Source organism: Heptranchias perlo, chromosome 4 (assembly GCF_035084215.1).
Source record: "Heptranchias perlo isolate sHepPer1 chromosome 4, sHepPer1.hap1, whole genome shotgun sequence".
Lineage (NCBI taxonomy): Eukaryota > Metazoa > Chordata > Chondrichthyes > Hexanchiformes > Hexanchidae > Heptranchias > Heptranchias perlo.
In genome coordinates, this window is record NC_090328.1 from 23,124,148 (window position 1) to 23,361,408 (window position 237,261).

The window sequence follows — 237,261 nt, forward strand, 5'->3', positions numbered from 1 at the left end:
CTTCCTTCCCCCTCAGCTCCCCAAATTTTGCTTTGTTTTAGAAAGCACTTACACTGGGCTTGTAGTTGGCCCCTAGTCCACATCCCCTCCTTCTCTCCTCCTTCCCCCACGTCCCACCATCACTACCATTATCCCATGACTTCTCAATCACTCCTTTTTCCTCCCCTCAAACCTTAAGAGCCAGTTTCCCAGCACCAAGCCGCAGTGGGCAGCCCAAGGCCCCAAATTTCAACGGCTTGGACAGGTGTGTAGCATTAGGAATGGAAGAAACAGGAAGAAGAGGCAGCAGTGCCAACAAGGAGGAAGTTTCTGACAAAACTAGGGAGTTGTGGCTGGGAGGAACACAGCACGCGATCAACTCCAGCCAATCATATGCAAGTGTAAGTAATAACTTAGTACAACAGCGACAAGGACTGAATCCACATTGCATCACAACTCAGTGCAATAGACTTGCTGCACAACAGAAAAAAAGTCAACAGAAATAGTGTAACATGCGACAAAAAAGTGCAACATAAAATCCTGATACGAGAATTGTGGACTGAATGCAAAACTTTTATTATCAATATATTTTATATATAATAATGGATGGTTTAACAAGATATTTCTGAGTCCCCATGGTCTATGAACAGCACAAGTTTGCCAAGTAGCAATATAGTCATTTGTTCCCTTATAGTCATTTTGTAGAAAACAAACACTTCCTTTCATTTGTGAAAATCAATGGCCTCTAGTATATTAAGATGGGTATGGACAGGCAAAATATTTAAATGAGCATTAGTTAATTGACTTCAAAGCACCTGGTGCATAATTTACACCCAATTTTGGAGGCACAAAAATACATGAAAGTAATCTGCATTTTCTAATGCAGGATCTTTTTCAGTTTATAGGAGCAGAACTTTCAGAACACACAAGGGGGAGGGGAAAATTAGATCTCTCTTTTTTCCAGTAATGTGAAAGTGGCATCCTTCATGAATAAAGAGTTTTTCGTTTGGGGGAAAATAATCACATAGGTAACGAGTTGCACTTAGTGTTAGTTGGTTCTCAAACTTCAGAAAATAATTCCGAGTGCACCAGCATGTTCCCAATGAGATGAAAGAACTACTTCTGGAGTTCTGTGTTATGGATCTTTATTTGCAATTCCTCCATTTAAAAACTGCAAGATGGTTGAATGCACAAAATATGCCACCTACTATTGAACTGGCTACTCATACTGTTTTAACAGTTTTTGCTGGCTAGGTGATAAAATTCCATTTCAGCGTGCAGTGAATAGGGTCACAAAGTACTTAACATGACTATATCCATCTCCTTTCAGCACAGTAAGTCATTGCGGAGAACAATGCATAGAATTTGCTGCAGCGATGAACCAAAATACACAAAAAACTTTTAATTTTGCTGACAATTTTGCAAATTCTCTTTTGGTTGTGTACAAAAACATTTACAATGCCAAGCCTTTTTTTTAAAAATCAAATATTTAAACCAGGGAGATTTTATAAATTAAATATGTAATCTTGTTAAAGCTTTTAGTGTTACTCTTCATTTCATCTTTAGACATTTGTGCAACAGTTGCTGTGTACATAGATATAAAAAGAATGTTACTCAATAGTGCATTTGTGACAACTGTACATCCTTTCACCCAAGTGCAACTTAATTTGTGCTTCCATTTCATTTCAAGTTCACTATGCCATTCCCCCATGATAGAGATGAATGTTTCAAATATAAGGCATTTTGGAAATCAACAAATATATTTAAACAGTGATCTGCTTTGATATTTTTGGCTCATAAGGCTTGTTGTACAAAATATGTATATATACTCTGGTAGGAGGTCATTGCAAAGCATCTGTTAACAGTTTATCATTATCAAACGAACAAGGCCATTAATTAGATTTACTTCAAAAAAAATGTGCATTTGTTTATACAACAATGTTTTCGTAAAGTTCAACGATTTGTGAACTAAAGAATTTTCTCAGCTCTGCTCTCTTTGCCTTGAACGTCGGAGTCAGAAGGCCATTTTGAACAGTTAGCATCTCAGGAAAGAGACGGATGTCCTTCACCTGTTCAAGATGAGAAAAGTACATTATTAAACAAGTCAGGTTATTCCTTTGGCTCAATCAAATTCTATTGTAAACTTAAGTTCTAAAAAAAAAGTCACAAACCAGCCAGAAACACAAAAATTGAAAGGTTTATCACCAATTTAGTACCTGCCACAAGAAAATATAGCTGACTTTAGGCCAATCCGACTCAAATATTTCCTCACATCCCTTAGTTTCACCATTTATTTATATCACATCAGAATTTCCTGCTGCAATCCCAACCTTCTTACTGGCAGAGGTACATGTATTGCTCATCATGTCAAGGGCATCATGGTCCTCCTATGTGCTCATTTTACATCAGCAAAAAATAATCATCTGACTCTTAGTTTCTGATACTACCAATCTGCAGTTGCAATTTCCAGTCCTACATGGATTCTTACACACACTCTTTAGCAGAGATAAAGTCGCTTTAATATACTAGTTGTAAAATTTTAGTCAATTGAATAGTGAAAGCCATCTGAAGTATAGTAAAGAATTGGGAGGGGTGGGAAGACTGACATTTTTAAATTGTGCATGCCCTTCTATAGTGTGGGTGAAAACACATTAAAATATTAGGGTGGTTTCAGTTGTACTCTGTCAGCCTTGGCTCAATGGTGCACCCTCATCTGAATTCAAGCCCCATTCCAGAGACTGGAGTACATCATCAAGGTTGGCACTCAGTGCAGTATCGAGGGAGTGCTGCATTGTCAAAGGTGTTGACTTTTAGAAGAGATGTTAAACTGAGGCCTTGTCTGTCCTCTCAAGTGGCTATTAAAAATCCCTTGGCACTATTTGAAGAACAGGGAAGTTCTCCCAGTGTCCTGGCCAATCCCTGGATCAATACCACTAAAAAAATGATCTGGTCATTTATCTCTTACAGTTCATGGGTCCTTGCTGTGTGCAAATTGGCTGCCACATTTATCTACATAACAGTGACTGCACTTCAAAAATACTTCATTGGCTGTGAATCACTTTGGGATATCCTATGGACAAGAAAGACACTAAATGCAATTTCTTTTTTATTAAGTGACAAGAGCTACTGCGATTTGGACTAGTGTATGCAATTCCTATAATTGATGAGAACTCATGTAAAATAAATTTTAAAATAAATCTAAGACACACTGAATAGTGAACATAAACAACTTCTACTGATTAGTCAATATTTTCATACTAAGTCTGTCATGGTCATTTCCTTCTCAGCGGTTTCCATTAAAACCCAAGCTAGGCATCATCTAAATTACTGCTTCTCAATTTACCTCATTTTTCTTCTAATTCTTTTCAATCCTGGTGACATTCTTCACTATTGACCCATTTATCTTATTTTCTCAATAAAGTAATCCAATTTGAGGAGGGACATGGATTTGTACCCCATTCCTGCATACTGCAAATTTCACAATCTGAACCACTATGCTGTGGGGAAGCACAAAGTGAGCTAAGCTTACAGGCCTCCTAGTAGTTTAGTTAATTCAGCACTATTACAAACCATGTAGTTAGCATAGACTTAGAAAGACAGGGATGAGGGAAGCAAACCCAAGAGGTGAAATTCCTCTTCAAGCACAGACAGTATTTTAAACAAAAAAGCTGAATTTTTGCCTCCTTTTTTACATGCACTTGCAGAACATATAACTTTATTCTGCACTTTCTGGAAGCCTCAGATGTATTAGAATGAGCTAAAAAGAATATACAATTATGTGACCAGTCCAAAAGCACCTGCAAGAAGCTACTTAACTAGCTTAACAGTGTCCTAACTGCTATAAATAGCACAGTGGACAAAAGTAGCTGTCGAATGTGCAATTTTTGTAAGAAATGGAAGGAAAGCACAGACAGTGGAAACCATAATTTGGAGCTGAAGATCTACAACTTATACTTAAGGACATAAGAATACAGAGAAGTGCTTTGTATGTTGTGAATGTGACTAATAACAATAAGATCAAGCAGACTTGGGAGACTACTAGCCTGGCTGTGAACACAAGAGTCACATACTTGGAGAAGCCAAAGGGACTTACAGAAGCTAGGGGGAAAAAATTGGATAAGGGTCCGTTCTGGGCAATGGTAGCGCGATGCGCTAACACCCCGTGCCCGACGGACCCTGGGCAGGCAAGACATAAGTTTGGTCCCAAGGGAGCACTTGCCTGCAATCGGCATTCCTTCCCAGGCCTTGCACATGGAATGAATGCAATTTGCACTTTCCACCACCAGAGGGAGCTCCCTCTCAAAGGGAGGATGTTTCTTAGAAATCCTTTAAAGGCAGCTTGTACCTGTTATTTGCTGAAAATAACAGTCTACTGTCAGCATGGAGTCTGAACAGAGATCAGACATCACACACGTAAAACACAGATGCAGATCCCATCCCTATGTTTACACACTGATGAGTTATGTTAAAACATTTAATAAAGGTTGCGCACTACTAAATCCCACATCCTCCAATCTGCACGCCAGACCTCATCAATCTGCCAATATGAGTTGGTACCAGGCCTGCGAGAGCGCATGCACCAAGGTTCTCTGCTGATGCACTAGCAACCCTGGGGGCAAGAGGTGGACAGAAGGAGGGACATCCTATATCCACAGGGGGTGGGGTGGGTGCAAGAGGCCCTCCAGATATATACTCAAAAGACAGTGGGAGGCAGCGGGGGACGAAGTCAATGGCAGGCACACAGCATCATGAACATGGATGCAGTGCAGGAAGAAGTTCAATGCTTTGACGAGTGGTCAAGGTGAGTGAGGTTAACTGTCAAGTCACGTCTCCTACCAACTGCACCACGCACTACACCCCCCATATCAATAAACTCTTTCCATCAGTACTCAACTCTTCCAATCAGATGCTTCCTATCGCCCTTATACATTACCACTGTTTCAAGCTGCCCACCCACAACTCACAGGCCACACACACTGGCAGCTATTCAACCATGACAAAGACATCACCCAGGCACACGTCCCGCTTTCTTGTAGGAGAAGGTGTCGCATATCAAGAGGCAGCAAGTGGCAGTGGCATTTAGCCCCTTGAGCCTGTTCCACCATTCAGTGAGATCATGGTGGACCTGTGACATAACTCCATATACCTGCCTTAGCCCCATATCCCTTAATATCCTTGTAAGGAGTCTTACAACACCAGGTTATAGTCCAACAGCTTTATTTGAAATCATAAGCTTTCGGAGACGAAGGAGGAAAGCTCCGAAAGCTTGCGATTTCAAATAAAGCTGTTGGACTATAACTTGGTGTTGTAAGACTCCTTACATTTGTCCACCCCAGTCCATCACCGGCATCTCCACATCATTAATACCCTTGGTTCACAGAAATCTATCAATCTCAGATGTAACATTCACAAGTGAGCTAGCATCAACTGCAGTCTGCAGAAAAGTGTTCCAAACGTCTCCCACCCTTTGCGTGTAGAAGCATTTCCTAACTTCACTCCTGCACGTCCTGGCTCTAAGTGTTAGGATATGTCCCCGCGTCCTAGTATTAAAGTCTAGGAGACCTCCAAAAACAGTTACAAATGTCTCAGCAGCCAGAGGCAATAATCCAGCCACTAACCTGTTGATCCTGCATGGTCCCTTTAAATAGCACCAGTGGGGGTCTTCCAGGCACTCTAAGACACGTTCAGATGGTCGGGTTAAGACTGTGCGTTGAGTTGAGCGTTAAGACACCATTTTGGGACTTATCACTTTAAATCAGCATTGCACACTGATTGAAGCCATTTTCTCCCTACTTTACATGATTCCAGCGTTTCTTATCTGCGCCTGCGCAAACTCCTATACCAAGATAGCGTCTGGCGCACGTCACGCAGGAAATGTGCGTGCGCGTGCATCCAAGCTGCCATCTTGGATGTCGGAGAGGCCGCGTAGCACCGAAACAATGGGCGCTACACGGCCCAATTTAGCGCCCCTGGTATTTAATTTGAAGAAAAGTGTCACGGTGGAAAATGAAGATGGCAATATATGTATATAGTTACTGATGCAAATCAAAATAAACTTTAATCGCCGAGTACCTTAGTATATTTAATCCAAATTGATCCTGTAACTTGCTGCAATTGCAAAAATAATGAAGATGCTTGAGAAGTAGCACAAGAGGCCAAAGCAGGATCATATTGAAAGATTCAGCTAAAAAGACTAAAAATCATATTCACACATACAGCTGACAATTAGAACATCTTCAATTAGCAGTTTTGCAGCTTTATACCAGCTTAGTGTAAAATACCTCACCCCCAGAATATCTGAGCTAATATTGTGCTGCAATACAACTCACCATGGCCAATTCTCCCACTGCTTCAGGATTAGCCTGGAGGTGATTACAATTACAACCTCCTCAAAGACAACTTTTCCAAGACTCTTACTACCTGCATCCTATCTGCACCAAGTCCTGTTCACCACAGTCCTCATTGACTCCTGTTCCCAAATGCATTGGAACTCAAATTCCTTATCCTAGTTTACAAACCCCTGCTTATCCTCACCCTTCCTTGCCTCTAAACTCCTCTGGCACCATGTGCCAACACGTACCATGTGCCCTCAAGCATCCTCTGCTCCATCTGGCCTTTTTTGGATCCCCGACCCCCTCCCTCTGCTCCAGCCTTGGTGACAAAGCCTTCACCATCTTCCTCCCACACTCTGACCATACCTTCAGTCACCTCCAATAATTTTTACATCTTTATTTTTTTTAAAAAGTAAGTGGCATTGGCCTTTCAACAGATCAACCAGATCATCAGTTCCCCAAAAGTTACTGTAATTGTCACTCTCTCAGGCCCCACCCTAGTTCACAGAGGCACTCAACCCCCCTCTGGACCCAGTTTACAGAGACACTTTACCCATCCTATTCAGAGACTCTTTTCCTCCTCCAACCCTATTAGTTCATATTGGGACTCCTCTGCTTCTTCCCCCTCAATTCAACCCAGCATTCTTCTTCTCCTCCTCCAACCCAGTTCATGATGGTAATCTTCCACCCGCCACTGCATGTTGGTACCCTTTCTCCTTCAGTTAATGCTGGCACTGTACTTCGTCCCCCCCACCCACCCCAAGCACACTCCCAGTTTCTGCATCCTTTTTTCTCCCTATTTCCCTCCTTTGCTGCATTGTCAACCATTTCCCCCTTCCTCCATGTATTCCCTATTCCCTCTCCTTTCCATTGCCATACATTTCTCCCCTTCCATTACCACCCATTCTCCCCTTCCCTACCTCCCACCCCTACCCAAATGCTGCTGCTAAAGGACCAGACCAGGCTCCTCCATCACATCACTACTCATACCGCTATCAGAAGTGACTGCAACCACTGCATACTGTAGGTGGGAAGTCATGCTTATATTACTACAGTAGACTCCAAAATGCCGTTAAGCGCATAAAAAATGCCCAAATGCAAAGTTTCCAAAGGACAAAGTGGGGTGGGACCCTACTAGGAAAAACAAAATTGGACTTTTCAGTGCTCCAAAAATTTCCAATTTCATCACTGCAAAAAAAAACACACTTTAGTTTATTTGCTATGGTGCAAGTGATGGTATATTGGGTATGACTGCAACTTGTTAGGATAAGCTCATGCCCCACTGACTCTGTATTGCTGCTGGTTTTCACAGATCATGGGCAAGGCCATTGGGTTTCAGTTTTCACAGGAAAAGCAAGCTGAAGTACAGAATGTGTTGTCCAAAACAGTGGTTATAAATCTTGAAATTTCAAGTAATGGAAAATGTAATTTAACTTGTTCAGCCGCCTTAATGTAGTGGCCTGGGTTAATGGTTATATCCAGAGCCTATTATGTTATTCTAGTTTGTGATTTATTTATTTGAGTTATCTGCTTTTTTTTGGGAGCTGTGATTTTAAAGCTGTTTGTCAGCTTTGAGGGTTTTTTTTAAATAAAAAAGGATTAATATGTATGAGACATGAAGAAAATACACTCACCAGTAAGTGACCATCTAGGCAACAGAAGGAGGAAGTCACTTAGTTTGGAGGAAGGAAGGATGAAAATAAACAGACAAATGATGTGGCACAGCCAGTAAAACAATTACTTGCTTACTTGTTCAAATGACTTCAGTCCAGCTTCCTTTCCAATTTCTATCAAATTTTTTAAAATAGCATCCTTTAAAACCTATAGGGAAAATAAAGGGCAAATAATTTTCCATTGGATACCTGAACAAAAATTGTTAAGACAAGTGTAGGAAAAATAATCAAAATGATGAGCTATGTATTTTAATAACTAGATTACAGAATATAGTTTTAAAAGTTAAAGTATGAGGAAAAAGAAGCATTTCTATCTAATGTTTATCTTGACATGGCTTTTTAAAATTGAGTCATGGCAAATAATGGGTTAAAAACCAACTTCACCCACAGAAATCATGTCCCAGCTTAACTTGATACATTGCTACTCCTGACTTGAGCCTTTTAGTGGAGAGGCTATGAGGGGTCAGGAGATGAGCCACTTGTCACAGAGTTACCAGGCTTGTTAGTAGTATAAGTACATTATGTCAAGTCCTTAGCATTAGTTAGATAAGCTAAAGATTTAGAAGCTCATCTCTGCAACAGTCATATAGTCATAGAAATTACACCATAGGAAGCTGCATTCAATCCATTGCGCCTGTGCCTGTGCAGGATCAAATGGAAAAGTAATTGTGGACACACCTGGAATTGAACTGCTGCTGACCACTTTTCTATCTTAAAGTGCAACAAAACAATTCTGACCACTTAACCAACATTAAATTCACTTAATTTGTCAATTTGCAACGGGATCTTGATAAATTGGGCCAATGGGCCGATGAATGGCAGATGGAGTTTAATTTAGATAAATGTGAGGTGATGCATTTTGGTAGATCGAATCGGGCCAGGACCTACTCCGTTAATTGTAGGGCTTTGGGGAGAGTTATAGAACAAAGAGATCTAGGAGTACAGGTTCATAGCTCCTTGAAAGTGGAGTCACAAGTGGATAGGGTGGTGAAGAAGGCATTCAGCATGCTTGGTTTCATTGGTCAGAACATTGAATACAGGAGTTGGGATGTCTTGTTGAAGTTGTATATGACATTAGTAAGGCCACACTTGGAATATTGTGTACAGTTCTGGTCACCCTATTATAGAAAGGATATTATTAAACTAGAAAGAGTGCAGAAAAGATTTACTAGGATGCTACCGGGACCTGATGGTTTGACTTATAGGGAGAGGTTAGATAGACTGGGACTTTTTTCCCTGGAGAGTAGGAGGTTAAGAGGTGATCTTATAGAAGTCTATAAAATAATGAGGGGCATAGATAAGGTAGATAGTCAAAATCTTTTCCCAAAGGTAGGGGAGTCTATAAAGAGGGGACATAGATTTAAGGTGAGGGGAGAGATACAAAAGGGTCCAGAGGGGCAATTTTTTCACTCAAAGGGTGGTGAGTGTCTGGAACGAGCTGCCAGAAGCAGTAGTAGAGGCGGGTACAATTTTGTCTTTTAAAAAGCATTTGGACAGTTACATGGGTAAGATGGGTATAGAGGGATATGGGCCAAGTGCAGGCAATTGGGACTAGCTTAGTGGTATAAACTGGGTGACATGGACATGTTGGGCCGAAGGGCCTGTTTCCATGTTGTAAACTTCTATGATTCTATTTTGGAAAATTGCATGTCACTCTGCTTTTTAAGAAAGGAGAGGGAAACCAGGGAATTATAGACCAGTTAGCCTAACATCTGTTGTGGGGAAAATGCTGGAGTCTATAATTAAAGATAGGGTGACTAAACACCGAGAATTTTCAGTTTATCAGGGAGAGCCAGCATGGATTTGTGAAAGGTAGGTCGTGCCTGACAAACCTGATTGAATTTTTTGAAGAGGTGACTAAAGTAGTGGACAGGGGATTGTCAATGGATGTTTTTTAAATGGATTTCCAGAAGGCATTTGATAAGGTCCCACATAAGAGACTGTTAGCTAAGATAGAAGCCCATGGAATCGAGGGAAAAGTACAGACTTGGTCAGGAAGTTGGCTGAGCGAAAGACGACAGGGAGTAGGGATAATGGGTAGGTACTCACATTGGCAGGATGTGACTGGTGGAGTCCCGCAGGGACCTGTCTTGGGGCCTCAATTATTCACAATATTTATTAACGCCTTAGGTGAAGGCATAGAAAGTCTCATATCTAAGTTTGCCGATGACACAAAGATTGGTGGCATTGTAAGCAGTGTAGATGAAAACATAAAATTACAAAGGGATATTGATAGATTAAGTGAACAGGCAAAACTGTGGCAAATGGAATTCAATGTAGACAAATGTGAGGTCATCCACTTTGGATCAAAAAAGGATAGAACAGGGTACTTTCTAAATGGTAAAAAGTGAAAAACAGTGGATGTCCAAAGGGACTTAGGGGTTCAGGTACATAGATCATTGAAGTGTCATGAACAGGTGCAGAAAATAATCAATAAGGCTAATGGAATGCTGGCCTTTATATCTAGAGTACAAGGGGGCAGAAGTTATGCTGCAGCTATACAAAACTCTGGTTAGACTGCACCTGGAGTAATGTGAGCAGTTCTGGGCACCGCACCTTCGGAAGGACATATTAGCCTTGGAGGGAGTGCAGCGTAGGTTTACTAGAATGATACCCAGACTTCAAGGGTTAAGTTACGAGGAGAGATTACACAAATTGGGGTTGTATTCTCTGGAGTTTCGAAGGTTAAGGGGTGATCTGATCGAAGTTTATAAGATATTAAGGGGAACAGATAGGGTGGATAGAGAGAAACTATTTCCGCTGGTTGGGGATTCTAGGAGTAGGGGGCACAGTCTAAAAATTAGAGCCAGACCTTTCAGGAGCGAGATTAGAAAACATTTCGACACATAAAGGGTGGTAGAAGTTTGGAACTCTCTTCCGCAAACGGCAATTGATACTAGCTCAATTGCTAAATTTAAATCCGAGATAGATAGCTTTTTGGCAACCAAAGGTATTAAGGGATATGGGCCAAAGGCAGGTATATGGAGCTAGATCACAGATCAGCCATGATCTTATCAAATGGCAGAGCAGGCACGAGGGGCTGAATGGCCTACTGCTAATTATACCAACATCCATTTAGCTTGGTCAGGATTGAAATAAAATACTTTGAGTCAAATTTATACAACAGAACTCTTCCAAAACCAAATCCTCAGCTTGGCTCAGTGGTAGTACTTTTGTCTCAGACAGAAGGTCAGAGTTTCACTTGATCACACAATCCAGGCTGACATTTCAGCGCTGCACTGTTGGAGGTGCCGCCTTTCAGATAACATTAAACTGAGGGCCTGTTCAGGTGGACATAAAAGATGCCAGAACACTATTTGAGAGTTGTAAACAATTTTACAACACCAAGTTATAGTCCAACAAATTTATTTTAAATTCCACAAGCTTTCGGAGGCTTCCTCCTTCGTCAGGTGAACGGTGTGTAGAGGAGTTCTACTGTTGTCCAGGCCGATATTTATGCCTCAGCCAACACCACTAACACAGATTAACTGATCATTTATCTCATTGTTGTTTGTGGGATAATGCTATGTGCAAATTGGCTGCTGTATCTGCCTACATAACAGTAACTACATGGCAAGAGTACTTAATTGGCGGTGAAGTACTCTGGGACGCCCTGAGGATGCAAGTTCTCTTTTTTTTTCATCATTTTCTGAATAGTAAACAGAACATGAATGAATATTTGTAACATACACTGCACTCTCTTTCATTTTCAAATTCCTTCCCACCTACCACAACTATTTCACACCAATGAAAATAAAAAGTCCCTGCATGCAAATATTTACTTTTCAACACTGCTGTTGGATTTTTTTTTAAATGAACAAGACTTGCCTTGCTTTTACACAATTCCTCAAATGACCCTTTAATATGTCTCTTTTGGGCCCAGGCAGGTAATACTTCAGGATCAGGTATCACAATTCCCACCAGACAGGCCTGTAATACAAGAAATCAATATGGCGTTCAATGCAAGATAAGGCTTAAACTAATTATTATACAAGAGACCATTGGGAGTCTTTGACCATGCTTGAAGTTAGAGATGTACAGGGTTAATTCATAAATGACTGGCTTTCCCCCCACCCCCAAAACATGCATGTGCAAGCACACATTTTAAAAGGAACTGTTGACCCTGCAAACTTGTTAAACAATGTCTACTTGTAAAGAAAGAAACAAAAATATACAAAGATGACATTTGAATTCCCTGCCCTCTGGTAACCTCCTAACTCATTGAAGTAGAAGGCCTAATGAGTCCAAACAATTCAGAGTAATTTTTCTTTTTTTTTGCATTAGCACATGGCGGCATCTCCCCGAGCATTGTGGTTGAGATCAGAGGAGAGTGGGATCATTGTACCTGTATCTCTCTAACATGCAAAGGTATCTAAAAAAGCTAGTGTTTAGAGCAACAGGTAACAGTGTTTCCAATCTTTGATCAACTTTGATGAATAGCAAATACTCAGTGAATTCAGTTCCTTTCACCAGATATCTGACAGTTACAAAAACAAATATATACTTTGTATATGCAAAGTTTGTACTTCATGTTTAATAGTGAAATATGATAAGTAGTGTTTGAAGTTTTGTATCTGTGCTTTACAACCTAATAATTGTGCATTCAAAATGTACAGCATTCAACTATTTATAGCATTAGCCCCAGCCACTCTGCCTTGGGGCTTGGGGTGGGTAGGTGAGAGGCCTGCAGGAAAGGCCCCCTTACCTCTTGGTGTTTTCCCAGCTCCATGCGCAACCTGCACATTACTTGTTCTGATTGGCAAATGCCCCATATGTGCTTTGTCCAAGTTTGTTGTGGAGGTTGCCCACAGTGGGGAAATGCACGCTCTTGTTGCAAAAGCATGAAAGTAGGAGAGGTTCTTTGTCCTGTTGGCACCAGGCAGAGTATGCATGAAGTTGAATCCAAGGAGAGGGCAGAGCTACTTAGCTTCACAGGTCTCTAGGGCCTCTGCTCAGAAGGCTGCAACAGGAACAAAATGTGTGTAAGAGTGTCCCATCCTCTAGTGCCACCCACTGGTGCCTCAACCCAACGTCTAATGGAACATCTCACATACACAAACCTGCGAGCTCCCTGGCCAGGAAAGATCCTGGCCTGGTCAATAAACATCCCCGCCCTAGTCTGTAATATAGCATGTACTCTGTACCAAGCTAAGACCTGAGAGCACCTGTAAATTTCTTACACAAAACAAAAAATAAAATGCACAAAACAGCAATGCTACTGTAATGATTTAAATGGCTACATTGGCAAATGTGAACAGAACAGAAGATCCCAAGGGTAATCATATCAATCAGTTTTTATAGGTAAGTAAAATCTTTCATTTGTACCTGACCTTACAGGTCCTAAAATATATAGCTGTATTTTGCCTCCTTCTGTTCAATTCAATCCACATAACTGGATTCCAAAACATTTGGAAAGATTATATAAAAGCAGATAAAATATTTAGCTAAATGTGATTTACCCACTAAACACTTAAACCCCAGGATTGCAGTGCAATTAAATATACAAGCAAAAGTAATTTAGTAGCTACAACTGCAGCACTGCATTTAACTGGCAAGACAAATTTCACATTCACAAGTCCTAAGGTGTGCACTTGGGCTTCTTTTAGAGGGAATTCTGCCAAATATCTGGCAGGTCTACATTAGGGTGCTTTCCAGGTCATGCTAGCCTTTAACTAGGACTTACACTATTGCAATATCCATATGCTAAATAACCTCTTGACAGAGTGAAGACACAAAGGTGGGTGGGGTTAAATTCGTCTTGGACGTTAGCGCAAAATGGACAATAGTGAATCAACAGCCTGTTTTGCTCAGTTGTACAAAATTTAAATTAGCTCTACTGTCTAGCTTGAAGCTTAGACTTACCTGCAGACTATCACCATGCACGAACACCTGGGCAACAGGCTCACACCGCACATAGATGTTTTCGATTTTCTCTGGTGCAATGTACTCGCCCTGTGCCAGTTTGAATATGTGCTTCTTTCGATCAATTACCTTCAGAGTGCCATTCTGTTTAAAAAAGCAAATTCTGTTCAGCTTCCCGTCTTTTAGTCACAAGCTGCTATACATCTTACATACATCAAATCTTAAAAAGTTCCACAGTTGCGTAATTGTGTGGCCGTGGAGTCCCTCCTTCCTTTCTAATTGGTCATTGCAGGACCAGATTGCAGAACAAAAAAGGGGGGGAAAAAAACTTCAGTATGTAGATTGGAGTGGCAGCAGTAGGGGGTGACTGTCGGGCCTTCAAGTCAAGCAGTAGTAACAGCAGGTCAGTGAGTGACGATATCAAGCAGTGAGTATCTGTCCAGACTAATCACACCATTACTGCAGACTACACAAGTTTGCCAACATAACAATCAAAGTTAGAATTCATTGCATCTTTTAGTCAAATTTAGTCATTAAGAACTTTGTGTGAACCAACCGTTTATTCTTTTTTCTTATCCCTCTTTCAGACCAGTGCATCATGACCAAGAACACAAGGAGGTTCTAACTGAGGTTCTAAAGCCTCAGTTTAATATCCTTGAGCCACCCACAACAGTACTGCATGTGGGGCCAGACTAGTGCTTTGCACAAGCTCATTATCACTTCCTGAGACTTATGCTCCATCCTTCTGGCTATACACTCTTATGATCTAGTTTGCAGATAGGCTAGCCTTTTGAGTTTTGTCTTTTCTTCCAAGGATGTACTTCCCCTAGAAGGCATCAATGCACTAGAAACTGTCATGTGAGGAACTAGATCCTACTTTTCTGCAGTCGGGCTTTAGTGCACCTTTGGGAAAGTGGTGAAGCTTGATCAATTAAAATGGAACTTCTGCTAGGATGAAGGAAAGGTCTGATGAAAGGTTTGTTGAACACATTTGTATTATATATTTGTAGGAGATCCACACATGCAGGCAGAGGGCAATGATGAGGTACTAAAATGAGTACTTTGCATCTGTCTTTACCAAGGAAGAAGATGCTGCCAAAGTCGCAGTAAAAGGAGGCGGTAGTTAAGATACTAGATGGGCTAAAAATTGATAAAGTGGGAGGTACTAGAAAGGCTGGCTGTACTTAAAGTAAATAAGTCACCCAGTCTGGATGGGATGCATCCTAGGTTGCTGAGGGAAGCAAGGGTGGAAATTGTAGGAGGTGCTGGCCATAATCTTTCAGTCCTCCTTAGATACAGGGTTGGTGGCAGAGGACTGGAGAATTGCAAATATTACACCCTTGAGCAAAAAAGGTGTAAGGATAAACCTGGCAACTACAGGCCGGTCAATTTAACCTCGGTGGTGGAGAAGCTTTTAGAAATGATAATCCGGGACAGAATTAATAGTCGCTTGGACAAGTGTGGATTAATAAAGGAAAGCCAGCATGGATTTGTTAAAGGCAAATCGTATTTAACTAACTTGATTGAGTTTTTTGATGAGGTAACAGAGTGGGTTGATGAGGGCAATGCGATTGATGTGTATATGGGCTTTCAAAAGGCATTTGATGAAGTGTCACATAATAGGCTTATCAGCAAAATTGAAGCCCATGGAATAAAAGGGGCAGTGGCAGCATGGATACAGAATTGGCTAAGTGACATGAAACAGAGAGTAGTAGTGAACAGTTGGTTTTCGGACTGGAGGTGGGTATACAGTGGTCTTCCCCAGGGGTCGGTACTAGAACCACTTTTTAAAAAAAAAATTAATAATTTGGACTTGGGTGTACAGGGCACAATTTCAAAATTTTCAGATGACACAAAACTTGGAAGTGTAGTAAACAGTGAGGAGTATAGTAATAGGCTTCAAGAGGACATAGACAGGCTGGTGGAATGGGCAGACACATGGAAGATGAAATTTAATGCAGAGAAGTGCAAAGTGATACATTTTGGCAGGAAGAATGAGAAGGAGCAATATAAAGTAAGTGGTACAATTCTAAAGGGGATGCAGGAACACAAAAACCTGAGGATATATGTGCACAAATCTTTGAAGATGACAGGACAGGTTGAGATAAAAAAGCAAACGGGATCTTGGGCTTTATAAATAGAGGCATAGAGTACAAAAGCAAGGAAATTATGTTGAACCTTTATAAAACACTGGTTCGGCCACAGCTGGAGTATTGTGTTGAATTCTGGGCACCGCACTTTAGGAAGGATGTGAAGGCCTTAGGGAGGTGCAGAAAAGATTTACTAGAATGGTTCCAGGGATGAGGGACTTCAGTTACATAGATAGACTGGAGAAGCTGGGGTTGTTCTCCTTAGAGCAGAGAAGGTAAGAGGAGATTTGATAGAAGTGTTCAAAATCATGAAAGGTTTAGATAAAGTAAATACAGAGGAACTGTTTCTACTGGGGGAAGGCCTGAGAACCAGAGGACACAGATTTAAGGTGATTGGCAAAAGAACCAAAGGCGACGTGAGGAAAGACTTTTTTTAAAAAACGCAGCGAGTAGTTATGATCTGGAATGCACTCTCTGAAAGGGTGGTAGAAGCAGATTCAATCATGGCTTTCAAAAAGGAACGGATAAATACTTAAAGGGAAAAAACTTGCAGGGCTGCGGGGAAAGAGCAAGGAAATGGGATTAACTGGATTGCTCTTACAAAGAGCCAGCATGGGCTCGATGGGCCGAATGGGCTCCTTCTGTACTGTAACCATTCTATACGCAGGTTCCCACTCATTTTTCTACTACTGAATGTTTGGATCAAATAGGTGATGAAGTACAACACCACAGTACCAAGTTAGAGGTCCATGTCCAGTTTACATCATGAGTTAAAAAGCCTCAAGTTTAGAAGTTATCAGTAGACACTTGACAGATTGTCCTTTCACCATTGAGACCTGGGTCTGAATCCAACCATATCAACAGGATAAAAGTCTCCCTTGTTTGCTAGTTTTAAGGTTGCTATGTTAAATGAGTTTGAGCAATCTCAATCAAATTCCTAATGGCAATGGACCCACAACACAAAACTCCTCCTTAATTTGCACTGATTGGCAATCTCAGAGGAACCACAAGGATAGTTGGTGTGACGTACAGTGGGAGGTACTTTTCAAAGGTCAGGGCTGAGTCATATTGTTGGGGACGAGTAGAGGAAACTTGATCCTGCATCTAACCCCAGCTATACTTAATCTGGGAATTTTTGACACAAGAATGCTCGAAATGGAAAAGTAATTCAATTCCTTAACACTAACAACTCCCATCTTGACTGAACTTCATCAAAGGGTTCAAAAAAATTCAACTGTTTTAAGACTGGCTGAGTACTCTTTTTGAAAGCTTCTGAATTATTGCATCTGCAGCAATGAATAGACATGTTATATACCAATCAATATTGTTTGTGTATTTAAATTTCAAAAAGGCAGAAAAAAGTACCTAATAGGATTTCTATTCTGCCATCAGTTGATCTGAAACATAAGTGCCTTTTTACACCCACTAGTATTACCGTGTATAAAGATATCAGGCAATGGGAAGCTTTCCAAATTGGTAGAGATTGAGTGTCACCAATCAGAACTGTCGAGGAAGTATCTCAATGTCCATTGCAGCTTTCACTCCTGATTCCTATCCAGAAACCTCAATGGAATTTCTAGGTTACGACAGGATCACTGTGACGCCCCTGTCCTTTGAATAACCACTCGCAGTCTAGGGTCGCACATAAAAACCAGCAGAGGTACCAGAAGGAGCCTACAGAATCGTAATCCCGGACAGCTTGCAAACATCCAACTGTTTTAAAACTGTGATAGTACCATATGAAAAAGAAGAGGCGGAAACTGGTAATAAAATAAGGGAGGAATAAAATAGGGAGCATAAATAGTGCATTCTAATATAATTTGTATTTACAAAAATCAAGGTCACTTCTGGGTACTTTGGATCTATAATGACATACTTGTATTACAAGCCAATTGCACTTATACTACATGGGGAGATCAAAACAGTTTCCTCCTTACCGGCAGCCATTTTCCTATGTCCCCTGTGTGCAACCAGCCCTGGTCATCCAAAGCTTCTGCTGTTTTCTCAGGGTCTTTTAGGTAACCTTTGAAAACATTTGGCCCTTTTACGCAAATCTGAAACACAAGAGAGTTTCCAGCACCATAAGCAAAGTGTTGATAATAAAACTTTATACTTCCATGTTTTAATCTTCATCCCGCCACAAAATAATCCAATGCACACAACAGGAAGCATATCCATGTTTGATCCTAAACAGATTTGATACAGCAGGTGACATCTCCACGTTTTGTTTTTTGCTTTTTGCTTTGTGTATTTTTTTTTAAAAAAGCAAATGACATCACAGCTAAGAGCAGATGTCAGCGATGTCACCAGAATCAACTGTGCAAGTCACATCAATTTAGTTCCTATTTAAAATTAAAAATCCATGCATTAATGCTGTATAATCTTAATTATACAATCTGTCTGCAAGATGAGCACCTGTTGAATATTCTATTCTTGTTATCAACAATGAGTTGGGGTTATGATCAACAGTCTAAATTCAGAAAAGGATTAATATACTCTATACAAACGCCAAAAAAACACATTTGTATCGGATTTGACATTTTTGAATGAAGTGTAATTTGATTATATACGTATAGCATACCGTATATAGTAATGTACAAGGCAATCAGCACATAAGACAACTCTACTTTTCAGCTAAAAAGCCTGGAAAATAAAAATCTATGACCCACATATAAGTCACCCCATCAATCATTTCAGATGCAGAGCGTAGAAATTAGATACTTAACCATGGCTTCTCCCCCATCTATTTAATGTCGGGCTCCAAAAAAAATATTCTGTTCTCCTGCCTGGATTTTCCTGGTAAAATAACTGGTCACACCTCCTAGCATTGCAGAACGGGAAACGGCCAATGAAGGATCACAGACCTATGCTTCGCGGGTTCAACCAAGGTAGGCAGGTCTGTGCGGAGTTGGTGATGGCTGAAATGATTCAGGCACACTGGTTCATTAGAGTATGCGGAGAAGGCCTAAATGGCTAATTCTGCAATTGTTCTCATTGGTATAAAGGGTTATGGAACCCCTAAACCCATATGCCACATAAGATCAGCCACTCAACCGACTGGTATAAATGGTCACAGAAATTACCAGTAGAAATCAATCCGGATGCACGACCCCATGGACTGGATCTATGACGCAAGGGTCGGAAAACGAATTAGCGCTTGGAACACTCAGGCGCTCTGCCATACAAGTTCACTGATGCTTCTGTCATGGGAATAGATACGTCTCAAAGCCGGTACAGCAGGCCTTACTGAGGTTAGGTGAACTGGGCAGCACTCTACAGAACTGGGTGGATATACCAATGCTCACTCAGGCAGGCATGATGGACAACATCTCCAAGGTGTCGCTCTTGCTATGGATTACCAGAGGTCCAAAGCGCTCATCAGTTGGAAACCAATGAATATACGGCTTCTTGCAGCTCATTTTGTTCAGAAACGTAGATATTTATTAGTAACAGTAGCATATGGCTCAAAATACAAGACAAACTCCGATGACAGACAGAGCCTTAGGACGTTTTACTATGTTAAAGGTGCTGTATAAATGCAAGTTGCTTTTATTGATACAGATGAGTACTATTGATGTTTCCAAGCAGCCATCGCATTAGTGCTCCAGCGGGACCTGCTCTTCCTATTAGGAGACTTTAATGGTGAAGTAGGAGCCGACAGATCAAACTTGGCTAAGACCCTTGGACCATATGGCCATGGACAACAAAATGAGAATGGTGAGCGACCTGTTAACATCCATGCTGCCCACAGCCTCAAGAAATGGGGCAACTTCTTTTGCAGAAAAGGCATCCACAGATACACATGATACAACAACGATGGAACTGCCAAAAAGGAAATAGACCACATTATTACAAACACTCGTTGGCGTGTAGTTGATAAAGTCCGAGTCTTCAGAACTCAAAGTGTGATAACTCGGACCCATTGTCTTCTTGTGGCTTATGTAGCTCTGAAATTGAAGAAAAATTCTGATCTCTCCAGAGGCTCAGTCAGCCATCGGTTTGATGCTGAGAAGTTCAAGACGCCATCAGTAAAATATCATTTCAAACTTGAATTGTCCAATTGCTTTCAGGCACTGGCAGAGCCCACAGATGATGTGAAGGCAGAATGGGCCAATTCTAGAGATCAGCAGACATTCTAGGAGGTAGATGTTCTCTGCGCTCCAAATGGATCACTGATGAGACTCTTGATCTGGTTTAGGGCTGTAGGAAGGCGAAACTCAACCAGGTTCCACAGCTCAGGGAGCTAAGATGACAAAGACAACCATCAAGAGAGACAAGGCGACCTACCTGACACGACTAAAAGAAATTGAAACAGCAGCACAGCACAGATTACAGATCACCAGGCATTGTTCTCTGACTATATATGCTATGCGTTTTTAGAACCCTTCACTCACCTGACGAAGGAGGTAAGCTCCGAAAGCTTGTGATTTAAAATAAAACTGTTGGACTATAACCTGGTGTTGTGTAAGTCCTTACATTTAACTAAAGGAAGTTAAGGGTAGTATCAAGTTAAAAGAAATGGCATACAACATAGCAAAGATTAGGAAAACTTTAGAAACCAGCAAAGGAGGTCTAAAAGAATAATAAAGAGGGAGAAAATAGATTGAGAGAGTAAACAAGCAAGAAATATAAAAACTGACAGTAAGAGCTTTTACAAGTATATAAAAAGGAAAAGAGTAGCTAAAGTAAGTATAGGTCCCTTAGAGGATGAGACTGGGGAAATAATAACGGATAACAAGGAAATGGCAGAGGCATTGAATAGATAATTTGTATCTGTCTTCACAGTAGAAGACACTAAAAGCACACCAATAATAGTAGATAATCAAGGGGCAAAGGGGAGGGAGGATTTAAAAAGAATCACTATCACTAGAGAAAAAATACTAGGCAAACTAAATGGGTCTGCAAGCTGACAAGTCCTCTAGACCCAATGGCTTGCATCCGAGGGTCTTAAAAGAAACGGCTACAGAGATAGTGGATGCATTGGTTGTAATCTTCCAAAATTCACTAGATTCTAGAAAGGTCCCAGCGGATTGGAAAACCACAAATATATTTCCCCAATTCAAAAAGGGAGTGAGACAGAAAGCAGGTAACTATAGACCAATTAGCCTAACATCCGTCATTGGAAACATGCTAGAATCTATTATTAAGGAAGTAGTAGCAGGACATTTAGAGACTCATAATAAAATCAAGGAGAGTCAACGTGGTTTTACGAAGAGGAAATCGTGTTTGACAAATTTATTAGAGTTCTTTGAGGAAGTAACGAGCAGGGTGGATAAAGAGGAACTAACAGATGTAGTGTATTTGGATTTCCAAAAGGCATTCGATAAGGTGCCACATAAAAGGTTACTGCACGAGGTAAGAGCTCATGGTGTTGGGGGTAATATAATAGCATGGATAGAGGATTGGCTAACTAACAGAAAACAGAGAGTCAGGATAAAGGGGTCATTTTCAGGATGGCAATCTGTAACTAGTGGGATGCCGCAGGGATCAGTGCTGGGGCCTCAACTATTTACAATCTATATCAATGACTTGGATGAAGGAAGCAAGTGTACTGTGGTCAAATTTGCTGATAATTCAAAGATAGGTGGAAAAGTAAGTTGTGAGGAGGATACGTACATCGGTTATGCGAGTGGGCAAAAATTTGGCAGATGGAGTGTAATATGGGAAAATGTGAAGTCATCCACTTCGGTAGGAAGAATAAAAAAGCAAAATATTATTTGAATGGAGAAAGACTACAGAATGCTGCGGTACAGAGGGATTTGAGTGTCCTCGTACATGAAACACAAAAAGTTAGCATACAGGTGCAGCAGGTAAATTGGGGAGGCAAATGGAATATTGGCCTTTATTTCAAGGGGGATGGAGTATAAAAACAGGGAAGTCTTGCTTCAACTGTACAGGGTGCTGGTGAGACCACACCTAGAGTACAGCATACAGTTTTGGTCCCCTTATTTAAGGAAGGTTATACTTGCATTGAAGGCAGTTCAGAGAAGGTTCATTAGATTGATTCTGGGTATGGAAGGGTTTTCTTATGAGGAAAGATTGAGCAGGTTGGGCCTATAACTCACTGGAGTTTAGAAGAATGAGAGGAGATCTTATTGAAACATATAAGATTCTGAGGGGGCTTGACAGGGTAAATGCTGAGAGGATGTTTCCCCTCATATGGGAATACAGAACTAGGGGGCATAGTCTCAGAATAAGGGGTCACCCATTTAAGACGCAATGAGGAGAAATTTCTTTTCTGAGGGTTGTGAACCTTTGGAATTCTTTGCCCCTAAGAGTGGTGGAGGCTGAATCATTGAATATATTCAAGGCTGAGTTAGACAAATTTTTGATCATCAAGGGAGTGGAAAGGATATGAGGAACAGGCGGGAAAGTGGAGTTGAGGCCAGAATCAGATCAGCCATGATCTCATTGAATGGCGGAGCAGGCTCGAAGGGTCAAATTGCCTACTCCTGCTCCTATCTCTTATGTTCTTATGATAAATAGCAAGCCCCCAACCAATGAGGTGAATACAGGAGGCTTAGCCAAACTGAAGAATTGAAAAGCACCCGGCATACGTGGCATCTCTCAAGAATGCTTGAAAAATGCTGATGAAGGCACTAATCAGTCGTCTGCACCTGCTATAGATACACAAGAATATTCTGATGAAACGCTTCCCCATCAGTGGCGCCAAGGCATCCTCGTGTATTTTTACAAAGGGAAGACATCTAAAACAGACTGCAGCAACTACAACAGTATTACCCTAGTGTCAGTTGCTAAAGTATTTGCTTGGGTGACAGTTGCTCTCATCAAGAACCCTATGAGAGACAAACACCACAAACAACAGCCTGCTTCACAGACAGTAGGTCAACCGTTGAACAGATATTTACACTACAGCAGGTGGCAGCCAAATGACGCAAATCCAATATGTTTCCTACAACAATTTGAAAAAAAGCTTTTGACTCACTGAATAGAGAGAGCCTATATGCTTCCTGTTATAATTTTGGTAAGTGATACCTAGAGATTTTATCAAAGAGCTTTATGCCAACACAAGCAGCTGAGTCCATATTGCCAGAAACCTTTGAGCCTTTCAAGTTTAACACAGAAGTATGTCAGGGCTGTGTTCTCGCCAGAACCCTTTTTGAAAGTGAATCAGCACAGTATCAACTACTTTGGCTTGATGTCTGGTACACGTGAAGAAAATCTTCCAATCTCCAGTCTGACTTAAACTCATTCATTTTAAGCTTGTGCCCCTTTAGCTTTGTGCTCATAACCCAAGTCAAATAGCTTCTACATTACCTACGCCTGTCCAAAGATTTTTCTTTCCTCCATTCACGAGTCACAGGATAGCTGTTAAATTGAATTTCTCCCATGCATTCGTCCACTACATCATACAAAAAAAAACAACTGCTGCTGACCATTGCAGCCTGAAAATAGAGTCAGTTCAGACCAGGCCAAAACTTTGGTCTTGTGAATCCACATAGTTAAACTAGAGTGCACAGGTCACAATGCCAGGTTTTATTCCTCATAACTGGAACAAATGGTACCAATTCCATTTATGGCCACACCACCCACAATTTAAGTTAAGAAAAGCAATCATCCTGGAATCTCTCCAATCAGATTTCCACTCTGCCACAGGTCCTAACTAAGGCCACACATAACATCCTCTGTGGCCATGGTGCATTATCTTCTCCATTGTCTAGCTCAATGGGACTGACCTCACTTTGTTTCCACTTTTAACTATCCAATCATGGCCAGATCATCCCCAGCAATGGCTTCTTTTTCTGCCCCTGCACCTTACTTCCAGTGACCCACAAGGATCCATCCTTGGGTCCCTCCTTTTCCTCATCTACCACTGAGCCACAGATGCACAGGTTGCGAGCAGTCTGGTTGGGCCTGAGTCAGCAGCCTCCCTTGGCAACATCTGTAGACGTGGGGTCAGCTTGGACATGTACGCTGACAACACCCAGCTCTACCTCTCCACTACCTCTGTAGATCCCTCTCCTGCCTCTGTACTGTCAAAGACGTCTTGTCTGACATCCAGTCATGGACGAGTCAAAATTTGCTCCAATTCAACATTGGGAAGACTGCAGTCATTGTCTTCAGCCCCCGCCACAAACTCTGGACCCTAGTCACTGATTTCATCCCGCTCCCCGGCCACTGACTCAGGCCCAACCAGACTGCTCGCAACCTGTGGCTCAGTGGTAGCACTTCGTCTGAGTCAGTAGGCTGTGGGTTCAAGTCCCATTCCAGTACAAAATCTAGACTGACACTCCAATGCAGTACTGAGGGAGAGCTGCACTGTCTGCGGTGCCATCTTTCGGATGAGACATTAAACAGAGACCCCGTCTGCCTCTCAGGTGGACATAAAAGATCCCATGGCACTATTTCGAAGAGGAGCAGGGGAGCTCTCCCCGGTTTCCTGGCCAATATTTATCCCTCTACCAACATGGCTAAAAAAAAATCTGGTTGTTATCACATTGCTGTTTGTGGGATCTTGCTGTGCGCAACTTGGCTGCAGCGATTCCTACATTACAACAGTGACTGCACTTCAAAAGTACTTCATTGGCTGTAAAGTGCTTTGGGACATCCTGAGATCATGGAAGGCACTGTATAAATGTACATCTTTCTTTTTCTTTGTGTCCTTTTTGACCCCGAGCTGAGCTTCTGACCCCAAATCCTCTCCATCAAAAAGACCATCTACTTCCACCTCCGTAACATCCCCACCATTGCCCATCTGCTGCTGAAACTTTCATCCATGCCTTTGCCATCTCCTATATTCCTATACTCTCCTGGCTGGTGTCCCATCCTTCAAACTTCAGCTCGTCCAAAATTCTACTCCCCACACCCTAGCCTTCACCAAGCTCAGCTTATCCATCACCTCTGTCCTTGCGGACCTGCATTTGTTCCTGGTGCCCCAACACCTCAAATTTTAAATACTCATCCTCGTTTTTAAATTTCTCACCCCTCCTTATATCTCCTCCAGCCCTACAACTCCCCCACCTCGAACTCTCCATTCCTCAAACTCTGGTCTCTTGTGCATCCGGGCCCTCCCTTCTGCCCACGACTGGTGGCCGTGTCTTCAGCCATCTCGGCTCCACGCTCTAACTCCCTCCCTAAACCCCTCCACCTCCCTCTCCTCTAAAGACCCTCCTTAAAACTCAGTTCTTTGACTAAGCTTTTGGTCTCTTATCCTAATATCTCCTTCTTTGGCTTGGTGCACATTTTGTTTTTAATGATTCCACCTTTGTGAAGCCGTGGGATGTTTTTCTACATTAAAGGCACTATATAAATGCAAGTTGTTTTTTTTTAAAGCTGTCATAGTCATAATGAGAGCATTCATGTGTATAATACAGTAATTCACTTAGTTTAAAAAAAAGGACTTATCCTACACCCTAAATAGTTAAATTAACTCTTACAACAATATGGCTAAAAATAAGTCAGGCTGCTAAACTGGCAAATTCTTCTCTTTGTAGAACATTCCCATGGTCCAGTATGAATTACTTTAGAACTCCCAGTACATGGATTTCAGAAATTTATGCTGTTTTTATTATTCATAGTACAATTACTTGAGTGAAATATTCAGATCTAAAATTAAATCTTTATAATGTACTGTTATTTATGCAGAGTACAAAACATTTTCTACTTACCTCACCCTCCCCTTCTTCTGCAAAATAGTTCATATCTTCTACGTCAACAAGCTTAATCAGATTACAAGGCATTGGAGCTCCAACGTGGCCTGTAGATGAAACAGGAGAGCCAGTTATGAAGGAGCTTAGCTGCATATATTCCCATAACTGGGAATCTAGCTATCTGTTCTACTGGTAAAAAGGAATTTACTTTTATTAAAAATGTTCAGCATTTTAGCTTAAATTATTTCATTCGACATGTTTACTTCATTCCACATGTTTACCTCAAAATCTATAAAGTATTATTTGCCATGAGATGTCAACCCAACCTACATCCTGATATGGTATCAAGAAAAATATATATTCTAGTAATGTGCACCGATTTAGTGTTGCAGGGCAAAATTACAGAATGCAACTTTCATATCAGCTCAACCAGTTTTTCCTTCCTTTTAAACATTTTTCACCCAATATTACAATATTTACAAAGACCTGAATGTTATACATACTTTCATCATTAAACTTACTTGAAGCACAGTAATGTGGTGGATGTGGATCAGGGATATGTGTACTGGGAATACTTTGCACTCAAGTTTGAGTGCTGTGGGTATGCCCTCATTAAAAACACATTAACTGCAAAGCTGCAGTGAATAAATTAATTTCAATGTAGTTTAACTTAAAATTACAGGATATCATAAATCAGTGGAATAATTACAGTAATTAACATTCATAGGAACAGATTTCACAGAACAATGGGGGATATTGCATTATAAACTATGGGCACCAATACATATTTTAACTGCGCACAGGATATTTTGTATCCATTACGCCTGATGTATATAAATACTGCAATAAGCTTTGAATGTTTTCCACAATAGTTTAAAAGAATCCCTCCTCGTTAGAAATCCAACTTGTACAAGGTGGGGTTGAACTTTGAGAATGTAGAATTGGTGGCAAAGTTCATAATGTAGTAGTAGGTCTAAAATCAAAGAGAGAGAGACTGGGCTTAAAAACAGAGGGAATATACTGGACAGTGAAGTGGATTCTGAAGGGAACCTAGGAAACAAAGTTAGGAGATATACACCTGAGAATACACTCGTTGCTATGAAAGTCTGTCCAATACATACATTGATAGGCAAGATGTGTTGGAGGTGGATGATCCTGCAAGGCATTCTTTAAACTGATTAAAAATCTTTGGGAAAAAGCACTATCAAACCTATAGTAGTTAAATTCCAGGAAGAGGTTTACAAGAAAAGCAGCAAAATTGAAATGAAACTGAGGGAGCATATGTTCGAATATCTTGTTTACTCAAGACGGGTTGCTGTTTCAATCTGACTAATTGGTTATTCCAAATAACATGACTGGAACTAGTTCTCCCTTATCACATAGACATTTTATAGATGGCCTAGTGAATTAAACTGACGTGGAAAGAATAGTTTTTTATAAATAGTTTTTCTGATAAACACGCAGTGTTTATCAGAAAATTTGAAAGTAAACAACACGTCTCTATTGAGTTAGAGCTAGTCTCAGTATTTTTTGCTCTAACTACAGAAATTAGTAACGAGAGGCTAAGATTTCCATGATGAAATTGTATCTCCAGAGAGATGAAGGGCAGATCACGTGACATAATGAGATTTAAATATACGCTTCAAATAAACCATCCTTTTCTTTTAAATGCAAAGGCTAGTCAGGATGGAGTTTGAAGTTGTATATATTGTTGTATAATCTGAGGTTTCCCTTCTGTAAACCTCTTTTTGATCTGGTATAAGGAAATGGTTTATACGCTGGGGAATCAGTCGAGAGTAGGCAGGGAAGAAACAGAAAATAGGAAGAGTACAGGTTACAGCCAGTATTAGTTCAATGGTAAATATGGCATGGAGGAGACACCCAACAGTTTAGGTTGGGGAAGGGAGGGCGAAGGAAGAGGAATTGTTTTTTGGAATAGTTTTTATTCTCTCAACTATCAACAAGGCTGTGATGAAAATGCTGTCCAAACCAGGAAGTTTTTTTTTAAAAAAAGGTTGTTACATTGGCTAGGAAAGGTAACGTCACACCTACGTCCCAAACATTAAACACTTGCCTTTTGGTTTGTTCAGCATTTTCTTTGCAGTTTGAAATTTCAATTCTTCAGCTATTCAAAAATGTTCCCTTTCCTTCCCCCCTTCTTCACCTTAATAAATTAATATCTTTCACAGTTTACAATCTAGAAATTATTAGCTTACATGTTTATCTTTAATTTTGGTACTTTTCATCACATTTAAGAAAATAGCACAAAAAGAGAAAGCAATTTTTACACTCATGATTAACTAATTGAAATGTACACTAGTCAACTTTTTGACTACTACTGAACATTTCTTCAGACACCAAAGAGACAATTTTAAATGCCAGTGGAGAACAGAGTGTGCCTGCTGCCCAGCTGTTATTGCCAGCGGGAGACCGGACCCATTTAGAGGCCCAGGCCTCATTTACATTCCACCGGCAAGTCGCCAGATGTCCCGTTGCAGCTCGCCAACTCTAGGAGGCTGGGTGATTGGCTAGTTCCCATGCTGAGCCGGTCAGCAGTTGGACAGGCCGATTTGCCTCCAACAGTCCCTTTAAGGACCGCTGCTAAGACCGCTCACCAGCCGGTACAAATGGGCAGAGTGTGAGTGGTACACTCTCTGCCCATTTGTACCTCAAAATTGCAATCTGAGTGCCATCTACAACATAGAACCCTGTAATGAGCTCCCACCTGTTTCAGGCAAGTGACTGGGCTACCCCTTGTGAAGGGCCTGGGCAAAATGGAGGCGGGCAGGGTTGGAGAGGTAAGTGGAGCACTCTGATTTTAGAGCCACTACCTGCTGGGCGGACCCAGTCAATTCAGCCCTCAGGTTTCTTAAAACCAATCAAAGCACTGAATCCAGACATTCGGTAGGAAAAAAAAGCCTTACCTGCTGACCAATCTCCTGGAATGGTCATTGAACAGCCTGCCGTGCACTCAGTTTGTCCGTATCCCTCATAAAACTGTAAAATATTACAATGACAAAAATGCAGAGTTTTTAAAATGAAATATACAAGAGAAGATCCCAAAAAAAACCCATCAGGAGTTATCCCTCAGCATTTGGCAGCTTCTACGGTCAAAATTAAAAACTCTAAAGATTGCCGTGAATAATTTTCCACTCCATGTATCTGGATAGTCACAGCAATTACCCCAGTTGATGTTTTTTCAACTGACCCACATAGCACACAATAATACAGGAGTATGGACAGTGACTTCAGCTCTGCATGACATTTATTACAGCATTGTACTGTTCTGAGTGGAAATGCACTTAACAATATTCAGAAGAAAGAAAGTATAAATGTACCATCCCACTGGAAGACCAGTATACTACTGTGTTACATCTCAGCTCAGCACCGACCTCTGCAATTTATGGACATTCCATTGGTTGCTATTTTGGAGCACAAAAAAAATGCAATCAAATTCCCTAGCCAGGGTTACCCAGTGCACCCCTGAAAACGTGCACATGACTGCGTGGATGCCGAGTCAGGACAGGTTTGGGCTCAGTTATGATGCTTCCCTTGGGTGGGGGAATCCAGAACTTAGAGGCATAATCTTAAATTTAGAGCTAGGCCATTTGAGAGTGAAATCGGGAAACGCTTTTTTCCCCCCACACGAAGTGTTATGGAAATCTGGAACTCTCTTCCCCCAAAAGACTGTGGATGTAAGGTCAATTGAATTTTTCATGGTGGAGATCGATCGATCAATTTTTGTTAGGTAAGGGTACCAAGGGTTATGGAACAAAGGCGGGTAATTGGAGTGGAGGTACAGATCAGCCATGATCTAATTGAATGGTCAAACAGGCTCGAGAATGATCCAATCCTGTTCCTATGTTCCCTTGGTCAAACATTTACCACTGAAGCTCGCATATGAACAGTAACTACTTAGGTAGCAATAGGAGAAGGTTGTAAGGGCTGATACAACAGAACCATAGCAAGAGTCAGCACTTTAGTAGAAAAGTGCAGCAAAGGAGCAATTAAAGCACTAAATGAACAAGTGGATGCAATACTGTAACTGAGTAGAACAAGAACTCTGCTGTAAAGAGTCGGCCCCCACTTGGGGGTGACCTGGAGAATCAGCCAGGAGTCTTGGTGGGGTGGGGGGGGGGAAGAGATTTAGTGGGGAACAGTGCAGGGCTGGATTAGAAGAGGAGGAAGACTGGGGGGTCAGGTGATTGTGGCTCAGGGCAGGGGAGAAGACAGCGACAACGGACTGGGGTCGGGGGAGAAGGAGACTGGGGAATGGCGTGGACATGCGGTCTTGCATTTCCTGCAGAGCTGGGAGCAGCAGCAGCAATGTGGCGAGTGGAAGGGGCACAGAGCGGAGCAGTGGGTAAAGGGGTGAGTGAAACCTGGGGAATTTACTGTGGGGAAACAGTTAAAGATAGTTTCCACTGGAGGGTGAATGGGGAACAAGGGGACAGAAATAGAGAATTTTCACTGAAAGAATCAAGCGGGAAAGGAAGAAGGAAGGTTCTTGAACTGAGGGCTATTAGACCATGGGATGCTTCACCACAAGTGGCTATTGAGGTAGAGACGAAAACATTATTTAAAAGGGAATGGAATGAGTATTTGAAAAGGAGAAATATAAAAGGATCTGCAAGGATTGGGGTAACAGCTGAGAGCTGCAGCACCAGCACAGGCACTGGGGGCAGAATGGCCTCCTGCTGAGCTCTATCATTCTTTAAAAACTCTCCTTTATTTACAAATGTTGGTGCTGAGCTGAGTTTAGGATTATGTTCCCTGTGAGAAGTGCCCTAAACGCCAAGCCTACTGTCCTTTGTGTAATCTCAGTTTGGTTCAGGTAGGCCAGTGCCAGCCGGTTTTGACGCGTGAAGTCCAAGTATAGATCAGCTCTGACAGCTCCCAGTTCAGAGTTGTCTCCTTTACAAAGAACCTGAGTCCAAAAAATGGAAACAGCCTTGGAGTGGACGTTGATGACTGTGGCCGACAGGTAAAGTTGGTGTCGCCAGCATATGCGAAAGCTGACCCCCAGTTATGAATGTCGTTGTCAAGGGATTGCATGCAGATGATTAAAGAGAAGGGAATCAAAGATGCAGCCCTGAAGCACATCCTAAGTGATTGTGCAACAAGTATAGGAGAAGAAAGCATGCGAGGAAATGTGGGTCCTGAAATTCCACAGGGCTTACGCTGAGTTTCTGCCCTTTATGGGGGGTCTGCCAGAATTACAGTGGGAGACTGCGAGCACCCTTGCATAACATCAGGGCCCTAATGTCTGCATTGGTACAGATGTAAACAATTTTACAACACCAAGTTATAGTCCAGCAATTTTATTTTAAATTCACAATTTTATTTTAAATTCACATTTACCTGAGGAAGGAGGAAGTCTCCGAAAGCTTGTGAATTTAAAATAAAATTGCTGGACTATAACTTGGTGTTGTAAAATTGTTTACAATTGTCAACCCCAGTCCATCACCAGCATCTCCACATCATTGGTACAGATGGGAATGGAACCAGGAGAGATCAGTACTAAAGGTAGGCTGTGAAGGAGACTGGAATGGTCAACAGTGCCTTAAGAAGAAAGAAGTGTTGAGAATGAGGAAACGTGGTTGTTGCCACAAAAGACATGGTTAGTGACTTTGGTCAGGATGGTCTGGGCTGCAGGGACTTGAAAAGGGAAGTGGGGTTGATTTGGGAAGAAAGCTGGGGGTGGGCGAGACAGGAGGCACCAGCAGCCGAACGGATGACTGCTTGTGTCATGGCTACATCTTCGCAGTACTGACTAATGCCACTCAAAAATCTGATCTATGACCGTGCATTTTTTAAAAAAAATTTGGATGGCAGACCCAGGAAACTAGATAAGTTAATCTCCCTCTAGCATCACTTGTACAAAAGACAAATTAGTAAAATTCAAATATGTACAGAAATTAAAAATGCAGCTTACCTGACAACCTACAGCTACCCTGATAAAGGTAAGCACAGTCTCAGACACAGGAGCAGCTCCAGTTACCATTAATCTTACCCGACCACCAAGACCATCCTGTAGACAGAAAGTGGATTGATAACTAGATTATTGATAAAAGCCAAATATCAAGTATTGAATGCCAATATTTCTTCAAGATTAATTAAAGCAGAGGAGCATTTTTAAAAATTCTATATGAAACACCATGGGGCCAAACTGTGATTTTGAATTTCTTCACTCAGAGGGTCGTGACTATTTGGAATTCTCTGCCTCAAGGGGATGTGGATGCTCAGTCATTGAGTATATTCAAGACTGAGTTCAATAGATTTTTGGGCTTTAGAGGAATCAAGGGATATGGGGGATCGGGCGGGAAAGTGGAGTCGAGGTTGAAGATCAGCCATGATCTTATTGAATGGCGGAGCAGGCTCGAGGGGCTGTATGGCCTACTCCTGCTCCAATTTCTGATGTCCTTATGAATCCCTACCCCAGACAACCTCATTTGTAAGTTTCACAGATCTTTGGTATCAGGTGGAGCCTCTTCAGGGCACAGGAAAGAAAGCTGTTAGGGGTACCAGGCCTCAACATGCTACATCACGTGCATCAACACAGCTCTAACTATCCCCATCTACATCCCCGATGCATCTGCATTTGGCCTAAGCTATATCAAATCCCACATGAGCACCGCGCCCTGCCGCCACCAAAAAAAAATCACTGATTTCTTCCCACCTTGTTTGCACCCGAGTCGCTAACACCCATCTGCTTATGCACTTCATATTATATATTTTTCCTTCTGCTCTCACAGAAAGTTCATTAGCAGTCACTACAAACAGGGATCTCTTAGCTTCCCCTTCTAGTCAAACTTATCTAGTTCCGAGGGGTTTCACATTACAGAAGAGGGAATATGGAGGTGAGTGAGCGCAGGTAGCATTATTTCTCTTTAATATTCCTGAACATACCACTATAATTGTAAACAATTTTACAACACCAAGTTATAGTCCAGCAATTTTATTTTAAATTGACACTATAAGACTGAGAACAGGAGAAAACAGAGATCATTTAACATGGAGGTGTATGATTGAATTAGATGGGGAAATCAGAGCTGGAGACCCATTAGGTAGGACATAGTGGCACTAAGATAAGAGAACGGGACTACAGCAATACTGTTCTTTTAAAAAAGACTTTTCATCTTTAAGATAGCAAAGCATCCCTAACCCACACAGTACTCCAAATAATCATTCCAGATTGACGTTTCAGTTCTCTGACAGCCAAACAGTAAAGGACATAATCTTAAAATCAGAATTAGGCCATTCAGGAGAGAAGTTAGGAAACACTTCTTCACACAAAAAGGTGGTAGAAGTGTGGAACTCTCTCCCACAAAAAGCAGTAGATGCTAGTTCAATTAATAATTTTAAATCGGAGATCGATAGATTTTTACGAGCCAAGGTCATTAAGGCATGGAGTTAGGATACAGATCAGCCATAATCTCATTGAAATGGCGAAACAGGCTCAAGGGGCTGAATGGCCTACTTCTGTTCCTATGTTCCTAAAGGAGACCAAACCAATGCAATAAGGCAGACAGTGGAGGAACACTTCTGTACTCCGGACACTCGGACAGTATTCCCTTCCAACAACGGCAAGAGCACCAAACCCTGTATGCCAAGTCTGGAGCATGCATCACACATTACCAAATTGTGCGATAGTGGTTAGAATCCATAGCACTCTACTTTGAAACCAAGTACTGATATTGACCGTCAGCCTTTAGGTTCAAGTTGTGAGTTGAGATCAGAGTGGGCATGAGGCAACCTTGATCCACATGCGCAATTTTTTCAGTTTAACTACAATTGAAAAGCTTAGAATACTCAAAAAAGGAAACATGGTCTCAAGGTGAGACTGTGTATAGCAGAGTGGGGCAAAGAGATCCCAATGGAAGAAATTTTCTTAGAACAGTGTTCCAGATTTTCCAGCCTTTCCCTGCCCTGCTCAGTAGAATGACAACAACTCCATTACTTTGTGGAGGTTAAATAAATGAGGACAAATTCATAATTATTTTGCGACCCTACTCCAAAACACTTACTTTTTTTAAAACTAGGGATCACAAAAAAATAAATAATGCACCAGGTATTTGGATAAATTCAGTGAAGCATCAATTAAATGTAATTTTAAAAAGGCTGAATCTGCATTAAAACTTCTTTCTTACACATATTTTCTTTACACGTTGAAAAAGAAGCAATAGAAATGGCAACCTCATTGGGGTTCAATGTTAAATAATTATTGGATAAAGCCCTTTTAATTTCCCCGCGATATCACCTGCATGCATGACACATACCTGTACTTTACGAAAGATTAACTTGTCCCATATGCTGTCGCGTCGCAATATCCCTTTTTGAAGTTCTGCTACTTTCCTCCGAGTAGCATATTCCAACATCTGCCGTTTTATAGGGCCGCTAGCCTGGCTATGGATCTACAAGTCAAACTTGTGTTAAATTATCAAAGAGACATTGAAGTTATGACAAACTATGAATTGTTTTCTTTTTCAAATCTAGGAATGAAAATTAACTGGAAAGAATTATTTAATCCATTTTCCATCCCATTTCCAACTTAAGTAATAGTATGCAATCAAAAGCAAGTCAACAAAATAAAGGCCTTGTCATGTGGATCCATTTGCATTTGTGTTTGAGAAATGAAAATTTGGCAAAACAGTCAGTCATCATTTTCATAGAATCATAAAATGTTACAGCACAGAAACGGGCTAGTCAGCCCAAGTTTGTGACGTTGTTATTCTCCACAAGCCACGTTGTCTAATCCCATATCCTTTCATATTCCTCTTTCTCAAGCAACCATTTAATTGCCTTTTAAAAGTATATGGAATCAGTTAACTGTTTATGGCAGAGAATTCCATGTTCTAACCAGCCTCCCATTAAATTTGTTTTGTGACTACCTTAAGTTTGTGCCCACTCGTTACTCTCTTGCTAACCAGTGGAAATAATCTGTCACTATGTTTCTCATCATAACTCTTCATAATCTTGAAAATCACCAACAGATCTCAGCTTTAGTGAGAAAGAGTCCCCACTTCTCAAGTCTCTCTTCATAACTGTAAACTCTGATCTGTAGATAATTTTCTAACCATTTTTCTGGCTGTTCAGCAAGTTCAAACAATTTGGGAAGGGTGCAAAATAATTATTAGATACCAATACACAACTTCAATCATCTACAATGATGGTCACAGGGTCTTTCCTGTGAATCAATATTCAGATTATTTAAAAATATATATATATAGCTGAACATTCTGATTTGAAAATACCAATATATAACAGTTACAGAAAGAACTCAGGCTTACCTTATCATACATCCTATTAAGCAGACGGGGAACAACAGGAAAAATAGTTGGCTGCAAAACTTTGATGTCATCCATTAGCAGTCTGATGTCTCCCTGAAAGAATCCAATCCGTGCACCATGACAGAGAACCACAATCTGCAAAGAAAACCCGAATACTGGCATAAAACGCACATCAATTTCATATAAACTTCTACAAATAAGAAAAAAAAAGCCCTGCTAATACGGGAAATACACAATGGTTCAGTACAGGAAGAGAAGAGAGTTTCTGTTCAAAAGGGACAGGTTAACTTTTCGGTATCTTACAATGGGTTATACCTGAAACATTAACTGGTCTTTTCTCTTTATAGATGCTGACTGAACTTGCTGTGCATTTCCAGCATTTTCTGTTTTTGCTTCATATAAATTCTGGTGGCCTCTATCATAAGCATTTAATATCAGGAACATTTCTATATTAATGTATGGTTCTGGCACTCAAAATTAAAAACCTTCATTTAACACAAATATTTCCCTCCTGTTTAGTTGCTTTGACTGAACTGTTGCCGTTTCCTGCAAATCCCTGGCTTCCAAAAGCATTTGTGGAACTCAGTAATTCTGTAACAACCATTCCTTTTATTTATTCTTATTACAGGAAGTGATGATCAGACCTGGGGGAACATTTTAACAATTTGCAAACTGCAAGTGAGAACACAAACGGAAGGCAAAAAAATCAAAAAGCAAAATAAAAAAGGTCATTACAAATCTCAATTTCAGGGAGACTCGGTCGATTTTAACACTTGTACCTCATTAGGGTTGCCGCTTGCCGACTTTCTGACCAAAATGGGCAGGAAATCAGCAGGTAGCAGCTGGTCGTCCATTGAAATTGAACGGCTGGCAGGTAGTCGCTGGAGACCAGCGGGAACAGTCGTCAGCACAAGGTAAGTGGATTGGAAGGGCTTATCAAGGGAATCGTCACCTGGAGAAACCAAAGGCAGGGAAGAAGCAAGGTTTCCTGATCAGTCCCGGAGGAGCACTGGGCCTCTTCTGGCCAATGATGCAGCTCCCGGCAGCTTTGGCCTGGGGGGGGGGGGAGGGGGGGCGTGGGGAGGCCATCACTGCTTCCCACTCAGGCCTCAGGTAAAAATTGCAGTTGGGCCCCAATGACAGAATGAGAGCCCGATCTGCATATTTAAAGAAGGATCCTGCCTAGTTTCTAACAGGTTCCCCGCCCCCTTCAAGTTGGCCAAATTGAGACAGATGCGGAGTGGCTATGTCCACCGCTCCATTTTAACTACCCCTACCCGTTTTCTGGCAGGGGGTGGGGGAGGAGTTAAAACTGATTTAGAGGGGTCGACTTTAAGATGAAGAAGCTATAAGACTTCAAGAAGGGAAACTATCAAGGATATCAATTATCCCATCCTTCTCTAAAAGCACACCTTTATTCTAACCTATGAAGCCCCCTTACCTGTTCACTTTTCAAGATGAAGGGATTCCTTTCTCCCAACTCCTTTCAGTACTAATGTTCTAAGTTCTGTAATTTGTAAACTTCATCTATCAGTAATTATACTTATCTATTAACAATCTTGGCCAAATTGAAAAAAAAATGAATATAAGTCATACAAAGCTACCTTCCATCTGTCCAGACAGGTAATTAACAAATACTTGTTGAAAAGTTTACTTCTCTATACATTTCAAATTATTGAAAACACTTTATTGAGGAAGTACTGAACCTTAGTGGGTATGCAAATACCAATTAATATATCTTCAGCAATTGATCAAAGCAATACAAAATCATTGCCAAATTATTCTGATCCACTATCAATTTTCTATCAATTTGTCTTTTAAAACCAAATGTGCACAAATCGTTTCAACATCTAAATCGACATGAAATTTACATGACGATATTTGAACAGTACGCCAAACAAAATGTTTTTTTTAAATGAATGGGATAATTTTTGTGAAGATATCAAACCTTCAATTTTACATTGTATTCTATTCACAAAAAAAAAATCTAATTATGCATTTTCTCTTTCCTCATATGGCTGCCCCGACTAATCTTTGACCATACAAGGAATTCACTGGAGCCACACATCAGAGGTATTAAATGATATGTTGAGTCAGTGAAATCACAGTATTGTCCTGAAATGTGTCATTTACTAGCCTGTGACTATTGATTCATAATGCTGTAAAGTTGAAGTTTGATCGTTTACTGTGGCTACAAAATGAAAACCAAAAATGTTACCATGCGAGATAAATGTTATAACATCAACAACTGTTAGAGGGTATTGTGCACTGGCCCTCAACCATTCTGAATTTTGAAATACAGCTTAACCTCTAGAAATTCTGCATCTTACCTGCACCAAGCGTTCAAACATGTGTGCAAGTGGTAAAAAGGAAACGTGTGTGTCAATGGGTGATGCTACCCATTGTCCCTGTAAAAACACAACACACAACTCAGGCCTGGGTTGATCAGAAAGACCTACCTCCACCAATCTTTCAAACATATGACCCAGAGGCAAGAAAGAGATTAGAATGTCATCTGGAGTTGGGAGGTTCACATTCTGCATGATTATGGAAGATGAAGTGAAAGGAAAGAAAAAATAGATAAGATAGAGACATCCAAGATTGAATTGAAAAGTAAAAATCAAATTACAGAGAAAAAAAAATACTGAAATCACAACATCTAAAGTTCTCCATTGTTAAAACACTAAAAACTCAGGAGCTCTACTGACCTCAGAAAACTAATACCAAAAGATCCAACCTTTTATATTACATGTATAAACTATTGTTTATTGTTTAGGTCAAACAAAATTTTACATGCATACCTTGAATCATAGAATTCTGCAGCACAGAAAGAGGCCACAGTCCATTACACCCATAGTAGCTCTCAAGGTTAACTGTTCCATTTCCCCACCCTTTCCCCGTACCCTTTTAAATTTTTCTTTTTTCAAATATTTAGCCACTATGCTCTTAAAAGCTATTATAGATTCTGCTTCCACTGTTGTTTCTAGTTTGGCATTCCATGTTCCAATAACCTTGTGTATAAAAAAAAATTCTCCTAACTATTCCTTCATTCTTTTGGAGATGATCTTATAATTATGCCCACTAGTTACTGATTGATCAGTTATCAAAACCCCTCATCAGAGGTGTCAGTGCAGTTTGCAGCAATTTCAGTGCAACTCCTGCAAATAGTACAACTTCAGCAATAAGGTCAATGCAACTTTTTTTAAAAAAAGAACATTCCATTAAACAAGCTCCTGAAATATTAAGCAAAGCCATGGGAGATGGAGTAGTCACATAAAAGTTACATTTCAAAAGATTTCAGGGTGCCACTATATTCCATTTGTAGTATAGGCATAATTAATATTCTGCCTTGCAACAGGTCCTGGCCATCAGGTTGAGTTTGGTCAGAAAGCAATACAGATGCTTAAATACTAGCAGATCTTCTATGGCATTGTTAATGAGTAAGCTGGGATCTGCAGCATTATGACACTTAGCTGCTAGCGTAGCCTGTCCCTTTAAGGCCACTTCTCAAGTGCACCCCGTGGCCATTCAGGTAATTGGAGCTGCTCCTAAATATGCTACGGTCAATTAGAAGTCAGTACAGTTCTGGTCAATTTCAGACCTCAGATCAGAAGAATGTAGGATGAAATACCTGGCTTTCTTTTTTTTTAAGGGTACATTTACATTACAACTTGAGCATCTCTGCAAAGGATTATTATTGTAGTATAAAACACAGCATCAGGGCCTTATCTAACTCCACAGAGAAGCAATGAAGGACTACCTAGAGCGGTTAGATTCGCACCACTTTGGTTTGACATCATATTTAGACCAGGAAGTTCTCTCTGTGCCCAGATCAACATTCTAACCTCAAACATCAAAAGAATATATAAATTATCTGACAATTCATATCATTACTGTTTGTGGGACATTGCTATCTATAAAATGGCTGCTACAGTCACCTACACGGCAACAATGATTGCTTGTATTCCAATGTGTATGAACAGCTTTAGCTGTCGTGAGAGACATGATAAGGCACTTTATAGATGCAATATAAAATCAATTTCACCTAGAGGCTTACTGTTGGTTACTCAAGTGACAGGAAAGTTCACTTAGAAAATATCATACCTAGAGAATCAATTTGCAAGACTGATGCACATCATAGCAAAGACATAAATTACGGATGCCATTTGGAAATATAGGACATGATGATAGCACCTGCTGTTTACCTCTGTGACTTTCACAAAACCAGAGAGATTAGACACAATGTTTCTATGCGTCAGCATTGCCCCTTTGGGGTTTCCTGAAAGAGCAAGAGTAATCAAGGTTTATTAACCCATTGTAAATCAGGATCTGTCCACTATCAAAGTCAAATATGATTAAATACAAATGCATGCAATTTTAAAGCTTTAAGAAAAACTCATATCAAGTTCAATAAACTGGATACCACACAAATGAACTAAGACACACAATAGATAATCTATATTTTTCAGCCTGAAACTGAAGAGTAACTGGGACATTCCTACTGTTTAACGCTGAATATGCTTCTGCAATTTTTGTTGCCAGAGGAAAAGGCCATTAACATTTTGACAAGAGAAATCAGAAACAAACATTAAATAAGAAGTGAAAATGACTCATAAGTCCCAGTGGTACTTGCCTGTGGTTCCACTGGTGAAACAAATAACAGCCAAGTCACTAGGCTTTGCTGGCTGAAAAGACAGAAAATAACAACAGGTTATCAGATATAAAAATGTCTTGAGGAAAATCTCCAATCTTGCAGATGATAACAAAAAAGGAGCAAAGCAAATAATACACCCAAATTTAGAAGGATCTGGAAAATGTAGATATTTGAGCCACTAGGTGTCAGCTTGCCCCAATATTCTTGCCATTGAGTTAGAAGGTCAAGTCCCACTCCAGGAACTTTAGCACATAATCTAACACTTCAGTGCAGTAATGAAGGAACATTGCATTGTTGGAGGTGCCATCTTTTGAATGGGATGCCAAACCAGGTGGGCCAAAAGATTAGCTGGTTATTTATCTCTTTGTTGTTTGTGGGACCTTGCTGTGCACAAATTAGCTGCCTACATAACAGTACTGAATGGGGAGTACAAGTCAAAAATAATTTTATTTCTGTAAACGGTAGACAGCTCCCACCTGTTTTACTGAATAGTTCTAATCACCTAATCATAGGAAGACTATTATTGCTCATGAGCTGAGCAACCAAAATGATTACAGGTATTAGGATTCTAAGTTATGAAAAATTATCAAGACAGTTAGACTTGTTCTCATCGGAAAAGTTTCACGGTGACTATTCTGAATTTTTGAAGGGAATTGATAAATTGTTCACAGTATTGAAAGATTAAAATATCTGGGCATGCAAAATGATTGTACAAAATCTACAGCGTTTCTCAGAAGTCATACATTGTGGGTCCACTGCAAATTTAGCGATGCTTTTAGACATGTACATTGAGGGCCTAACACAGTTCAGTGCTTTAGGTAATTATTGCTTACTGACAGGGCAGAAGCCATTTCATCATTCAATTGAGTTTTGGAGCTGGGAGTTTAGGAGCGCAGTGGGGTGCTAAGAGAAGATCATGGATCAGTGAGAACAAAGTTACTGGATAAAAGTTTGTCCAAAGGTCCACGTCCCATCACAACTTAACTGAAAAAAAATTAAATCACACACATGAACATGGCTATCAACAACTTTGGTTGAGTACTTAGGAATCTGGATAAATGGCTTTAAAAACCAAACACTCATTTTTTGTCACTAGCAGTTCTTAGTTTCATAGAATCATAGAAATTTACAGCACAGGAAGCGGCCATTCAGCCCATCATGTCTGTGATGGCCGAAAAAGAGCTATCTAGCCTAATCCCACCTTCCAGCTCTTGGTCCATAGCCTTGAAGGTTGCGGCACGTCAAGTGCATATCCAAGTACTTTTTAAAATGCGATGAGGGTTTCTGCCTCTACCGTTCTTTCAGGCAGTGAGTTCCAGAACCCCACCACCCTCTGAGTGAAAAAGTTCTCCTCAACTCCCCTCTAATCCTTCTACCAATTACTTTAAATCATGAACACCGACCACTAACGTTGGAAATAAAGCAAGGATAACTTACTTGTGGGTTCCGTTTCTGTTGCCTTCCCATATTCTAGAAGAAAAATAGAAATGAACAATAAATTTGCGATTTATGTATCTGTTTTGGTTCTGGTATGCAAATCAAGTAAATCCAATGGACAAGATTTATATTACATATATCAGCCTCTTTGCTATATAAGCAGCATTCCTGTGCCTGTGGAACCTGACCCAATAGATTAACCTGATCCCAAGCATTTAGCTTTATTATTCCAATTCCATTCAACAGATGATCCAAGCTCTACTGTTTGTACATTTATCAGAACTCAAAAACAGAAAACACTGCACTACACAACAACTTTTGCAAGGAGGAAAACAAAGATGATATTTCTTGTATTTCAAAAGATATCTCCACCTATCCTAATTGAGTAATCAGAGAGGTAATATTAGCAGGAATGAAGAGTAATCCATTATTTGAAATACTGAGCTCTCGTAGCTGGAAGTAGTTATGTGAAAGCAACAGGCGGGGTGGTTGTAAACAGAAATGGCAAATAAAGATGGTTTTATCTTTAATCTCTATGCTGCTATAAACTATAATGATGCATGCCTAATACAAAAGCCACCGGATAGTCCTTAGACACCTCACCTCCACATGCTCTAAAGAAACAAGTTCGACGTCACATTTCATTCCTCGTTCTTTAAGGTCATCCCCAAAATCGTCCATGACAATGATGGTATTAACTTTTGGAGTGTCCCCATTTTCCACACCCTGTAGTACAGTTTCTGCTTTGACCTTTGTGTCACAGAACACAACCTGAATATCCGCTAGGAGCAAGGAGACATCAGGTCAATTTCTTATTTGACGACAAAGTTGGTTAAAATTGCAATAAAACTTTTTTTTAATACATTAGATTATGCTCCAGTATCATGCATATTGAATAATTCTTTGTGAAATTAAGGAATGCTTTGGGCCTAGAAATGTATTTGTGAGCCTTCTCAGTGTACTGACAGATGCTCCAGCTGAAATTTAATTTCAACCTACTGTTCTTAAATGTTGCAATAGCATGGTTCCTATGATAGTTTTCAGAATATTCTACCCAACTTCATTGATGGCCGCAGTGTTGACTGAAAACAGTTTCATTTCGGAGGTATATTTAGAAACAGGATGTTATAGGAATAGCAGTAGGCCATTCAGCACCTCGAGCCTGATCCGCCATTCAACTAGATCATAGCTGATCTGTATCTTAAAGCCATCTACCCGCCTTGGCTCCTTAAAACCCTTGCCTTACAAAAATAATTATGGAAAACGTTTTGAAAAATCATAATTTTACTGCAAGTCAGTCCTAGGTCCAACACTGAGGTTGGCAAGTGGTGAACTCTGCACCTGGCAGTGACACAATGACGTTGTTTCAGACTCCTCCGAAATTTAGCATTGGAACCCTGCTAACGATTATGATCATTCCCAATATGCATGACAGCCTCAAACAAAAACAGAGACGATATATATTTTTAAAAGTGAAATGCATCGGAGAAAGACAAGGTAAAATTAAATTTTACATACATGCAACTGCAAGCACAGAAGGAAAGGGCCCCATGAGTTTTGTAAATACATATGAATGTCTTTGAAGCTTATCACTTGTGATAAATTTGACAATCATACTGAAGCTTCAATAGGAAAAGCGTAATTTAGTATGGTCCAAAAATATTCCTGTCTCCTCTTCCCTCCTACCAGCGAAAATTAGGCAAGTGCTCAGAAGTTCTGCCACATTGTCACTACAATCCTCTACCAGTATGAAAGTAGGTTGGAGCCCGTAGAGGTATAACATAAATGTACAGAATGTAGAACAGGTCGGCAAACAGGTAATAAAACTAACTTTTAATTTGGCTTGTCAATAGTAAAAACACAGCTGGTTTAAAATGGATTACACAATCCAGATTTGTTCACAACCTGAAGCTGCAATAGGCAAAGCGTCATATACACGTGGTGTATCACGAAAATCAGCTGGAGAGAAAAGTAATGAAGACGATCAGGTATCAAATCTGAACTCCAAAGTTGAAGAAATTACAGATGGACTTGGGAGAAAGAGAAAGAAAAGTTGTACTGGAATGCTAAAATGTGTTTGAAATACATCCTCATTTCTACGAATATGCACAGCTGTGCATTGTACAAAGTCCAGAAGCATCAGATGGGCATTTTCTACATCCTGCTAAACAGGATTAACAGCATTACATGGAGGATATAGACTTTGTTGGACAGAGAATTTCCACTACCAGCTTTTGCAATAATTGTTGCCACTTGTTTGCTCCAGCATAGATCTCCCCCAAAAGGCTGTGGCTGCTGAGTCAATTGAAATTTTCAAGACTGAGAGCAACAGATTTTTATTAGGTAAGGGTAGCAAGGGATATGGATCAAAGGCGGGTAAACGGAGTTGAGGTACAAATCAGTCATGATCTAACTGACTGATAGAACATGCTCGTCCATTCAGAACTTAGCTTAACAATTAAGCAACTACGGCTTTCATGTTACAGGTGTTACTGTTGAGATACTAACTACCTTTCTCCCAAGCATACCCCTAATAGGTCAGCAATTGGAGGTCAGCAGCAATCGGAGATGATGAACTTTTCTACTCCCCAGTCTGCAAACTTGCATAAATTAGCATTTAAAAGATAGGCTGCCCAGCTACCAATATAGACAGATATATCTTGTCAATTTTTTTTAAAAATATCGCATTTACACTATTTAAACCAAGTTAAGGAAGTTTTCAATCCTCAATGCGGAGAAGACTGATGACCAGTCCATCATCTTCAACTCATGCCTGACTTTGGCTTCTCAGAACTGAAGGAAGCTCACCATCTGTCCATATCTGCCTAAAACAACTCAGTCATCCAGATGGACAGCTAAGCATTCCACAGAAATCTCAGCAAGCTGAACAATGCTACTTTTGACGGCACTGGCCACATTAACAGATGAGAGACAATAAGATTTTCTGTGAAAACCCTGCATGGGTCTGTACTGAGATATTAAACCTCTTCATTATGACCTGGTGTTTGCAACATTTCAGGAAATCCCATTTAGAAATCTACCAAATATGCCATAAAAATCAGCTTCTCAAAAAGGCCAAAACATCAAACACGACTGAAGGTTCATGCTACGCAATAAGAAAATGACCTATTTCTAGACAGTGAAACAAAAAAACCCAATTTGATCAGAAACCAAATCCATGATCATAAAGTTCATTGCTGCAACAACTCCTTGCTCAATATGACTTCCATGACCCGCTATTACCGATCTGCAGTTATCAGTGTTTTACTTTAATCTCTGACATAAACGTTAGGCCCTAAACTCTGGAATTTCCTCCCTAAACCTCTCAGTCTCTCTCTCCTCCTGTAAGACACTCTTTAAAACCCACCTCTTTGACCAAGCTTTTGGTCACCTGTCCTAATATCTCTATGTAGCTTGGTGTCTAATTTTGTTTGGTAATCGCTGTGAAGCGCCTTGGGACTTTTTACTACGTTAAAAGGAGCTATATAAATGCAAGTTGTTGTTGTTATTTGATGTCCCCGCTCACGTGGCAACTCACAGCAGAGGAAGAAAGCAGAAAATAATTTGCTTCCAGGTTTCTGCTGCTGTCCCTCTGCCAGTACTCAACCAGCAGAGGCAGGAACGACTTAAACAGCTTTTCTCATTTGCTTCTGGTAGGGAGATGAAGAAGCCATCCCAAATAGATTGACCATAATAAAGAACCCATCTAGGAATTCATCTTATTGGCCTCCTTGGAGACACTCCAATCTTTAGTGAAGTTTTTAAAAAGAAAACTATAACCGTACAAAAACGATCCTGCCAGCTGTGAATACATATCATAGCAGTTAGTGACACTGAAGTGTTCTGTGAAGAATAGTGAATAATTAAATGACCTCTCTCAGCCAAGCTCCTCATATGTAACCCATCTAGGTTAGTAATTCATTTACTACCAAAATGAGGTATTGATTAAGGAAAGACTATTCTGGAGTTTAAACACTTTGAACATTTTAATTGGAAAGTAGTTACAATTTTTTTTTAAAGTTATTTAACCCATTGCTTTTGCTTTGTTTACATTCTTGTATACTGATTTCCTTCTTTGCACATTATATTTAAAATCAATTATGTTGAACTCGTGCATTTTTACATTTTGGCAGCTCTAAAGATTGAGTGATGGAACTCCCACCCAGAGGGCCACAATGATATACTGCAATTAGGAAAGCTATTTTGTGTAGAAATTTCTTTACACAGGAGGTTTCAAGGATGCATCAGGGAGCAATTGAGACAGAGACCATTGCATTGATTAAGGGAAAGTTACCATAAATATTTGAAGCAAAAAATATACAGACCTATGGGGAAAGGAGAGGGAAGTGGGATTAGTTCAGATTTGCTCTAGTAAAGTGCTGGCAGAAATGAATGCACCAAATGGGCTTATTCTTCGCTATAAACTTCTATTTAATTTTATTCTATCCTATCACCCCCCCCCACTCCCCCAAACAGACCGGGAGGCACTGATTCGCCCCAGGCCACAAGATGAGAGCTCCGAGGAAAGGGTGGGGGGTGGCTCGCAGGAGGGAAGAGAAGAAAGCCAACAGGTTCAGCACCGTCTTACAGAAGCACAAGACAACTCATAGGAGCAGATAACCAGATTACATCACTTATCCTAGGGAACGAGCATAGAGTCAACAACCGAAAATTTTGGGAAAAAAGCATGGGAAAGTGCAACAAATTAATGTAACTTATTTGTACAAAACCTACCTTTGTTTAAGATATAGGAAATGGCTTCAGCTCCCAAGGTTTCATACAATGGCACCACCACCATGGAGTAGGCATAACAGGCCTGTTCAATAATAACCCACTGAAATGGGATGGGAGAATGTTTAACATTTTGAAACACATGTTCAGCTACACCAATATTTAGTTGGCTGATTATACAGTTAAATCATAGAATCAGAGGTAAATTTAACACTTTCATTAGAAATACAAAAAAAAGTATTAGAAGTCTCAATATTAGTCAAGTTCGACATCGAAGGTCATTTTCATGTAGAATTCAACTGCAGTCTGGATTCACCCAATTAAAATTGTGACTGTGGCACAACACCACACCCTGTTTGACAATAAAAATACCATTAGGATTTCTTCAACTGAAGTGGCAGTGCCACTATTGTTGGGATGAATTTCATGCTGATCAAGGGAAGACATCAATATTGTAGAATTATTTTTCTGCATCATGTATTTAGGGAATGTAGGGGCAAGTATGTTCGGGGCACACAGTCACTTAACATCGTTATCATCTCATCAGCTATTTACCCGTTGATCAAGATAGAGTTACCAACTTCCCCTGGAATGACCATCTCCATTGAGGGCAGACGTGTGTATTGATCAAGATGGCCAACCTTCTACTTTTAGATAAAATGAGGCTATCAGGTTTGGCCTACCTAGTCTCAAAAGTTTGGCATGTTATGAGAAAATAGGGCAGTTTCTTACAGAAAGGCTACATCGGCTTGCTCGCACTTGAGGTAGGTTAGGATTGTTTTTTCCTTTGATCAGATGGTTGAGCCCCCAAATGTTCAAGGATATTGGTTCGATATCAGCCACATTGGGAGTAAATTCAAGTTACTGCATTTGGAAGTGTATGAGTGGGCCCCGTAGAGTGGCCAGTTGATCTCGGCATTTTCCTGTGAAGCTTACATTTAAAACTACCACCTCTCCTCTCCAATAGGTTCACCATCTTGGGTTTTGCCTCACACCAGACTTTACAGGAACAGAAATTAAAGAGCATGAAAGTATATTTCAATGTCACATCCAAGGGGACAACCACTGTTCACTATACTTTTGATTCACAAATGCCCAATATGCTATATTTGTGATGACTAATAGAAAACAAAATACATTAGCTCCAAGAGAAAAACTCACCTCTGGTCTATTTTGTGCAAATACTCCTATAAATTGATCATTCCCTGCTTTGCATCCTCGACTGAGTAATCCTGAACCTACGAATTCTGCCCTGTCCATAACCTGATAAGCAAGGTGAGGAACATCAATGCAAACATAACCATCGTATCTTCCTGTTCAGTAATGCAACTATTTACATAGAGAGAGAAAAAAAAATCACATCAATAAGATCTAATTCCCCAAAAACATGATGGTCCTAATATAGTTTGTCTATCGTCCCAGGTTTCAATTTTTGTGTGTTTGATGGGGGCGCAGTGATTTGTGTTTACATACAAAATATACTTCATAGAAGTGTACAAGGCAAGATTTAGATTTTAAAATCAGGCTCATGAGCAAAAATGAAATTGAGAACATTCACATCACTGAAAGAAAACAAAAGGTTATAAGTAAATGATAAAGGATCATTCAACAAATCATCCAGATAATAAAACTGGTACTAATAAAGCTAACCAAATACCAGGATACAATTTAAGGACTTTTGATTACAAGTCAGAACTGGTCGCTTTAACCTTTTATGGCTCATTGAGGCTATACAGTATATCCTCCCTAACTCGAATCTCCTCCAGCCCTACAACCATCAGCGATCTCTGCGCTGAGCCAATTATGGCCTCTTACGCACCCCAATTTCCATTGCTCCACCATTGGCAGCTGGGCTTTCAGCTGATTATGCCCCAAGCTCTGGAATTCCCTCCATAAATCTCTCTACCTCTCTCATCTCCTTTAAGACGCTCCTTAAAACCTACCTCTTGGTCCCCTGTCCGAATATCTTAGGTAAAGACAGAGAGTGAACTTCTAGCGGAGTGAATCGTTAACAGAGTGAGGACTTTCAACTGGGAATTTGGTGAATGTGGGAATTAGGTGGTAAGTGATTTAAACCAAGGGACTATAAACTAATCTTATCAACTTTTAAAACTTAAATTTTAAAAAAAGACTAAGTAATTACTAATTATGTAAAAATTAAGCTAAATCCATTTAATAAATATCTAGATCTCAAGTGATTTTATTAGTCCTAGAAATAAACTACTGATAAATAAATAAATAAAAACTAGAAATGGCAGTACAAGCTATGTGTGAGGACTGTAATATGTGGGAGTTTGTGGACAGCGAGACTGTCCCGGATTGCCACATCTGCAGTAAATGTCTCTGGCTTGAGACACTCCGGCTCAGAGTCTTTGAGCTGGAATGCGCGTTACAGACACTCCAACACATAAGGGAGGTAGAGAAGGAGGTCCCACAGACACTGGTCCTATCCAACAGATACCAGATACTTGATACCTGTGAGGATCAGGATGAAGGCTGCAGGGAGGATGCCCAGAATGCTAACCATGGCACCGTGGGGCATGAGGCAGTCCTAAGGGGGTGGGGAGGATCAAAATAGAAAAGTGGTCGTTATAGGGGATTCTATAATCAGGGGGATAGATAGCATCGTCTGCAGTGACGACCAAGAATCCAGGAGGGTATATTGCCAACCTGGTGCAAGAACATCTCTGGAGAGGAACTTGAAAAGAGAGAGGGAGGATCCAGTCAGCACCAATAACATAAGGAAGAACAACGAGGAGGTCGTGCTAAGGGACTATCAGAAGCTAGGAACTAAATTAAAAAGCAGGACCTCACGGGTGATAATCTCAGGTATACTACCCAAGCCACGTGCTAATTGGTATAGGCATAGACAGGTCAGAAAGGTGAAGGTGGGGCTGAAAGAGTGATGTGGGAAGGAGGGGTTCCATTTCATGGCACACTGACACCAGTGCTGGGATAGGTAGCAGCTGTAACATTGGGACAAGCTCCACCTGAACTGGAATGGGACCAGAGTCCTAGCAGAAAGGATAAATGGGGCAGTGTATAAGGCTTCAAACTAGCAAGATTGGGGTGGGGGAAAGAGAGGGATCTGGTAGCAATAACAAAAGCTTAAAGATAAAAGAGACAGGAGACGAGTGTAAAGGTCAGACCAGGGTAAGGAATAAAGATAACAAATGGTCAAGGAACAAATAAAGTTATAGAACAGAAGTATAAAAGGACTTAAAAATAAAGTAAAAGGAACAACAACTAATAAAATTAAACTGCCTGTACAGCAACGTTCACAGCGTCCAAAATAAAACGGGGGAACTTGAGTCAATAATCTGTAGCAAGGAACCAGATGTGGAAGGAATAACTGAAACATGGCTAAATAAAGAACAGGACTGGCAACTAAATATTGCAGGCTATAACCTAATCAGAAAGGATAGGGAAGGAAGGAAGGAAGGGGAGGGGGGGGTAGATCAGCTGTACTAATTAGAGATAACAATGGCAGTAACAAAAAGGGACATAACTAACAGAAGGATAGAAACAGAATCTATATGGATTGAAATAAAAGATACGGGATTGATCACACTAATAGGGATATACTACAGACCACTAATAGAGGAAAGGAGGTGGAGGAAGAAATATGTAAGCAAATATGCAAAATGAGTAAATGACATTGAATAATAATCATTGGAGATTTTAACTATCCCCAAATAAACTGGCAAGAGGTAGGTAAAGGGGTTCAGGAAATGATGTTTTTACAATGTGTGCAGGACTCCTTTCTTATCCAATGTGTAAAAAGCCCAAGAGAGGAAGCACTGCTGGATCTAGTAATGGGAAATGAACCAGAACAGATAAGAGAAGTAAGCGTAGGGGAACATCTGGACAATAGCGATCGCAGCATAATAAGATTTAAGATAACGACTGAGATGGACATAAGTAAACAAAGACCAGAGTAATAAATTGGAAAGAAAGCTGATTTTCAGGGGATGGAACTAGGGAAAATAAACAGGAAAAATTTACTGATAAACAAAGAAATAGAACAGCAGTGGGAAACATTTAAAACAGTGATAGATAGAGACAAGGAGACATGTATCCCACTGAAAAACAAGAACAAATTAGCCAGTAATGACACACCATGGATAAATAAAGAAATAAGGGTAAAATTGAAACTAAAGAAAAAGGCATACACTAAGTACACAGACAAAAAAGGAGAGGATGACAAAAGGGAATACGAAAGAAGCCAAAAAAACAATTAGGAAGACAAAGAGAAACTATGAAATTAAACTATCAAGGAATATAAAAAGAAATCATAAAGTATTCTACAGATGCATAAATATCAAAAAAAAATCAGGATAAGGATAAAGCCACTAAGGGATACACACGATAAACTCACAGGTAATGACAGCGAAATGGCAGAAATATTAAATAATTACTTCGCCTCTGTATTTACCAGGCAGACTAATATGGTGGGCATGACATTAGAAGAAGAGATCAAAAAAGATATAAAGGCATTTAAGATAGAAAGGGGGGAGATAATTGATAAACTAATCAAACTTAGAGAGGATAAGACCCCTGGTCCAAATGGAGGGCATATTAAAAGAAGTTAGGGAAGAGATAGCAGATGCACTATTATATATATATAAAAATTCATTAGCAAAGCGAATAGTGCCAGTGGACTGGCACAAAGCTAACATGATTCTTGTATTTAAAAAAGGAGATAGAACCAGTTCAGGGAACTATTTACCAATTAGCTTTAGATCAGTGGTAGGAAAGATAATTGAATCCTTACTCAAAAGGTGTAATAGAAAAACATCCAGAAACCGAAAATATAATAAAGAATAGTAAGCACGGATTTCAAAAGGGAAGGTAATACTTGACCAACTTATTGAATTCTTTGAAGAAGTAACAGAAAAAGGTAGACAAGGGTAATGCAGTAGATGTGAGAACATAAGAAATAGGCCACATGGCCCCTCGAGCCTGCTCCGCCATTCAATAAGATCATGGCTGATCTTTGACCTCAACTCCACGTTCCTGCCCGATTCCCATATCCCTTTATTCTCCTAGAGTCCAGAAATCTGTCTATCTCAGCCATGAATATATTCAACAACTCAGCATCCTCAGCCCTCTGGGGTAGAGAATTCCAAAGATTCACAACCCTGTGAGGTGAAGAAATTCCTCCTCATCTCAGTCTAAAATGGCCGATCTCTTATCCTGCATCTATGCCCCCTACTTCTAGGCTCTCTAGCCATGTGAAACAACCTCTCAGCATCTATCCTGTCAAGCCCCCATATAATCTTGTATGTTTCAATTAGATCACCTCTCATTCTTCTAAACCCAAGAGTATAGGCCCATTCTACTCAACCTCACCTCATAGGACAACCCTCTCATCCCAGGAATTAATTTAGTGAACCTTCACTGCACCGCCTCTAAGACAAAAGTATATCCTTCCTTAGATAAGGAGACCAAAACTTTACACAGTACTCCAGGTGAGGTCTCACCAAAGCCCTGTACAATTGTAGAAAGACTTCCTCACTTTTGTACTCCAACCCCCTTGCAATAAAGGCCAACATGCCATTTGCCTTCCTAACAGCTTGCTGTACCTGCATGCTAACTTTTTGTGTTTCTTGTTCAAGAACACCCAAGTCTCTTTGAACACCAACATTTAATAGCTTCTCACCATTTAAAAAATATTCTGTTTTTCTATTCTTCCTACCAAAGTGAACAACCTCACATTTTCCCTCATTATACTCCATCTGCCACCGTTTTGCCCACTCACTTAACCTGTCTATATCCCTTTGCAGACTCTGTTCTCCTCACAACTTACTTTCCCACCTATCTTTGTGTAGTCAGCAAACTTGGATACACCACACTCGGTCCCTTCATCTAAGTCATTAATATAGATTGTAAATAGCTGAGGCCCAAGCACCGATCCTTGCGGCACCCCACTAGTTACAGCCTGTCAATCTGAAAATAACCCATTTATCCCTGCTCTCTGTTTTCTGTCCTTTAACCAATCCTCTATCCATGCTAATATGTTATCCCTAACCCCATGAGCCCTTATCTTGCATAATAACCTTTTATGTGGCACCTTATCGAATGCCTTTTGAAAATCCAAATATACGACTTCCACCGGTTCCCCTTTATCTACCCTGCTAGTTACATCCTCAAAAAACTCTAATAGATTTGTCAAACACGATTTCCCTTTCATAAAGCCATGTTGACTCTGCCAAATCATATTATGATTTTCTAAGTGCCCTGTTACCACTTCCCTAATAATGGATTCCAGCATTTTCCCGACGACTGATGTAATATATTTGGATTTTCAAAAGACCTTTGATAAGGCACCACATATTAGGCTCATGACTAAGGTCAGAGGGACTCAGGGGACAAGTAGCAGAATGGATAGCAAGCTGGCTACACAACAGAAAACAGAGAGTATGGGTTAAAGGTAGTTACTCAAACTGGCAAACGGTGGAAAGTGGTGTTCCACAAGGATCAGTGCTGGGACCACTGTTGTTCACCATTTACATGAACAATTTGAACGCCGGAATCAGAAGCACAATTTCAAAATTTGTGGATGACATCAAATTGAGCGGTATAGTTAAGACCGGGGATTTAAGGGGAAACTAGATAAACAGGGAGAAAGGAATACAAGGATATGTTAATAGGGTTAGATGAAGTAGAGAGGGAGGAGGTTCGTGTAGAGCATAAACACTAGCATGGGCCTGATGGGCCGAATGGCCTGTTTCTGTGCTGTACATTCTATGTAATATCTCTGTGGGTGGTGTCAAAAGCGCCTTGGAACGTTTTACTGCATTAAAAGGTGCTATATAATTGCAAGTTGTTGTGGTCATTGTTGTTGTATGAAACCCAATATTGCACGCAGTACTGTAACTGAGGTCTTATGGTTTTATTTACGCTCATCATTACCTCGTGGCTTTTATATTCTACACCTCTTGTAATGAAACTAGATGGACTGAGGCAGGGTTGGAGGCGGGCGAAGTTACAGAGGTAGAAGGAGGCACTCATTGTGATGGAGAGGATTATGGGGTTGGAAGCTCAGCTCAGGGTTAAATAGGATGCAGAGGTCATCATCATTCTGGTTCAGTCTGAGATACTGGCCGCAGAGAGGAATGGAATCAATGGCAGTGGTATTGAACTTGTGGCGGGGACCAAAGATGATTCAATCGGTCTTCCCAATGTTCAACTGAAGGAAATTGTAACTAATCCAAGACTGGATATCAGACAAGCAGTCTTACAGCAGGAAGGCAGTGGATGGATCAGGAGGGGTAGAGCTGGGTGTCGCCAGCGTACATGTAGAAGCTGACTCCATATTTTTGGATGATGTTGCCAAGGGGCAACATATAGACAGCGAATAGGTGGGGGCCAAGGATATATCATTGGGAGAGTTTAGAAGTAATGGTGCTGGGTGGGTAGAGAAACCACTTCTGGGGATGCTCTGGTTACGATTGAATAGACAAGAGTGGAACCAAGTGAGATCGGGTACGGTAGCATAGTGGTTATGTTACTGGACTAGTAATCCAGAGGCCTGGACTAAAATCCAGAGTCATGAGTTCAAATCCTGCCATGGCAGCTGGCGAATTTAAATTCAATTAATTAATTAAATTCAATTAATTAAATAAAAAAATCTGGAATTAAAATACCAGTATCAGTAATGGTGGCCATGAAACTACCGGATTGTCGTAAAAACCCATCTGGTTCACTAATGTCCTTCAGGGAAGGAAACCTGCCGTCCTCACCCGGTCTGGCCTATATGTGACTCCAGACCCACAGCAATGTGGTTGATTCTTAATTGCCCTCTGAAATGGCCTAGCAAGCCACTCAGTTGTAAAATCTCGCTACGAAAAGTCAGAATAAGAATAAAACCGGACGGACCACCCGGCACCGGACACGACAACGGCAAAAAAACACCAAGCCCAGTCGACCCTGCAAGGTCCTCCTTACTAACATCTGGGGACTTGTGCCAAAATTGGGACAGCTGTCCCACAGACTAGTCAAGCAACAGCCTGACATAGCCATACTCACAGAATCATAACCTTTCAGCCAACGTCCCAGACTCTTCCATCACCATCCCTGGGTATGTCCTGTCCCACCGGCAGGACAGACCCACCAGAGGTGGTGGTACAGTGATATACAGTCAGGAGGGAGTGGCCCTGGGAGTCCTCAACATTGACTCTGGACCCCATGAAATCTCACGGCATCAGGTCAATCATGGGCAAGGAAACCTCCTGCTGATTACCACCTACCGTCCTCCCTCAGCTGATGAATCAGTCCTCCTCCATGTTGAGCACCACTTGGAGGAAGCACTGAGGGCAGCAAGGGCACAAAATGTACTCTGGGTGGGGGACTTCAATGTCCATCACCAAGAGTGGCTCGGTAGCACCACTACTGACTGAGCTGGCCGAGTCCTGAAGGACATAGCTGCTCGACTGGGCCTGCGGCAGGTGGAGCGCGAACCAACACGAGGGAAAAACTTAATTGACCTCGTCCTCACCAATCTACCTGTCGCAGATGCATCTGTCCATGACAGTATTGGTAGGAGTGACCACCGCACAGTCCTCGTGGAGATGAAATCCCGTCTTCGCACTGAGGACACCATCCAACGTGTTGTGTGGCACTACCACCGTGATAAATGGGATAGATTCAGAACAGATCTAGCAGCACAAAACTGGGCATCCATGAGGCGCTGTGGGCCATCAGCAGCAGCAGAATTGTATTCCACCACAATCTGTAACCTCATGGCCCGGCATATTCCTCACTCTACCATTACCAACAAGCCAGGGGATCAACCCTGGTTCAATGAGGAGTGCAGAAGAGCATGCCAGGAGCAGCACCAGGCGTACCTAAAAATGAGGTGCCAACCTGGTGAAGCTACAACTCAGGACTACATGCATGCTAAACAGCGGAAGCAACATGCTCTAGACAGAGCGAAGCGATTCCACAACCAACGGATCAGATCAAAGCTCTGCAGTCCTGCCACATCCAGTCGTGAATGGTGGTGGACAATTAAACAACTAACGGGAGGAGGAGGCTCTGCAAACATCCCCATTCTCAATGATGGCAGAGTCCAGCACGTGAGTGCAAAAGACAAGGCTGAAGCGTTTGCAACCATCTTCAGCCAGAAGTGCCGAGTGGATGATCCATCTCAGCCTCCTCCCGATATCCCCACCATCACGGAAGCCAGTCTTCGGCCAATTCGATTCACTCCACGTGATATCAAGAAACGGCTGAGTGCACTGGATACAGCAAAGGCTATGGGCCCCGACAACATCCCAGCTGTAGTGCTGAAGACTTGTGCTCCAGAACTAGCTGCGCCTCCAGCCAAGCTGTTTCAGTACAGCTACATACTGGCATCTACCCGACAATGTGGAAAATTGCCCAGGTATGTCCTGTCCACAAAAAGCAGGACAAATCCAATCCGGCCAATTACCGCCCCATCAGTCTACTCTCAATCATCAGCAAAGTGATGGAAGGTGTTGTCGACAGTGCTATCAAGCAGCACTTACTCACCAATAACCTGCTCACCGATGCTCAGTTTGGGTTCCGCCAGGACCACTCGGCTCCAGACCTCATTACAGCCTTGGTCCAAACATGGACAAAAGAGCTGAATTCCAGAGGTGAGGTGAGAGTGACTGCCCTTGACATCAAGGCAGCATTTGACCGAGTGTGGCACCAAGGAGCCCTCGTAAAATTGAAGTCCATGGGAATCAGGGGGAAAACTCTCCAGTGGCTGGAGTCATACCTAGCACAAAGGAAGATGGTAGTGGTTGTTGGAGGCCAATCATCTCAGCCCCAGGGCATTGCTGCAGGAGTTCCTCAGGGCAGTGTCCTAGGCCCAACCATCTTCAGCTGCTTCATCAATGACCTTCCCTCCATCATAAGGTCAGAAATGGGGATGTTCGCTGATGATTGCACAGTGTTCAGTTCCATTCGCAACCCCTCAGATAATGAAGCAGTCCGAGCCCGCATGCAGCAAGACCTGGACAACATCCAGGCTTGGGCTCATAAGTGGCAAGTAATATTCGCGCCAGATAAGTGCCAGGCAATCACCATCTCAAACAAGAGAGTCTACCATCGCCGAATCCCCCACCATCAACATCCTGGGGGTCACCATTGACCAGAAACTTAACTGGACCAGCCATATAAATACTGTGGCTACGAGAGCAGGTCAGAGGCTGGGTATTCTGCGGCGAGTGACTCACCTCCTGACTCCCCAAAGCCTTTCCACCATCTACAAGGCACAAGTCAGGAGTGTGATGGAATACTCTCCACTTGCCTGGATGAGTGCAGCTCCAACAACACTCAAGAAGCTCGACACCATCCAGGATAAAGCAGCCCGCTTGATTGGCACCCCATCCACCACCCTGAACATTCACTCCCTTCACCACCGGCGCACTGTGGCTGCAGTGTGCACCATCCACAGGATGCACTGCAGCAACTCGCCAAGGCTTCTTCGACAGCACCTCCCAAACCCGCGACCTCTACCACCTAGAAGGACAAGAGCAGCAGGCGCATGGGAACAACACCACCTGCACGTTCCCCTCCAAGTCACACACCATCCCGACTTGGAAATATATCGCCGTTCCTTCATCGTCGCTGGGTCAAAATCCTGGAACTCCCTTCCTAACAGCACTGTGGGAGAACCGTCACCACACGGACTGCAGCGGTTCAAGAAGGCGGCTCACCACCACCTTCTCGAGGGCAATTAGGGATGGGCAATAAATGCTGGCCTCGTCAGCGACGCCCACATCCCATGAACGAATAAAAAAATTTTTTTAAAATGCGCAGTGGAAGAGAGGCATTGGAGGGGGATTAAAACAGCCAGGGACCTGGATTCTTTTTCTCTTGTGCAACTTCTCTGATGGATCACCAAAAAGTTCTCCTCCAGTGACATCATAAATGGGAAATTTGCCCACAGCGCTCCATCCACAGATTTCCTCAAACTTTTTGAAACAAACAATACCTGAGCCTTAATCCACCAAGCAAAGTTTTCAGACCTTGGATTTCCACATATCCATTAATATCCTAGCAGGATAAAGAAAAAAAAGTTACTTACTTCTCGGTAGGATATCCACTGGTAAGGTTGATCTGGTGTCCTGAAACCCAAACAGGGACCATTATCTAAAAATATCAAAAAGCAAAAGTTAACTCTTTACCTATAAAGGATCAAAACTCACCTCAGCTCCTTAAAAATAAGCTACTGTAATTTTAAGGTGCTAGGCTCAAAATCCATCTATATCTCTATTGCACAAGTGCAACTTCAAGGTCATCACGTGCACAGTGTCCACACACAAACACACACACAATATTTGACAACCACCTTCAAACAGATATCAAGAGATCTAGCCTGTAGCTGAAGGCACTTCATTATAAACATGGATTACCCCTCTCTCATCAGCATGGCAAATCTGGACTATTAGTATTGGAATCACAGCGTGGTGAGATGAATAATACAGAATGTTACACTATAGAAACAGGACATTCAGCCCATCAAGTTTGCATCCATTCCCCCCCCACCCTCACATCTAGTCTAATCCACCCTACAGCTTGCTCCTCACACCATTTAATATCTCACTTTTTCAAGAAACAATACTAACTCCCTTTTGAAAGAATTTATAAGCTCTGCTTCAATAACAGTTTGTGGCAGAGAATTCCACATCCTAATCACCCTCTCGGTAAAATAAACTTTTGCTAACCTTCCTTTTTGTTCTTTGTGATTATCGTAAATTTGTGTCCTCTGACTACAAGTGGAGACCATCGCTATTTACCACATCATTCATAATCTTGAAGACTTCCTTAACCTTCTCAGCTGAACTAAAAAAGCACTAACTTAAGTTTCTCTTCAGAACTTTACATTATCTCTGGTAACATCCCAGTGAATCTACATTGGACTTTTTCTGTTATTTGTATACCTTTCCTATAATGGTGTGCCCAAAATCGTACACAATATTCCCAACTGTCACCAAACCAAGGCGTTGTAGAAGTTCAACTTTACGTTCTTTGAGTGGAGAGCACCTCACGGAGTGAGCTGGTCGTGGAGAGAGGCGGGACAGAGTGAAAATAGTTTTGCTATAACGGGAATTTGACTCGAGTGGGGATTCAGTGGTGAGCGTGCATAAGTTCAAAACGTTTTGTGTGAGTGTTTTCTCCCCCTCTTTAACTGGACTTTAAATTTAAATTTGTGCAACTGTATTGAATTGTCAGTTAACAGGTAGTAGGTGATTGTAGACTAATTAACACCTAGCCAGAGACTGTGTAGTTGGGCTGACTAAGCAGTAGAAACTGGTTTGAGATCTGAGATCTGAGTAGGAGTATAAAAGGAGACAATAGTGAGAACAGACCATGGAGCAAGCTGGTAACAGAGTGAAAACAACACTTCTATAAGAAGAATTTGACTAGAGTAGGAAGGAGCAGCAGAATAGTTTACTTGAAATTTAATTAGTTAAGAATATAAACTTAACTAATATCTATAGTAGGAATGGTATCAGAGAAAGGGACAATGACATGTGACTAATGCAGGATGAGAGAGTTTCAAGTAGGTGTTAACTTGGATAAACACATCTGTAATGTGTCTTCAGCTGAGCACACTTGAGCTCATGATCTCAGACTGGAAGCAAAATTGGGGACAATCTGACATATCAGGGCTGGAGATAGAGAGGTTTCTGGAGCAAGAGTTTCAGAGGGTCGTCATCTGCTGAGAGATAGGTAGAAGAAGGAGTGGTGACTACCCACAGGGCAGGGAAAGTAAGAAGGAACAGGAATGCCCAGTGCAAAATACCCATATAATAAGTGTGAATCACTAGCTTCCTGTGGGGAAGATAAAGGGACCATGAAATGTATTATAAAAAACAAGAGGCAGTTCTGGGAGAGGGGGGTGGAATTCAGTAACAATAGGAGACTCAATAGTTAGAGGAGTAGACACTATCTCTTGCAGTCCAGACAGAGGCTTTGTTGCCTCAATGCTGCTAGGGTATGGGATATTTTGGAAAGTCTGGAAAGGATTGTGTCAGGGGAGGGAGAGCAGCCAATCATTGTGGTCCACCCGAGAACGACACAGTAAAAGTAAGGCCTGAATTCCTGCAAAAGCTTAGACGAGTAAGCAGCAGGTTTAGTAGCAAGGCTTCAAAAGGATGTTAATCGCTGGATTTCTCCCCCAGCCACATCCTAGAACAGGAAAGAAGATTGGGGAGCTCAACATTTGGCTAAAGGGGTTGCACAGAATAGGGTTTCCATTATACGAGGTATTGGCACCAGTTCTAGGGAAGATGGGAGCTATTCCGCAAGGATGGGCCACAGCTGAATAGGTATGAGTTTGGACGAAAAAAAAATCAAGGGAAGAGTAGTATTATATATCAGCCAAATAAAAAAGTGCATGTATTGAAATGTTCGGAGTGTGGGAAATAAACTGAGGGACTCAAACAATTATAGTCCCCACCATTTAAACTGCCCAGGTTTAAAATCAGGCAATCGGGCAAGTAGTGCAAACCATTTCCCATTACCGTTATTGTCAATTACAAAATCACCACACACACTGTTAAACACACCGTTAAACACACCAGCCGGCTATTTCGGGCAGAAACGGATGTTCAAGTGAGAAGTTCGCACCTCATTAAAAAGGTGTAATTACCTATTATACTTAATCACTTCTAAGCGGAGTCACATAACACTGAAGGGGCTTGAAGAAGTTGTGAACACAGTGATTGACAAATGCATGAACAGGGGCAGTTTTCAAGCCTCAGTTAGATTTTTTTTTAAAATTAGTTGCTAATAGAGGATTTCACATACCAAGGTGATAGCCGAAATCCACATTCATTTCGGTACATCCAGATTTAAATAATTCTATGTCTATTGGTGGCAGTTTGCAATTAAAGCTATTCCTTCAAAGGACAAGATGTGGAGATGCCGGTGATGGACTGGGGTTGACAATTGTAAACAATTTTACAACACCAAGTTATAGTCCAGCAATTTTATTTTAAATTCACAAGCTTTCGGAGGCTTCCTCCTTCCTCAGGTGAACGATATTTCAAAGGACAACTCAAAGAATTTTGTGATCGATCTATACACACACACTATATATATACACTTCCACTTTTAAGCATCATGCAAAGAACAGCATATTAAGAAGTACTTACTCGATATTATCAAACCCCTTTTCATCACATCATATAGTGTTTTTACATCCCGATAGTAGCAAGCCAACAGCTCATCATTTTTAAGCAGCACACTTCTCCGAGCACGTTCACCACTCTGAAATACATCAGCATCAAATCATTAGAAGCAATTAAAGAATTCAATATATACCCCAATGATACTATTATAAAGCCACATTTAAAACCAAAGTTACAGTTACCAGCAACTGCCTGGTGATGCCCAGCTGGTGTCCACAACTCGATGGCGTCACAAATGAGTCCCGTGGCCCAATATCATAGAAGTTTACAACATGGAAACAGGCCCTTCGGCCCAACATGTCCATGTCGCCCAGTTTATACCACTAAGCTAGTCCCAATTGCCTGCACTTGGCCCATATCCCTCTATACCCATCTTACCCATGTAACTGTCCAAATGCTTTTTAAAAGACAAAATTGTACCCGCCTCTACTACTGCCTCTGGCAGCTCGTTCCAGACACTCACCACCCTTTGAGTGAAAAAATTGCCCCTCTGGACCCTTTTGTATCTCTCCCCCCTCACCTTAAATCTATGCCCCCTCGTTATAGACTCCCCTACCTTTGGGAAAAGATTTTGACTATCTACCTTATCTATGCCCCTCATTATTTTATAGACTTCTGTAAGATCACCCCTTAACCTCCTACTCTCCAGGGAAAAAAGTCTCAGTCTATCCAACCTCTCCCTATAAGTCAAACCATCAAGTCCCGGTAGCATCCTAGTAAATCTTTTCTGCACTCTTTCTAGTTTAATAATATCCTTTCTATAATAGGGTGACCAGAACTGTACACAGTATTCCAAGTGTGGCCGTACTAATGTCTTGTACAACTTCAACAAGACATCCCAACTCCTGTATTCAATGTTCTGACCAATGAAACCAAGCATGCCGAATGCCTTCTTCACCACCCTATCCACCTGTGACTCCACTTTCAAGGAGCTGTGAACCTGTACTCCTAGATCTCTTTGTTCTATAACTCTCCCCAACACCCTACTATTAACGGAGTAGGTCCTGGCCTGATTCGATCTACCAAAATGCATCACTTCACATTTATCTCGAGTGCTCCTTAGGTCTACCTGTTCAGAGGCAGGGATTGTTTCCTGAGCCCAGTTTGCTATGGCAGGCCAAATTTCTAGGCCATGAGCTATACAACATTGTAGCACTCACCACTGACAACCAAGTCATTGATAATATTATACATCATACTGCATGCCAGTGGTTACAGCTGTTTCTCTACAGATCAACCTTTCTCTACAAAGAAAACATTGCAACCTCAGGAATATGATATTCTACTTTTATGGAGTCACCTTCTATAATAATTATATTATATAGAATTACATAGAATGTACAGCAAAGAAACAGGCCATTCAGCCCAACAGGTCCATGCTGGTGTTTATGCTCCACACAAGCCCCCTCCTTCCCTATTTCATGTAAACCTATCAGCATATCCTTCTATTCCTTTCTCCCTCATGTGCTTATCTAGCTTCCCCTTAAATTCATCTATGTTAGACGCCTCAGTTACTCCTTGTGGATGCGATTTCCACATTCTAACCACTGAATGGGTAAAGTCGTTTCTCCTGAATTCCCTATTGGATTAATTAGTGACTATTTTATATTTATGGCCCCTAGTTCTGGTCTCCCCCGCAAGTGGAAACATCTTCTCTGCGTCTATCTTATCAAACCCTTTCATAATCTTAAAGACCTCTATCAGGTCACTCCTCAGCCTTCTCTTTTCTAGAGAAAAGAGCCCCAGCCTGCTCAATCTTTCCTGATAGGATGATACCAGAACTGAGTGGGTATAACTAGTAAATCTTTTTTGCACCTTCTCCAGTGCCTCTATATCCTTTTTATAATATGGAGACCAGAATTGTTCACAGTATTCCAAGCATGGTCTAACCAAGGTTCTATCCAAGTTTAACATAACTTCTCTGCTTTTCAATTCTATCCCTCCAGAAATGAACCCCAGCTCTTGGTTTGCTTTTTAAAAAAATTGCCTTATTAGCCTGCATTGCTACTTTTAGTGATTTGTGTATCTGTACCCCCAGATCCCTCTGCTCCTTTACCTCATTTAGACTCTTCTTATCCAAGCAATATGTGGTCTCCTTATTCTTCCTACCAAAGTGTAATACCTCACAGTTAATCTATATTGGAGTTCATTTGCCAATTACATGCCCATTCTGCCAGTTTATTAATGTCTTCCTGTATTTTGTCGCAGTTCTCCTATTAACTCAGAGTGTAAAAGGCTTAGAGGGTACAAAATTCTTAACATGCATCCAGGAGAGCTTTTTGAGCCAGCATGTAGAAAGTCCTACAAGAGAGGGGGCAGTACTGGACCTAATTCTAGGGAATGTGGCCGGCCAAGTGGAAGAAGTGCTAGTAGGTGAGCACTTTGGTGACAGTGACCATAATTCGGTGAGATTTAAGGTGGTCATGGAAAAGGATAGGGAGGGGCCGGAAATAAAGGTTCTAAATTGGGGGAAAGCCGATTTTAATAGGATAAGGCAGGATCTGGCCAAAATGGACTGGGATCAGCTGCTTGTAGGAAAATCCGCATCGGAGCAATGGGAGTCTTTCAGAAGGGAGATTGAGACCATACAATGGCAACATGTTCCCGTAAAAGTCAAGGGTGGTTCCAAGAACTCCAGGGAACCTTGGATGTCAGGGGATATACGAGAATGGATTAGGAAAAAAAGGAGGGCTTTTGGCAGATACAAAAGGCTAAAGACGGAGGAAGCCCTAGAGGAGTACAAAAAGTGCAGGGGGATACTTAAAAAAGAAATTAGGAGATCAAGGAGGGGCCATGAAATAACACTGGCGAGCAAAATAAAGGAAAATCCTAAGATGTTTTATAAGTATATTAAGGATAAGAGGATGACTAGGGAAAAAATAGGGCCCATTAGGGACAAAAATGGCAATCTGTGTGTGGAGCCGGCAGATGTAGGAGGGGTTCTAAATGAATTTTTTGCATCTGTTTTCACTATGGAGAAGGACGATGTAGACATAGAAATACGGCAGGGGGACTGTGATATACTCGAACATATTAACATCGAGCGGGAGGAGGTATTGGCGGTTTTAGCAGGCCTAAAAATGGATAAATCCCCAGGCCCGGACGAAATGTATCCCAGGCTACTGTGTGAGGCAAAGGAGGAGATTGCGGGGGCTCTGACACATATATTCAGAACCTCTCTGGCCACAGGGGATGTGCCAGAGGACTGGAGAACCGCTAATGTAGTACCATTATTCAAGAAGGGGAGTAGGGAAAAACCGGGGAACTACAGGCCAGTGAGCCTAACATCAGTGGTAGGAAAATTATTGGAAAAAATTCTGAAGGACAAAATTAGTCTCCACTTGGAGAAGCAAGGATTAATCAGGGATAGTCAACATGGCTTTGTCAAGGGAAGATCATGTCTGACTAATTTGATTGAATTTTTTTGAGGGGGTGACTAGGCGTGTGGATGAGGGCAACGCAGTGGATGTGGTATACATGGATTTCAGTAAGGCCTTCGATAAAGTCCCCCACAGGAGACTGGTCAAGAAGGTATGAGCCCATGGAATCCAGGGTGCCTTGGCACTTTGGATACAAAACTGGCTTAGTGGCAGAAGGCAGAGGGTGATGGTCGAAGGTTGTTTTTGTGACTGGAAGCCTGTGGCCAGTGGGGTACCACAGGGATCGGTGCTGGGTCCCTTGCTGTTTGTGGTCTACATTAATGACTTGGATATGAATGTAAAAGGTATGATCAGTAAGTTCGCTGATGATACAAAAATTGGTAGGGTGGTAAATAGCGAGGAGGATAGCCTCAGTCTGCAGGACGATATAGATGGGTTGGTCAGATGGGCGGAACAGTGGCAAATGGAATTTAACCCGGAAAAGTGCGAGGTGATGCACTTTGGAGGGACTAACAAGGCAAGGGAATACACAATGAATGGGAGGACCCTAGGCAAGACAGAGGGATCTCGGTGTGCAAGTTCACAGATCCCTGAAGGCGGCGGAACAGGTAGATAAGGTGGTAAAGAAGGCATATGGGATACTTGCCTTTATTAGCCGAGGCATAGAATATAAGAGCAAGGAGGTTATGATGGAGCTGTATAAAACACTGGTTAGGCCACAGCTGAAGTACTGTGTGCAGTTCTGGTTGCCACATTACAGGAAGGATGTGATCGCTTTGGAGAGGGTGCAGAGGAGATTCACCAGGATGTTACCAGGGCTGGAGCGCTTCAGCTATGAAGAGAGACTGGGAAGATTGGGTTTGTTTTCCTTGGAGCAGAGGAGGCTGAGGGGGGACATGATTGAGGTGTACAAAATTATGAGGGGCATAGATAGGATGGATACTAAGGAGCTTTTTCCCTTCGTTGAGGGTTCTATAACAAGGGGACATAGATTGAAGGTAAAAGGCGGGAGGTTTCGAGGGGATTTGAGAAAGAACTTTTTCACCCAGAGGGTGGTTGGAGTCTGGAACTCACTGCCTGAAAGGGTTGTGGAGGCAGGAACCCTCACAACATTCAAGAAGCATTTGGATGAGCACTTGAAATGCCATAGCATACAAGGCTACGGACCAAATGCTGGAATATGGGATTAGAGTAGACAGGGCTTGATGGCCGGCGCGGACACGATGGGCCGAAGGGCCTCTATCCGTGCCGTATAACTCTATGACTCTATGACTCGAACGATACCCCCCAATTTGGTGTCGTCTGCAATTTTGAAATTGTACTTCGTTTAACTTTTAACTAATTTACTTCGTAATTGTTTATGTAAATGATGAACAACAGTGGCACCCATCCTTGTGGAACGCCACTTCCCACCTTTTGCCAGACTGAGTAACTGTCTTTAACCCCAACTCTCTGTTTTCAGTTTTGTAGCCAGCTTGTAATCCATTCTGCTACTTGTCCCCTGACACCACATGCTCTGACCTCAATCATGAGTCTACTATGTGGTATTTTATAAAAGGCCTTTTGCAAATCCAAATATATTACATCTACTGCATTACACTTGTCTACCCTTTCTGTTGCAAAATATCCTTCTGACAGCCTTTGTAATACTGGTTCCTGTAGTCATTAATATTCTCTTCAGCATCAGCTTAAATTTCAGTTTGCAAAAGTTAATTTAGAGATTCTATACAATAATGAACAAAGACTATAGGGGTGGGAAGAAGAAAAGGCTGGAATTCAATCCTGGGTTGTGGGGGTTTGTAAATCGTCTGAATTTCACTCCCACAATAAAAAGAATCAGTGGTGAATTTGCAGGACTAATTTAAGAGGCATTCACATTGTCATTCTATACATAATCTCCATTACCAATCGTCTGAATTTCCATTGTATAAGATTTCACTCCAAGCTCTTGAAATTTGGAGTATTGCCCACCTTGCAATGATTATCTGTATTCAAACCTAAAATCAAATTCTATATGGTGTACATTTTGTAACTAGCTAGTTGAAGATTCGTTTAGTTTTATATTCCATCAGTGACATTGTTCAGTTTTAGGTAACTTGGAGGTTTACTGCAACAAAATCCACCAAAGCCAGGAATATTAATCATTCAAAAAACTGACACAAGTCACAGGTTTTTTTAAAAGGCATTAAGAGATGTAGATTACTTTACTTATTGGAGATGCCGGTGATGGACTGGGGTTGACAATTGTAAACAATTTTACAATACCAAGTTATAGTCCAACAAATAAATTTGTTGCACTATAACTTGGTGTTGTAAAATTGTTTACAATTTACTTATTGGGTTTTCAGCATAAAAACATCAACTAGTTTGAAGAAGATTCAAAGACTCTTCTGCGTCTGTCTTCACAAAAGAGAGGGACGATGCAGACATTGTAGTTAAGGAGGAGTGTGAAATATTGGATGGGATAAACTTAGTGAGAGAGTAAGTATTAAGGGGATTAGCATCTTTGAATGTCGATAAATCACCAGGCCCGGATGAAATGTATCCCAGGCTGTTAAAAGAAGCAAAGGAAGAAATAGCGGAGGTTCTGACCATCATTTTCCAATCCTCACTGGTTACAGACGTGGTGCTGGAGGATTGGAGGACTGCTAACGTTGTACCATTGTTTAAAAAGGGAGCGAGGGATAGACCAAGTAGAACCATAGAAAAGATACAGCACAGAAGGGGGTCACTCGGTCCATCGTGTCCGCGCCGGCTCGAAGAACAACCAGGTGCCCATTCTAATCCCATCTTCCAGCACCCGGTCCATAGCACTGCAGCTTACAGCACTTTAGGTGCAGGTCCAGGTACTTTTTAAAAAGAGTTGAGGGTCCCTGCCTCTACCACCAATTCGGGCAGCGAATTCCATTCACACACCACCCTCTGGGTAAAAAAGTTTCTCCTCATGTCCCCTCGAATCCTTCCGCCAATCAGCTTAAATCTATGTCCTCTAGTTCTTGAACTCTCCACTAGAGGAAACAGGTACTTCCTGTCTACTCTATCTAGGCCCCACATAATTTTGTACACCTCAACCAAGTCTCTTCTCAGCCTCCTCTGCTCCAAGGAAAACAACCCCAGCCTATCCAATCTCTCCTCATAGCTGCAATTTTCAAGCCCTGGCAATATTCTTGTAAATCTTCTCTGCACTCTCTCCAGAGCAATTACGTCCTTCCTGTAATATGGTGACCAGAACTGCGCACAATACTCCAGCTGTGGCCTTACCGGCGTTTTATACAGTTCCATCATTACATCCCTGCTTTTGTATTCTATATCTCGGCTAATAACGGAAAGCATTCCGTATGCCTTCTTCACAACCTTATCTACCTGTACTGCCACCTTCAGGGACCTGTGCACATGCACTCCAAGGTCTCTCACTTCCTCTACCCCTCAATATATTCCCGTTTACTGCGTATTCCCTTTTACTGTTTGCCCTCCCAGTGCATTACCTCACACTTCTCCAGGTTGAACTCCATTTACCACTTTTCTGCCCACTCCACCAACCCATTGATATCTTCTTGGAGTCAACAGCTATCCTCTTCACTATCAACTACACGGCCAATTTTTGTGTCGTCTGCAAATTTGCCAATCATGCCCCCTACATGCAAGTCCAAATCATTAATATATACCACAAACAGCAAGGGACCCAACACTGAGCCCTGTGGCACACCACTGGAAACGGATTTCCATTCGCAAAGACATCCATCGACTTTTACCCTTTGTTTCCTGTTACTGAGCCAATTTTGGATCCAATTCACCACATTTCCCTGTATCCCATGGGCTTTTACCTTTCTGACCAGTCTGCCATGTGGGACCTTGTCAAATGCCTTACTAAAAATCCATGCAGACAACATCCACTGCACTACCCTTATCAATCCTCCTGGTCACTTCTTCAAAGAATTCAATCAGATTTGTACGGCATGACCGTCCCTTAACAAATCCACGCTGACTATCCTTGATTACTGTGCCTTTTCAAGTGACAGTTTATCCTATCTCTCAGTATTGATTCTAATAGTTTGCCCATCACCGAAGTAAGACTGACCGGCCAATCAGTCTAACCTCGGTGGTGGGCAAATTATTGGAATCAATTCTGAGGGACAGGATAAACAGTCACTTAGAAAGGCACAGTAATCGAGGACAGTCAGCTTGGATTTGTTAAGGGAAGTTCGTATCTGACTAACTTGATCAAATTTTTTGAGGAGGTAACAAGGAGGGTCGATGAGGATACTACATTTGATTTTAGTAAGGCTTCTGACAAGGTCCCACAAAGCAGACTGGTCAAAAAAGTACAAGCCCTTGGGATCCAGGGAAGAGTGGCAAGTTGGATCCAAAATTGGCTCAGTGACATGAAGCAAAGGGTAATGGTCGACAGGTGTTTTTGTGACTGGAAGGCTCTTTCCAGTGGGGTTCCGCAGGGCTCAGTACTAGGTCCATTGCTTTTTGTGATATATATCAATAATTTAGACTTAAACGTAGGGGGCATGATTAAGAAGTTTGCAGATGATACAAAAACTGGCCGTGTGGTTGATATTGAGGAGGAAAGCTGTAGACTGCAGGAAGATATCAATGGACTGGTCAGGTGGGCAGAAAAGTGGCAAATGGAATTCAATGTGGAGAAGTGTGAGGTAATTGGGGAGGGCAAACAAGGCAAGGGAATACACAATAAATGGGAGGATACTGAGAGGTGTGGAGGAAGTGAGGGAACCTGGGGTGCATGTCCACAGATCCTTGAAGGTAGCAGGACAGGTAGATAAGGTGGTTAAGAAGATATGGAATACTTTCCTTTATTAGCTGAGGCATAGAATATAAGAGCAGGGAGGTTTTGCTGGAAATGTATAAAACACTGGTTAGGCCACAGTTTGAGTACTGTGTACAGGTCTGGTCACCACATTACAGGAAGGATGTAATTGCACTAGAGAGGGTACAGAGGAGATTTGTGAGGATGTTGCCAGGACTGGAGAATTTTAGCTATGAGGAAAGATTGGATAGGCTGGGGTTGTTCTCTTTGGAACAGAGGAGGCTGAGGGGTGATTAAATTGAGGTATACAAAATTATAAAGTGGCCTAGATAGAGTGGATAGGAAGGACCTATTTCCCTTAGTAGAGAGGTCAATAACCAGGGGGCATGGGTTTAAGGTGATTGATAGAAGGATTAGAGGGGAGCTGAGGAAAACTTTTTTTTCACCCAGAGGGTGGTAGGGGTCTGGAATTCACTGTCTGAAAGGGTGGTAGAGGCAGAACCCTCAACTCATTTAAGTACCACTTGAATGTGCAACTGAAGTGCTGTGACCTACAAGGCTACGGACCAAGTGCTGGAAAGTGGGATTAGGCTGGGTGGCTCATTTTCGGCCAGCGCAGACACGATGGGCCGAATGGCCTCCTTCTGTGCCGTAAATTTTCTATAATTCTATGGTACATTAAGGATAAAGGAGCTCAAGTGCCACACAGCTATGACAGTCCATTAATTATTCCAATACACACTGGCAGAAATTATAGAGAAGCAGCAAATGCAGCATTTCTCTTACATTCCTCAAATAGTTGGATACCTTTGACCAGCCTGGTGCCAGGGTTAAGGACATCTCCTCGTGGCTGGAAAAGAACTTGATGCATGAGGGGGAGGATCCAGTTGTCGTGGCCCACGTAGGAACCAACGACATAGGTAGAACGAAAAATGAGGTTCTGCTGGGACAGTTTGAGGAGCTAGGGTCTAAATTAATAAGCAGAACCTCAAAAGGTAATAATCTCTGGATTACTACCCAAGCCACATGCAAATTGGCATAGGGACAAACAGATCAGAGTGTTAAATGTGTGGCTCAATGAGTGGCGTGCAAGACAGGGGTTTCGATTCATGGGGCACTGGCACTAATACTGGGGAAAGGGGGAGCTGTTCCGATGGGACAGGCTCCACTTAAACCGGGCTGTGACCAGCATCCTGGTGAATCGAATAACTGGGGTTTTAAATTAAAAAGGGGGGGGGGGGGGGGTGAAGGGGTCAGGTGAGGGGAAATTTAGAAATCTAAGGAGAAAAGTGAAGAAAATAGAATAGTGTAGTGACTTAGGTAAAGATAAGCAGAGTGGCAGGAAGGGACAGAGAATTTACTAATAATGCAACAACAATTAAGGTCAAAGCAGGAAAAATATGGTTAAAAAGTCAAAATGAAAGGCTCTTTATCTGAATGCACGGAGCATTCATAACAAGATAGATGAATTAATTGCACAAATAGAGATTAATGGGCTTGACCTAATAGCCATTACAGAGACATGGTTGCAAAATGACCACGAATGGGAATTAAATATTCCAGAGTACATGACATTTAGAAAAGACAGGCAAAATGGAAAAGGAGGGGTTGCAGCCCTAATAATAAAAGGATGACATAAGGACAGTGGTGAGAAAGAACCTTGGCTCGGAAGATCAGGAAGTAGAATCAATATGGGTGGAAATTAGAAATAACAAAGGGCAGAAAACACTGGTGGCAGTAGTTTATAGGCCCCCTTCAATAGTAGCAATACCATTGGAGAGAGTATTAATCATGAAATAATGGGAGCTTGTAACAAAAGAAATGCAGTAATCATGGGGGACTTTAATCTACATACAGACTGGGCATCAAATTGGCAACGGTAGTTTGGAAGACTAGTTTATAGAATGTATTTGAGACTGTTTCCTTGAGCAATATGTCATGGAACCAAACAGGGAAAAGGCTATTTTAGATCTTGCATTGTGTAATGAGATAGGGTTAATTAGTAATCTCACAACAAAAGTACCTCTGGGGAACAGTGATCATAATATGATAGAATTTGGCATTGAGTTAGAAAGTAATATAATTAAATCAGAAACTACAGTCTTAAACTTAAATAAAGCCAATTACATAGGTATGAGGGACGAATTGTCAAAGGTAGATTGGGAAATTAAATTGAAGGGTTTGATAGTTGAGAAGCAATGGCAAACATTTAAAGAAATATTTCAATATTCTCAACAAATATACATTCCATTGAGAAATAAAAACTCCACAGGAAATGTGATCCACCCGTGACTAACTAAAGAAGTTAAGGAGAGTATTAGATTAAGAGGAGGCCTATAATGTTGCCAAGAAGAGTAATAAGCCTGGGGATTGGGAGAGTTTTAGAAACTAACAAAAGGATGACCAAAAAATTGATAAAAAGGGAGCAAATAGAATATGAAAGTAAACTAGCAAGAAATATAAAAATGGATTGTAAGGGCTTCTATAAGTATGTAAAAAGGAAGAGAGTAGCAAAAGTAAATGTTGGTCCCTTAGAGGCCAATAACGGAGAAATTATAATGGGGGGGAAAAAAAAAAATCAGGAAATGGCAGATGCGTTAAACAAATATTTTGTATCTGTCTTCATAGTAGAAGACGCAAGAAGCATAACAAAAATACTGGGGAAACAGGGAGTAAATGAGAGTGAGGAACTTAAAACAATTAATATCACTAGAGAAAATGTACTGGACAAACTAATGGGACTAAAAGCCAACAAATCCCCTGGACCTGATGGCCTACATCCTAGGGTTCTAAACAGGTGGGTGCAGAGATAGTGGATGCATTGGTTATGATCTTCCAAAATTCTCTAGATTCTAGAACGATCCCAGTGGACTGGAAGATAGCAAATGTTTCCCTCCCTTCTTGAATAGCGGGGTGAGAGAAAACAGGGAACTACAGGCCAGTTAGCCTGATAGCGGTCATCCGGAAAATGCTGGAATCCATTATCAAGGAAGGGGAAACAGGACACTGAAAAAAGTCATAATATGATTTGGCAGAGTCAACATCATTTTATGAAAGGGAAATCATGTTTGACAAATTTATTAGAATTTTTTTGAGGATGTAACTAGCAGGGTAGATAAAGGGGAACCAGTGGATGTAGTGTATTTGGATTTTCAAAAGGCATTTGATAAGGTGCCACATAAGGTTGTACACAAGATAAGGGCTCACGGGGTTGGGGGTAATATATTAGCATGGATAGAGGATTGGTTGAAGGACAGAAAACAGAGAGTAGGGATAAACGGGTCATTCTCAGGTTGGCAGGCTATAACTAGTGGGGTACCGCAAGATCGGTGCTTGGGCCTCAGCTATTTACAATCTATATTAATGACTTAGATGAAGGGACAAAGTAATGTAACAAGTTTGCTGATGATAAAAGGCTAGGTAGGAAAGCAAGCTGTAAGGAGGACACAGTGTCTGCAAAGGGATATGGACAGATTAAGTGAGTGGGCAAGAAGGTGGCAGATGGAGCATTATGTGGGGAAATGTGAGATTATTCACTTGGGTAGGAAGACTAGAAAATGAGAATTTTTTAAAAAATGGTGAGAAACTATTAAATGTTGGTGTTCAGAGAGACTTGGGTGTCCTCGTACAAGAAACACAAAAAAAGTTAGAATGCAGGAACAGCAGGCAATTAGGAAAGCAAATGGCATGTTGTCCTTTATTGTAAGGGGGTTGAAGTACAAGAGTAAGGAAGTCTTACTACAGCTGTACAGGTCTTTAGTGTGACCTCACCTGGAGTACTGCATACAGTTTTGATCTCCTTATCTAAGGAATGGTATACTTGCCTTAGAGGTGGTGCAACCAAGGTTCACGAGATTAATTCCTGGGATGAGAGGGTTATCCTATGAGGGGAGGTTGAGTAGAATGGGCCTATACTCTCTGCAGTTTAGATGAATGAGAGGTGATCTCATTGAAACATACAAGATTATGAGGGGGCTTGTCACGGTAGATGCTGAGAGATTGTTTCCCCTGGCTAGAGAGTCTAGAACTAGGGAGCATAGTCATAGGATATGGGGTCGGCCATTCAAGACTGAGATGAGGAGGAATTTCTTCACTCAGAAGGTTGTGAATCTTTGGAATTCTCTACCCCAGAGGGTTGTGGATGCTGAGTCATTGAATATATTCAAGGCTGAGAGAGAGATTTCTGGACTCTAGGGGAATCAAGGGATATGGGGATCGGGCGGGAAAGTGGAGTTGAGGTCGAAGATCAGCCATGATCTTATTGAATGGTGGAGCCGACTCGAGGGGCAGTATGGCCTACTCCTGCTCCTGCTCCTGCTCCTTTTGCTTATGTTCTTATGTAAAAGCATCACTCTCTACCCATCTTGAAAAAGAGATTAACTTTTAGCATTTTACACTAAATTGTCTGTCACTTTTGAGTTTGTTCAGCACTGCTGTCAATGACATTGCTACATGCAAGTTAGTTATAATGTTTATGTAAAAAAAATTCTGTTGTGTGCTTTTGTATATAACGTTGCACATTGGCATTTCATGTTAAGAGACAAGAAATACTATGTGCCAAACAAGCTGTTGACAAGTTTTCCCAATGAAAAAAGAGAATTTTTTAAAAAACAAAAATCACCCCAGCTCATCCGTCTGCTTCAACCAATCAATTTAATGCTTCCAGCTCCTCCCTAGTGCATGGAGCTTAGCTCCTCCCCACTGCATTGAGCTGATGTTCTGGTCAAATCAAATCACCTCAGCACTCAGAATAGTTCTCCTTAAAGCAGATATTTTACAATGAAACTGAGGACACCAATAAGAGTCTCCCAGATGGCTGTACAATAATTCTAAATGCCACAGGACTGCATGCATTAGATTAAGGCTAGCATGCCCCAGAGCACAGACAATACACTACAAAAGGTCACTCTGATCATGGCATATATTCTGGTTCTGGAATAGACTTCAAAGTGCCAGACGGCCATTATTTCCTTAATTTTGAACTGTACCTCTAATTAAAAAAGAAAGCAGCGGTTGCTGCAACACAAACAACGTTAAGAGTTTTGGTTGCTGTTCTACTCAGAAGTTTATTGCCATTACTCAAACAATTCAGGAGACTTGGTGCTCCCCTGATGGTTTAGCAGGTTTATCCACTCCACTCAATTCATAGATGCATTTAAGGGGAAGATAGATGAGGGGGAAAGGAACAGAAGGTAATGCTGATAGGGTTAGAGGGGTGGGAGGAGGCTTGTGTCAGGCATAAACCAGTTGGGCCAAATGGCCTGTTCCTGTGCTGTACATTCTGTGTAATTCTATGCAACCAGTGAATAGTTGATCCATTTAAATGGCAGCAAGGTAGCAAAAATACTTGTATTCACTGACTGTGGGTATTTGTCAGCTATGGTTATTGTCTCCCATTCCAACCTCTGATTTGGATGCGCACATAGTTTTTCAACCACTGGCCCACATTACAGCAAAAAGATTTCCAACTTTTACAGCATGTTTATGAAAGTTAGTGGCCATGCTGTATAACTGTTGATCCACTGCACAACAGATTTACAATTTGTGAAAACTGGTACTTTAATAATTTGACTTGCCCCCTCCCCTCCCCCCAACATATCAGGTTAGGATGGACGTTGAAGAAAAATGAATTGGGAGGGCTAATGGCTTCAAATGCTATTTCAGACAGAAGCTGCTACCATTTTGTATGGAGATGGGAAGGGGCAGGGCCATGGAGGGATTTAAACACAAGGATGAAAATTTTTAATTTGACAGTTTTAATATTAGGGCTCCTGGCATCAATGTAGGCCAGCAAGGAAGGGTCTGAAGCGCAAGAGGAATTTGGTGCAGGATAGAATGAGAGCATCAGAGTTTTCAATGAGCTGACGTTTACAGAGGGTAGTGGATGGGTGGCTGGCTCGGAGATCATCAGAATCATAGAATCATAGAATCATAGAAGTTACAACATGGAAACAGGCCCTTTGGCCCAACATGTCCATGTCGCCCAGTTTATACCACTAAGCTAGTCCCAATTGCCTGCACTTGGCCCATATCCCTCTATACCCATCTTACCCATGTAACTGTCCAAATGCTTTTTAAAAGACAAAATTGTACCCGCCTCTACTACTGCCTCTGGCAGCTCGTTCCAGACACTCACCACCCTTTGAGTGAAAAAATTGCCCCTCTGGACCCTTTTGTATCTCCCCTCTCACCTTAAATCTATGCCCCCTCGTTATGGACTCCCCTACCTTTGGGAAAAGATTTTGACTATCTACCTTATCTATGCCCCTCATTATTTTATAGACTTCTATAAGATCACCCCTTAACCTCCTACTCTCCAGGGAAAAAAGTCCCAGTCTGTCTAACCTCTCCCTGTAAGTCAAACCATCAAGTCCCGGTAGCATCCTAGTAAATCTTTTCTGCACTCTTTCTAGTTTAATAATATCCTTTCTATAATAGGGTGACCAGAACTGTACACAATATTCCAAGTGTGGCCTCACCAATGCCCTGTACAACTTCAACAAGACATCCCAACTCCTGCATTCAATGTTCTGACCAATGAAACCAAGCATGCCGAATGCCTTCTTCACCACCCTATCCACCTGTGACTCCACTTTCAAGGAGCTATGAATCTGTACTCCCAGATCTCTTTGTTCTACAACTCTCCCCAATGCCCTACCATTAACGGAGTAGGTCCTGGCCCGATTCGATCTACCAAAATGCATCACCTCACATTTATCTAAATTAAACTCCATCTGCCATTCATCGGCCCACTGGCCCAATTTATCAAGATCCTATTGCAATCCTAGATAACCTTCTTCACTGTCCACAATGCCACCAATCTTGGTGTCATCTGCAAACTTACTAACCATGCCTCCTAAATTCTCATCCAAATCATTAATATAAATAACAAATAACAGCGGACCCAGCACCGATCCCTGAGGCACACCGCTGGACACAGGCATCCAGTTTGAAAAACAACCCTCGACAACCACCCTCTGTCTTCAGTCGTCAAGCCAATTTTGTATCCAATTGGCTACCTCACCTTGGATCCCATGAGATTTAACCTTATGTAACAATCTACCATGCGGTACCTTGTCAAATGCTTTGCTGAAGTCCATGTAGACCACGTCTACTGCACAGCCCTCATCTATCTTCTTGGTTACCCCTTCAAAAAACTCAATCAAATTCGTGAGACATGATTTTCCTCTCACAAAACCATGCTGACTGTTCCTAATTAGTCCCTGCCTCTCCAAATGCCTGTAGATTCTGTCCCTCAGAATACCCTCTAACAACTTACCCACTACAGATGTCAGGCTCACTGGTCTGTAGTTCCCAGGCTTTTCCCTGCCGCCCTTCTTAAACAAAGGCACAACATTTGCTACCCTCCAATCTTCAGGCACCTCACCTGTAGCGGTGGATGATTCAAATATCTCTGCTAGGGGACCCGCAATTTCCTCCCTAACCTCCCATAACGTCCTGGGATACATTTCATCAGGTCCCGGAGATTTATCTACCTTGATGCGCGTTAAGACTTCCAGCACCTCCCTCTCTGTAATATGTACACTCCTCAAGACATCACTATTTATTTCCCCAAGTTCCCTAACATCCATGCCTTTCTCAACCGTAAATACCGATGTGAAATATTCATTCAGGATCTCACCCATCTCTTGTGTGAGCTGTGTCCGGAGGTGACAACACTTGGGCTGAGATAGGGGCGGAGGTGGGCGATGTCATGGTGACAGAAGTAGGTGGGTGATGGAAAAGATATGGGGTCAGAAGCTCAGTTCAGCGTTGAATAGGATGCCAAGGTCACTAGTAGTCTTGTTTAGTCTACATGACCAGGGAAGGGAGATATGCTCAGTGCAGAGTGTATGGATTTTGTGGCAGAGAACAAAGTTGATGAGGGAAGCAGTCTGACAACACAGAGGCACTGGAGAGATCGAGCTGGAGAGGTCATCAGTGTACAAGTAGAAGTTGACCACATGCCTGAGGATGATGTTGCCATGGGACAGCATATAGATGAGGAAGGGTCCAAGAATGGATCCTTAGGGAACTCTTGAGGCAAGAATGATTTTTTTTTTTGTGGGGGGGGGGGGAAAGAGCAAGAAGGCGGAGAATTACAGGTATGATAGTGTAGTAACTGTAGTTATGCGACTGAACTAGTAATCCAGAGGCCTAGACTAATAATCGAGAACACACAAATTCAAATCCCACCATGGTAGTTCGATATTTTGAATTGAGATTTTTAAAAAGCTGGTATCAGTACAAGTAACCATGAAGCTGCCGTGTTATCATAAAAAGGAAACCTGCCGTCCTTACCAGATCTTTTTCTTTTATTCACTCTCGGGATGCAGGTGTCACTGGCCAGCATTTGTTGCCCATTCTTAGTTGCACTAAGAAGGTGGTGGTGGTGGGCCTTCTTGAACCACTGTAGTTCATGTGGTGTAGCAGTTTGATAGAGCTGAGTGACTTGCTAGGCCACTTCAGAGGGCAGTTAAGAGTCAACCATGTTGGTGTGGGACTAGAATCACATATAGGCCAGACCAGGTAAGGACAACAGGTTTCATTCCTTAAAAGGACATTAACGAACCAGCTGAATCGAACCATTACAAAAGATAACAAGAACAAAACCTGACGGACCACTCGGCTGTGACCCAAGTATCAAATCAGGGCATGACAAAATCCTGGAACATGCTAGTTAACAGCATTGTGGGAGCATCTTCACCACGTGGACTACAGCGGTTCAAGAGAACACCCCACCGCCCTCTCAGGACAACTAGGGATGGGCAATGACAGTCTTGCCAGTGATGCCCACATCCCAAGAACGAAAGAAAGAAAGAGGGATGAGAAGAGGTCATCAGTGTACAAGTAGAAGTTGACAGTGTGGAAGTAGAAGAATATTCTGGCTATGGTTGGATAGGTAAAAGTAGAACCATGGCAGTCCCACCGGGGAGAGGTGTTGGAGGAGGATGATGTGCTCAACCATGTCATTAAATTATAAACATAATTTAATAGGACAAAGTCAGCATGGCTTTATGAAGGGGAAGTCATGTCTGACAAATTTGCTTGAGTTCTTTGAGGACATAACGTACAGGGTGGATAAAGGGGAACCAGTGGACGTGGTGTATTTAGAATTCCAGAAGGCATTCGACAAGGTGCCACATAAAAGATTATTGCTCAAGATAAAGAATCACTGGATTGCGGGTAATATTCTGGCATGGGTGGAGGATTGGTTATCTAACAGGAAGCAGAGAGTTGGGATAAATGGTTCATTCTCGGACTGGCAACCTGTAGCCAGTGGTGTTCCGCAGGGGTCGGTGCTGGGTCCCCAACTCTTTACAATCTATATTAACGATTTGGAGGAGGGGACCGAGTGTAACATATCAAAGTTTGCAGACGATACAAAGATGGGAGGGAAAGTAGAGAGTGAGGAGGACATAAAAAACCTACAAAGGGATATAGACAGGCTGGGCGAGTGGGCGGAGATTTGGCAGATGCAATACAATATTGGAAAATGTGAGGTTATGCACTTTGGCAGGAAAAATCAGAGAGCAAGTTATTATCTTAATGGCGAGAAACTGGAAAGTACTGCAGTACAAAGGGATCTGGGGGTCCTAGTGCAAGAAAATCAAAAAGTTAGTATGCAGGTGCAGCAGGTGATCAAGAAGGCCAACGGAATGTCAAGGGGGATAGAATATAAAAACAGAGAGGTATTGCTGCAGTTATATAAGGTATTAGTGAGACCGCACCTGGAATACTGCATACAGTTTTGGTGTCCATACTTAAGACATACTTGCTCTTGAGGCAGTACAAAGAAGGTTCACTCGGTTAATCCCGGGGATGAGGGGGTGGACATATGAGGAGAGGTTGAGTAGATTGGGAATCTACTCATTGGAGTTCAGAAGAATGAGAGGCGATCTTATTGAAACATAAAAGATTGTGAAGGGGCTTGATCGGGTGGATGCGGTAAGGATGTTCCCAAGGATGGGTGAAACTAGAACTAGAGGGCATAATCTTAGAATAAGGGGCTGCTCTTTCAAAACTGAGATGAGGAGAAACTTCTTCACTCGGAGGGTAGTAGGTCTGTGGAAGCTACACCATTAAATAAATTTAAAACAGAAATAGACAGTTTCCTAGAAGTAAAGGGAATTAGGGGTTATGGGGAGCGGGCAGGAAATTGGACATGAATTTAAATTTGAGGTTAGGATCAGATCAGCCATGATCTTATTGAATGGCGGAGCAGGCTCGAGGGGCCGATTGGCCTACTCCTGCTCCTATTTCTTATGTTCTTATGTTCTTATGTCAAAGGCTCGAAGAGGTCGAGGAGGGATAATGCCAGACATGGTCATTTGTGATGTTGGTTAAGGCTGTTGTGGTTCTGTGGGATGGGTGAAAACCTGCGGGAGAGATTCAAATAGGGAGTTGCGGGAGAGATGGGCACAGATTTAGGAAATGACAACACGTTCAAAGATTTTGGAAAAAAAACGGTTGAAAATGGAGGCAGCGGTTTGCAGGAACAGAAAAGTCGAGGGTGGTTTCTTTTTGAGGAGAAGGGCCGATGACACCAGAAATTATGGTGGAAAATAGAATCTATAATAGTTTTTAAAAGGAAAGTAGATAGATATTTGAAAAAGATAAAAGGACACAAGGAAAGGGACTAACTGGTTCTTTCAGAAAGCCAATACAGGTACAATGGACCGAACGCCTCCCTTCAGTAAAATTCTGACTTTGCGCATTATTAAATCACAATTCGCAACAATCACGGAATTTGGGATTAACCCAGTTTCAAAACACCAAGGCTTAATTTTATCAGTTGCCCATTTATAGCATTGGCTTTCAATGTGCTGTTTTCAGAAGCAAATTGCATGACTTAAGTAGTTTAGCAGTGCATCTTAAATGCAGTTTACACATTGGTGGGCAGATCATATGTTACTAGCCTGTAACTAACTTGAACAACAACATGCAATTATATAGTAACTTTAATGTAGAAAAATATCCTAAGGTGCTTCACAGAGGCATAATCAGACAAAAATGGACGCCGACCCAGAGAAGAAGATATTTGGTGAGATGATTAAAACCTTAGTCAAAGTTAGATTTTACGGAGGGTCTTAATGGAGGTGGAGAGGTTTAGGAAGAGAATTCCAGAGCGTAGGGCCTGGACGACTGAAGGTACAGCTGCTAATGATAGGGCAGAGAATTTGGGATGCACAAGGCTAGATTTGGAGGAACAGAGATCTTGGAGGGTGGTAGGATTGGAGGGGGTTCATAGATAGGGTGTGGCGACACCATGAAGTGATTTGAACATGAGGATAAGAATTTTAAATTGGAGGCATTGGGGGACGGAGGGCCAATGTAGGTCATTGAGCACAGGGTTGGTGGTTGAGCGGCACTTCATGCAGCTTGGGATACCAGCAGCAGAGTTTGGATGAGCTGAAGTTTATGGAGGGTTGGTTTTCTGGAGGAAATTGCAGCTCATCCAAGACTGGACAGGCAGTCAGACAGCACGGACTGGTGGAGCAGTTAACAGAGAGGTGGTGGAGTGGTAGAGCTGCGTGTCACGAGTAGAACTAGAAACTGAAAATACACTGTTGGACTCTGAATACCTCTTCTCTCGCTACCTTTCAAACACCCAGTGCACAAACTCATTAAATTCCATTTCAGATATTAAAAGCAACATAGGCAGGCATGCACTCAAAACATTAAAACTAAATTACATATGCTGTTTCTTGCCATTCCTTCAATTATCTTTCTGTAGAACCAAGCTCATATTCCATATAAAGAGCCAGAAAAACCAGCACAAGCTATAATTAAAAGCCATAAGAAATTTTCCTATGAAATTTTGAATGTTTTGAGAAAAGAAATTGCTCGATTCTCACCTGACCAACTGATCCTTCGTCTCTGCTAATAATGCCGAGTCAGTCACTAGGAGCTGCACATCAGGTGCATGAACAGATCATATTTATTCATTTCTTACAAAAAATTGTACTATTTTATCCCGATACTGGAAATGTCATGGAAATGTCCATCACCATCCCTGGGTATGTCCTGTCCCACCAACAGGACAGACCCACCAGAGGTGGCGGTACAGTGATATGCAGTCAGGAGGGAGTGACCCTGGGAGTCCTCAACATTGACTCTGGACCCCATGAAATCTCACGGCATCAGGTCAAATAAGGGCAAGGAAACCTCCTGCTGATTACCACCGACCGCCCTCCCTCAGTTGATGAATCAGTCCTCCTCCATGTTGAACACCACTTGGAGGAAGCACTGAGGGAAGCAAGGGCACGGAATGTACTCTGGGTGGGGCACTTCAATGTCCATCATCAAGAGTGGCTCAGGAGCACCATTACTGGCCGAGTCCTGAAGGTCATAGCTGCCAGACTGGGCCTGCGGCAGGTGGTGAGCGAACCAACACGAGGGAAAAACTTACTTGACCTCTGCCTCACCAATCTACCTGTCGCAGATGCATCTGTCCATGACAGTATTGGTAGGAGTGACCACCGCACAGTCTTCGTGGAGATGAAGTCCCGTCTTCGCACTGAGGACACCATTCAACGTGTTGTGTGGCACTACCACCGTGCTAAATGGGATAGATTCAGAGCAGCTCTAGCAGCTCAAAACTGGGCATCCATGAGGCACTGTGGGCCATCAGCATTAGAATTGTAATCCAGCACAATCTGTAACCTCATGGCCCGGCATATTCCTCACTCTACCATTACCAACAAGCCAGGGGATCAACCCTGGTTCAATGAGGAGTGTAGAAGAGCATGCCAGGAGCAGCACCAGGTGTACCTAAAAATGAGGTGCCAACCTGGTGAAGCTACAACTCAGGACTACATGCATGCTAAACAGCAGAAGCAACATGCTATAGACAGAGCTAAGCGATTCCACAACCAACGGATCAGATCAAAGCTCTGCAGTCCTGCCACATCCAGTCATGAATGGTGGTGGACAATTAAACAACTAACAGGAGGAGGAGGCTCTGTAAACATCCCCATCCTCAACGATAGCAGAGTCCAGCACGTGAGTGCAAAAGACAAGGCTGAAGCATTTGCAACCATCTTCAGCCAGAAGTGCCGAGTGGATGATCCATCTCGGCCGCCTCCCGATATCCCCACCGTCACGGAAGCCAGTCTTCATCCAATTCAATTCACTCCACGTGATATCAAGAAACGGCCGAGTGCACTGGATACAGCAAAGCCTATGGGCCTCGACAACATCCCAGCTGTAGTGCTGAAGACTTGTGCTCCAGAAACAGCTGCGCCTCTAGCCAAGCTGTTCCAGTACAGCTACAACACCGGCATCTACCCGACAATGTGGAAAATTGCCCAGGTATGTCCTGTCCACAAAAAGCAGGACAAATCCAATCCGGCCAATTACCGCCCCATCAGTCTACCCTCAATCATCAGCAAAGTGATGGAAGGTGTCGTCGACAGTGCTATCAAACGGCACTTACTCACCAATAACCTGCTCACCGATGCTCAGTTTGGGTTCCGCCAGGACCACTCAGCTCCAGACCTCATTACAGCCTTGGTCGAAACATGGACAAAAGAGCTGAATTCCAGAGGTGAGGTGAGAGTGACTGCCCTTGACATCAAGGTAGCATTTGACAGAGTGTGGAACCAAGGAGCCCTAGTAAAATTGAAGTCAATGGGAATCAGGGGGAAAACTCTCCAGTGGCTGGAGTCATACCTAGCACAAAGGAAGATGGAAGTGGTTGTTGGTGGCCAATCATCTCAGCCCTAGGACATTGCTGCAGGAGTTCCTCAAGGCAGTGTCCTAGGCCCAACCATCTTCAGCGGCTTCATCAATGACCTTCCCTCCATCATAAAGGTCAGAAATGGGGATGTCCGCCGATGATTGCAGAGTTCAGTTCCATTCGCAACCACTCAGATAATGAAGCAGTCTGAGCCCGCATGCAGCAAGACCTGGACAACATCCAGGCTTGGGCTGATAAGTGGCAAGTAACAATCGTGCCAGGCAATGACCATCTCCAACAAGAGAGAGTGTAACCACCTCCGCTTGACATTCAACGGCATTACCATCGCCGAATCCCCCAGCATCAATATCCTGGGGGTCACCATTGACCAGAAAGTTAACTGGACCAGCCATACAAATACTGTGGCTACAAGAGCAGGTCAGAGGCTGGGTATTCTGCGGCGAGTGACTCACCTCCTGACTCCCCAAAGCCTTTCCACCATCTACAAGGCACAAGTCAGGAGTGTGATGGAATACTTGCCTGGATGAGTGCAGCTCCAACAACACTCAAGAATCTCGACACCATCCAGGACAAAAGCAGCCCACTTGATTGGCACCCCATCCATCACCATAAACATTCACCGGTGCACAGTGGCTGCAGTGTGTACCATCCACAGGATGCACTGCAGCAACTCGCCAAGGCTTCTTCGACAGCACCTCCCAAACCCGCGGCCTCGACCACCTAGAAGGACAAGAGTAGCAGGTACATGGGAACAACACCACCTGCATGTTCCCCTCCAAGTCACACACCATCCCGACTTGGAAATATATCGTCGTTCCTTCATCGTCGCTGGGTCAAAATCCTGGAACTTCCTTCCTAACACCACTGTGGGAGAACCTTCACCACACGGACTGCAGCGGTTCAAGGCGGCGGCTCACCACCACCTTCTCAAGGGCAATAAATGCCTGCCTCGCCAGCAATGCCCACATCCCATGAAAGAATAAAAAAAATAATGCTTTTCAACCATTATAAGGCTTCAGTTAGGTTATATTTATGGCACACCATTCTTTTGATGCGAAATGATAAGAAAGCATCATATATTACACTAATACAACAACACCTTGTATTTGCATAGCATCTTTAACGTAGGAAAACATTCCAGGGCGCTTCACAGAAGCATAATCAGACAAAAATTGACACCGAGCCAAGGAGATATTCGGAGGGCTAACTGAATGCTTGGTCGAAGAGGTAGATTTTGAGGACCTTAAAAAAGGGAGAGAGGTGGCAATGTTTAAGGAGGGAATTCCAGGGCTTAGGGCCTAGACAGCTGATGGCACAGCGCCAATGGAGGGGAAGTAGAGGGAGGACAGGAGTGCAGTGATCTCAAAGGAGAAAGGGCAAGGCAAGTTAAGACGTCGGTTGAATTCACCAAGGATGAGGAGTTGCACATTGCAGAGGAGAGGAGAGGAGAGGAGCAAGGATATCTCAGTGAGAAACTCATGGTGGGGGGTAGAGAATGAGGATTTTAAAAGGAGGTGTGAGGGATGGAACAAGATGAGGTCACAAAGGAAGAATAGGTGCCAGGAGTAGAGGGGAGACCAAGTTAGATTTAGTGATGAGGCCCATACTGGCACTTTGAACGAGGCACATGATAGAACGTATAGCCAAGTGGGGAGGCTTCAGTAAGGGGCAAAATGTCGTCATCCACGAGACAAGTTTCCGTTAAGGCCAGAATGTCAATGCAATCATCCACAATAATGTCGTAGATTGCAAGGACACTGGTCGTAAGTGAACAGACAGACAATCTGGAGGGAGACGTGCGGTAATTGTTAATCAGCTGGCAGAGTCCAAAGGTCAGCAGTGGGGTTGAGCGGGAAGGGACGGAGGTTGCAGAAATTAGTCCTCAGCGGGAGCACTGTATGGGAAGATCAGAGAGACAGACAGAGACAGACAGACATGGGGTGATTGGGGTTGCTGTTCACAAGCACCTCGATTGGCACTTCGTAGAATACCAGAGAAGCACAGAGGGAAGTCATGGGCTTATCCAAGAGGGATTCAAACCTGGCATGGCGGCAGGAACGTAGGACGGTAGAGGATAGTGAAAGGTTGGGGTAGAGATTTGGAGTGGGGGGCTAAGTACTTGAAGAGGGAGAAATGTAAGGTGGCATGACTGGGTGACAGTAAAGGGAGGAGACAGCGGAGAAGGGCCCAACAGAGCTCGGGTCTGGAATGCCAGCCAAAATGTGCGCACAAATGGACACATAGGAATTTCAGGTTACATAGGCGTAACAAAGATTAGGATAAATAATATCCAAAGCATACAGACGATAATTGTAAAGAAAAAATGACTGCGTTTGAATACATAGCACTGTAATTGCATAGGATTCTCCTCCACAGCAAGTTCCTGTGTTGGCCATGGTGCCAAGCAGAAAGCAAGTAGCTTTCAACAGGGACTTTTGAGGGAAGGTTGCCAAGCACCCTGGGCTAATTAGCCCAATCTGCTCAAGAGCAGGACTAGCAGAGGCCTGGAACCCATGGCCTATGCAGTCAGGTGGTGTAGGATGTTCAAAGAAAATCCCACCTGACTTTCCCAAAGCACCTCAAGAAATTGTCTGTACAACTTAGCATAGATGCTATAACCATAAAAAAAATGAAGAATCTTTTTTGTAAGAAAAGGATTCACAGCAATAATAAAAATCCTTCTGAATCATCTCTTTCTGGTAACTTCTACTGGTTAGATTTAGCACAATGAAAAATCCATGGAAATCAAGGTTTTTTTTTTGCATTTCTAGTCCAGCTCTTTAAAAAAAAACTGTCACAAGCTCTTTGCAATGCCATGTCAACATTGTTTGAAAGCAGAAAATGCTGGAAACACTCAGCAAGTCAGGCAGCATCCGTGGAGAGAGAAACAGAGTTAACATTTCAGGTCGATGACCTTTCATCAGAACTGACCTGCCGAGAGTTTCCAGCATTTTCGGTTTTTATTTCAGATTTCCAGCAACCGCAGCGTCTCACTTTTATTTTATTACTTGAAAGCAACTCGTCCTGACAAATAAGAATCAGAGTTATCAATCTGCAGAAACAAACTTCATAATACTCTTAAAAGCAATGATATTTCAAACCTTACCTCCACTTCAATGGACTGCATTGACAGGTCACATGGTGGCTTCTGTGCCTTGGGTCTTGTGGCATACCAGTACGTTACAAGTGCTGCAATAGTACCAATGCCTATTAGAGTGGATGGTGGAAGGGAGCATATGAACCGCCTGACCTCCCCCAGTTCTGGTATACGCAGGTGTGTCAGCAACTCGTTTGCTTGCATAGTTGCAGCTGGATCTTCACTTCTGTGGCAGTGAAAAGTAGAACACACATAAGCACATATCCACTGGATGGAGGAAGAAATGCAATTGACATTCTTTGATACCATACACCTTGAGGAATTTAAATTCAATTTTAAAAAACCACAGTGCTAAGGAATTAGAGCTTCTACTCTACCCCCTACTAGCCTAGTTATGTACTCAATGCCAGCATCGAGCCCTTCCAATATATAGATTAAAAGCAGGTAATGTAGGTTTAGCTTTACCCTAACGCACTTGCCTCGAACCTGCCTTAGTAGAGTGCCCCTTGCCCTATTACATCAGTGTGACATTTCTATTTCTCCCACACACATTCGTAGCATTGGAGGAGACTAGGATTGGTATGAGTGCTGCTTACAAATTCTTTTACGTGTTGAACCAGTTATACATTTACATTAAATTTTGTAAAGTACAGTATGTCAGTTAATTTATCACCATGTACTGGATGGTAACTTTAATGTAGCACATGAATATTATCAGAGATGATTTGAAAAACTTATCTGAACCTTCCAAGTTTATTTAGGGCCTGGATTAATCAATGCAAGGAATCTTACAACACCAGGTTATAGTCCAACTGTTTTATTTGAAAATCACAAGCTTTCGGAGGCTTTCTCCTTCGTCAGGTGAGTGTGGGATTCAGGTGAGTGAGGAATCCCACACTCACCTGACGAAGGAGAAAGCCTCCGAAAGCTTGTGATTTTCAAATAAAACAGTTGGACTATAACCTGGTGTTGTAAGATTCCTTGCATTTGTCAACCCCAGTCCATCACCGGCATCTCCACATCGTGGATTAATCACGATGTGGAGATGCCGGTTACTGTGTGCAGTTCTGGTCGCCACACTACAGGAAGGATGTGATCGCTTTGGAGAGGGTGCAGAGGAGATTCACCAGGATGTTACCAGGGCTGGAGCGCTTCAGCTATGAAGAGAGACTGGGAAGATTGGGTTTGTTTTCCATGGAGCAGAGGAGGCTGAGGGGGGACATGATTGAGGTGTACAAAATTATGAGGGGCACAGATAGGATGGATACTAAGGAGCTTTTTCCCTTCATTGAGGGTACTATAACAAGGGGACATAGATTCAAGGTAAAAGGCGGGAGGTTTAGAGGGGATTTGAGAAAGAACTTTTTCACCCAGAGGGTGGTTGGAGTCTGGAACTCACTGCCTGAAAGGGTTGTGGAGGCAGGAACCCTCACAACATTCAAGAAGCATTTGGATGAGCACTTGAAATGCCACAGCATACAAGGCTACGGACCAAATGCTGGAATATGGGATTAGAGTAGACAGGGCTGATGGCCGGCGCGGACACGATGGGCTGAAGGGCCTCTATCCGTGCTGTATAACTCTATGACTCTATGACTCTAAGCCTTTATGGTGAATCAGTCAGCAACTAGAATACAGCGGAGTGGTATCAAGGCTTCTCTTTCCCCAAGACAACTGTACAAGAACGTTAATGGAAACATTGGGTGGGGCAGTAAAATTAAATTAGTGAAACATTTCTGCCTAAATTTGATTGCTTTAGATCTCACATTTACATCATTCCAAACCACCCACTCAAGTAATGAGACCTATACTTATCGTTCTTTAAGAGCTGTGCTTTGAAACTTGTCAAGCCAGAACCACCTACTGGACAATGAAGTACATTAAGTCACAAATTTGCACTGCTACTATGTGTTGCTGCAAAATGTCCGATGGGCTACTATATTCTCACCACCCCCCACACTCACATACACACTCCCACTTGAAAGAAGTCAGTCAAACCACTTGCAAAAAAAAATCCCCAAGTTCACATTTTTTCATACAGTAACTTTGATTGGAAGCAGTCAATGTTGCAATCCTTTCTCGCAACGTATTGCTGAGATCTCGACATGACATTTCATTTATGTGATGTGCAGCAACAAATGCCAACTCTACAATATTAAGCTACAAGATAGAATTAGCACGAGGCTCCTCAGGTCTGTCACAATAATTATTAAACTGAAACCCTAAACTAAGAAAACTTAATCGGGAACACATTTGCCCCGTACTTGCTACCAGCCATGTGGTTGCAGTAGGGCAAAAAGCATTAAAGTTTAGGCAACAAAAGCAGAAAATGCTGGAAACGCTGAGCATGTCAGTCATCATCTCTAGAGAAGAGACAAGTTGCTTCAAGTGTAGACGCTTTGTCAGAACTGGAACAACAGCAAGGGAGGAAGATAGAAATAGGGCAAATTGAAAAAAAAAGGAACACCACAAAGGAAGCGTTTTTGGGGGGGGGGGGGGGGGGGGAAGAGACACACACGCATGCACGCAAGAGAAGGAACAGAAAGAATTCATAAAAGTGGAAAACAGGAAACGGTTAAACACTGAAATGATATCAATAGGAGAAAATAAGAGGGAAGCTAAAGACATTCACAAAATACAGATAATTTGTGAATAGCTGAGGCAGTAGGGTGGGGTTAAGGCAGGGTGAAACAGATAGGTTAAGTGAGCGGGCAAAAATTTGGCAGATAGAGTATAATGTGGGAAAATGGTAGGAGGAATAGAAAAGCAGTATATTATTTAAATGGTGAGAGATTGCAGAACTTTGAGGTACAGAGGGATCTGGGTGTCCTAGTATATGAATCACAAAAAGTTAGTATGCAGGTACAGCAAGTGATTAGGAAGGCAAATGGAATGTTGTCATTTATTGCAAGGGGAATGGAATATAAAAGTAGAGATGTTTTGCTGCAGTTGTACAGGGCATTGGCAAGACCACATTTAGAATACTGTGTGCAGTTTTGGTCTCCTTATTTAAGGAAGGATATAATTGCTTTAGAGGTGGTTCAGAGACGGGTCACTCGACTGATTCCTGGGATGAGGGGGTTATCTTATGGGGAAAGGTCGGACAAGTTGGGCCTGTACACATTGGAGTTTAGAAGAATCTTATTGAAACATATAAGATCCTGAGGGGACTAGAAGGGGTAGATGCTGAGAGGATGTTTCCCCTTGTGGGAGAGACTAGAACTAGGGGACACAGTTTAATAATAAGGGGTCTCCCATTTAAGACGGAGATGAGGAGAATTTTTTTTCTCAGAGGGTCATGAGTCTGTGGAACTTCCTTCCCCAGAGAGCGGTGGAGGCAGGGTCACTGAATATTTTAAGGCTGAGTTAGATAGATTCCTGATTAACAAGGGAGTCAAAGGTTTTAGTAGACAGATGGGAAAGTAGGGTTGAGATCACAATTAGATCAGCCCCCATGATCTTATTAAATGGCAGAGCAAGCTCAAGGGCCGAATGGCCTACTCCTGCTTTTAATTCATTTGTACGTATGTAGAAGCAGGAAAAACTAGAAAAGTGGAGCAGGCTCCAGCAACCAAGGAATAAAAACAGGTCAACACCATGGGTGCAGACTGCCCGCCAGTATGGTAAGCGAGGGGAGTAGACTGTGCTTAGGTACAGATTGAGTATGACCTACGACCGATACTTCCAGTTCAGTGACGATATATTTCTCGAGTGAATAAATCAGCCCCTTGACATCAGATACCTTTGCAACTTGTGGTGTAAAATCATTACAAAAGCTTTTTTTCCCCCTTTTGGTTGATAAACATGAAATTACACGCGTGACTCTTCACATCTTCCAAAAAATAACAACGATTTCCCTTTCAGCGTGGAAATTAGATTGAATACTGCTGCTGCTGTTGTTACAATTAGCAACATGGAGCAATATAGAGTCTCAGAAATAGCTTTCAAGTAAACAATGGAACTTTTTGCCAGTGACAAAACTGGACCAAGCTTTCACGTGGAGACATCCTTCACTGTAAGAGTCCTTCCCACAAAGGCGTACTCGTGCAGATTTAATCGTCAGGAGAAGGGAGGGGGGAGTAAAATAATGACACCTCCCTAAAGAGACAAGTGTTGTACAAAGCACAACTCTAATACTAGGTCCAACTCTAATACCCCTCAAATAATGAAGCAGTCCGAGCCCGCATGCAGCAAGACCTGGACAACGTCCAGGCTTGGGCTCATAAGTGGCAAGTAACATTCGCGCCAGACAATGAACATCTTCAGCAAGAGAGAGTCTAACCACCTCCCCTTGACATTCAACGGCATTACCATCGCCGAATCCCCCACCATCAACATCCTGGGGGTCACCTTTGACCAGAAACTTAACTGGACCAGCCATACAAATACTGTGGCTACAAGAGCAGGTCAGAGGCTGGGTATTCTGCGGTGAGTGACTCATTGCCTGACTCCCCAAAGCCTTTTCACCATCTACAAGACACAAGTCAGGAGTGTGATGGAATACTCTCCACTTGCCTGGATGAGTGCAGCTCCAACAACACTCAAGAAGCTCGACACCATCCAGGACAAAGCAGCCCGCTTGATTGGCACCCCTTCCATCACCCTAAATATTCACTCCATTCACCACCAGCGCACAGTGGCTGCAGTGTGTACCATCCACAGGATGCACTGCAGCAACTCGCCAAGGCTTCTTCGACAGCACCTCCCAAACCCGTGACTTCTACCACCTAGAAGGACAAGAGCAGCAGGTACATGGGAACACCACCTGCACGTTCCCCTCCAAGTCACACACCATCCCGACTTGGAAATATATCGTCGCTGGGTCAAAATCCTGGAACTCCCTTCCTAACAGCACTGTGGGAAAACCTTCACCACACGGACTGCAGCGGTTCAAGGCGGCGGCTCACCACCACCTTCTCAAGGGCAATTCGGGATGGGCAATAAATGCCGGCCTCGCCAGCGACGGCCACATCCCATGAACGAATATTAAAAAATTACTGCTATTCTGACCAATTAGCTCACTGCAGTAATTGCTCGTTAAAATTGCCTCTTGCACCTGCGATCAGCCAAATGCACAATTTATCACACTTCCTGTGGTAGCATTGCTGCCTAGATTAATTTAACCACCTTCTGCCAAATAATGCTACTGCCAGCTTCTAAAATAAAATTACACAGTAACTGTCAAATTTCTGTAACACACAGTGAACCAGAAATTAAAAGATCAACTCTGCACACATGAAAAATCTTACAGTACTTTGTGAGCAGATACTTCACACTCACAGTCAAATATAAAAATAAAAGTAAAACCACTAAAGAATTGCTGGAGCTCATGGATGGAAACAAAATAAAAAAGGCACTATAAAAAACACTGACCTGTGGTATGCACTGTTCTGCAAACTTACTGTACAGCAGGTTTTCAGAAGCTCAAATGGACCTGAAGGTTAGATAGAACTTTTAAAAACTGACCATTGTGTACCCAATTACCTTTTTCTATGCAGCCAGATCATGAGATTACTTAAAAGTCAACAACATCGTTTACAAAAGGTCATATTGCAGGTTAACTATTGTGTGTTAATATTAAGAGATGACGCTAGTAAAACTGATGTGCAATTCACTGTATCTAATAGTATTTCCAGACCTTTCACCAGACAGCATTGAAACTTGCTTTCAGATTCCCAAAGTACATAGAGCATTTTGAGACAAATATTAGCAGGTGTACAAGTGACAACAACATTCCAGGGTATCAACTCAACACAGAAATCCAAATGGTTTCAATAATTTTTTAAAAATCAAGTAAACCAGAACAGTAAAAGCAATAACAAATACCGCAAAACATTGGCAATTAGCGCCTGAACACGTACTACAGAGAAGAACCCTTCAGAGCCCACTCACCATCTGCCTTTACAATTCCTGACTCCCAAGAATGGAGCACGGAGTATAGAGGAAAAAAAAACACTGCTACATCAGCTGGTGCGTCCTCTGCAGCCAAGACCTCTGAGGGAATTAGTCACACTGTGCCCCAAGCTCTAGCTTACCGGGACAAAGGTGAAAGTCTACAAGTTACAGGCCTTAGTTGGCCTCTACAGACAAGATACCAATAGGAAAACAGACTGGCATCTCAATGTCACTCCATTTTTAGAAGCGTGTCTGGTAAATGTAACTTATTAAACTCTCCCAACATTGTTCTATTCTGAAAATTTAAGCCTTGCCGTGATTGTCTCACTTTAAAATTCAGCAGAAAGCACCGGTCACCATTTAAAAAAAAAATGGCTGACAGACGTATCGACATTCCCCAACTGTACAAGAAGTAATCTGCGCATGGTTATGTTTCGTGCTTTTAGCCATAGTCTTCAGAACACTGTCCCTCCATTAAAATAAAAGCAAAACAAAATTGTTTAAACACGCTGGGTGCTAAATTGGGCAGTGTAGTGCCCGCTGTTTCGGCTGGGCTGTGCACGCACGTTTCCAGCATGATGTGCGCCGGACGCCATCTTGGTGCAGGAGTTAGCGTCCATGCACAAATACAGAACGTCGGAAGCATGTAAAGTAAGGAGAAAATGGATACAGTGTGCAATGCTGATTTAAAGTGATATGTCCCAAAATGGTGTCGAACGCTCAACTCAACGCAGTCTTAACGCCGACCATCTGAACGTGTCTAAGAGTGCCTGGAGGACCCCCAACAGCGCTATTTATAGGGACCATGCAAAATTTACAGGTTAGTGGCTGGATTATTACTTCTGGTTGCTGAGACATTTGTAACTGTTTTTGGAGGTCTCCTATACTTGAATACTAGGACGCAGGGACATAACCTAACATTTAGAGCCAGGACGAGAAGGAGTGAAGATAGGAAATGCTTCTACACGCAAAGGGTGGGAGAAGTTTGGAACACTCTTCTGCAAACGGCAGTTGATGCTAGCTCACTTGTGAATTCTAAATCTGAGATTCTGTGAACCAAGGGTATTAAGGGATATGGGGCGACGGCGGGTATGGAGTTAGGTCACAGGTCCACCATGATCTCAATGAACGGTGGAACAGGCTTGAGGGGCTGAATGCCACTGCCACTTGATATGCGCCACCTTCTCCTGCAAGAAATCGGGATGTGTGTCTGGGTGATGTGCCGGTCATGGTTGAATAGCTGCCAGTGTGTGTGGCCTGTGAGTTGTGGGTGGGCAGCTTGCAACAGTGGTAATGTGTGAGAGTGAGAGAAAGCATCTGACTGGAAGAGTTGAGTACTGATGGAGAGAGTTTGTTGGTGTGTGGGAGATGGGGGGTGTAGTGCGTGGAGCAGTGGATGCGCTAATAACGTAGTTGGTAGGCAACGCCACTTGACAGTTGACCTCACTCACCTTGACCACTCATGTCAAAGCATTGAACTTCTTCCTACACTGCATCCATGTTCATGATGCTCTGCACTTGGCATTGACTTCGTCGTCTGCTGCCTCCCACTGCCTTTTGGGTATATGTCTGGAGGGCCTCTTGCCCCCCGCGCTGATATAGGATGTCCCTCCTTCTGTCCACCTCTTGCATCAAGGCCTCTAGTGCATCAGCAAAGAACCTTGGTGCACGTATTCTCGCAGGCCTGGTACCAACTCAGATCGGCAGATTGGTGAGGTCTGGCATGCAGATCGGAGAGTGTGGGATTTAGTAGTGCGCAACCTTTATTAAGTGTTTTAACATAACTCATCAGTTTGTAAACATAGGGACGGGAGCTGCATCTGTGTTTTGCATGTGTGATGTCTGATCTCCGTTCAGACAGCAGACTGTTATTTTCAGCAAATAACAGGTACCAGCTACCTTCAAGAGATTTTTAAGAGACAGCCTGCCTTTAAGAGATTGAGGCTCCCCCTGCTGGTGAAACATGCGAATTGCATTGAATTGTCATGTCAACGCTTATTCAGAACACTGCTTGAAGCAAGTCCTCAGGACTCATGAAAGTTTTGTCCTGCCTGCGCAGGGGCCATTAGGCGCGGGGTACCGCGAATCGGGCTACCTACGCCCAATAATTGGCCCTATCCAATTTCCCCCCCCCCCCTATGAATTCAAACAGCTCTTCACAAGATAACAGCAAATTGAAGTGCTTTAATGAAGCATTACCCAAGACCAAGTCAACACTGGATGAAAGTGCGTTGTTTGCATTAGGAATATTGATTTTGACAGCTCCAGGGACATTAAGATTTTCTGGCTTCCCTTTATAAATTATTGCTTCTGCTCCATTACACACGTCATTCTCATATATATGTGGGGGGCGGGGGGGGGGGGGGGGGTGTAAGAGAGACGTGATTTTAACGAAGAGCAGGGATCCATGCAGGCGGTGCAAGCAGCACACCTGAACTCGACACGAGACCAGGCCAATTTTAACTGCCAGGTCTTGTCATCATGTGATTGGCGGACTACCCAGCCTTTCATGTCGACAGCCCACCCACCGTTTTGCAGAATTTCCAGTGGGACTCCCAGATCAGCACATTTAAAGGATTTAATCAGTGTATTGAGTTCCAAGTTTGATTCTGTTGGACGTTGGCAAACACTGCGATGAGAGAAAAAGATTGACCCCAAGTCCTCAGAAGCCTCTCTGGAGGTGTCGTTGTCAGAGGTCAGGGCCAGGAGGGTTGTGCTTTGCCCACAAAGTGCTTGATGAATCTTAGGAAGGAGTTGGAGTTGGAGTTGCAACACAGGGACAGGCTGCACCTGAACTGGGCAGGGAACAGATTCCAGTGGAAAGGATAAGTAGGAAGGATTTTAAACCAGTAAAGGGCAGGGGAGGAGGAGGGAAGGGGGAAGATCCGTGTGGAAATAATAGTAACCTAAAAAGGTAACATACGCACAATGACGGACAGGAAAAGATGCACTGATCCACCTAGCCTGTCCCACACAATTGGGATGCCTTGTGGATTCATGATATATACAACTCCCCACCCCATCCAAAGGCCATCTAATCTCCTGGAAGAGGCGAAAAATCTGGAAAATTCCTCTTTGACCCCCTTAGGCAATCAAAACTAGTCCAGGAGATAAGATAAAGATATCAATAAAGAATACAATATATGATAAAGATGACAAATCCTGTGACAGCAGAAAAGATTATAGGATGTAATAATAAAATACCCATTAAAAATAAAGCAGGTATGATGAAAAATAAACATATTAAGTTGCCTGTATAGCATCGTACAAAGCATCCGCAACAAAAAGCGCGTTAAGTCAAAAAGCAAGAGAAGTATACCAGCAGGACATACTGGCATGGTAGGAACAGTTACCCATCTGAGAGGTCTGTACACAAATGCACGTAGCGTAAGAAATAAAACAAATGAGTTAGCAGAAATATAGCGTAAAAGTATGATGTAGTAACCTGGCTACAAGCTGGGGATACTGGAGCTGAAACCTTCCAAGCTATAGGATCTTTAGAAATGACAGGGAAACAAATAGCAATATTGATAAAAGATACAATTACAGCAACAGAAAGAAAGGGTTTCAGTAAGGGTAATCTGGCAGTGGAAACACGAACAACAAAGGATGCAAGACTCTGTGGGAGAGAGAGATAGATTTTTGTTAGATAAGGGTATTAAGGTTTATGGATATGGATCAACGGCAGGTAAATGAAGTCGGGGTACTGATCAGCCATGATCTGATCAAATTTATCATTTTGTCCCGCTTAGGCACTCCAGATCCATTTCCCAAAGAGCTCCCAGCTTTCTGCCAATTCCTTTGGGAGACGAAGTAGTGTATCACAGTAGCCCATTTTGCATGAGGAAGGGGAAGAGTCACTTGATAGCCCAGATGAAATGAGGATACTCAACAAAGAAGCAGTGCAAGCTCATGTTTGGGCCTTCTCTTCAAGTTTGAAATGTCACCATGGTTTTCCCTATTTCAATCTGCATCACTATAGGCTTTTAAGAAATTGCCACTTGGCCATCTTGGTTTTGCAACTTAGAATTTGGCAGCGTACTTTTGTTTTGGAGGCATAATGTTGAAATTCTACGAGCAAATGAAGGATTTTAAAAGCAGCGAACAATTCCATTTATATTTCCAAGGGAAGCCCCTCCCTACACAAATCATTAAAAGTAGCGACGCAGGTTAATAAGGCCATAAAAAAGGCAAGCCAAGTACTGGGGTTCATTTCTAGAGGGACAGAATTGAAAAGCAGAGAAGCGGTGTTAAATTGTACAGAACCTTGATTAGACCACACTTGGAGTACCGTGCACAGTTCTGGTCTCCATACTATAGAAAAGACAAGAGGCATTCGAGACGGTGCAAAAAAGATTCACAAGGATGATACCAGAACTGAGAGGATATATTTATCAGAAAAGAATAAACAGGCTGGGGGCTGGGGCTCGTTTCTTTAGAAAAAAGACTGAGGAGTGACTTGGAAGAGGCCTTTATGGTAATGAAAGGGTTTGATGGGGTAGATGTAGAGAAAATGGTTCCACTTGTGGGGGAGTTCAAAACTAGAGGTAATAAATGTAAGATAGTCACTAATAAATCCAATAGGGAATTCAGGAGAAACTTATTTACCCAAAGAGAGGTAAGAATGTGGAACACGCTACCACAAGGAGTAGTTGAGGCAAATAGTATAGATACATTTAAGGGGAAGTTAGATAAACACATGAAGGAGAAAGGAATAGAAGAGTACACTGATAGGGTTAGATAAAGTAGGGAGGGAGGAGGCTCGTGCGCAGCGTAAACGCTAGCCTAGACCAGTTGTGCCGAATGGCCTGTTTCAGCTCTTTGGTTTCGATGTAACTCTCCATTTTAAAACCATGTCCCTCACACTCAATAGAAATAGCAAATCTGCCTGTACTCAGCAAGTTTTTAAAACAAATTACTTAATGTTCTCATGTCACTTAGAGAAATCCACCTCCATAACATTACCTCTCTGGAGATTATTCCTGAGTTTTACATTAGTGCTACTTTTAGCAAGAATGTATTCCACTGTCCTATAGCATTGCAAGGCCCCAAAAGTTCACAGACCTTGCAGTGGGATCCTGCTGGGGCAGGAGGGCTGTTTTGTAAAGAATTCCCAAGCCAGGGAGTTTCCTTGGAATCTGACAGTTGACGGCTATGCCCAGGGGGAAAAAAAAAGCAGTATTCCAGCTTCCTGGCCCATTGAGGATGGGGGCCCAGGACTATGTCCTGACCTAGCGCCTCAAAGTCTGTGGCCTGATCAGCCCGTTGAAATGTTAAAATGTTGCCAGGGTTGCCATCATCAGAAGGAGCAGCGACGGGCCTCTGCTTCTTCTCAAGTTTCTTCCATGTTAACAGTGTCTGCCTGAGATGTGCCCACAGTGGCGCGAGCACACACCAAGAAAACTTAAGATAAGAACCTCTCTCTAACCCTGGATACTCTGGCGGAGTCAGTGGTGGAAGTTACCCGTGGGTCGTTCCCAGCACTTTCGCCTGTGGTCTTTTGGGGCCAAAGTATTTATCCCCAATAGATATTTAGCATAATGATATTTTAAATGACTTAAAAAGAACTTGCTTTTTTTTTGCAGAACGGTTTGCTAGAATGAGAAGGTACCGGATAGAATGAAGAAGAATAGTAGTGGTATGCAGAGATAGCTAGCAATAATCTAATCAAGGAGCTCAGATGTCCAACAAGAGGTCATGGACCTTCGATTGATTGACAACGGTGATTAGATTGAATCGCAGAAATCACATTTCAGCAGTAATCCAGTATTTCAAATGATAACCCAGTGACTATCCCATGCTCCGACTTCTTGGTGGGTGACACTCTTAAGAGGACAAACAATTGACATAGTTATAACACATTAAATTACCGTATCTGCATTTCATCAATGCTCCACAGAATTTCATTTTAAAAAAACTTAGCAACTGCATCGCCATAATTTTTTTTAAAAAAGTTATCAGACAGAGAGGCTCACCTGACAGTTACAGTGTCATCAAAACCCTTTGACTGGATTATAGCTGTAAGGAAAGGGGTTAAAACCCCTTGAGCATTGTGAATTTAAAACCTACTGGATCTTTGGACAATATACCTGGATTAAGGAAAGGGTTAACGTTGCCCCTTTGGAACATTTGAACAGAACTAATTTAAAACATCATACAGTAAGGCTTCCAGAGGTTTCTTTGGTTTGCAAGACATGATTGATGAGAAAGAAAGGGAGTGCCATGGGGAAACCATGGAATCACATTCTACAGAACTGATATCAGATAAAATAGCTAAAAACTTACTGAAGCAGACATTGTAAAGCCACACAAAGCCATAAGAGACAGGTCGTCATGGCAACACTGATAATGGGGGGCCATCCACATTCCGTGGTGTCTGGAAAATATATGCGGCCATTGCACCTGTTCCCAAGCGAGATAACTGTCAATCACTGAGGCCTGGCAACAGGAGGTGATTGGCCAAAAATGACATTATCCCTAATTCATCGACACCATAAAGGGTAAAAACAATATAAAAAGACATCAGGACAGAATTGGTACTGCAGTCAGGTGGAAGCTTAACGAAGCTGACCTACAGGTGGGATGTCCAACAGGACTTCAAAAGCTCCAAAAGACTTGATCAATCTGAACAGGCCTTGAAGCAGAAATCCTTAGTTTTAAGGTGATCCTTGATTTTAAGGTGATAAGTATTACTTGATATGCTTGCTGCTTGTTTAAGTGTACAGTTATGGTTGCATGCATTGCTTGATTTTGCTTCATGCTTGTGTGAATATTAAATAACTACTTTTGATTAACGAAACTACCATGAGTGGGGACTTTGACTATTTTCCAGTGGTTCTTAAACCTGGACGAAGTGGGCAAATTTCCTACATAGCCTTCAAAGCTTTTAGAAACAATAATCTGGGACAAAATTGTCACCTGGACAAGTATGGATTGAGAAAGGAAAGCCAGCACAGATTTATTAAAGGCAAATCGTGTTTAACTAACTTGATTGAGTTTTTTTGATGAGGGGATGATGTGTATGTGGACTTTCCAAAGGCGTTTGATAAAGTGCCACATAATAGACTGGTCACCAAAATTGAAGCCCACAGAATAAAAAGGGGCAGTGGCAGCATGTGTACAAAATTGGTTAAGTGACAGGAAACAAGAGTTGTGATGAACAGTTGTTTTTCCAGACTGGAGGAAGGTAGACAATGGTGTTCCCCAGGGGTCGGTACTAGGGCCACTGCTTTTTTTAAGATAAATATTAATGACTTGGACTTGGGTGTACAGGACACAATTTCAAAATTTGCAGATGACAAAACTTGGAAGTGTAGTAAACAGTGAGGAGGATAGTAATAGGCTTCAAGAGGATATAGACAGGCTGGTGGAATGGGCAGACACATGGCAGATTAAATTTAATGCAGAGAAGTGCGAAGTGATACATTCCGGTAGAAAGAATGAGGAGGGGCAATATAAACTAAGTGGTACAATTCTAAAGGGGGTGCAGGAACAGAGAGACCTGGGGGTAATAATGCACAAATTTTTGAAGGTGGCAAGACAGGTTGAGACGGTGGTTAAAAAAGCATATGGGATCCTGGGTTTTATAAAGAGAGGTATAGAGTACAAAAGCACGTTAGTTATGTTCAACCTTTATAAAACACTGGTTCGGCCACAACTGGAATATTGTGTCCAATTCTGGGCACCACACTTTAGGAAGGATGTGATGGCCTTAGAGAGGGTGCAGGAGAGATTTACTAGAATAGTTCAGGGATGGGGAATTTCAGTTACGTGCATAGACTGGAGAAGCTGGGGTTGTTCTCCTCAGAGCAGAGAAGGTTGAGGGGAGATTGATAGACGTGTTCAAGATCATGAGGGGTTTAGATAAAATAAATAAAGAGACCGTTCCCATTGGTGGAAGGGGTGAGAACCAGAGGACACAGATTGAAAGGTGATTGGCAAAAGAACCAAAGGCGACATGAGGAAAAACTTTTAAGCAGTGAGTAATTACGATTTGGAATGTGCTTCCTGTAAGGATGGTGGAAGCAGATTCAATTGTGGCTTTCAAGAGGAATTGGAGAAATGAGAGAAAAAATTTGCAGGGCTATGGGGAAAAGAGTGGGGGAATGGGACTAACTGGATTGCTCTTACAAAGAGCCGGCATGGGCTCGATGGGCCAAATGGCCTGTTTCTGTGCTGTAACCATTCTATGATTCTATGTATTGCACAATGGGCCGCATGCTGTTATTTGTGAATTGTTAAGTACCAGTTTCTACTTTTGCATGTACGTTACGTTAAATCCAATAACACCAGGTCATTGCATGTGTCCCAAGCCCAACTGGAATATTAAACTTCATAAGGAACACTATAGCCTTAAATTACCCACAGCTAAGAAAAAATACTTAAGCCAGCGTACTCAAGTATGTAAGGAAACAAAAATCAAGTTCAAATAAAGAATATCAGTAATTTCATAGAAACTTCAAACAGGAAGCAACCATTTAGCCCATTGTGTGCTAGTTCTCGCTTCCCACTAGAGCCAACTACTGCAATCTCATTACCCTGTGCTCTTCAATATCTTTCAAATATTTATTCAAATAATGTTTATTCAAACTGTTTGACAGAAAGTTACACTACAGTTTAAGGCAAAGTCCATTTTTGCATCAATGTTCAAAGTTTGCCGTGACCTAGGATGTCCTGTCCTCCAAAAGCTGCAGTAAGAAACTATTGCTGTACTTTGCTATCTTTTCCATTCTCCTGCCCTCTTATGAGGCACCGTATCCCCTTACCTTCCTGCTAGTTATGTCTCCGAGTTGCTAACAAGATCATTAGTACACGATTGAAACTGAAGTCCTGCTACCCTGCCGATACTGGCACGTAAACAAATGCATTCATATATACAGATACACACAGAATGGAAAAAAAAAGGTGTTTTAATTTCCCTTTTATCTACTACCTACCTCTATTTCCTAGACAGCACGTGGTAAGGTATGGAGAAACAGAAGCCAATCTGTCGCCAGTTCAGGTCAAAGACCCTTCCTTCCTGTCCTGAGGAAGGCTCTTAGACCTGAAACGTTGACTTAATTGACTTCGGTTTCTTCACAGATGCTGCCTGACCAGAGTATTTCCAGATTTTTTTTTTGTTTTCAGATTTCCAGCGTCTGCAATGTATGTTCACTGACCTTTTATATTTCCAAAATTGTGCGTCTTCATTTCAGTTTTCCAATATGTGTCATTTTCTTTGTGCGAAGGATTGTAGTATATCCAAGCAAAAACAGTTACTATAGTGAACAAGGATAAGATGACTGCTGTAATCCATTACAGATTTCAGCTGACTTGCGTATATTTACACTATTTTCTGTTCTTATTTATACCCACGTCAGCTCTTGGAGCAAATTTCAATTTTTCAGTGCAATACAGTCTTGATGCTTTTTGTTGAAAAAGAAACAAAAATGCTGAAAGTGCACAACAGTGTCTGTAAAGAGAAAAATCAGGATCGTAGCATTTTGGGTGTGTCTCTTCACCCAAAATGCCATAACCTGTCTTTTCTCTTTATAGATGCTGACTGGCCTTCTGTATATTTCCAGCATTTAGTTTTTATTTCTGAGTTTCAGGATTTGTAGTTTTCCCTTTTATATTTTACCTCTTAATTCCAAGTTGCTTCATTTAAATTATGTGCTCGGCACCAATTCCCACTCTTGTGTTATTTACATTGTTTGATTCAAATTACTAAATATCAATTTTTTTAAGCATGAACCAGCTTTGAATTAATGAAAGTAGAAGGTATATGCTGCATTTTATCAGTGCACCCAATCTTCAAATCAAAATCTTCCCTTTGCCTTGGTTATCACTTGTGGTCAGTTCCTGTCTCGTTCTAGCTCCGCAACCAAATGCGCATGTGGAATGTGTACCACCACGTGGGTTGATCCACTCAGTACTTATACTACATATCGACTTCCAAACAAAACAAACCCATGGCAAAACCCAATCAGTAATCATATTTTCACTACTGATTATTTCTATGTAAACATTTATTTTAAAAAATTCAGTCAGCAATGCCAGCCACATGACGCTAGCAATTTCCTTCCTCCCCATCTGAGGCAAGCCACTCAGTAGCAGTAGCAGAACACCATCTGAGCTCACCCCCGGAAATCAGTCAGAGTCAGGAGCAGAGTCATGGTGCAGGACTTGATCTTGCAACCAAGAAGCAAACACGCTTCTTACTCTAACAGTACTACGGATGAGCACCACTCTAGAGCATAGGTTTTCAAATTACGGTACATGAGATGGGATGATATGGTGGGGGGGGGGGGGGGGGGGGGAACCAGGTTTTTGCATTTGCTGACTTGGTAGCAGTTTATTTCCGTTTGGAAACCACTGCTAACATGTAGGTTTGCTCAGTTGCTGTTTATACTGACCAAAACAGCTGTTATGATTCACCAACATTTTTTTTGAAAATCCATTGCTGAGGCAATGCAAAGTATCAGTTTCAAATTTAGCCCATTCTTTATTTAATTTGTGCTTGTAAATTTAATTAGCATTTTTTTAATATAGAATGACTCAAATGCTATAAAAATATGCAAAGTGTACATCTGAAGCCTGATTAAAATTGCTTTATTCATATTTGCTTTAAAAATTAACAAATGGCAGTCAGTTCACATTTGCAAAAACATATCTGCAATTAGGACACTGCACAAAGCCAGTCTTAGGGAAAATCATGCATTGTTTACTTTTTAAAAATCAAATTTACTCCAATCCCTCTGAGGGATACTTCAAATGCACCTTACCATATAAACAAAAAGCATTGAATAATTTAAAACTTTAACGAGCGTTTTTTTAAATTGCATTTAAGTACCATTTACAAGCACAAACTAAATAAAGAAACATCGAAATTTGAAAGTACTTTGCATTGCCTCAGCAATGTTTTTTTTAAAAAATGTGTTGGTAAATCATAAAGGCTTAATATCTGTTATGGTCAATGTATACAGCAAACCTACGTTAGCAGTGGTTTTCAAACCGAAATAATATGCTACTAAGTCAGCCAATGTAGAAACCTAGTGACCTCAGTGACTCCCATCATCCTCTCACACATCATAATTTGAAAACCCATGCTCTGGAGTGGTGCTAAAAATGGATAAATCCCCAGGCCCGGACGAAATGTATCCCAGGCTACTGTGCGAGGCAAAGGAGGAGGAGATTGCGGGGGCTCTAACACATATATTCAGAACCTCTCTGGCCACAGGGGATGTGCCAGAGGACTGGAGAACCGCTAATGTAGTACCATTATTCAAGAAGGGGAGTAGGGAAAAACCGGGGAACTACAGGCCAGTGAGCCTAACATCAGTGGTAGGAAAATTATTGGAAAAAATTCTGAAGGACAAAATTAGTCTCCACTTGGAGAAGCAAGGATTAATCAGGGATAGTCAACATGGCTTTGTCAAGGGAAGATCATGTCTTACTAATTTGATTGAATTTTTTGAGGGGGTGACTAGGCGTGTGGATGAGGGTAACGCAGTGGATGTGGTATACATGGATTTCAGTAAGGCCTTCGATAAAGTCCCCCGGAGGAGACTGGTCAAGAAGGTACGAGCCCATGGAATCCAGGGTGCCTTGGCACTTTGGATACAAAACTGGCTTAGCGGCAGAAGGCAGAGGGTGATGGTCGAAGGTTGTTTTTGTGACTGGAAGCCTGTGGCCAGTGGGGTACCACAGGGATCGGTGCTGGGTCCCTTGCTGTTTGTGGTCTACATTAATGACTTGGATATGAATGTAAAAGGTATGATCAGTAAGTTCGCTGATGATACAAAAATTGGAAGGGTGGTAAATAGCGAGGAGGATAGCCTCAGTCTGCAGGACGATATAGATGGGTTGGTCAGATGGGCGGAACAGTGGCAAATGGAATTTAACCCGGAAAAGTGCGAGGTGATGCACTTTGGAGGGACTAACAAGGCAAGGGAATACACAATGAATGGGAGGACCCTAGGCAAGACAGAGGGTCAGAGGGATCTTGGTGTGCAAGTTCACAGATCCCTGAAGGCGGCGGAACAGGTAGATAAGGTGGTAAAGAAGGCATATGGGATACTTGCCTTTATTAGCCGAGGCATAGAATATAAGAGCAAGGAGGTTATGATGGAGCTGTATAAAACACTGGTTAGGCCACAGCTGGAGTACTGTGTGCAGTTCTGGTTGCCACATTACAGGAAGGATGTGATCGCTTTGGAGAGGGTGCAGAGGAGATTCACCAGGATGTTACCAGGGCTGGAGCGCTTCAGCTATGAAGAGAGACTGGGAAGATTGGGTTTGTTTTCCTTGGAGCAGAGGAGGCTGAGGGGGGACATGATTGAGGTGTACAAAATTATGAGGGGCACAGATAGGATGGATACTAAGGAGCTTTTTCCCTTCGTTGAGGGTTCTATAACAAGGGGGCATAGATTCAAGGTAAAAGGCGGGAGGTTTAGAGGGGATTTGAGAAAGAACTTTTTCACCCAGAGGGTGGTTGGAGTCTGGAACTCACTGCCTGAAAGGGTTGTGGAGGCAGGAACCCTCACAACATTCAAGAAGCATTTGGATGAGCACTTGAAATGCCATAGCATACAAGGCTACGGACCAAATGCTGGAATATGGGATTAGATTAGACAGGGCTTGATGACCGGCGCGGACACGATGGGCCGAAGGGCCTCTATCCGTGCTGTATAACTCTATGACTCTATGATTCTATGACTCTATAGTACTGATAGAGTAAGGAGCATGTTTTCAAGTCAAGCAGCATCTGTGAAGAAACAGAAGTCAGGCAGTCAACATTTCAAGTCTATGACCCTTCCTCAGGACAGGAAGGAAGGGTCTTCAGGAAAGGTATCAAGACCTGAATTGTCACCAGAATGACTTCTGTTTCTCCCTACTTTACCATGGACTATTTAGGAAATGGAGATAGGTGGAAGGGAACATTAAAACACTATTGTTTTCATCACGTTTATATACCAGTATGAGCAAGGTAGTAGGACTTGAGTTTCAACCATGTACTAGTTATGTTAGCAACTCAGACATAACTAGCAAGTAATAGTGACTCACGAGAGGGCAGGAAAATGGAACAGAAAGCAAAGTACAGCAAAGCCTGTATGAAGAGTTCAATGTATTGATTTACACTAAAAGTTTAGCACCAATACGATTTTCAGTAGCCAGGTGACCTTGTGTCACGTAAATCCAAAGTTAAGGCAGGACACTCCTCCAAGATTCTTGCTCCGGTGTTGTTATAGCCTGACTCTCGGATACAGGCTGCATTTACTATCAAAGTATAGAGTCGTTGCAAGGCAAAACTGCTGCACACCAATGCTACAGCCATAGATAGATAAGATACACTACCCCTTCATATCAAAGTATTTTTACAATTAGATAATCTAGGCACAAGTTCTTTCTACAGTCCGGCATGTTCTGAAAAGTAGAAACACGGCATCAAATATTTCTACACACATGCACACGTGCTCTTAACTATCTATTCAGTTTGGCAGAATTATGCAACTGTGCATTACAAGTTACTTCTCCTCCTGTCTGACCAATCGCAATGCAACAAGTTTAAAGACTTTGCTCTTCAGAAATTTCTGCCATGAATCTCCGTGCACGAATTGAAAGATAACAGCGGCAACCTGCTGAGCCTAATCCAATGGCAATGTTAAAAGGAGAAACACTAACATAAGGTTCACATTAGTGGCTACACCCAACTCTGAAGATCTCTAGAATCAATCTTTTGAGTGCACTACTTCCTAAACATTGCAACTTTTTTTAAAAAAACAAAGTACTTCTGTCTCAAATAAAATTGTTGGACTATAACTTGGTGTTGTAAAATTGTTTACAGTTGTCTCATTTAACACACTGAAACCCTTGAGGGCAAAATCACACCCTACCTAGTTTTGTTTGTTCTTCCATACACACACACACACACACACACACAATCATAGAAAATTAAGTAAAGACGGTAGTTATCTGGCTCATCATATCTGTCCTGTAGCAGGCTCCATATTGGAGTCATTTATCCTAATTTCCTCTCTTTTTCCTGTTCTTTCCCTACACCCAGTCATATTTTTCTTCAATTGTTTACCTAAATCCCTCTTAAATGCCGTGATTAACTCAACTTCAATAGTCATTTGTGGTAATGCATTCAACAGTCTAATAAACCTTTGTCTCGAAAGTAATTCTCCTAACTTTACCATTTATGTTTTGAGTACTTTCCAAAAAATATTGGAAATGGGAATTAAGCCAAAAGATTTACAGAGTGGAAAATGTTCCAACCATCAGTTCCAGACAGGGGAAAAGGATAAGCCAAAAATTATAAAGTTAGTATGTTCTTACCATGGTTGTGCACACACTTCCTGCCCACCATTTTGGGGCCTTAGGTGTCCGCACAACGCCCAAAAAATGGGCACTGAGCAGTGCAATTTCCAGACCCTAGAGTCCATAATACTCAGTGAAATTACAGAAAATAGAAAAGTATGGGATAATCAGGGATACTTAGCACTCAATTGTAAAGGAAATTTATTTCCTCAAAACAGTCAGTCTATTAAAAAAAGGAATTACCGTATGTATTGTATATATCAATTTTAAGCAGGTAAGAGACTTACTAAGGAATTTAAGGCATGCTGTATCAAGGAGAATGTAGCCACATAGGTAGGGAGCAGAAAGTAAAGAGTAGGGGTTTGGATTGAAGGGACGTGACTCATGTGAGCCCGAGTGATCTATGCTGGGACCTGTTTGTTTTCCATTTATGCAAGTGATATGGACAAAGTAATTGAAGTTTGCCAATACCAAATTCAGAAGGACAGGTTAGCAGAGAGAAGGCACGTTGCAGATGCAGTTCAATGTAGAAAAAAGTCAACCAGTATATTTTGGAGAAACACAAAGGAAGTACATCCTCAACAGCAAGCTTCTTAACAGAGTGAAGGAAGCAAGAGTCCTAGGAGTGCAAGCACACAGATCTTAAAAAAGGTGGGAGTAAAGATTTAAAAGGTCATAAAAATGCATTTGTTATTGTGGTTATATAAATGGGCATTAAACACAAATGCAAGGAAATGATGTTGAACTTGTACAAGACATTGATTAGGCCAGTTAGGAGTATTGTGTTAAGTTCTGGGTATCTCATTTATAGAACGTTTGAGCTAGGGAAAGGGGTACTTTCGATTGATGCACTGAGGAACAGCATGTAGATGAGAAATAGGAGTGGGCCCCAAGGATAGATCCTTGCAATACTCCAGAGGTAATGGTGCAAGCGTGGGTTGCAGGATATTTTTTTAAAATTCATTCATAGGAGGTGGGCGTCACTGGCAAGGCCAGCATTTATTGCCCATCCCTAATTGCCCTCGAGAGGGTGGTGATGAGCCACCTTCTTGAACCGCTGCAGTCTGTGTGGTGAAGGTTCTCCCACAGTGCTGTTAGGTAGCGAGTTCCAGGATTTTGACCCAGCGACGATGAAGGAACGGCGATATATTTCCAAGTCAGAATGGTGTGTGACTTGGAGGGGAACGTGCAGGTGGTGTTGTTCCCATGCGCCTGCTGCCCTGTCGTTCTAGGTGGTGGAGGTTGCGGGAGGTACTGTCGAAGAAGCCATGGCGAGTTGCTGCAGTGCATCTATTAGATGGTACACACTGAGGACACGGTGCGCCGGTGGTGGAGGGAGTGAATGTTTAAGATGGTGGATGCGGTGCCAATCAAACGGGCTGCTTTGTCCTGGATGGTGTCGAGCTTCTTGAGTGTTGTTGGAGCTGCACTCATCCAGGCAAGTGGAGAGTATTCCATCACATTCCTGACTTGTGCCTTGTAGATGGTGGAAAGGCTTTGGGGAAACAGGTGGTGACTCATTGCCACAGAATACCCAGCCTCTGACCTGCTCTTGTAGCCACAGTATTTATGTGGCTGGTCCAGTTAAGTTTCTGGTCAACGGTGACCCTCAGGATGTTGATGGTGGGGAATTCAGCGATGGTAATGCCGTTGAATGTCAAGGGGAGGTGTTTAGACACTCTCTTGTTGGAGATGGTCATTGCTAGGCACTTGTCTCACATGAATGTCACTTGCCACATATCAGCCCAAGCCTGGATGTTGTCCAGGTCTTGCTGCATGCAGGCATGGACTGCTTCATTATCTGAGGGGTTGCGAATAGAACTGAAAAATGTGCAATCAGCGAACATCCCAACTTCTGACCTTATAATGGAGGGAAGGTCATTGATGAAGCAGCTGAAGATGGTTGGGCCTACAACACTGCCCTGAGGAACTCCTGCAGTGATGTCCTGGGGCTGAGATGATTGGCCTCTAACAACCACTACCATCTTCCTTTGTGCTAGGTATGACTCCAGCCACTCGAGTGTTTTCCCCGATTCCCATTGACTTCAATTTTACTAGGGCTCCTTAGTGCCACACTCGGTCAAATGCTGCCTTGAGGTCAAGAGCAGTCACTCTCACCTCACCTCTGGAATTCAGCTCTTTTGTCCATGTTTGGACCAAGGCTGTAATGAGGTCTGGAGCCGAGTGGTCCTGGCGGAACCCAAACTGAGCATCGGTGAGCAGGTTATTGGTGAGTAAGTGCTGCTTGATAGCACTGTCGACAACACCTTCCATCACATTGCCGATGATTGAGAGGAGACTGATGGAGCGGTAATTGGCCAGATTGGATTTGTCCTGCTTTTTGTGGACAGGACATACTTGGGCAATTTTCCACTTTGTCAGGTAGATGCCAGTGTTGTAGCTGTACTGGAACAGCTTGGCTAGAGGCGCAGTTAGTTCTGGAGCAGAAGTCTTCAGCACTATAGCCGGGATGTTGTCGGGGCCCATAGCCTTTGCTGTATCCAGTGCACTCAGCCGTTTCTTGATATCACGTGGAGTGAAAGGAATTGGCTGAAGACTGGCTTCCGTGATGGTGGGGATATCGGGAGGAGGCTGAGATGGATCATCTACTCGGCACTTCTGGCAGAAGACGGTGCAAACGCTTCAGCTTTGTCTTTTGTACACACGTCCTGGACTCCGCCATCATTGAGGATGGGGATGTTCACGGAGCCTCCTCCTCCCGTTAGTTGTTTAATTGTCCACCACCATTCACAACTGGATGTGGCAGAACTGCAGAGCTGCTAGATCTGTTCCGAATCTATCCCATTTAGCATGGTGGTAGTGCCACACAACACGTTGGATGGTGTCCTCAGCGTGAAGACGGGACTTCGTCTCCACAAGGACTGTGCGGTGGTCACTCCTACCAATACTGTCATGGACAGTGCGACACGTAGATTGGTGAGGGAGAGGTCAAGTAGGTTTTTCCCTCATGTTGGTCGCTCAGCACCTGCCGCAGGCCCAGTCTGGCAGCTATGTCCTTCAGGATTCGGCCAGCTCGGTCAGTAGTGGTGCTACCGAGCCACTCTGTGATGGACATTTAAGTCCAACATCCAGAGTACATTCTGTGCCCTGGCTACCCTCAGTGCTTCCTCCAAGTGGTGCTCAACATGGTACAATACTGATTCAACAGGGTGGTAGGTGGTCATCAGCAGGAGGTTTTCTTGCCCATGTTTGACCTGATGCCATGAGATTTCATGGGTCCAGAGTTAATGTTGAGGACTCCCAGGGCCACTCCCTCCTGGCAGTATACCACTGTGCCACCACCTCTGAAGGGTCTGTCCTGCTGGTGGGACAGGACATACCCAGGGATGGTGATGGAGGAGTCTGGGACGTTGGCTGAAAGGTATGATTCTGTGAGTATGGCTATGTCAGGCTGTTTCTTGACTAGTCTGTGGGACAGCTCTCCCAATTTTGGCACAAGTCCCCAGATGTTGGTGAGGAGGACTCTGCAGGGTCGACTGGGCTTGGTTTGCCTTTGTCGTGTCCGGAGCCTAGTGCTCCGATGCTGGGTGGTCGGTCCGTTTTTATTCTTATGACTTTTTGTAGCGGGATTGTACAACGGAGTGCCTTGCTAGGCCATTTCAGAGGGCAGTTAAGAATCAACCACATTGCTGTGTGTCTGGAGTCACATATGGGCCAGACCGGGTAAGGACGGCAAGTTTCTGTCCCTAAAGGACATTAGCAAACCAGATGGGTTTTTAAACTACAATCTGGTAGTTTCATGGTCATCATTACTGATACTAGCTTTTTATTCCAGATTTTATTTAATTAATTGAATTTAAATTCCCCAGCTGCTGCGGCAGGATTTGAACATGACTCCGGATTATTAGTCCAATAACATAACCACTATGCTACCGTACCCTATCCAGTCATAAATAGGTAAGAGTGGAACCAGGCGAGGGCAGTCCCACCCAGCTGGAAAACAGACTGCTTCGAAATCAGCATTTCCGCAGTGTTAAATAGCAATTTAATTAAAGAACTTGATGGATTCTGACAAATACTTGATTATTTACTGTTGGCAATATTAGAATCAAATTGACTTTTAGTTTTAGATTTGTAAACAATTTTACAACACCAAGTTATAGTCCAACAATTTTATTTTTAATCCCACAGGCTTCCCCCTTCCTCAGGTGGTGTGGAAAAGGAAGGGGGAAGCCTCCGAAAGCTTGTGGGATTAAAAATAAAATTGTTGGACTATAACTTGGTGTTGTAAAATTGTTTACAATTGTCAACCCCAGTCCATCACCGACATCTCCACATCATTTAGTTTTAGAGTTAGCTCTTCATTCAGATGATACAATTTAGTTTACATAAAGCTGTTTGTGGGTGCCAATAGTATTAATATGCTTGCACAGATGTCAAAACATCGCTGGCTCAATGGAATCTAAGAGATTAGAAAAAGAATTCTTGAACACAGTGGTTGAATGTTGAATTCTCTGCCACAAAACATTGAAGTATAGTGCAAGAATACTTTTAAAACAAAATTTGATAGCTGCTTGAAAAAGAGGAATATTAAAAAAAGAGATTGGGATTAGACTAGGTGGCTCACAAAAAAAAAAATCCCCGAATGATTGGCTTCCAAGCTGTAATATTCTATTTTTAAAATATCCTCTCAACTCTGATAATCATCCCAGCAATTCTACACCTTTTCTATAATGGGTCCCCAAAAGTGCACCTCGCAAACCATCATGTACAGGTTCACTATCTAAATAATTGTCGTGAATGTATCCCAATTCTAATAAATTTATTATCTCTCATTTGCCCTCTTTACATGGACAAACACTAGGTACACTAACCACACCATTTCTTGACAGAAGGTGGGCAAGTTGTCATCTTCCAGGCCTCGCTCACTCGAACAGAACACCCAAAGTTGTACAACAGTGGCACACCCATTGATTTCCCCGTGGAACCCTGCATTTTATTTGGTGCTTTTCTTCATCTTGGCAAGAAGACTGGTCACTGATCCAGAAGTAAATGGAACCACATTCTCAGGTAACCAGTTTTGCACATTGAGAAGCCTTAATGAAAGAATAAAACAAAAAGAAAAAGCGCACATACAATTAATTTAGGTTTCTTTTAGATTCCAGGTATCAACTATCATATTGGGATTGGAAGGCAGAGAGAATGGGAGCAGATTTGACAAACCATCAAGTGCAAGAGGCAGTTTCATAACCAGCAGTGACACAATGGACGAACATATGAGATGAATTCAGCAACTAATAGAATATTAAACAGGGTACCAGACAACATCTTAGTGATTACTCGACATACTGTGTTCTCAATAGCAGTAACATTTCTTAATGGAATTTTGAAAACAAGAATTTCTGGGCAACAAGACTGATAACTGCTAACACAGAGGGCTGTTCAATCCCAAGACACATTACACAGCTTTTGAGCTCAAGTCTTGAAACCCGAGCTTGTGCCCTGTAGTAACCCTGAAATCAACTACTTAATTGTCTCTTTGGCTGGGAGCCAGGATGGCGGCTGTGCTCCTCCCACTCTTCTCCAAACTCACAATGAACTCAGTTTAGTGTGATAAAGGTCAGCGAGTGTGCCTGGTGATTGCTATGTGTTACTCGCGTGCGCAGAGGAGGCAAGGCTGAATGAATAAACAGAGAGGACAGACTGAATTGCTTACAGTTGTACTGCTGTGGGTCAAGTTACATTTCAGCAAGGACCCATTAAATTAGTCATATAGCTTTTTGTTAAATTAATACTTCCAAGAGTTTCACTACAGGTCTTTACACAGGAACAGAAAGTGAAAACATTATGCAACTTTACAGACAAATTTAGTTTGCCACCAAATGAGAAAACCTTTTTTTTTTAGAAAGAACATTGCTGATCACTAGGCAGGAATACTGAAAGTGGCATCTAAAGTAAGCTTCTCCTTGGCCAGTAATGCAGATGATGTGGAGATGCCGGTGATGGACTGGGGTTGACAATTGTAAACAATTTTACAACACCAAGTTATAGTCCAACAATTTTATTTGAAAATCACAAGCTTTCGGAGGCTTCCTCCTTCCTCAGGTGAATGTCAAGAAATCCTCGAACCTTTCGCATTTATAAATCACAGAACAATACCTGGTGATTACAGATAGTCTTTCCAACTGCCCGTTGCCAAGGCAATCAAAGTGTTCAGACAGAGAGGTGTTACCTACAGGACCACCGAATATACAAACAACCAAAAAAAGAGAGGCAGAAACATCCGGAAGGAAGAGAAAGACAGCAAATGACCCGTTATATTAAAAACAGATAACTTTTGTTCGCTGGTGGGGTTACGTGTAGCGTGACATGAACCCAAGATCCCGGTTGAGGCCGTCCTCATGGGTGCGGAACTTTTTTTGGTGCAGAACTTTTCATGGGTGCAGAAACATATATTGGTAAAGTTATTAAACTCAGTATGTACAAAAAGTTCGATTTTAAAAACAAATCCTCTGCTGCTTCTCTCTCAGCAACCAACAGAAGGCCACTGCATAAAGATAATCACTCAAGATGCAAGTGTTTACAGCTTTCAACCACTAACAATTCAGTTGTCCAAACAATCTATGAAGGCAACCTCAAAGAGGTACAAGAAAACTGCTAGAATAGCCTAATCAGAGATTCCATTCCAAATTAATTTATTTTATGTGTAGCACTTTTGAGACATTCCTCCGAGCTCCTGCCCATGCCATCCCTCTCCCCCCACCTCCAACATCCTTACATCTGATGCTAGTTGTGAGGATCTCCTGTATTTCTTGCTTTCCAAAATTGAGGCTATTCCCTTAGCTGCCTAAGCCTTTCCATTTCCAGCTCATCCCCCACCTCAGCTCTGAACACTTGACACTTGATAGTATCTCCCCCATATCCACCCTAATCCTCTCCGGAGTTATGTCAAAGTCACCCAAGACACTGTGTGACTGGGATTATGACAGATTATCCTTCATCCTTGCTGCAGCATTTTGACACAATTAACTATACCATCCTCCTCCAACCACCTGACCTCCACTGTCCACTACTCTCATGGCTCCATAGTTACCTGTCCCAACCTTGCCATCACATCTCCTGCAATGGCTTCACCCTCCATGTGGGCACAGTTATCTCAGTGTGCCCCAAAGTTCCATCCTTGATCCCACTCATCTATATATTGCTCTCAGTAACATTATTCATAATGTACATGTGAAAGCTGACCCCAATACCAGCTTCATCTTTCCACTACCACTCTTGATTCTACCAATGTCACTCCTTGTTCAATATCAAGTTATGGATGAACAAGAATTTTTTTGCAACTGAGCAATGCCAAGAATGAAACCATACCACTTGACCCCTGCCAAAAATTCTACATCTGATTCCAACCCCTTCCCTGGGTGTCCACTTAAGCTTAACTCGACAACACACAACTTCTAGTCCACCATCACACCTACTTCCACCTGCAAAACCACAGTCACCACCGCTACCTTACCCTCACCACTGCTGATAAACCCCTTATCCACAGCTCGACACTCCAGATACGACATTAATATCCTCCTCATTGGCTTCCTGTGCTCCACTCTATGTAAATGCCAGCACACAGGGACTGTATCCTATCCCACTTCAAAATCTTGCTCAACTATCACCTAAATCCCTGTCGACTTCCACAAACTCCCTCCCTCTGCACAGACTTTGAATCATTGTCCTGAAATAACTTCATAACCTCTCTCCTCTCTCCCAACCAACACCCTCTCCAACGCTGGTGTGTTGCACATTTCCCCCCTTCCTGCACTCTACCATTGGTGACGGAGGCAGCCCCACATTTAAACTCCCTTCCTAAACTCTTGCTACATCTCGTGCCACCTTCAAAATCCTCCTTACAACCTACCTTTGACACCACCTTTTCCCAGTCCCCTTCTTATTTGGGTCAGACCCTTAACTGTGAAGCACCTTTAGGACAGCTCATTTCATTAAATTAAAAAGTGTTCCTTTCTAGAGTAACAATTATACAAGCAAATACTAAAGCTAATGATTTCTGGACCAGAACAAACGAGGGCGAGGGAAACATGTCAAAGCACTTCAAATAATGAATTACTTTTCAGAGCACAATAGTTTGTAGAAAATGAACAATCCAGAGAGATCCCAATGCTTTATGCAGTCAAACAACTTAAAAAAGGTATTTATAAAACATACACTATTGCTTTGTGTAAGTCCCTCCCTCTTCCCGCAATAAAAACAAAAGCTTGCAGCCATGAACAGTTTTTAAGTCATCTGAACGACCTTAAATTGCCTTTCAAGAGGTTAAAATGTCAAAGGTTTTCTTCGAACTGCACGGCAAGTTCTACTGCAGTAATGTACTAAGGACAGTAAGTTTGCTGGCCTCCAGTGAAGCACAGCAGTTAGATGATTTCCACCGCACTCTGGAATCAAATTCCATAGCTTTACAACTACCAGGAGCAAGTCATCCGAGGCGGTTTTATTTCAGGCCATGTTCCGCCTTAAGCTGCCCATAATTTGTTGAGTTGTGCTGCTTGCAAACTCTTCTGGATGGTTTCCATCCCAGGGTTTTAAAAGGAAGTAGGTGAGATCATTGCAGATTCCCTAACTATAATCTTCCAAAGTTCTCTCAATTCAGGGACCGTTCCTTTAGATTGGAAAATTGCATGTCACTCTGCTAGTCAAGAAAGATGAGAGGGGGAAACCAGGGAATTATAAACCAGTTAGCCTAACATCTGTTGTCAGGGAATTACTAAAGTCTATAATTGAGGATACAATGACTGAATGCCTTGAAAATTTCCAGATGATCAGAGAGAACCAGCATGGATTTGTAGATTGTCATGCCTGACAAACCTGATTGAATTTTTTGAAGAGGTGACTAAAGTAGTGGACAGGGGAATGTCTATGGACGTTGTTTATATGGACTTCCAGAAGGCATTCAATAAAGTCCCTCATAAGAGACTGTTGGCTAAAGTTGAAGCCCATGGAATTGAGGCAAATTATTGACCTGGTCAAGAAATTGGCTGAGCAGCAGGAGACAGAGTGTAGGGATAATAGGCAGGTAATCAAATTGGCAGGATATGACTAGTGGTGTCCCAGAGATCTGTGTTGGGGCCTCAACAATTCACTGTATTTATTAACGACTTAGATGACGGGATAGAGAGCCACATATCCAAGTTTGTCGACGACACAAGGATAGGCAGAATTGTAAGCAGTGTCGATGGAAGTATAAAATTGCAGAGAGATATTAATAGGTTAAGTGAATGGGCAAAACTGTGGCAAATGGATTTCAATGTAGGCAAGTGTGAAGTCATCCACTTTGGATCTAAAGAGGGTAGATCAGAGTACTTTCTAAATGGTGAAAAGCTCAAAACAGTGGAAGTCCAAAAAGAATTAGGGGTCCATGAACATAGATCATTAAAATGTCATGGACAGGTGTAGAAAATAATCAAAAAGGCTAATGGAATGCTGGCCTTTATATCTAAAGGACTAGAATACAAGGAAGTAAAGGTTATGCTACAGCTATACAATGCCCAGGTTGGACCACATTTGGAGTACTGTGTTCAGTTCTGGGCACCGCACCTTAGGAAGGATATATTGGCCTTGGAGGGAGTGCAGCGGAGATTTACTAAAATTATACCTGTACTCAAGGGGTTAAATTATGAGGAGGGATTACACAAACTAGGGTTGTATTCCCTGGAATTTAGAAGATTAAGGGGTGATTTGTTTGAAGTTTTCAAGACATTAAGGGGAACTATTTCCACTGGTTGGGGAGTCTAGGACTAGCAGACATAACCTAAAAATTAGAGCCAGGACTTTCAGGAGTGAAGTTAGGAAACACTTCTACATGCAAAGGGTGGTAGAAGTTTGAAACTCTCTACCTCAAACCGCAGTTGATGCCAGCTCAATTGTTAAGAAAAATCTATCAATCTCAGATTTAAAATTAACTAGTGGTATTAAGGGATATGGGGCTAAGGAGGGTATATGGAGTTAGGTCACAGATCAGCCATGATCTCATTGAATGGTGGAACAGACTTGGCGAGCTAAATGGCTGACTCCTGTTGCTACATTCCGGAATAATCACATTCTGAATTTCACAACATGCATAGCACAGATAACCACAGCATAACGGCTAACCGTCAACACTTAATTTTATCTCTGCACCCGCCCCACCAAAAGGTATTTACTTAAGCTTGCAGCTATCCAGATTTTCAAATGCACTTTTAATTTTATGGTGAGACCAGCTAACAATTTTACTCAAGATGATGAGCAAAAGGTCATCTTGGGCCTTCACACCCAGATTACACGCCACAAAAGCTCAGTGTTGGTGCAAATCCAAAACCACTTCAAATCGATGCTAAACTTGTACCATTAATGCATGGAGAGAGAAACTGGATTTACCCTGAAAATAGGAGACCCTCCGGTTTCCAGAAGACAGTACAAATCTGATCAAAAGCAGCTAATGAAATAGAGCACTGCAAATGGGTACCAATCAGGATTACTGAAACCTTGCTGCATTATACACCTCGATCACAGTAAAGATTTTTTTTTTTTTAACACACTAAATGCAAAATTGAAAATAGTTCAACAGCTTGCTTTTTTGGATCCTTGCATTATAATTTAAAGCATTTTAAATGAATAAATTAATTGAAGCACTTAAAACATTTGGCAGAAAGAATGCCAAAAGAAAATGCCACTCAAAGAGTTTGAAACATTGGAGAGCTGTAACGTTAGTGACAGTTGCATTATTGTTTGAAAAATGTAACAGCAGCTGGAAACATTGGTTGCTAGAGTCATGTCGTTCTAAAATAGAAGCTAAGGGAATGAACACTGCTTGCAAGTTACTACTATGTCTAAATGACCGAGGGATGGGGGATGGGGGAGGATGATGTCGTGGTGGCAGGAAGTTCTACCACTAATCAAAGAATTATTTTGCAATTTTCAAGGTCTGATCTCTTTGAACACAGAGGTAAAGGGTCAACATAGCTTTGGAAATTCAAAACTGCTTATACAATCCGTTTGGTTTAAAACAGGTTACGCAAATTGCAAAAGACATGTATTGCCTATTGTCAAATAACACTGATCTTCTGTTCTCAAAGTACAGACTAGTTTCTTTGCCATTAGATATCAGAGACATGGTTGGTACAAAGAGCACAACGGAGGTTAAAGAAAGTGTGTTAACGGAAACACAATGAGTTTTTATTGCTTTCAAAATTATATTTTAGCAATGGTTCAGTGAGCAAACACACCACATGGTGTGATACTGAGCAAGGCCATAGAGATGCTACAACGGACCATGGCGACAGGCTTGGGGTGTATGTGGGGGGAGAATGGGAGATGGGGGGGAAATTTATCAAATAGGGGTGCCAATCCCAATTCAAAATGCACATCTGCAATTATTAGGCGAGGACAATCCAGCATCTGCAGTATTCTGCTTTTGTTTTAAGGGCAATAATCGGACTTGGTTATGATGTTCCTGTTGTCAAATAGCCTATAAACACTCACTGTCCTTTCTGCTGTCCCAGCTGATGATAAAATTTTGACAAGCTATTTCACAATCAATACTTCTGTATTTTAAATAATTTACCATGAATATTTAGGGTTTCAAGTCTTCATAAAGTGCAGTGACTTATTGCAAAGCTGCCTCCATCTGGCACTGCCAGGACAGTATTGGTACCATCAAAGCAGCGATACAAGCAGGATGTGGATAATTATATTGTCCACCATGCATTCCTATGGGACCCGACAGGGACAGTAGAGCTCAGCCAGTACTCAAACACATGCACGTACAATTTATCAACTTCCAACTAACTGCCCAATGTTTTCTACTGATGGAAGCTCAATCAGAAAATAGAAAATGACTTTAATGTATCATCCAGGATAAAAAGGCAAGCTTTGAATCCAGTAGTTTCACAACAGCTGTGCTTTTTACCAGCTGCAATGCAATGGCATCTTGGAAGCAACTTTATCTGTACATAGGTTATAAGATCATGCCAGCAGCAACATTCAACTATACTTTGGGTATAAGCACAACAACATTTTCAGCATGGCAAAAGTGCAGTACAAGTGGCAGCAAATACAATGCCAAATTCTTCCCACTAAGAGTATTCCTCAGGTTAACAAAAGAAGCAAGACCACTTCAGCATTAGGATAACAGATAAGTCATGCTCAATTATTTCCACTACAGAAAGCCAAAGGCAATGCAGAAGAGTTTGCATCATTTGGCACAAAACTAAATTAATAATGGGAGTCTCCAATGTAAAAGAACTTTGAAAAACTGTAAAAAATAAATTGGCAACATAATACACAGATGTGCAGTAAGACTAAACTTCAACATATTATAATTTTCTTTAATTGGCATTTTCTTTAAAACAAAAATTAATTAAAATATGGTCTATTCTCATTGCATTTGGCAGACGAGGCCCATTCCTTCCAACATATCATGTACAATTGGCCAAGCCCTGAACTTTACCCCATTTAATTAAACCATTTCTGACAAATGAATAACTACACACACAACATCCAATAGAAGCTCGTGAAATTTCTCCCTGACCCGCTAAAAAAAGGCAAAGATTCACGATATCAATCCAGGGTTACAATTAGAAAATTGAATTCTACATTCCACAAACATTCCATGGTCTCTGTTCCATATATGTCTGTACTTCCTCCGTCTCAAAATTTTTAGCCTCCTTCCCCCAACTTCTACTCTCAGAAGGCTGCAACTGATGTAAACATTCGGTTCACAGGTCAACAGTGCGAGGGGCAAAGAATCCATGGCACCCTCCAGAAACACTTTTTTGTGGGGGAGGGGACTGAACACAAAATTCAGTTGTCCATGTGAAGAATTCATGCATTCCCAGGGCAAGTATTGCAAAGTTAGCTTCAGAGTAACACTCCCTTTATTCTACCCAAACATTAGCTGTCAACTACAACTTCAGAAGAACACTTACAACTATTATTTATAATACTTAATCCTATTCTGGACCAGGCAGAAATTCATTTACCTCCCTTTTAAGGATTCGGCATGTCTATTCCATACAACTATCTGCTGCTTTGTTCAAGTAGAGGGAGGTCAAATTCTTTTCACCTTTTTTTTTGAGTACATAAGGATGAAATATACATAGGCTTGAAAGAATTCAACTGAATTCTTGCGGTGGGGGGAGGGGGGGAAAGAGAAAGAGAATGCGTACTGTAGAGTCAACAGATCAGTTTCTCCCAGGTGAGGGGGGACAAGTACCAATGTCTCCAAAATTCCAGCCTAGGGCAGGAATTCCGCCTCTACTATAATTATATTGCAAATATCATCCAATGAATTTACATTGGGAATTACTTTTGTTATGACAATAGAGTTGTGTACAGAATTAATGGGTCTAAATTGTTTAATCCTTGTCCAAAAGTTTATACATCCAAAATTTACCTTAAAGCAACTGCCTATTTTATAGCTGTCACTTTGGTAAAGGTACTTTAACTGGCAGCAGAGTGTCCGTTTCACTCTTACATTGAGGCTATAAACACCACGTATAAAAAGGTGATATCTGGTGTATTTACTACACAAGCCAAGACGATTAGGGAAAGATACACAGCTATTAAAAAAAAAATTCACCTCTTGGCACTTACTATTTTCTGAAACTTTAAAGTAACAATATAAAACTGAACACACCTGATAAGTATGAAATGAATCGGTGAACATTAGTACTTTATATTATACGGTTTCATGGATATTAAGAATTTTACTTCCAACTAGCATGGTGCATTCTCCTTCTAAATGGGGAATATAATAAAACTGACCACAAAGTCTGCAGCAATAGTCAAAATGTCAACAAACCGCATAAGATTGTAGATTCAAGCCCCATTTCAGCACATAATTTAGGATGACACTTCAGTGCAGTACTGAGGGAGTGCTGCATCGCCAGAGGTGCAGTCTTTCAGATCAGGTATTAACTGAGCCTCCATCTGTCTGTTTAATATGCCATGGCAGAATGTCCAACATTCATCCCTCAACCAACACCAAATTAACAGATTGTTCACCTTAGTGATAGCCAGATCCGGGTTATGTGTCTTTTGCACATGTATTTCTTCAATCCCTCCAATGGCAGAATGAGCTAACAGTAGAGGAGCGAGGCTTGATTTGAATTGTTCATCTGCTTCATTCCATAGTGAGGTGAACACACAGAGCAGTCATCATGATCAGATTCACTTGGTTCAAAAGATACAACCTATCTCCGCACAAAAACAAAAAAATAAACACGCTACACTATCCACTTCAGTGGGTCATCTTGCTTGACTTAAATAGACCAACTATGGATGGGGGTACGGCAGTATAGTGGTAATGTTACTAGACTAGTAATCCGGAGTCATCAGTTCAAATCCTGCCACGGCAGCTGGGGAATTTAAATTCAATTAATTAAATAAAATCTGGAATTTTTAAAAAAATAGTATCAGTAATGGTGGCCATGAAACTACCGGATTGTCGTAAAAACCCATCTGGTTCATTAATGTCCTTTAGGAAACGAAACCTGCCGTCCTTACCCAGTCTGGCCTATAAGTGACTCCAGACCCTCAGCAATGTGGTTGATTCTGAAATGGCCTAGCAAGCCACTCAGTTGTAAAATCTTGCTTTAAAAAAGTCGTAAGAATAATAAAACCGGATGGACCACTAGGCACCAGACACGACAAAGGCAAACCAAGCCCAGTCAACCCTGCAAAATCCTCCTCACCAACATCTGGGGACTTGTGCCAAAATTGGGAGAGCTGTCCCACAGACTAGTCAAGCAACAGCCTGACATAACCATACTCACAGAATCATACCTTTCAGCCAACGTCCCAGACTTTTCCATCACCATCCCTGGGTATGTCCTGTCCCACCAGCAGGACAGACCCACCAGAGGTGGCGGTACACTGATATGCAGTCAGGAGGAAGTGGCCCTGGGAGTCCTCAACATTGACTCTGGACCCCATGAAAACATGGGCAAGGAAACCTCCTGCTAATTTCCACCTACCATCCTCCCTCAGCTGATGAATCAGTCCTCCATGTTGAGCACCACTTGGAGGAAGCACTGAGAGTAGCAAGGGCACAAAATGTACTCTGGATGGGGGACTTGAAGGTCCATCACAGGGTGGCTCGGTAGCACCACTACTGACCGAGTTGGCCGAGTCTTGAACGACATAGCTGCCAGACTGGGCCTGCGGCAATTGGTGAGGGAAAAACCTACTTGACCTCGTCCTCACCAATCTACCTGTCGCAAATGCATCTGTCCATGACAGTATTGGTAGGAGTGACCACCGCACAGTCCTCGTGGAGATGAAGTCCCGTCTTCGCACTGAGGAAACCATCCAACGTGTTGTGTGGCACTACCACCGTGCTAAATGGGATAGATTCAGAACAGATCTAGCAGCTCAAAACTGGGCATCCATGAGGCATTGTGGGCCATCAGCAGCAGCAGAATTGTATTCCAGCACAATCTGTAACCTCATGGCCCGGCATATTCCTCACTCTACCATTACCAACAAGCCACAAGATCAATCCTGGTTGAATGAGGAGTGTAGAAGAGCATGCCAGGAGCAGCACCAGGCGTACCTAAAAATGAGGTGCCAACCCGGTGAAGCTACAACTCAGGACTACATGCGTGCTAAACAGCGGAAGCAACATGCTATAGACAGAGCTAAGCGATTCCACAACCAACGGATCAGATCAAAGCTCTGCAGTCCTGCCACATCCAGTCATGAATGGTGTTGGACAATTAAACAACTAACGGGAGGAGGAGGCTCTGTAAACATCCCCATCCTCAATGATGGCGGAGTCCAGCACGTGAGTGCAAAAGACAAGGTTGAAATGTTTGCAACCATCTTCAGCCAGAAGTGCCGAGTGGATGATCCATCTCGGCCTCCTCCCAATATCCCCACCATCACAGAAGCCAGTCTTCAGCCAATTCAATTCACTCCACGTGATATCAAGAAACAGCTGAGTGCACTGGATACAGCAAAGGCTATGGGCCCAGACAACATCCTGGCTGTAGTGCTGAAGTCTTGTGCTCCAGAACTAGCTGCGCCTCTAGCCAAGCTGTTCCAGTACAGCTACAACACTGGCATCCACCCGACAATGTGGAAAATTGCCCAGGTATGTCCTGTCCACAAAAAGCAGGACAAATCCAATCCGGCCAATTACCGCCCCATCAGTCTACTCTCAATCATCAGCAAAGTGATGGAAGGTGTTGTCGACAGTGCTATCAAGCAGCACTTACTCACCAATAGCCTGCTCACCGATGCTCAGTTTGGGTTCTGCCAGGACCACTCAGCTCCAGACCTCATTACAGCCTTGGTCCAAACATGGACAAAGGAGCTGAATTTTAGAGGTGAGAGTGACTGCCGTTGACATCAAGGCAGCATTTGACCGAGTGTGGCACCAAGGAGTCCTAGTAAAATTGAAGTCAATGGGAATCAGGGGGAAAACTCTCCAGTGGCTGGAGTCATACCTAGCGCAAAGGAAGATGGTAGTGGTTGTTGGAGGCCAATCATCTCAGCCCCAGGACATTGCTGCAGGAGTTCCTCAAGGCAGTGTCCGAGGCCCAACCATCTTCAGCTGCTTCATCAATGACCTTCCCTCCATTATAAGGTCAGAAATGGGGATGTTCGCTGATGATTGCACAGTGTTCAGTTCCATTCGCAACCCCTCAAATAATGAAGCAGTCCGAGACGGCATGCAGCAAGACCTGGACAACATCCAGGCTTGGGCTCATAAGTGGCAAGTAACATTCGTGCCAGATAAGTGCCAGGCAATGACCATCTCCAACAAGAGAGAGTCTAACCACCTCCCCTTGACATTCAACGGCATTACCATCGCCAAATCCCCCACCATCAACATCCTGGGGGTCACCTTTGACCAGAAACTTAACTGGACCAGCCATATAAATACTGTGGCTGCAAGAGCAGGTCAGAGGCTGGGTATTCTGCGGCAAGTGACTCACCTCCTAACTCCCCAAAGCCTTTCTACCATCTACAAGGCACAAGTCAGGAGTGTGATGGAATACTCTCCACTTGCCTGAATGAGTGCAGCTCCAACAACACTCAAGAAGCTCGACACCATCCAAGATAAAGCAGCCCGCTTGATTGGCACCCCATCCACCACCCTAAACATTCACTCCCTTCACCACCGGCGCACTGTGGCTGCAGTGTGTACCATCCACAAGATGCACTGCAGCAACTCGCCAAGGCTTCTTTGACAGCACCTCCCAAACCTGCGACCTCTATCACCTAGAAGGACAAGAGCAGCAGGCACATGGGAACAACACCACCTGCACGTTCCCCTCCAAGATATACACCATCCCGACTTGGAAATATATCGCCGTTCCTTCATCGTCGCTGGGTCAAAATCCTGGAACTCCCTTCCTAACAGCACTGTGGGAGAACCGTCACCACACGGACTGCAGTGGTTCAAGGCGGCGGCTCACCACCACCTTCTCAAGGGCAATTAGGGATGGGCAATAAATGCCGGCCTCGCCAGCGACGCTCACATCCCATGAACCAATTAAATAAAAGCCCCACAGGTAAAAGCCAAATCAAGTCTCCATTAGGCTTCTGTAGTATTAGAAAGCCACTGTCCCTTTCTCCACTGGCATTCCTTACATCAGCAAAGAAAACCTAATCAGCTGAACTAGAGAGTCCCAGACAAGCAAAGATCCCCATCTCATTTCATAAGCAGCAAGGGGTCCATGAGCTGCCAGTCAGAACAGATATTCACAACCTATTTGATGTAACATTCCCCAAATAAGTTTTAAGGGTCAAAGCAAACGAATCCACTCAGTTAAAGGCTATTCTACACAACCAAGGAGGAGATGATCAACACTTTCTTCCTGCACAAAGTAAAACAATATGGATTCAGCTGCTGAATAAATATTCTTTACAAATCTAACCTGGTTCAAGTCCACAACTATTTCCAGCCCCTCTATGTGAGTTTCTTTAAAAATATAGGATTTCTGCAGAAATCCTAGATTCTTTGCTTACTTCCAGAAGGTGTGAATCACTTCCCTCTTCCCTTAATGCCTTGTAAGTTACTGCTTTGAATTGAGGTTGCTTTTTTTTAAAAATTGCATGCATGAGATTTTCCTGCCTTTTTGTCCTTTCCAAAGCATGACTGGCTACCAGGAACAAACAAGACACATCTGCCTTCATTACCCTCGTTGTCAGGTGCATCCAGTTAGTTATCCTGGCTGTGAAAAAATCTTTCAGTCATTTAAGTCAGGGATTGTAATTATCAGCAAGAAAGCCCTCAGTAGGGAGCAATAGAGCAGTAAAATGTTACATATCAAAGCACATGACCTATAGAAATTCACTTTTAGAACTACAAAGTGTTATAACCTCCGCAGCAGGTTCCATTTTTAATTGTGGTATTTCTCTGCTGGACAAGAAATCGCACAAAAAAAATACAGCATAGAAAGCAGAACTTTTTTTATACCACAGAAGCATGATATAGTGTCAGATCATCAATGCCAGCTCACTTTTCAATCAACATACATGCACAAAATTGCGATCTTGCATAGACGATTGTGTTCCAGGTAAATGTTTTGGTATAGGACATCTGAATAAGCAAGGTGTTTTATGAAACTATTGAGTTTTGTGTAATTATATCAACTGCTGCTGGAATACCATCAACTCGGTGAAGGAGGCCCTTTGGTCAGCCCAAAACCTGCTGGTCTTCCAGCTGAAGGAGCTGTCCATGACCGAGTGTTGCCGACTGGCACACTCCAAGGTCCAGGAAGCACGTGCTGTGGGACGCACTGGAGTGAGGTGCAGCCTATGCAAAAGCTCTATGGGGAAAGGCCACCGTGTAAGACCATCCCATTTTGTATTGTACAGAATGTATAAGATGTGTACGGTGTTTTGAAGTGTAATGATGGGATTGGAGTGTGTGCGATCTGTATTGTATTATTTGAATTGTAACTGTGCATCCTTAAATTTTATGAAATTAAGTATATTTTGAAATTTAAAAATTATATTGGTGTAATTACACTGTGTCTTTATACCAAAATATAATACACCAGTTTGGACTGTACAAATGCTGCTGCAGTGTATAGACTCTCATCTGCACCATTGAGTAATAGGACAGGCATCTGAAAAGAACGCTTACCATAAACTAACTTCACATGGCTACCGCAACCAACTCAAACTTCCACTTTTAAAGTTTCTTTCATGATTACTCACAAAATTCAACACATACACAAAGACGTGACATCACACAGCTTAAGAAGTCACAATACAGTAAGACAGGCAGCTAATCAACTCCCAAGCTGATGTGTGCTAAGGCTGCGTAATCTTAGATACTAGCAGTGCACAGAAAATGGGGATACACCCAAAACATGTATTGCAAAAGACTATGCTTCCTCCTCGTAATCCCTTCTAAAATGAAGGCTGATGGTACTTTTTTGGGCAGTTCGGTCATTGTACCTCCACTCTAAACATTGCAAATCCAGTCTGTTAAGCAGTTCATCTCCAGATTTTAAAAAAAACTGATTACTTCAAATCACAGCACAGCACAGAAAGAGACCATTTGGTCCATCATGCCTGCTCTTTGAAAGAGCTATCCAATTAGTCCTAATCCCCTTCTCTTTCCCCATAGCCCTGCAAATTTTTCCCTTCAAATATTTATCCAATTCTCTTTTGAAAGTTATTATTGAATCTGCTTTCACTACCCTTTCAGGTAGTGCATTCCAGATCATAACAACTCGCTGCTTAAAAAAATTTCTCCTAATCTCGCCTCTGGTTCTTTTGCCAATTACCTTAAATCCGTCTCCTCTGGTTACTGACCCTTCTGCCACTGGTAACAGTTTCTCCATTATGCCATCAAAACCTATCATGATTTTGAATCTCTATTAAATCTCCCCTTAACCTTCCCTGCTCTAGAGGAGAACAAATGCAATACTCAAAGATTTAAGTAGCTGTGAATGCTCCCATTATAAATGCAGTACAGCTTCCTGAATCATATTTCCATATTTTGAGAGATAAATACTTTACTGTTCATCAGTATTGCACTGCAAACTCGTTTTGTGTTCATTACTGCACCAATATGGACTGGCCATGTGTTATTATTTTGTAAAGTTTGCACAAAATTATTAATCCTTGCTCATTAGTACTAATAATCACCCAATATCAAAAATTGAGCATGTGTTGGTTGCTGGAAGCTTGCCAAAATCAAACCCAAACACGTGCTGGATTAACATATTATTTTCTACTAGAAGATCCCTCAAGGGCATTGCTCAGAGTGAGTCAGAGGTTTTATAAATAGAGATGTTATGCCAAGTAACAATACCAGGAACACGGATTTATCTTCACTGAGGGCAGTGCATCCCTGGGAATTGAGAACACGGGGAAGGGGACCCAGAGTCGGCAGTACCGGGGCTAGGACTATCTTGAGGGGCGCCCAGAGGCTGCAAGCACTGGGACAGGGATCCTGAAGTTCCAGGAACACTGAAAAGGGAGGTTCTGAGACTGGAGTAGATCCAGGGATCTAGGTGCATTGAGGAGGATGGTCTCAGTGCCTACGAAAGTGTGGGAGACATTGAACATCATATAAGGGTTTGCGAGCACCAAGAGGAGGTCCTGGAATCTCGGGAGGTTGTGCTTGGTGCATGTTTGAAGGGGCAGAATCTGGCAGTATTGGGGAAAGCAGGATCTAGCAGCCTTGTGAGGGAAGGAAACCGAGGAAAATGGATCCCAAACTGCCCCTTTTGAACCATCAGACCCCAATTGCCATTACATTCCTACCAGTCAGCTTCCTTGTTTGAACTGCCTGAATCCCTTTTTGTATTCTCAGGTACTTCCTCCCCCACAACTGCTTTTCCATTATCAACCAGTTTCTGCCTTTCCATTCCCACCTTTAACCAAAGACATTTTTCTGCTTTATAAAATTATGGGCAGAAGTTTTGCATATTTTCCCCAATACATGCTCCCAACATGCACTAGAAGCACCAAAACAGAAAGTTTACTCTTTAATGCACTATGCATTATGAATTTGCCAACTTAGAAATATAAACAATCTCAACACTCAAAAAAAGTTAATTTGTACAGTTTTCAATTTGCTTAAGCCTCAAAATGGTTCAGAAGACCTTTTAAGTGAATGTTCAATGGAAATAAAGAGACAACTAAACAAGAAATCCATTCTTAATAAACAATCTCTCCTGTCAACAAAGAAACTACAGCTGCTCTAATCACAGCAGTTGTCGGCCTAATAGGAAACAGCATGTAAATAAATTAAACTCAAACTTGTCTGGAGTAAAGCTTTGAAAATTCAATTCCCAGTTTCTGTCAAAGTCTTTTGGCAAATGCAATAAAACTCACAGGATAAGGGAGACAAACCCTTCTATCCCTCAACTCATGCTAAAGCATGATTACACACTGGGAATTTCTGCAAACTACACATGCTTAGAATGAACAGATGTGGCTGAAAGCTCTGAACTGTTGAGGTAAAAATGTCCAATCAAAAGCCCAGCACTGCTTGATAGGCGGAGGCCTTGGAAGTAAAAACTTTAATGAAGGTATTAAAAGACACTAAATCTATCCATTGAATTGTCTTTTATTATGTTAAATTGTGAAATATGTAGCTTTGTTTAAAAAAAACTTTTAAACTCTATTTTGAACAGTAGAAATTTAAGTTAGAGAGAGAGAGAGAGAGAGAGAGTCAGAGAGTTATACAGCACGGATAGAGGCCCTTCGGCCCATCGTGTCCGCGCCGGCCATCAAGCCCGGTCTACTCTAATCCCATATTCCAGCATTTGGTCCGTAGCCTTGTATGCTATGGCATTTCAAGTGCTCATCCAAATGCTTCTTGAATGTTGTGAGGGTTCCTGCCTCCACAACCCTTTCAGGCAGTGAGTTCCAGACTACAACCACCCTCTGGGTGAAAAAGTTCTCTCTCAAATCCCCTCTAAACCTCCCGCCTTTTACCTTGAAATTACTGAGGAAATAAAAGGCAACCAATTTATTTTTCAAAAATCATTTTGAGCAAGTCTTCAACTAACTGTGTCGGCACATTGTTTGCATATTGATTTTCTGTTATAAAAAAATTGACATGTTCAGATAGGATTTCTATCCATTATAAAATATACATACTGTGGCAGATTCTACTGTAAACTTTGACATATAAAGTATGACAAGAAGTGTGCGCTATATTCAAGACATGCATACTGCATTTTTTATGGAACAGAGCACATTCTGAATAAAAAGTGCAAACTAACTTAAAAATCACATCCAGCTCTTCATTAATCATCTAATAAAACAAATTTTAAAAATTCAAAATATGGAACTTCAACCCTCTGGACATGATTAACTTTCTAAGGTGAATAATTAGAATAGGGAACCACTGAAAGTGCAGTATTTCACATATGAACCAAAAATATTAAAGAGGAACTCAAACTAAATATTTACAATGGTTGTCATCAATTTAGAGATTACTGCATCGAAATACATAGCATCAATTCCTAATATCCACTGCCACCATAAGTAAGTGGAAGGATGGATCATTTATGTAACACCTTCACTGTAGAAAAACATCCTTAAGTGCTTCAAAGTCATAATCAAAAATTTAAAAATAGATACAGAGGCAAAGAAGACGTTATTAGAAGGGGGTCACCAAAAGCTTGATCAAAGATGTGTGTCTTAAAGGAAGCAATGAAAGTGGAGAGGGAGGGGAGTTTAGGGAGAGAATTCCAGACCATGGGGCCTAAGCAGCTGAAGGCACAGCTGCCAATGGTGGGATGACAGAAGGGGACTTGCACAACAGCCCTGAGTCAAGAGAACAGAGAGTGTTTGTAGCACTGGAGGAGGTTACAGAGATAGGGAAGTGTGCGGGCACAGAAGATTTAAAAAGACCAGGATGAGAATTTTAAATTTGGGATATTGGGGGAGCGGGAGCCACTGTAGGTCAACAAGGACACAAGCCAAGGGCGAGCAGGACTTGATGCAGGATAAGATACAGGCAGCAGAGTTTTGGATGAGCTGATGTTTACAGAAGGTGGAGGATGGGACTGTCCAAGAGAGCATTGGAATAGTCGAGTCTGGAGGTGACAAAGGCATGGATAAGGGAACACGCATAGTCCTATGGGACGATGAACAGAAGAGTTAGTATTTAGTTTTGTAGAACAGGTGGTACTGCACTGGAGGAAAGGTTGGAGACCACCAGTTCAGGTGATGGCTGCAGCACAATAATAGTCCAAGTCTTCCTGTAAAAATAACAGCGTGTTAACGACACACGCCGTTATTAATGCTCAATTTGGCCAGCAAGTTCAGGGCATTAAGGGTGCAGGGAAGTCTAATTAATGGCGCAAGCCATGAGATGCCCCATTCCAGCAAGATTTGGCCCAATGCCAGTTTCATTCTAGACCCAGGGTGGCCCTCCAACAAGCGGGCATTCTTGATGTAGCAGGTTAAGATGTGGGTATCCTGGGCTATTTCAACTGTGAGGAACCATCACAGTTGAGCTTGATCCTATTCTGACACAAGACTTATACAAATGGAGGCAGGGTTATTAATAGTGATCAACAACTGGTAACCCAGTTAGTTTTCTCCCCCTCCCTAGCCTGGGGATATGACACCAACTGTAGCAATCTCATAGCCACCCTAATTTAGCAAAGACCATGGATCAAGCAACAGACCTTATTTTCAACATGGTTCAGTTCAACATCACACAGTGCAATGACCCAGAGAGTTATCAGAGTGCTTTTCTCATTTCCCTCCATACAAGTGGAGTCAATTACACACAAATTCCAAAAATAAAGAAATGTTCCCAGTCATTTACTTTACAAGCTACAGCTATTGTTTCAGTTAACGCTTCTGAACAATTATAAAGGAGTACAGAATTACAGCATTGTATGGTCTGAGCTGACGTAACTCAGCAAATAAGGGCATTTTAATTAGTTCTCTTCTTACAGGACCAGATTTGTGCATGAACTGTACCAGCAATTGTGATCAAATTACCATCTATAATTAAAGGGGAGGCACAAGTTAAAAGCAGTTTACAAGATTCCACTGGGTCCTAAAGATACTTTAATCCTCTACATTTTAACCCTACCTTCCCGGCAGAAACCATACAGGGCAGTTAAAAATCACCCAGATTATTTACCTGCCCTGGACTGTTCCCGATTTTAACCTGCGCTACTGAGCAGGTGGCAAGGATAGGTGCCTAAAGCAGTCAGGTCCATACGACATCATCAGGACTCAACTGCAACATTAACTCGATGGCCTACTCAGGAAGACGTAGTAGCTTTCCCGCCACACAAAGTCAGCAGGGAAGAGGACCGGGGCCAGAAGAGGCCCAAACAGGCAAGTGTTTCTTTTTTACTTTCCTTATGGGGCCAGGTGGAGCAGAAATGCTCTGCCAGCCCCACAAAGAAAGCCTAGGGCTCCTGCGGATTCCTCCACCCCTTCCCAATTACGAGAACCCCGCGAGAATGCCCCAGCAGCCGATCCCACCACCTACCTGGTGTCAGTGGGCAGCCTCCGGACTGCATGATTATCCACCATTTCCCTGCCTACAATGGACAGGAAAATCAGCCAGCAGAATTTAAATGTGGCCCAGGAGTTAAAATGGCCCAGGCCTTATTTCTGGGGCAGCCGGTGAGTCTCTCCACCCGGAGTTGAAATCAAGGTCTAGATCTTTGCTCCTGATCCTTTTTTAGTGACACCAGATATTCAAGGAGGGCAGGTTTGGGCTCAGCTGTGAAGCCCAAAGTGGTTGAATAGCCTGCTAATGTTCACCATCTAGTCTCGCACATCAAAAATAGCTATTTGATTAAAACGTCGGCGGGCAACTGGCAATCGTGGAATTGTATCCCAGCACAAATCAGCGTCTTCAGGAGAGGAGCCAAATCTGGAGCAGAAAAAAAAAGCCACCTCATTCATTCTGATAAACTCTACTTGATGTACACCAGTCCATGGAGCATCACTGGATGTGCACAGACAGATCCACAACTCAACTGTGCGCAGCAGTCAAAACAAGGCCACGCATCTCTAGCTCCCAACATACAACATTGACTACACTTCAAAGTACTTCATTAGCTGTAAAGCACTTTGGGATATCCTGAGGTCGTGAAATGCGCTATATAAATGTAAGTTTTTCTTTTCTTTTTCATACCAATAATGCAGAGGGTCAGAATCCTGCTGGTAGGTAATAGAGTGGCTTCAATCTACATCGTGCCATGCTTTGGATTCTGGAGTGTTGTATTACTCCAACTCTTGTACTGGAGCCAACAATGTTATTCTACCACCTTGGGTTGTTCTCAGGAGGGCTAAACCATGAGATTCACCCAGTTCCCTAAATTAGATTTTCACAATGAATTTATTCTTCTTATTAGGGGCCGAAACTAAAACAGCAGCAAAAATAAAACACAATTATAATAGTGCAAGGGCATAAGTTACTGAGAGAAGATACATATCACCTCAATTAAACCAACAGAAGTCCCAACATCCCTCACGCAACTTCAAAATAGGACCTTTATACTCCTCCCAACAAAATAAGACATTTTAAGCTGTCTCTGGATCACCATACTTTAGAACAGTAAAAGGTTTAAGTATCAAGATATAGAAATACCTCAATAATTTGCAGGAAAATAAATCAATAAAGAGCAACACTAGGAGTTGTTTAGAGCAGCTATCCAAACGGTATCTCACAGGACTGTAAATACTGAATTACAAGAAATTTCAAATATTTTCATAAATTATAATGGTGGTGTGTGCCCGATACAAGAAAGATGCTCAGTGTTACAAGTTCAGGCTTTCTCCCAACCCTTCTCCCGTGTTCACGGCATTTTCCATTAGCACAATCTCAGTTGAACCAAAACCCATGCCTTTATAGAGAAAACAGTGAGAGAGAGAGAGAGAGAGAGAGTGTGAGGAGGATAAAAAAAAGTGAGAAAGATTAAAAAAAATAAAGATTTTTAAAAAGTGTGAGGAAGAAGATAAAAAGAGCGAGAGAGAAAAAATAAAGCGCAAGCAAAAGCGAGCATTTATGCAGCCCCTTTTATGTCCTCAAGACATCCCGAAGCACTTCACAGCCAATGGAGTATTTTTGAAGTGTAATCACTGCTATAAAGTAGGCATATGCGGGATAGCAGGTTGTGGGACTAACTTGCCAACAGTACAGTTCACCAGAGAACATGTGGGATGGCCACCACATTCTCCGGTCTACTCTGAAAGACATTAAATAGCACCAGACTAAAGCGTATAAGGTAAACTAATAGTCAAATCTATTTACAAGCAGGACAGTGTGTGGAAGCAGCAAAAATGCAGCAAGAAACTTGAAGTACAACAATTAAAATAATAAAAACCAGAATCAGTCCACAAGGGGTTAAAATATTCTTTAGACCACATTTCTTACTAGGATAATCGGCAAGACTTTTGAATGAAACAGTCTTTCGCAGACTTCCCGATATATATATAATCTAAGACCTTTATACTCCCAACAAAATAAGACATTTTAAGCTGTCTCTAGATCACCATACTTTAGAACAGTAAAAGGTTTAAGTATCATGATATAGAAATAATTTGCAGGAAAATAAATCAATAAAGAGCAACACTAGGAGTCGTTTAGAGCAGCTATCCTAACGGTATCTCACAAGACCATATATATAGGTAAGGAATCTTACAACACCAGGTTATAGTCCAACAGTTTTATTTGAAAATCACAAGCTTTCGGAGCTTACCTCCTTCGTCAGGTGAGCTCCAAAAGCTTGTGATTTTCAAATAAAACTGTTGGACTATAACCTGGTGTTGTAAGATTCCTTACATTTGTCCACCCCAGACCATCACCCACATTTCATATATATATATATATATATATATATATATATAGATGGGTCAGCCATCAGATGTTGAATTTATCTCTTCCCCCATCTGCACACTCACATATATTAACATTTCAAAGAAAGACTGTCCAAACTCCAATCTATCTTTGGCCTAAATTAAGTTTCTGAGTTCAGGCAATAGCAGTAAAAGGAGACTTGCCAAATTTCATTTGGAAATATGCAGGGTTCCTGGTCAGTTTTGTATATATTGGCTACTCCTCTGACACAAAGACAAAGGGATTCCTTTAAGGATACAGCTAGCTGAAACAATTTTAAACTCACATTGACACTGTCTACCTGAAAGATAGATATTTCGATCAATTGTACCGATCTTGTTACATTCAGTATTAAGCTTCCCACAATTTCAATGTTTCAGACCAGCTCAAGCCATGTTTCCTAAGCAGTGTATATGTTGCTTAAATTAAAATCTTACTGACCTTAGAAATTTTCAAACGAGAATTAATAACTAAAGAATTAAATCGCCATTGTGCTTAAAGGAAAAACTGTTAGGGTTCACCTCATGACACTTACCCCTACTACTCTACATTCACTCTCAGGCCCCCTTTTAAATTCTTTGTACAATTCTCACAATATTCTCAGTCAGAACTGTACATGAAGTACTACCGCAAAGCCTTTTTAAAAAAAAATCAAAATAGATTGTTCACACCATTTCCTAGAAGCACCCATAACATGCATTCTGCCATTTTTCCAAAATTAGAATTCTGTTTTCTTGTACATGTAGCCGTACATTCCATTTGCTCTATACAGTTCAGAACACATTGGGTTCAATACCATGTTTTGCCGTGATTGATGTTTTTCAGTAAAGGATTACATTTATTTTGTGCTCAAGCTTCTCTGATCCTGACCTTTAACCTTCTTCAGTGATGACCATTCACACATCACTTATTTCCAAATGATACAAAGTACCAGTCATTACCATTGGAAAGGTGAGCACATTTCAAGCACACTCAGCTCCTGGCTTAAACCACCACCACCAAAAACTACTGAAAGACAGTTCAACCTGCACACTCCAGATCTTCTGCATACCACACTTCGCAAAAAAGGGCAGAGGTAAGGTTGAATGATGGGGGGAAGGGAAGGTTTGGTTCACTTGGTACAAATCAGTCACCACCACGACCTCCAATGCCATGTGGCTGCTCAGTCAGACTTAAAACGATCACAAGCGAAAGTGTAAAAATTGAGTAAATTATTGTCAGGATTTGGCCAAAACTGCAAAACAAAATTGGCTGAACTCAGTGATTTTGGAAGGGGGAGGTGGATGTCATGACTCCATCAGACCCCATCTCACCCACTGGCTCCACCATTGGTCTTGGAAGTGCTCATTCCTTACCCCAAATATATACTGGAGTTTACTTTCCCTAATCGTTGTCTATGAATATAGGGTAAAGAAGGATGAAAACCGGGAATGGGGACTCAATTGTAACCTTAATTTCTTCCCAGCTTCTTCTTCTCCTTCTCAAACTAAATGAGCTGTACAGGGAAGTGTAAAAGTGTTGTTTACAATAGTAAGAATCAATTTCTCTCACCTCCTTTCCAAAAAGAAATTATTTGCACTCATCACAATATGAGGAGTGCCACAGCACTGGGGGATAGAATGTTTTTAGGTCAGGAGAAGCAATAGGAAGAGGAGAAAAGTTTACTTTACTCCCGAGATGGAAAGGCAACATCCAAGAAGCCTCAATAATTGCTGTAGTACAGTCTAGTGGCACTGGGTAACGTACAACACAGATTTTGGAGTGGGGGAGGTTCTGGCTTCAGACTGGGATGTGTCAAAATGTACAACATTGGCAATGCAACCAGGAGAAAGTGGGAGCTGCAACTTGCTTGTTCAACACTACATATGTGCACTGAACAGTATTTCTGTGCTTAGATAAGAAACAAAGCTCAAAGCCTCAATAAAAAGTTAAAATTGACTCATCACTCCCATATGTTTGCATTAATAAAGGTCTAGATATATTTCTCAAACATTAGAATTCTATAAATATTAAAAGAATTTAAATAATTGATTTTTCTAAGATAAACCAGTTATCTCTATTCTTCAGTCTACCTGGACTGTCACTTCTGCTGCCAAGGGGCTGGGCTGGCAACCAGACTGCTCCCAGGCCAGTGCTCCTTTAAGGAAGTAACTGAAGCTGAACCTGCAAACTCCCACTCAGAATTTCTGCACTGAGCTCCCTGTCTGATTATTTTCAATCCCTTGCATCGATTTCACACCATCCCTAACGGGCAAGAACAGCACAGTCTGACACACCATCTGATGAATCACTCAGAGCTGCCAACAACTCTCTGAATGGAAGTATAATCATCTATCATTACAGCCACCAAGCCATCACAGTCTTCCGAACAGTGCTCGTAAATGAGGTTCAGCTCTAAGAACAATTTCTGCTGCAACATTCAAAAAGGAGAAAATATCAATTTAATGTGCCCTAAACCATTTTAGTGCTCACTATATAGTTTGAAAAATCCTTACCCTGCTGAAGCTAGCACAACAAATATAATTTTCAGGATTATGGCAAAAATTTAATTCAGGAGCTTGGAAAGTTACAATAGAGTAGTCCTATCCTCTAGTGAAGAAATGTGCACATAATAAATTGGAATTGAAATTTAAATTCTTCTGAAGTTTGAAGACATTTCTCCAACCCCCTTAGATACTTATAAAGCGTGTTTAAAATTGGGAACACTGATACTACAATACAGCAGTAATTTGCTTTCATTGGATATATGGGAGTAATTACAGTGCAACAATCTAATTCAGGATTTCAGAGGACATCATAAGCCATGGAATCAAAGCTTCAGTAGTTTAAAGCAGTCATCCAAATCCCAATATTAGAATACAGCCTTGTAACCACTTCCATGTATCCAAATATATAAAAATGTATTTAAAAAGCTACTCCTTAAGTTAGCAAAAGACATCTGAGAGCACTTAACAAGGTGAACATCAAACAGGAAAATTTTAGGGAGAAGACCAAAGGTACTGTCAAAGGAAACATTTTAGGATGATTTTGAAGGCAGGGAGGGAGGGAGACAATAAGGCAAAGTAATTTGGGGAGAGAATTCCACAGGGCAGGGCTCAGTGGCTAAAAAAAAAAATCTGGCGTTAGAGGATGGAGAGGATTGCTCAAATAGGGTGCTGCAAAGACATGGAGGGATTCGGAGCAAAAATCTTGAAACTGAATTTCTGGGGTACACTATCCTTGCCAAGTTGCAAGAGCTACGAGGTGATGAACGTGCTGAACTGTGTGTGGGAAAGACGACAAGCCACAGTGTTCTGCATTTACTGAAGATTATGTGGGTCGGGTGGGGGGGGGGGGGGGGCGGGGAATGAAGGAGACTGGTGAAGAGAGTATTGCAGAGGTCAATTCTCAAAGTAATAAAAGGCATGGATTTGAGTTATCAGCAGCTGTTGGGAGGTAAGAGTTTAAGTAGGCCATGTTCCAGAGATGGATAAAAGTGGTCTTGGCAACAGATTGGACATGGGCAAGAAATTCAAATTTTGAATTGAACAAGATGCTGAAGTTGCACACCTCCAGATTTAACCAGAGGCACAACTGGGAACGTTAATGGATTGCAGGAATTCAAAAAGGAGTGGTAGGACAGGCAAACACTTTGTTGAGTGTTTAAGGAATTGGGAGAAAATAGAGTAGTTTGGAGATAGGCTGTAGTTAGAGGAAAGATTATGGGTGTGTTTTTAAAGGGAGTAGTAAAGAACAAGAGGGTGGAAGAGTTCAAACAGGCAAGGAGATGTGGAATATGGATGAGAAAATAATCAAAAATAGCCCCATCAATGATTGAGATATGTAAGATAGTAGGTCCTCATATCACGATGAGTCAGGTAGCTATGGGTGCGGGCAGGAGAGCTTACATGGAAATCAAGAGGAGGGCAAGGATGTCAAAGGTTAAGATCACCAAGGTGAGGAGAAAACAACTTGCATTTATATAGCCCCTTTAACATAGTAAAACATCACAAGGCACTTCACAGAAGCGTTATCAGCCAAAATTTGACACCGAGCCAAAAAAAGGATATATTAGGACAGGAGACCAAAAGCTTGGTCAAATAGTTATATTTTAAAAAGAGTCTTAAAGGAAAGAGAGAGGTGGAGAGGTATAGGGAGGGAATTCCAGTGCTTAGGGCCTAGACAGCTGAAAGGCACGGCTGCCAATGGTGGGGCGAAGGAAATCAGAGATGCACAACAGGCCAGAATTGGAAGAATGCAGAGTTCTCGGAGGGTTGTAGGGCTGGAGAAGGTTACAGAGATAACAAGGGGCAAGGTCATTGAGGGATTTGAACACAAAGATGATAATTTTAAATTTCAGGCGTTCCTGGACCGGGAGCCAATTTAGGTCAGCGAGCAAAGAGGTGATGGGTAGATGGGACGGTTCGAATTAGGATATGGGCAGCAGAGTTTTGGATGAGCTCAAGTTTACGGAGGAGGCAGGGTGGGAGACCGGGCAAGAGACCATTGGAATAGTTGAGTCTGGAGGTAACAAAAGCATGGATGAGGGTTTCAGCAGCAGATGGGCTGAGGCAGGGGCGGAGACGGGAGATATTACAGAGGTGGAAGTAAGCAGTCTTGGTGGAGAGGATATGGGGTCAGAAGCTCAGCTCAGGGTCAATTAGAACAGGACCAAGGATAGATCCTAGGGGGACTCCAGAGGTAACAGTGCAGGAGTGAGAACTGAAGCTATTGCAGGAGATTCTATGGCTACGACTTTTATGAGACATTCGGTACAGGCACCAAATGAAAACAGAAGGGAGAAGATTTCAGCAAGGAGACCTTGGGGCAGTGGAGGTGAAAAATGAGGATCTTGAACAAGAGATAGGAAGGGTAGTAGAGAGTATAGTGTTTGAACACAGTGAAAGTGTCAGAGGAATAGTGGACAAGCCAAGATAAGCACCAGAGAAAAGTGGTACACCTTTATGGAGGATGAAGCGGTGTAACTGGTTGTCAGTCAGGGTGGCCCTGGAGAGGAAAAGAGTTACCATCAATCTGTAAGTCAAGTTTCAATAAGGCTGAAGATGTCAATAAGTGAGAGCAGAAAAGAGGCACATGGAGAGGCAGAGAAGCTCAGGTCTGGACCAACAACCAAATATGTGCAGAAGGGAATATTAGATTCAGTTCATGAGTATGGGGAGTTTGGAACACTAATGCAAACTTTGCTTTAGGAACACCCCTGGAGAGTGGTACTTGGATGTGCCTGTGGGGCTAAGTTAAGATCTGAAGGTCAGGTACCATTGTGGCCGTTGAGGTCGCAGTCTGACACCAGCATGGTATCAAAAAAACAGGGCTTGCCTGGAGAGATTAAATTCTGGGACCATCCAAGTTCATGTAGTACCATAACAGCTAACTTTCTACAATCAAATACCAAAATTTTGTGCAGTTTAAGACTGAAGACTGTGATGGTGAGGAACAGGCTGGGATCTGGCTTGCAGGAGGGTAAGGGGCAAAGATGGTTGATGCTTTCTCTGCCCTTCAAGTAGAAGTAGCAAGTTTGTGCTTTTTGTTTCCCCCTTCATTCTCAGGATGTGGGCATCACTGGCAAGACTGGCATTTATTGCCCATCCTTAGTTGCCCTGAGATGGTGGTGATGGGCCACCTTCTTGAACCGTTGGTAGTATCAAGCCACTACAAAGCTGAGTGGTTTGTCAGGCCATTTCAAAGGGCAGTAAAGAGACAATCACGTTGGTGTGGGACAAGTAAGAATAGCAAGTTTCCTTCCCTAAAATGACATTAGTGAACCAGTTGGCTTTTACAACAACAATCTGACAGCTTCATGGTCACTTTTTACAGATATCTTAAATTTCCAGATTTTTTATATATTATATATTTACTGCCCTTTGAAGTGGCCTGACAAACCACTCAGCTTTGTAGTGGCTTGATAGTACTAACGGTTCAAGAAGGTGGCCCACCACCACCATCTCAGGGCAACTAGGGATGGGCAATAAATGCCAGTCTTGCCAGTGATGCCCACATCCTGAGAATGAAGGGGGAAAAAAAGCACAAACTTCTAGGGACAGCCTCAGGGATTTCCCACCCATCCCATCTGCCATGCTGGTCTGCTAAATCAGTTTAATTCCTTTTGTCATTCTTTAGATAGATAGATAAGCACTGATCTCAAATAAATAAGCTCAATATGCCAAGCGATCAGCAGCCAAAACATTTGTTTTGGCTTCTGTAATTTAATCTAAGGATTTTTTTTGTGTTTCGCTGTCTACAGCAATTGTTAGTAGATGCTACAAAATGCTCTCCATCTGATCTCCACACCAGGGTAGAAGGAACAGACAGGTTAATCAAGAAATAATCCACAATTAATGGTCATTTTCAATACATGCAGCAAAAGATCTGCTCTACAATTAGTGTGCAACTTAAAAAAAATATATAGTTCTAAAAATGGAAACACAGCCTGGTAAAACATATTTGTTAACAAACAGAAGCACTCAATTGCATGTGACCATAGGCCTTCCAGTAAAATGACTTCCTGTCACACAACAATGCTCAGCTGCTACACTGCAATTAAGACTGCTCAACGAAAAACCTAACAAGATAGGCTGCAGGGTCATAAGGGTGTCATTTCTGGGAAAGGAATAGAAACTAGGAGCACTATAAAAAAACTTTCATTACGGAGAACAAAAGATGATTTGAAGTTATAGGCTGCAATACAACTTTATAGCTCAAGTTTTCAAAAAGGGACATCAGAATTCTGTCTATCATCAAATATCTTTATTTGCTAGTAGTACCTTACTATTGGGACGAAATGTTATTAAGTGTACAGCAACAGAAACACGGTTTTCCTTTGGATAGCTGACACCATCTTTTGAAACCTTGACGTCCTATTTGACTCTGAGCTGAGCTTCTGACCACATATCCTCTCCAACACCAAGGCCACCTACTTTCACCTCCGTAATATCGTCAGTCTCCGCCCCTGTCTTAGCTCATCTGCTGCTGAAACCCTCATTCATGCCACTGTTACCTCTAGACTCGACTATTCCAATGCCGACCTGGCCTGCCTCCCACCTTGCACCCTCCATAAACTTGAACTCATCCAAACCTCTACTGCCCGTATCCTAATTCATGCCAAGTTCCATTCACCCATCAACCCTGTGCTCACTGACCTACATCGGCTCCCAGTCCAGCGACTCCTCGATTTTAAAATTCTCTTCCTAGTTTTCAAATCCCTCCATGGCCTCGCCCCTCCCCAACTCTGTAACCTCCTCCAGCCCTACAACCCCCTGATCTCTGCGCTCTTCCAATTCTGGCTTCTTGTGCACCCCCGATTTTCATTGCTCCATCATGACGGCCGTGCCTTCCGCTGTCCAGGCCCTAAGCTCTGGAATCCCCTCCACAGACCTGCACCTCGTTCTCCTCCATTAAGAGGCTCCTTAAAATCTACCTCATTAACCAAGCTTTTGGTCGCCTGTCCTAATTTGTAATGTGGTTCCGTGTCAAATTTTATTTGATTATGCTCCTGTGAAGCGCCTTGGGACATTTTACTACTTTAAAAGGCACTATATAAATACAAGTTGTTATTATTAGGACAGGGAGTCCCCAGGAAGGTGTCAGTAGTTGTAGGGAGTTCCTGAAAGTGGGTTAAATATTTGCAGAGAGTTTCTGATGATGTCAAACTTTCCATGGGCTATCTGGGAGTGCAACAGGAGGTACATACAGAATAGTTTGGAAAATAAAAACACAGCTTCAGAGTTCTGATGATTTGAACTAGTTTGGGTACCAGATCATCACAACTGCATGTGTCTGGTAATACACTTAATTCACAAAACAATAGATACATCAGAAATGTGACTAATGTGAAGATTTGCAATTCTTGTACTGGCCTACAAAATTATTCTAGTGGTTACACAGAACAATAATGACCCGATTATAGTTTATCTTTGCACACAAAATATCAAAAACATAAGGCAGTGGTCTATATAAATTTCCAGACACCCTTAGAGAAATGTAATAAGAAACAGACAAACAGTAGTGCAGTGGTTATGTTTACTTATGACATACCACTTTGTTAAAGTCAAGAGATAAAATCTAGTATTTGTTATTGAAGGAGTCTGGCTATATACTTCACAAATTGGACAGCTCCAAAAAACACATACTCAGTACAACAAGATATTTCACAACTTGCCATTCAGACACACCAGATGAGATATTTCATTTTGTACTAATATTTTTTTTTATTCGTTCATGGGACGTGGGCGTCGCTGGCAAGGCCAGCATTTATTGCCCATTCCCAATTGCCCTCGAGAAGGTGGTGGTGAGCCGCCTTCTTGAACCGCTGCAGTCCGTGTGGTGAAGGTTCTCCCACAATGCTGTTAGGGAGTTCCAGGATTTTGACCCAGCGACGATGAACGGCGATATATTTCCAAGTCGGGATGGTGTGTGACTTGGAGGGGAACGTGCAGGTGGTGGTGGTCCCAAGTGACATGGACATAAATTTAGGATTAGTACTAGAGGCATAAAGGGGGAAGTTAGAAGAAATGTAAAAAAAAATGCAAACGGTTATTAAACATGGAATGAATTAGTACAAATAGCTAATGAAGCTGTCAACATATTTAAAAGGGCATTAGATAAACATTTAAAAATAAAACTAGTGTTTGTAAAGAGGAGAGAAATGGGATTAGATGTAAATCAAACACAGACACTATAAAAACAGAAAATGTTGGAAACACTCATTAAGTCAGGCAGCATCTGTGGAGAAAGAAACAGAGTTTATGTTTCAGGTCTATGACCCTTCGTCAGAACTGGGAGAAGTTGAAGATTAAACCATTTTTAAGCAAGTACAGAGCCAGGAGGAAGGGGGGGGGGGGTGAGGAAAGAACAAAAGGGAGAGTCTCTGAAAGGGTGGAGGGCAGGAGTGATTATATGACAAAAGGGATGATGATGCAAGGCAAAGGTGGTAATGGGACAAGTAAAGGAACAAAAGATGGGTCTAGTGGAGCTGTAGAAAACAACCTTAGAACCATTACCAGCACTTGTTTGTCTAAAAAAAAATGGGAACAGTGGTTATGATCTGAAGTTATTGAAATCAATGTTGAGTCCAGAAAGTTGCAAAGTGCCGAAATGAAAGATGAGGTGCTGTTCCTTGAGCTTCCGTTGGGCTTCACTGGAACAGTGTAAGAGGCCGAGGATAGAGCGGTCAGAGTGGGAAGGAGGATTAAAACGGCAAGCAACCAGCAGGTCAGGGTCACGCTTGCGAACTGAGCGGAGGTGTTCCGCAAAGCGATCACCCAATCTGCGTTTGGTCTTCCCAATGTAGAGAAGGCCGCATTGCGTGCAGTGACTACAGTATACTAAATTGAAACAAGTACAAGCAAATCGCTGTTTCACCTGGAAGGAGTGTTTGGGGCCCTGGACAATGGGAAGGGAGGAGGTGAAAGGGCAGGTGTTGCATCTCCTGCACTCGCACAGGAAGGTGCCACGGGGAGGAGAGCGGGTGTTGGAAGAGTGGACCAGGGTGTCTCAGAGGGAGCAGTCCCTTTGGAATGCGAAAAGGGGAGGGGAGTGGAAGAGTTGGTGGTGGCATCGCACTAGTGGTGGCTGAAATGGCGGAGGAAGATACATGTGGATGCTGGTGGTGTGGAAGGTGAAGTCAACAGGGACCCTATCATGGTTCCGGGAGGGAGGGGAAGGGGTGAGGGCAGAAGTGCGAGAAATGGGACCGACATGGTCGAGGGCTAGCCTTCCACCTACCACCCTCCGTAAACTTGAACTCATCCAAAACTCTGCTGCCTGCATCCTAACTTGCACCAAGTCCCACTCGCCCATCACCCCCGTGTTTGCTGACCTACATTAGCTCCTGGTCCAGCAATGCCACGATTGTAAAATCCTTGTGTTCAAATCCCTCCATGGCCTCGGCTCTCCCTATCTCTGTAAACTCATGCAGCCATACAACCCTCTGAGATCTCTGCAATTCTGGCCTCTTGTGCATCCCCAATTTCCTTCGCTCCACCATTGGTGGCTGTGCCTTCAGCTGCCTATGCCCTAAACTCTGGAGTTCCCTCCCTAACCTCTCCACCTCTCTCTACTTCTTCAAGTCGTTCCTTAAAACCCACCTCTTTGACCGAGCTTTCGGTCACCTGTCCTAATATCTATGTGGCTCGGTGTCAAATTTTGTCGGATAAAGCTCCTGTGAAGCGCCTTGGGATGTTTCATTACATTAAAATCAAGTTGGTGGTGTTGTTGAGGGCAGCAGCCACGCAGAAAAACTAGCCAAGACCAATCACAAGGTGAGCCAGATGCAGATTACAATCTACCATTTCAGTAGCTCTGCTCTAGTCTTTTTTTCTAAACAGTTAAAGGGGAGCATCACTGAATTATATAAAACATTAAATGGAATACATAAAGTAGACCCATAATTTTACTTCAAATTAAATCAGAAAAGTCAGGCCAGGGGTACACATTTAAAGTAAATGTAAAATTGATACATAAGGAAGAATTTCTCAGCTTAAACTGTAAAAACTGCGGAACATTCTGGAGGGGTGGGGGGGGGGGGGGGGACACATTAACAGCCAGAGGCCGTGGTCCATATCGGTACCAACGACATGGGTAGAAAGAGGGATGAGTTCGTGCAGGCAGATTTTAGGGAGTTAGGGAAGAGATTAAGAAGCAACACCTCAAAAGGTAGTAATCTCCGTATTACTCCCGGTGTAATACGGAGATTACTATCTTTTGAGGTTGGTGAACTGTAGGCGCAAACAGCCACATGGAACTATGATGTCATGGCAATAACGGAGTCCTGGCTCAAAAAGGGCAGGATTGGGTACTAAATATTCCTGTATACAAGGTGTTCAGGAAAGACAGGGAAGGAAAAAAAAAGGAGGGGGGTGTGGCAGTATTGATTAAGGAGAATATTGCAGTACTGGAGAGAGAGGATGTTCTGGAGGGGTCAAGGACAGAAACAATTTGATTATGATTAAGAAATAAAAAAGAGGTGCCATTACACTACTGGGTGTATTCTATAGGCCACCAACTAGTGGGAAGGATATAGAGGAGCAAATTTGCAGGGAAATTACAGAGAGGTGCAAAAGCTATAGAGTAGTGATAACTGGGGACTTCAACTATCCTAATATAAACTGGGATAACAATAATAGTAAGGGGCAAAGAGGGGGAGGAATTTTTGAAATGTGTTCAGGATAACTTTCTTAACCAGTACGTTTCCAGCCCAACGAGGAAGGAGGCATTTCTGGGCTTGGTTCTAGGGAATGAGGCGGGCCAAGTGGAGCAAGTATCAGCGGGAGCATTTGAGGAACAGCGATCATAGTATCAAAGTTTAGAATAGCTATGGAAAAGGACATGGACCACTCTAAAGTAAAAATACTCAATTGGAGGGGGGCCAATTTCAATGGGATGAGAACAGATCTGGCCTGGGTAAATCGGAATCAAAGATTGGCAGACAAAACTGTAATTGAAGAGGAGATGGTTCGGATACAGTCTAGGCATATTCCCACGAGGCAGAAAGGTAGGGCAACTAAAGCCAGAGCTCCCTGGATGACAAAAGAGAGATAGAGAGTAAGATGAAGTGGAAAAAAAGGGCATATGACAGATGTCAGGTTGATAACACAAGTGAGAACCAGGCAGAATATAGGAAGTTCAGAGGGAAAGTGAAAAAGGTAATAAGAGGGGCAAAGAGAGAGTATGAGTTTAGACCGGCGGCCAACATAAAAGGGAATCCAAAAGTCTTCTATAGGCATTTAAACAGTAAATGGGTAAGAGGAGGAGTGGGGCCAATTAGGGACCATGAAGGAGATCTACGCATGGAGGCAGAGGGCATGGCCGAGGTACTAAATGAGTACTTTGCATCTGTCTTTACCAAGGCAGAAGATGCTGCCAGAGTCTCAGTAAAGGAAGATATAGTTGAGATACTGGATGCACTAAAAATTGATATCGAAGAGGTACTTGAAAGGTTAGCTGTACTTAAAGTAGATAAGTCACCTGGTCTGAATGGGATGCATCCTAGGTTGCTGATGGAAGGGTGGAAATTGCGGGGGCACTGGCTATAATCTTCCAAACATCCGTAGATGCTGGGGTGATGCCAGAGGACTGGAGAATTGCAAATGTTACACCCTTGTTCAAAAAAGGGTGTAAAGACAAATCAAGCAACTATAGGCCAGTCAGTTTAACCTCAGTGGTGGAGAAACTTTTAGAAACGCTAATCCGGGACAGAATTAACAGTCACTTGGACGAGTGTGGATTGATTAGGGAAAATAATTTTTTGATGAGGTAACAGAGAGGTTAGATGAGGACAATGCAGTTGATGTGGTGTATATGGACTTTCAAAAGGCATTTGATAAAGTGCCACGTGGTAGGCATCATGAAGATTGCGGCCCATGGAATAAAGGGGACAGTAGCAACATCTATACATGACTGGCTAAGGGACAGGAAACAGAGAGCAGTGGTGAACAGTCGTTTTTCGGACTGGAGGGAGGTGTTCCCCAGGAGTCGGTGCTGGGACCACTGCTTTTTTTGATATATATTAATGACTTGGACTTGGGTGTACAGGGCACAATTTCAAAATTTGCAGATGACACAAAACTTGGAAGGGTCGTAAACAGCGAGGAGGATAGTGGCAGACTTCAAGAGGATATAGACAGGCTGGTGGACACGTGGTAGATGAAATTTAACGCAGAAAAATGGTAAGTGATACATTTCAGTAGGAAGAATGAGGAGTGACAATATAAACTAGAGGGCACAACTCTAAAAGGGGTACAGGAACACAGATCTAGGGGTATATGTGCACAAACCGTTGAAGGTGGCAGGGCAGGTAGAGAAAATTGTTAAAAAGTAAGTATATGGGATCTTGGGCTTTATAAATAGAGGCATAGAGTACAAAAGTATGGAAGTCATGATGAACCTTTATAAAACACTGGTTCGGCCACAAGTAGAGTATTGTGTCCAGTTCTGGGCATCGCACTTTAGGAAAGATGTGGAGGCCTTACAGAGGATGTAGATGATTCCAGGGATGAGGGACTTTAGTTACGTGGATAGACTGGAGAAGCTGGGGTTGTCCTCCTTGGAACAGAGATGGTTGCAGGGAGATTTGATAGGGGTATTCAAAATCATGAAGGGTCTAAACAGAGTAGAGAGAAACTGTTCCCAATGGCAGCAGGGTCAAGGACCAGAGGACATAGATTTAAGGTGATTAGCAAAAGAACCAAAGGTGACATGAGGAAAAACTTTTTTTTTTACACAGCGAGTGGTTAGGATCTGGAATGCACTGCCCGAGGGGGTGGTGGAGGCAGATTCAATCATGGCCTTCAAAAGGGAACTGGATAAGTACTTGAAAAGGAAAAAATTGCAGGGCTAAAGGAATAGTGCAGGGGAGTGAAACTAGCTGGATTGCTCTTGCATAGAGCTGGCACAAACTCGATGGGCCGACTGGCCTCCTTCTATGCTGTAGCCTTTCTATGATTGTAAATATGTTTGAAATATCTTACATGCAAGTAGTAGAGACAAAAAGATATTAAGGTCCGGGAATGAAGTTGGATACAATAACAAGAGAGTTAGACAATTAGAGGGATAAGCTTCCTTGGGCGAATAGGATTTTCTTGTCCTTGACTTATCTGCGAGTAAAGCCTTCCAAGTAGGTTTAACAACGGTCAACAGTCTTTGCTTATTCCGGTACCAATTCTGCAGCCCGGTAGGGTTATATCTACAACCCGCTCCGAAGAAAGGGACGGGCGGCCAACACCACCCACTGTCTCTAATTAAGACTCTTAAAGACAGGCATTTTATTACTTTTTTAAAAAAAAGAAGAAACATTTAGTTACTTAACATTCCAACAATCCATTCTGACTTTGTCGCCGATACATTAGTAACAATGCGCTTAGAACCCTACGTCACGGAATTCGATGAGTACACTTCGCCACTACAACTCCCACGCACATGCGCAGAGCTCGGCAGCGATTGCCTTCTATTTTCATACGGAGAGACGGGAGCGAGTGCACGCGCATTGTTACAGGGGAAAATGTACAGGCAGCTCCTTTTACTTTCTTCCTTCAATTGACCTCTCAGTTGCTAAGGTGACTTTAATAATGAATTTAATTTTTAAAAAAAAAACACATACAGACCTTCACTCACTCCAGCACCTCAACCATGTGTCCACGTTAGGGCTCACCCTAATGCTTTTACTGATCTTCGACGCAGCTGCAACCAATCGGTTTGCGCCAAGGGAGCATTCCGCGCGGTCCTCACGCCCTATTGCACCCAGGCACTTACAAGCACGAAAGTAATCAGCGTACGTATACGGATACATATTTTTTCAGTATAAAGTGTCGCACCTTATTTTAAGGGGATGTTTTAAATCACTCTGTTACGTGCAAGAGTCGCAGTAGCTTTATTTGACACAACAAAATAAAATTCAGACGAGAAAGCTGTTTTTTTGTTCGCAACGACAGTTCGAATTTAGGGAAACACAATGCGGATGTTCACTTTGATAATACGTATTCATTTGTTGAAACCCCTTTAGTATCCTGAGGAGAGAACATTTGAGGCGCTTTATAGGAGATGTAGCAGACATTAAGGAGTTACTGTGCTAATTCATCTGCTGACTTTCCGAGTGAGTAGAAAGTGAAGATACTTTCATTCCACACCCCCCCCCCCCCCCCCGCCTTCCTCTGACAGGGTGAATGATACTGCGCATATGCTGTCTCGGAACCTCCAATCCATCTTTATGTATTTTTAATGCCTCGTTATTGTTCTCTTTGCCTCTACTTTACTTTGACTCTCGTTGTCATTTTTCGTTCAGTGTTTTTTCTCAGTTATTTCTGATTTTCGGTCGTTTTCTCCCTTTTTATCTACGGACTTGTGAACACGGTTGTAATTTCCTGTAAATTTGCGCCCGAAGACGTGTAATCGGGGCGTAGGGAAAATACCCGCTTTAAAAAAATCGAGGAAACTCGGGCGGAAATGTGTTACGGACGTAATCACCCTACGCCCGAATCTCCTCACACTTTCGCCCGTCCATCAATACCTGCGCTCCACTGCAGTTTAAAGAGCAGTACACCCACATTTCCTGTGATTACACTGCTTCAAAACATGTATAAAATCAAGGCCAGAATTTTAGACACAGTGTTTTATTGCGATTTTAAAGCTTTTTTAAAACTTTATGCTCACTGTTGTTAAACATGCAGTGCCTAATGTGCATGAATGATAGACGGCTTGAATCTAATTTTCAAACTTAAAGAAGGAAAATATACTGTGAGTTTGGCACTTTCCTCGGTCCCAATTGTTTACACTGATTTCTGCTTGTTTGCGTCCATTTTTACGTTCTTCTGGCGTGTGTTAATGGGCTTGGCAGGAAATTTGGGTGTAAATAGACATTGTCAAAATGGGCACACGAAGGGGCGTAATTTCAAGTGTAATCAGACAAAAATCGACATTGAGCCAAAGAAGGAGATAGTAGGATATTAGGAAGCTTGGACAAAGAGGTAGGTTTTAAGGTGGGTCTTAAAGAAGCAGAGCGAGGCGGAGAGGTTTAGGGAGGGAATTCCAGTGTTTCGGGCCTAGACAGTTTTAAATTTGAGGAGTTGTGGACCAGGAGCCAATGTAAGTCGGCGAGCACCGCGTGGGTGAGCAGGACTTGGTGTGAGTTAGGAAAGCGGCAGCAGAGTTTTGGATGAGCTAAAGTCTACGGAGGGTGGAAGATGGGAGACCAGCCAAGTGAGCATTGAAATAGCCAAGTCTGGAAGTAACTAAAGCATAGATGAGTAAATTTTGAACTAATCCTGCAACTCTCAGCATCTAAATTGTGTTATTACTGTAATATTTGAGTTTGCTTCATCACACTCTGTGAACTATAAACTTAAAAAGATGGCCAGCCAGAGAAATTAAAATTCCCCAGAGCTGCATGTAGCCTAAGGATTAAAATTCACAGGCTTTTATCTGCAGTGTCTTTTAAGATGACAGTAAAGAAGAAAGTAAGAACTGGCATTTATATAGCACCTTCACATCCTCAGGATCTCCCAAAGTACTTCACAGTCAAATTACTTTTGAAATGTAGTTGCTGTTTTTTGGTGGGCAAATGTGGCAGCCAATTTGCTTACAGCAAGGTCCCAAAAACAGCTGTGAGATGAAAGACCAGTTAATCTATCTTGGTGGTGTGGGTTAAGGAAGGAATGTTGGCCAGGGCACTGGGACAACTCTCTGCATTTCCTCGAAATAGAATCGTTCACATCCATTTGAATAGACAGATGGGTCCTCGGTTTAGTATCAGAACGACAGAGCCTCCAGCAATAGAGCTGCACTGATGTATCACCTGCATACTCAAATCCTGAAATGGCATTTGAACCCACAATCTTCTGACTTAGAGGCAAGAGATGTTTTTTTTACTACTGGAATAATATGTGTTACAATAATAGTGAATGTAAGATAGTTTCGCATTGATATTTTAACATATCATGGTCTGTGTTCTAAAAATATGTAACTTTGTTGTCTTCACAGATTTACAGAATATTAACTGCTAATCTTTGGAAGCGCCCATTATTCCAAGGACCTTTCATTCGGGAGAGGGTGTAGACCGCGGGATAGGAGCATATGTGTAGTGATTGTGTAATCAGAAGTTTGGTTAGGGAGTTGACCTGCTTCACTAACCATACCTAGCGCAATTGCAAAATATTGTGCAAGGTAACAATGTTAGAAACAGGTACAGATAGGACCCTTCTTTGCATATTTAAACCAATCCAACGGAGATTTTAGGCGGCCGCCAAGGACCCTAAAAAGTAGAGAGAACCAATATGGCAATGGTCATGCCGCCGGTGCAGATTACATGCAGGACCTCGCACCCAGAAATTGGTACACATTGCATCTGCTTTATGTCCAAAAAACAGGCAAAACGCATACTAATTTCTACCCAGTGTGTCCAAATAACTTTTGCTGAATTTGGCCGATGCCAAGTGCCAGGAAGTCAAATCAGGCCCACCCTTGATCTAGGCTGACAGTTCAGTGCAGTACTGAGGGAGTGCTGCATTGTGGGAGGTGCCATCTGCCCTCTCAGGTGGACAAAAAAAAAAATCCATGGCGACATCTGAAGAGCAGGGGAGTTCTCTGGGTGTCCTGGGCAACATTTATCCCTTGGACCAATACAAGTAAAGAAGATTACTTTGTCATTTATCTAATTGCTATTTGTGGGACCTTGCTGTGCACTAATTGGCTGCCACATTTCCCTACATTACAACAATGACTACACTTTATAAAGTACTTCTTTGGCTGTGAAGTGCTCTGGGGTGTCCTGAAGTCATGAGAGGTACTATATAAATACAAGTTATTTTTTTGATTGGGGGGTGATGACAGGAGTTTTGAAAAGGAGGGAAACAGTACCTGAGGAGAGGGAACCATTAACAATATCATCTAGCGTGGGGGCCAAGAAGACAAGTTGGGTGGTCAGCAGTTTAGTGAGAGTGGGGTCAAGGGAGCAAGAGGTGGATCTCATGAGCAAGATGGAGAGGGCATGAGGGGATAAAGGAGAGAAACTAGAGAAAGACATGGGTTCAGGCTTAGGCCAGGAGGAGCCTTGGGGAGATTTGGCTTGGTGGGCAAGGAGAAGGGGAATGCGGCAGAGACAGCTGAACAGATGGTCTCAATCTAAGGGACAGAGAAGTCCATCAGCTCCTCACACATTGTTGGAGGTGAGGGTGGACGGCGCAAGGGAGACGGGTTTAAGGAGATGGTTGGTAGTGGAGAAAAGAAGACGGGGGTTATCCTTTCTCCAGAATGCTCCTGGTGTGGTGAATGATTTTGGCGGAGGAGAGCAAGGCCCAATAGTGCTTGATGTGGTCCAACCAGATTTTGTGAATGATGACTAAACCAGTTGTATGCCAGGTATGCTTATGTGTGGGCCCCTTAGACTTGAGGGAGTGAAGATCGGGACCATACCAGGGGGAATAATCAGGGTGGGAGAAAGTAAGGGTTTTACTAAAAAAGGGTGGCACTGCCAAATCTAGAGCCCCCTGGTTGTCTCGAAGTATACGGGGCAAGATAAAGCAGAAAAAGAAAGCTTATGACTGTCACAGAAAACTAAATACTGCAGAAAGCCTAGAGGAGTATAGAAAGCACAGGGATGACGTAAAAAAGGAAATAAGGAAAGCAAAGAGAGGGCATGAAAAAATATTAGCGAATAAGATTAAAGAAAAGCCAAAGATGTTTTATCAGTACATTAAGAACAAGAGGATAGCTAAGGAAAAGGTGGGACCTATCAGGGATGATAAGGGTAACTTGTGTGTAGAAGCAGAGGATGTGGGTAGGGTTTTAAATGAATAGTTTGTCTCCGTATTCACAAAGGAAAGGGATGATCCGGACATAGTAGTTAAAGAGGAGAGGTGTGAAATATTGGATAAAGTAAACATAATGAGAGAGGAAGTACTAGAGGGACTGGAATCCTTGAAAGTTGATAAGTCACCAGGGCCGGATGGATTGTTTCCTAGGCTACTGAAGGAAGCCAGGGAGGAAATAGCAGATGCTCTGAGGATCATTTTCCAATCCTCACTAGATACAGGGGAGGTATCGGAGGACTGGAAGACTGCAAATGTAGTACCATTGTTTAAAAAGGGTAAGAGGGAATGGCCGAAAATTACAGGCCGGTCAGTCTTACCTCGGTGGTGGGCAAGCTATTAGAATCAATACTGAGAGATAAGATAAACTGTCACTTGGAAAGGCATGGTTTAATCAGCGATAGTCAGCATGGATTTGGTCAGGGAAGGTCATGCCTTACAAATCTGATTGAATTCTTTGAGGAAGTGACAAGGAGGATTGATGAGGGTAGTGCAGTGGATGTTGTCTACATGGATTTTAGTAAGGCATTTGACAAGGTCCCACATGGCAGACTGGTCAGAAAGGTAAAAGCCCATGGGATACAGGGAAATGTGGCGAATTGGATCCAAAATTGGCTCAGTAACAGGAAACAAAGGGTAAAAGTCGATGGATGTCTTTGCGAATGGAAATCCATTTCCAGTGGTGTGTCACAGGGCTCAGTGTTGGGTCCCTTGCTGTTTGTGGTATAAATGATTTGGACTTGAATGTAGGGGGCATGATTGGCAAATTTGCAGACGACACAAAAATTGGCCGTGTAGTTGATAGTGAAGAGGATAGCTGTAGACTCCAAGAAGATATCAATGGGTTGGTGGAGTGGGCGGAAAAGTGCCAAATGGAGTTCAACCCGGAGAAGTTCATTTAAAACCCTACCCACATCCTCTGCTTCTACACACAAGTTACCCTTATCATCCCTGATAGGTCCCACCTTTACCTTAGCTATCCTCTTGTAGACAAATGTGAGGTCATCCACTTTGGATCAAAAAAGGATAGAACAGGGTACTTTCTAAATGGTAAAAAGTTAATAACAGTGGATGTCCAAAGGGACTTAGGGGTTCAGGTACATAGATCATTGAAGTGTCAGGAACAGGTGCAGAAAATAATCAAGAAGGCAAATGGAATGCTGGCCTTTATATCTAGAGGACTAGAGTACAAGGGGGCAGAAGTTATGCTGCAGCTATACAAAACCCTGGTTAGACCGCACCTGGAGTACTGTGAGCAGTTCTGGGCACTGCATCTTCGGAAGGACATATTGGCCTTGGAGGGAGTGCAGCGTAGGTTTACTAAAATGATACCCGGACTTCAAGGGTTAAGTTACGAGGAGAGATTACACAAATTGGGGTTGTATTCTCTGGAGTTTAGAAGGTTAAGGGGTGATCTGATCGAAGTTTATAAGATATTAAGGGGAACAGATAGGGTGGATAGAGAGAAACTATTTCCGCTGGTTGGGGATTCTAGGAGTAGGGGGCACAGTCTAAAAATTAGAGCCAGACCTTTCAGGAGTGAGATTAGAAAACATTTCTACACACAAAGGGTGGTAGAAGTTTGGAACTCTCTTCCTCAAATGGCAATTGATGCTAGCTCAATTGCTAAATTTAAATCTGAGATAGATAGCTTTTTGGCAACCAAAGGTATTAAGGGATATGGGCCAAAGGCAGGTATATGAAGTTAGATCACAGATCAGCCATGATCTTATCAAATGGCGAAGCAGGCATGAGGGGCTGAATGGCCTACTCCTGTTCCTATGTTCCTAAGTGTGAGGTAATGTACTTAGGGAGGGCAAACAGTAAAAGGGAATACGCAGTAAACGGGAATATATTGAGAGGGGTAGAGGAAGTGAGAGACCTTGGAGTGCATGTGCACAGGTCCCTGAAGGTGGCTGTACAGGTAGATAAGGTTGTGAAGAAGGCATACGGAATGCTCTCCGTTATTAGCCGAGGTATAGAATACAAAAACAGGGATGTAATGATGGAACTGTATAAAACGTTGGTAAGGCCACAGCTGGAGTATTGTGCGCAGTTCTGGTCACCACATTACAGGAAGGACGTAATTGCTGTGGAGAGAAGATTTACAAGAATGTCGCCAGGGCTTGAAAATTGCAGCTACGAGGAGAGATTGGATAGGCTGGGGTTGTTTTCCTTGGAGCAGAGGAGGCTGTGGGGAGACTTGATTGAGGTGTACAAGATTATGAGGGGCCTTGCTAGAGTAGACAGGAAGTACCTGTTTCCCCTAGCAGAGAGTTCAAGCACTAGAGGACATAGATTTAAGCTGATTGGCGGAAGGATTAGAGGGGACATGAGGAAAAACGTTTTTACCCAGAGGGTGTTGGGTGTATGGAATTCGCTGCCTGAATTGGTGGTAGAGGCAAGGACCCTCAACTCTTTTAAGAAGTACCTGGACCTGAACCTAAAGTGCTGTAAGCTGCAGGCCAGGGCTGGAAGATGGGATTAGAATGGGCACCTGGTTGTTTTTCGAGCCGGCGTGGACACGATGGGCCAAATGGCCCCTTTTCTGTGCTGCATCTTGTCTATGGTTCTATGGATAAAGGCATCAAATGTAGAGGAGAGAAAGTGGTTGAGCAGATAGACAGTTGCAGAAGTATCGTGGCGAATGGAAGGCCAAAGACTGGGCTTTTGGGAGTTTGAAAGTGCTGTGGTAAGCGACTTTAGATCCTGATATTAGCACGAAGGTTGAGGAGCATGTTATGAGCATTATTTCATTTTTACTATATGGGACCATTTTTAAAAAGTAAATTGTACTGCACACTTACCAGACTGTTTGTACTCTAAGCAGATGCTTCCTTGCTATCGTAGATTAAAATGTCCTTTGGGCCAACTGCACACTTTGTGGAACCCTTACAGATCTATGTGGACCATTGATTATTTTACTGTGTTTTCATCCTTCTGTGGTTTTCAAAATGCTTATGCAATTCATGGAATTTTTAAATCTTTGTTACCTTTATATGCTATTAGGGTCCAAGCCTTCGTGTGGCCTTCTGTGATTGTCAAATTATTTGACAGTGTAAACCAAAGGCTCCCAAACGGGGGTTGGGGGGGGTTGCACCGAGGTTTTCAGGGGGGGGTGCAAGGAGAACGGCCTGCCAAGAACGAGAGCCATCGATGCAGCCTCATGTAGCCAGAGGAAGTGTACTATGGGACAATCTCAGCACAACGTGGGATGTTTGAATCCCTGCTGGTTTCTAGAAGTGGACAGTGGCACACAGTAATCAGTCATTTTGCACCAGAAGCAGCTCTAATAGGTCCGATGTCTGCTTCTAGAAATCGTCGGAGATTCAAACATCATCTGAGATCATCCCATAATGCACCTTTTCTGACTATCCAAGGCTGCATCAGTTAAAGTGAAAGACATTTCTGTGGCATCTCCTGATGGCTGCATAAAAGTAGAGATCCTTGAAGCAGTTGGCTATTTGAACCATACAATCCCATCAAGACCGAAGACGGTGAGCAGTTGGAACTTCTTTCAATTTTTTTTCCCCCAGATTTTGAAACCAAAAGGACTGAACTCTGTTGTCTTCTTGTGGACTACAAAATACTGTTTGTTAGAAAAAGGGGAGGGCAGGGGCGTGAATGGGTCGTGAATCTCCGAAGGGGGCTCAGCAAAAAAAGTTTGGAAACCTATGGCCAAAACAGTTCAGCCATAGAAAGAAGTGGCCATTTTTTCACTTTGGTTTTGATCTCTATTTTCTGCCAGTATTAGGTCAACAGCTCTTTTTGATATTTATTAATGATCTGGACTTGGGTATAGGGGGTATAATTTCAAAGTTTGCAGATGCCACGAAACTCAGAAATATAGTAAACAATATGGAAGATAGTAACAGACTTCAGGAGAACATAGACTGGTGAAATGGACAGACACATGGCAGATGAAAATTAACGCAGAAAAGTGTGAAGTGATACGTTTTAGTTGGAAGAATGAGGAGAGGCAAAAAAACCCGAAATGTCACAATTTTAAAGGGCGTGCAGTAACAGAGAGACCTGAGGGTGCATATACACAAATCTTTAAAGGTGGCAGGACAAGTTGAGAAGGCTGTTTAAAAAAGCACATGCGATTCTGGGCTTTATTAATAGAGGCATAGAGTACAAAAGCAAGGAAGTTGTGCTAAAAAACTAGTTGGGCCTCAGCTGGAGTATTGTGTTCAAATCTGGGCACCATACTTTAGGGAGGGTGCAGAAGAGATTTACCAGAATGGTACCAGGGATGAGGGACTTCAGTTGATTGTGGAGTGATTGGAGAAACTGGGGTTATTTTCCTTAAAACAGAGAAGGTTAAGGGGAGATTTGATAGAGGTGTTCAAAATCATGAATGGTTTTGATAGAGTGAATAAAGAGAAACTGTTTCCAGTGACAGAAGTGTTGGTAACCAGAGGACACAGATTTAAGGTGATTGGCAGAAGAGCCAGAGGTGATGTGAGGAAACAATTTTACGTAATGAGTTGTTATGATCTGTAATGGTTGTGGTGCCTGAAAGGGTGGAGGAAGCAGATTCAATCGCAGCTTTCAAAAGGGAATTGGATAAATACTTAAAGGGAAATATTTACAGAGGTAAGGGGAGAGAGCAGGATAGTGGGACTAATTGGATAGCTCTTTCAAAGAGCCAGCACAGGCACAATGGGCTGAATGGCCTCCTCCTGAGCTGTACCTAATATGATACTATGATTACTGCCATCAGTGCATAACTTTGCATTCATCTGCATTTGTTCCCACTCGTTGATTTAGTAATATTTAATCAACATTCAAGAGGAACTGAGTGGCACAGTGGCATTTAAACCAAACATTCACTCCCACAAAATGCAGCTCAGATGGGATAAAAGTCATCCCTGTCTGCTGGCTGCAAGTGAAATGAGTTTGGGCAGTCTCAGGTCAGTTCCTAGTTGGCACAGACCTGCAGCACAAAACTTTCCCTAATTCAGCATTAATTGCCAATGTCACTCAGATAGGGCTAAGGATGGTTGGGTGTGATAAATGGAAAATGTGGCACACTGGTGTAGTGCAGGTGCTCTCTGGAGATGGAACAGAGGCACATTGTTAGTGCAGAGTAGACAAAGCATTACTTATCTACCTGACCTGGGAGCGCTTGTTGCTGATATTGGGTGCCTGAAATGGAAAGTGTACATTCCCCAGCACTAACATCCCTCAATTTGATAAAAAAAATATAACTAACATCTGAATAAGTGTCTTGACTCGCCACTGGTAGCAACCAAGATGTTATCTAGTGGAATATGCAGTGTTAATGGCTGTGCTGTAAATACATGCGCTCATCATCGAGTTACATCGCGTCTAGAGGACAGTAACAGGCTATTCGGCCCAACTGGTCCATGCCAGTGTTTATGCTCCACACGAGCCTCCTCCCTCCCTACTTCATCTAACCCTATTAGCATATCTTTCTATTCCTTTCTCCCTCATTTGCTTATCTCGCTTCCCCTTAAATGCATCTACCCTATTCACCTCAACTACTCCTTGTAGTAGCGACTTCCACATTCTTAGCATTCTCTAGGTAAAGAAGTTTGCCCTGAATTCCCTATTGGATTTATTAGCGACTATTTTATATTTATAACCTCTAGTTTTGGTCTCCTCCACAAGTAGAAACATTTTCTCTACGTCTACCCTATCAAACCTTAGCATTATCTTAAAGACCTCTATCGGGTCACCCCTCAGCTTTCTCCTTTCTAGAGAAAAGAGCCCCAGCCTGTTCAGCCTTTCCTGATAAGTATATTCTCTCAGTTCTGGTATCATCCTTGTGAATCTTTTTTCCACCTTCTCAAATGCCTTTGTATCATTTCTACAATATGGAGATCAGAACTGTGCACAGTACTCCAAGGGTGGCCTAACCAAGGTTCACTCATTACTGCATAACTGTTTAAAGTGCCTGAAGCCCAAAAATAGCCTCCCATATCTTTACCCAACTGAGGCTCCATGTACAAAAATATACCAGTAACAAGTTCACTGACATATATCTTTACAGTGCTTCCTTGTACCCCCTCCCAAGTATAGCTCTTCTATGGCTAGTGATTAAAGTCATATTCAGAGTCAAACATAGTAATCAGCCTACTGAACAATACTGTGAGAGTGTAACCAGGCTGATGAGATTAGATTGTGACGGGGAAGTGAAAAAACGCCAATTTAAGTTGAAAATGTGAGCTCATTATTACACCATATCGAACTATTGGTATTGTTAAGAATATTATTGAGTAGGTTTATTTTAATTGGTTGATTTTAATGGCAGATTAATTCATTTATTTAACAAGATGGAAAAACACATGAACCCTATAACAAGGAGCTAAAATCCAAGGGATATGCAAACAATACTGCAGAAACATTCAGCTCCCAAGATATGAGGTATAGGAACACGATAAGAACGTAAGAAATAGGAGCGGGAGTAGGCCACATGGCCCCTCGAGCCTGCTCCGCCATTCAATCAGATCATGGCTGATCTTTGACCTCAACTCCACTTTCCTGCCCAATCCCTATATCCCTTCATTTCCCCTAGAGTTCAGAAATCACTCTATCTCAGCCTTGAATATATTCAATGACTCAGCAGCCACAGCCCTCTGGGGTAGAGAATTCCAAAGATTTACAACCCTCTGAGTGAAGAAATTCCACCTCATCTCGGTCTTAAATGGCCGACCTCTTATCCTGCGACTATGCCCCCTAGTTCTAGACTCTCCAGCCATGGGAAACTACTCTCAGCATCTACCCTGTCAAGCCCCCTTGTAATCTTATATGTTTCAATTAGATCACCTTTCATTCTTCTAAACTCCAGAGTGTATAGGCTCATTCTACTCAATCTCGCCTCATAGGACAACCCTCTCATCCCAGGAATTAATCTACTGAACCTTTACTGCACCACCTCTAAGGCAAGTATAATCCTTCCTTGGATAAGGAGACCAAAACTGTACGCAGTACTCCAGGTGAGGTCTCACCAAAGCCCTGTACAATTGTAGTAAGACTTCCTTACTTTTGTACTCCAACCCCCTTGCAATAAAGGCCAACATTCCATTTGCTTTCCTAATTGCTTGCTGTACCTGCATGCTAACTTTTTGTGTTTCTTGTACGAGGACACCTAAGGCTCTCTGAACACCAACATTTAATAGTTTCTCACCATTTAAAAAGTATTCTGTTTTTCTATTCTTCCAACCAAAGTGAATAACCTCATATTTCCCCACATTATACTCCATCTGCCACCTTCTTGCCCACTCACTTAACCTCTCTATATCCCTTTGCAGACTCTGTGGGCTCGATTTTACGCACCCCCGAGCGGGTGCGTTCGTGGCGGGCGGGGGGGCTGCGAAAATCGGGGATTCCCGGGGCGGGTCTGGAGCCCGACTCCAACCCGCCCACTTCCGGGTTCCCCAGTGACGCACTGACATGCGCGCGCAGCCCCCGCATGTGGGACTTCCGCCGGCAATTAAAGCCGGTGGGGTGCCACTTAAAGTAATCATTAAGGTATTTCAGGCCGTTTAGAGACCTGATTAACGTGACATTTTAGGAGGGGTGGGAATTTGCAAACAACTGGGACTGTTTCCCGTACTGGGGGAAGCACTCCCTGTTGAAAGGGACGTGTTGCAGCCATCAGCTGTGGCAGCTGCAAAGATCCATTTGACAGGTGGGGGAGGGGAGACCCTCACTCATTGCAGGAGGCCACTCTGTCACTTTGGACAAAGTTTGGCCTCCACCACCCTCCTCCTAACAATAAAATTCACCAACTTGCACACTTACCCCGGTGTCTAGACACATGTCCAGACACCTTGCGGACCCCCTCAAATGTACATCTTCCGGATGGGGGCCGCCGTAGCTGCAGTCATGACCTCTTCGGAGGACGAACAGCATCACCAGCCACGCCGTCCACCTCTGACACGTGGAGCTCCACAACACTGTGCTGTGACACATCCACCTGCACAGCAGGAGGGAGGGCAATGGCAGAGAGAGAATCGTCGCAGAAGGCACTACCCTCGCCACAGGGTCCACAGACCGAGGCTCAGCTTCCTGGACCTCTCTGAGCAGCAGTGCACACGAAGGCTTAGAGTCACTTGACATGTAGTCGTGGACATCTGCAGCCTCCTTCGTGCCAAGCTGCTCCCGGCTGGCCCGAGCACCATCTTCTTACCTGTTGCTGTCAAAGTCACCACTGCCCTTAACAACTTCTCCTCCGCATCCTTCCAGGGTGCCACCGGGGACATCGCCGATGTCTCTCAGTCGTCTGCACAAAAGAGCCCTGCAAATACACCTACACCCACTCTGCAGTGACACAATGGGTGGCATCAGTTGTGGGTCTTCATAGTGATCCTCAGGAAAGGGCATTATTGCACAAACCAGACAAGATTCGCAAAGACGTGGCAGTAGTGGTGACAATATAATATGTGAGTTGATCAGAAATTAAATATAGGTAAAAATCATGACAAACCCTCAAACACCCTTGTGCATCCCCTTCATGCTCACGACACGTGTGCCTTACGCTTCCTACTGCACATATGTGATGCATGCCCTGTGGCTGCAGCACAGATAGTGGCAGGTTGGGTGAGGCTGATCGTGAAAGAGATGCATGAGAGGGTGAGTATGAGATAGAGCCATGTTGTATGAGGATTGGGTTGAGTGGTAGTGGCGGGATGAGTACTGGCGAGGTGAGTAAGTGCAGGTAAGATGAGGATGAGCTTTGAGTGGGTGTGAGGAGTGATGTGATAGAGTAGTGTTGGCAGTGCAGAAGGAGATGTGGGGTGGGGGCGGTGATGTGGCAGATGGAGTGTAGGGGAATGAGTAAGTGTACTCACTTCGGCTGACCTACTTAGGCCATTGCAGCGCCTCCTGCACTGTATGCAGGTGCGTGATATGTCAGTGGTGCAGGTCGAGGCAGGCCGCTTCCACCGGCCCTCCGGGGTGGGGGGAGATCTCTGTCCTCCCCTCTCCTCACCCCCATCCAATAATACCTGGAGTAAGGCATCATTAAACCTGGGAGCAGCCTTACCCTGGGCTGCTCCATGCTGTAATTTTTCCTATTTCCTGCAGCATCAGTCAGTGGAGGACTGCCCCTTTAAATAGGGCTCCTCCAGCTGACAGCCTATGCTGCGCATGCGCAGTCCGCCCGCTGCGCAGCTTTCCAGTGCGAAACCTGGAAGCACAGGTAAGTGGATCCAATTAGCCTGCAATTCCGTGCGGAGCACCCCGATTTCACTGGGCGCGTTACCCATGCGCCCTGTCGACCCCCCACTGCGAATCCGCCACTCCTAATATCGGGTTCTGTGTGTCCTCCTCACAGCTCACTTTCCTACCAAGCTTTGTATCATCAGCAAACTTGGATACATTACACTCAGTCCCTTCATCTAAGTCATTAAAAGAGATTGTAAGTAGCTGAGGCCCAAGCACCGTCCTTGCGGCACCCCACTAGTTATAGTCTGCCAGCCTGAAAATGACCCATTCGTACCTGCTCTGTGTTTTCTGTCCGTTAACCAATCCTCTATCCATGCTAATATGTTACCCCAACCCCATGGGCCCTTATCTCGTGTAACAACCTTTTATGTGGCACCTTATCGAATGCCTTTTGAAAATCCAAAATACACGATCCACTGGTTCCCCTTTATCTATTCTGCTTGTTACATCCTCAAAAAACTCTAATAGGTTTGTCAAACACAGTTTCCCTTTCATAAAACCATGTTGACTCTGCTGAATCATATTATGAGTTTCTAAGTGCCCTGTTACCACTTCCTTAATAATGGATTCTAGCATTTTCCCAACGACTGATGTCAGGCTAACTGGCCTGTAGTTCCCTGTTTTCTCTCTCCCTCCTTTCTTGAATAGTGGGGTTACATTTGCTACCTTCCAATCCGCTGGGACTGTTCTAGAATCTAGGGAATTTTGAAAGATCATAACCAATGTATCCACTATCTCTGCAGCCACCTCTTTTAGAACCCTTGGATGTAAGCCATCAGGTCCAGGGGATTTATCAGCTTTTAGACCCATTAGTTTCTCAAGTATGTTTTCTCTACTGATAATAATTACTATAAGTTCCACACTCTCATTAGACCCTTGGTTCCCCATTATTTCCAGTATGTTTTTTGTGTCTTCTACTGTGAAGACAGATACAAAATATTTGTTTAACGCATCTGCCATTTCCTGATTCTCCATTATAATTTCTCCTGTCTCAGCCTCTAGGGGACCAACATTTACTTTTGCTACTCTCTTCTTTTTTACATACTTGTAGAAGCTCTTACAATCCATTTTTATATTTCTTGCTAGTTTACTTTCATATTCTATTTTCTCTCTTTTTATCAATTTTTTGGTCGTCCTTTGCTGGTTTCTAAAACTCTCCCAATCCTCAGGCTTACTACTCTTCTTGGCAATATTATAGGCCTCTTCTTTTAATCTGATACAATCATTAACTTCTTTAGGTAGCCATGGGTGGATCACTTTTCCCGTGGAGTTTTTATTTCTCAATGGAATGTATGTTTGTTGAGAATATTGAAATATTTCTTTAACTGTTTGCCATTGCTTTTGAACCATCATACCCTTTAATATGGTTTCCCAATCTACCTTAGCCAACTCGCCCCTCATACCTATGTTCTTATAAGCAGATGGCACACAGCTGCTACACATTAGACAGTTATTCAGTTGTGATCCATAATTGGATCCATAATGGCATTACAGCTATTACCATATTCAGCTCTAAACCAGTTTAAGGGACGCAGTCCTTGGCTGGCATTGGCATACAACATTGGAGAGGAGGAGCAATCGCACTTTAAACATGTTGATAGGAATCACTGCAATAGCAGTTCAAAAATACATTTTAACCTTTAGCCTACTGAAAATCTATCTGAGTACACAGTGAAATATTTGTGCATAGCAAAGTATGATTTAATATAGAACATAATTTTTATTTTGGTGCTTCCTTGCACTGTCTTTTAGGTTGACAGTCTTCAAGAAAAATCAACACTCTTCCTAATGTTTTGGGATCTATAGGATTAAGGGAGGAGGGTACAAGGAAGCACCAAAATAAAAATTACGTTCCATATTAAATCATATGCTGCTATGCACAAATATTTTACTATGTACTCAGATAGATTTTCAGTAGGCTAAAGGTTAAAATGTATTTTTGAACTGCTATTGCAGTGATTCCTCCTCCCCTCCACTGTTGTATGTCAATCCCAGCCAAGGACTGCGTTCCTTAAATTGGTTTAGAGCTGAATATGGTAATAGCTGTAATGCCACTATGGATCCAATTATGGATCATAACTGTCTAATGTGTAGCAGCTGTGTGCTGTCTGCTTCTCAACAGTGAAACAATATAGTTTTCACTGAGCCATAAACTCGTTTGTGCCACAGTTGGGAATGGAGCACAAGGACACAGGAGTCTAATTTCAGAAGAGCTAATAAACCAATATATACAAAATGTTGTTGAATTCCATTGTTATTTAATGAATGGTGGAGAACACGTCATGTATCCCAAGCCTCTCACCACTCGCCCCCACACAACATTTAGCACCCACTTGCCACCACTGACCTTTTCTCAGTCACTACCAACCTCTCCGCTCCCACTCTTTTCTGCTCTTTGATCCCCTATTGTTTCATATCTCCCAACCTACCCCCGTCTGACCACAACATATCCAACTTTACACTTACATTCCAACCAGCATAGAAACTGACACACAAATATAAAATTCTATAAATACATTTGTTACATATATACTAGAGTCCATACAATTAAATCAAATGGACATAGTGTATCAAAATATTCACGCTGCATACATTTTTTATTTATATATATAAAATCTATCTATGTATAATATATAAAAAATATTACATCTGCTCACACTTCCAACCGCACTGCTTGACTTCCTGTTGTCATGTTTTTGTCACACCTTTTTGTATCACATTTTGCCATTATAAATTCCTATGTCCACATTTATAATAGAAAACACCTATGTAAACTAATCAATCTGACTGCACAATGTGACCATAGGGTTGCATAATTTGGCCAATGGATTCCCCCAATTCTCTCAATTTAAAAAAAATTCACCTGCCATATTTTTCTTCAATAACTGAAATTTCTATAACAAGACTTTAACCAAAATTTTTAAAAATTAAAAAAATTACATATTTCACAATAACATGATTAATTTTATCTATTGAATTGTCTTTTGTGTCTTTTATGCCTTCATTAAAAGTTTTTACTTAAAGGCCTCAGCCGCTCCCAAAAGCCTGGGCTATGAGTTAATGTTTATGCCCTGAGCTGTGACACTGTGAGCTGAATTCAGATCATACAATTTGAGCATATGCAGTGTACCTAATTTCCCAGGATGCATCAGTACAGTTCAGTAAGCTTTACTGAGGAATATTTTTTCTTTATCCTTTAGCAGTTTCTGCTCAAAATGTGTTTTTTAATTATTTGAAGGAAAGCTGGAAAATAAATTTCAAAAGCTTAACTGAAGTCAAATTCATGATGAGTGTTTTGAATGAAAAAGAGGTTGTCTGAGTTACAGAAATTACAGTTTTGTGTTCTATAAATTGCTCTTGGGGGAATCAAGTGGGACTAGGGGGAGTGGATGGAGGGTTAAGGATGAGGTGACAGCGGAGCAAGGCATAGGGAAGGACACTGAGCAGGTAGTTCAAAGAGGAAGAGATAAGGATAGTGATGGGAATGAGGGGGTGGTAAGAGGGAAATGGGTTGTAGGAAGGGGTAGGGGACGTGATGGGATTGAGGGGGTGAGTTTACATATGAGTGATTGGTGAAAGGGATGGGAGCTATTGAGGGCCGCATTTCCCCACAACTCCCACCCCAAAAGCTGCCTGCAGCAGTTGGCAGCTCCTTTTCCAGTTACATCATGCCATAGCACCCACCATATCCCTCCCAATAGGAAAGAAAAAAATGGAGAGAGAAGCGGAAGAGGACAGAGAGAAGAAAAAAGAAAAGCTAAGAGGAGAGAAGCAGAAAAGAAGAGAAAGAGGTTCAGAACCAGAGGAGCAGAGACAGTTAGAGAAACAGCAACATGAAAATAGCAAAGCCAGGTAAGAGAGAGACCATATTCTTTGGTTTACTGTGTGCAATGCCACATGAGATTGACTAGTAATACGTTAAAAATCCTACATCTGCACACACTTCCTGTCTTACTTCCTGTTGTGATGTTTCTGTCACACACTTGTGTCAACTTTTTCCTATTATAAGTTTCAACATCCACATTTATTATGGAAACTGCCTTTGTAAACCTGTCATGCTGTAATTACATCCTCCCACCAGAGGTGGCAAGTCTTCTACTTAATCTTACGACTATTTATCAGTGCTGAACTCCATCTGCCACCTCTCTGCCCACTGACCTATCTTTTGAATTATTGCATATTAGTTCGCATCATTGGGCACTACACCCAATTTGGTGCCATTCATAAAGTTAACTACCTTAGGCAGTAATGTAAATCATTTATAAAAATTATAAACAAAAGTGGCCTCAAAACTGACCCGTGTGGGATTCCATTGGCAACTGATTTCCACCCTAACATCTCCCCAGTAACGACCCTTTGTTGCCTACCTTTCAACCACACATTAATCCAGCCTAATTCTTTGCCATGTATCCACGAGCACACACCTTGTGAATCACTATTAAATGCTCACTTGAAATCTAGTTAGATACCGTCCACTGCCTCACCCTTATCAACCAGATCAGTAACCTCCTTAAAGAAATACAAGAGTTTATTCAAACATGACTTGTCCCTTCTTAACCCACTCAGACTCTCTTTTGAATCAGAGCTTGTCCTACTGGATGATCCTTTATGGCATCCCTCATCAAAATTTCACACATTTTCTTATACAGTTGGCTCAGAGGCTTATAATGTTGATCCATTGCTGCGGTTTAAAGATGGGGGTCACAGTTGCCACTTTCCAATTAATTTGGATGTTATCTGCTTTGAAAAATTCATGATGTGGAGATGCCGGTGATGGACTGGGGTGGACAAATGTAAGGAATCTTACAACACCAGGTTATAGTCCAACAAATTTATTTTAAAATCACAAGCTTTCGGAGATTATCTCCTTCGTCAGATGATCTGACGAAGGAGATAATCTCCGAAAGCTTGTGATTTTAAAATAAATTTGTTGGACTATAACCTGGTGTTGTAAGATTCCTTACATTTGAAAAATTCAGTCAGGGGATTTGCAATCTCCCTAGTCAACTCCTTTGGATGTAAGCTGTCAGAGCTTGAAGCCTTGTTTATTTTCAGATACCTAAACTTTCTGCTATGCTTTCCTTGTGATGCTAATGGTTTCCAGTCTATCCTCACCCTCATGATTCTCTCTCAACTCAGGCATATCTCTCCCCTCCCCCTTTTAATGATGAATACAATCACAGAATAACAATATTGTAATTCTGCCACTTCCCTGTCTTTAGACACCAACTCCTCATTGCCACTGATGAATGGTCTAGAATTCCTCTAAACTCTTCTCTTGCTCCTGATATATTTTAAAAATGCTGTGTTATTGTCCCTCATATTTTCCACTCCATTCCTCTCATCTTAAACATTGGAAAGTTGAAGCCATCGTCTTCGGCTCCAAATTCCATAGCCACATTTCCAGTTCCATCCTCCTCCCTGGATGCTGCCTCAGGTTGAAGCAACTTCGGCGTCCTATTCAACTTGAGCTTCTGACCCCATATCCTTTACATAACAAAGACCGTCTACTTCCACCTTTGTACCATTGCCCACCTCCACCCCAGCCTCAGCCCATCTATTGCCGAAAATCTCATCCATGCCTTTGTCATCTCCAGGCTCAACTATTCCAATGCTCTCCTGGCTGGCCTCCCATCCTTCACCCTCTGTAAATTTCATCTCATCTAATAATCTGCTGCCCATATCCTAACCTGCAGCAAGTCCCGCTCGCCTATGACCCCTGTGCTCACTGCCCTATATTGGTTCCCAGTTCCCCAACATCTCAAATTTAAAATTTCATCCTCGTGTTCAAATCCCTTCATGTCCTCACCCCTCCCTATCCCTAACCTCCTCCATCCCAACAATCCTTCAAAACTGTTGTGTTCCTCCAACTGTGCCCGCTTATGTATACCCCACAGCCTTCACTCTACCATTGGTAGTCATGCCTTCAGCTGTCTAGGCTCTGCAATTCCCTCCCTAAACGTCTCCGCCTCGCCACATCTTTCTCCTCCTTTAGTTTCCAGTTGCCAGTGGTATGCCACAGGGCTCAGTGTTGGGTCCCTTGCTGTTTGTGGTATATATTAATGATTTGGACTTGAATGTAGGGGGCATGATTGGCAAATTTGCAGGCGACACAAAAATTGGCCGTGTGGTTGATAGTGAAGAGGATAGCTGTAGACTCCAAGAAGATATCAATGGGTTGGTGGAGTGGACGGAAAAGTGGCAAATGGAGTTCAACCCGGAGAAGTGTGAGGTAATGTACTTAGGGAGGGCAAACAGTAAAAAGGAATATGCAGTAAACGGGAATATATTGAGAGGGGTAGAGGAAGTGAAAGACCTTGGAGTGCATGTGCACAGGTCCCTGAAGGTGGCAGTACAGGTAGATAAGGTTGTGAAGAAGGCATACGGAATGCTCTCCGTTATTAGCCCAGGTATAGAATACAAAAGCAGGGATATAATGATGGAACTGTATAAAATGCTGGTAAGGCCACAGCTGGAGTATTATTCTGGTCACCACATTGCAGGAAGGACGTAATTGTTCTGGAGAGAGTGTGGAGAAGATTTACAAGAATGTTGCCAGGGCTTGAAAATTGCAGCTACGAGGGGAGATTGGATAGGCTGGGGTTGTTTTCCTTGGAGCAGAGGAGGCTGAGGGGTGACTTGATTGAGGTGTACAAAATTATGAGGGGCCCAGATAGAGTAGATAGGAAATACCTGTTTCTCCTAGTGGAGAGTTCAAGAACTAGAGGACATAGATTTAAGCTGATTGGCGGAAGGATTCGAGGGGACATGAGGAAAAACTTTTTTACCCAGAGGGTGTTGGGTGTATGGAATTCGCTGCCCGAATTGGTGGTAGAGGCAGGGACCCTCAACTCTTTTAAGAAGTACCTGGACCTGCACCTAAAGTGCTGTAAGCTGCAGGGCTATGGACCGGGTGCTGGAAGGTGGGATTAGAATGGGCACCTGGTTGTTCGAGCGGACACGATGGGCCGAATGACCCCCTTCTGTGCTGTATCTTTTCTATGGTTCTATGATTCTAGGTGGAGGCTCTCCACAAGTCTATCCCAGAAACTTGTCCGCAAGGCAGAACCCACCATAAGTGGTTCCCGGCCTAGTTTCCAGCAGTCAGGCAAACTGCTGTCAAACTTATGCCAGGAGTCCGCTGGGACAGCTGGGGGATTTTTGGGGCTAATAACTTTATGATCACTGGACCCCAAATTTTCCTCGAATTCAACTTAGCTTATAACTTCCTCCTCATTATTTGGGAGCAAATATGATACTGCCTTCCCCCTTGTGGGTTCCCTCAACAACTGTTTGAAAGAACTTCAATAAACACCTCACAAATACAGATTATCCCAACTGTAAGTTGCAGTCCATGTCAGGAAGGTTAAACTTCAACATGATTATAACTGCAGCTTTAGCAATGATCTTTTTCAAAGCAGTCCATCCACCACCTCTTTATTTTGTGGTGGCCTGTAACATATTCCTATCGTTACCTTTCTTTCTATCTTGCAAAGCCACCCATGGAGACTCTGTGCCAATTCCCAGATCCTTCCTCTCAGCAGCAGATAAACCTTCCGTGATAAACAGTGTCACCCCACCCCCATTCTTTCCTTCCTGCTGTTCTGCTTCCTGAACTTCTGCTTCCTGAAGCACACATCCCCCTGCAGATTTGTTCCCCGCTCATGTTCTTCCTTTGACCAAAGGGTAAATTTTCAGTGGAATGAAAACTGGGCAAATTGTAAAACAGAGGGGCAATCGACTCCGCTAAATTACCACCCAGGCGGTGGTGACAAAAATTAACCCCCCGCCCCCCGACCAACCCGGTTTCAGTACCTCCAGTGCTAACTGTTAGCTCCTTATATACCAGCATTTCAAACCAATCCATTTTATTTCTTATACTGGCATTCATATCAATACATTTTAAATCATCCTTGCTGTATTTACATATCTCCTTCCTATTAGTTGGTCGACATGGTTATCCCCTCCACCTGCTTCCTTTAATTTAAATCCTTCCCAACTGGTTTAATTATGTTCTCAGCTGAAATGAATGTGCCTCCTCGGTTCAGGTGAAAGCTTCTCTCATGGGAAATCCTTCCCTTCTCCAAGAAGTGGTCCCAGTGGGCCAAGAATTTGAAACATTCCCTCCCACACCATAGGCCGGATTTTAACTGCCCTACCCTCCCCCCACCTCGCCGCACCCGACGTAAATGGGGCGTGCGGGCGGTTAAAAGAGGGGAAGAGAGTTTATCTCTCCGTTCGAGCCACCCTCCTGCCCACTGCCGATTTAATTCCCGGGTTTCATGAGGAGTGTGCGTCGCTCACCGCAGGCTGGCGAGAGCCTCGTAAATATGCAAAAGTCGGGGATATATGACGCAAACAGGACCTCAACGCAAATTTAACGCACAGTCGCACGACTCTTGCTGTGTGCCGGACCGTCCTGAGAAAGTCGGCGGCAAGCAGGCTCGAGGCGAGAAGAGGGACAGGAAAGTACGTTTTTAAAAAAAATTGTGGTTCCCTGTGGGCTAGGAGAGCTCCTCTGGGCTCCACAAAAAACACACGGGTCTCCTCTGCCCTGGGCTTGCCCCCCCCGCCCCCTTCCCCCTCCCTTGACCATGATTGCCTCTGGACCCCTAATACCCCCCCGACCCATTTACCTGACCACTGGGAACCATTCCCTGAGGTCCCAGGCTGCAGCTTACTGCCACCCGAAATCTCTCTCCCACCAGCCGGCCAGGTGGCGATTCTAGCTGGGTTCGGATGGAAGCTTCACTTTAATGAGGCCTGGGAGTTAAAATGGCCTGGGCCTCATGATGCCACGGCCAAGCAAGCTTGATGTGCCCCCGGCCCCTCGCCTCCCACCCATGCCGTACTCTGGCCCATTTGTTGAGTCACATCTTATGTGTAGCTTAAGATATGGTTCAAAATCTTATTGAATTTTATCTTACACCACATCTTATCAGTGTAAGTGCTTTAAAGAACTTAGAGCTGAACCTGAACTTGATCCTGAACCCAAGCCTTAAACCGAGCCTGAACCTGAACCCGAGCCTGAACCTGAACCCGAACCCGAACCCGAACCTGAACCCGAACCTGAACCGAACCTGAACCCGAGTCTGAGTCTGAACCTGAGCCAGAACCTGAACCCGAGCCTGAAACTGAACCCGGGTCTGAACTTGTACCTAATCCCAAGTCTGAATCTGAGCCTGAACCTGAACCTGAACCCGAACCAGAGTTTGAACCTGAGCCTGAGCCTGAGCCTGAACCGGAACCTGAACCCGAACCGGAACCTGAACCCGAACCGGAACCTGAACCCGAACCCGAACCTGAACCCGAACCCGAACCTGAACCCGAACCCGAACCTGAACCCGAACCCGAACCTGAACCCGAACCCGAACCTGAACCCGAACCCGAGTCTGAACCCGAACCCGAGTCTGAACCCGAACCCGAGTCTGAACCCGAACCCGAGTCTGAACCTAAACCTGAACCCGAGTCTGAACCCGAACCCGAGTCTGAACCCGAACCTGTACCCGAGTTTGTACCTGAACCCGAACCCGAACCCGAATCCGAGTCTGAACCTAAACCCGAACCCGAGTCTGAACCCGAACCCGAGTCTGAACCCGAACCTGTACCCGAGTTTGAACCTGAACCCGAATCCGAGTCTGAACCTAAACCCGAACCCGAGTCTGAACCCGAACCCGAGTCTGAACCCGAACCTAAACCTGAACCCGAGTCTGAACCCGAACCCGAGTCTGAACCTAAACCTGTACCCGAGTTTGAACCCGAACCCGAACCCGAATCTGAGTCTGAACCTAAACCCGAACCCGAGTCTGAACCCGAACCCGAGTCTGAACCCGAACCCGAGTCTGAACCCGAACCCGAGTCTGAACCCGAACCCGAGTCTGAACCCGAGTCTGAACCCAAACCCGAGTCTGAACCTAAACCTGAACCCGAGTCTGAACCCGAACCCGAGTCTGAACCTGATCCTGAACCCAAACCCAAACCCGAGTCTGAACCTGAACCCAAACCCAAGTCTGAACCTGACCTGAACACGAACCCGAGTCTGAACCCGAACCCGAGTCTGAACCCGAACCCGAGTCTGAACCCAAGCCCTGAGCTACCTGAACCTGAAGCTGTACTGAACTACTCTGACCGGGAGTACATTATGACCATGCTGCCCTATTCATAAAATGATTTTTATTTCTCCTCATAAGTCTTGTAAAAAAAACATAGATTTTTCAATGTGAATAGCAGCAGAAACCAATCTAACTGTTAACTCCATCTAGAAATTATTTATATTATTCATATTTAACTCACCTGTAGAGTTTCATTTAGAAACATTAATAATAATCATTCGAATTGAAACTTTGTCAGCTCTACCTTGTTGAAATGTTACAGACAGAGCTCATTACATTACTGCAATTTAAATAAAATGGTACCATTCCCTAACATCCAAGCCCACCGCCCCACAATATTCTGATTAATCCAACCACCATCAACATGCCGATATTCTGGAAGTTTTTTTTAACAGATTGCCAGTTCTAGCAATTAATTCTGACCTTTTTTCCACCTACGGCTCGATTGATGGGAAAGAAGATCGATTGGCTTAACAGCTGAAAAGGCTTTGAAAAGCCATTAGCAGTCAAACCTCAGGATGTAATGACTTCCTTTACTTGGCCATTAATGTTAAAAAGAGAAATCAGTTAATGGATTTTTATATATGTCTTTCACATTCATTGGCTGGGGATTCCAAAAACCTGACTCTGAAGCAGCATAAATAATGGCAGTAATAAAGCTGCCATTTTAGATTTTCTAGTAATTTAACAATGATTGCCATGAGGTATATTTTCCTCTGTTCACAAATGTTTGTGAAAAACTGGAAATTTGTTTTGTATTCCCACATTAGTGAACTCTAAAAAACATTTTAGAAATTCCTTTGCGTCCCGACGATTTTTCGAGCATGAGTTCAGCGTTGGACTTACAAATGTTGCAATCGGGCCACAGCTTCATTGGTCTTCCTCCTACATAACTACGAATATGAAGACCGACAGCAATAAAAACTGTTCACTTCACATTGTGCACATTGTATAGTTTACAACCGTTTCCTCCCCTTCAATTAAATCGTCCTAGCGCAATCCCTTTGTGCCTGGCTTCTGTGCTTGTGTGTTTCCCCAGTGGCTACAGCTTGGGAGGTAGAGTGCTGCTGACCATCCACTGAGGGCACTTGAGATGGCGATATCGAGCAGCTCTGGGCTTTGCAGGCCCGGCTGCAGACTGCTGTGTCTCTGCGTCGGCCGTGGCAGTCTGGGCCAGCTGGCTATGTGAGACCAATAAAGGTACTGGGTCAGAGGCTGGCAGGGGAGCAAGTGTCCTGTTATTCTGAGAAAGAACAGCATGAACCTCTCCCATGAAGCCAGTGCCACTGCGTCTCTGTACACCCTCTGCTTTGCATGAGAAGACTAGGTGACTGAATTTCTAGGCCCTAGAGTCTTAGGCTTACAGAGATCACACCATATTACATTGAGTTTACCTTCAGTGTTACATTTCAAACCTCAGTCAGAGCAATCATGACCTTCTGTCAGTCAGCAATGTCCAGAATTATTTCTCAAGTATCCACTTCTTTGCTCATATCAGCTTCCTAATGTCCTAATGTTGCAGCAAACAGAGTCCAAAGAGGCATTCTTTGCTACTGCTGTCCTAAGATTGTTGTTGACATCTTCTGGGAATGTATACGGCAACCTTAACAGGAAATATTTACATTCTATTACTGCACAAATGGTTGAGGCACCAGAAATTTCACAGATACAGACATTTTAAGGAAGGAAGATTATGTGGCACTTGCTATATAAGGAACTAACCTACAAATACTAGCATCCGTGTCCTTAAAGTAGGGGTAAACATGAATAATGACTCCTACGCTAAATGTAAGACAATTTTTACAATCAATCTGTTTCATCAATAACCAAATTTATTGAGTACGTCCAAAGAGTTTTGCATTTGTCCTTCTCAGAGAAGCAGACATACTTGAATAATGTAAAGCAAGGGAATTACCTGCTCCGTGTCATTAGAAGCAACAGGTGGTACATTCGCAGTCTGTTTATATTTTAATCTTGGAATCTTTCTTTCTTACTATGTCATTTTCTGCCAAGTACTTACTGATTAATGCTGCTCCTGGTGTCAAACATATTTTTATCTTCAATTTTTTCCCCTTCCCTTCTTCTCTTAAAGATATTCTATCCCTCATGGGGCTATAGTTGCACAGGCATTGTTCACCTCAACAAGTGGCAATCATTCATCTGTAAACTTTAACACTGAATATTGATATCACAGTTGATCATGATCATGTCTTCACCCGATGTATTCACACACACACACCCACACACACACTTCTATTAGGGGGTCAGCGATCAGAAGTTGGTACCCTAGGTTATTTCCCTCTCCCTAAACCAGGGCCACAGATTGGAGATTAATGCTAGCATTAATCCTGGTCTGTATGACTCAGCAACAAATGGCCCGAAATTCTAGGAGTTCCATTCCATCGTTGAAAGTGTGGTGGAAGAGAACTCCTTGCTGCTCATGCACAAAGTTACAAACTCCTTCTCAAATATTGGGGATGGAGTCATCTGCATGGTCTATAGATCCTGCCCTATAGAGCCTGCTAGGGCGCTTCAGTGGTACTTGGCCACATCTACTGTTATGAGGTGGAGCGGATTGACACTCAGGTAGGTCTCTGGGAAGTGGAGGGATTCAGGTGGGTTTCATGGGACGGCAGATGAGTGGGGAGGCAGCAGGCCAAACTTTCTTTGTGGGGCCTGGAAGAGCACTCCAGTTGGCCCCACAAAAATAACTTTTAAACTTACCTGATACGAGCTTCACTGGGTGTCCATCAGGTTTTACTGAGCAAAGCGTCCGTGACGGAAAACTGCACTGGGGTCCTAATGACATTTAGGACCCTGATTGATATTTATTCACGAGGCAGTTACCTGAGTCAGGCAGGTGACTCAATTGCCCGAGAAAACAGTAGAGTTAAAATTGATGCGGGGCGGTTAAAGAGCGGTAAGTGTGCTGATTGGATTTGTACTCCCGTTCCCGTTCCGGTTTCTGACGGCTGGAGGGAGTTAAAATTCCCCCCTTACGTCTCTGAAGCCCAGGGCAAATATCTTAAATAACCAGTAGTTTACTAGGAACCACAGCAACTCTAATTTGGTAATCAGGTAATTTGGTGAGAACCAAAACACTTTTTTTTTCTCCTGGGCACCACACTTTGAGAAGGATGTCAAGGCTTTGGAAAGGGTGCAGAGGAGATTTACCAGAATGGTACCAAAAATTTGGGAACTCAGTTATGTGGAGAGACGAGAGAAGCTGAGATTGTTTTCCTTAGAGCAAAGAATGTTAAGGGGAGATTTAATAGAGGTGCTCAAAATTATGAACGGTTTTGATAGAGTAGGTAGGGAGAAACTGTTCCCACCGTCAGGACAGTCAGTAACCAGAGGACACAGATTTAAGATAATTGGCAAAAAAGCCAGGGGAGAGAGAGGGGAATTTTTTTTTCTCAGCGAGTTATTATGATCTGGAATGCATTACCTTAAAAGGAGGTGGAAAGTGGAGGTGGATTCATTAGTAACTTTCAAAAGGGAAGTGGGTATATACCAGTTACATAGGTAAGATGACTCAATCCTGGTCTGTATGACTCAGCAACAAATGGCCCGAAATTCTAGGAGTTCCATTCCATCGTTGGAAGTGTGGTGGAAGAGAACTCCTTGCTGCTCATGCACAAAGTTACAAACTCCTTCTCAAATATTGGGGATGGAGTCATCTGCATGGTCTATAGATCCTGCCCTATAGAGCCTGCTAGGGCAGGATCTATAGACCATACAGGATCTATAGACCTATAGAGGGATATGGGCCAAGTGCAGGCAATTGGGACTAGCTTAGTGGTATAAACTGGGCGACATGGACATGTTGGGCCAAAGGGCCTGTTTCCATGTTGTAAACTTCTATGATTCTATGATTCTAAAAAGGAAAAATTTGCAGGGAAATGGGACTAATCCTTACTGTGCTCTAAGGTTGAGTTCTGAATCACTGATACCTCCTCCCCTCCTATTTCACATGTTACCAAAGTGTGCCAGGCATGACTAAGCCTCCCTAACTAACAACAACATCCTTCCTTGCTTTCTGCCCCCATTATAACATTATGTGGATGCTTTGACCGCTAGCCTACAGGCCTAGGAGGGACCATTTGGAGAGAACGATGGTAATTGACTCCCAAGAGCTTTAGAGCACCATCTCTCAGGGTCTGCAGGATTTAACTGATGCCATCAGATCTACCCTTCCATTGATTTGTGGGCACTCAGATCCAGGACCCAGCAAAAGTGGCATAGCTGGAGTCCGCCTTCATGATGCCGTCCTCTCAGCTGAAGACAGCTCATGTGACCTTTCTAGCCAGCTGCCTCAGATAGCTGATCATGGATTTTCAAAAGGTCTTCAGTAAGGTACCGCATAGTTGACTCGTGACTAAGGTCAGAGCATGTGGAGTCAGGAGCCAAGTAACAGAATGGATAGCAATCTGGGTACAAAACAGAAAACAGACAGTAGGGGCTAAAGGTAGCTTCTCCGACTGGCAAAAGGTGGGAAGTGGTGTTCCACAAGGATCACTGTTATTCACTATTTACATAAACGATTTGGACTCGGGAATCAGATGTACAATTTCAAAATTTGCAGATGACACTGAATTGGGAGGTATAGTTAATACCAAGGAGCACTTGGGTAGAGTACGGCAGCATAGTGGTTATGTTACTGGACTAATAATCTGGATGACGCGAGTTCAAATCCTGCCATGGCAGCTGGGGAATTTAAATTCAGTTAATTAAAACATTTTTAAAATCTGGAATAAAAACCTAGTATCAGTAATGGTGACCATGAAACTACCGGATTGTCGTAAAAACCCATCTGGTTCACAAATGTCCTTTAGGGAAGGAAACCTGCTGTCTTTACCCAGTCTGGCCTATATGTGACTCCAGACCCACAGCAATGTGGTTCATTCTAAACTGCCCTCTGAAATGGCCTAGGAAGCCACTCAGTTTGACAGTCTTGCTGCAAAAAGACATAATAAGAATAAAACCGGACAGAGCACTGGGAACCAGACATGACAAAGGCAAACCAAGCCCAGTCGATCCTGCAAAGTCCTCTTCACTAAAATGTGGAGACTTGTGCCAAAATGTCCTGTCCCACCGGCAGGACAAATACACCAGAGGTGGCAGCACAGTGGTATACAGTCAGGAGGGAGTGGCCCTGGGAGTCCTCAACATTGACTCTGAACCCCATGAAGTCTCGTGGCATCAGCAAGGAAACCTCCTGCTGATTACCACCTACTGCCCTCCCTTAGCTGATGAATCAGTACTCCTCCATGAGGAGGAAGCACTGAGGGTAGCAAGGGCACAGAATACAGGGTACTCTGGGTGGGGGACTTCAACGTCCATCGCCAAGAATGGCTCGGTAGCACCACTACTGACCGAGTTGGCCGAGTCCTGAAGGACATAGCTGCCAGACTGGGCCTGCAGCAGGTGGTGAGAGCACTAACATGAGGGAAAAACCTACTTGACCTCGTCCTCACCAATCTACCTGTTGCGGATGCATCTGTCAATGACAGTAGTGGTAGCAGTGACCACCGCACAGTCCTCGTGGAGACAAAGTCCCGTCTTCACACTGAGGACACCATCCAACGTGTGGTGTGGCACTACCACCGTGCTAAATGGGATAGATTCAGAACAGATCTAGCAGCTCAAAACTGGGCATCCATGAGGCACGGTGGACCATCAGCAGCAGCAGAATTGTATTCCAGCACAATCTGTAACCTCATGGCTCGGCATATCCCTCATTCTACCATTACCATCAAGCCAGGGGACCAACACAGGTTCAATGAGGAGTGTAGAAGTGCATGCCAGGAGCAGCACCTGGCGAATGAGGTGCCAACCCGATGAAGCTACAACACAGGACTACATTCACGCTAAACAGTGGAAGCAACATACCATAGACAGAGCTAAGCGATCCTACAACCAACGGATCACATCAAAGCTCTGCAGACCTGCCACATCCAGTTGTGAATGGTATGGACAATGAAACAACAGGAGGAGGCTCTGTGAACATCCCCATCCTCAATGAACCCAGCACGAGTGCAAAATACAAGGCTGAAGCATTTACAACCATCTTCAGCCAGAAGTGCCGAGTGGATGATCCACCTCAGCCTCCTCCCGAGATCCCCACCATCACAGAAGCCAGTCTTCAGTCAATTCGATTCACTCCATGTGATATCAAGAAATGGCTGAGTGCACTGGATAGAGCAAAGGTTATGGGCCCCAACAACATCCCGGCTGTAGTGCTGAAGACTTGTGCTCCAGAACTAGCCATGCCTCTAGCCAAGCTTTTCCAGTACAGCTACAACACTGGCATCCACCCGACAATGTGGAAAATTGCCCAGGTATGTCCCTGTCCACAAAAAGCAGGACAAATCCAATCCGGCCAATTACCACCCCATCAGTCTACTCTCAATCATCAGCAAAGTGATGGAAGGTGTCGTCGACAGTGCTATCAAGCGGCACTTACTCACCAATAACCTGCTCACCGATGCTCAGTTTGGGTTCCGCCAGGACCACTTGGCTCCAGACCTCATTACAGCCTTGGTCCAAACATGGACAAAAGAGCTGAATTCCAGAGGTGAGGTGAGAGTGACTGCTCTTGACATCTAGGCAGCAATTGACGGAGTGTGGCACCAAGGAGCCCTAGTAAAATTGAAGTCAATGGGAATCAGGGGGGAAACTCTCCAGTGGCTGGAGTCATACCTAGCACAAAGGAAGATGGAAGTGGTTGTTGGAGGCCAATCATCTCAGACCCAGGACATCACTGCAGGAGGTCTTCAGGGCAGTGTCCTAGGCCCAACCATCTTCAACTGCTTCATCAATGACCTTCCCGCTATCATAAGGTCAGAAGTGGGGATGTTTGCTGATAATTGCACAGTGTTCAGATCCATTCGCAATCCCTCAGATAATGAAGCAGTCCGTGCCCGCATGCAACAAGACCTGGACAACATCCAGGCTTGGGCTGATAAGTGACAAGTAATATTCACACCAGACAAGTGTCAGACAATGACAATTTCCAACAAGAGAGAGTCTAACCACCTCTCCTTGACATTCAATGGCATTACCATTGCCCAATCCCCCACCATCAACATCCTGGGGGTCACCATTGGCCAGAAACTTAACTGGACCAGCCACATAAATACTGTAGCTACAAGAGCAGGTCAGAAGCTGGGTATTCTGCGGCGAGTGACTCACCTCCTAACTCCCCAAAGCCTTTCCACTATCTACAAGGCACAAGTCGGGAGTGTGGTGGAATACTCTCCACTTGCCTGGATAAGTGCAGCTCCAACAACGCTCAAGAAGCTCGACACCATCCAGGACAAAGCAGCCCACTTGATTGGCACCCCATCCACCACCTTAAACATTCACTCCTCCTCTACCGGTGCACTGTGGCTGCAGTGTGTACTATCTACAGGATGCACTGCAGCAACTCGCCAAGGCTTCTTCGACAGCACCTCCCAAACCTGCGACCTCTACCACCTGGAAGGACAAGGGCAGTAGACGCATGGGAACACCACCACTTGCACGTTCCCCTCCAAGTCACACACCATCCTGACTTGGAAATATATCGCCATTCCTTCATCGTTGCTGGGTCAAAATCCTGGACTTTCCTACCTAACAGCACTGTGGGAGAACTTTCATCACATGGACTGCAGCAGTTCAAGAAGGCGGCTCACCAGCACCTTCTCAAGGCCAATTAGGGATGGGCAATAAAATGCTGGCCTCGCCAGCGACGCCCACATCCCATGAATGAATTTTTAAAAACTGCAACGAAATACAGGAAGACATTAATAAACTTGCAGAATGGGTGTGCAATTGACAAATGAATTTCAATATAGATAAGTGTGGGATATTACACTTGGGAAAGAAGAGTAAGGAGGCCACATACTGCTTGGATAATAAGAGTCGAAATGTGGTAGAGTAGCAGAGGGATCTGGGGGTACAGATACACAAATCACTAAAAGTAGTGGCGCAGGTTAATAAGGCAATAAGAAAAGCAAACCAAGCACTCGGGTTCATTTCTAGAGGGATAGAATTGAAAAGCCGGGAAAATATGTTAAACTTGTATGGAACCTTAGTTAGATCACAATTGGAGTGAACAGTTCTGGTCTCCATATTATAAAAAGGATATAGAGGCACTGGAGTAGGTGCAAAAAAGATTTACTAGGATGATACCAGAACTGAGAGGTTATACCTATCAGGAAAGATTGAGCAGACTGGGGCTCTTTTCTCTAGAAAAGAGAAGACTGAGGAGTGACCTGATTGAGGTCTTTAAGATTATGAAAAGGTTTGATAGAGTAGACGTGGAGGAGATGTTTCCACTTGAGGGAGAGACCAGAACTAGGGGCCATAAATATAAGATAATCAGTAATAAATCCAATTGGGAATTCAGGAGAAACATCTTTACCCAGAGACTGATTAGAATGTGGAACTCGCTACCAGAATGAGTCGTTGAGACGACTAGCATAGATGCATTTAAGGGAAGCTAGGTAAACACATAAGGGAGAAAGGAATAGAAGGATATGCTGGTAGGGTTAGATGAAGTAGGGTGGGAGAAGGCCCTTGTGCAGCATAAACACTGGCATGGACCTGTTGGTCCGAATGGCCTGTTTCTGTGCTGTACATTCTGTATAATTCTATGTAATGTTGATGTCATGATGTAGGACCAGTCTGCACACACACACACCAGCAGTGGTGAAGCAGCCTGCTGAAGCATTCTCCCAGGACTCAGAGAATCACCTCGGTCCCAAGAAACTCACAGCACAGCCAAGCACCCCTGGCGTCCATGTCCTCAATGGAGCACAATCAAAACCACAGTCCCGATTCTTAAAGGCAGCTAAACTTTATAACTATGCTCCAGATCCCAGACTACTTGTGAGCAACACCATGGGAGGTATGCTCTGCACTCTGAAACCCGTGAGCTGTTTGCTGGTCTTGTACCTTTATTTTATATATACTTTGACATTTTCATCATTTCAAAAGGCATAGAAATTCATTGTCTGATGTGTTTGTGCATACTGTATTAAGGTGCACCATCTTCTGTTGTTGAATAGTATTTAGCAGCTGCCTGTTACATCTTCTTAGTCAGCATCTTCAAGAGCAACTTCCCTCATACATTTTCTGTGCAGCACTCATCAGAATAAAGCTGCAGAATAATACTATTTACTTTGCATAATCCTTAGTTTGTGATTCAGCTGCATATACATGAGCACTGCGCAATGACTTCTCCACCCCCCCTCCACCAACACACTGCCCCCACAATTTTCTCCTCTTCTGTCCCTTTCTCCTGAAGGCAATGACACATACTGATTTATGGTGCAGGCAGCCCTTTAGTACCTTGCCTGCATGGCCATTCTTCGTGTGCAAGTTGCATAAATCTCTTGAGGTTACTGCTAAGGCTTTTACAATGCACTGCTCAGATCACACATCACACTTGGAGAACTGCATTCAGTTCTGGTCACCACATCAGAATAAACATATACATGTATTGGAGAGAGTGCAGAGAAGAGCAGCAAGACCGATTTGAAATGTAAAGGGCATGAGCTACAAGAAGCCAAGAGAAGAAGTGCCATATTATTAATATGTACCATATTAAACATTATCGAAAGATAAGGTGAACCTGGAATATTACTTCAAATTCAGACCAGAAAATATAAATGAAAACAGGTGAGAAATACATTTAAAACAGATATTAGCAAAAGCTGTTTTACTCAAAGAGTGCTAAATGTTTGGAACAATCTGGAAGGTGAGATAGTAGAGATAAAAGGGATGTTCACTGGGCAGCCGGATGTCATAATGGGAGAGTTAGTACATTACAGGGATGATTTTCAATGGGCAGAATGGTCTTGACTTTTCTTAGGTGCTTATGTGTGAGCCTAGACAAAGATTATCAGCAGATAATTTGATCTGGAAGGAGAAAATCACAGCCAAGTCTTCATCCATTCTCCTCGTGTGCACTTTCCATCAGGGATCCCTATCCATGGCTGCTTGGATTCGACTTAATGCTCCATGAATTACTGGGGATGTGACCAAAGGGAGACCCAATCAGTCTCATCAACCACCTGTTACGAAGGGATGATTATAATGTTGCGACTTAACTTTGGTCAGATTTGAAATAAAAGGAAATGATTGAATAATGACCACAGCATTAATGTTGTTGTTCTTAAAATATAAATAATTATATCAAATAATATAGTTAATAGTAGGAGATACAAGGTGCCTCTCGAATCAAAAAATTATCCAAAAAAGAGGTTCTTATGATGTCATGAACTGTAAGTCAAAGCAATTTTGATTTGACATTTGATCTCCAAGACAACAGTCATTCATCAGGGTATATCCGGTTTTATTCATTACACAGAATAGTGATTTTTTTTCTTGTAAAATACATTCTTACCTTTGCAGTGCGTGTATTTCCCTGTTATCATTGAGGGAGCGTGGGGAGTTCAGTGCATTGTCAGTAGTCACAATGCTGTAGTATGATGTAAGACCTTTGTGACATCAGACTTGCCGCACTGTCACTTTTTAACAGTGAATTACAGCAAAAAATTCCTTCTGCCGATGTTTACTGAAAAGTGCAGCTTGACTACAAAACACAACTGTATAGAATGGTATAACTGTAAATGACGCTCAATGTATGTCTCTTCAAGCATTGTGTTATCTGTGATTTACAATATGCTCTGTCAAAACATGACCTGAGAAAGAATCATAGGATCATAGAAAGGTTACAGCACGGAAGGAGACCATTTGGCCCATCGAGTCCGCGCCGGCTCTACGCAAGAGCAATCCAACTAGTCCCAATCCCCCACCCTTTCCCCGTAGCCCTGCAATTTTTTTCAAGCACTTATCCAGTTCCCTTTTGAAGACCATGATTGAATCCGCCTCCACCACCCACTCGAGCAGTGCATTCCAGATCCTAACCACTCGTTGTGTAAAAAAGTGTGCAAACTTTTTAATTGGTATTAAGTATTAATATTGTATTACATATTAATATTAAATAAATATGTTAAAAACAACGTATTTTTAAATTATGGCTATGTTAGCCCTTAAATCACACCATGGGATATTAGTGTATGGATGCTAATGTGTTTGTCTAACATTCCTCTTTTATTTTAGTAGAAGTATTCACCCATTTATTTTGATTAAGTTAACACCTGGGCTAAATTAGAGGAGGCAGGAATTTTAGAGAGTCCGTATACTAGTATTCCTTAAATTCAGGGCCTAGGTTCTGAAACCACCATTTTAGAAGGAAATAATAAATACAAATCAGCCTGTAGAGAGCAAGTGGGGCAGTGAGTGGCAATATGTAAAATGGCATAAAGTGGAATTCTTGTTGGAATGTCAAAATGTGCTCTACCTTTTTGTGCCATGGTACAATGGGTTAGAATTGTGTGGTATCAGTAAACACATTACACATTTATAAATGTTCATTTAAATAGCAAAGGAATTTTATACACACCTATTAAGGCACTTGCTACTAATATCACACTGTGTCCAGAAATCAATTCTGATTTATTCAAAGTTGGAATGATGAGGCAGGGAGAGATGAATGGTTGACTAAAGTCTTCAGAATGTCTTAGAAAAAATATTAAAAGAAAAGTAGTCAAATGTTAAGATGGAATTAGTTTCTGTACTTGAATTTTCATCTGTTGAAAGAGATGAACTTGTAAATAGATATTTTTTCATATTCTGTATTGTTACCATCTTTGCACTGAATAAAATTACACATGAGAAAATGTTACCAGGTAAATTATTGAGAAAATGTCAACTTTTTTGAGTTTATAGCAACCCCTAGTGGCCATATGGTAAATGCACCGAATGACATTTATATCTTACCCTGCATTGATACCACAAATAAGAAGAAACAACAGTGTTCACAAATTTATGTTTCCCTGTTGCATGTGCAGGTTTATCTGTAAAATTATTTAATTTCACAGAACCTCAGTCAATGGCCTGAGAATACATGTGTAGCTCTTACGGTGCAGTTATACTGCCCCTTGCATGGAGAACCACATGCAATTTCCAAAAAAAGGACACCATAACTTCAAAGTCAGGACCTCATCTAACTTTGGACTGCAATGGTGTGAAATCCCTGCTTAGACTTGTGTAGAGTAAAATTCTAGTCCAAAGAGAATCTGGGTTTAAAATGTTTTCAGGAGGGCTGTGAGACCACTTGGGCATTCTATAAATTTAAGCAGGCTTCACCCCCCCCCACCCCCAATTTTTTGAGAAAGTGGATGCTCCCACCAGCGCTCTTAAAGCATTACCAATTTATCAGCTGGCAGCAGAGCTCTGCATGGGCTTGTAAGCTGGTATGCACAAGAGCTCTGTCCTGGTATAGCAACTGATATCCATGCAGTTTAACAGGGATCTTACCAGCTGTGAACTGTACTCTGCATCTATCAATTTCAGACTGGTGGGCACAGTATGACTGGAGCCCATTTGACCATTTTAATTGTTGCACACAAGAGCACAGAGATATATACAAAAGGAAAGGAAAAGACCAGCTGGGCCATCGAACCTGTCCTGTCCCAGCATGGTGTAACTTCAGCACACCATCAAACCACGCCCCCACCCCCTCAATACGGCTACGCAATCTCTTGGGAGAGCCAAAGCACAAGGGAACGAAATCCTTAAGGCAATTTAGAAAAACTTTCTGGGAAATTCCTCTTTGACCCCCCCCCCCCCCCCCGCCAAAGGCGAGAGGAAATTATATTGACTGGGTGACAATCACCAATGGCCCACTTACAATGACCCAGCTACATTTGCCACAAAAGGAAAGGATCTGAACATCCACCATTAAGATAAGGTACTAATCCCACCATTTTCTTCTTGGAGTTATGTTACTCTCCACGAGGGGGCATCTTTTTTCGAATTTTATTTCCTTGCTTCTTGCCGCAGATCCTGTGTCCTCTGCCTCAGAGCCAGCTGGCAGGAGACACTTAAAAACAGCCTGGCGCAGATACTGGTTGATTTTTCCTTCCTTCATCTAACCTGGCCCCATCACTTGGAAACTCCCACACAGCATGGCTGAGATCAGGAATTCATTGGAGAGTGCCCCTTCACTCCATGGTTGCTCCAACATGCTGCGCTTTTTAAAAAGGAGGTTTAAAACTTTGCCAACTTGTTGGACTGCTGTGGTTCGCCTTAGAACTGTTTAAACTTTGCACTTTTGTTACAGTTTTATAATGGAGCCGGTGTGAAGCTGCAGTGACGCGAGACTATTTCCTTGAGGTGGTACCATGGTGCCTGCCTACATGTAATTCAGATACTTCACACCTGAATTATACTGCACAGTTTGCATTAATGCAAAAGTATCATAACTTCAGGAAGAAAATGGTGGCATTAATACCTTATCTTAATGGTGGATGTTTAGAACCTTTCCTTTTGTGGCAAACATAGCTACATATGGATTGCAGATGGGTCATTGGTGGTTGTCATCCAGCCAATGTCATTTCCTCTTGCCTTTGGGGTTCAGAGAGGACTTTCCCAGAATATTTTCCTAAATTGGCCTATGGTTTTTTTTCCCATGTGTTTTTAGCTTTCTCAGGAGATTGTCTGGCTGTTCTGGGAGAGGGGGTCAGGAGGTGGTGTACAGAAGTTACACCATTGCTGTAATTGACCTGTAACTTTCCCCGATGGACATGCCTATTGGTCTATTTTATATATACCACAAGGGGGTGCTCAAATCACATTCTTCTGAATTTGTAACCTAGTAACGCAAGTGGATTTCCCATTTTATTCCCATCCTTCTTGCACAGTTTGACCTGTCAGGTAAGCGTGCCACTGTACCAAGATGAAACCTGGATTTTTAACTGTCAGTAATCTCTTTATAAAACAAAATCACTGAAAACTTAAAAGTGCACAACACAGCAATGGTTTCTGCTAAGATCATTGCTGAGCACTGAAAAAAAATGAAATTGACGTAAAGTTTCTAATAATGGCTGAAAAAAATATTTTGGAAATATTTTTTGCACCAGCACTTTGTTTGCTACCTTCAAGAGTGAATCTCTCCATTTTCACATGGACTAAGTCTGTAATAATATCAATTTTAATGCAGTCTTTGTGTATTTTAGGATTTGTTATTTTTTTGCAGTAAGAAAAAGAGATCTGTCTTCCATGCATTGCTCTGCTAACTGAAAATATCACTTAACCAAACACAGGAGAGGCCATAGCAGCAACACAAGAACTGCACAAAAGTTACACATTTAGAATCTGTGGCTTTTACTCAGTTTTGTTTAAAATAAAGATGTGTCCAAGCTCATGGCATGCAGAGGCGTAACATCATAACAGTCTGGAATATAGTTATAAAGATAGGAAATAAAAAGCAAATACTTGAAATTCAATCCAGTATGTTTTTTTTCATTTCAGTATCTTATGGGTTTAACCTGTGATACTTTCTGGAGGTTCATATTTGGATGGGTACTGACACTTTTTACAATATGGCACTTTTGAATAGACATTGAGTGAGAATAGAATCAAACTTGGCAGCATGGCTGCTGTCTAATTGAGCAGTCTAGGCTTATGGTTACTTTTATGAAATATGGTTTTCCAACATCAAAATTGGTCAAAGATTTTTGGTAACATGCTCAATGTTGGCACTTCTTGTGTTGCTGCTATGGCCTCTCCTGTGTTTGGTTAAGTGATATTTTCAGTTAGCAGAGCAATGCATGGAAGACAGATCTCTTTTTTTTTACTGTGAAAAAAATAACAAATCCTAAAATACACAAAGACTGCATTGAAATTGATATTATTACAGACTTACTCCATGATGGTGCAGGATAGAGTTAAGGGGAAGATGCTGAAGGTAAGGTGACTTGAAAGAATGTGATTAGTAAGCTGCCTTTTATAAACAGCAAAAAAGAACTTGCATTTATATAGCACCTTTCATGACCTCAGCACATCCCAAAGCATCTCACAGCCAATGAAGTACTTTTGAAAAGTAATCACTGTTGAAACGTAGAAAACACAGCAGCCAATTTATGCACTGCAAGGTCCCACAAACTATGAGATAAATGAGCAGATGATCTGTTTTTGGTGATGTTTGTTGAGGGATAAATATTGGCCAAGACACCAGAAGAACTACCCTGCTCTTCTTCGAAATAGTGCCATGGAATCTTTTACATCCCCCTAAGAGGGCAGACAGTGCCCCACTTTAACATCTCATCCAAAAGACAGCACCCCTGACAGTGCAACACTCTTTCAGTACCGCACTGAGGTGTCAGCTTAAATTATGTGCTCAAGTCTCTGGAGTGGGACTTGAACCTACGACCTTCTGACTCAGAGGTGAGTGTGCTATCACTGAAAATCATGCAATGAGTGACATAACTGGTCACATCTGCAGCGATATTTTTAGATTAAGAATAAGATTTTTAGATTAAGAAAAAGGAACCTATTAAAATAACTTGTGCTGCAGCAGACATAGTGGAGTTTTCTTTAGGGGATCTTCCAAGAATTAAATTTCCTTGAAAACTCCTCACTGAAGTGATAACATCCCTTTAAAATTAAAATAGTTCAGCTGAAAGCTTTTGCCGTAGATGTTGGATAGCACATTCTTTTCTAGTGGACTCTATTAAGGGATTTACCTTGATTCTGGAAATCCTCTGAACCAATTTATTTGTCAACTTAAATCTACTCCAGCCCACCAACAAATTCCTAACCATCTCTGCTATATCATATTCTAATTTATGTCATTAATTTTTATTTCTAAGCAGGCGTCATAATTATTCATTCAATCCATGACCGGGTGGAAAGTGTCAATTAGTTGGTAATTACTAATGGATTGGTATCACTTGGTGATTCTTTCAGTGGTTACATCACAGATTTAATCTTGCGGTGAGGACAGCATTCCATGTTCATTACCCAGGCCATTGGTAATCACCATGTCTCCCATTGTCAAATAAAACTTGAACAAAACAGACCAAAATCAAAATAAAACTCCCTCACTTTAAAATATAAATGCATCCCAAAAATATTATTTTTGTGGATTGTGATTACTAAGGAATATTTATTTGGGATTCAGATGACAATAAACTGCTTGAGCCTCACAATCGTGGCTTAAGGCACCATCTGAAAATGTCCCTGTACTCACTCACTGTTATGCATCATTCTCTACATAATATATACTGCCAATGTTATTTGTTAGTGATCAAAGTGCATGATAGAATAATCACACAGGAACTCTGGGTGGAATAGACTCAGTTCAAACTTTCTTATGTTCTTATATATTCTTAAATGATCTTGTGGTAAACTCGCAGTGATTATAGTGCAATTGCTCAGTGTGAACATCCACATCAGTTAATAGGATGGATTGTCGTCTTTACCTGCATCAGCACTGGGAGACACTGTCAGCAAAAAAACAACCCAAAGCTGAACAAAACCAATCTCTTGGAACCCACTATATTAAAAAGTAAATACCGTAGAGTGATTTTTGAGACTTGTAATTTAATTTGGGGGTTTCAAATTACAATTACAAACTACTTGAACCTTACTCTTACATTTTTTGAAACCAAATGAAAGTCTTACTTATTCTTGTATATCCATTATTCCATACATGGTATATTAGATATGTGCGCTCTCTATAAACCTTCAGTATTGATCTCACAAACACCTTTATCACCTCTCTATGTACTATTGATATCTGTCAGTTTACTGCAGAAACTCCCAAGGGGGGTAAATAAGCAGCACCTCAAAAGCTAAAACAACAAAAGAAAACCCAATTTCTATCAAATCTCATTTTACTCTTGGTGCTGATGAAGAGAAATGTATTTTCATCCACCAAGGCAAGAACTAAAAGAATACACTAAACAAAAGTCACTGAGTGCTTTCAGGAGACACGTCCAGTGATACTTTTTTTGCATCACACAGTTTCTAAACATATAAACCTAAACATGAGTGACAAGATGAACAAACTTTGGGGCACAGTTAGAAAGTTGTCCACGAGTGATACCATGGGAAATCAATTAGTATGAGTGGGAGGGAAGTCCATGGTAAAGCAACCATACATGAACTCTGGATGGAGTGGCCTTGATGGGCTGAATGACCTTTTGTCACTCTGGATTTTCATATATTCTTATAACATATGTAGAGAAAGGAGTGATTTTGAGGCAGACTGTGTGATTCAGAAAGTGGGTGCAACTGTTTGAGCTTCCTGATGGAAGACCTTTGATTAAACGATTTTGTTGGAGTCAACTCTTGTGATTTACAATTCTATTTCTTATTCATATCTTAGCAAACCCGTGAAAGCTAACATTTATACAGATATCATCCATGTACTCTTTAAACTCACACAAGAACTGGTTTAACATAACCTACCCCACTCCCTCTCCTACTTTCCAATTGTTACTTTGTTCATATGTTTATGCTAACAGCAACTGCTAAGTGGAATTGGGTGGAGTGGAGCAGTAGGTTACAACATTGTCCTCTTACATCTGAGATCTAGGTTCAAATGCTGTCCTAAATAATTACTCGAATGCTTCCCTGTCTCACCACTTGATGGGGTAGAACTTGCTTTTGAATTTGACATTTTAGGACTGATTCCCCAATCAGGTGCTCCCATTGAGGAGCGGTGCTCACAGAGAGCTATGGTTGGGAAATCACGGGCCCTTAGTGCATTATTTTCCAGCTATGAACTTTAAATTAACAGAAAATCAGGCAATGTAGGTGCGTGATTTCCTGATGAGCACCACTTCGCAGCGAGTGCACCCAATCGGGGAATCAGCCCCTTTGTACCAGCAGGTGCCAGAAACCAGTCCAGCTTAGTCTGCAAGTGATTTTTGGAACCAGGAGGGGTTCTCCTGATCTCTTGCCACAACTTTAGTGGAAACCCTGGAGAAACGGCAAGAAATTGGGAGAACTCCTGTAAATCAGGCAAATAATCTTTAAAATGTAAAGTTTCATTTTTGTTTCTCTGTCTAAAAAAACAAAACTATTTCCAGCTTCCCCAATGGTCTAAATGGTCAAGGTAATGCCCAGTACAGTACTCACCGTACAAAGCAAATCTGATCACCAGTCCAAGCTGGTTTAGATATGTCAATCAATTGTGGGGGTGGTACAATTGGCTTCAGTGCTCCTGGACTAAGGGTGAGGGGAAAAGTTTTTGTCCAGATTGCTATCCAGTGATCCCTATTAGAAGATGCTCATGTGTGGATATAAGGTGAGAACTGGGCTGAGATTTTCTCCATGGTCAAATAGCCTACTGGCTGTCTAGTCACGAGGAATGACCACTTGAATGAGATTCCAGAGTATGTTGAACCATACTGAAGCAAAAATCAGCACCATCAGAAGAAGAGGGAAGAAAAGGTGTGACAAGTTGGACAAGTTTGAACAAGTTGGTCTATGGAGTTAGAAAATGGAGCGTCAGCTAGAAAACCTTTGAAGTAGTTGAGGTGTTGAAGGCATGGATAAGGATTTCAGCAGTGGCTGGGGACTGAGGGAGGGATGTAGCAGGCAATGTTGCATAGATGGAAATGAGCAGTCTTAGTGATGGATAAGATGTAGGGATTAAAGTTCAGCTCAGGACTGAACAGGATGCCAAGAATAGGATGGTCTGGTTTAGCCTCAGAGAACAGACAGGGAGATGGTTGGCCTCAATGGCAAGGGAGAGGACTTTGTGCAGAGGCCAAAAACGATGCCTTTGGTCTAAATCAACGAGTTGAGAGAAATGGTGGTGAGGTAGAGCTCAATATAATCAGTGTACATGTGCAAGCTGACCCCATGCCTGCATATGATTCTATTGAAGAGCAGTATGAAGATAGAGAAAGGAAAAGAGCTGAGGATGGATCCTTGGGGATTCTGTGAGGGAGGAAAGAGAAGCCATTGCTGGAAGTGCATTGTCTGTGTTTGGATAGGTAGGAATGAAACCACGCAGTCACAATCCCTTGGAGCTCATCAATGGAGGACACATGAACACGGAAGGTAGTGGGGTCAACTGTACTGAATGCTGCGGAAAAGTTAAGGTGGGTGAGGAAGGATAAAGCACCATTGTCAGAGTCATAGAGGTTGCCATTCACGACCGAATTTTGGGAGAGGTGGGTATAGAGCTGGGAGGTAACAAGTTCAAGGACCTTAAAGAGGAAAGGAAGGTTGGAGATGGGACAGTAGGTGGAAGCACAGATGGGTTAAGAAAAAGTTTTTTGAGGAGGAGGTGATGATGATGTCAGCTAGCATGGGAAATTGAGTGGTCAGGAGTTGAATGGGGAGAAGATTGAGTCAGCAGAAAGTGGGTCTCAGAAACAAGCTTTGAGAGGACCGTGGGGGATTTAGGCAATAAAATGCAAGGAGATGGGTGCCATGGGCTGAAGTGGGTGGGGGACTAGGAGAAAGAAGAGAAAGATGGGGACGCAGGGGAGGAAGCAACAGAGGCAGCTGCATGGATGGTCTTGATCTTGAAGACAAAGAAGTTCATGAGCTATTCATATTTGATGTTTAAGGGAAGGGGAGAAAGGGCTGAACAAAAGGGGGTTTCAGGAGGCAGTTGGTCATGAAAAAAAGGAGCCTGAAATTGTCCTTGCCATCCAGGATGTTGGATTGGTTTGGGTGAGGAGATCGAGACCTAATAGCCAGATCTGACAATTGATGACTAGGTTAAATGTGCGCCAGGTACGTTCGGGTTTGTGCCCTTCATACTTGAGGGAGAGAAGATGAAGGCTGTACCAGGGGCTTAGAAGGGATGGGGGACAATGATTAATATGCTGCGGATAAGAACCATCAAAGACAGAAATGAGGAAGAGATTAAGTAGGTTGATAGTGACAGAGATGTAATGATAGGTGAAGGACCAAAAGTGAGGGAGCTGAGAATTTATGAGTGCGTTTGTGAGAGAGCTGGAGAGAGTTTTTTTCAACAGCCAAATGGTAAGAGCAGTGGGTTAGAAGAGGGGTAACAGGATGTAAGGGAGGCAAGGAAGTGGTCAGAGGTTGCTATGTCAGTGATTGAGACCTTGGGTGTAGAGAGACCACAGGAGATGACAAAGTTGAGGGGATGCCCAAGGGTATTGGTGGGGGAGATTATATGGTGAGATTAAGGAAGGACAAAAGGGTGGTGAAGTCAGAGGAGACAGAGTAAGTTGATGTGTAGGCTAAAATCACCAAGGATGTGGAGTTGTTTGGTGCAGAAGCTGCGGGATAAAGGAAGGGGGGCATCTTGGTAAGGAAGTCAATGAGATTTTTAAGAAAGAGAAGACAAGAGGGAGGCCAAGGTGAGATGCGATGAGGGTTATGTTGCTGCTATGAATGTTTGAATATGGTTGGTGGTAAAAAGTATAGGCAGGTGGGAAGGTTTCTATAAGGGGAAGTCATCAGTGGCTGACAGCTAAGTTTCTGTCAAAGCCAGGATGTCAATAAAATCATCCACAGTGAAGTTGTGAATGGCATGGCCTTGTTTGTGATTAAGTGAACATTCTGGAGGCTTATATGAGGTGGGATGTGGTGAATATAGATCCGTTGACAGGATCAGGGTGGTGCAGTGGAAGATATGAGTGGGATGAGGAGGAGATTAGAGAGATTAGCCCTGGAGCAAAATAGTTGCTGGGAGTAGAGGATAGGCAGTTTGGATTGCTGCTCTGGGAGACGCTGCAATGGGTTTCATGGTGGGTCCAGCAAAGAATGCCGCAGGAGGGTGCAGAGGGAAGCCAGGGATTTCAAGAAGGATTTGAGCCTGAGACGATGGTGAGAGAAGGCTGTAGAGTAGTGATGGGTGTGGGGCATTAAGGGAGGCATAGTTGTAGAACAGGCGGAGGTGAAAGGTGACATGGCATGGTGAGAGGAAGAGGGGAAGGGATGAAAGTGAGCTTAAAGAAAAAATAGGAGTGATCAGTTTGGGTCTATAGCAGCAGCCAAGATCTGCACACAATGAACAACCCACTCCATTCTATGCATTCCAGAAGTTATAACCATTTCTGAGGGCAGTAATGAGGTGGCAGGGGCTAAGGAATCCACTAGTGAGAAGTCTGTAGATATTGGACAGTGTTCATCCAAAGTTAACTGTCAAGTGACAGGAAGAGTTGTCAGCTCCACAGGTTCTATCCTCAAACTTTCAGGAAATTCCTCATTGACAGACGAGAGGATATGGCAGCCTCAAGATGTAGATGGCAGCCTTTGAGACCTCTTCCAACATCTCCAGACTTTACAGGAGTCTCAGAGGGAGATATGTACTTGCTGAAGCAGTTCATGTGAACTGTCCAAGCCACAGTGCAACTTGGCAACACCCAGATGCACAATGACAGTGTTTGACTACATGGGCACGGTTCGATGGGCTGAATGGCCTCCTTCTGCACTGTGACCATTCTATGAGATTATTCACTTGGGCTGGGCATAGTTGGCAGAGTAGATGGGCTCTCTAGCCAATCTGCTTACACAATGATGAAAGCCAGCCAACCTTTCTGCACATTTGTTGGATTTTATATTGAATCAGGCCTAGTACTCTAGCTCCTGCTCCTTAGGTAAGTAACAGATTTGAGGACTCATGAGACAATGATATATCTGGCAGATGTTTATTAGTTAAAGACAGCGTGTTTGGGCTATGAAGGGGGCAGACTGTTAATTGTATCCATGTGATTTATATCAATTAGTGTTAATTGTATTCAGGTGATGGGTATCAATTGGGGACTCTCTTGTATCCATTTATAGGAGGGTGTGTAATGTTGAGCGGTGTGAATAAAGGCTTGGAAGCAACTGAAAATCAGGCTCTAGTATTCTATCCTTCCCCACCTGGCTATCCAATTTATAACACAGATTGCTAACATTTTAAAATACACAACCTTGTCCCCCTCTCCCCCCAAATGACTTGTCAGTGCTACATTTTCCTTCCCCCTGCAGCTACCATCCCAATTGTGCCCATACTGGTGCGAGCACTCGCAGAAATATTTAAAATAACTGACCCTCTCCTGACTCCAGATACTCTGGCCTTACCAGGAGTGAAGGTCAGCAGTGGAGCAGGTCTGAGGTCCCATTGTGTTTACCAATCCTTTGTACCGATGCCTCTACAAGTGTCAGCACAGTGTGGTCACTCTTTTTCACAGATGCGTTCTGTGTGATGATAACAATCAACTTCCATCTTACTGACTTTCAAACGCTGATGCACATTTATTCTTGGTCCAAGTGTGGCAAACCTCTAGATTTGCACATTAAGTAATTAGTCAGGAACTACAACATGCCTAAAATTAACTCGATCTATCCCCCAATAATTAGTTATGTTGACACTCTTTTGCTCCGAGAATAAAAATATTACCAATTTGTTAAACGCATGTTGGAAACTCCAAACAAGTACGAGTACCGCCAGTTCAATCCTTAACCTCAAATTTGTCAGTTTCCACCTGGTGGTCCACCAGGATCAAAATAAAACCAATTCAGAAAAGTAATCCCCATTTACTGGTGTTAAAGCCAAGTAGGAGAAAAAATGGCTGACTTTGAGTTTGATTTGCATTGTGCCAACAAAACTCTGTTAACTATAGTTTCAGGCTTCCAGCGAAACACAAAACTTGCATTCATATGAGGTGCTAATGCTGCTTGCACAAGTCCATACTGCTAGCATGGATTTGTAAAGGGTAAGTCATGTCTAATGAACCTAGTTGTATTTTTTGAGGAGGTAACAAACGTGGTAGATAAGGAAGTGTCCATGGATGTTATTTATACGGACTTCCAGAGGCATTTGACAAGGTTCCACATAAGAGACTATCAACAAAAATGAGAGCGCATGGAATTGGAGGCAACCTAATGGCATGGATAGGGAATTAGTTAGGAGGTAGGAGACAGAGAGTAGGGATAATGGGTGTGTACTCAAATTGGCAGGTGTGACTAGTGGTGTTCCCAGGGATCTATACTGGAGCCTCAGCTTTTCACTATATTTAAAAATGACTTAGATGAAGGAACAGAAAGTTGTATATCCAAGTTCGCTGATGACACCAAGTTAGTTGGCACAGTAAATAGTGTAGATTGGAGCAGAAAGTTACAAACGGACATTGATAGATTAAGTGAGAAAGCAAAACTGTGGTAGATGGAGTTCAATGTAGAAAGTATAAGGTCATCCACTTTGGATTTAAGAAAGATAGATCGGAGTATTTTCTAAATGGCAAGATGCTAGGTACTGTGGATGAGCAGAGAGATTATGGGGTACAAGTACAGAAATCACTAAAAGCTAGTGGATAGGTACAAAAAATAATTTAAAAGGCGAATGGAATGTTGGCCTTTATCTCAAGAGGGCTGGAATACAAATGGGTGGAAGATATGTTACAGCTGTACAGAGCTCTGGTTAGACCTCATCTGGAATATTGCATTCAGTTCTGGGCACCGCACCTCAGGAAGGATATATTGGCCTTGGAGGGGGTACAGCGCAGATTCACAGAATGATACCGGGGCTAAAAGGGTTAAATTATGAGGACAAGTTACATAGACTAGGCTTGTATTCCCTCGAATATAGAATATTAAGAGGTGATCTAATTGAGGTGTTTAAGATAATCAAAGGGGTAGATGGAGAGAAACTATTTCCTTTAGTGGGGAAGTCCAGAACAAGGGAGCATAACCTTAAAATTAGAGCTAGTTCGATCAGGGGTGATGTCAGAAAGCACTTCCTCACAAAAATGGTAGTGAAAATTTGGAACTCACTCCCCCAAAAAGTTGTTGAAGCTACGCCAATTGAAAATTTCAAAACTGACATTTACAGATTTTTGTTAGGCAAGAGTATTTATGGTTACAGAACCATGGCAAGTAGATGGAGTTAAGATACAGATCAGCCGTGATCTAATTGAATGGTGGGACAGGCTGGAGGCACTGAATGGCCTACTCCTGTTGCTATGTTCCTATGAGAGTGACTGCTCTTGACATCAAGGCAGCATTTGACCAAGTGTTCCACCAAGGAACTCTCGTCAAACTGAAGTCAATGGGGATCAGGGGGAAACACTCCAGTGGCTGGAATCATACCTAGCACAAGGGAAGATGGTTGTAGTTGTTGGAGGCCATTCTTCTCAGTCCCAGGACATCGTCATAGGAGTTCCTCAGGGCAGCATCCTAGGCTCAACTATCTTCATCTGATTTATCAATGACCTTCCCTCCATCATATGGACAGAAGTGGGGCTATTCGCTGATGTGTTCAGCTCCATTCACAATTCCTCAGAAAATGAAGCAGTCCATTCCAGCATGCAGCAAAACCTGGTCAACATCCAGTCTTGGGCTGATAAGTGGCAAGTAACATTCATGCCATACAAGTGCCAGACAATGACCGTCTCCAACAAGAGAGAGTCTAACCACCCATGTTGACATTCAATGGCATTACTATCACTGAATACCCCACCATCTTCATCCTGGGGGTCACTATTGACCAAAAACTGGACCAGCCCCATAAATGCTGTGGCTGCTAGATGTGGCGAGTGGCTCACTCCTGATTCCCCAAAGCCTCTCCATCACCTACAAGGCACAAGTCAGGAGTGTGATTGAATACTCTCCACTTGCCTGGATGGGCGCAGCTGCAACAACACTGAAGAAGCTCTACACCATCCAGGACGAAACAATCCATTTGATCGGCACCCCATCCACCAGCTTAAACATCCACTCCCTCCAACACCGACATGCTGTGACTGCAGTGTGTACTATCTAAAGGATGCACTGCAGCAACTTGCCAAGGCTTCTTCATCAGCACCTCCCAAACCCACAAACTCCCCCACCTAGAAGGACAAGAGCAGCAGGTGCATGGAAACACCACCACATCCACGTTCCCCTCCAAATCACACACCATCCTGACTTGGATATATATCACCGTTCTTTCGTCATAACTGGGTGAAAATCCTGGAATTCCCTACCTAATAGCATTGTGGGAGTACCATCACAACAAGGGATGCTGCAGTTCAAGGGAAGACCTATTCCGGGTAAAATAATGGGCAATAAATGCAGCCTTGCCAGCGTTGCTGACATCCTGAGAACAAATTTAACAATAATCACAATCAATGCCCATCTGCTGTTATCTTATTTTACACCATTAGAAATAATCTCCCTGGGCAAAGTTGAAATTAAGTACAATCAATTTATTTCCCTATAAGTGATCTGTTTTGTACACTGGTGTTTTCCAGTGGTGATAATATATGGTGTGTATCTTCTACAATCTGACCTAATGCTTCCTCTAGGTGCTTCTCCAATGGAAGGATTAAGTAAGATGGTGACTCCACCATTAGTGGGAACCTCGGGGGATTGAGGTGCCCTGTACCTTCTTGTGTTTGGTCATGAGATGGCCCTGCAACTGATTCCTCCATATCAGATGCTGTGGTGGCTGGCATGTCCTGCTGGTCACCTGGGATATCTTATGTCATTTGAATGTGGAAGCTGGGATAAACCTCCTGACAAACAACAACCTCACCCGTGTCCACTTTAACCATGCCCCTGCTAAGCACTCCCTCACCAGATGCAATGATCCGCAGGGGAGAAAATCTCTGAGCAACAATATTTGTCAAATCCTGTCTAATAGCTCTCTCAATCTGACCTTCCCCATTCCCCAGCTGGATAAGAGAGCCTACGGATCATTACGGCTTCAATAGCAGCAACGTAAGCATTCATGAGAGATACTTCCGTTGTGCAAAGAACTTATGTCAGTAGGGGCTCCACTGCAGATGCCCTTGGATTTGGCATTTGCTCCATGCTGGACTGCAGTTGTAATAAATTTGCATAAATACACAGTCATTGGTAGTGAACGCCTCCACAATCATCACCAGACCTTACAGGTTGTTTTGCACACTCCCAAATGACTTCATAAAATGTATTCAGATAGCAAACTTCTCTTACAGATCCCACGAGGTCCGAATCCCTGGGGTCTGCAGCTGATGAAGGACATGAGCTGTTTCACCAGTCAACAGGTTCCTGTCCCTCCATTGCCACCACCACATGCTCCTGCTCACTTGTGCTCTGTGATTCACCCAGTGCTCTATCCTGAGATTGATTTCCTACATCCCTGGAGATAGGTGGAATGAATGGCACAGGGTGTTATGAGGTTCTTCCCTTTCAGTGGCAGCCCAGGCAGGCTCTTGGATCTGAAGAACATATTTTAGAAGTCTGACAGTAAGATATCCCTTCAGAAAATAGCAATATCCCGTGCATCGAAGGGTGCCCAAGTGTAATACTGCATGAGAGTGGGTGAGTGTGAGTGATTAGGGGGAGAAAGAATGACATCAAAAGGATGGCACCAGCTCTGAGCTTGGGGGAAGGCTCAAGCTTCACCATCCCCTACTTTCACTACACTCTCCATCCTTATGATTTTGATACTGTCTTCTTCAAAGCAATCAAGAGTCTGAAATTGCAGCAGCCCACCCCCACCGTGTGCATATGCTCCCTCATGTTATGTGCCACCTTCTCCTGAAAGCAGAGATATTGGGAGTTTGACGAGCGTAACAATGCCACCCAAGTGTCCATCCAGCATCCCAGCAGATGTGTGAGTAAATGAACATGAATCATGCTCTTGGGTTTTAATTGAATGATTGCTTTCTGGGCACATTTATATATTTTTTTTATTCGTTCATGGGATGTGGGCATCGCTGGCGAGGCCGGCATTTATTGCCCGTCCCTAATTGCCCTTGAGAAGGTGGTGGTGAGCCGCTTTCTTGAACCGCTGCAGTCCGTGTGGTGGAGGTTCTCCCACAGTGCTGTTAGGAGGGGAATTCCAGGAGTTTGATCCAGCGACGATGAAGGAACGGCGATATATTTCCAAGTCGGAATGGTGTGTGACTTGGAAGGGAACGTGCAGGTGGTGTCGTTCCCATGTGCCTGCTGCCCTTGTCCTTTTATGTGGTAGAGGTCGCGGGTTTGGGAGGTGCTGTCGAAGAAGCCTTGGCAAGTTGCTGCAGTGCATCCTGTGGATGGTGCACACTGCAGCCACTGTGTGCCGGTGGTGAAGGGAGTGAATGTTTAGGGTGGTGGATGGGGTGCCAATCAAGCGGGCTGCTTTGTCCTGGATAGTGTCGAGCTTCTTGAGTGTTGTTGGAGCTGCACTCATCCAGGCAAGTGGAGAGTATTCCATCACACTCGTGACTTGTGCCTTGTAGATGGTGGAAAGGCTTTGGGGAGTCAAGAGGTGAGTCATTCGCCGCAGAATACCCAGCCTCTGACCTGCTCTTGTAGCCACAGTATTTATATGGCTGGTCCAGTTAAGTTTCTGGTCAATGGATGTTGATGGTGATGCCATTGAATGTCAAGGGGAGGTGGTTAAACTCTCTCTTTTTGGAGATGGTCATTGCCTGGCACTTGTCTGGCGCGAATGCTACTTTACATAAATGTATCCGTGAGAATAGTTCCACTTTCCTGTTGCAATCAGACAGTGTGTCCTGCTACAGTGTGGGCATGGATGTGAAGCTCTCAAAATGCTGTAAGGTTGTCTGAGTGCTTTGCATGTCACAGTCAAGCTATAATAATAGGTTGAGAGTAATTATTTTAGGATATGCATACTTTTCCCATTTACTTGGTCTAGAGAAATGTAGATTTTCTCAGGCTGGCAAGATTCTTCCTCATCTACACCCAGGTTGCCTGGGTGTTGGATACAGCATTTACCATTTGCACCATCTCTTCCCATACAGCCTGCACCATTCTGTGGGAAGGGCCACCCGGAGTGTTGAAAAGGGCAACTATCCTTTTGACCACTTCATGAAGCTGCAGCTCCACAGCTGCATCAGTGAAAGTACAGAGTTCCTGCCTGCTACTGCTCCATTAAAGCTGTTTCTAAGATTAGATGAATTTTTGTCTGGCAAAAATGAACCACCCTTTTAAAAGGTTACTGGAGCTCTAATTGAATGAGCTCCCGGAGGTAGGGCCAATCCAGGCCGTGAGCTCACCACGATAAAGTAAAAAGGACCTGGACAGCTGTGAGGAAGAAAATGGTTGAGTTAAAGCTAAAATACAATTTGGAATACTAAATACCTGCCTTACATACCATGAAGTGTATCCTCATAACCTGCAAATCATTTGGAGTTGAACCATTAATAGCTTAAACAAAAAGGTTTGAGCTGCCATTTTTTCCCCAACCACCTAGTCTTGACTGAGACCATTTTCATTGCAATGAAATTGACTATTGCCTATTCTAATATCTTTATCTTGGACTTGTCTTTTTCTTTGCTTATTTTCAATGTGAACCTGATTAAGGACATTTTTACCGATTCACCTACACAAAAAATACATCTGGGAATGAGTAAAAACTGATTTTAATGATCCCTATCAATAATGTGCTCCCAACATTGTAACAGTTTCATTAACGGTGCTCAGACATACACTGTCTGAGCACCACCATCAATAATATTTTCCTTTTTGTGACTGAAATTGTTGGGTAGAGTTTCCCCTTTGGGCACAATTGGCAATTGGTTGCAAATTGCACCCGAAAATTGCGCTGGCTGGGTTACTGTTCAAGTTTCAGCTAAAATGCATCAACATAATCACAAACGTAAAATCTTCCATGAATCAGCGCAATCCGGAAGCTTAACAGAGCGTAATTGCTTATTTAACATAAGAAATAGGAGCAGGAGTAGGCCAATCGGCCCCTCGAGCCTGCTCCGCCATTCAATAAGATCATGGCTGATCTGATCCTAACCTCAAATCTAAATTCATGTCCAATTTCCTGCCCGCTCCCCGTAACCCCTAATTCCCTTTACTTCTAGGAAACTGTCTATTTCTGTTTTAAATTTATTTAATGATCTAGCTTCCACAGCTTCCTGGGGCAGCAAATTCCACAGACCTACTACCCTCTGAGTGAAGAAGTTTCTCCTCATCTCAGTTTTGAAAGAGCAGCCCCTTATTCTAAGATTATGCCCTCTAGTTCTAGTTTCACCCATCCTTGGGAACATCCTTACCGCATCCACCCGATCAAGCCCCTTCACAATCTTATATGTTTCAATAAGATCGCCTCTCATTCTTCTGAACTCCAATGAGTAGAGTCCCAATCTACTCAACCTCTCCTCATATGTCCACCCCCTCATCCCCGGGATTAACCGAGTGAACCTTCTTTGTACTGCCTCAAGAGCAAGTATGTCTTTTCTTAAGTATGGAGACCAAAACTGTATGCAGTATTCCAGGTGCGGTCTCACCAATACCTTATATAACTGCAGCAATACTTCCCTGTTTTTATATTCTATCCCCCTCGCAATAAAAGCCAACATTCCGTTGGCCTTCTTGATCACCTGCTGCACCTGCAAACTAACTTTTTGATTTTCTTGCACTAGGACCCCCAGATCCCTTTGTACTGCAGTACTTTTCAGTTTCTCGCCATTAAGATAATAACTTGCTCTCCGATTTTTCCTGCCAAAGTGCATAATCTCACATTTTCCAATATTGTATTGCATCTGCCAAATCTCATAGAGTCATAGAGTAGAGTCATAGAGTTATACACCACGGATAGAGGCCCTTCGGCCCATCGTGTCCGCGCCGGCCATCAAGCCCTGTCTACTCTAATCCCATATTCCAGCATTTGGTCCGTAGCCTTGTATGCTGTGGCATTTCAAGTGCTCATCCAAATGCTTCTTGAATGTTGTGAGGGTTCCTGCCTCAACAACCCTCTCAGGCAGTGAGTTCCAGACTCCAACCACCCTCTGGATGAAAAAGTTCTTTCTCAAATCCCCTCTAAACCTCCCGCCTTTTACCTTGAATCTATGCCCCCTTGTTATAGAACCCTCAACGAAGGGAAAAAGCTCCTTAGTATCCATCCTATCTATGCCCCTCATAATTTTGTACACCTCAATCATGTCCCCCCTCAGCCTCCTCTGCTCCAAGGAAAACAAACCCAATCTTCCCAGTCTCTCTTCATAGCTGAAGCGCTCCAGCCCTGGTAACATCCTGGTGAATCTCCTCTGCACCCTCTCCAAAGCGATCACATCCTTCCTGTAGTGCGGCGACCAGAACTGCACACAGTACTCCAGCTGTGGCCTAACCAGTGTTTTATACAGCTCCATCATAACCTCCTTGCTCTTATATTCTATGCCTCGGCTAATAAAGGCAAGTATCCCATATGCCTTCTTTACCACCTTATCTACCTGTTCCGCCGCCTTCAGGGATCTGTGAACTTGCACACCAAGATCCCTCTGACCCTCTGTCTTGCCTAGGGTCTTCCCATTCATTGTGTATTCCCTTGCCTTGTTAGTCCCTCCAAAGTGCATCACCTCGCACTTTTCCGGGTTAAATTCCATTTGCCACTGTTCCGCCCATCTGACCAACCCATCTATATCGTCCTGCAGACTGAGGCTATCCTCCTCGCTATTTACCACCCTACCAATTTTTGTATCATCAGCGAACTTACTGATCATACCTTTTACATTCATATCCAAGTCATTAATGTAGACCACAAACAGCAAGGGCCCCAGCACAGATCCCTGTGGTACCCCACTGGCCACAGGCTTCCAGTCACAAAAACAACCTTCGACCATCACCCTCTGCCTTCTGCCACGAAGCCAGTTTTGTATCCAAAGTGCCAAGGCACCCTGGACTCCATGGGCTCGTACCTTCTTGACCAGTCTCCTGTGCGGGACTTTATCGAAGGCCTTACTGAAATCCATGTATACCACATCCACTGCGTTACCCTCATCCACACGCCTAGTCACCCCCTCAAAAAAATTCAATCAAATTAGTCAGACATGATCTTCCCTTGACAAAGCCATGTTGACTATCCCTGATTAATCCTTGCTTCTCCAAGTGGAGACTAAATCTCCGCCCACTCACCCAGCCTGTCTATATCCCCTTGTAGGTTTTTTATGTCCTCCTCACTCTCTACTTTCCCTCCCATCTTTGTATCATCTGCAAACTTTGATATGTTACACTCGGTCCCCTCCTCCAAATTGTTAATATAGATTGTAAAGAGTTGGGGACCCAGCACCGACCCCTGCGGAACACCACTGGCTACAGGTTGCCAGTCCGAGAATGTACCATTTATCCCAACTCTCTGCTTCCTGTTAGATAACCAATCCTCCACCCATGCCAGAATATTACCCCCAATCCAGTGATTCTTCATCTTGAGCAATAATCTTTTATGTGGCACCTTGTCGAATGCCTTCTGGAAGTCCAAATTCACTACGTCCACTGGTTCCCCTTTATCCACCCTGTCAGACATGACAAATTTTTTCTTTGCAATAAAAAATATTCATTGATGTATTTAAGATGTATTTAAGAGTGGTAACCTGGTGCAGTTTTATTAATGCAGCTGAAAGTGGGTTTATTACAAGCAATAAACATTTTTAATAAGAGTGTCCAGTTCTCCACCTGTGAGTAACCTGATTTTAAATCACTGAAAATGACTTTAAAAAACTACTTTGAACCATTAACTACTTTCATTGGTGTACACTAATCAGTTTCTTAGTAAATTAAATATTTTTTAATATGTAAAAACGTTTAAAACACGCCTACTAGTGTCTGTATGCCTAAGAAAACTAGCTTAATTTGAAGATCCTCCTCGAACGGCCGCAGACGGGCGCAATCGGTGGAAACTCACCATCCTTGTTACTTTGTTCGGGGGGCTTGTTCAGTTTTGTGGGGAGGGTCAGCTTCACGTAATGATTTTTGAACCAGCGCAAAAGATCGCAGAAACTCGAATTGCGCTGGACGTAATTTACACCCTGCCTAAATCGAAATTCCTCAATCTTTTGCGCTGATCTGGCCGGATTTATCGAGTGGAACCCCTACCCCTGTATCTTTAATAAGGCCAGCCCAACTCTCTTTTTTTCCTTCTCAACAGCACGGAATTGTCAGTCTACATTATGTGCTCAAAGTCAGGAATGGAATGATTCAAAGGTAAGGGTGATGCCAACTGATCCAAGCTGACACTTATGTAAATGTTGTATTTCCCATTCTGGATACAAGCACAGGGCCTATAAAGTAGCACAAACAACGCACAAGTTAGACCTTGTGTTGGAGGTAGCTGGAGTAAACCGTACTAGAGTCCTTCCAATTTCAAGTGAAAATGCTACTGATAGCCATTTAGATCCTCAGGGAGGCATGTCACGTAATGTATTGAAGTGTTCACCATGACAAATGATTCTATGCTCAGGTGATGTATAACTCTGCACAGGATTCTTACAACATAACTGAGTGTCACACACAAATGGCAAATGCCGATTAAAATTGTGATATTATCAGAGAGTTAGCATTCATGTTTCAAAAGTAAAGTATAAAATATTGGTTATATGCTGGCTATGGGAATACTGCATCAAAACGAAGCTGAAGTGGTGTGAAACTATCTTTTTGTTCAATCAAATTAGGTAGATTTTTTGTAGTTAGACTGCAAATTTAGCATTGATTCAATGTAATTTTCATAAATAGCTGGATCACAACAGATGACCATATCAGCAGCAGAGGGGTGAGATCACTATTAAACCACATATTCATTAAAATTCTATTTGCAAATGGTTGAGCTGAGACTGATGGGGTGAAAGTATTCTCTCTTGTTGGATGAAAGAATCCTATTTGAATTGAATTTTGACAGTCTCAACTGACTTCCAGGTGAGAGTGGATCTGCAGAATATATATAAGGCTTTTGACAAGGTCCCACATGGCAGACTGGTCAAAAAAGTACAAGCCCATGTGATCCAAGGGAGAGTGGAAAGTTGGATCCAAAATTGGTTCAGTGGCAGGAAGCAAAGGGTATTGGTCGACTGGTGTTTTTGTGACTGGAAGGCTGTTTCCAGTGGGGCTCCACAGGGCTCAGTACTAGGTCCCTTACTTTTTGTGATATATATTAATGATTTGGACTTAAATGTAGGGGGCATGATTAAGAAGCTTGCAAATGATACAAAAATTGGCTGTGTGGTTGATAGTGAGGAGGAAAGCTGTAGACTGCAGGAAGATATCAATGGATTGCTTAGGTGGACAGAAAAGTGGCAAATGGAATTCCATCCGGAGAAGTGTGAGGTAATGCATTTGGAGAGGGCAAACAAGGCAAGGGAATACACAATAAATGGGAGGATACTGAAAGGTGTAGTGGAAGTGAGGGACCTTGGCGTGCATGTCCACACATCCCTGAAGGTAGTAGGGCGGGTAGATAAGGTGGTTAAGAAGGCATACGGGATACTTTCCTTTATTAGCCAAGGCATAGAACATAAGAGTAGGGAGGTTATGCTGGAACTGTATAAAACACTGGTTAGGCCACAGCTTGAGTACTGCGTACAGTTCTGGTCATCACATTACAGGAAGGATGTAATTGCACTAGAGGAGATTTACGAGGATGTTGCCAGGACTGGAGGAGTTTAGCTATGAGGAAGGATTGAATAGGCTGGGGTTGTTCTCTTTGGAACAGAGGAGGCTGAGGGCTGATTTAATTGAGGTGTACTAAATTATGAGCGGCGTAGTAGAGAGGTCAATAACCAGGGGACATAGATTTAAAGTGATTGGTAGAAGGATTAGAGGGGAGCTGAGGAAAACTTTTTTTTCACCTAGTGGGTGGTGGGGGTCTGGAACTCACTGCCTGAAAGGGTGGTAGAGGCAGAAACCCTCAACTCATTTAATAAGTACCTGGATGTGCACCTGAAATGCCATGACCTATAAGGCTACAGACCAAGTCCTGGAAAGTGGGATTAGGCTGGGTGGCTCATTTTTGGCCGGACGCGATAGGCCGAATGGCCTCCTTCTGTGCCGTGAATTTTCTATGATTCTGTGATTCTATATTAGGCTCAAGGATAGTCGGTGAACACACAAAGACAATTGATGTGGGAACTGGAAACATTCACACAAATGCAGTAGAGACTAGTCTTCTGATGTTGGGGTTGAAACACATTGTTCTAAATCTACCCAGCTGGTCTGACATGCGTGGAAACCTATCACCATGCTTAAGATTCTCCAAGACACGCTGCTCTGAGAAATCCACACATGTAGAGTTTCTGTTTGCCTGGTATGGAGTGCACATTCTCCCTCCAGAGACATACCTTACCTACCCAAGACCTGAGTTCTTACAAGCAAGGTTGGCAGAGCCCAGGGTTAGGAACTCCCAACTGCCACTGAAATACTGCTGGAGTTTAACCAGCTAAAACCATGCAGCTTATCGCTACAGAACACTGCTAAGCTTCCCCATGCTTAACCAACCATGACGACCCTGATTTGTAGAGTTATCTGGAGCAGAGTGAAAAGTATCACATTCCCAAGTGACACATTTACCCCTCTCCACCACATTAGTGAGCCAGACTGGTTGATCAGTCAACAACAGCACCCAGCACTGTGGAACTTGCTGACTTACACATTTGATTATCAGCTTGGCTCATTTGATAGCATTTTTCCTTTGACTCAGAACTTGAGTTGCCTCTGCCTCTGACTTAGAACATGAGTTCTGATGAAGGGTCATTGACCTGAAACGTTAACTCTTGTTTCTTTCTCCACAGATGCTGCCTGATTTGCTGAGTATTTCCAGCATTTTCTGTTTTTATTTCACATTTCCAGCATCTGCAGTATTTTGCTTTTGAATTAGGTATTTGAGCCCAACTCCAGGATTTGAACACATAGTCTAAGTCAACAGTTCAGTATTGAGGGGGTGTCTTTTGGGTGAGACATTAAACCGAGACCCCGCCTACTTGTTCAGATGGACATATGGCACTATTCAAAGAAGCACAGGGAATTCTCAGTGTTCTGGACAATATTGTCCACCAAGTCAGCACCTCCAAATGAACTCATTAACAAATTTTAGAAAAACATTGCTCTCATTTGCTGTTTGTGGTATCTTTCTGTGTGAAAAATTGGTTACCGTGTTTGTTTATGTAACAACAGTAACTACACTTCAAAAGTAACTCATTAATTTGTAAAGTGCATTGCAACACTACAGAGAAGTGATAAAGCACTATATAAATGTACGTTTTTTTCTTTTTCTCCATTTCCATTTTCACACTTCATCTCTGTAAGGACATTTTGTATTTTCCCAAGTTCAGAGAATTTTGGTGTAGGTTGGTGAACACCATGTTTTTGGGACCCTTAAGTTGGGCATAGTGGTGCTGTTGGAGTTTAACCAGCTAACAGTATGCAGCTTACAAGCACAAAATATTGATAAGTTTCCCTTTGCTTGCCCAGTTACAACCATTCTTACCCATTCCGCCATTAATTTGCAGGTTTATTTGGAGCCAAGTGGGAAGAATCCCACTTGTCATCGGTTGTCATCGACTTACCCTTTCAAGTTCCATCAATAAACCAGGCTGGTTGATTAAGCATTAATGGAGCCCCGGAGTACTGCAGGCTCCGGTATCAGATCACTGAGTAGGCCACAGAGAATCAACTCATTTCCAATCTCCTGTTACGAGGAATATTGGGTTGGAGCCAACTTGATCCCACCTAGAGGAGGATGATCAGTAGTTGGTTATTAGGCAACTAAGATGTGTTGGTTTGAGCTCTCACTAGTTGGGCAGCAAATACCATAAACTCCAACTGAATGACATGGTGTGTAGCACAACTTCCGTAAAATGTGTGAGTACATTGTCACCATTGTGCTCACCACAACATGGACACATGCCACACCCCACTGACTGATGGTTCCCCAATTGGTGGTGCAGAGTTTCAATAGCAAATGCTTGCCTTGCTGCAACCCAATCAAGTTAGTTGTGGAGCTCTAACTTATTCACATATCTGGTCTCCAGCTGTTGTCCTAAACCTCAGAATCTCCTCAGCAGGTAATTGGCAGACATCTACTTCAGCATACTGGAAGGATATACTCAGGACAGTTTGTGACATTCCAGCCGTTGTAAAGTTCTGGACGTCCAAGTCTGATGTAAATTGGGGATACTCATAGCCAACTACTTAATTGTCCCCACATCCCCCATCCCCCCCACCTCTCAACTGTGTTTTCCACAATCAAGTGCTAAAACAAAAGAATCATAGAATTTACAGTACAGAAAGAGGCTATTCAGCCCATGCTACTAGTACTGGTACTAGCTCTTCACATGCAGTTGTTTCTTCTTAGCCCATTCCCTGGCTTTTCCTCATATTTCTTCATATTCTTCATTTGCAAATATTTATTTAATTCCCTTTAAATCTATGTTATAGTTTCTGCCTCAATCGCCATTTGTAGTAAAGTACCATTTCAATACCCTGCTTTGTGAAAAAAAATTCTTCTAATGTCCCTCTTTGCTCTTCAAATGATAATCCTGAGTTTTTGATCTCTTCTCTTGACTCCATCATCCTCCTGGACAACCTGGCCTGTCTCAGGTGCTAAAGTCACAGCATTGCAAGGTAGATTTGGCTGTGCATCCATACAAAAGTGGCAGTACAGCTCAGAAGACTTCCAGGCATACAAAAGAAAGAAAGAACTTGCATTTATATAGCCCAATTCATGTCCTCAGCACATCCCAAACACCATAGAGCCAATGAATAACTTTTTGAAGTGTAACTACTATTGTTATGCAGGCTAAAACAGCAGCCCATTGGACAGCAAGGTTGCACAAACAGCAATGAGACAAATGACTAGTTATAGGGTAAATGACCAGTTGAGCATTAAATGTTGACCAGGACACCTCGCCTGCTCTTCTTTGAACAGTGCCATTAACCTGAGCAGGCAATTAGGGTCTTGGTTTTAACACCTCATTCAAAGACGGCATCTCTCTCAATGCATTACCCACTTAGGACTTAGGTAGCTGAAGTCACGACCACCAATGGTGAAGCGCTGAAAATTGGGGATGCGCAAGAGGCCAGAATTGGAGGAGCGCAGAGATCTTAGAGGGTTGTTGGGCTGGAGGAGGTTACAGATGAGAATTTTAAAATCTAGTCATTATCGGACCGGGAGCCAATATAGGTCAGCGAGCACAGAGATGACAGGCGAACGGGAGTTGGTGCGAGTTAGGACACAGGCAGCAGTTTTGGATGAGCTCAAGTTTATGGAGGGTGGAAGATGGGAGGCCAGCCAGGAGATCATTGGAATATTCTAGTCTAGAGGTAACATAGGCATGGATGAGGGTTTCAGCAGCGGATGAGCTGAGGCAGGGGCGCAGACGGGTGATGTTACAGAGGTGGAAGTAGGCGGTCTTGGTGATAGAGCAGATATGGGGTTGGAAGCTCATCTTAGGGTCAAATAGGACCACAAGGTTGCAAACAGTCTGGTTTAGCCTCAGACAGTGGCCAGGGAGATGGATGGAATTGGTGGCTAGGGAGTGGAGTTTGTGGTGGGAACCAAAGACAATGGCTTCAGTCTTCCCAATATTTAATTGGAGGAAATTTCTGCTCATCTAATAGTGGATGTCAGACAAGCAGTGCGATAAATCAGAGGCAGTGGAGGGGTCGAGAGAGGTGGTGATGAGGTAGAGCTGGATGTCACCAGCATACATGTGGAACCTGACATTGTGTCAAGGGGCAGCAAGTAGATGAGAAATAGGAGGGGCCAAGGATAGATCTTTGGGGTGCTTCAGAGGTAACGGTGTGGGAGCTGGAAGAGAAGCCAATGCAGAAGCCATTGCTGGAGATTCTTTGCCGATGAATGGACAGATAAGAATGGAACCAGGTGAGGGCAATCCCACTCAGCTGGACAACAGAGGATAGGTGTTGGAGGAGGATGGTGTGGTCAATTGTGTCAAAGGCAGCAGAATAGGATGAGGAGGGATAGTTTACCACGGTCACAGTCATATAGGATGTAATTTGTGACTTTGATAAGGGTTGTTTCAGTGCTGTGGCAGGGGTAAAAATCTGATTGGAAGGATTCAAACATGAAGTTGCAGGAAAGATGGGCACAGATTTGGGAGGCGACAACACATTCAATGACTAAGAGGTGAGTGCTCCCACTAAAGCAATCCCTGAGGTGTGAGGGCCATTCCAAGAGGCCATCTTATACTGGTTAGAGTCAGCCGTGACTCAGTGGTAGCTCGCCTCTGAGTCAGGAGTTTGTGGGTTCAAGCCCCACTTCAGAGACTTGAGCACATAATCGAGCCTGACACTTCAGTGCAGTACTGAGGAAGTACTGCACTGTCAGAAGTCTTTCAGATGAGAAGCTAAACCAAGGCCCATCTGCCCTCTCAGGTGGACATAAAAGATCCTATAGCACTATTTGAAGAAGAGCAAGGGAGTTCTCCTGGTGACCTGGCCAATATTTATCCCCCAACCAACACCTAATGGTCAAATAAATCTGGTCATTTATCTTATTGTAGTTTGTGGGATCTTGCTGTGCACAAATTGGCTGCTGTGTTTCCCATATTACAACAGTGACTACACTTCAAAAGTACTTCATTGGCTGTAAAGCACTTTGGGACGCCCTGAGGACATGAAAGGCATTATATAAATGCAAGACTCTCTTTCTTTCACCACTCTTACTTTGGCTATTTGGAGGAACCATTGATGCTTTGATCTTTCCTTACCTTCCTTTCAGCCTTTACAGCATCTGCCAAACTTGAAGAGATGAGAGATCACAAATTTGTACCAATTGGTACTCTGCACCATTAAAATATAAGGCCCTAGTCTGGATTTATGATTCTCATGTGGTTATCTCAGCTGAGTACCAGGATGGTATTGCATGGGAAAAAGACACTTCCTCACAGGGAAAGATGGAAAACTGACAGGTGGGTACCCAGCGTCACTTCAGTGCACTTCTTTACATCTGGGCACACACAGAATGAAATAGGCAGAGATTTGGGGAACCTACTAAGAAAGGGACATCTGTTAATGAAAAATATAAAAATGTTATATTGATTTAGAGTTGCATAAACGCTACGTAAACAGGAATGCCTAGGTTATTCCATCCACCTTTATAACTTACTGGTGAATTACTCCTCGGTTGATTATTATGAGGTCTCGGTCAGCCGTGGAATGAATTGGGCATTTCGCTGCTCCACATTGGGTATTATCTAAATGTTGTATTAAGAAACGCGCACACATGGACACTAAGAAATCTAAATTATAGTTGTTGTTATTGAAATGTACCTTGGCAACTGTCTCTAAAACAGAATTAATCCAACCGAGTTGTTCCTCTTACAGCGCCCTTTATATTTTTACACTTGAGAGTCACTGTATTATAACCAAGTGGCGTTCTATTACCACGCTGAGACAAAACAAGCAAAGTTCCAACTATTAAAAAGAATTCCAAAAGCACAAATGGGTGTGAATGGGAGAGTTATAGGAAGACCTAAGAACTAAAATTGTTAACCGCCTTATCCTATGTGGTTTGGAAAGTAAAACGCACCCCGCGGGGTGCATCAAACATTAAATATAAAAGCATCACTTAAAGGCTGTACTTAGCTGCATTTTGAGTATGTTCCACTGTCATACCAAACTCTGATTAAGTGTGAAAAAGAATGAACGGTCTGTGGGAACTTCGCGACAGATTATTTCTTCACAAATAAACTTAGACATGTATACAATATAAATAAGATTCTATATTTTTAATTTAGCTGACATGCGCAAAGGTAAAAAAAGACGTCTCCAAATTATGTTTAAAATGGTGGCAGTGGTAACTAAAACCGAAAACTGAAATTTGTACCTCACAAAATAAAGAGCTATGGATAAGAGTAAAACAAAGATAGGTTTTTTTTATCTTCAGCAAAACAGGATAACGATATAGGGCAGTGTATTTACCTTCTGTTTGCTTGTGAGTTAGTGTGTAATATACATTAACGTATAGTGAAATGTAAACGGTATATACGTAGAATCGGTGCATTAAATATGCTTTCCATATAATTGTAAAGACGGAGTTGCTTGAGTGACCTTGCGTCTTTTTTCACTTGAAAATTAATTCAAACAGAACAATTTCCCATTGAAAGCTCATCGCCAAGGCCACTATTCTCAGTTAAACCGATTTGTCTGACAAACTGATGCTAGCCACATTGTGGCAAGTCAAAAGGTCGTGGGCATCACTCTCTGCAAATAACAACTTACATTGTACAGATTTTTTCCACAGGGCATTTCGATTTCTGTGACACTTCTGTAGATCTTAATTTTAAACTTTGAGAGAGGTATTTAAAATGACTTATAAAATGAAATTCCTCTATTTCAGATATCTGATCATATATATCTTTTTTAAAAAGTGTACTGTATATGGAAATAGATTTTAGTTTTCCTGTTCGCTGTATTTTTTGCACTTTATATACACATATTTTAATTTATTTTTTGTTTGTTTTGCTAATGCTGAAATAAACCAAAATTATTGTCTTTTACGTGACCCCCAAAGGTGACTATAAAAAAGAGGACTGTAAATATTCATCTCCTTTCATTTTTTAAATAATCGTTAATCTCGGATGCCAGTCCATTGTACGATAAAATACTCCTTTCACATTTTACAAATTATATGTTTATTATTTACAAAATGTGAAAACATACTTTTATTATTTATTTTTTAAAAATCCCTGCGCAAAAATGTTGTGATGCAGTGGGGAGGGGAGTCTGTTAAACTAACGCCACCAGACAAAACAATCGCCAAGTTAACTTTGCTTAAAAGGCCGCTGTAAAAAAAATAAAGCAGCTTTGTTCCCATTTAACTTAGTCGCATGTTAAAATATTTTTGTTATGATAATATTGCAAAAGCGGGATGCAAAGTAGCCTATCATATCAAAGCGCTGTCTTTAGAATATTAGCGCCCTGGCTTCTCCACTTGGCGCATTTAAAGGGACCATTTTAAAGGCGATTGTCTCTTTCTCTCTAATGACATTTACCGGATCAGAACATGCTGCTAATTCGATCATCAAGCTTTGCCCTCTTGAACAATGCCAGAGTAATTTTTCCCAAAGTTTGTTAAATTGATCAAAATTAGGCAAATGAATAGGGATCTCCAGGCTCTCCCTCTTGCAGGTGACAGTGAATAATACACTTTTAGACCAGCTGCATTTTCCCTTTTATTTTTTTTCTCTTTCTCTCTCTTCCCCCCACAATGCTTAAAGATCTCCCATTATTAAAATTTAGGCCAACGAAACTATTCATTCGTTTCAATAGACATTTTCTTATAGGATAATAGGCTACAAATTGAGCCCACCAAATCGAATCCAGTGGTGGGTAGCCTCGTGTGCCAAAGTCTGCTGGGGCTGGTTTTGAAGCAGGCAATGTTCGTGTGCCAGCCCCGGTCCCACACCTGCCGAGGTCTCCAATAAATAATGAGTGGAAACAAAAGCTTGCCATCTCCCATAAAATGGATGTGTCACCAACTCGTGTGAGAACAAACGAGAGCCTTCCCCTTCCCTTGAACTCGGCGGAACAGCCTATTAAAGGCTTACTTAATTACTTTAATGACTCCGGACATGCTTGAGGGCTGGGATCGCTCGCTTGAGTTTTGTAAACAGGCGAAATCGAAAGGGAGAGGGAGGGGGGGAAGAGGGAAAAAAAAGAAACTTTTTTTTTGTTGTTTCTTCTTTCTTCTTTTCTTGTGCGCATTGCGCCCTGATGGATCAGGGCAGACACCAGCCTTAGTTCGCATTTCCCGCCTTTTTATTACTATGCAAATGATATTCGGAAAGGGATCACGTGTCTTTTGAAGAGCCACGTGGATTAACAAAGCAGGACTGCCCCCTGCTAACCCCTCTCTATAGTACCTCAGCCCAGATTTCTGCCACCTCTTTAACCACATATTCCCCAATGCCCCGCTCTCTAATCCCATCGAATAATTTAGGCAATGAATGCACTGGTCCCCTTAATGATCGCTTTATAAGGAGCCACTTACAGCCCGAGAGGAGCACAGTCGCGTTTTATTTTACTGCAGAAAGCACACGGGGAAAAGTCTGGCTGCTATCGGTGAAAGTCTTTTAATTGTTCAGTTTATCTTCTTTGAGTGAAGATGTCCTCCAAAACGAAAGAGCGCAAGGTAAGAGCACCTTCATGTCATATTTTAAATTCAGTCTCGCTGGCCTCTTCCAACAGTATCTTTTTGACTTTAAAAATTACAGTACAGTCTGGCTTTTTTTTTGCTGAAATAATACAATATTTTTTTCATTCATTTTTATTGAAAGAAAAGTTTCTAGTTGAGCGGAATGAAAATCCTTCGCGGAGAGGGTGGCCCCAGTAAAACCGCATTCTTCCGCGGGACGTCCCGTTCCCATTCCCGTTTTTTTTCTGTAACGAAGTCTTTTTTTTTAAATTTCTCAGACTGCTCCAGTGTCCCACAAAGTGATTGAGAAAAGACGCAGAGATCGGATCAATCGCTGTCTGAACGAACTTGGCAAAACTGTTCCAATGGCACTGGCAAAACAGGTACTTGCTCCACAATTTCTTTAATCGTGTATGTTTTTATTAAATAACATGATTAAAACTAGCGATGTTGCTTTCATAACGCACAACAGACTGTTTGTTTATTATCTGCAACTATTGTATCGTGATCTCTTATTTCAGGGCACTGGGAAGCTGGAAAAGGCTGAGATTTTGGAAATGACAGTTCAGTATTTAAGGGCTCTGCACTCGGCTGACTTCGCCAGAGGGAGAGAAAAAGGTAAAGGGCCACAACCCTCTCATTTAAAAACTTCAGAAAGTAACCTTACTTCAAACCAGTATGACACTTTAACTTTGGCAAGCTGGGGGTGAAGTATTAAGTGCAGAACGTGCTTGCAACTGAGCGTAAATCTTGGGTAGAAAACATACAAGTGTAGATCAGGTTAAAAATGTGACCACCTCCCTCCACCCCCCCTGGCGAGGCCCATTTCTCACACTTGTCAGCACTGTGTGCATCTGTACACATTCATAAAACGCTGTACGTTTTCACTTCAAGAACAAAAAAATACTTTAATGCTAAGCACTTTTTTTTCTAGTAAAGAAACTAAATTGAATTAACTGGATAGTGGTGTTTTCTTTTTAATGAAACTTCAAACTACGTTTGAAGTGGCGCTTTGGGGCCGTTACGCATGTCTGAGAGGATTACTGTTACGTTTAAGCACATGGACTTCATAATTTTTTTTAAAAACTTTAGAGACCTGCACACTGTTCTCTCCCCATATCACGAAATTTTCTAACCTGAAAAGGTGAAATGTATCAGTCATCCCTTTTTTTCCCCTCAAGACTTCGCATTGGGGAAAGTGTGCCTCCAGACTGGATGGAAATACCCTTTTATAGCATGTGGCATTTACAAATTCTAACAAGCAAGCTCCCATTTACTATCAGAAAATTCGAATGGGAATATCAGTACCAATGCTTGGACCATACTCAAACGGGTCAGTAACCAGAAATGACTTGTCACTTTCCTGATCTTCAGTACGTTTTCAAAATCACCATGCACGCCACTAGAAACTATAATTCGAATGGTGTGATTTAAATAATAGCACTGATGTTGTAATGCGCATACATTTCTAAAATCATTTACAACCATATAATTGAATTCATGTCGTTATATTAGCATGGTCTGTTTTCTGTCATTTAACTGCGTTTTAAAAGTCAAATGTTACCCAAACCTATGGACAATCCATGCCAATTTGAAGAGGATAGTTGTGTTAACACAAGATCTAAACAAATGTGTTTTTGTTTTACGTAGGCGAGTTACTCGCAGAGTTTGCTAACTATTTCCACGCTGGTTACCACGAGTGTATGAAGAACTTAGTCCATTATCTGACCACGGTGGAGCGCATGGAGACTAAGGACACCAAATACGCCCGAATCCTCGCCTTCTTGCAGTCCAAAGCTCGCCGATGTACCGATCCCATATTCGGGCCAATCTCCTCTCACGACACAGAATATTCGTATCAGTTTCACCCCGTTCCAGAGTTTACAAATTCGCGTTTAAACGAATCACTATTACAACAAGGGGCCGGGGTGGCGAGAACACAACCATTGCACTGGCACGGCTCAGCTCGGAGTCCCGGGCTCCCTTTTATCCCGAGTCCGACTATGCCCATTACAAACCCAGGTCAGCAACACAACTTCCTGCACTCTATGCAGGGCCTTGATCGCCATTACATTAACTTGATTGGACATTCTCACCCAAATACGTACAGCCTACACAACTCCCAGCACGTAAACTTATAAAAAGACATGTCTTGGGATGGTGCTACGGATCCATGTAAAACAGTTCATCAGTTAGAGCGCGCCCATCAAGCGCATTCTGTGACTGTAAGCAACCAGTGCAAATCGTTTTATACTTGATGTTAAGTGTATAACATGGTATCAGGTTAAATACATGATATTTAGTATAAATCAATAATTTATGAATTGGTCCTACACAGAGTTATTGGACATCAATTTGTAAAATAAGTAAATGAAATCCATCGGGCTTTAGATGGGGGTTTGGCAGCTATAGTGCCTCCAATCTCCCTCATGATGGTTCAACTCACCTCGCCAATGATGTTTACACAGGTTATACTGTATATTCCACGCCGTAATATCTATTTTGATACCTAAAATTGTCTACGTTTGTGAAAATTTAAACGTGTCATTTTTGCATAATTTTAGTTTTTATAATTGTGTCACGCTTTTAACTGGAACTATATTCTGAAATATATTTTTATTTTCAGTTTCTTTAAATTTGGGGATGGGAAAGCCTTGTTTTATATATACATAAAAAAAATCACGTGCAAGTTCCACAGAATATAACAAAATGCAAAATAATTAAAGAGTGCAGTTTTATTCTTCCAATTCTGTCCTGTCTGCAATTTATTTATTTTGGCGCCGTGCCGCATTTATTTACAAACACCCAAGTGCCCAAAAAGACAAAATAAAAGTCTGTCGTTATCTTTATTCTCCCTGATCAGGCGATGATATTTTAAAATGTTTATCCCATTCTATGCGGTTCTCCACTCTGTATAAACGAACGGTGGGTGTTTGCGCAGCTCCAACTTGGACTTTAGAGCGCTTTCCTCGGTCTGTGATCCATTCCACTGAAAATAAATCGATTCGATCTTCCAAGGATTGTGGAATTTAAACGGTTTACATAAATGCATACATAATATAGTTTGCACCCTCTGCGGCTGTGTCCTGAACTGTAGAACTTGCCACATCCCGGTGCGTTTTAATCCAGACAGAGGCAACAGCTCCTCTCACATCTTTTTGAGGAAAGTGGTATCAACATGTACAGTAACTGTACCATTTGCGGAAATGGATACGATGAACACGAAAAAAATCATCCCCCATTATTGTTCGGCCCATTAACTACTTTTAAATAACACCCATAACGTAAAAATTCCTGAGAACGAAATTAATAACTAGAAAAATAGTTTTGTTAGGCAAAGGTTAAGATTAATTCTCATTCTATTTGACAAACCTATCGCACCTCCTGGAAGTGCACTGGTGTGCCCTTTAATAACACCTTGCCCGATTTCATTGGAACTCCTTCGCTATCCAAAACGCACAAGGTGCGCGTTTAGCATACTTCACAAGTGTGGAGTGTTCATCGATCTTTGTGAGTTTTTTTTGACAATGCAACGGTAGAGTCCTTCCGCTCTCTGAAGAGCGTGTCAACCTGGGTGATTAATAATTATAGGATTGTGATACTGCTACTGGATTTATCCAGTCTGGTGCAGTGCCCCACACTCAATTTGTACAGACGGACAACATTACACGTGGACCAGCGATTGGATAGGCCGTACCACTAATCATATTTACAAAATTAGGTAAAATACAATGGGATTCATAACATATAGTTCATCAAGTCTAACCAGCCCTTCTCCAGGAGTTAAGTTGGCTCCTAGAATTAAAACACTGGGGGCGGAGTTCAGCTTTAGCCGGGCGAATGATGCCAGCCCAGACTCCTGGTGCCCCCTTGGTGCGAGAGCTGAGCTATGCCCTCCGGGTAGGGAATTTCATGTAGACTATGTAAGTCAAATACTCTTAGAGCTCTTTATCCTGAGCAATCATCCGAGTCCACCGAAAGCTAAAGAATCTACTGGCAGATCTTGTTTTATTCACTTCGTTGCTTTGAAAATGGGAAGCAGGCGATTTTTTCAAAAGCCATTACCAAATTAAAATTAAACTGAATAACATTCGGTAGTTTTAGAGTGGTCCACTGTCTCTTTTATACATACAGTTAGTTAGTTCAACACGCAACCAGAACAGAACTACATTTCAGTCTGATGCCGCACAGTTATAAAATTCATATAGGGGGTTCCTGATTTTGAGCTGAATGGTCGGATCTCATCTCTTAAGATCTGAAACCGGTTAACATCTGTAAAATACAAAGCCTGACATTTATACGTTGTACACTAACCCTATTAAACTAGCTTTCCAATAACAAAGGCAAACAAAGTAATTAAATGACAATCATCTACTTGTAAACCTTGTTTGGTAGGATGCAGCTGTTACTTTTAATATAAACAAAATAAAACAGCACAAATGTTATGATTGGCAGCAGTTCCATTGACTAATAAATCTTATGACTAATAAATCCTATGACTAATGTAGATGTGGAAACCAATAGAACAACTTTTCAATTGCAGTGCACAGGTATTAATGGCACTTTGAAGTAACTATTGGTTCTGATCGACATTTAATCGGTTACAGTTCTAATTACTGCATGCCATATAGATTAAGCTTAAATATTGGTGTGGAGCATGCATTATTGTGACCCCGTAAAAATCTCCATTTTGTTTTCATTGCAAGTGTTATGCAATAAGACACTTAATGTCTTATGGATTAATTTTACTGATGTGTTTTATAGATTTTTTCTAAGTTGTGCCTCATATTATTCTGAGAAGACTGGTTTGTAAACATTTTTTATAGAATCATAGAATCATAGAATCATAGAAGTTACAACATGGAAACAGGCCCTTCGGCCCAACATGTCCATGTCGCCGAGTTTATACCACTAAGCTAGTCCCAATTGCCTGCACTTGGCCCATATCCCTCGATACCCATCTTCCCCATGTAACTGTCCAAATGCTTTTTAAAAGACAAAATTGTACCCGCCTCTACTACTGCCTCTGGCAGCTCGTTCCAGACACTCACCACCCTTTGAGAGAAAAAATTGCCCCTCTGGATCCTTTTGTATCTCTCCCCTCTCACCTTAAATCTGTGCCCCCTCGTTATAGACTCCCCTACCTTTGGGAAAAGATTTTGACTATCGACCTTATCTATGCCCCTCATTATTTTATAGACTTCTATAAGATCACCCCTTAACCTCCTACTCTCCAGGGAATAAAGTCCCAGTCTGTCTAACCTCTCCCTGTAAGTCAAACCATCAAGTCCCGGTAGCATCCTAGTAAATCTTTTCTGCACTCTTTCTAGTTTAATAATATCCTTTCTATAATAGGGTGACCAGAACTGTACACAGTACTCCAAGTGTGGCCTCACCAATGCCCTGTACAACTTCAACAAGACATCCCAACTCCTGCATTCAATGTTCTGACCAATGAACCAAGCATGCTGAATGCCTTCTTCACCACCCTATCCACCTGTGACTCCACTTTCAAGGAGCTATGAATCTGTACTCCTAGATCTCTTTGTTCTATAACTCTCCCCAACGCCCTACCATTAACGGAGTAGGTCCTGGCCCGATTCGATCTACCAAAATGCATCACCTCACATTTATCTAAATTAAACTCCATCTGCCATTCATCGGCCCACTGGCCCAATTTATCAAGATCCCGTTGCAATCCTAGATAACCTTCTTCACTGTCCACAATGCCACCAATCTTGGTGTCATCTGCAAACTTACTAACCATGCCTCCTAAATTCTCATCCAAATCATTAATATAAATAACAAATAACAGCGGACCCAGCACCGATCCCTGAGGCACACCGCTGGACACAGGCATCCAGTTTGAAAAACAACCCTCGACAACCACCCTCTGTCTTCTGTCGTCAAGCCAATTTTGTATCCAATTGGCTACCTCACCTTGGATCCCATGAGATTTAACCTTATGTAACAACCTACCATGCGGTACCTTGTCAAATGCTTTGCTGAAGTCCATGTAGACCACGTCTACTGCACAGCCCTCATCTATCTTCTTGGTTACCCCTTCAAAAAACTCAATCAAATTCGTGAGACATGATTTTCCTCTCACAAAACCATGCTGACTGTTCCTAATTAGTCCCTGCCTCTCCAAATGCCTGTAGATTCTGTCCCTCAGAATACCCTCTAACAACTTACCCACTACAGATGTCAGGCTCACTGGTCTGTAGTTCCCAGGCTTTTCCCTGCCGCCCTTCTTAAACAAAGGCACAACATTTGCTACCCTCCAATCTTCAGGCACCTCACCTGTAGCGGTGGATGATTCAAATATCTCTGCTAGGGGACCCGCAATTTCCTCCCTAACCTCCCATAACGTCCTGGGATACATTTCATCAGGTCCCGGAGATTTATCTACCTTGATGCGCGTTAAGACTTCCAGCACCTCCCTCTCTGTAATATGTACACTCCTCAAGACATCACTATTTATTTCCCCAAGTTCCCTAACATCCATGCCTTTCTCAACCGTAAATACCGATGTGAAATATTCATTCAGGATCTCACCCATCTCTTGTGGTTCCGCACATAGATGACCTTGTTGATCCTTAAGAGGCCCTACTCTCTCCCTAGTTACCCTTTTGCCCTTTATGTATTTGTAGAAGCTCTTTGGATTCACCTTTGCCTGATCTGCCAAAGCAATCTCATATCCCCTTTTTGCCCTCCTGATTTCTCTCTTAACTCTACTCCGGCAATCTCTATACTCTTCAAGGGATCCACTTGATCCCAGCTGTCTATGCATGTCATATGACTCCTTCTTATTTTTGACTAGTGCCTCAATCTCCCGAGTCATCCAAGGTTCCCTACTTCTACCAGCCTTGCCCTTCACTTTATAAGGAATGTGCTTACACTGAACCCTGGTTAACACACTTTTGAAAGCCTCCCACTTACCAGACGTCCCTTTGCCTGCCAACAGACTCTCCCAATCAACTTCTGAAAGTTCCTGTCTAATACCATCAAAATTGGCCTTTCCCCAATTTAGAATTTTAACTTTTGGGCCAGACCTATCCTTCTCCATAGCTATCTTAAAACTAATGGAATTATGATCACTGGTCCCAAAGTGATCCCTCACTAACACTTCTGTCACCTGCCCTTCCTTATTTCCCAAGAGGAGGTCAAGTTTTGCCCCCTCTCTAGTCGGGCCATCCACATACTGAATGAGAAATTCCTCCTGAATACACTCAACAAATTTCTCTCCATCCAAGCCCCTAATGCTATGGCTGTCCCAGTCAATGTTGGGAAAGTTAAAGTCCCCTACTATTACCACCCTATTTTTCTTGCAGCTGTCTGTAATCTCCTTACATATTTGCTCCTCAATTTCCCGTTGACTATTTGGGGGTCTGTAGTACAATCCTATCAAAGTGATCTCTCCCTTCTTATTTTTCAGTTCTACCCATATGGACTCAGTGGGCGAACCCTCGGATATATCCCCTCTCACTACTGCCGTGATGTTCTCCCTAATCAAGAACGCAACTCCCCCTCCTCTCTTACCTCCTGCTCTATCTTTCCTATAGCATCTGTACCCTGGAACATTGAGCTGCCAGTCCTGCCCCTCCCTTAGCCATGTTTCAGTAATAGCTATAACATCCCAGTCCCATGTACCCATCCATGCCCTGAGTTCATCTGCCTTGCCCATCAGACTTCTTGCATTGAAATAAATGCAGTTTAATCTAGTCTTCCCTTGGTCTTTGCCCTGCTTTCTCAGACCATCTGTCCGGTCATGTTCTGTACACTCTCCCTTACTGCCTTTTGTTTCTGTCACCACTTTATTTCCCACTGACTTCCTGCATCGGTTCCCATCCCCCTGCCACATTAGTTTACTGTAGTCTGATTTTAAAAGTTACATTTCAAAAAGCCCAGTGACCCCAAGATAGCCATTAAAAATACATAGTTTCCTGTCACTATATTTCTAAAATAAATATATATTTTTATATGATTTTGTTTTAATATCTATATTCTGTTAAATATATACTGCTTACAATGCTGTATATATATATATATACATATATGAAATATCCAACATGGAATGCTAAAGTTGGACATTATAGCAGTTCCTATTTTTTTGTAACTTTCTTTTTCCCCCATCTCTTCTGAAGATGGTTGCTCTTGCTGTTCCACTGATCCTGGTAGTCTTTTGGTACTTCATCCAAGTGGTCATTCATAATATTCGAGTCTGTCCAGTGGGCTGTTCCAACATGGGGTGGAAAGGGGAGATCATATGATGCAGAGTTACTGTTGATACTGGTATTATACCAGTACAATTTTTAAAGTGGTATGAGTGGACAACATGTTACACCAGCAGCCATCACCGCTTCAGTGGATGTAATGGGTGGCATTTTATACAGTCCAGCTTTATATGTTTGAAACTGAAAATTGGGTCCCTACATGCAAAAAGTGAAAGGAAATTGCATATATTTACCTTTCTGTGATGCAATGTTGGGGAGGAATGGTAAAAAAATATACTGAGCAAAAAAAAATTCCAAGAAAGCAACAACCAAGACATTCTCAAACCTAATATGTACAAAAGAGTCATGTGTTGCATTGCTCACCCACCCCTTCCAATTTTCTTCCCTGAAGATATGATTACCACAGACACCATCAGACCTCTGGTACTTTACCCAAATGACCATTCTTTGTGTGTGAGTCATAGAATCATAGAATCATAAAAAATTACGGCACAGAAGGAGGCCATTTGGCCCATCTTGTCCGTGCCGGCCAAAAAAGAGCTATCCAGATTAATCCAGCACTTGGTCTGTAGTCCTGTAGGTTACAGCACTTCAAGTGCACAACCAAGTACTTTTTAAATCTGTTGTGGGTTTCTGCCTCTACCACCCTTTCAGGCAGTGAGTTCCAGACCCCCATCACCCTCTGGGTTAAAAATTTCTCCTCAGCTCCCCTCTAATCCTTCTACCAATTACTTTAAATCTATGCCTCCTGGTCACTGACCCCTCTGCTAAGGGAAATATATCCTCCCTATCCACTCTATCTTGACCCGTCATATTTTATACACCTCAATTAAATCTCCCCTCAGCCTCCTTTGTTCCAAAGAAAACAACTCCAGCCTATCCAATCTTTTCTCATAGCTAAAATTCTCCAGCCCTGGCAACATCCTCGTAAATCTCCTCTGTACCATGTCTAGTGCAATCACACCTTTCCTGTAATGTGGTGACCAGAACTGTACACAGTACTCAAGCTGTGGCCTAACTAGTGTTTTATACAGTTCTAGCTTAACCTCCCTGCTCTTATATTCTATGCCTTGGCTAATAAAGGAAAGTATCCCGTATGCCTTCTTAACCACCTTATCTACCTGCCCTGCTACCTTCAGTGATCTGTGGACTCCAAGGTCCCTCTGTTCCTCTACACCTCTCAGTATCCTTCCATTTATTGTGTATTCCCTTGCCTTGTTTGTCCTCCCCAAATGCATTACCTCACACTTCTCCAGATTGAATTCCATTTGCCACTTTTCTGCCCACCTGACCAGTTTATTGATGTTTTCCTGCAGTCTACAGCTTTCCTCCTCACTATCAACCACATGGCCAATTTTTGTATCATCTATGTTCTTATGTTCCCATGGTCCTATCTGCAAACTTCTTGATCATGCCCCCCATATTCAAGTCCAAATCTTGGTCTTCTGGATAGTGCTATTAGCAAACTATTCTCCATCAAAAAATGGTCAGCTGGCAAAGTGTTGGAGGGCTGCTGGTTCCCATAGAACCATAGCCCAAAATAATTAGCATATTCATGAAAGAAAATTGGGAGGGGGTGAGTGAGAAATGTAACATGGGACTCCATTGTACATATTGGCTCCTGAATGTTTTTATCCAACATTTACATGTGCACTTGCTAGGAAAAGACACTAAATCTGGGATGGGGACGCTGGCTAATTTTTCCCTCCCTAACCCTAACTAAAAACACAAAATGTAATGCCCTTATAACAGCCTGTGCTGAGAACAGCTAACTCAGCACAAATCAGGGATCAAGCCTGAGACCTTTATGATCTGTATGGCTCAGTGCCACACCAAGCAGTTTACTTACCCACTGAGCCAAGAGAAAGAGCTTATGTGTCACAATTAATAAAAAAAACTAATTGCTTGCTGCGGATGTGTGCACAAGTTGATGTCTTGACACCACACGGTTCTTTGTGGTGTAGTTTGTATCAAAGTCACATCAGTTGCAGTTATACTGCAGCTGAAGCACAGCACTAGTGAGGCAAGACTACCTTCTCCAGGTAATTTTGTACAGTTAGGAGAATATCAAACCCATCCACATTAGATAGGTTTATGCTGCCATTATGTAATATGAAAGGTTGCTCCACAGCAATGCTCATCCACATCCTATCCATCCCCAAAATTGCCTATTTTCACTTGTATAACATCACCTGCCTTTGTTCCTCACCACTGCTAAAACTCTCATCAATGCCTCTGTCGCTTCCAGGCTCAAACACTTCAGTGCTATAACTAGCCTCCTGAATTCCACCCTACACAAACTGCAACTCATCTAAAATGCACAGCCTGAATCCTATCCTGTATCAGGTCCTGCTACCTACCGGACTGACCTCATTTGCCTCCACATCACCCAACATATCAATTTCAACATTTTCATCTTTGTTTACAAATCCCTCTATGGCCTAACAAAACCCTAACTCTAATCTCCTCCAGCTCTTTATTCCAGCTGGACCCTCCATTCTTCTAGTATTGGTCTACTGTGTCCCCTCCTCCCTACACTTCACCATCACTGACAGAATTTTCAGTTATCATGTCCCTGCATGCTGGAATTCTCTTCCGAAATCCCTTCATTATACATTTCTCTCCTTCTTCGAAAACCTCCTCAAAATACATCTCTTCAACCACTTCTTCAGTTACTTACTCTTACTCTTCTGCTAACTCCTGCTTATTGTCTATTTATCTCCCCCACAGTATGAAATACCTTGGAATACTTTGGCACAATAAACGTACTATGTAGATGTGAATTGTTGTGGTGTGGTAGAATTGCAACAGTAACACAACAAAGCCATTCAAACCTCATATTCACACATAACAGTTTCACCAGGGCTCTTTGGATAACACTTAAAAGCAGGAAACTTAATTTATTTTCCAAACTATATCCCGGAGACACTGAAGTCAAGAGTAATTTTTAAAATATTCATTCTTAGGATATGGACGTCACTAGCAAGGCCAGCATTTATTGCCCATGTGGTCCTTCTTCTTGAACTGCTGCAGTCCATGTAGTGAAGGTTCTCCCACAGTGCTGTTAAATAGGGAGTTCCAGGATTTTGACCCAGTGATGATGAAGGAATGGCGATACACGTCCAAGTCTGGATGGTGTGTGACTTGGAGGGGAACTTGGAGGTGATGGTGTTCCCATGCACCTACTGTCCTTGTCCTTCTAGGTGGTGGAAGTTGTGAGTTTGGGAGGTGCTGTCGAAGAAACCTTGGTGAGTTGCAGCAGTGCATCCTGTAGATAGCACACACTGCAGCCACAGTGCACCGGTAATGGAGGGAGTGGATGTTCAAGCTGGTGAATGAGCTGCTGATCAAGTGGACTGCTTTGTCCTGGATGATGTAGAGTTCTTGAGTGTTATTGTAGTTGCACCAATCCAGGCAATTTGTGACTATTCCATCACACTCCTGACTTGTGCCTTGTAGTTGGTGGAGAGTCTTTTTGAAGTTGGGACATCAGCCACTCACCACAGAATACCAAGCCTCTGACCTGCTCTAGTAGCCATGGCATTTATGTATCATAGTATCATCGTGGGTACAGCACAGGAGGAGGCCATTCGGCCCTCATGTCTGTGCCGGCTCTTTGAAAGAGCTGTCCAATTAGTCCCATTCCCCTGCTCTTTCCCCGTATCCCTGTAAATTTTTTCCCTTCTAGTATTTATCCAATTCCCTTTTGAAAAGTTACTATTGAATCTGCTTCCACCACCCTTTCAGGCAGTGCATTCCAGATCATTACAACTCACTGCGTAAAAAAATGCTTCTTCATGTCGCCTCTGGCTCTTTTGCCGATCACCTTAAATCTGTGTCCTCGCTTACTGACCCTTCTGCCACTGTAAACAGTTTCCCTTTATTTACTCTATCAAAACCCTTCATGAGTTTGAACACCTCTATCAAATTTCCCCTTAACCTTCTCTATTCTAAGGAGAACAACGCCAGCTTCTCCAGTTTCTCCACATAACTGAAGTCCCTCGTCCCTGGCACCATTCTAGTAAATTTCATCTACACCCTCTCTAAGGCCTTGACATCCTTCCTAAAGTGTGGGGCCCAGAATTGAACACAATACTCCAACTGAAGTCTAACTAGTTTTTATAAAGGTTTAACATAACTACCTTGCTTTTGTACTCTATGCCTCTATTAATAAAGCCCTGGATCCCATATGCTTTTTTAACAGCCTTCTGAACTTGTCCTGCCACCTTCAAAGATTTGTGTATGTGCACCCCCAGGTCTCTCTGTTCCTGCACCGCCTTTAAAATTGTATCATTTAGTTTATATTGCCTCTCCTCATTCTTCCTACCAAAATGCATCACTTCATACTTCTCTGTATTAAATTTCATCTGTCATTTCACCAGTCTGTCTACGTCCTCCTGAAGTTTGTTACTATCCTCTGCATTGTTTACTACGTTTCTGAGTTTCGTGTCATCTGCAAACTTTGAAATTATACCCTCTATATCCAAGTCCAGGTCATTAATGTATATCAAAAAGAGCAGTGGTCCTAATACTGACCCCTGGGGAACGCCACTGTATACTTCCCTCCAGTCTGAAAAACAACCGTTCACCACTATTCTCTGCCTTCTGTCCCCTAGCTAATTTTATATCCACACTGCCACTGTCCTTTTAATCCCATGGGCTTTAATTTTGCTAACAAGTCTATTATGTGGTACTTTATCAAATGCCTTTTGAAAGTCCATTTACACATCAGTAGCTGATCCAGTTGAGTTTCTGGTCAATGGCAACCCCCTGGATGTTGATGGATTGATATTCGGCGATAGTAATGCCATTGAATGTCAAGGGGAGGTCTATAGTGAATGGGGACCTGTCATATTATTTTACTTCTGATGTGCTACAGGTTGGTCAGTAATTGCTATTATTAATCATAGAATCTTACAGTACATAAGGAGGCCATTCGGCCCATTGGCACTGTGCCAGCTCTTTGAAAGATCTATCCAATTAGTCCCATTACCCTGCTCTTTCCCTATAGTCCTGCAATTTTTTCCTTTACTATTGAATCTGCTTCCACCACCCTTTCAAGTAGTGCAATCCAGATCATAACAGCTCACTGTGTAAAAAAAAATTCTCCTAATCTCCCCTCTGGTTCTTTTGACAATTATCTTAAAACAGTGTCCTATGGTTACTTACCCTCCTGCCAGTGGAAACAGTTTCTCCCTATTGACTCGATCAAAACTCTTCATAATTTTAAATCTCCACTTAACCTTCTTTGCTCTAGTGAGAACAATCCTGGCTTCTCTAGTCTCTCCATCTCTTAAAAAGATTAATTTTTAGTAACACCGCTAATGTACTACTAAATCTTGGAGACCATAGTGACTCCTGGTCTGGCTGACTGAGCTGATTTTGGCAGTGACAACTGAGCCCCTAAATTTGGCCTCAGCAACTGTAGGTAAGGAACAGAGAAATCCACGAGGGCTGCCACCCTTGATTAGTATTCAGTGACTCTTGCTGCAAAGTACTTAAATAATTCTTCAGATGAGAACAGGATCGGGCTGGGCTGTGATACCCTCCGTGGTTGAATAGCCTGCGGACATTCATTGGGCATGATCAGACATGATCTCATTGAATGGCGGAACAGGCTCGAGGGGCTAAATGACCTCCTCCTGTTCCTTATGTTCCTACGGCTCGACCATGAGGAGTGGTGAGGTAGCCCTGGAGGACAGCTAGTCCCAGTGGAAGCCTAAACCAACAGGTGTCAGAGCTTTTAGGAGGGGAAGGGATATATTGTCAAAAAGTTGAAATTTCCCAAGGCCCGTCCTTTCTCCGTAGCTGTTAAATGCTGAAATATTGATTTTTATGGCATATTTGAGTCTAAATTTTGCTCCGTGACCAAGTTACAATCGAAGCGGCTAAAGACCAAAAGCCTGACTCGCGGCGATTAAAGGATTGTTGTTTAACCTTTACAACGATCACCAATGTAACACTATTTTCAGGTAGAATGAGCTATTTTATTTAATGATTGATGTTGCTTTGATAAAAATGTATACTACAATCGTCTTTGACAGAATATTATGGTCGCCTGCTCTTTTAACTGGAAGCATTACAAAAATGCCTTGAGATCTGCCATACCAGTAAAGATAAAAGTATTTTAAAAAAAAACTATGACCCAAAGCACCAATTTGCCAAATCTGGCCAAAAGTCGAAGTAGCAGATAAATTGTGTCTTTCCAAAAAAGATTATCAACGTCAGCTCAACCCAGGAGGGGATTGATTCAAACCAGATTGTGACTAAATGCGTTTTTTCCCCTCTCCCACAAAGAATGAATTCATTTCTTCCTTTTCTCTTCACACTTTCTTTAAGTAAGTTGTATAGCGATGGTTTCCAAGAGAGCCGCAACAAAACACAAAACTTTTTGTTGTTTTTTTTCCCTCTCTATCTCTTTTTATTTTGACTGGAGGTGCTCCATTGTAAAAGCTGTGAAAAGGGACATTCCCCGCTTCCTTGCGCTTCACCCTTGAGTGGGCGAGAATAAAAATAATCGTCTCCATTAAATCAAAGGCTCCCTCTGTGTCCTGGGGAAACAAAAAGGCTGGGCTTGGCTGCTGGTGCCCCGAGTCCCGCAGGCTGTGCTGGCCGGGACGATGAGCTCTCAATCCCGGATTGCTGTCCCAATAGTTTCCCTAATACAGAGCTCACTTGTGCGTCCAAGCGTACACTGAGCAAACACATCGGCGTGTTCCAGCCACACACAAACACTTTTTTAAAAAAACACACTGACAGAAACCCATTCTAACAACTATTGTAATCTTCCATGCAGGTGTCAGCTGCAAACTAGTGGATGGACACGTTAATCTGCTGAGCAGCACCAATCCTCCATAGAAGGGGCAGAGTCGATGCAGATTGTAGCTATCTGGAGGTTTACGCGAACGGCTCGTTTGTTTTAGTGGCGATGTTCTGCAAACAGAAGTTTTAAAAAGAGACAGTATCCCCCTCTTTTTGTTTGTTTTCTTTAAGCTCCAAAGAACCCTGTGACCCGTTTTTGTTATTCCATACATGTAGGATTTAAAAACAAATGTCACCAATGAGATTTACACCAGGTTCTCGTTTACTTGGCTCGAACTTGGCTTAAGATTTCAGGTATTATAAAGAACTGCAATCACATGTAATGGGAATTGCCGATCCTTCTGCTACGACTGAATGAGGTGTGCTTGAGGGGAGTATGCAGTATTACTTTGCAACTTCTAAACTGATTCAAAAGGAATGAAATGTAACATTTTTTAAAACAAGGGGAATGTAAGATAGATATGATTTTTTGGAGTGCGGCAGCATTAAGAGTGGATACTTGCCTCTTTAATTTAAAATAAGGAATTATCAGTTCCACGATGCTACTTTTCTGAAAAAAAAATGTTTAGCCTTCAGTCTGAATGTCTCAAAAAGAAATCCGCCGTTGGGAAAAAGTAAATAATATCTAAGCTGATGCTGTGATCCTAAAATCGGTCCACACACTGAACGCGCTTGTCAGGATTAACAGGGGAGGAGGAGGTGACTCGTTCCATTTATGGTATTTGGATCCAAATCCATCTATCCTGCGACGGTGCCTTTTAAAAGATCACTTCTCCGATACTGATCCGGGGATTCATTTTGATCCTAGCGGTCAGAATCTTAATAGTTAACAGTTAAATACTTAGGTTATGCAAAACAGGCAGCGTACCTTCCAAAGAAAATGAAATGTTAAATGTATTAGTAGTTGAGTAATCCCCTCCAAAAATATCACTGCGACATTCACTAATCCTTGTGCCTTTCAGTACCACTGCACGACCATCGGCTTTAAAAGGGCAACACTGTTTGCGCTTCCTCACGGCACTGTGAAGCGCCTTAGGACGTTTTCTATGTTAAAGGCACTATGTAAATGCAAGTTGCTGTTTCCCTCCCTTTGCACATGTTTCATGCTTGTTTTTCGTTGACAGAATTCCCCAAAATTTCCAAAACTCAGGATGGGCTAAATAGTAAATGCGCCCCCAAACCAGATTCAGCCGTATTTTATTTCCCACAGTCCCCGAGACAACCCAACTGTGGAACAGAACTGCAAACTAAAGATAAATTCAACAAAGACAAAAAAAAGTAATCTTTCAACATATAGAATAACAGCTGCAGAACAGAAATCAGAGACAGTGCGGAGTCTAAAACCTAAACGCCTGGACTTATTAACTGCATGGCTGCGACTTCTGCTCTTAAATAAGGTCTGATTTTCACGAGTTACACGGATTAGAAAATCTTTATGACGAATAATGAGAACTGGTGTAGGACTGGACAATAAGAACTGGAAGAACGATGTTTACATTGTAAAAACCTGACGTAGTCAAACCCGGGATAAGTCAGCGATGAGGGGCGAAACCTGACCTAACTGAACAATGAGCAGATGCTCACACTTACCACCTTATTACCGCCAGCCAGAAGAAACTGAATAATAAGTAAAAGCACGTGTCGATTTTATTAAATTTGGCAGATATTCTTGTACATATAATAAAATTACTGGAAACAAAAAAAAATAAACCCTTCAGTCATCTTTTTGCCAGTAGCACTGGTCGCAGAGAAGGGACAGTCAGATACAGCCAGGTACAGTCTAGTATTACACGGAGAGCGATACAAAGCAGAGCCGGTGTAATGAAAAGGCTGCAGTGCTGAACACAATCTCTTGTCTGGGCGGTTAATGTGTGAAATGCAACATTCTATGTCTATTTAATTATTGCCAGTTGAACTGTACGGGGCAGGTACCTCACAGGGCAAGGAAAACAAAACCAATAGCTATGGGGATTGGTGAAGGTTGCGAATATTTTTTGCTGTGATGGATCGGGAACTCTCGTCTGTAATCCAGGGGATTTTATCTTCATTTCATATAAAACTGAATGTAACAGGTAGGAAATTTGATTTCACAATTTTAAAACGTGCTGAACATTACAGTGCCGGATATCACAGTGCTCAATATTACAGTCACAAATATCACAGTGCCAAATATCAGTGTTCGTTATCACATTGCTGGATATCACCGTGCCGGATATTACAATGCAGGATTTCAGTGCTGGACATTAGCGTGCTGCATATCACAGTGATGGATATCACAGTGCTGGTTATTAAAGTGCCGGATATTACAGTGTTGAATATTACAATGCCAAATATTACAGTGCTGAATATCACAGTGCTGGGTATTAAAGTGCCGAATTTCACAGTGCTCGATATTACAGTACTGGATAGCGCAGTGCTGAATATCACAACGCTGGATATTGCAGTGCTGAATATTACAGTGCCCAATGTTAAATATCACTGTGCTGGATATCACAGTGCTGAATATCGCTGTGCCGGATATTACAGTGCCAGATATCACAGCACCAGATATCACAGTGCTGCATGTTACATCCCTAGATATAACAGTGCTGGATATCAGTGCTGAATATTAGAATAGTGAATATTACAGCGTTGGATTTAACAATGCTGAATAACACTGTGCTGAATTTCACAATGCTGGATACAACAGTGTTGGCTATCACAGTGCTGGATATTATAGTGACGAATATCACAGTGCTTATCGTGTTTAACTAACCTGATAGAGCTTTTTGATGAGGTAACAGAGAGGGTAGATGAGGGCATTGCAGTTGATGTGGTGTATATGGACTTTCAAAAAGCATTTGATAACATGCTGCATAGTAGGCTTATCATCAAGAATGTGGCCCATGGAATAAAGGGGGCAGTAGCAACATGGATACAGAATTGGCTAAGTGACAGGAAACAGAGAGTAGTGGTGAACGGTTGTTTTTTGGATTGGAGGAGTGTATACAGTGGTGTTCCCCATGGGTCTGTGCTGGGACCACTGCTTTTCTTGATATATATTAATGACTTGGACTTGGGTGTACAGGGCACAATTTCCAAATTTGCAGATGACACAAAACTTGGAAGGGTAGTAAACAGTGAGGAGGATAGTGATAGACTTCAAGAGGATATAGACAGGCTGGTGGTATGGGTGGACACACGGCAGATGAAATTTAATGCAGAAAAATGTGAAGTGATACATTCCAGTAGGAAGAACAAGGAGAGGCAATATAAACTAGAGGGCATGACTCTAAAAGGGGTACTGGAACAGAGAGATCTGGGGGTATATGTGCACAAACCTTTGAAGGTGGCAGGGCAGGTTGAGAAAGTGGTTAAAAAAGCATACAGGATACTGGGCTTTATAAATAGAGGCATAGAGTACAAAAGTATGGAAGTCATGATGAATCTTTATAAAACACTGGTTCGGCCACAACTGGAGTATTGTGTCCAATTCTGGGCACTGCACTTTAGGAAAGATGTGAAGGCCTTAGAGAGGCTGTAGAAGAGCTTTACTAGAATGATTCCAGGGATGAGGGACTTTGGTTACGTGGATAGACTGGAGAATCTGGGGTTGTTCTCCTTGGAACAGAGATGGCTGCAGGGAGATTTGATAGAGGTATTCAAAATCATGAAGGGTCTAGACAGAGTAGATAGAGTGAAATTGTCCCCATTGTTGGAAGGGTCAAGAACCAGAGGATATAGATTTAAGGTGATTGGCAAAAGAACCAAAGGTGACATGAGGAAAAACTTTTTTACACAACGAGTGGTTAGGATCTGGAATGCACTGCCCAAGGGGATGGTGGAGGCAGATTTAATCATGGCCTTCAAAAGGGAACTGGATAAGTACTTGAAAGGAAAAAAATTGCAGGGCTATGGGGATAGAGCGGGGGAATGGGACTAACTGGATTGCTCTTACATCGAGCCAGCGTGGACTCAATGGGCTGAATGGCCTCCTTCCATGCTGTAACCTTTTTATGACTCTATGATTCTATGACATCACAGTGCTGGATATCACAGTGTTGGATATCACAGTGCTGGATATCACAGTGCTGATTATTACAGAGCTGGATATCACAGTGCCGAATATCACTGGGCTAGGTATTACCATGCCGAATATCACAGTGCAGGGTATCACAGTACCGGACATCACAGTGCCAAATATCAGTGCCAGATATCACAGTGCTGGATAACACAGCGCCGGATATTAGTGTGCAGAATATTAGTGCCGAATATTACAGTACTGAATATTACAGTGCCGAATATCACAGTGCTGAATATCAGTGTTGAATATCGCAATGCTGGATATCACACTGCTTGAAATCACAGTGCTGGATATCACATTGCTCGCTATCACAGGGCTGGATATTGCAATGCTGGATATCACAGTGCTGGATATCCCATTGCTGGGTATTACAATGCTGAATATTACAATGCTGAATATTAAAGTGCTGAATATCACTGTGCTGGATATTACAGTCTGGATATCATAGTGCTGAATATCGCAGTGTCGGATATTTCAGTGCCAAATATTACAGTGCAGAATATCACCCTGCTGAATATCACCGTGTCACATATCACAGTGTTAGATATCACAGCGCTGCATATCACATGGCAGATGAAACTTAATGCCGAGAAGTGCGAAGTGATACATTTTGGCAGGAAGAACGAGGAGAGGCAATATAAACTAAATGGTATAATTCTAAAGGGGGTGCAGGAACAGAGAGACCTGGGAGTAATTGTGCACAAATCTGTGAAGGTGGCAGGACAGGTTGAGAAAGTGGTTAAAAAAGCATACAGAATTCTGGGCTTTATAAATAGAAGCATAGAGTACAAAAGCAAGGAAGTCATGTTGAACCTTTATAAAACACTGGTTCAGCCACAACTGGAGTATTGTGTCCAATTTTGGGCACTGCCCTTTAGGAAGGATGTGAAGGCTTTAGAGAGGGTGCAGAAAAGATTTACTAGAATGGTTCCAGGGATGAGGGATTTCAGTTACGTGGATAGACTGGAGAAGCTGGGGTTGTTCTCCTCAGAGCAGAGAAGGTTACAGAAGATTTAATAGAAGTGTTCAAAATCATGAAGGGTTTAGATAAAGTAAATACAGAGGAACTGTTTCTACTGGGGGAAGGCCTGAGAACCAGAGGCCACAGATCTACGGTGATTGGCAAAAGAACCAAAGGGGAAACTTTTTTACACAGCGATCTGGAATGCGCTGCCTGAAAGGGTGGTGGAAGCAGATTCAATCATGGCTTTCAAAAAGGAATTGGATAAATATTTGAGGGGAAAAAGTTTGCAGGGTTACGGGGAAAGAGCTGGGGAATGGGACTAACTGGATTGTTCTTATAAAGAGCTGGCATGAGCTCGATAGGCCGAATGGCCGCCTTCTGTTCTGTAACCATTCTATGAGTCTATGATTCTATGATATTACTGTGCTCGAAATCACAGTGCTGGTTATTACATTGCCGGATGTCACAGTGCTGAATATTACAGAACTGAATATCACAGTGTTGAATATCAAAGTGCTGGATATCACAACACCAGATATTAGAGTGCTGGGTATTGCAGTGCCAAATGTCACAATGCTGAATATTAGAGTGCTGTGTATTACAGTGCCAAATATCACAATGCTGAATATTACAGTGCTGAATATCACAGTGCTGAATATCACAGTGCTGGATGTCACAGTGCTGAATATCATGGTGCTTGGCATTAAAGTGCCGAATAGCACAGTGCTGTATATCGCAGTGCTGAATGTTACAATGCTGAATAGTGCAATGCCAAATATCGCAGTACTGGATATCACAGAGTTGGATATTACATTCTGACTATCACAGCGCTGGATATCACAGAGCAGGATATCACAGTGCTGGATATCATATTGCTGGATATTACAGTGCTGAAAATCAGTGCCAAATATTACAGTGCTGAATATCACAGTGCTGAATATCATAGTGCTGAATAGCACAGTGTCGAATTTCACAGTGCTAGATATTATGGCGACAAATATCACAGTGCTGAATATTACAGTGCTGAATATCAAAATGCTGGTAATCAGGGTGTTGGATATCAGAGTGCTGGATAATACAATACCAGATATCACAGTGCTGAATATCACAATGCTGAATATCACAGTGCTAGATATCACCGTGCTGAATATCACTGTGCTGGGTATTACAGTGCAGAATATCACTGTGCTGGATATTACAGACTGGATATCACTGTGCTGAATATCACACCGCTGGATATCACAGTGCTGAATATCACAGTGTCGGATATCACAGTGATGGATATCACATTGCTGGATAGTTCAGTGATGAATATCAGTGCCAAATAATACAGTGCTGCATATCACAGTGCTGAGTATCGCAGTGCTCAATATTACAGTGCTGAATATCATAGCGCTGGATATTGCAGTGCTGAATATCACAGTACTGAATATCGCAGTGCCGAATTTCACAGTGCTGGATATTATGGCGACAAATATCACAGTGATGAATATTACAGTGCTGAATATCACAATGCTGGATATCAGAGTGCTGGGTATTATAGTGCGGAATATCACTATGCTGGATATTACAGTCTGGATATCACTGTGCTGGATATCACACTGCTGGATATCACAGTGCTCGATATCACAGCGCTGGGTAGCACAGTGCTGAATATCACAGTGTCGGATATCACAGTGCTGGACATTACAGTGCTGGATATCATATTGCTGGATATTACAGTGATGAATATCAATGCTGAATATTACAGTGCCAAATATTACAGTGCTGATTATCACAGCGCTGGGTATTACAGTGCCGAATTTCACTGTGCTTGATACTTTGGTGACAAATATCACAGTGCTGAATATTACAGTGCTGGATATCACAGTGCTGGATATCAGAGTGCTGGAAATTACAATGTTGGATGTCACAGTGCTGAATATCACAGTGCTGGATATCACCATGCTGAATATCAGAGCGCTGGGTATTACAGTGCCGAATATCACTGTGCTGGATGTTACATTCTGGATATCACAGTGCTGGGTATTACAGCACTGGATATTACAGTGCTGGATATTACAGTGCTGGATATAACTGTGCTGGGTATTACAGTACTGGATATTACAGTGCTGGGTATTACATTGATGGATATGATAGTGCCAGATATCAGATTGCTGGATATTTTTGCAGGGTATTACAATGCTTTATATTATGGTACTGGATATTATAGTGCTGGATATCACATTGCTAGGTATTACAGTGCTGGATATTACAGTGTTGGTGTTAACATGCTGGATATTACAGTGCTGGATAAAACAATGTGGAATGCTGGATATTATGGTGTTGAATATTACAGTGCTGGATATTACAGTCTGGATATTACAGTGCTGAATATCGCAGTGCTGGGTATCACAGTGCTGGATACCACAGTGCTGGATATCACAGTGCTGGGTATCACAGTGCTGGGTATAACTGTGCTGGATATCACAGTGGTGGAGATTACAGTCATGGATATTACAGTGCTGGCTTTTACTGTGCTGCATTTTACAGTGCTGGATATTACAGCGCTGAATATCACAGTGTTGGGTGTTACACTATGGGATATTAAAGTGCTAGATATTACATTGCTGACTTTTGCAGTGCTGGATTTCACAGGGATGGATATCAGTGCTGATGTTTTTTTATTCGTTCATGGGATGTGGATGTCGCTGGCGAGGCCAGCATTTATTGCCCATCCCTAATTATTACATTGCTGGGTATTGCAGCATTGGGTATTACAGAGCTGGATGTTACAGTGCTGGATATTACAGTGCTGAATATCACAGTGCTGGACATAACTGTGCTGAGTATTACACTGCTGGATATTACAGAGCTGGATATTATGGTGCTGGATGTTAGCGTGCTAGATATTACAGTGCTGGGTATTACATTGATGGATATTGCAGGCTGAATATTACAATGATGAATATCACAGTGCTGGATATTACAGTGCTGGTTATTACATTGCTGACTATTGCAGTGTTGGATATCACATGCTGGCTATCAGTGCTGGGTATTACAGTGCTTCATGTTACGAGGCTGGATATTACAGTGCTGGATATCACAGTGCTGGATATCACAGTGCTGGATATTAATTGCTGGATATTACATTGCTGGATATTACATTGCTGACTATTGCAGTGCCGGATATCACCATACTTTATATCTCAGTGCTGGATATCACAGTGCTGAATATCACAGTGCTGAATATCACAGTGCTGGTCATCACAGCACTGGGTATTACAGTGCTGGATAATACAGTGCTGAATATCACACTGCTGGATATCACAATGCTGGATATCACATTGCTAGATATTACAGTGCTAGATATTACAGTGCTGGATATAGCAGTGCTGGATAGTACATTGTGGGATATAACTATGCTGGGTATTACAGTACTGGATGTTATAGTGCTGGATATCACAGTGCTGGGTATTACAGTGCTGGATATTACAGTGCTGGATATTACAGCGCTGTCTAGCACAGTGCGGAATGTTAAACAGTGGGATTTCAGTGCTGGAATATACATTGCTGATTATTGCTGTACGGGATATCGGTGCTGGGTATTACAGTGCTTCATGTTACAAGGCTCGATATTATGTTGCTGGATATTACAGTGTTGGGTATTACAATACGGTATATTACAGTACTGGTTATTACCATGCTGGATGTTACAGTGCTGGATATTACACTGCTGAGTATTACATTGATGGATATTACAGCACTGGTTATCACAGTGCTGGATATCAGTGCTGGGTATTACGGTGGTTCATATTATGAGGCTGGAAATTATGGTACTGGGTAATACAGTGATTACAGTGCTGGATATCACAGTGCTGGTGTTGCTGTGCTGGATATTACAGTGCTGGATATTACAGTACTGGATATCACAGTGCTGGATATTACATTGCTGACTATTGCAGTGCCGGATATCATATTGCTAGTTCACAATGCTCGATATCGCAGCTCAGGATAACACAGTGCTGGATATTACAGTGCTGAATATCACAATACTGGTCATCACAGTGCTGAGTATTACAGTGCTGGATATTACAGTGCTGGGTATAACTGTGCTGGGTATAACAGTATTGGATATTACAGGGCTGTATATTACAAATCTGGGTATTACATTGATGGATATTACAGTGCTGGATATCAGAGAGCTGGATATCAGTGCAGGGTATTACAGTGCTTTGTATTATGGTGCTGGATATTATGGTACTGGATATTACAGTGCTGGATATCACATTGCTAGGTATTACAGTGCTGGATATTACAGTGCTGGTGCTACAGTGCTGGATATTACAGTGCTGGGTATTACAGTGCTGGTATTACAGTGCTTGATGTCATAGTGCTGGATATTACAGTTCCAAATATCAATGCTGGACATCGCAGTACTGGGTATTACAACAATGGATATTGCAATAATGGATATCACAGTGCTGGATATCAGTGCTTCATCTTATGAGACTGGATATTACAGTGCTAGATATCACAGTGCTGGATACTACAGTGCTGGATATTACAATGCTGGTGTTACCATGCTGGGTATAACAGTGCTGGATATCACAGTGCTGGACTGCTGGATATTGTACTGCTGGATATCACAGTGCTGGATATTACCATGCTGGATATTACAGTCCAGGTTATTACTGTGCTAGAAATACAGTGCTTATTATTACAGTGCTGGGTGTTACATTGCTGGATATTACAGTGCAGGATATTACAGTGCTGAATATCACAGTGCTGGACAGCACAGCGCTGAGTATTACAGTGATGGATATTAGAGTGCTGGATATTGCAGTGCTGGATAATACAGTGATGGATATCACAGTGCTGGATATTGCAGTGCTAGATATAACGTGCTGGATATTACAATGCTGAATATCACAATGCTGAGTGTTACAGTGCTGGATATTACAGTGCTGGTTATTACATTGCTGACTATTGCAGTGTTGGATATCACATAGCTAGATATTACAGCACTGGCTATTACAGTGCTAGATATTACAATGCTAGACATAACTGTGCTGGGTATTACAGTACTGGATATTACAGTGCTGGATATAACTCTGCTGGGTATTACAGTACTGGATATTGCAGTGCTGGATATTACAGTGCTGAATATCACACTGCTGAATATCATAGTGCTGTCTATCACATTGCTAGATATTACAGCACTGGATATTACAGTGTTGGATATTACAGTGCTGGGTATAACTGTGCTGGGTATTACAATACTGAATATTATGGTGCTGGGTATAACTGTGCTGGGTATAACTGTGCTGGGTATTACAGTACTGGATATTACAATGCTGGATATTACAATGCTGGGTATTACATAGATGGATATTACAGTGCCAGATATCAGCATGTTGGATATCAGTGCAGGGTATTACAGTGCATTGTATTATGATGCTGGATGTTATGGCACTGGATATTACAGTGTTGGATATCACATTGCTAGGTATTACAGTGCAGTATATTACAGTGCTGGTGTTACCATGCTGGATATTACAGATTTCGGTATCACAGTGCTGGATATTATGGTGCTGGATGTTGCACTGCTGGATATCACTGCTCAGGATTATGGTGCTGCATATTACAGTGCTGATGTTACAGTGCTGGATATTGCAGCATTGGGTATTACAGAGCTGGATGTTACAGTGCTGGATATTACATTGCCGAATATGACCATGCTGGACATCACAGTGCTGAGTATTACAGCGATGGATATTACAGTGGTGGATATTTCAGTGTTGGATATTTCAGTGCTGGATATTATAATACTGAATATCACAATGCTGGATATCACAGTGCTGTTGTTACAGTGCTGGATATTACAGTTCTGGGTATTACATGCTAGAATCACAGTGCTTGTTATTACAGTACTGGGTGTTACATTGCTGGATGCATTGGTTGTAATCTTCCAGAATTCACTAGATTCTGGAAAGGTCCCAGCAGATTGGAAAACCTCAAATGTAACACCCCTATTCAAGAAGGGAGTGAGACAGAAAGCAGGTAACTATAGACCAGTTAGCCTAACATCTGTCATTGGGAAAATGCTAGAATCCATTATTAAGGAAGTAGTAGCA

General features: G+C 42.5%; 3 protein-coding genes across 8 annotated transcripts; 2 read left to right on the forward strand and 1 right to left on the reverse strand.

Moving 5' to 3' along the window:
* Positions 1–531: 531 nt before the first annotated feature.
* Positions 532–145,970, reverse strand: acsl1a (acyl-CoA synthetase long chain family member 1a). 6 transcript variants are annotated; one of them, XM_067982588.1, is made up of 23 exons: positions 90,679–90,768; positions 90,160–90,220; positions 84,796–85,012; positions 84,621–84,713; positions 59,798–59,912; positions 56,722–56,786; positions 46,821–46,922; positions 45,663–45,762; positions 41,532–41,710; positions 40,929–40,961; positions 39,471–39,522; positions 39,043–39,116; positions 37,168–37,245; positions 34,838–34,972; positions 33,827–33,961; positions 31,483–31,578; positions 28,472–28,544; positions 25,566–25,654; positions 17,874–17,990; positions 13,847–13,990; positions 11,813–11,914; positions 8,061–8,132; positions 532–2,048 (listed from the first exon to the last, which is right to left on the reverse strand). In XM_067982588.1, exons 3-23 carry the CDS (start codon positions 84,988–84,990, stop codon positions 1,908–1,910), a joined length of 2,190 nt encoding a protein of 729 aa, XP_067838689.1. In that variant the 5' UTR covers positions 84,991–85,012; positions 90,160–90,220; positions 90,679–90,768; the 3' UTR covers positions 532–1,907. The 6 variants fall into 6 exon arrangements, with proteins under 6 accessions (XP_067838689.1, XP_067838690.1, XP_067838691.1 ...); XM_067982589.1 differs by lacking the exons at positions 90,160–90,220; positions 90,679–90,768 and adding an exon at positions 145,885–145,970; XM_067982590.1 differs by lacking the exon at positions 90,160–90,220 and having other exon boundaries at positions 90,679–90,776.
* A 318-nt stretch (positions 145,971–146,288) lies between these two features.
* On the forward strand, positions 146,289–213,691 carry helt (helt bHLH transcription factor). The gene is made up of 5 exons (XM_067982593.1): positions 146,289–146,372; positions 162,981–163,131; positions 211,338–211,442; positions 211,581–211,677; positions 212,710–213,691. The coding sequence occupies exons 3-5, from the start codon at positions 211,425–211,427 to the stop codon at positions 213,198–213,200; spliced, it is 606 nt and encodes a 201-aa protein (XP_067838694.1). The 5' UTR covers positions 146,289–146,372; positions 162,981–163,131; positions 211,338–211,424; the 3' UTR covers positions 213,201–213,691.
* On the forward strand, positions 162,992–169,444 carry LOC137320401 (cell surface glycoprotein 1-like). Its single transcript, XM_067982102.1, is given in 3 exon segments — positions 162,992–163,131; positions 168,245–168,354; positions 168,357–169,444. Coding segments are annotated over 3 exon segments (1,338 nt in total).
* Positions 213,692–237,261: the final 23,570 nt, after the last annotated feature.

Bases quoted from the DNA above. Each gene is read 5' to 3' on its own strand.
- acsl1a (XM_067982589.1), bottom strand. From the start codon at position 84,990: ATGCAAGCAAACGAGTTGCTGACACACCTGCGTATACCAGAACTGGGG. The intron at 46,923-56,721 runs GTAAGTAACTTT...CTTGCTTATCAG, and splicing joins AGTGGATATCCTACCGAGAA to GTTATGGACAGGGCAGAATT. The intron at 17,991-25,565 runs GTAAGTAGAAAA...CTTGTGTTTCAG, and splicing joins CAGAAGAAGGGGAGGGTGAG to ATTTGCGTAAAAGGGCCAAA.
- helt (XM_067982593.1), top strand. The intron at 211,678-212,709 runs GTAAAGGGCCAC...TGTTTTACGTAG, and splicing joins CGCCAGAGGGAGAGAAAAAG to GCGAGTTACTCGCAGAGTTT.